This window comes from Lithobates pipiens, unplaced genomic scaffold (genome assembly GCF_037356315.1).
Source record: "Lithobates pipiens isolate NorthernLeopardFrog02 unplaced genomic scaffold, aLitPip1_a1.2 Scaffold_16, whole genome shotgun sequence".
NCBI classification, from domain to species: domain Eukaryota; kingdom Metazoa; phylum Chordata; class Amphibia; order Anura; family Ranidae; genus Lithobates; species Lithobates pipiens.
Genome location: NW_027507748.1, coordinates 55,507,926 through 55,796,283, shown reverse-complemented (window position 1 = coordinate 55,796,283; position 288,358 = coordinate 55,507,926). Strand labels below are relative to the sequence as shown.

General features: G+C 44.4%; 1 protein-coding gene across 1 annotated transcript; it reads left to right on the top strand.

Annotated features, from left to right (window-relative positions):
- Positions 1-66,919: 66,919 nt before the first annotated feature.
- DOP1B (DOP1 leucine zipper like protein B) lies at positions 66,920-269,886 on the top strand. Its single transcript, XM_077479923.1, has 37 exons — positions 66,920-67,119; positions 107,678-107,839; positions 149,531-149,712; positions 157,382-157,552; positions 165,938-166,127; positions 168,059-168,157; positions 169,505-169,628; positions 170,690-170,799; positions 174,108-174,222; positions 178,402-178,522; positions 179,991-180,110; positions 187,250-187,349; positions 193,209-193,397; positions 197,578-198,238; positions 204,169-204,440; positions 206,895-207,047; positions 208,169-208,269; positions 209,285-209,475; positions 210,597-212,178; positions 227,187-227,298; positions 228,421-228,606; positions 228,889-229,014; positions 232,988-233,122; positions 233,228-233,283; positions 235,430-235,534; positions 236,412-236,478; positions 239,841-239,985; positions 241,298-241,383; positions 247,608-247,717; positions 252,516-252,662; positions 257,450-257,511; positions 258,666-258,794; positions 260,974-261,110; positions 263,675-263,730; positions 265,990-266,148; positions 266,907-267,036; positions 268,253-269,886. Exons 2-37 carry the CDS (start codon positions 107,702-107,704, stop codon positions 268,505-268,507), a joined length of 6,822 nt encoding a protein of 2,273 aa, XP_077336049.1. The 5' UTR covers positions 66,920-67,119; positions 107,678-107,701; the 3' UTR covers positions 268,508-269,886.
- Positions 269,887-288,358: the final 18,472 nt, after the last annotated feature.

The following is a 288,358-nucleotide window of genomic DNA, read 5'->3' as shown; positions in this document are numbered from 1 at the left end:
CCTGGGTTTGCTGAGTGACTTCATTAACCAGAAACGGTTATGGTTGCATGCCGGGATAAGGGCCTGGTATGGCTCTAGTTGTATCCAAGGGTTAGTACACATTGTTTAAAAGGATCCATACAAGACCCTTATTCAGGCATGCAATCTGGTTGGCCAGTAAAACAGGTAAGTAAGATATGTCCTTTTATTAAATAAAACAACGTCTGCCACTGTGAATCCAACATCAGTCACATCATCCAGTGATTAAGATCCATGTCAGTCAAAACTGACGCAGAGTGAGGTAACCTCTCCAATGTAATCACCAGCCATGCCCAACTAGCCTCTCTTGCAGCTACTCCTGTTATAAATGGCAGATACACAGGAGGCTGAGTGAGCAGTATGTACAGGAGAGGAGTGCAGAGCAGTATGGAGAGGAGTGCAGAGGGTATGTCAGTGAACAGTATGTATAGGAGAGGAGTGTGGACGGTATGACAGTGGGTGGTATGTACAGGAGAGGAGTACAGAGGGTATGTCAGTGAGCAGTATGTATAGGAGAGGAGTGTGGAGGGTATGACAGTGGGTGGTATGTACAGGAGAGGAGTACAGAGGGTATGACAGTGAGCAGTATGTACAGGAGAGGAGTGCAGAGGGTATGACAGTGAGCAGTGTGGAGAGTATGATGGTGAGCAGTATGTACGAGAGGAGTGTGGAGGGTATGACAGTGGGTGGTATGTATATACAATCTAGTTCAAGGTTACCTGCTACTGTTTCTAATTAAAAAGTGTATACATGCATTCATTCTGGAAGTAAAACTCTCTGCCACAGCCTTCAGATCGGTTACTTCTTACACTGCTGATTTATTCCTGGGCGGTGTTAATATTTTATACACAAAGATACATCATTGCCATGTCAGTCTAATAGGTACATCTCATTGGTTAAAATACAAGAGAAATGGAGAAACTTGATGTTTGAGGGTTGATTGAAGCTGGTTCTGTCGTCACATCCACATTCTTCTAATGTGTCGGAGGAAGGGGGTACCCGCCATCTTTAATTCCAAACAGAGAGCCAATCTGTATACTACATAATAAGTAATTTTCTGATTATCAGTATGTACATTACATTCCTTCACAGTATCTACAGGAGAGGAGTGTGGAGGATGTGACACGGGGCAGTATATACAGGAGAGGAGTGTGGAGGGTATGACAATGGGCAGTATGTACAAGAGAGGAGTGTGGAGGGTAGGGACGAGTTGGGTGTTCACACGTTCGGCGAAGCCAGAACTTTATGGGCCATTCGCGCCATATTCGTGTGGCGCTAACTGCCCACAATGCACTGCGACATCGCAGTGCATTGCTGGCTGATGATTGGCCAAGCATGCACTATGACCCACATGCTTGGCCAATCACAGTGCCGGCAGCAAGGAGAGCCATAATTGGTCACAGTCTACTTGGCGGACCTGCCCGCAATTTGTGGGATTCTGCTCCTGAGTGTTTGGCTTATTGTACTCTCTGTTCCATTTGAATGTCTGAAAAAAGGCAAAATATGTACTGTTACATTGCCCTATCTTGGGTATACTCGCTCGTCAGCAAAGATTGGCAATCTATTTGTTTATAGCAGCTAAAAGGAAGGACGCTCAGGCAGGAAGTGAAAAATCGTTTGACGGCCATGATGGACAGTGAACAAATGTCTATTATTCTTAACCACTTCCCGCCCATCCTATAGCAGAATGATGGCTGCACGGGGGTTCAGTTATCCTGACTGGGCATCATATGACATACTTCAGGATAACAGCTGCCGTGCGTCCGTGGGTGTGCATCACAGCGATCAGTGGTGCCGTGTGTCAGTCTGACACACTGCTACACCGATCTCGGTAAAGAGCCTCTGGCGGAGGCTCTTTGCCACATGATCAGCCGTGTCCAATCACGGCTGATAATGATCTAAACAGGAAGAGCCATTGATCAGCTTTTTCCCAGTTGCGTCTGACATGCAAGTAGAGGAGAGCCAATCGGTGGCTCTCCTGACAGGGGGGTCTGTGCTGATTGTTTATCAGTGCAGCCCCCCTCAGATGCCCACGCTAGACCACCAGGGAAGCCCCTAGGACCACCAGGGAAGCCCCAGCATGTGGATGGCCGGATATATCCCCATGGCCATCCACATGTGAAAAAATATGCCAATCAGTGCCCCCAATGGGCACTGACTGGCACCTCTGTGGCCAATTACAAAACAGGGATGCCCATTGAGCCACCTAAAAATGGCATGAGTAGCCCCCCCTGCCCCTTTACCAGCCCCTTTGGGTCTTGTACGGATATTAAGGGGAACCCCCATACCCATATTAAAAAAAGGAAAGGCGTGGAAAGGCCCTATATACTCAGAACAGCAGTATACAGGCGGTGCAAACAAGGCAGGGGTTGTGCTCCAGTCAAAAAATCTATTTTTAAGATTTTTGGAAAACATAGGGAAGGGTTATCACCCCTGTATAATTTTTTTTGCCATCTGTCTTTTTCCATCTCATTTCCTGTTGTCTCCTTCCGTTTACAAGTAGGAGACGTTTGTAAGTTGGGTGTTTGAAAGTAGGGGCCTGCCCTATATGCGCTGCAGAAATGGGGGTCTAAGGAGTTGGTGTTGCCACAACACTGTAAGCCCACAAAGTGACTCTTGGTGGGTGCTGGAGCGCCCTGCTGTGAACGATTATATTAAGAATTGTAATTACATGCCATTGTTGAACAGTGGTAGAAAAATTGGGCCGTTGGTGGTTGTGGTGGTGGTGGTGGTGCACGTGCCACAACACTATAAGTCCTCACAGTTACTCTCGGTGGGCGCAGGAACGGGCCCTGCTGTAAAATATTATATAAAGAATTGTAATTACATGCCTGTTAAACAGGGGCTGAAAAATTGGGCCTTAGGCTCTGCTTGCTGGTGCCACACCACTGCAACCTCTCCCAGATACTCTAGTTGGAGTGCAGGAATGAGCCCTGCTGCAAAGCATTGCATCAAAAATTGTATTACATGTCCCTGTTAAACAGGGGCTTATTGGACCTTAGGCACTGGTGCTGGTTCCACAACACTGCAACCTCTACCATATACTCTATTTGTAGTGCAGGAATGAGCCCTGCTGCAAAGCATTGCATCAAAAATTGTAATTACACGCCCCTGTTAAACAGGGGCTGAAAAATTGGGCTGATGGCATCACCCAGAACCAAAAATGTTCTTCCAAGATATCAGCAGGATCATTGAGGAGGAAGAGGATAGTAAGTCAACATAACAGGACAGTCACTCAGCATCAGCATAGGCAGTCTTGAAGGGATGTGACATTTCCAAAAAAATTATTCGGTTACATCAGCTTCAGGTGCTTGGTAGCTGGTGGTGATCCAAGAGTGATTCATCTTTATGAAAGTCAGTCGATCAACTGAGTCGGTGGACAGACGCACCCTGTGATCGCTTACAAAGCCACCAGCAGCACTGAAGGTGCATTCCGAAGGAACGCTGGATGCAGGACAGGCCAGTAGCTCAATTGCATACTGTGCAAGCTCTGGCCAATGATCCATCCTCAAGACCCAGTAAGCCAGAGGATTTTCAGTGGGAAAGGTGTCCAAGTCTGACCTTGCCCCTAGGTATTCTTGCACCATGTAAATCAGACGCTGGCGATGGTTGCTGGAACCGATCATACCTTGGGGCTGCGGACTAAAGAATTGTCTGAACGCATCGGTCAGACGGCCACCTTCTCCACTGCTTCTTCTGTGACTGACCGAAGCCTCAGCAACACGTTGTCCAGGACCAGGAGTTTGAAACCTCCCAGTCTCTGGGACTGCGTTGCACAGACCTTTCTGCAAGGCCTCCTGGAGATGTCTCATCCTCTGCTCTCTCTGTGACGGCAAGATAAGGTCTGCAACCTTACCCTTGTACCATGGATCAAGGAGAGTGGCCAGCCAGTAATGGTCCCTCTCCTTGATCCGAAGAATACGAGGATCCTTCCGCAGGCTTTGCAGGATCAGGCAGGCCATGAAGCGTGGGTTAGTTGAGGCATTCGGTCCAGAGTCCTCTGGGTCACTAAGGACGACATGATCCGCAGCCACCTCCTCCCAGCCAAGTACAAGTCCACGGGTTTCTTGGGGCTGTAAATCATCCCTACAAGACTGCTGCTGCTGATGCTGAGTGCCAGGCACCACCTCCATGCTGACACAATCCTCCTCCTCCTCCTCCTCTTCCTGTGTGATGGGTGGGACAGCAGGAACACTGTCTGGATAAAGGGAGCCTTGAGAGGCAAGGAAGTCCTCCTCTTCCTGCCTCTGTTCTGCCTCAAGTGCCCTGCCCATTATTCCACGCAGCGTATGCTCCAACAGGTGGACAAGAGGTACAGTGTCACTGATGCATGCACTGTCACTGCTCACCATCCTTGTGGCCTCCTCAAATGGTGACAGGACAGTGCATGCATCCCTGATCATTTCCCCACTGGCGTCGTGAGAAAAAACCTGAGCTCCCCTGACCCTATCCTGGTGCCGTAGTCGCACAGGTACTCATTGATGGCCCTCTGCTGCATGTGCAGCCATTGCAGCATGGCCAACGTTGAGTTCCACCTGGTGGGCATGTCACATATAAGGCGGTTCATGGGCAGGTTCAACTCCTTTTTGGGCTTAGCTAGCCAAGCACTGGCATTAAATGCACACAGACTTTCCTGGCCTGCTTCAGGACATCCTGTAAGCCCGGGTACCTGCCCAAGAACCGCTGCACCACCAGGTTAAGGACGTGAGCCACACAGGGCACATGGGTCAGTTGTCCCTGTCGGAGGGCGGAGAGGAGGTTGGTGCCATTGTGGTAAACCACCATTCCTGGCTTAAGCTGGCATGGCGTCAACCACCTCTCGGCCTGCCCCTGCATAGCTGACAAAATCTCTGCCCCAGTGTGGCTCCTGTCCCCCAAACAAACCAGCGCAAGCACGGCATGGCATCTTATTGCCTGCGTACTTGCGTAGCCCCTTGAGCGCCTACGGAGCACCGCTGGTTCCGAGGACAGAGCACTGGAAGAGGCCATAGAGGAAGAAGAGGGGGGGTGGAGGAGAGAGGTGTGTAACAACCAGTAGTAGCATTTTGGAGGCGTGGTGGCGGAACAACCTCCAACATTACTGCACCTTGTCCTGCATCCTTCCCAGCTGCCAGAAGAGTGATCCAAAGGGCAGTGAAAGATAGGTAACATCCCTGTCCATGCCTGCTGGATCATGAGTCAGTGGTAATATGCACCTTACCGCTGACCGCCCTGTCCAGCGAGGCAAGGACATTGCCTTCCACATGCTGGTAGAGAGCCGGAATCGCCTTCTATGAGAAAAAGTGGCGTTTGGGGACCTGCCACTGAGGAACTGCACAAACTCACGGAAGGGGGCCGAGTCTACCAACTGAAAAGGCAGCTGTTGAAGTGCTAGCAATTTAGCCAAGCTAGCATTCAACCGCTGGACATGTGGATGGCTGGGAATGAACTTCTTTCGACGGTTCAGCAGCTGGGGCAGGGAAATTTGCCTGCTACAATCGGACGTGGGTGTACTGCTAGCAGAGTGCCCGCAGGTACGTAGCTGTGACACACCTAATTCTACATCTTCATTCCTCTCAGTACAGGTTTCAGAGAGGACTGAAGGTCTAGTGGGGTTGGAGATCCCAGCTGATGAGGAGCAAGGAGAGGTCCGCTTTGTTCTTTGGTGTGGGTCTTCAAGGTACGCTTGCCAACGAGCTGCATGGCAGGTCAACATATGTCTGGTCAAGCATGTGGTGCCCAACCGGCTAATGTTTTGGCCACGCAAGATACGCTTGAGACATATGTTGCAAATAGCAGCAATGCGATCTGATGCACTTGTCTCAAAAAAGGCCCACACCAAAGAACTTTTGGAATAACGCGCAGAGGCAGCGCCCTGCACAGACGGAGCTCTGCGGTGTGATTCAGTCGGTATGCTGCCCCTAATCTGGCCCCCGGAGGGTAACCTGCCTCATTGGAGATGTGCCTCCTCCTACTCTCTCCTATCAAGCACCCACGTGGAGTCAGTGACCTCATCATCCCCTCCCATTTCATAACTGGAGCAAACCTGGCAGTATGCTGCAGCTGGTGGAACATGACTGCCAGATTGCTGTCCTTCTTGAGCATCCCCTCTCTCTGTGCTCACGCTACTACCTTCCTCTAGCTGGGTATCATCATCAGAGCCTTCAAAACACGAGACATCCTCCTGGAGCATGTACCCAACACTGTGCTCAAACAGTTCGAGGGACTCCTCAGGAGGACATGGTGGGTCTAGGGAAGGAGTGACTGATGATGACATTGAGACGAGGGAAGAGGATGCGTTGGCAGCTGCTTTGCTAGTACCCTGAGCTTGGGTGAGAGAGGTTGAGGAGGATGAAGAGGGCTTGGTCATCCACTCTACCAAGTCTTCAGCATGATGCGGCTCAACATGTTCAGCTGCCAAAAATAAGGACAAGCATGTCCCATGGTCACGTGGTGATGACGATGCACCACATCCACGACCAGCACTGTTGTCTCTAGACACAGAGCCTGCTTGCCCCCTTTTATTGGCTCATGACTGTCTGCCTCTCCTTGTTGGCCTTCCAGACATTGTAATGGCCTGCTGGGAGATGGGAAAACCAGCAATTGGGTAGTGTATATTGTGCTGGAGGCACACAACACCCACTAACTCCTGCAGATGCCTGTATGATAGAACACCAGCAATAAAGGGTAGATACAGGTGTATACTGTGCTGGAGGCACACAACACCCACTAAATACTGCAGAGACCTGTATGAGAGAACACCAGCAATAAGAGGTAGATACAGGTGTATACTGTGCTGTGCTGGAGGCACACAACACCCACTAACTCCTGCAGATGCCTTTATTATAGAACACCAGAAATAAAGGGTAGATAAAGGTTTATACTGTGCTAGAGGCAACACCCACTAACTCCTGCAGATGGCTGTATTAGAGAACACCAGCAATAAAGGGTAGATAGAGGTGTATTTTGTGCTGTGCTGGGGGCACACAACACCCACTAACTCCTGTAGATGCCTTTATTATAGAACACCAACAATAAAGGGTAGATACAGGTGTATACTGTGCTGTGCTGGAGGCACAAAACACCCACTAACTCCTGCAGATGCCTTTATTATAGAACACCAGCAATAAAGGGTAGATACAGGTGTATACTGCGCTGTGCTGGAGGCACACAACACCCACTAACTCCTGCAGATGCCTTTATTATAGAACACCAGCAATAAAGGGTAGATACAGGTGTATATTGTGCTGTGCTGGAGGCACACTGTTTTGATTGAAAATGTATACTTTATTTTTCAAGAAAATATACAAAAAACAAAATACTTTTAACAGGGTACATTCCACACTGTACTGCGACGCAGCGCATAAAATACACTACATAACAATACAGTTCCAAACATACATATAAATTACATTCATCCTGCGGTATGATGCCTGATGTGTTGTGCAGAGTAATAATACCCCGAAACATCACATCATGCATGACGCCGCATTACCCTGAAAGCATTACCAAAAACATTACCAAATACATGTCAAGTCATACAGTCTTAGTCATAGTCAACATCAGAATGGCATTTCAATGAGCAACAGGTGTGATGGGGGGGGGTTGGAGAAGGTGGGGAGGGGAGGGGAAAAAGAGTTCACAGGCCCGAAGCTTTATTGAACTGCCAAAAAGGGTACATAGTGGTGGGAGGGTGGGGGGGGGAAGGGGAAATCTTCAGACCTCCTCTTCCTCCTTGTTGTCCATCAGGTGATAGTCTCTGAGCAGACTGTGAATCAGTCTGCGGCAGTCCTGGATGGACATCCTCTCCCTCTGGTGGATGAGGCGCTTTCTGGCGCACCAAACAGCGTCCTTAAAACAACACAGCACCCGCCAGGCACTATCAATGTCCTCTTGTGAGTGAGTCCCACAAAAGAGTCCGTTTAACACACCAAAGTGTGTTATAGCACCCTGGGTATATTGTCAAGCCATCTATGATGATGGCAACTATCCAGAGGCAGGTAACTATTTCTGTCCACTGTTTTAAAATGGGCCCAGGGGACAGATGATTAGATTAAGACGCAACTGTTCTAATGAGTCAATGTTTCTTGCACAAGCCAAACGAATTGGTGAGAGATTTGTCCAGAAAGGGTACCACACTGACTTTATTGAAGAGCAAATAAAAAGTGTGGCACTACTAGATAGGGAGAAATTAATACAGGATAATACCACCATTTCAGAAAAACAGGATAGGGTATCCATCATTATGGATTATAACATTCAGTATAAACAGATAGAAAAGATTATAAAAAAACATTGGGGGATTATCAAAATGGATCGTCATCTCCGAGACATTTTACCAGAGGTACCTAAGTTTGTTTATAGGAGATCTACTACTTTGAGGGACAGTTTGGCCAAAAATGTCCTAGATCCCCCTAAAAAACCTTTTTCTTTTTTTGAAGGAAAAGGTTTTTTTCCATGCAAAAGGTGCTATGCATGTAGACATGTAAAATAAAAAAATAAAAAGAAGTCTTTTATATCTACAGTAACTAAAAAAGAATATATAATTGATGATCTTATCACCTGCTACAGTGAAGGGGTGGTTTATGTTTTAGAATGTCCATGCCACATTCAATATGTGGGAAGGACAAAAAGACAGCTATGGAAAAGACTTAGGGAACATGTTCAGAACATCAAAAAAGGTTTCGACAAACATAGCTTGTCTAGACATTACGCCAAATTCCATCAAAAAGATCCTTCATCATTAATTATTTGTGGCATTCAGAAGTATAAGCCACACTGGAGGGGTGACAATAAGGTGATCAAAATTAGCCAGGCCGAATCCCGCTGGATACATGAACTTCGCACTTTGACACCTTTAGGCCACAATGTTGAATTTGATCTTAATTGTTTCATCTCTAATTTTAAATTTTTTATTTATGTGGGTTTTAAGCTTTGCGGTATTTATATATTTACATTTTTTATTGGCACCGCACCCATATAATATTTTATATTCCATATATTTTACACATTTTTTTATATTTGGTACTGTATAGTTTTACAAGAGTCTTAGTTTAAGGTGGTGCCTCTTCCCCCTCTCTCTTTTTTCTCTCCACTTTTTTACCAATACTTGATATTTTTTAATTGATGGTTGGTGGAGGCCCCCCCCCCTTTAATAATTGATGGTAGTGAAAATGGGGGAAGACAATATAAAGATCCTTATTCTTTTTTAGATCTTTTTTTAGATCTATTTTTAATTATTATTTATATTTTTATGTTTTTTAATCTATTTTTATATATTTTTTGCATTACATATTAAAAGGATATCTATTTTAATATCTAACACTATTATAAAGATGTATAGATATTTTTTACTTATGTTTATTATTTTGAATGTTTAATTGCATTAGAGGAAGAGATTCGGTATTTTACCACTAGATGTCGCTCTATATTTATTTATATATATTAGATGTCGATCTATATTTATTTACATATATTAGTATCCGTGTTTAAAAGTTATGGGTTATACCTGTATTGTGATTACTTTCCACATGCCTTTTATATTTTATGAAGATTGTAATTACCACCATTGAACGGTAATATTGTTCGCATCTATTATGTATTTGTGGCGGCGCCGCCGTGGTTACCATGGCGACAGCGCTGACCACATATAAGCTCCATCGAACACCACAACTCCCATAACCCTTTGAGAAAGTCACGAGGGTGTGACGCAACGCGTCAGGGAAGGAGCTGTGGTGTTACACTTGTCACTTCCGGTCGCAGCCGAGACCGGAAGTTCGGATCGTACGACGCTATCTGCTGTTCTCAGCCTTTATGTAAGTGACCAGTTATCATATTAAATTACCTATTTGAATTACTACACATGAGAGTCCCCCTGTCCTTTTATTTCATACTCTATGTACCGCACACTGTACTGGGAGATATGTGAAGAGTCTGAGAAAGGAATGTACAGTTATATACTATCTGCTGGATGGAGGAGGATGGAGTAGCTTTTTGCTTTCATACAGAGTCTGCTTACTAAGCTTTTGAGGTGAGAGGCTGGGGGAAACTGGTGGTGCACCTGTTTGGCACTGAAGTTGGTTGCTGGAATATCACTTGCTTGGAAGTCACGTTTTTTTTGCATGGACTTTGATATATGCTCACGAAGCAATTATATGGACTTATATTAAGTCGACACGTTTTATTGTTTATTGCATTTATTTGCACATTTTATTTCAGCCACTTTTTATTATTTCCTGATTGTGCTATTTATATATTTATTTTCACACGATTGTTCTATGTACGCACAATTTTCAGTTTTTCTAGTGTATTGCCTTATATTGCACATTGGAACACTTTGTGAGGTGAATTCACTTTTCTCACTTATTTATGTGCTTAGTGATTTTGGAATATTTTAGTCTAGTTTGCTGGCAGCGCCGCATTCATTATTAACACTTATATTTTATGTAGTACTGAGATTACTATTTTTTGCCTGGCTGCTTCCACTTATTCATTATATATATTATTATTTTTTACACGTATACAAAATTGTTTTTTCAAGTGTACATATATTCACTTTACACACTTTTTTGTTGACACTTTTTGAGTGAGGTGAAGCGCATTAGCACTTTTTTACTATATTTTCAGCAATCTTAACTTAACACCAGTACTACAGTGGTGTAAACTAAAGCCGAAGGCCTGGTCGAACCTTCCGTTATCACTTATAGGGTGAAGTAACCGATCAATTCAATCTATTATTATTATTATCAGTTATGTATTACTTTGTCTAGTCCCTATAGTTTAGCTATCAATCAACATGCCAAGCACATGTTATCGTTAATATCACAATATTATCACCATTGGCTATGAAATCAATACACGGTCTAAGATCAATCAAATCTCATTTATTTCCCAAGGAAATAATAAAGCGTGCATAAAATATCAATAGAAGTTACAATAATACATAGCATACAATCAAAGTACAATATAAGCCATACTTATCGACCCTTATGACTCGACCTCCTGATGGAATAGGGAGAGAGACCGAACTCATGGTTGCAACCCTTTTTGTTAAACATACCTCAGCCATACCACACCCCATAGCCCATCCTACTTTTCCCGTAGACCAATCAGCGTCTCTGGGGCGTTTCCTCCCCCAGGCTAATTACCTCGTACAGTCCTGCCATACTTGGCCTCTGGGGGGCAGTGTCTGCCCATGAATTGCAACTGCTCCGACTGGATTGCCATCTTGTGGCTCGATCTCGGACGCCCCACCAGCTGTCCTTTGTTCTTGCAGACAAGCCGGCACCATATTGTCTTTGAAGTTCAGTACATTCCAGGTGGGCTGAATAGAACTCATTCTGCTATTCAAATTGTGTCGCATTCCTTGCTTTTAAACATGTGAGACTGCCTGGCATCAATATGGCTGAGTTCGGCTGTACAAACAGCTGTGTAGATGTATAATACTTATTCCTGTCTGATTCCAACATATGTCGCTTTGCGCCTAAAAGGCGCATACCACCCTTCTTCAGACACGGCTCCTTTTGAACAGTCCATAACTGTCTTAACGTGTGTGGTTCCCCAACATGTGCTTCCGAACCAGTACCTGTGGCACAGTCCTTAGCTTGTGTAACGCGTGGTTGTTTCCAACGAGCGCTCCAGAGACATCTCTTATGGAACAGTACACAATTGTCTTACCACGCTGTGTTTTCAACGTGTGCAGAAACAGGTCCTATGGAGCAGTCCATAATTGTTTTACCATGTGATGTTTCCCAACACGTGCCGCTTTGCCACTGAGTGACACATCTCCACCATTCTTCAGCGACAGCTTCCATGTCACCATTCTGCATCTTGGGTATCTTCAGGACGGCAGTACAGGCAAGGGGTGCCCATTCATTCACCATTCACCAGCACCCATTCAGAGCAACATATCACCCAGCTTTCAGACCCAGAGTCTTGAGGAGGGCCTTTCTTGCCCATATTACTAGCCTACAATACCCATAGGTCACACTCTACCACAAACATAAATCAACTTATTACCATAATATATACATATATATGTATTACGCACCCCGCTCCCAACCTCCTATAACCTTTTACTGTAAATACGGGTCGGGATTAGGCAGGCTTGCTCGCAGCGGCGTTGCAGGGCTCTGACTTGGCAGCAACGTCTCCAATTTGTACACAGAGAGCTTACTGTCAAATCGTCCCTCAACTTGCATAGACAAATGGGAGACCCTTCTAGATAAATATCGCTTAACTACACATATAAGTTTACAACAATTACCAAACCCACACAATTCCACCCCTGTGCCTGGATTTCAGAGATCATGCCCATTGTATACCATGCACCTCTACCTACGGTTAAGTTCAAGGAACCCTCTAGTTCCATGACTAACACTACACAGGTATTCTTTAGGACAAAGAAATAAACTCGCCTATGTCCTAAATAATACCTGGGTGCCTTCTTCCCAGCAATGATCTCTTCATCCAGAACACAGAGAGAAATAACTTCCCAACGTTACTCGTTCATCCCCACGTATTGATCTGGCATACAACGGACATCGTGGTCACGCTTCCGACAAAGGGAAATATCCACCTGCCCCCAGCGTTCATCTTCTCTGATCACATGTGTGATATAGCCTCAAATGCAACAAGATAGAATCCCCAGTCAGTAAGCCCATTGATGCCACCAAATATACAGACCGAGTCTGCACTTCTGTATATGGGAACATACAGCATAACACCTTTCACAATCCAACTTAGTACAGCCCAAACAGGCATTCGACCACTACTTTGGATTAGTGTAAGCAACGTGTTTTGGCAAAATCTTACTGAGCGGTGATGCTAACTCATCAGGCCACTGCCCCTCATACAGAGATGTTACAATCAGCTTGATGTTGGCTGATATTTCCCCCTGCCACAGAGTGCGCGCCAGAGCCAATGACAGGTTTCTGTCCTCTCTACCAACCTCTCAACATGGTTGACAAAATCCGGAGCCATTCTAACCTGAGTGTTTCTGCGATTTCATTGAATGTTATCAAGGATGCCACCAATCTCCCGGGGTAACAAAGTCACGCTCCTTCTCTGAAGCTATGGCTGTGAGTTTGTTCCTCAGGAGGCCAATGTCCCCTCCATTAACAACACCCATCCCAGCTATTGTTCCCCCCCAATATAGTGCTGAATACATCCCTCCTCTTTCGGGTTACTCCTCAGAAATAAGCATCCTGCATGGACTTGATCGCATCTCTGGGAGTAAGTCACTGATACAATAACGCACTTGATTCAGTGTATACTCAGCACATATAGGGTGATAGGTTTTGTCACCCACCGTGAGATGCTGTAGCGCCATGTGGTGAAGTCCTACGGTACCCTGGTAGCCAGCGTTTGTTCCCTTTATTTTAACGGAGCATGCTCCTGTGTGTATTTACTGGCATTATCTGTGCAGGGTTTCAACTTCTCAGGTGAGACACCAACCGGGCGTATCTTCCTCATGTCTAGTTCTGGTGTCCCGCATGTCCTGTAACCGAAAGCTTCTCTCTAGGACCGCTAGGATTGAGACACCACCCCTACGAGGATGTTTTCACCCCATTGATGTGTCACCTGGCACCCTTTAGTCTGACCAACAGCTACTTTATTATGCATAAGCGCCAGCCTGCCTCCTGGGTACCTGCACCATATTAACTCTGTTGCATCAATACATGTCATATATTAAAACCTTTCTTCTTTCAATTCCTCCTTCCAACAAAAAAAACACATATTTTACATTTTCATGTTTTGACGGATTGGATGTGTCATAATTCTTCCCCAACCTCCAACCCATTGCACATGTATAAATAACGTGTTTGCATTCATCAGGAGAGACTTCAGCAAAACTATTTCACAAGTTCTCTTGCTAGGCACAGTCTTTCAGATTCAGCATCAGCACCAAATTGTCTATACGAAAAAACAGGTATTAATCTGAATCTTCCAGTTTTTTTCTTCTCTCCTGATGTTTATCAGAACAAATTTGCGGCGTGGTGTGGCACAGACAAACTGCCAACCAGATGATCATCTGTCATCCCTGTTCCAGAAGCCTCTCCAATTCTCGCTCCACCAGGATTCTGGAAGTGAAAAACAAGAGCAGTATCAAATTCTTATCCACAATATCTGCTCGCTTACCATGTTTACTAACAGCCCGTTCACACCTGAACGTTTTGTAGCCCTACGCCTGAAGCTACAAAACGCTGGAGGGGAAAAAATCCATTATTCTCAATGGAGATGGTTCACATCTCCACTCCATGTCGCCTGAAGCCCTACGCCTGAAGCTCAAACAAGTTCCGGACCCTTTTTTGTCGCGCGAATTGGGCTGATTTGGGCATTTTCATTCCCATAGAAACTAATGGAAACGCTCGATTCGAGCGTTTAGCGCGACAACGAGCGTTTATACGGGCGTTTTGACGCTGTATCTGCTCAAGAAAAAATAAGCAGATGAAAAATATTTTTCCTATTGGCTGAAAAAAACGCCGAAATTAAAAAACGCTCGTTGTCGCGCGTTGTAGTGTGACAAAACGCTCGTTGTTGCGCGTTGTAGTGTGACAAAACGCTCGTTGTCGCGCGACAAAACGCTGGTAAAAACGTTCAAACACGCTACGCTCAGGTGTGAATGCAGCCTTATAGTTCCCTCCTTGGAGCCCAGGACCTCAGTATTCCTGGCTTCTGCAACTCTGACCAAACTATCCAAACAACCATGACCTCTTTAGGCTGAACCCATTGTAAAATGGATCCCCATGGTATGATCAAAAAATGTTTAAAACTGAACGTCAGTGTTGCTTCTCAAAAACTTCAAATTTTACAAACTAAAAAAAACAATGCATCTATCTGTATCTTTACGATGTATGCACTACCCCTTTTCAGGTGACTGGTTCTAACTGAGGGCATTGCCAATTCCCCCCCTTTCAGGTGGATTAGACCTACTACTTTTTAACCTGAATAAAAATATAACTAACATAGAAGACTAAACCAATATCAAAAAAAAAATTTTTAAGAAAAAAAAAAATGTAAAATAAAAAAAAATTTAAAATCTGGCCATGATCACACAAACAACATGACAAGACAACCACCATAAACCAATGACAAACACTCAACTTTTAGTTAACAACATCCATGGACTTTTCTCCTGAGGAGCGTGCTCATTCCAATCTGAAATACAATTAGTTAATGGAGAAAACGAAAAACAAAAACAAAACAAAGCATACGTATCTCATCACAACACTGTAGCTTCATTTATATCCTTTTTAGTACTATTTATTTTTCATTGTTTGCAAACAATTACTAACTAATGAGCTCATGGTACCATGTGATAATCGATTATGCATTTACAATAACCTAACCCATGTTCTGCTATAGTTTACCCACTGTTCTCACTTTGAGAGACCTGCAAACAAATGCAAATGTCTGTATACAAACCAGTTTAACTTCTTCCCTGGTCTCTGGAAAAAGGAACACACAAGTGATTACACACAATTCTTATGTTAATCAGCAGTATTGTATATTACTCAGGAAAAGTTTACAAAGACTGACAATAAGAGAAGAGTACAGAAACACAAGATAAACAATACTCATAACTGAAACATCTTTTAACCACACAAAAGAAAAACCACAATACCAATTCAGAGGTTTATCCCTGAAAGTACAAACCAAAAAATGAATATCTATATCAAGGTCCTCTATCATATTCTGAACCTGAAACTTACATCAACCCTTTTTCATAGCCGGGAAACATTGACCAGAATATTCTTACCATACCTGCAGCTCACTAAGTTCTGCTAACATCGTTTCCCCCAGTGCTATATTTGAGTAACCATGCCTCTATCTCCATTTTGACTCTACGCAACTGTCCTACATATTGCTTTTTAGTTTGTAGACCCCGCCGCATTTGCGTTTTACACGGGAAATGGGTTTGATTACTATGGGTTCCATGCTTTAGATGGCTACCCCACCTTGCTGAATAACACACCTGAAGCCTTGGGGTCGTTTTCGGGTATAATTTCCTTTCGATATCATTATTCGCCACCCGAGAATATTTTGAAATGTGACCCCCCCTTTTACACAAAAAACATTTTAGTTCTGGTTTCCCTGCATAGGCCATTTTTTTAGCATATGGTGCTGGAAACCCACATCGCTGGATAATATTACTGCGATTGGAATGAACAGACTTTACACTTTCGTTGTCTGAGGAGTCATCAGAAGTTTCAACTCCTGAGTCAATTTCAAGTGCAGTTATCCCACCTTTATTTGCTTCTTCCACATCGATTCCCATCACAGTACTATCATTTGCAGTGATAATAGCATACGGGTTTTCTTCATGTTTCACTTCTAGCTTTTCTGTACACTGAGCATGTGCGGAGGGTACCTCCACTATTGCACACTTGGAGGATAATTCCATTATGGCTGCTTGTGCCTTAAGCATTGTGATAACCTGCAAATTCTCAGCCTCCCTTTGATTCAAAGAGGCAATGCAACTTTCTCTTAATTTGCACGTTTGTTCTAATTCATCTAATCTCTGTTGCAATACACATTTCTCAGTCACTAATTGTTTAATCCGACTACAAGCATCTGCATCAGCCTTTTCAATCCCCATTGCTATATCACTTACCTGTTCCATCACTTTTTCTCTATCAGCAAACCATTCTAATTCTTTTTGTTCCGCAATTTCTTTCATTCTCATTAACATGCATAAGGCATTGGCCATTCTCTGTTTCCTGCCTTTTTTTTGATTTATTACTTATGAGACTGTTATGTGTATTACATTGTCTCAAAAGATCATTGAATTGATACATTAGCCTAGTCTCGTGAGTAAATTGAAATCTAATCCCACCATGCTTGCTAATGAAACCTTCAATGGCTTCCATTGATATGCTAATTAGCCTATCCACACTACGGTTGCTTAGACAATAGAAACCAGACAAACAACTAGATAACCCACACAAAGACAGAGCTGTTTAAAAACTAGTCTACCTTCTAGTCCTACCAAAAAAAAAAAAATAGATACGAACCGTTTAAATTTCCAGTGACTTGTGGTTCTACAGCATACAAGACACAAGGCACACTCTTAATTCCTTAGGCTGCAGGTTATTTTACCAGAGCTATTTCACTCTCACGTGGGTAGAAATAAAACCTATATTTCCCCCACTTTTTTTTTCTTTTTTTTATTTTTTTACACAAAAAAAACCCCCCAAAAAAAACAAATACAAATCCGTTTACCCACGAATTTCTTTAGGAGAACACACTCTTATTCAATGCCCTCCTATCCGATAGCAGGTCATAGGGAATTTCTTTTGGGACAGAAAGCTTTTTCACAATCACGTGGATATTTCCACTTTTCCCTCAAAATTGTATGATTTATCCTGTCAATCTGCGGTTATATCACATAACCAGGGATGATCAGTCCCCCTATCTCGCCAGTGCGCCAATTTGCCCTCTGGTTACAAGTTTGCAGCAAACACAACAATACGTACATATATATATATCAGTCACAGTTCTCACCAGGTTTTACGCGTGCGTTTATACCAGTGAAATATCTCACAGAATTTTCCTGCTCATCCAAGCGTGGTTTCAGAATTCGCGAGCCAGCGCGAATCTTGTCCACACTAGAGATGACTTTCAGTTCTGGGTGTCTGAGCATCTGTGCTTACAGGGACTCAAACAAAAATACCTTAGATTTTTGTGGATTCTGTGTAAAAATACGTTTTACACGCCTTCTGGGGTGCCAAATGAAGTAACCGATCAATTCAATCTATTATTATTATTATCAGTTATGTATTAGGCCGCGTACACACGCGCGGACTGTTCGCCCAACTTTGTCCGTCCAACAGTTTCAGCAAACAGTCCGCTCAAAATTAGCATGGACGGACATGCCCACACACGACGAACGAACAGTTTGCTGAAACCGTGCGCGATGACGTGAACAGCACGTACGACGGGACGAAAAATACGACGTCCTATACACTGCATTATAGCTTTCGGCGTGAAAATCCTTTCTGAGCATGCGCGCAACTTTGTTTGACGAACAAGCCTACACACGAGCGGGCTGTTCGCTGAAACAAGGTTTCAGCGGACAGTTTTTCGGAATTTCCGAAAAACCTTGTCCGTCCAACTGTCCGCTGAAACTGTCCGCTGAAAGCCCACACACGAGCGAACTGTCCGCCCAAACACTGTTCAGCGGACAAAGTTGGGCGAACAGTCCGCCCGCGTGTACGCGGCCTTACTTTGTCTAGTCCCTATAGTTTAGCTATCAATCAACATGCCAAGCACATGTTATCGTTAATATCACAATATTATCACCATTGGCTATGAAATCAATACACGGTCTAAGATCAATCAAATCTCATTTATTTCCCAAGGAAATAATAAAGCGTGCATAAAATATCAATAGAAGTTACAATAATACATAGCATACAATCAAAGTACAATATAAGCCATACTTATCGACCCTTATGACTCGACCTCCTGATGGAATAGGGAGAGAGACCAAACTCATGGTTGCAACCCTTTTTGTTAAACATACCTCAGCCATACCACACCCCATAGCCCATCCTACTTTTCCCGTAGACCAATCAGCGTCTCTGGGGCGTTTCCTCCCCCAGGCTAATTACCTCGTACAGTCCTGCCATACTTGGCCTCTGGGGGGCAGTGTCTGCCCATGAATTGCAACTGCTCCGACTGGATTGCCATCTTGTGGCTCGATCTCGGACGCCCCACCAGCTGTCCTTTGTTCTTGCAGACAAGCCGGCACCATATTGTCTTTGAAGTTCAGTACATTCCAGGTGGGCTGAATAGGACTCATTCTGCTATTCAAATTGTGTCACATTCCTTGCTTTTAAACATGTGAGACTGCCTGGCATCAATATGGCTGAGTTCGGCTGTACAAACAGCTGTGTAGATGTATAATACTTATTCCTGTCTGATTCCAACATAGGGAAAATTAACTTAATTAAAATTAAATTACTCCCGGTGTTGCTGTATATTCTACGTCACTCCGCGGTCTGGCTACCCAGGACTCTTTTCCAACAACTGAACTCCACTGTGGCCTCCTTTCTATGGCAATCACGCCCGGCTAGATTCAGCAGGAAGATCTTGCATAGACCGTGGACACAGGGGGGACTTGCCTGCCTGGACTTTCACACCTACTATTTAGCAGCAATGCTCACTCATGCACATAACTGGTTGGTCTCCGATGACACCAATGCGTCAGTCCTCATGGAGGCAGCCCAGATGGGATCCTTTGAAGTCCTCCACAACGCCTTCTATAGGGGGTCGTGGGCCTTCAAGTACCTTTAACAATGGCGATGAAGACAATAATTAATGCTTGGCACACGGTAGTGATTAAACCCAATCTGGCAAGGGCCAAATCGTCCCCTAATACACCACTCTGGTGTAACCCAAGACTGAAAGAATTCCACTCTCTGCAGGACCCAGGTTTGTGGTAAGGGCATCAAATATTTTAGGGATATCTGTGATGAATCAGGACTTTTTACATTTGATAGGGTGAAAAGTAAATTCCAACTTCCGAACTCTTTCTTTTTCAGGTTCCTGCAGCTCAGCCATACCTTTGACTCACAGTTTCGGACGGTCCAGCTTCAGCTGGAATATGATGACATGGAGACCCTTCTAGAAGATGCTGATCTCTCAAAACCACTATCTCAAATTTACCAAGCACTCCTACCGTCCATTCAGGTCAGATTGGATGGTTTACGTGATCTGTGGTGGGCGGAGGTGCAGGAGCTGGACAACGAGGACTGGGAGGACATGTGGGATTATCCATTTCAGCCGCTGGTTGCTACTAGGGATAAACTGATCAAATTCAAAATCCTACAGAGGATCTACTATACGCCCCAACGCCTCCACCGCATGTATGCGGCTGTGTCAGCCAGCTGTTGGAGATGCTCTGGTACTCCGGTATTTTGCGCATATATTCTGTGATTGCCCACAAATTCAGGAATATTGGAGGGAGGTAACCCAATTCATTTATAGCTTGTCGACTATCCCTATCCCCCTGACAGTTAGTGTCTGCCTCCTTGGCCTGGTGGAACAGCTGGCGTTTGCCAAAGCAACATGCACCCTCATAGGTATCCTTTTATTTTATGCCAGGAAAGCCATTGTAGTGAAGTGGAGGTCACCTACTCCTCCCACACTGTCCTCATGGAAACAAATGGTTAACGCAACAATACCCCTCTATAAAGCAACATTTTTGTCCCGAGGATGCCCCAAAAAATATCACAAGGTCTGGCATTTATGATGGAATCTGACTCCACAATAGATGATCAGCCCTTGGGGGATCAACCTAGATAGATCTCTGTCATCTTTACATAGCTCTTCTGTGCGATGTAGCCTAGACCCCTGTTGGTTAGTTGGAGAGGTCATATTAAAAACCAAGAACTCTGCAGGCATTTCACGCCCATCCTCAAATTGCCTTTATAGGGTCCAAGGCCAATGACTAAAATCCAGGAGACAGTCTCCCAAGAGACAATATCTCTATAAAATTCTAACACGAGTTACCTGAGCATAGTTCTGAGTGGTGTTTGGTTAGGTTGTTTTTTAGATATATGACTAGTAGTGTTATGTTATACACATGTTGGTGTGCACTGGTTGGCCAGGGTATGCCCCAAAGGCCCTGCTGTTTTGTATTCCAAAGAAAACTTTCAATAAAGAGAATAAAAAATAAAAAATATATATATATATAAATATATGTATATGTATATATATATATATATATACCCTCACCACTTTACCATCAGATGTAATCAATGGAATTCAAGTTAAATACATTTTATTAGCGCAATGATAGTTCTAACCTCCTGCTGCCCAACCTATGGCCAACTGGGCCCATTCAGGCTTTTTGGCAATTACAGTGCAACCCTCTGAAAGTGGTTGTAAACCATTAACAACCACTTTAACCTACAGGTAAGCCTAGATTAAGGCTGACCTGTAGGTGCTTGAAATATCTCCCATACCTGCACGGCCTAGAAGATATTTGCAAATGGCTGTATGGCAATTTCTCCTGTGCATGCCCCGGAGAAAGAAAGGGCACGCTGTGCCGTTTCTAGCTCCGGTAATGCCATTAAAGGCAACGTCAAGCGTCTCCAGCCAGTCACAGAGCCAGCATTCGCGGCCCCAGAAGGAAGAGGGGTGAAGAATGGATGCTCGTTATTAGCGATTAAGATGAGGACATTACAGGCTTCTCCTGCAAGTAAGTGTCACATAATGAGTTACTATGCAATGCATAGTAGCCCATTATGCTTTACCTTTGCAGGGAAACAAAGAGGAAGTAACACCCATCAGGGTTTACTTCCTCTTGAAGTGGGGTTTATTTACTAAAGGCAAAATCCAGAGCTTAGTAAATGAGCAGAATCTCTACTGTCTGCCATCATCCAATCATACTCAAGAAAAAATGCCTTTAACCACCTCAATACAGTGCACTTACCTTCCTGACCAGACCAATTTTCAGCTTTCAGCGCTCTCACAGTTTGAATGACAATTACTCAGTCATGCAACACTGTACCCATATGAAACTTGCGCCCTTTTTTCCACACAAAGAGAGCTTTCTTTTAGTGGTATTTAATCACAAGTGTTTTTTTTATTTTTTGTGCTATAAATAAAATAAAATGTAAATTTTGTGAAAAAAATGCCTTTTTCTTTGTTTCTGTCATAGATTTTTGCTAATTAGTAATTTTTCTTCATACATTTTGGCCAAAATTTATACTGCTGCATATCTTTGGTAAAAATAACCCACATTAGTGTATATTATTTGGTCTTTGTGAAAGTTATAGAGTCTACAAACTATGGTGCCAATCACTGAAAATTGATCACATCTGATCAGGCCTTCAGTACATCAGGTGTATCTCATTTCTTGAGACACTAACAAGTCAGGAAAGTACAAATACCCCCCAAATGACCCCTTTTTACAAAGTAGACATTCCAAGGTATTAAGTAAGTAGCATCGTGAGTTTTTTTTAAGTTGTAATTTTTTCCCACAATTCTTTGCAAATGAAGATCTTTTTTTTATTTTTTATTTTTTTTACAAAATTGTCATATTATCAGGTTATTTCTCACACACAGCATATGCATACAAACAAATTACACCCCAAAATACATTCTGCTACTCTTCCTGAGTATGGCGATAACACATGTGTGAGACTTTTACACAGCCTGGCCACATACAGAACACCAACATTGAAGTAGTACCTTCAGACGTTCTATGAGCAAAAATGACGCATCTCATTTCTCAACCACCTATTACACTTTTGAAGGCCCTGGAGTACCAGGACAATGGAATTTCCCATAAAATGACCCCATTTTGGAAAGCAAACACCGCAATGTATAATCTGTGAGGCATGATGAGTCTTTTGAATGGTTCATTTTTTTCCAGAAGTTTTTGGAATATGTGGGAAAAAATGAAAATGCATTTTTTTTTTACACAAAGCTGTCAATTTATAAGATATTTCTAACACATAGCATGTATATAGCAAAAATTACACCCCAAAACACATTCTGCTATTATCAGGTTATTTCTCACACATAGCATATGCATACAAACAGATTACACCCCAAAATACATTCTGCTACTCTTCCTGAGTATGGCAATACCACATAGTAGAACTTTTACACAGCCTGGTCACATAGAGAGGCCGAACATTGAAGTAGTACGTTCAGGCGTTCTAGGAGCATAAATGACACATCTCATTTCATTCCTACCTATCACACTTTTGAAGGTCCTAGAGCACCAGGACAGTGCAATTACCCACAAAATGACCCCATTTTGGAAAGCAAACACCCCAATGTATATTCTATGAGGCCTGGGCTGCAGATAGGCACTCTGGTACTCTGATGGTCTGGTGACAGGTACTCGGGTACTCTGATGGCCTGGTGACAGGTACTTGGGTACTCTGATGGCCTGGTGACAGGTAGTCTGATGGCCTGGTGACTGGTATTTGGGTACTCTGAAGGGCGGTGATAGGTACTCAGGTACTCATATGGACTGTGACAGGTACTCGGGTACTCAAGTACTCAGATGAACTGTGACAGGTACTCGGATGAACTGTGACAGGTACTCAGATGAACTGTAACAGGTACTCGGGAACTCAGATGGACTGGGACAGGTACTCAGGTACCAAGATGAACTGTGACAAGTACTCAGGTACTCAGATGGACTGGGACAGGTATCTCGGGTACTCAGATGGGCCGTGACAGGTACTCGCGTACTCTGATGGATCGTGACAGGTACTCGGGTACTCTGATGGACCGTGACAGGTACTCGGGTACTCTGATGTGCCGTGACAGGTACTCGGGTACTCTGATGGGCCGTGACAGGTACTCCGGTACTCTGATGGGCCGTGACAGGTACTCGGGTACTCTGATGTGCCGTGCCAGGTACTCGGGTGCTCTGATGTGCTGTGACAGGTACTCGGGTACTCTGATGGACTGTGACAGGTACTCGGGTACTCAGATGGACTGTTACAGGTACTCAAGTACTCTGATGGACTATGACAGGTACTCTGATAGACTGTGAGTGACAGGTACTATGAGGGGTGGTGACAGGTCCTCTTTATTGGGGGGGGCAATCAGTGTGATTGGTGTACACTGTAAGCGGTAACGAGATGTTACCGCAATCTCCTCCTCACACACGATCGTTGTGTGAGGAGGAGAACCCGGTAACATCTTGTTTCCGCGGTACGTTTACATTTTAGTGATCGGCTGTGAAAGGATCACAGCTGATCACGTGGGTAAACAGCCGGCCAATGGCTGTTTACCAGCGTCCGTGACGAGCAGTGTTCCCTGTGCGTGCATCCGCCATGCACAGTGGGGGTGTGACCATCTGTGATCGGCCGTGACTTCATCATGGCCGATCACGTGGTAAACAGCCATAACCAACGGCTGTTCACCCCCTTCGGTGGCGAGCGGTGTCTCCGTGACACGCCGCTAGGGATGAGCTTCGTGTTCGAGTCGAACATACGTTCGACTCGAACATCGGCTGTTCGCCCGTTTGGCGAATTCCAAACGTTATGGGCCGTTCGCGCCAAATTCATGTGGCGCTTACGCCCCACAATGCACTGCGTCATCGCAGTGCATTGCTGGCTCATGATTGGACAAGCATGCACTGTGACCCCGCATGCTTGGCCAATCACAGCGCCAGATGCGAGGAAAGCCATGATTGGCCACAGGCAGGATGCCTGTGGCCAATCATAGCTCAGGCTGTGTAGTACACGCCCCACACTATATAAGGCCGCCAGCGCGGCGGCCTAGTGTAGTGTGTTGGCGTCTGAAGCAGTTAGTGGGTGTTCTGTGTACCTTCAACACAGTACACACCGATCGTTATCGGCCGATTTTCGATCTTGCTCTTCTGTAGTGGTTGTTGTCTGCTTGCCCTGACCGCAGTATACACCGCTATATTCACCTCACCTATATAGCTAGTGATCTATCTTTTATAATAGAGCTTGCAGTCAGTAGTGTTAGGAGCTTGTGCGTGCTGTCTGCGTGCTCTGTACCCAGTACACACCGCTATATCCACCTATATAGCTCTTCTCTATTTGAGCCCACTTGCCATCTGCAGGAGTTATTGGAAGTTGTGTGTGCCTCCAGCACAGTATACATCTGTATATACCCCTTTATCTCTGGTGTTCTATAAAAAAGGCATCTGCAGGAGTTAGTGGGTTTTTTGTGCCTCCAGCACAATATACACCTGTATCTACCCTTTATTGCTGTTCTCTAATAGAGGCATCTGCAGGGCTTAGTGAGTGTTGTGTGACTCAATTACAGTATACCCCTTTATCTCTGGTGTTCTATAATAAAGGCATCTGCAGGAGTTAGTGGGTGTTGTGTGACTCCAGCACAATATACACCTGTATCTACCGTTTATTGCTGTTTTCTAATAGAGCCATCTGCAGGGCTTAGTGGGTGTTGTGTGACTCCATTACACTGCTGTTTTACCCAACTCCCTTCAGGCCATTACCATGTCTGGAAGGCCAGCAAGGAGAGGCAGACAGGCGCGAGCCGATAAAAGAGGGCAAGCAGGCTCTGTGTCTAGAGACAACAGTGCTGGTCGTGGACGTGGTGCATTGTCATCAGCACGTGCCCATGGGACACGCTTGTCCTTCTTTTTGGAAGCTGGACATGTTGAACCGCAACATGCCAACGATTTGGTAGAGTGGATGACCAAGCCCTCTTCATTCTCCTCATCCTCTCTCATCCAGTCTCAGGGTACTAGCAAAGCAGCTGCCAACGCATCGTCTTCCCTCCTCTCAATGTCATCATCAGTGACTCCTTCCCTAGACCCACCACGTCCTCCTGAGGAGTCTCCTGAACTCTTTGAGCACAGTGTTGGGTACATGCTCCAGGAGGATGCCCAGTGTTTTGTAGGCTCTGATGATGACACTCAGCTAGAGGAAGGCAGTAGAGTGAGCGCAGAGAGAGGGGATGCTCAAGAAGGACAGCAATCTGGCAGTCATGTTCCACAAGCTGCAGCATACTGCCAGGTTTGCTACAGCGATGAAGAGGGAGGGGATGATGAGGGCACTGACTCCACGTGGGTGCCTGGTAGGAGAGAGGAGGAGGAGGAGGCACATGTCCAACGAGGCAGGATGCCCTCCGGGGGCCAGCTTAGGGGCAGCACACCGACTGAATCACACCGCCGAGCTCCGCCTGTGCAGGGCGCTGCCTCTGCGCGTTATTCTAAAAGTTCTTTGGTGTAGGCCTTTTTTGAGACGAGTGCATCAGATCGCACCGCTGCTATTTGCAACATATGTCTCAAGCGTATCTCGCGTGGCCAAAACATCAGCCGCTTGGGCACCACATGCTTGACCAGACATATGTTGACCTGCCATGCAACTCGTTGGCAAGCGTACCTCAAAGACCCACACCAAAGAACAAAGCGGACCTCTCCTTGCTCCTCATCAGCTGGAATCTCCAACCCCACTAGACCTTCAGTCCTCTCTGAAACCTGCTCTGAGAGGAATGAAGGTGTAGAATTAGGTGTGTCACAGCCAAGTGCTTCCGGGCACTCTGCTAGCAGTACACCCACGTCCGATTATAGCAGGTAAATGTCCCTGCCCCAGCTGCTGGACCGGCGAAAGAAGTTCACTCCCAGCCATCCACATGCCCAGCGGTTGAATGCTAGCTTGGCTAAATTGCTAGCACTTCAACTGCTGCCTTTTCAGTTGGTAGACTCGGCCCCCTTCCGTGAGTTTGTACAATGTGCGGTTCCTCAGTGGCAGGTCCCCAAACGCCACTTTTTCTCACGGAAGGCGATTCCGGCTCTCTACCGGGATGTGGAAGGCAATGTCCTTGCCTCGCTGGACAGGGCGGTCAGCGGTAAGGTGCATATTACCGCTGACTCATGGTCCAGCAGGCATGGACAGGGACGTTACCTGTCTTTCACGGCCCATTGGGTCACTCTTCTGGCAGCTGGGAAGGATGCAGGACAAGGTGCAGTAGTGTTGGAGGTTGTTCCGCCACCACACCTCCAAAATGCTACTATTGGTTGTGACACACCTCTCTCCTCCACCCCCTCCTCTTCTTCTTCCTCCATGGCCTCTTCCAGTGCTCTGTCCTCAGAACCAGCGGTGCTCCGTAGGCGTTCCAAGGGCTACGCAAGTACGCAGGCAAAACGATGCCATGCCGTGCTTGCGCTGGTTTGTTTGGCGGACAGGAGCCACACTGGGGCGGATGTTTTGTCAGCTCTGCAGGGGCAGGCCGAGAGGTGGTTGACGCCACGCCAGCTTAAGCCAGGAATTGTGGTTTGTGACAATGGCACCAACCTCCTCTCCGCCCTCCGACAGGGACAACTGACCCATGTGCCCTGTTTAGCTCACGTCCTTAACCTGGTGGTGCAGCGGTTCTTGGGCAGGTACCCCGGCTTACAGGATGTCCTGAAGCAGGCCAGGAAAGTCTGTGTGCATTTCCGCAGATCATATAATGCCTGTGCTCGGCTGGCTGAGCTCTAAAAGGAGTTGAACCTGCCCAAGAACCGCCTTATATGTGACATGCCCACCAGGTGGAACTCAACGTTGGCCATGCTGCAGCGGCTGCACACGCAGCAGAGGGCCATCAATGAGTACCTGTGCGACTACGGCACCAGGACAGGGTCAGGGGAGCTCGGTTTTTTCTCACCACGCCAGTGGGGCATGATCAGGGATGCATGCACTGTCCTGTCACCATTTGAGGAGGCCACAAGGATGGTGAGCAGTGATAGTGCATGTATCAGTGACACTGTACCTCTTGACAACTCTTGGAGCATACGCTGCGTGGAATAATGGACAGGGCACTTGAGGCAGAACAGAGGCAGGAAGAGGAGGACTTCCTTGCCTCTCAAGGCCCCCTTTATCCAGACAGTGTTCCTGCTGTGCCACCCATCACACAGGAAGAGGATGAGGAGGAGGAAGAGGAGGAGGAGGATGATTGTGTCAGCATGGAGGTGGAGGCTGGCACTCAGCATCAGCAGCAGCAGTCTTGTAGGGATGATTTACAGTCCCAAGAAACACGTGGACTTGTACGTGGCTGGGAGGAGGTAGCTGCGGATCATGTTGCCCTTAGTGACCCAGAGGACTCCGGAACGAATGCCTCAGCTAACCTACGCTGCATGGCCTCCCTGATCCTGCAAAGCCTGCGGAAGGATCCTCGTATTCTTCGGATCAAGGAGAGGGACCATTACTGGCTGGCCACTCTCCTTGATCCACGGTACAAGGGTAAGGTTGCCGACCTTATCTTGCCATCGCAGAGGGAGCAGAGGATGAGACATCTCCGGGAGGCCTTGCAGAAAGGTCTGTGCAACGCAGTCCCAGAGACTGGTAGGTTACAAACTCCTGGTCCTGGACAACATGTTGCTGAGGCATCGGTCAGAAGGAGCGGTGGAGAAGGTGGCCGTCTGACTGATGCTTTCAGACAATTTTTTAGTCCGCAGCCCCAAGGTATGATTGGTTCCAGCAACCATCGCCAGCGTCTGATTTACATGGTGCAGGAATACCTAGGGGCAAGGTCAGACTTGGACACCTTTCCCACCGAAAATCCTCTGTCTTACTGGGTCTTGAGGATGGATCACTGGCCAGAGCTTGCACAGTATGCAATTGAGCTACTGGCCTGTCCTGCATCCAGCGTTCTTTCGGAACGCACCTTCAGTGCTGCTGGTGGCTTTGTTACCGATCACAGGGTGCACCTGTCCACCGAATCAGTTGATCGACTGACCTTCATCAAGATGAATCAGTCTTGGATCACCCACAGCTACCAAGCACCTGAAGCTGATGTAACCAAATAATTTTTTTTGAAATATCACATCCCTTCAAGACTGCCTGTGCTGAGTGACTGTCCTGTTATGTTGATTGTCTATCCTCTTCCTCATCCGCTGATATGTTGGAAGAACATTTCTGGCTCTGGGTGATGCCATCAGCCCAATTTTTCTGCCCCTGTTTAACAGGGGCGTTTAATTACAATTTTTGATGCAATGCTTTGCAGCAGGGCTAATTCCTGCAATAAAACTAGAGTATATGGAAGAGGTTGCAGTGTGGTGGCACCAGCACCAGTGCCTAAGGCCCAATTTTTCTGCCCCTGTTTAACAGGGGCGTTTAATTACAATTTTTGATGCAATGCTTTGCAGCAGGGCTAATTCCTGCAATAAAACTAGAGTATATGGAAGAGGTTTCAGTGTGGTGGCACCAGCACCAGTGCCTAAGGCCCAATTTTTCTGCCCCTGTTGAACAGGGGCGTTTAATTACAATTTTTGATGCAATGCTTTGCAGCAGGGCTAATTCCTGCAATAAAACAAGAGTATATGGGAGAGGTTGTAGTGTCGTGGCACCAGCATCAGTGCCTAAGGTCCAATTTTTCTGCCCCTGTTTAACAGGGACTAGTAATTACAATTCTTGATATAATATTTCACAGGAGGGCCCGTTCCTGTGCCCACCCAGAGTAACTGTGAGGACTTATAGTGTTGTGGCACCAGCACCACAACCACCAAAGGTAAATTTTTCTACCACTGTTCAACAATGGCATGTAATTACAATTCTTGATATAATTGTTGACAGCAGGGCGCTCCAGCGCCCACCAAGAGTCACTTTCAGGGCTTACAATGTTGTGGCAAAACCAACACCTTGTTCCGCCAGTTCTGCAGAGCATATAGGGCAGGCCCCTACTTTCAAACATCCAACTTACAAACATCTCCTACTTGCAAACGGAAGGAGACAACAGCAAGTGAGATGAAAAAAGATGGACGACAAAACAAATTATATAGGGGTGATAACCCTTCCCTATGTTTTCCAAAAAGCTTAAAAATAGTTTTTTTGACTGGAGCTACACTTTAAAAATGTACCAGTTGAAAATTACAAACAGATTCAACTTAACACAACAAACCTAGACAGTCCCTGTCTTGTTTGCACCGCCTGTATACTGCTGTTCTGAGTATATAGGGCCTGGGGGCCACACGCATTTCCTTTTTTTAATATGGGTACAGGGTTCCCCTTAATATGCGTACAAGACCCAAATAGGCTGGTAATGGGCAGGGAGGGCTACCCATGCCATTTTTCTCAATGATTTTCAACCATATTGCAGGAACCAGATATAACATTAAAACCGCAAGCAGTTTTAAATGGTGTTATTTCCGTTTAATGTCATTTTGTGCAGGGACTGTTCTAAACACGGGAAACACGTGGCACTTCACAGGCATACTACAGACACCCCCAGGCACCATATTTAAAGGAATATTTCACATTTTTTTTCACTTAAATCGTCATTAAAATCAGTGCTCCCGCCAAAACGGCCATTTTTAAAAACATTTTAGGCATTGACCCATGTCCCCTGGGGCAGGAGCCAGGTCCCCAAACCCTTTTTAGGACAGTATCTTGCATATTAGCCGTTAAAATTAGCACTTTTAATTTCAAACGTTCGAGTCCCATAGACTTCAATGGGGTTCTAAAGTTTGTTCGAATTTGGGGTCCATTCGAAAGTTCTGGTGCAAACCGAAACAGTGGTGTTCGGCTCATCCCTACACGCCGCCACCGAAGAAACAGAGATGCGCGCAAACGATCGCGCGCATTCCCTGTATTGATGGGAGGCCGTCATATGATGGCCTCCCGCCACAATAGGTGCGCCGCCTGGTCGTCAGTTGATGGCCGGTGGTCGGGAAGCAGTTAAAAAAAAAATATATATATTCCTTGCATGTGATTGGGTATTCTTTGAAAAGCAAATCTTTTCCTTATTTACTAAGCTCTGGAGCAACTTTACTTTGAAAAGTGCACAGTCTATTTGCCTTTAGTAAATCAACCTCAGTATCTCTGCTTTGTCGCTTATCCAAGTCAGTGAAGGAGAAGTATTGTTTTGATTGGCTTCTAGTAGTTAAATGTCTTATTTGTTTCGCTTTATTTGCCCTCCATCCTTTTATTTATTTCTTCATGTTCGTTCCTATGATCATTTACAATGGACCATACTGATAGAAATATCAAATGTGTCTATTTCTTGAAAGGGGAATCAAAAAATGTATCCTGGATTTGTAGAAAGCATCTGTAATCGATGCTCTCCGGCAGTCTTATGTTACACTATGGGGGTAATTTACTAAAACTGGAGAGTGCAAAATCTGGTGCAGCTCTGCACAGAAACCAATCAGCTTCCAGATTTCATTGCAAAAGCTTAAATGCACAAGCTGAAGTTAGAAGCTGATTGCCCACCGTGCACAGCTGAGCTAGATTCAGAGTGCTCCAGTTTTAGTAAATCCCCCCCTATATTACCACAAGTATTGGGACACCTGCCTTTACACACACATGAACTTTAATGGCATCCCAGTCTTAGTCTGCAGGGATCAATATTGCATTGGCCCATCCTCTTCAGCTATAACAGTTTCAAAATACTGTTTGCCGCCCCCCACAAAACAAATTCCACCAGCCGCCACTGATAATGAATAAGACAAAACTAAATGATTTACTTAAAGCGGTTGTATTGTCAATTTATTTACTTTTTATTACTTTTACCTATAGGCAAGCCTTATTATATTATAGAATAAAAAGAATATCTTCTAAACCTGTATGGTTTAGGAGATATTCCCCTCCCAATGAGCAGCTGACTTTTCCGGAAAGAAGTCTCCCGTGCGCATGCGTGGGAGTGACGACATTGTGGCTTCAGCCACTTACAATGCTGAAGCCGTGATACCTGGAAGACACGCCGAGGCAACATGTCAGCTCCCTCGGCGTGGACCAAGTAAGTTACCAATGCCTTGTTCTAAGGTAAGTATTTCATAATGAGCTAGTATGTGGTGCATACTAGCTCATTTTGCCTTTTGCCTTATAGGTGTATAAATAAATAAAATAATTTGGGGGGTATACAACCGCTTTAACAAATTAATCCGAAACGAAACACATTTTTTTCATCATGCACCTTTCTACTCCTGGTAGCCAAAGGGGGAAGCTAGGGAGCCAAAGGGAGATTAGTATGTGCATCTGTGCAGGACTACAGTTAGGTAAACCTATTGCTTTGTTTTACATAGGCAAAGGCCTGGCTCGCTTTAACCTCCCTGGCGGTATGATTCATTCTGGTTTTAGGTGCTGAAAGCGGTACAATTATTTTGCATGGAAATTTGGCGTTTTATATTGTAGTCCTGTAATTCTTAGGAATAACTTAAATCTGTTCAAACCAGAGTCTAGCAGACATCCTGGGTATGATAAAGTTTATAATATAATAAAGAATAATAAAAATTATTCAATAATGTAATCAAATCCTAAAACACAGAAAAAGGGACACTTTCTGGTAGCTATGGACAATCTTCTAATTTCAGGCACAATAAACAGTATTTATAATATAAAAGTGCATGCAGTGCACTGCACAGACCACTAGGGACAAAGGGGGTGTGTAATTTTTGTAATACAGTACTGTAAACTGTAAGATTACAGTACTGTGTGTGTTTTGTGTCTTTTTACTTTTTTGAATTTGGTTTCGATCTCCACTCACCGTGCGCCGTAACGTCGCAGGGAACGGAACTCGGCGGCATTCCGCAATGTAAATCGAGCGGAGGACAACTCGATCACACAGCGCGGAGGACATCGCTGGATCCAGGGGACAAGGTAAGTAACTCTCCCTGTGTCCTCCCTGCATCCAGTGGTGCGATCCCGAGTCTGGCTCGGGGTTACCGCTTGTGCTAGTAAAATCCCAACCCGAGCCAGACTCGGGATTACCTCCAGGGAGGTTAAAGCGTGATCTATATCTTGTTTCCCATCGTCCTGGTGCAGAACCTGTGTAAATCAGTGCGGCCACTTTTAGCATTACTCACATTGGTCGACTGAGCTGTTCAGATTTAGTTCCCAGAGATGAAAGCGTTTTTGGATTTTGGTAAAAAGTTTCAGTTATGCGTCGGTGACATCCTCTTCCCCTCGAGTAGCTTTGCCAATTCCTTCAGCAAACTGCCTAATTTTCTGTTGGGGGCAACAGGAACAACTCACTTCAGACAAACTGCAATACATTGCTTTCTGTGGTTTTTCTGATCTTCTGTATCAGAAACACAGTAATGGGTGAGACCAAACTACAAGTTTTAAACGAAAACCTCAGTCTTAGGAAGTGGAAACCATTTAAAAACAAACAAAAAATGTTTGATCTGCATATTGATGAAATACAGTAAATACAATGTAATAGTAATGTTGTTACATTGTTTAGAACAGGGGTGCCCAACCAGTGGCCCGGGGACCACATATTGCCCACGGAGCCCTATGATGTGGCCTTCTGCTCTGGGATGGATGGAGCCAGCGGTAGAAGTAAGCGACATAAGCTGATGCTTTCTGTATAGACTCGGACGCGGAGTGATATGGAATGCACTCTGAAAATGTAAGAGATGTGTCACTGGCGTAAAAAAATAAAATAAATAATAATAAGTGACTTTATCGTTACATTTAAATTTAACCACCTCAATACAGGGCATTTTCACCCCCTTCCTGCCCAAGTCATTTTTCAGCTTTCTGCACTGTCACACTTTGAATGACAATTGCGCAGTCATGCTACACTGTACCCAGATGAAATTGTTATCATTTTGTCCCCACAAATAGAGCTTTCTTTTGGTGGTATTTGCGTTTTTAATTTTTTTGCGCTATAAACAAAAGAAGAGCGACAAGTTTGAAAAAAAAAAAACAATATTTTTTACTTTTTGCTATAATAAATATCCAATTTTTTTTTTTTAAACAAATTTTTTCCACAGTTTATGCCGATGTATTCTTCTACATATTTTTGGTAAAAAAAAATCCCAATAAGCGTATATTGATTGGTTTGCGCAAAAGTTATAGCGCCTACAAAATAGAGGATAGTTTTATAGCATTTTTATTATTTTTATTTTTTTTACTAGTAATGGCGGCGATCTACGATTTTTAGTGCGACTGCGATATTGCGGGGGACACATCGGACACTTTTGGGACCATTCACATTTATACAGCGATCCGAGCTATAAAAATGCATTGATTACTGTATAAATGTGACTGGCAGGGAAGGGGATAACCACTAGGGGGTGATCAAGGGGTTAATATGCTCCGTGGGAGTGATTCTAACTGTAGGGGAGGGGATTCAGAAGGGGAGGAGACCGATCGGTGTTTCTCTGTACTGAGAACACACCATCAGTCTCTTCTCCTCTGACAGGACCGTGGATCTGTGTGTTTACATGCACACAGATCCACGGTCCTGCTGTGTTACCGGGAAATCACGGGTGCCCAGCGGACATCGCGGCGGGAAGGCGAGGGTGTCATATGACGAGAGCTGGCCCGCCTGGCTGTCAATTGACAAATGCCGTTCGGCAAGCAGTTAAATAGCAGACCTGCTGCAGTTATAAATCCCCCACCAATAGCGTGGGGTGAGAAATATTACAGTGAAAAGCATAACTGCGCTGACCTTAAATAATATATGTATCTTACCACAAAAAACGTCAACAATTTTTATCTGTGATTCATGCAAAATTATTAATAAATTAATTAGTCAAAACTAACCACTGCCTTCTAAAATGGACACTCACCAGAAACAAGGACAAAATGCGCCTTAGGTTTATGCGGGGTTAACCACCCCACTCATATAAGTATGTCTGAAGATTCCCAAATTGGTTGCCAGTAATCACTCCTTGCACCTCCACATTAATCTCAGGATCTCATAAAAAGCAGACAGCCATCATTGCACAACGCGTTAAAATGTATTCAATCAATAAAATAGGTACCGTATATACTCGAGTATAGGCCGACCCGAATATAAGCCGAGGCCCCCAATTTACCCCCAAAAAAACTGGCAAACTTATTGACTCGTGTATAAGCCGAGGGTGAGACATGCCTGTCCATCCCTGTGTGTGTGTCCGTCCATCCCTGTGTGTCCGTCCATCCCTGTGTGTCCGTCCATCCCTGTGTGTCCGTCCATCCCTGTGTGTCCGTCCATCCATCCCTGTGTGTGTGTGTCCATCCATCCATCCATCCCTGTGTGTGTGTGTGTCCATCCATCCATGTGTGTGTGTGTGTCCATCCATCCATCCATCCCTGTGTGTGTGTGTCTCCATCCATCCATCCCTGTGTGTGTGTGTCTCCATCCATCCATCCCTGTGTGTGTGTGTCTTCATCCATCCATCCCTGTGTGTGTGTGTATCCACCCATCCCTGTGTGTGTGTGTCTCCATCCATCCATCCCTGTGTGTGTGTGTCCATGTGTGTGTGTGTGTGTGTGTGTCCAGCCTACCTGTGTCCCGAGCCTGTGTCCCGAGCCTCCGTCCCGTGCCTTGCCTCCTTGCCTCCGTCCCGTGCCTTGCCTCCGTCCCGTGCCGTGCCTTGCCTCCTTGCCTCCGTCCCGTGTCGTGCCTTGCCTCCGTCCCGTCCCGTGCCGTGCCTTGCCTTGCCTTGCCTCCGTCCCGTGCCTTGCCAGGATCGCCGCTCTTCGTCGGCGCCTCGGCGGCCATTCTAAAATTCAAAAGCCGCGCCTCCGCCTTCGCCTGTGATAGGCGGAACACTGAATTTCCCAGCAGCCTGTGTTCCGCCTATCACGGACATCGTCTCATCCTCGTCCGTAGTACGAGGATGAGCGGATGTCCGTGATAGGCGGAACACTGACTGCTGGGAAATTCAGTGTTCCGCCTATCACAGGCGAAGGCGGAGGCGGAGGCGCGGCTTTTGAATTTTAGAATGTCCGCTGTCTGTCTGCTCGACACGCTGATCGAGCAGGCAGACAGCGATGACTCGAGTATAAGCCGAGGGGGGCACTTTCAGCCTCAAAAAAGAGGCTGAAAATCTCGGCTTATACTCGAGTATATACGGTATATAAAATTGACACTCACAAATGTAGTGCCTATAGACCGGTACTAAGTCTTTCCAGCAATGCTTTTTAGGGCTAGCTTCCTGAAGACGCATGATTGGATGCGAAATGCGTAGAGGCTTCTGGGTAACACCGACGTCACTTTCTGCCCTAACCCGTACCATATTGAGGCTTGGACCGCATGTCGATTCCAGGAGACAGATCGGTGCTAACTATCCCTAAAATGTATTGCTGGAAAGACTTATTGCCGATCTATAGGCACTACATTTTCAGTGTGAAAGCAGCCTTAGGCCCCTTAGCCCTTGTACACACGGTCGGACATTCCGACAACAAAATCCGTCTGATTTTGTCCGACGGGTTTTTTCCGAAACTCGTGTTGCATACACACGGTCGGACAAAGTTGTCGGAAAATCCGATAGTTTGTAACGTGATGACGTTATTTAGTTATGACGGGACTACGTTCAGGCTAGTAGCCAATAGCTTTGGTCAAGGAATTTGATCTGAGCATGCGTGCCACTTTGTCTGATCGGAATTCTCTACAAGCGATCAGACAAAGTCCGATTGGATCATGTTGTCGGAAAATTTTTATATCCAGCTCTCAAACTTTGTTGGTCGGACATTCCGACGGAAAAAGTCAGATGAAGCCCACACATGGTTGGATTATCCGACAACACGGTCCGATTGGGCATTTTCCATCGGAATGTCTGACCGTGTGTACAAGGGCTAAGAGGATCAGACCCTCCAGTCACCTCTGTGGAGCAGCAGATGTAAACAGACTTGTGTCCATTTACACCCACCCGCCTCCAATCCGATCTGCTGAAAAAAAAAAAAAAAAAGACAAGGCGATCCGCCCCCCTCCGTCTGGTTAGATCGGATCGGAGGGCCCATAGAGTAAATCGGGCTGTGTCTGCTCTGCATATGCAGAGTGGACACAGATCTGTCATCCGCCTGCTCCGCTTATTGCGGCCTGTGACCAGTAAGTCGCTTAAGTGGCCCCTTCGCTCTTTAAAAGGTTGAGCACCACTGGTTTACAACGTAGCTGTAGTGGGGAAAGGGGGGCTGGGTAGTCAGCAACAGGGCCAGAGGGATATTGTATATGGCAGGGGTCTCCAAAATTTTTAAACAAGTGGCCAATTTACTGTCCTTCAGACTATAGGGGGGCCGTACTTTGACCATTGGTAGTAGAAAAGGTACTGGCATTGGTGGGAGTAAACAAAGCCATAGGCTTGGGGGTCAGTGGGAGTAAAAAAAATTGTATTGTTGGTGTCAATGGGAGGAATTGTGCCTCATCATTGGTATGAGTGGAAGGAATAGTGCCCCATCATTGGTGCCAGTGGGAGAAATAGTACCCCATCATTGGTATCAGTGGGAGGAATAGTGCCCCATCATTGGTGTCAGTGGGAGGAATAATGCCCCATCATTGGTATCAGTGGGAGGAATAGTGCCCCACCATTGGTGTCAGTGGGAGGAATAGTGGCCCATCATTGGTGTCAGTGGGAGGAATAGTGCCCCATCATTGGTATCAGTGGGAGGAATAGTGCCCCATCATTGGTGTCAATGGGAGGAATAGTGCCCCATCATTGGTATCAGTGGGAGGAATAGTGCCCCATCATTGGTGTCAGTGGGAGGAATAGTGCTCCATCATTGGTGTCAGTGGGAGGAATAGTTCCCCATCGTTGGTATCAGTGGGAGGAATTGTGCCCCAAGGGCCAGATAAAGACAGACAAAGGGCCACTCTGGCCCACGGGCCGCAGTTTGGAGACCACTGGTATACGGAATACACCCTGTGTATTTTGATTACGTTTTTGGGCTGTATGTGGTACCATCAAAGTCTGAAACTAATTAAAGGAGAATTCTCAGGTATGGATATTTTTACATAGTTACATGGTCCAGCTTGGAACAATGTAACTTTGCATATAACTTTTTTTATTCCCTCTGAAGCTGGAAATCACTTTATTAGGCACCCATACTACAGTGATCTCTACTAGCTTCTGTTTTCCGTGCCCAGAGGTTGCCCTGCTGCATTGTTGCATTGCTGCTGCATGGGAAGTTGGCTGCTGGGTATGGGCAACCTTCAGAGAATGTTTTGTATTTTCTCAATGTGATGTCACCACCCCGCCTCTCCACCTCATCCAATCAGAGAACGCTTTGCATTAATTGAAAAAATGCACAGCGATCTCTGAATGGCGCCTGTGCTGAGTAGCCGACCTCCTGTATTCAGAAGGTAGCTGGGCAGCCACTCAGCTTCTGGAAGAATGGTCAAACATTCCCATAGACACACTCCTAAACCTTGTGAACGCCTTCCCAGAAGAAGTGAAGCTTTTATAGCTACAAAGGTTGGGCCAACTCAATATTGAACCCTACAGACTTAAGCCTCGTACACACGATCAGATTTTCGTCCGGGAATTGTGTGATGACAGACTGCCTAAAATCCGACTGTTAGTACGCTCCATCAGACAATTGTTGGCCAACTTTCCGCCAACAAATGTTGGATGGCAAGTTAGTAAATTTTTGGCGGACACCAGTCTGTTGTCAGATATGCCTATCGTATGTACACAAGTCCATCACACAGAAGTCCAAAATACAAACACGCATGCTCAGAATCAATACTCACCAAACACGACATTAGCAGAAGGTGCCCAAAGGGCGGCGCTCAAGAGCTGAAATTCCACATAGTACATCACTTTGTTCGTGTTTGTTGGCCAACAATTGTGTACCGTTTGTATGCAATACAAGTTCACGGCACACACCCTTAGGACAAAAGTCTAGTGCTTTGTCTATGGAAAATCCGATCGTGTGGGCTTTAGACTGAGATGCCATTAAGGTTCATGTGTGTAAAGGCAAGTGGCCCAATACTTTTGGCAATATAGTGTACTTACATTGGTTCAAGCTGGACCAATGTAACTATGTAAAAATATCCATAAAAATTGATTTGTTATATCTGAGAAGCTGGAAAAAAAAATACCTGTTGATTTGAAAGAAGTCTAGTGGGTTATGACTACAGAACACTATTGCAGGCCTGGTGCAAGGATTTTTGACACCCTAGGCAAAACCTAATTTTGCCACCCCCTTGGCTCCGCCCCTGACTCCATCCCCTTTGCCCTGCCCTTGTAACACATGTGACCTACCTGACCATTACACTGACCTACCTGACACATACAGTGACCCAACTACCTGACACATACACTGACCTACCTGACCCATACACTGACCTACCTGACACCTACCTGACCACTACACTGACCTACCTGACCCATACACTGACCTACCTGACACCTACCTTACCGCTACACTGACCTACCTGACACATACAGTGACCCACCTATCTGACACATACACTGACCTACCTGACCCCAATACTGACTCTACACTGACCTACCAGACACATACAGTAACCCACTAACCTGAACCCTACACTGACCTACCTGACCCACCTACCTGGCCACTACACTGACCTACCTGACACATACACTGACCTACCTACCTACCTGACCCCTACACTGACCTACCTGACCACTATACAGACCTACCTAACCCACCTACCTGACACATACACTGATACACCTACTTGACACATATACTGACCCACTTACCTGGCACATACAGTGACCCACCTACCTGGCACATACAGTGACCCACCTCCCTGACCACTACACTGACCTACCCGACACATACACTGACCTACCTGTCACATACACTGACCCACCTACCTGACACATATACTGACCCACCTACCTGGTATATACACTAACCCACCGACGTGACCCATGCACTCACTCCTACTTCCTGCACCACTCATCCCCCCCTATCCCCCACACACAGCTTGATGTAGATTGAGGAGGATCCATCCTCCTCCTTACCTCTGTTCTTCATGGCTTTATTGACCATAACATCAGGGCTCTCCTCAGAAGTAGGCGGGCAGTTTAGCTTAGGAGTGCCCGCCAGCACCTCCATCCAACTGCTCCATGGTGTCCTCGCTGGTCGGGAGGTCAGCTAACAGACGCTGCACCTCTCTCAATGCTTCCATCTTCACCGAGCCCCACCCCTCCGCTGCAATCAGTGTTACACAGACACACAGCGCTGCACCAGAGGGACAGGCTGGAGTAAAGGTGTCCTGGAGTGGCGCTGTGAGATATTACTGTGTGAGGAGATGTGACAGCAAGGCCCTCAGTGGGACACATCGGAGGATTGTCGGTATGCACTAGATGTGTTCCCTGGGACCTCCAACCCTGCACCGAGCTCATACAAGCCTGGAGCTTCACCGGGACAGAGGCCGTGGTGGCACCCTAGGTGGTAGTGCGCCCTAGGCGGCTGCCTACTCTGCCTAGTGGTAGCATCGGCCCTGCACTACTGTTATAGCGAAGAGGAGAGAAGAGCTATTGCATAGTCACTTAGCAAAACTTAGAAAAGCAAGGTTGTCTGATATCTAAGAAACAACTGGATTACAACAACCCCTCAAAGAAGAGGACCACTGCACTGAGCACAACTTTTCTGAAGTTTCTCTGTCTGTGTTGCATCTTTTACCTCTATTAGAAAAGTAAGTCTCTCTGTATCAGTGTCAGGGACACATGAACTAATTAGGTTTAGCTTGTCTTCTGCGTCCCATAATTTCCTTATGATCTGTTTCTCCATAGTGGGCAATGTTCTCTGAAAAAAAAAAGAGAAAGTGATGAACACTAAACCTAAAAAAATAACCCAAAACCGCATGTCATGCAGCACTCTCACATGCAATAAAATGCAAATCCATCATTTTTTTTGTTTGTTTTTTTTTAATTCATTTAGATAGGTTTTTGAAAAAAATCTGGTGCCTTAACCAATTCAGCTCCGGAAGGTTTCACCCCCTTCATGACCAGGCCGTTTTTTGATACTCTGCACTGCGCTAATTTAACCACTTATGATGCATACACATGACCAGACTTTCCAGCAGACTAGTTCAGATGGAATCAGTCCGTCAGACAATCCAATTGTGTGTGGGCTAATCCGATCGTTTTTGGTTTAAAAAAATCAGACGGACATACAAATACACCCCCTTGTATCCCCCGGTACCAAACACAAGAAACTGTTCAATGATTTGCAGCATTTGTGTGCAAAGTTATCCTTGCTATGGGTAGAATGTGACTGTGCCACAAAGTAGACATGAACAGAAGAGGATATCTCTGGTCCCGATTGTCAAACTAAATTGTATGGTCAAAAAAGTGTTTTATTTATTTTAACAGATAAAAAAAAATACAAACAGTAAAGCCTTGTCTGAGTAAACTACATAAAGAAATGTAATTTCCAAGTGTACAGACTATGGGGGTTAATTTACTAAAGCCAAATAGACTGTGCACCTTGCAAAGTGCAGTTGCATTCTGCAAGAGCAGTTGCTCTGGAGCTCAGTAAATGAGCAAAAGTTTTACTGCCTTCCATCATTCAATCATGTGCAAGCAAAAATTCATTTTTCTTTATTTTCCTTGCACATGATTGGGTACTCTTCCTTGTAAAGTGAAACCTTACCCCATTTACTAAGCTTCGGAGCAACTGCACTTGCAGAGTGCAACTGCCCTTTGCAATGGGCACAGTCTATTTGCCTTTAGTAAATCAACCCCCAATATTCCATAACATAATAGTGCAGGTAAGACATAGCCAACCCCGTAGTGGGGGGGGGGGGAGGTAAAGATTGTCATAGATAACCATGTGAGGGGGACAGAATACCCTCCAGTCTCTGTACTTAGAGTTGTACAGTTCAGACTTGAGGTGGATTAGGGAAAAAAAAGGAAAAGGTAAGCGAGAGGAACATAATATGAGACCTAAGTCCAGAAAAAGTGGAGGGAGAACAGGAAAAGTATGTACAGTAGATGTGGGTTTGTCGCACTAGACGTTATACCCTTTACATTAGACATGTGCACTAACAAAAAATGTGTTCATTGTTTCGTTTCATTCTTTTTTTGCATTTTTTGGAAATTTGAAAATTCAGAATTTTTGAATTTTTGAATTTTTAGATTTTTCAAATTTTCGGATTTCCGAATTTTCACATTTCCAAATTCCTGAATTTTCAAATTTCCAAATCTTCGAATTTACAAATTTAGAATTTTCAAATTTCGAATATCTGAATTTTAGAATTCCGAATTTTAGAATTTTCAGAATTCAAAAATCCGATAATTCGAAAATTCAAAAATCAGAAAAAAAAAGAAAATCAGTAAAATTTGAAATAATAACTAATAATAACAACTATTAAATTATAGGTGTTGGAATTTCCTTTCAAATTTGGCTGTTTGTGAACGTAACGAACACAAATTTATCTGAAGTTACACATTATCCAAAATAAAAAATGCCGCATCTAAACAAATGGAATGGAACAAATTAATAATAAATAATAATAATAAAGAGGTTTTATTATTATTATCTATTAATAATAGATCATTACATTCCATTCTTTTAGATACGGCATTGGTTATTTTAGATAATTCGTAACTTTGGATAAATTCATACTCGTTACGTTCACTTATGCCGCGTACACACGATCGGAATTCCGGCCAGAAAAAGACCGTGTGTATGCTCCATCGGAATTTAGCTGTCCGAATTTCCGTTAGCCAAAAGTTGATAGCATGCTCTCAATTTTCCTGACGGAAAAACTTTCTATCGGTAATTCCGATCGTGTGTATGCAATTCCGACATGCCTTCCCTGCAGCCTTCCCTGGAGGCTGTGGCTCTGGAGGTGGACCTGTGGCAGGAGGAGGAGGAGGATGGGGGAGCGCACACAGGTGGTCGTCATCAGTTATTTCACCGCTCAACCCCTTGTGGATGGTTGTAAAAATTATTTCTTCACATTTGTGCGGTTGGCCCTCCTCCATTTGCTGTAAATTGGATGCTATGTAGATGCCATAGGCCTCTACAGCATCAAGGGGGGATTTCAGGGCGTCATTAGCCTCCTTGATGAGGGCCAGTGCTGCCTCCTCTGTTTTTGTCCCCTTCCTGGGCCTTTGGTAAGGAAGGATGAGGGGAGGCACCTGAGACTGGGTGTTACTGGGCCCTGCCACCTCCTGGCTGTCACCTTCCTCCGCCTCCTCCCGTGTGCCACTTGCCAGAGCCTCGTCCTGGCTGAGGTCTTCCTGTGTATGAAAAAGGGACAGAGTTTTAGTTTTTTGTTCATCAAACACACACAATTTTCAGCTCATGACTGTTGCAAATGTAATGTTACTAAATAGAAAGGACTATCATTCTGAGCCCAACATTTTTCATTCTTACCCCAATCATTTTTGGCCACTACTGTGTATTGATATGTGAAACACTTTTTGTTAAATCATTAATTTCTTATCATTAATAACATATAATTAACAATCATAATTTTCACATAAAAAATATGTATAAAAATCCTATACCTGGCTCCTACTGGGCTCCTCAATCTCCTCCTGGATGGAAGGCCCAGGTTGGTCCACAGAAGCCTCAGCTGGGGTTGAGGGAAGGCTGGATGGAAGGCTGGAGGGAAGGGGTCCTGGAAGGATTCCCTGGCCTCAATCTGATCATCAAGAAAGCGCATCCTGTTATAGTACCACAGACTAGGTACATACACCTTATCTGCTGCTGCTCCTGACCTCAGGGATTGCTTGACCTTCTGATACTCCTTCCTATAGGTGCTTCTCAAGCTACCAATTTTTGTTTCCAGAGACCTCATGTCTGCATTGGGGGCCCGGGTCTTTACAAATTCAAGCAGCTTCTCCAGCGTTGCCTTCCTAGCTGCTTTGTTATGATATAAGGGGTTTTTCACCTTACATAGATTTCTCATATCTCTGTATTTATCCAGGAATTCACCCAGGAATTCTTGATCTTTAAATGGATACATATTCTCTGCAAGACCAAACAAAAGACCAAAAAACTAATCTCAGGATAATCTTAAAAGCCAATATAGTCCTCAATCTAGATTCAGTATAGTCCGCTCATGTGACCAAAGTTAAAATCTTACCTTCGGTCTAACGTTCGTCGCTTCCGTTCCTCCTTCCTCTGCACACAGAACGTAGTTACGACACACACATGTTTTAGCTTGATATACACTGCGCATGCGTGAAACTCCACCCGCATCGCCCGCCCCTGACGTTCTTTCTAGAATATTCCCCGCCCCGTCTCTTTCAACGCAGTGGGAGAGGAACAATGCGGAGACACACCAGGTGCATGATAGCAGTAACGAGGAGGAGGAGGAAACCCCGGAAGCAGGAACGTCACAATCCCAGAGGAGATTTAAGGCCACAAATATGTCCATTGCTGAGATGTTGGAGATGGTTGACATCTTGAAGAAGAACGACTATGATGGGAATTATGGTCCATACCCAAACCCAAATCTGAGAAAGGCCAAGATTATGACTAAAGTTGTGAAGTGTGGGTCGTGGCCTGACTGGGCATGTGAGCAGCTGTGTTTTACGGAGCTCCCACTGATGATCCTGTGATCGATCCTTTCCCCACCGATACCACCGCCAGAATCAGGTCGGATTTGCCGCACACTGTCGCCCAGACCCTCAGGGACCTCACCGCTGCTCTCACGACGGGCGCGATGACCCGAAAAAAAAAACGGGGAGAAGCCGCTGCATTGGCCGCTGTACACAGCCAAGATGGCGCCTGGCAGTCCCAGCCACAGAGTACACTACGGGGCCAAGACAAGAAAGCTGCTCAGGGGGGTAAATCATCTAAGCCCCCCCGGCCAAAGATCAGCCCAGGGACATGCTATACTATGCCCAGAAGTTTGCAGGCACACAGGACATGTCTCCAGAGGCCTCACTGCACTCAGCCACCATTACAGAATAGGCCTCTCCTAATCATGCTGATGGAGAGGAGGATAGTGCACCTATGGACTCTATTCCTGATCCTATGCCTGGTCTGCTTAGTGAACAGACAGAAGATGCACCCCAGCCCACACTAAGCGAGATTTTGCATGCAGAACAGAGATGCACAGCTTCTGTGGATGACCTTAAGGAGAAATTTGGGGGGGCTGAAAGAGACAGTGTCCTTGCTACGCCATGATATTCAAAAGATCAGGGAGAGAGCCATGGCGGTGGAGGGGAGGGTGAGCGATATGGAAGACCAACTGCCTCACCTGAACCGTGATGTGCAGATGGCAACGCAGCAAGCGCACCTGGCATTTGACAGAACAGACGACTTTGAGAATCGCCTAAGACGCAACAATGTCCGGATTGTAGGGTTGCCAGAGAAGGTAGGGACCCCACTACGTTTATGGAAGACTGGCTGCAAGAAATTTTTGGCAAGGAGGCCTTCTCTCCCTTGTATGCAGTGGAGCGGGCGCACATAGTCCCACCACGGCCCCTTCCACCGGGCGACCCCCCAAGAGCAATGTTAGCCAGACTCCTGAACTACAGGGACCGGGAAATTGTGTTACGGCTGGCCAGAGAGAAGGGCGCCGTGCAATACCAGGGCAACAGAATATCCTTCTATCCAGACTTCTCCGCTGAAGTACAACGCAGAAGATCTAATTTTGCTGACGTTATAAGCACCTGCAGAGGTTGCAACTGAAATATGCTATGCTGTTCCCGGCGAAGCTTCGCGTCACTGCTATGGATCAGAACCATTTCTTTGAAAACGCACAAGACACTGCGAGATGGCTTGACCACAATGAGAACATCATCCGCCACAGAGGAGAGGATTGAGTCCATGTTGTCCATTTAAAGAGGGCACCTGAAGAACTGGCGCTCATCCACCTGAGATGTTTCTACACTGTTACCAAGGGGCCATTACTTGAAGACCATTATCAGCGAACTTATCTCCGTCCACTGTTTGCTTTCGACGGTGACGAGTCACACTTTCGGCTGGAATGTGGTTTTTCATCTGTCCTCTACAACTACAGTTGAAGTTGAGATGTGAACGAGAATATGTGAGCCCTGCCGACAAGCTGGAGGCCCGCATGGGTCACCCCTCTGTTGTCGGGGTAATTGTTCATCCTGCCCAGTTGGCAGGAGCAAGATTACAAGTTGATCAGTTCATCTATGGTTGCTGCTTTGTCGGCTTGGCTCAGCAGCTGAGTTACAAGGCTTTTTGTTGCATTGCATCGCATATCCAGTGCACAGGATATATCATTTCTGCTACCATGGGCTTGACGCTCTTTTTACCAGTCCCTCCTGCTTGTTCAAGATGTGCAGGCCCTGCTCATGCAGGAGCGGTGCTTGGAGGCTCGGGAACCCCCAGTAAGTACAGTAGATTACACCCGCACGGACAATGTCCACTACGCCCATAGTGACTTGAAACGTTCGGGGGGTAAATGATCCTTTGAAAAGGACCATGATTTACACAGTTTTACGAAAATTTCACCCGGCCATTATAGGCCTTCAGGAGACACATCTGCAGAGGGACACTGTGAAGTTTCTACAATACGCATGGGTGGGGAAGGCCTATCATTTCACTCACACTTCGTTCTCTCGGGGGGTGAGTGTTCTGATACATAGGGCATTGGCCTACCAGGAACTGGACTCCCTTATAGATGTATCTGGCAGATTTGTATTCCTGTACTGTAAAATCTATGCATTTACTCTGATTCTTGCTTTTGTGTATATACCCCCCCCCGTTCTCGCGGGAGGTGCTTCCGTTGTTGTTATCGTACCTGGCCAATAAACAGGAGGTCCCGGTTTTAATCATGGGGGACTTTAACTGCTACCTGGACCCCAAACTGGACAGACATCCTCCGGTGGCGCCCCCTGGGGGCAGCCGGGGCACTGCCCTTAGTAGATTAATGAAAAAAGTGGGGTGTGCTGACATATGGCGGATTCGCAACCCAGACTGTAGGCAGTTCTCATGTTTTTCCAAAACACACGAATCCCTGGACCGGATATACCTATGTGTGGGCACCCCCAATATGGTTGGGTGCACCTCGGGGGTGGAATACTTCCCTTGGGGTGTGTCGGATCACTCCCCCCGGCCTTATGGCTAATTACTCAACCCCCCAGTGCACTGCTCAGGGCCCCATGGAAGCTGAATGCCTTCTGGCTGAAGCTGTTCCCCTCACCGGATAAGATATCGTCCCAGATTCAGAGTTTCTTCCAGACACACCGACACCACCCCAACGACCTTTTGACGTGGGAAACCTTTAAGGCATACTTGCGGGGGGGTATTTCTCCATGAAATACACTTGGTAAAGCAGAACTCCTCGGCATTGCTAGAGCAAGTGGGAGACTTGGTGAAACGGTTGGAATTAGCATATGTAACGGGACCTACTGACTCGGCAAGGGAGGCATGGATGGCGGCTCAGGATTCCCTGGACCGCTTGAGATCCTCCACTGCGGAGCGTAAAAGATTTTTTACGAAACTGGCGTTCTATGAGGAGGGGGAGAAGACGGGGCGCCTACTTGCCAAGATCGCAAAAGCACAACAGTTGTCTACGGCCATTGGGGCCATACGAGCCAAAAATGGCAAGGTGGTCAATACACAGGAGGTCATTATATCCGAGCTGGCTGACTTCTACAAGGACCTGTATAGGTGGAGGGAAACCTACTCAGATGATGATCTAAACTCATATTTGGCCACTATAAATTTACCCAGGCTCTCGGAAGAGGCTATAAGACAAATTGAAGCCCCGATAACACTAGAGCAACTGATGGAGGCTGCCGGCTCCTTCCCCTCCTGCAAGGCGCCGGGGGCGGACGGTATTCCCATGGGGGTATACACACAATATGGGGAGGATATTTTGCCTGAACTATTAAAGGTGTTTAATGCATGCATGGAGAAAGGTGGTCTCCCTGACTCTATGACTAAGGCCAATATTATTTTACTGCTTAAACCAGGGAAGGACCCTTCCCTGGTTTAAGCCCCGGGGTCATACAGACCCATATCACTGTTACAAAGCGATGTAAAGATCCTGGCCAAGGTCATGGCACTCCGGGTCAACAGGATAGTGTCCACTATTATCCACCAAGATCAGGCTGGCTTTATGCCGCAAAAATCCACAGCAACGAACCTTAGAAGACTGTTTTTAAGCATGCAACTGCAGGCGGACAATGGGGAGAGTAGGGCACTTCTGTCTCTTGGTGCCAATAAGGCGTTTGACAGCATAGGCTGGAGGTATCTCTGGGCGGTGCTAAGCAAATTTGGTTTCGGGCAGCGGTTCGTGGCCTGGGTTAAACTATTGTACGCCTCCCGAAGGCCAATATTAGGATGGCAGATAAGATGTCTGACGATTTTGTTCTGGGCAGGGGGACGAAGCAGGGGTGCCCGCTGTCCCCCTTGCTTTTCGCGATTGCGATAGAACCACTCGCTGCACTCATAAGAGACAGTGTAGGAGTACGGGGATTTCAGTATGGGGTCGTTGACGAGAAGATCATGTTATATGCGGATGACGTGTTGCTTTTCTTGGCCGACCCCAGCCAGTCCCTGCCAAAGATAATGACTATAATAGAACAGTTTGGTGGGTTCTCAGGCTTGACCATTAACTGGTCTAAGTCGGCTATGTTGATGTTGACTGAAGGAGATGTAACAGTTCCTGAGTCCTGTCCCGTGCCAGTAGTAACCAGTTTTAAGTATTTGGGGGTATAAATTACGGCCAAAGTAAGGGATTACTGCTTAGTAAACATATGCCCGCTGCTGTCGAGATTCCGGGATAGGATAAATACATGGAATACCCTTAGGATGTCACTGGCTGGCAAAGCCAATCTTATAAAAATGATTTTAATGCCCCAACTGCTATATTTTCTCCACAACTCACCGGTTGTAATACATTTGAAAATCTTTAGAGTGGTGAATACGCTATTTCGGAAGCTGCTGTGGAACACAAAGCCCCCTAGGATCAAGTTGGAACAACTGCAGCGCTCTAAGGACAGCGGAGGGTTGTCGGTACCCAACCCTTGGCTGTATTATATTGCGGCCCAGTTGCAGCACCTGGTAGGCTCCATGTCGCATGAACCGGTGGGCTCATCGGCCAGGCTGCTGCTTCATGCGTCTGGGGCAGAGACCATCCCTATGGGACTGGAGGCTCAGATGTTCAAGAGCTCCAACAAACAGACCCCTACGTTGTCCATGATACAAAAATATTGGAATAAGAGTAGACAGCTTCAAGGGGTGCAGGGATTCACAGAATATAGCCCTATATGGGGTAACCACACCTATGTGGAGCTCGCTAAAATACAGTCTGACCCCAGATGGAGTGCCCATAGTGTGAAAATGCTGTCCCATATATTTAAAGATGGAAAGCTTCTGTCCTTTGCAGACATGCGGAATAAATTTAACCTTATGGAGGCCATGATCTTCCCCTATTTGCAGCTGCGGCACGTGGTGGCCGCACAGGGGGACTCGGGTGAATGGGTAATGTCGCCAACCCCGTGTACCATGCGTTGCACTCTGCGGAAGGCACGAAGGGAATAATATCACAATGCTACCAGATGCTGCTGGCGCGGCACCTGCGTGATCACCCATGCATAGCACTGCCACTTTGGGAAAGGGATGTTGGTCAACTCATGGGAGAGCAATGGGAGGAGGCCATACAATCTATCACTTCCTGTTCCTTGAATGTGCCGCAAAAAGTATCCCAGCTCTATATTTTACTGAGAGCACATTACACACCTGTCAGGCTCTGCAGGATGGGCGGGCTAGATGACCCCTTGTGCAATAGGTGCAGGCAACATGAGGGGGATCTCGTCCACCTCTTGTGGCGCTGCCCGAAGCTCCACAGGTATTGGAAGGAGGTAGTGGACACGATCAATTTGGTGTTTCAAACGCAGGTACCTTTGGATCCCATATGTTGTATTCTAGGGGTCCTGGAGGAGGTGGTTTCCTTGGAACCGATCAGGGTGGCAGTCTCCAGGGTGCTATTCCAGGCTAGAAAACTTATTTTGCTGGGCTGGAAATCGGCGGAGCCCCTTGTAGCGGCGACCTGGATAACACATATGGGCAGAACCCTCATAATGGAAAAATACATTTATCAACACAGGGGGTGCCCGGGAAGGTTTGAGCGCCTGTGGTCACAAGGGCTGGATACACATGGGCTGAGCCCAAATAAGCTTATAATGTCAAGACTACTGCAAGGTCTATAAAAAAATGGTATGCTTAGGCCAGACAGGATAAGCATACTGGGGAACCCTGAGCGAACTGGGAACAGAGGGAGGGAATCATGTGCTGATGTAATGCCTGTATGTATATTGACAAATGAAAACCGTTTAATTGTAACTGTGCACTGGAAATTGCTGTATACCTGTGAATCTAATAAAAATCTTTTTGATTAAAAAAAAAAAGTTGTGAAGAGTCTGTACAGGAATTTTGGGGTACGACAATCCAAGGATCAATTGAGGAAACGCTGGACGGACCTCAAATTAAGGGAGCACGATCAGTATAGAAAGATCAAGAAAGTTCTTTGAAAAATTAAGTATTTATCGTGTGTTCCTATTATTAATATTGCATGCTGCGCCATGTGTTTTTCTTTATGGTGTTGTACATTTAAAAATGGCTACTTTCATGTTCATACGCACAGTAAAAGCGGTCGTAGTAAACATCGTTAGTTTCCGAAATAATACGCTGATACCTGATTAAATACATTTGTTCATGTTATTTTTGAATTTAATAAAAGAGGTTTAGGACATTGTTGTCTAGATGTGTTTGAACCTAGAAGGAACAGCAAACTAGATTCAGTGTAATGTATGGAGAAGACAGTCAGCACCTGTCTACACATCTGGACTCAGGTGCACTAGTGTGGGACACCAGAACAAACTTTTTAGGGTGTCAAACACAGGTAGTCCATTGTATACTTGGGGGCCCATAAAAGGTAAGTATTCCAGCTTTAGTAGGGCATAAATCATGTCTTCAGCTTGTAATTCTGACCAAACAGACAATTGTACCCCACTTCCAAGCAATGCTTATCATTCATATTTGTTGCCTCAACTATCTGTGTGCTAAGTATACCTTTTGTATCATTCTCATAGGAGAGCAAAGAATCGGGAGATATCAGGTCACCAGGAACCCCTCACCTCCTGAACAAGGGGAACAGAGGTTACAAGCTGAGGATGTGGAGGAAGGATAGGTGCTCGAGACTGAGACCACAACAGGTGAGTGTCTGACACCCCAGCTTCGGGTAATAAGAGATGTATGCTTGCATATTTCTAATACATGGTGTGTTTTTGGGGTTTTTAGGTGATGTACAGGTTGTGGAAGAACAATCATCAGCTAATTTCACCAGTGAAAGCGCCCAAAGGCTAATCCAGGACATCATGTGGTGCAGTCAGGATTTACACGTTATAAAAGAGAAAACTATGGATATTGAAGTAAAACTTAGCAACATTATTGATGTCCTAGGAAGAATTTAATTTTAATAAAACTTGGCACTATTTCAAGTCAAAAATTTTTACTTTTTCAAAAAGTCTAATTTTGAAGATGCATACAGTATGTCAACATGTGCTATCTGCCATCAGGGGACAGCAATGTACGTGTTTTGGGCCTGCAACCCCTTCCTCAAAACTCAAGTAGTTGAGATGAAGGGTTTGCACCCCCAAAACACGTCCATTTGTCCCCCATGATGGGAGATAGCACATGTTGACATTAGGCATGGGATCAGAATGCAAATCCCAACTTTGACTCCCAATTTGTGTGCATCTTCAAAATTAGGCTTTTACAGGGGTGACTTCACCCCATCTGTGGAAGGCAAGATCCACACATTTTGGACAATATAATGTGTGATCTTGCCTTTTAAGTTTTCAGTGTTGAACTTTGTAAGTTCCATAGTCGTGTATGTTCTGTTTTGAAACATGGCTGTTTATATAACCTTAAACCCAAAAAATATGTAGCTAACCCAAAATGTTATATTTTTTTTACCAAAAAAAGTTTTAAAACACACATGTGAATGTGTAGGGAGTAAAATAATTTTTACTCAACAATGTGTGGCTTCTTCTTTCAATGATAAATATTTTTTTTTTGTGTTTAAATTGGTGTTTACACTGTCAATGGGTTTAGATAATAATGTACAAACCACTTGGTCCTGCAAGTGCACTAGGAGACAGAAAAAAGAAACACAAGCAGGAATTCAAAAATCCAGATTTTTCCAGCTTTAAATGTAAAATGTATTCAAAAATGTGCTGGCAAAGCAATGGCCCCCCTCCCCAAAAAATATTCCAAATAATTTTGGCGCACTTTGGGGGGGGGGGGGGGCAAGCCAGAACGGGCCACTTCCATGGATGTCATTAATTGCAGAAGTCCAGCGTCAGGCCCAACTGTCACCACATCATTTGGGTTGTTTCTTTTATTAAATATTTTCCAGGATGCAACAAGATAAAATGATGGTATTCAGTTTGTATTCCGCCATATTAATGGCCGTTTGAAACAGGCAGAACCGGCTGACCAGAATCCCAAACGCATTCTCCACAACTCTTCTGGCTCTGGCCAGCCGGAAATTAAAAACCCTCTTCTCAGGGGTGAGGGTCCTCTGGGGGAATGGCCTCATGATATGGTTTCCCAGACTGAAAGCCTCATCTGCTACGAACACAAATGAATGTCCTTCAACATTCTCCTCCGGGGGTGGCAATCCCAAGCCACCACTCTCGAGACGTCTGTAAAACTCCGTCCGGGTAAAAACTCCTCCATCCGACATCCGGCCATTCCTCCCCACGTCCATATATAGAAACTCATATGTCGCCGACACCACCACCAGCAACGCGATACTATGAAACTCCTTATAGTTAAAATAGTATGGCCCCGAATGGGGTGGTGGGACAATGCGGACGTGCTTCCCATCGATTGCCCCTCCGCAGTTAGGAAAATCCCACCGCTGGGCAAACTGGGAGGCCACAGTCTGCAATTCCTGTGGCGTTGAAGGAAACTGTGGAGTCAAACAAAAAAATATAATTAGTAATTTTGCGCAAAAACATTACAGGCAGATTATACACAACAATTGTTGGCCAACATCAGTATAACATTTCTTGTAAAGAGTATTTAAAGGCTAAAATATAAGGTCCACTTATTAGATTCATTACCCCCTCTGATGGCCCCTTGTAAATATTTTGGGGGGGAGGTAAGTTTTGGACAGGTTTTGGTATGTTTTGGACAGGTAACCACCCTCTCCACTACGTAATGGAGTAATAACAAAGTGTGTTACGTTGGCCAGCCCCTTCTTAATTACACTATTGGCAGCCCACCGGACAGGTAATAAGAAGTGGCCTCAAAAAAATTTATAAATGGAAGCCCATTTGTAGATTCTGCAATTACCTATCAAGATAATAATAGGAGAATAAAAATGTAAACAGTAGCATTTGAAAGTATTGAGGCAGGCCCTTGCACTACATGTTTTGGAGAAATGCATCCATAAATCTGACCACAAAAGAGGTAGGTATAGTGTGTATTTTGTTTGGCAAAGTCAGCAGATAGAGGATTGCTATCAGCTGACTTATTAGCGGTTGGGGAGAGGGGGGTTCCAAATGATTTTGGGCCCCCCAAAAAAGCCTCTGGCACTCTGCATGAATTTAAGGACAACAATAACATTTGTAAACATTTTAGGGGGTCTTTAGGGTAAAGCATCACAAAGGAGGTGACAAAATACATTGTTAAGTGACTAGACTAGGAGTATATGGGCCTCGGATAGCATGCTGGGGGGGGGGGGGGGGGTTAGTGAAGGCAAATATGCATGAAGGACAAAAAAGGAGCATACAAAATTCCAACATGCATGAGGACAAAGAGGAAATTTCCAGCTAATTACAATTATGTTAATTATAGAATGATGAAAGAAATCCAATACATTAGCAAGCATTAAATACATAGAATGTTATGTTAAAAGGAGAAAACTTACCCTCATATATTCCTTCTGCAGGACCTGTATGATGGCAGAACAGAACCCCAACACCAAGCCCCTGCACAGCACAAACTCTACGACGAGTACGTACATGTAACATGGCTTCAAAAGGGTCGGCTGGTCAGAAAGGACAACAGAAAGCACTGATAAACAGCAAGGCCTGAAAGAACGAAACGCAAATCAGCAATGAGCGAACAATAAGCCCTGAAAATCAAAGCGTACTATACCAAGATATAGTCCACAATGAGCAACAAATGCTTACTGACTACACGCACTGATAAGCAGATACGCACCGACAAGCACAAACTGTAGAGCAGTAACGAACTGAAGTACAATCTGAAAAGCGTGAATCGTCTCTCACCAAACTTCTACTAACACGCGATAAACACGAGATCAGCAGAAGGAGCACAAAGGGTGCCGTACGTGGTGCTGAACTTCCCTTTTCTAGTCCCGTAGTACGTGGTGTACGTCACCGCAAATTTTAGAATTTTAAATTCTGAGTTTTTGAATTTCGAACTTCCGACATTTTGAATTTCCGAAAAGAATACATACAAAACTATTCAACACATTACGTTACTTCTGAAGTCGAATTCTGTCGTACGAGAATTTCCGTATAGTGAGTAACCTCTTCACATTCGACATGAGACTAGCATGCCACAAAAAACGGATGTTCAATCCTCCGAAAATCGGAATGGGGGTACGAGGCTTTAGTCACCTCTTCTCTGCAAAAGCACAGGTTCACATTAAAACTGAAGTCTATTCTGTTATTTTGTCCTCTCTAGCTTCTCCCTCCCCCATCACCAACATAATACAATTTTTAAATAAAACCTTTCCACTTTCTATATATTCCTTGTTTTATAATCTGTGACAACATTACTGGATCCAGAGCCAGTGCTACCGCTAGGCGAACTAGGCAGCCGCCTAGGGCGCAGCCAGTGGCACTGGCTTTCCTACCCTCCACCTGGGGGGGGGGGGGGTGCCAGGGGGCTTGTCAGTGCCTTGTTCTGCCTGTGGTATAGGAACAGAACAACACCAGCAATTGGGGGTAGCTTCAGGTGTGCACTGTGCAGGAGGCACAATACACCAACTGTATCTGCTGCAGCTGCCTGTGGTATAGGAACAGAACAACACCAGCATTTGGGGGTAGCTTGAGGTGTATACTGTGCAGGTGGCACAATACACCGACTGTAACTGCTGGAGATGCCTGTGGTATAGGAACAGAACAACATCAGCAATTGGAGGTAGCTTCAGGTGTATACTGTACAGGAGGCACAATACACCCACTGTAACTGCTGCAGATGCCTGTGTTATAGAAACAGAACACCAGCAATTGGGGGTAGCTTCAGGTGTATACTGTGCAGGTGGCACAATACACCAACTCTAACTGCGCTACGTTCAATCGCAAGAAAATAAGACACTGTCCCTGCCTATCCTATCTCTCTGAACACCGCAACACACTACATAAGGCCGCCACGCAGGTGGCCTTATATAGTGTGGGGCGTGTACAGGGGCGGACTGACCATTTGGGCACTCAGGCACTTCCCGAGGCCCCCCATGCCACCAAGGGGCCCCATCAGGGTTGCCAGCCTCAATAAAACCAGGGACAGTATGTAAAAAAAATCACAAGATTATAGCTGCCCCGCCTCTCCAGTACCTTTTCAGTGTGTGTATGTGTATTCTGTGTGTGTATACTGTGTGTGTATATTGTGTGCCTGTGTGTGTATACTGTATGTGTGTGTGCGTATACTGTGTGGCCCCATAATCTATTGCCTGTGGGCCCCATAATCTCCTATTGCCTGGGGGCCCCATATTTTCCTATTGCCCAGGGGCCCCATAATCTTCTCCTATTGCCCGGGGGCCCCCTAATCTCCTATTGACCGGGGGCTCCATGAGTTGTCAGTCCGCCACTGGGCGTGTACTAAACCCCCTGAGCTATAATTGGCCATAGGCAATTATGGCTCTCCTTACTGCCTGTCCTGTGAGTGGCCAAGCATGAGGGTCACAGTGCATGCTTGGCCAATCATCAGCCAGCAATGCACTGCGATGGCGCAGTGCATTGTGGGCCGTGAGCGCCACACGAATATGGTAAAAATGGCCCACAAAGTTCTGGCTTTGCTGAATGAGTGAACAGCCGGTGTTCGACTCAACCATGCGTTCAACTCGAACACCCAGCTCATCCCTATCCCCCACGCCTATTTAGTCTAAAACAGGGTTTCTCAACCAGGGTTCCATGGAACTCTAGGGTTCTTCCAGAGGTTACTAGGGGTTACTTGAGCAGTAAAAGATTTCTGCCTCTCAGATAAGTTCCCACTGACACCATTGATCTTTTTAGCTATGTGTAAGGGGGTAATTCTTCCCAATGACCACAAGTCTAAGGAGTAGGGATGAGCCGAACACCCCCCGGTTCGGTTCGCACCAGAACTTTTGAACGGACCCCAAATTCGAACGAACTTTAGAACCCCATTGAAGTCTATGGGACTCGAACGTTCGAAATTAAAAGTGCTAATTTTAACGGCTAATATGCAAGATACTGTCCTAAAAAGGGTTTGGGGACCTGGCTTCTGCCCCAGGGGACATGGGTCAATGCCTAAAATGTTTTTAAAAATGGCCGTTTTGGCGGGAGCACTGATTTTAATGACGATTAAAGTGAAAAAAAAAGTGAAATATTCCTTTAAATATGGTGCCTGGGGGGTGTCTGTAGTATGCCTGTGAAGTGCCACGTGTTTCCCGTGTTTAGAACAGTCCCTGCACAAAATGACATTAAACGGAAATAACACCATTTAAAACTGCTTGCGGTTTTAATGTTATATCTGGTTCCTGCAATATGGTTGAAAATCATTGAGAAAAATGGCATGGGTAGCCCTCCCTGCCCATTACCAGTCTATTTGGGTCTTGTACGCATATTAAGGGGAACCCTGTACCCATATTAAAAAAAGGAAATGCGTGTGGCCCCCAGGCCCTATATACTCAGAACAGCAGTATACAGGCGGTGCAAACAAGACAGGGACTGTGTAGGTTTGTTGTGTTAAGTTGAATCTGTTTGTAATTTTCAACTGGTACATTTTTAAAGTGTAGCTCCAGTCAAAAAAACTATTTTTAAGCTTTTTGGAAAACATAGGGAAGGGTTATCACCCCTGTATAATTTGTTTTGTCGTCCATCTTTTTTCATCTCACTTGCTGTTGTCTCCTTCCGTTTGCAAGTAGGAGATGTTTGTAAATTGGATGTTTGAAAGTAAGGGCCTGCCCTATATGCTCTGCAGAAATGGCGGAACAAGGTGTTGGTTTTGCCACAACATTGTAAGCCCTCAAAGTGACTCTTGGTGGGCACTGGAGCGCCCTGCTGCGAACGATTATATCAAGAATTGTAATTACATGCCATTGTTGAACAGTGGTAGAAAAATTGACCTTTGGTGGTTGTGGTGCTGGTGCCACAACACTATAAGTCCTCACCGTTACTCTGGGTGGGCACAAGAAGGGGCCCTCCTGTGAAATATTATATCAAGAATTGTAATTACATGTCCCTGTTAAACAGGGGCAGAAAAATTTGGCCTTAGGCACTGCTGCTGGTGCCACCACACTGCAACCACTCCCATATACTCTAGTTTTATTGCAGGAATTAGCCCTGCTGCAAAGCATTGCATCAAAAATTGTAATTAAACGCTCCTGTTAAACAGGGGCAGAAAAATTGGGCCTTAGGCACTGGTGCTGGTGCCACCACACTGCAACCTCTTCCATATACTCTAGTTTTATTGCAGGAATTAGCCCTGCTGCAAAGCATTGCATCAAAAATTGTACTTAAACGCCCCTGTTAAACAGGGGCAGAAAAATTGGGCCTTAGGCACTGGTGCTGGTGCCACCACACTGCAACCTCTTCCATATACTCTAGTTTTATTGCAGGAATTAGCCCTGCTGCAAAGCATTGCATCAAAAATTGTAATTAAACGCCCCTGTTAAACAGGGGCAGAAAAATTGGGCCTTAGGCACTGGTGCTGGTGCCATCACACTGCAACCTCTCCCATATACTCTTGTTTGATTGCAGGAATTAGCCTTGCTGCAAAGCATTGCATCATAAATTGTACTTAAACACCCCTGTTAAACAGGGGCAGAAAAATTGTGCTGATGGCATCAACCAGAACCAGAAATGTTCTTCCAACATATCAGCAGAGGAGGAGGAGGATAGACAATCAACATAACAGGACAGTCACTCAGCAACAGCATAGGCAGTCTTGAAGGGATGTGATATTTCAAAAAAAAATATTCTGTTACATCAGCTTCAGGTGCTTGGTAGCTGTGGGTGATCCAAGACTGATTCATCTTGATGAAGGTCAGTCGATCAACTGATTCGGTGGACAGGCGCACCCTGTGATCGGTAACAAAGCCACCAGCAGCACTGAAGGTGCGTTCCGAAAGAACGCTGGATGCAGGACAGGCCAGTAGCTCAATTGCATACTGTGCAAGCTCTGGCCAGTGATCCATCCTCAAGACCCAGTAAGCCAGAGGATTTTCGGTGGGAAAGGTGTCCAAGTCTGACCTTGCCCCTAGGTATTCCTGCACCATGTAAATCAGACGCTGGCGATGGGTGCTGGAACCGATCATACCTTGGGGCTGCGGACTAAAAAATTGTCTGAAAGCATCGGTCAGACGGCCACCTTCTCCACCGCTCCTTCTGATCAATGCCTCAGCAACACGTTGTCCAGGACCAGGAGTTTGTAACCTCCCAGTCTCTGGGAACGCGTTGCACAGACCTTTCTGCAAGGCCTCCCGGAGATGTCTCATCCTCTGCTCCCTCTGCGATGGCAAGATAAGGTCGGCAACCTTACCCTTGTACCGTGGATCAAGGAGAGTGGCCAGCCAGTAATGGTCCCTCTCCTTGATCCGAAGAATATGAGGATCCTTCCGCAGGCTTTGCAGGATCAGGGAGGCCATGCAGGTTAGCTGAGGCATTCGGTCCGGAGTCCTCTGGGTCACTAAGGACAACATGATCCGCAGCTACCTCCTCCCAGCCACGTACAAGTCCACGTGTTTCTTGGGACTGTAAATCATCCCTACAAGACTGCTGCTGCTGCTGCTTCTGATGCTGAGTGCCAGCCTCCACCTCCATGCTGACACAATCATCCTCCTCCTCCTCTTCCTCTTCCTCCTCCTCTTCCTCCTCCTCATCCTCTTCCTGTGTGATGGGTGGCACAGCAGGAACACTGTCTGGATAAAGGGGGCCTTGAGAGTCAAGGAAGTCCTCCTCTTCCTGCCTCTGTTCTGCCTCAAGTGCCCTGTCCATTATTCCACGCAGCGTAGGCTCCAAGAGATGGACAAGAGGTACAGTGTCACTGATGCATGCACTGTCACCGCTCACCATCCTTGTGGCCTCCTCAAACAGTGACAGGACAGTGCATGCATCCCTGATCATGCCCCACTGGCGTGGTGAGAAAAAACCGAGCTCCCCTGACCCTGTCCTGGTGCCGTAGTCACACAGGTACTCATTGATGGCCCTCTGCTGCGTGTGCAGCCGCTGCAGCATGGCCAACGTTGAGTTCCACCTGGTGGGCATGTCACATATAAGGCGGTTCTTGGGCAGGTTCAACTCCTTTTGGAGCTCAGCCAGCCGAGCACAGGCATTAAATGATCGGCGGAAATGCACACAGACTTTCCTGGCCTGCTTCAGGACATCCTGTAAGCCGGGGTACCTGTCCAAGAACCGCTGCACCACCAGGTTAAGGACGTGAGCTACACAGGGCACATGGGTCAGTTGTCCCTGTCGGAGGGCGGAGAGGAGGTTGGTGCCATTGTCACAAACCACCATTCCTGGCTTAAGCTGGCATGGCGTCAACCACCTCTCAGCCTGCTCCTGCAGAGCTGACAAAACATCCGCCCCAGTGTGGCTCCTGTCCCCCAAACAAACCAGTGCAAGCACGGCATGGCATTGTTTTGCCTGCGTACTTGCGTAGCCCCTGGAACGCCTACGAAGCACCGCTGGTTCTGAGGACAGAGCACTGGAAGAGGCCATGGAGGAAGAAGAAGAGGAGGGGGTGGAGGAGAGAGGTGTGTCACAACCAATAGTAGCATTTTGGAGGCGTGGTGGCGGAACAACCTCCAACACTACTGCACCTTGTCCTGCATCCTTCCCAGCTGCCGGAAGAGTGACCCAATGGGCCGTGAAAGACAGGTAACGTCCCTGTCCATGCCTGCTGGACCATGAGTCAGCGGTAATATGCATCTTACCGCTGACCGCCCTGTCCAGCGAGGCAAGGACATTGCCTTCCACATGCCGGTAGAGAGCCGGAATCGCCTTCCGTGAGAAAAAGTGGCGTTTGGGGACCTGCCACTGAGGAACCGCACATTGTACAAACTCACGGAAGGGGGCCGAGTCTACCAACTGAAAAGGCAGCAGTTGAAGTGCTAGCAATTTAGCCAAGCTAGCATTCAACCGCTGGGCATGTGGATGGCTGGGAGTGAACTTCTTTCGCCAGTCCAGCAGCTGGGGCAGGGACATTTGCCTGCTATAATCGGACGTGGGTGTACCGCTAGCAGAGTTCCCGGAAGCACATGGCTGTGACACACCTAATTCTACACCTTCATTCCTCTCAGAGCAGGTTTCAGAGAGGACTGAAGGTCTAGTGGGGTTGGAGATGCCAGCTGATGAGGAGCAAGGAGAGGTCCGCTTTGTTCTTTGGTGTGGGTCTTTGAGGTACGCTTGCCAACGAGCTGCATGGCAGGTCAACATATGTCTGGTCAAGCATGTGGTGCCCAAGCGGCTGATGTTTTGGCCACGCGAGATACGCTTGAGACATATGTTGCAAATAGCAGCGGTGCGATCTGATGCACTCGTCTCAAAAAAGGCCCACACCAAAGAACTTTTAGAATAACGCGCAGAGGCAGCGCCCTGCACAGGCGGAGCTCTGCGGTGTGATTCAGTCGGTGTGCTGCCCCTAAGCTGGCCCCCGGAGGGCATCCTGCCTCGTTGGACATGTGCCTCCTCCTCCTCCTCCTCCTCTCTCCTTCCAGGCACCCACGTGGAGTGAGTGCCCTCATCATCCCCTCCCTCTTCATCGCTGTAGCAAACCTGGCAGTATGCTGCAGCTTGTGGAACATGACTGCCAGATTGCTGTCCTTCTTGAGCATCCCCTCTCTCTGCGCTCACGCTACTGCCTTCCTCTACCTGAATGTCATCATCAGAGCCCACAAAACACTGGGCATCCTCCTGGAGCATGTACCCAACACTGTGCTCAAAGAGTTCAGGAGACTCCTCAGGAGGACGTGGTGGGTCTAGGGAAGGAGTCACTGATGATGACATTGAGAGGAGGGTAGACGATGCGTTGGCAGCTGCTTTGCTAGTAGGCTCGCGCCTGTCTGCCTCTCCTTGCTGGCCTTCCAGACATGGTAATGGCCTGAAGGGAGTTGGGTAAAAAAGCAGTTGGGTAGTGTATATTGTGCTAGAGGCACACAACACCCACTAACTCCCGCAGATGCTTTTATTATAGAACACCAGAGATAAAGGGGTATATACAGATGTATACTGTGCTGTGCTGGAGGCACACACAACTTCCAATAACTCCTGCAGATGGCAAGTGGGCTCAAATAGAGAAGAGCTATGTAGGTGGATATAATGGTATGTACTGGGTACAGAGCACGCAGACAGCACGCACTAGCTCCTAACACTACTGACTGCAAGCTCTATTATAAAAGATAGATCACTAGCTATATAGGTGAGGTGAATATAGCGGTGTATACTGCGGTCAGGGCACGCAGACAACAACCACTACACAACAGCAAGATCGAAAATCGGCCGAAAACGATCGGTGTGTACTGTGTTAAAGGTACACAGAACACCCACTAACTCCTGCAGATGCCTTTATTATAGAACACCAGAGATAAAGGGGTATATACAGATGTATACTGTGCTGTGCTGGAATCACACACAACTTCCAATAACTCCTGCAGATGGCAAGTGGGCTCAAATAGAGAAGAGCTATGTAGGTGGATATAATGGTATGTACTGGGTACAGAGCACGCAGACAGCACGCACTAGCTCCTAACACTACTGACTGCAAGCTCTATTATAAAAGATAAATCACTAGCTATATAGGTGAGGTGAATATAGCGGTGTATACTGCGGTCAAGGCACGCAGACAACAACCACTACACAACAGCAAGATCGAAAATCGGCCGAAAACGATCGGTGTGTACTGTGTTGAAGGTACACAGAACACCCACTGCTTCAGACGCCAACACACTACACAAGGCCGCCGCGCTGGCGGCCTTATATAGTGTGGGGCGTGCACTACACAGCCTGAGCTATGATTGGCCACAGGCATCCTGCCTGTGGCCAATCATGGCTCTCCTCGCTGCTGGCTCTGCGATTGGCCAAGCATGCGGGGTCACAGTGCATGCTTGGCCAATCATGAGCCAGCAATGCACTGCGCCATCGCAGTGCATTGTGGGCCGTGAGCGCCACACGAATTTGGCGCGAACGGACCAAAATGTTCGGACTTCGCCGAACGGACGAACAGCCGATGTTCGAGTCGAACGTATGTTCGACTCGAACACGAAGCTCATCCCTACTAAGGAGCATTCTTCCACTGACCATCATACTAATGTATCATGAGTTGTAGATTTAGTCACTTTTAGCATAGGTTTCCTGAGACCGAAAAGTTATTTCAAGGGCTGTGTTGAAAAGGTTGAGAAAGGCTGGTCTAGACAATCCACCAATGTGGTCTGCATTGTGAAAGTCCGATGATGCTCCCCATACAGAATTATTTTGTTTTCTCCAGCTCCAACACTAAATAGCTTCACTGCAGTGTTCCTCCTCTTATCCATTCCAAACAACCATTTTCAAACATATCTGTCTACATTCCCCCGGGCTCTCTGAGCCTTAGCCCCACTCTCTATGCATCTTTGAATGGCCGATCAACTTTCACCTTGCTTTCCTATGTGTCCCAGTGGAAATGAGATCTGGGTGCTGAGATCAACCCAGTGAATTGGAGCAAGGCCTAGTCTTCTGTAGCTAAATGTTTCTTCAATACTGCCATCATGGAAGCAGCCTACAAAGTGCTGATGCGGTGGTACTGGGTTCCAGCTCGTATTGCCCATGTCAACCCGGCCTCTAGTGATAGCTGTTTCCGGGGATGTTATGCACATAGTTGCCAACATTGCAAAAAAAAATTCCGGGACACTTTTTTGGCTGTAGGCGGAGCTGTATTATAATCAGGGGATGGGAGCATGCGTTTGTAGTCGTGGCATAGGGAAAAAAGAAAACAGCGGCGCGCGAAGTGTGCCACAGCGAAAAATGGGAGTGGTTTGCATGAAATTGTGAGTGTGGCTTAAATGGGCGGGACTCAAAGGACTGTGGTTAGAGTCTGAGATGAACAGTACACAGTATCTCAAAAAAGTGAGTACACCACTCACATTTTTGTAAATATTTTATTATCTGTATTCATGTGACTGAAGAAATGAGACTTTGCTACAATGTAAAGTAGTGAGTGTACAGGTTGTATAACAGTGTAAATTTGCTGACCCCTCAAAATAACTCAACACACCGCCATTAGTGTCTAAACTGCTGGCAACAAAAGTGAGTACACCCCTAAGTGAAAATGTCCAAATTAGGCCCAATTAGCCATTTTATCTCCCTGGTGTCATGTGACTCGTTAACGTTACAAGGTCTCAGGTGTGAATGGGGAGCAGGTGTGTTAAATGTGGTGTTCACATGCAAAACAGACATTTACCTCCAGCAAGGCTTTTTTAAAACACTTAAACATTTTCAAAAAACATTATCAAAAAATATGGGGATTTGGTCACACCATATTGCTATATGGTGCTTAAGCCCACTTACTGCGACAAAGTACCCCATGATTAGTGGGTCCTACACTATCCATAGACTAGGAGATGCTGCTTCTCTGAACCATGGGATTTATACTCCTCTATATGGGAGAACGCCATAGAAGCAGGATCTCCCAATCTATGGATAGTGTAGGACCCACTAATCATGGGGTACTTTATCACAGCAAGTGGGCTTAAGCACCATATGGTGCAATATGGTGTGACCAAATCCCCATATTTTTTAATTAATGTTTTTTGAAAATGTCTAGGTGTTTTAAAAAAGCCTTGCTGGAGATAAATGTCTGTTTTGCATGTGTGCACTGTAATATTTTTGTTCTGTTGTATAGTCTTATGGCAGCACCATCTTTACTGCATTTTTTAGGGTGTGCCCCCGAAACATCTTGTTTGTTAAATGTGGTGTTATCCCTCTCACTCCCTCATTCTGGTCACTGGAAGTTAAAAATGGCACTTCATGGCAAAGAACTCTCTGGGGAGCTGAAAAAAAGAATTGTTACTCTACATAAAGATGGCCTAGGCCAGTGATGGCGAACCTATGGCACGCGTGCCACAGCCGGCACGCCAAGCCCTCTCTGTGGGCACGTGAGAAAATCCTGTACGGAGGTGTATTTCATGCACAGCTCCCCTCCCCATAGAACTACATTTCCCACAAGTCTCTGGGGCAGGGGTGATGTGTCTAGGATGGGCGTGGATGAGAGATTTTTGAAGTAGTCTTCTGCTACAGCAATGCAGAACAACCAGTACATCTTCAGCTGGAGTAGAACTACAGATCTCAACATACCTTGGCAACCAAACAGTGCATAATGTGTGCCAGCAGGGCATGGGGGGACTGGAAGTTCTGCTGCAGCTGGAGAGTTGCTGGTTGCATGTCACCCCTGTAACAGAATTTCTTTATCATCCAGCCGGTGCTTCTACTCAACAACTAGTCATTTAAAGTGCACCTGTCATGCAACTTGACTGTATTGAATATTAATATATAGTTAGTAGAATAGTGATCCTGGAATTTGTCAAAACGGGTTCTAGTTTTAGATCTTCTTGTACAAAACACTATGACTACATAGTGAATGCACAACGGTTTCTGATGTGTCCCATGTCCACCCCCAGACATCACAGCACACGCTCATCAAGTTCTGTATATGTTGGCACTTTGAAATGAATACGTTGGTTTTGTGTTGCAGTTTGGGCACTCAGGCTCAAAAAGGTTTGCCATCACTGGCCTAGGCTATAAGAAGATTGCCAAGACCCTGAAACTGAGCTGCAGCACGGTGACCAGGACCATACAGTGGTTTAACAGGACAAGTTCCACTCAGAACAGGCCTCGCCATGGTCAACCAAAGAAGTTGAGTGTGTATGCTCAGCGTCATATCCAGAGGTTGTCTTTGGGAAATAGACGTGTAGCGGCGGGCTCCTGAAGAGCACGTGCTATGTTTTCAAAATTAAAGCTTTACCCAAACCACAGTTTGGTTTGAGCCTATTTGACTAAATTTTGGCTTCGGTGACTGGCTAGACTGTGATATGTTCTGCCTGGCCATGGGGGACACTGTCTCTGGTGGCAGGCGTGGAACTATGGTCTGGTTAGGCGCTTGAATTATTTCCTCTTGGAGTCAGGTCAGTGGGAGTGGCCCTCCTGCTGTGCCCTCTGGGAGATGGTATTTGGAACACGGATGTCACGTGGTTCAGGGTTCTGGTCCAGTATGCTGTGCTGAGTGTATGATCCTGGACTTCCTGACCAACCCCCAGGAAGGCTATGGCCCAATTTTGATGCCTCGGGGCTGGCTAGCCCAAGGCAAAGGAACTAATGAAGGATTCTGAGGTGGATGGGTGCTGTCTCTGGTCTGGGAGAAACCCAGTGTACCCAGTGAGCATTCCAGGGGAGGACTCTTTAGAAGAATGCCACGCGTGAGGTTGGTTTTTCTTAAGAAGAGCCTGGAAGGGCTGAAGTAACTGAGAGAATCCGGTCTTGGGGGATATCGCCAAGTGGGCTGAAAGATCCAGATATCCTACAAGTGCTCAACAGCTTAGTTTCCCTACGTGTTTTGCAACAACGTCAGTGATAAAAGACTGTTCCCGAGTAAGCACCTTGTTGGCTGCTAGGCCTTGTGAGAAAGGGACTGTCCAACCTGACTGCTCATCCAGCTGTGAATGGCTATTCTCTGGATGCAGTCAAAGTAAGCAAGTTCCTTAACGTTTATAGACTTTGACATTGAGAGTACCTGAACTTTATTTCCAACCCTCTGATCCCAAGTTAAAAGACTGTTCAATGGTTGACGTTTGCAAATAAAAATCCATTCAACTGGATCTATTGTCAGTCTCAAGTTACTGGGCCATCTACCACGGGATATCCCCTAGACGTGTCACAAGGAGAACGAAAGGTAACGGTAAGCCCAAAAATAACCAGCAGCTCCTTCAGATGTATGAGTATGAGCTAGCATTGCAGCAGAGATTGAAGGGGTGGAGGGTCAGCCTGCCAGTGCTCAGACCATAAGCCGCACACTGCATCAAATTGGTCTGCATGGCTGTCGTCCCAGAAGGAAGCCTCTTCCAAAGATGATGTACAAGAAAGCCTGCAAACAGTTTGCTGAAGACAAGCAGACTAAGGACATGGATTACTGGAACCATGTCCTGTGGTCTGATGAGACCAAGATAAACTTATTTGGTGAGGAGAACAAAGACAAGTATGTCTTGCCTACAGTCAAGTATGGTGGTGGGAGTTTTGTGGTCTGGGGCTGCATGAGCGCTGCCGGTGTCCTGTCGGATAGTGTCCCCTGTCAGATAGTGTCCGCTGTGTACTGCGCATGCACTAATGCCCGAAGCGTGGCGAGCGGCCCTCTAATTTGTGCAGCCCTATGTCCACTTGGATGGTGGGGCTTGCACCCCGACTCACAGTGCCGTTCATCTTCAGAGATGATCTGAATCTACTTCTGCTCCGTACAGCGCAAGCGCTGCGCCTGCGCAGTATGGGGCAGACACTTTTAGATGGCCGGACTCTACATGTCAGAACACTGGCACTGGGAAGCTACAGTTCATTGAGGGAACCATGAATGCCAACATGTACTGTGATATACTGAGGCAGAGCATGATCCCCTCCTTTCAGAAACTGGGCCGCAGGGCAGTATTCCAACATGATAATGACCCCAAACACATCTCCAAGACGACCACTGCCTTGCTAAAAAAGCTGAGGGTAAAGGTGATGGACTGGCCAAGCATGTCTCCAAGCCTAAACCCTAATGAGCATCTGTGGGGCATCCTCAGACAGAAGGTGGAGAAGAACAAGGTCTCTAATATCCACCGTGATGTCGTCATGGAGGAGTGGAAGAGGACTCCAGTGGCAACCTGTGAAGCTCTGGTGAACTCCATGCCCAAGGGGGTTAAGGCAGTGCTGGAAAATAATGGTGACCACACAAACTATTGACACTTTGGGCCCAATATGGACATTTTCACTTAGGGGTGTACTCACTTTTGTTGCCAGCGGTTTAGACATTAATGGCTGTGTGTTGAGTTATTTTGAGGGGACAGCAAATTTACACTGTTATACAAGCTGTACACTCACTACTTTACATTGTAGGAAAGTGTCATTTCTTCAGTGTTGTCACATGAAAAGATAGAATAAAATATTTACAAAAATGTGAGGAGTGTACTCATTTTTGTGAGATACTGTATGTGTATATGTGTGTGTGTGTGTGTATATATATATATATATATACACACATCATCATCAGAAGAGTTTTATAGATATAACAGCGGAGTGTCAGCCTGGAAATGAGGACACTGATCCCTCTCCTAGTAATCTCACAGCATCTGTCCTGCCTATAATCTGTATTGTGCACAGTGCATTGGTGACTGGGAGCAAAGCAGCCTCCATCACCCACATCTCACATAGGACAGGGTGCTCTCCCCCGCCCCATTTATATATATATTTGTACACATATACAGGGTGCTCAGTGTCTGTGTTGGGAGGTGAGTTGTGACATCACCAGCAGAACCTGAACTACCAGCCTGCCTGGCAGACTGTACCATCTGCTCCAGAGTGGGAGTTCTGGAGGACCGCCTCTCTAAACACAATCCATCCTCCTCCCTATTTTATAATGTAATCACAGTCAGGAAAGGAGTATGAGAAGGGGAAGTGATTGATACAGACATCCCAGTCCTTAGTGAGATCAGGATCTGTTTATGGTGATGTGTATTCCTGGTCCCCCCTCCTGATGGGAGTGGTTCGGTCCCCAGGCTGGCTGTGCTGTGTTGTGCTGTCAGACCGGTAGTGTGGAGAGTGGAGAGGTGGATGAGTGTCCGGGGGGAGCAGCAGGATCCGGGAGAGTGCAGGTGAGTGATCAGAGGACAGGTGTATCCTCATCTTCCTATACAGACCCTGTGCTGTGCATTACCACCCCCACCCTACTAATATCTCCTCCTCTCACTACACTGATTGTACTAATACCCCCCCCCCCCCCTACTACACTGATTGTACTAATACCCCCCCACTACACTGATTGTACTAATACCCCCCCACTACACTGAATGTACTAATACCCCCCCACACACACACACTACACTGATTGTACTAATACCCCCCCAACTACACTGATTGTACTAATACCCCCCCAACTACACTGATTGTACTAATACCCCCCCAAACTACACTGATTGTACTAATACCCCCCCCCCAAACTACACTGATTGTACTAATACCCCCCCAAACTACACTGATTGTACTAATACCCCCCCCCCCAAACTACACTGATTGTACTAATACCCCCCCAAACTACACTGATTGTACTAATACCCCCCCAAACTACACTGATTGTACTAATACCCCCCCCAACTACACTGATTGTACTAATACCCCCCCAACTACACTGATTGTACTAATACCCCCCCCCCCCCCAACTACACTGATTGTACTAATACCCCCCCCCCACTACACTGATTGTACTAATACACCCCCCCCCCCACTACACTGATTGTACTAATACACCCCCCCCCCCACTACACTGATTGTACTAATACACCCCCCCCCCCCCACTACACTGATTGTACTAATACACCCCCCCCCCCACTACACTGATTGTACTAATACACCCCCCCCCCCACTACACTGATTGTACTAATACACCCCCCCCCCACTACACTGATTGTACTAATACACCCCCCCCCACTACACTGATTGTACTAATACACCCCCCCCACTACACTGATTGTACTAATACACCCCCCCCACTACACTGATTGTACTAATACACCCCCCCACTACACTGATTGTACTAATACACCCCCCCACTACACTGATTGTACTAATACACCCCCCCCCACTACACTGATTGTACTAATACACCCCCCCCCACTACACTGATTGTACTAATACACCCCCCCCCACTACACTGATTGTACTAATACACCCCCCCCCACTACACTGATTGTACTAATACACCCCCCCCCCACTACACTGATTGTACTAATACACCCCCCCCCACTACACTGATTGTACTAATACACCCCCCCCACTACACTGATTGTACTAATACACCCCCCCCCCCACTACACTGATTGTACTAATACACCCCCCCCCCCCACTACACTGATTGTACTAATACACCCCCCCCCCCACTACACTGATTGTACTAATACACCCCCCCCCCAACTACACTGATTGTACTAATACACCCCCCCCCCCCCAACTACACTGATTGTACTAATACCCCCCCCCAACTACACTGATTGTACTAATACCCCCCCCCAACTACACTGATTGTACTAATACCCCCCCCAACTACACTGATTGTACTAATACCCCCCCCCCAACTACACTGATTGTACTAATACCCCCCCCCCCCAACTACACTGATTGTACTAATACCCCCCCCCCAACTACACTGATTGTACTAATACCCCCCCCCAACTACACTGATTGTACTAATACCCCCCCCCAACTACACTGATTGTACTAATACCCCCCCCCAACTACACTGATTGTACTAATACCCCCCCCCAACTACACTGATTGTACTAATACCCCCCCCCACTACACTGATTGTACTAATACACCCCCCCCCACTACACTGATTGTACTAATACACCCCCCCCCCCACTACACTGATTGTACTAATACACCCCTCCCCCCACTACACTGATTGTACTAATACACCCCCCCCCACTACACTGATTGTACTAATACACCCCCCCCCCACTACACTGATTGTACTAATACACCCCCCCCCACTACACTGATTGTACTAATACACCCCCCCCCACTACACTGATTGTACTAATACACCCCCCCCACTACACTGATTGTACTAATACACCCCCCCCACTACACTGATTGTACTAATACACCCCCCCCACTACACTGATTGTACTAATACACCCCCCCACTACACTGATTGTACTAATACACCCCCCCCCCACTACACTGATTGTACTAATACACCCCCCCCACTACACTGATTGTACTAATACACCCCCCCCCACTACACTGATTGTACTAATACACCCCCCCCCACTACACTGATTGTACTAATACACCCCCCCCCACTACACTGATTGTACTAATACACCCCCCCCCACTACACTGATTGTACTAATACACCCCCCCCCCACTACACTGATTGTACTAATACACCCCCCCCCCAACTACACTGATTGTACTAATACCCCCCCCCCAACTACACTGATTGTACTAATACCCCCCCCCAACTACACTGATTGTACTAATACCCCCCCCAACTACACTGATTGTACTAATACCCCCCCCCAACTACACTGATTGTACTAATACCCCCCCCCCCCAACTACACTGATTGTACTAATACCCCCCCCCAACTACACTGATTGTACTAATACCCCCCCCCAACTACACTGATTGTACTAATACCCCCCCCCCCAACTACACTGATTGTACTAATACCCCCCCCAACTACACTGATTGTACTAATACCCCCCCCAACTACACTGATTGTACTAATACCCCCCCCCAACTACACTGATTGTACTAATACCCCCCCCCCCAACTACACTGATTGTACTAATACCCCCCCCCCAACTACACTGATTGTACTAATACCCCCCCCAACTACACTGATTGTACTAATACCCCCCCCCCAACTACACTGATTGTACTAATACCCCCCCTAACTACACTGATTCTACTAATACCCCCCCTAACTACACTGATTCTACTAATACCCCCCCTCCCCAACTACACTGATTCTACTAATACCCCCCCTCCCCAACTACACTGATTCTACTAATACCCCCCCTCCCCAACTACACTGATTCTACTAATACCCCCCCTCCCCAACTACACTGATTCTACTAATACCCCCCCTCCCCAACTACACTGATTCTACTAATACCCCCCCCCTCCCCAACTACACTGATTCTACTAATACCCCCCCCCTCCCCAACTACACTGATTCTACTAATACCCCCCCCCTCCCCAACTACACTGATTCTACTAATACCCCCCCCCCCTCCCCAACTACACTGATTCTACTAATACCCCCCCCCCCCCCAACTACACTGATTCTACTAATACCCCCCCCCCCCCCCTCCCCAACTACACTGATTCTACTAATACCCCCCTCCCCAACTACACTGATTCTACTAATACCCCCCCCTCCCCAACTACACTGATTCTACTAATACTCCCCTGTACTGTACTTATAAAACCCACCCTCCACTACACTGATCAATTATTTATTTTTACTATTTTTATCATAATTGTTAAAGCTGAACTCTGGAGAACAAGTAATTCCTTGTAGTTAGGGATGAGCTCAGGCGTGTTCGCATGAAACCCCCCCCCCCCCCAACTACACTGATTGTACTAATACCCCCCCCCAACTACACTGATTGTACTAATACCCCCCCCAACTACACTGATTGTACTAATACCCCCCCCCCCCCAACTACACTGATTGTACTAATACCCCCCCCCAACTACACTGATTGTACTAATACCCCCCCCCCCAACTACACTGATTGTACTAATACCCCCCCAACTACACTGATTGTACTAATACCCCCCCCCAACTACACTGATTCTACTAATACCCCCCCTCCCCAATTACACTGATTCTACTAATACCCCCCCAACTACACTGATTCTACTAATACCCCCCCTCCCCAACTACACTGATTCTACTAATACCCCCCCTCCCCAACTACACTGATTCTACTAATACCCCCCCTCCCCAACTACACTGATTCTACTAATACCCCCCCTCCCCAACTACACTGATTCTACTAATACCCCCCCTCCCCAACTACACTGATTCTACTAATACCCCCCCCCTCCCCAACTACACTGATTCTACTAATACCCCCCCCTCCCCAACTACACTGATTCTACTAATACCCCCCCTCCCCAACTACACTGATTCTACTAATACCCCCCCTCCCCAACTACACTGATTCTACTAATACTCCCCTGTACTGTACTTATAAAACCCACCCTCCACTACACTGATCAATTATTTATTTTTACTATTTTTATCATAATTGTTAAAGCTGAACTCTGGAGAACAAGTAATTCCTTGTAGTTAGGGATGAGCTCAGGCGTGTTCGCATGAAACACGTGCAGAGCCCGCCAGGAAGTCGGCGCAGCGCTGCGCTAATCACAAGCAGTGAGACATTGCCCGATCTCTGCAGCCGCGCATTGGGACAATGTCTCACTGCCTGTGATTAGCGATGCGCCGACTTCCTGCTGGGCTCTGCACGTGGAGCATGCGAACATGCCTGAGCTCATCCTTACTTGTAGTGGAGCTCTGCCTGCACTGCAAGGGAGAAATGCTTGTTTTACGCCTGGGGTACCAGCAACAAGGACTTTCACTTACCTGACCCTTCACTCCCTCAGAAGTCAGCACTCCCCTCTTCTCCCTGACCCTCAGCGTCCTCATGTACAATGCAGATCTATTGGTCCTACGTTGTACTTTATGATATGAGAGTGCCAACGAGCACCTTGGAGACGAGGTTGTGGGGGCAGAAGGGAAAGGTGGAGTTCAGCTTTTCATTATAACTGCATTATTCATATAATAAAAGGCCTTTTACACGATTTTGCCAGAAATATTTGCCCATATGAGTAAAAAGTCATGAAAACTGATAACTATGAAGTTAAAGCGCCCATTTGGGTCAGAGAAAACCATTTAAAAAAAATTGTTGGATGAATGTCACAAGCATCACATACTCTGACCATATTTTTCTTAATCTGTTGATTTCCTATGAGTGTCAGCTCCATCTAGTGGCCAATATTTTCTTGATTGAAGTAAGTCATGGGAAAAAAAACACATTATGGCCACTAGATGGAGCTTACGATCATAGAAAATCAACATATAACAAATAGTGTAGCCACTGAATTTTAGTAAAAGGAAACTTACCTGTCCAGGGATCCAGCAATGTCCTTAATTCTTCAATCGGCTTTGGGTGCAGGCGCCGGCATCTGAAGTAAGGGAAACGGGAAGTAAAACCGATTTCCTACTGCTCATTCACGAGTTGCACTGCATCTTGTGAATGGTCCTGTAGTTCTCTGTAACCTGTGATGTATCCCAGAAGACTGCGGGGGAAGGCCGAGGTGATCCGACCCGGAAGTGGGTACCTGTCAAAATCAGCTGCCCGCTCCCCCCCCTTCCAAAAAAAAAAAAGTGCCAAATGTGGCAGTGAAGGGTGCAAACAAACAAACTTCCCCTTTTGGGTGGAGCTCCGCGCCCACACTATATCATGTGCAGGTACGTCGTTTCGCACAGCCAGCCGCTCTGTTGCAGTATATGTGCGGTGGGCAGTCCGGAAGTGGTTAAAGTTAATATAAGGGGGCACAAAGACGCAATAAATTACCCAATTTTTTTTGGTAAAATATAAATGTTGAGGCTGCACCGAGTAAATAGATACCCAACATGTCAAACCTTAAATTTGTGTGCGCCTGTGAAATGGCTTCAGTACCCTATACTTTCCAAAGGCAACACTTAAAAAGCCCCCTATAGGTTCATCAGTTTAGCATTATGGAGGAGGTCTGGTGCTGGAATTATGTCGATGTGTAACATGTGTATCGCAACTAGGGCAAAAATCGAATTGAGTTGAGAGGTCAAATCGATTTAAAAATGTTGGCAAATCAATTTTTTTTTTTTTTCACCACCGCGCCGGTCCTGAGGTGCTGCGGGCAGGAGTTTTTAGACGAGGCCGCGGCTTCGGCCTAGTCCGCTAGGCCGGAAGCCGCGGACTAGAACAAAGCCACGGCCTCGCCTAAAAACTCCTGCCTGCTGCTCCTTAGGACTGTCCATCAAAAAAAAAAAACATTTGAATTGTGAATCAAGTTGTTTTATTTTTATTTTTATTTTATTTTTTAAATCACATATTTTTTTATTTATTTTTAGAAAATTGCCCAGCTCTAATCGCAACCGATGTTTTAATTCGTAGGTGCCCCGACGCAGGCATTTACATTTGTATGTGCATATTTGTGGGGAGGTGTAACATTTTATGTGCTTGGGTATAACAATAATTTTTTACAATTAAACTTTTTTTTTTATCCCATAGGATGATGATTTTTTTTGGTGACATGTTCTCTTTAAAAGGGTAGTTCACCTTTACAAAAAAACTGCCTGTGCAGGTAAGGGATTTTGTAGATTAAAATAAACTGTGCAGCTCTGACTAAAGATGAATAATACCTTTTTGCTGTAGGTGAAGGCCATTTACATACCTCGTGAAGCCTGACTGGACTACAACCAGGAAGTTGCTAAGTACCTCCAGGATGTTGCTAAGTGAGGCCTAGTCATTGCTGCTCACTTCCACCATGACAGGAGAGAGCTCTTTCTCTGATTACAACCCCCTCACATACTCTTTCTCCCCCCTGATGCAGTAGCTCTGAGCTCAGCATTTGAGAGCTCACTCGTGTCATGGTGGAGGTGAGCAATGTCCTGGTAGTATTCCAGTCAGGCATTATAAGGTATGTATTGCCTACATCTATAGCAAGGGCTTTATTCAACTTTAGTCAGAGCTGCACAATTAGTTTTTATCTACACTTACCCCTTATCTGCATAGGCAGTTTTGTGGTAAAGGTAAAATATCCCTTTAACTACTTGCCGCCCATAGGACCTCCATGGACGTCCTCAAGTTGCAGTAGTTTTACCAGGATGATGCCTACACCTACAGGCATCATCCCAGTATGTATCTATGAATCTCCTTCCTCTCTCCGGGTCCACGGGTCCTCCTCCCCGTCTCTCAGGTGTCGCCCCATTGTCTTCCTCCCTTTCTCTGTCATCCTCCTCCTGTTCCCCCCCGCCCGTTGTCCTAGATTTGTCAGGATGGAGAGTGGAGGAAGGAGCTGGTAAATTACAGATTTACAGGTCAGCGATCACTGACTGTCCATTCATAACTGAGCATCGTAAACTGTGTTTACAATGCTATCATTTTCATTGCAGCTGAGAAAAGGACTGGGGAATCTGTGTCCTTAGTCCCTTTCTCTTTCTCAAAGGAGAGATGTAAGGGGTCTGTTTAGACACCTGATATCTCACTAAAGCCCCCCAACTGAGCTGATCAAAAAAAAGAATTGTAATGAATATTTACAAATGAAATTGTAAGGGCCGGTTCACACTGCAGGCGAGGCGAGGCGACTCCGACTTGCCTCGCCGCGACCTGCCGCGACCTCAGCGGCAACTTGCAGATGACTTCTGTATAGAAGTCAATGCAAGTCGCCCCGAGGTCGCCCAAAAGTAGTACAGGAACCTTTTTTCTGAGTCGGAGCGACTCGAGTCGCTCCTCTCAGAACGGTTCCATTGTACAGAACGGGGGCGACTTGCGAGAGCGAGGCGAGTCGTGTCGCCTCGCATCGCCCGCTGTGTGAACCGGCTCTAAATATAATAAAAAAATAAAATAAAAAACACTGATACCTTCCACTCCCCCCCCCAAGCATTGTAAAAAAACAACAACAAAAATTATAAAAACATGCTACTGACACAGTCCACGCCTCATCAGTACCCGTCAGTTCTGCATATTAGTGCCACTGTCACATTACATTAAAAAAAAAGAATCAGCCAGTACTTGAAAAAAGTATCTGTACTTGGCGTAACATCATCTTTCACATTATACAAAAAAATGTGGTAAATATCGTGTTCTGTTTTTATTTAATTTATTAAAGTGTATTTGTTCCCCCCCTTTTTTTTGTCTGCTCTCCCCTCTTCCCAACGATGCCCACTATGCTTGTCCTTGGCCCGCAGGTGGGCAAGCGGAGACTTGGATACATCGTGGGGGTGCATGTGGGGTGTGTGGAAACCCAGGTACCAGGACCCAATTTCTTGTCACCATGGCGGCCTGGGATTTGTCGAGCCCTGTATAAGGAAAATACAGTCAGAAATCAAAATGGACTGGGGGGGGGGGGGGGGGGGGTGGTATACGGTGGTAATTTATAGTGGTGCACTAAAATGAAAATTTTGGAACCAAAAATTCAGGATGCACTTGGCCGAAACCAAAAAAAAATGCCCCCATGTTGAGGTTTTTATGCAGTTTTTGAGTCATGACTTATGAAAAACATTGCGGCAAAATCATGGGAGTTTTCGGCAGCCATTATCAGCAATTCTTTTTTTTCTTTCGGTCCAATTCTGAAAAACCTATTCTTGGCCCATAAATTTAGCGGCCAAAATTTCTCAAAAGGTGTGCTAACCCTTTAACCGCTTCCCATTCAGCCCCAGCATCCCTTTAAGTGTTTTTTTTTTTTCCCCGGAGGGTGAGAGGGACTGACTGATCACATGACCACTGAGATTGGCTGTCACATCGGGAGCCTGTCCCGCCGGCTCCCAATCATTACCACAGACCGAAAGCTGTCTGTGACCTTTGGTTACTGTGCTGGGAGTGCGCAGTGTTGTTTGGGTTTTTTGAAGCGTGGAGTTTTTTTTTTTTTTTTTTTTTTAGTCAATGGGAAGTTAGTTCCTGGCAGGCGGATGGGCAAGAAACTATGCAAAAACTTGTTTTCAGACGTTCCTATTTAAGTCCAGAGGGGCCAAAAATGCATGCCCCAAAGAAGCCTATGTACACCTGTGAACAATAAGCTTTTAACACAGCGCTCAATTTGCCTAAGCCCAATTGGGTAAAACATATTAGAAAGGTGGAGATTCTGATGTACACTGTCTTGCTGGAATAAAGTTTTGAAGGAAGTGATGTCCCCGGGTTACCTTACTATGGTGCTTATGAGGAGTGGGAACAGGCTGCACAGATCTGCATTTGATGCGCCCACAGTAGGGGGCAGTGTTTTGGAGCTTGGGAGCAGTGAGGCCCTTGAGAACCCACTACTCACTCTTGGTTGTAATTACAGCTTTAAGTCCTTTGGGGTTTCTACCTGCTTTACGCATCTGGACCTTGTAATGTTTGCCTATTCTTCTCTTTCGGGATGTCGGAAGCAGTTTCTAGGTCCCATCACAGATTCTCAATTGGATTCTAAGATATTTTGGTTCTTGTAAACCATCCAGTACAGAGCTTGTCTTGTATGTTGAGGGTCACCGTCCTGGTGAAAAACGATGCTTTGCCACAGCCATGGGTCTCTTACAGACTAGAACATGTTTTCCTCTGGAATTGTTCTGTATTTAGCTCCATCCATCTTGCCTTCAACCCTGGTTGGTTTTCCAGTCTATGTGAAAGAATAGCATCTCCACAAAATGATCCTGCCACCACCATGATCCATCACTGAGATGGTGTTCTCAAGTCAAGAATTTGTGGCATTCCACCACAACACAGCTTTTTTGCACTTAGGCCAAAAATTTGAATTTTCATCTTGCCAAAGCAAAAAACCTTGTTCCACCTTAGTCATGTCTTCCAAATGAGCAATGGCTTTCTTCTGTTGCTCTTCTATAAAGCCCAGCTTTGTGAGATGAACAAGTGACATTTGTCTGATGTATGGTATCTACTATCTCTGCAATTCTTCACAGTTAACCTGGACCTCCCTGGTTGCTTTCTTTAAATTGATGTCCACCTTCCCAGTCACTAAGATTTGGAGGATGGTCTGCTCTAGGCTGAGCCATGGTTGTGCCATATTCTTTCAGTTTTATATTGGATTCAGTAATCCCCTGGAAACATTCAAGGCTTGATATTTTTTTTCATATTTTGCCTCTTGGTTGGTGCTTTTCCAGATCTTTATCCCTGATTTTTGTTTTGATTTCATCATAATTTCTTATTCTTTATTTGTGATAATGTTTATGTTCTCTAACAAATTCTGATTGAATGAGGTGGAGGCTGCGTGGTGACCTTGTCCAATCGGACAATGCTTTGTGTCTATTGAGAAAATGCAAAGCGTTCTCCGAATGGTGCCCATGGAAAGCTGCAGCCTCAGTGTTCACAATGCAGCAGGTCAGCCACCCGATACAATACCCGTAAGCTAATGGAGATCACTGGAGTAGTGATGTCTACTACAGCGATTTACGACTCTTAGAAGGATCCCACAGGCGTGGTATATGCATAGTTACATTGCTGCAAGCTGGTAAAAAATGCCATACCTGGAATTCTTCTTTAACCACTTCCAGCCTGCCATATGTATATAAATGTCCTCATACTAGAAGGGTGCTATCATCCTGCTGCTGCCGCCACCTTTACTGGGCTCTCCCGTGAAATCGAATATTACGGTAAGGATGCACCCGGTGGAATCTGGTTCCTGGAACACAGTGAGAGGAACAGATGTTGTTCTTCCCACTGTGTGATGTCAGAAACCAGAAGTGATGAGGAGTTTGTCACTTCCGGTTTCGGTCTCATATAAACAAGATGTTATCGGCTTGTGAAAGTATCAGATCAAACCGATGTTGGTTTTATCTGATGTTATGGAACCCAAATCTCTCTCATAAAGAGTTTAGGGAGTGTAGGAGCCTTTCCTGTGCGTTTTCATAGCAATCGCACTGTGTTCACTTGTTATGCTGCGGGTGTCAAGTAAAAGTTAACAACACAATGGAAGTAGATTGCAGTGCGTTTTCCTAAACCAGTTCGAACAAAGAAAAGCTGCCTGCATCTTATTCATGTGGATGGGGTGCAATTTGAGCCATTCATAATGAACGGCTCAAATTGCCCCGCAGAGAATCACATGTGATTTGCATAGGATTGCGGTGCAATTCCTTTTCAAATCACATGTGATGTGACAGTGTGAACCGGGGTTTGAGCACGCTTTTGTGTATGTGTTTTACTCTTTCACTGCCAGAGCTGTTTTTTATTTTATTTTATTTTTTTTGTATAGATTTAAAAATCATTTTAGGCCTGAAGATTACTTAAAGAGGAGTTTCCCTTAAAAAAAAAAAAAAAAAAAAAAAATCAAGTCAGCAGCTACAAATACTGCAGCTGCTGACTTTTAATAATCGGACACTTACCTGTCCCAGGGTCCAGCGATGCGGGGGAACGAAGCCCCGCTCACCCCCCCTCCTCTCGGCGGCTCTGGCATTGCAACTCTGGGCACCCGGCTGTGGCTTCACAGCCAGGCACTCACTTCGCATGCGGCGCCGTGATTGGCCGCGCAGTCATCTGGGATCTGTCATGTGTCCCAGATGACTGACAGGAGGGAGGCGGCGAAGCTGAGCCCTTCCTGCGCCAAGGGGAAGTGACATCAGGAGCCCAGGCACTGAAGGAGGCAGACTACGAGGGACCCCCTAGCAACAGGCATTTAGAGGTGAATTAAATTTCTTTTTTTTTTTTATTTCTTTTTTTTTTTTTTAGGAATTTGAAACTTTTTTTTTGTGTGTGTGGAACACCACTTTAAAACCCCCAAAACATTTTATATGAGTATTTTGGGAAAGCATAAAAGCAGAGACCCTGGAAAATAAAATTGTGGTAGTTTCATTTTTTTAATGTCAATGGTTTTCCAAGCACAAAATTCCAGTAAAAAATAAACAAAAGTTACTTTAATTCTTTATTGTTATTTTCAATGTACAACTTAAAGGATATATAAAGATTTGGTTTAAAAAAAACAAAACAAAAAAGCAAACATGCCATACTTATCTCCGCTGTGCAGAGTGGCCCTGATCCTCCTCTTCTGGGGGCCCTTAGTGGTGCTCCTGGCTCCTCCTCCTCTTCTTGAGTGCCCCATTAGTGAGCCACTCTCCCTCGGGCCACTCGTGCGGGGGGGCGTGCTCCCGTGTCCCGCTGCTGCATCCATTGACACAGACAGCAGGACTTGGCCCTGCCCCCTGTCTCCCGTGTCATTGGATTTGATTGACAACAGCGGGAGCCAATGGCTGCGCTGCTATCAATATATCCAATCGGGACCCTAGACACCAGCTGGAGCTGGTGTGCTTGTTCCCGGTGCTGGAAAGACCGGGTTCAGGTAAGTAAAAGGGGGGCTGCTGCATCACAGGAGGTTTTTTCTGAGGGTTTACAAACCCTTTAACCACTTCAGTCCTGGAAGATTTTACCCCCTTCCACACCAGAGCACTTTTTACAATTTGGCACTGTGTCGCTGGTAACTGGTAATTGCACAGTCATGAGATGTTGTACCCAAACAAAATTTGCGTCCTTTTTTTTCCCCCACAAATAGAGCTTTCTTTTGATCACCTCTGCATTTTTTATTTTAAAAAAAAGAGTCAATCTTGAAAAAAAATGATATATTTTTAACTTTTTGTTATAATAAATATCCCTAAAAAATGTTTTTAAAAAACACAGTTCTTCATCAGTTTAGGCCAATATATATATTTCTACATATTCTTAGTAAAGAAAAATCGCAATAAGTGTCTGTTGATTGGTTTGCGCAAAAGTTATACCGATTTCGGCATTTTTATTATTATTATTTTTTTTTTACTAGTAATGGCGGCGATCTGCGTTTTTTTTTTTTATCGGGATTGCGGCGGACAGATCGCACACTTTTGATACATTTTTGGGACCATTAACATTATATACAGCAATTAGTGCTATAAAAATGCACAGATTACTGTGTAAATATCAATGGTAGGGAAGGAGTTAACACTAGGGGGCGATCAAGGGGTTAAATGTGTGTTACCTCAGTGTGTTCTAATGATGGAACTGAGCAAGAGAGGATACATATTGTCGTTGCTATTTACTAAGAACAAAAAACATGTCTCCTCTCCTGACAGCACAGGGATTTCTGTGTTTATATACACAAATCCCTGTGCTGTCGCTCGTGCACGTGATCGCAAGTGGCCAGCGGCGATCAGCGGGTGCGATCGCCGCTGGCCACGTGCATCGTGTCCCCCGCCGTGCAGTGGGGCCAACGTACCCGCACAGGGTTTTGCGCAGCATTGAATGATGTGAAACGCGTTAGCCGCTCACTCCTGTTTTGTCCATATCTGATTTGACTGTCATGATGGATTTCTTTGTAAATTTTTCATAATAAAGATGCCTTTTCTATGGAGTGCGGCAGTCCAGGACCTTTTGTCTCCATAGTGGTGCCACTTTGCCAAGGTATATCAGCGTGAGCCAGTCGGCAAGTGGCTAACAAGATAGTTGCACAACATACATATAGTCTTGGTCATGATACAGAGAAAGATACATAGTGGAGGAGATTTACTAAAACCCGGTGAACACAGAATCTGGTGCAGGTGTTCATGGTAACCAATCAGCTTCTAATAGCAGCTTCTTCAATAAAATTTTGATAATGAAACATCAAAGCCGATTGGTTTCTATGCAGAGCTGCACCAGATCCTGTATGCACCAGTTTTAGTAAATCTCCCCCAGTGTAGCAAGATCATATAGAAAGGGCTTGTAATATAATACAGTTCATTTTAGTATGTATGGCGAATTGAAGTGCTAGAGCTGCACATTGACACGTTTCGGGTCTTTAATTGGGCACTTAAAGAGAACCAGTCATTTCCTTTCTTTTTTATTTATTTTTTAACCTCAGGGACATTCAGATGCATTAAAGAGGAAGTAAACCCTGATGGGTTTTACTTCCTCTTTCCCTGCAAAGATAAAGCGTAATGGGCTACTATGCATCGCATAGCCCATTAAGTATCACTTACCTGAAACTGAAGCCTGCGACGTCACCGCTGTCCCCACTAGCTGGAAGCGTCCATCTTCACCTCTTTTTCTTCCAGGGCTGCAAACTCCGGCTCTGTGACTGGCAGGAGTCGCGTGACATCACTCCCGCGCATGTTCACGTGAGCTGCCAGTCACGGCATGACCCCTTTAGAAATGGCACAATCTGCCCTTTCTAAAATGTGCATGCGCCATAGTCATCAGCGTTCGGCTTTCTTGTAAATATCTCCTAAACCATGGAGGTTTAGGAGATATTTCCAGCACCTACATGCAATCCTTTATATAGGCTTACCTGTAGGTAAAAGAGGTTGTACAGGATGTACAACCACTTGAAGACCATAAAGAACTATGTATTCAGAAAGGGATAAACTTATTGGGTAGTTATCTACCTACTTGTGAAGGGTTAAACTTGATGCATCAACCTAACTACTTACAGTGCCTTGAAAAAGTGTTCATACTATTCGTGCTAGGATGATTTTTATTTCCAATGCCTGTGATTACAGTTTTGTTGTAAGTAGTTTTTGAATGTGCAGCTTTGGCAGTGCTGCCCATTCATTTCAATTAGAGGTCGACCGATATGGGTTTTTCTCTGGCCGATGCCGATATTTAGAAATCATGGCGGCCGATAGCTATATGATGCCGATTTTTTTGGGCCGATAGGTTAGGCCGATTTTTTTTTTTTTATTGATTTATTTATTTTTTAATCCCCCTTGATCTCATAAAATCTAACACACCTTTCCCACTGGGACATTTTTCAGGCGCTTTTGGGCTAAAAATAGCTCCTGTAAAGTGCCTGCAAAACGGCTCCCCTGCAGCCTGTGTGAAAGACGGAGTGCTTTCACACTGAGTGCCCGTTCACACAGGGGCGACACGACTTGCAGCGCGACTCACAGACGCGACCTGCACATGACTTCAGCAACGACTTGCAAAACTACGACTGTATAGAAGTCAATGCAAGTCGCCCACAAAAATAGTACAGGAACCCTTTTCTAAGTCGGAGCGACTTGAGTCGCTCCTATTAGAACGGTTCCATAGTACAGAACGGAGCGTGACTTGTCTAGTGTGAACGGGCACTAAGGCGATGCGCTGGCAGGATCTTAAAAAAAGTCCTGCAAGCAGCACGTTTGGAGTGGTGTATACCGCTCCTCCACCACTCCTGCCCATTGATATGAATGGGCACCACTGCCGAAGCACATGCAATGCAATTTGGCAGCGGTGCTTCACGGGCGCATTTAACCTCTTCCTCGGCCGCTAGCTGGGTTTTATGTGCCCCACTAGCAGCCAAATAGCGCCGCTAAAATGATGGTAAAGAGCCGCTAAAACTTGCAGCGTTTTACCATCAACGCCTGCCCGCTCCAGTGTGAAAGCGGCCTTCATAAGTGATACAGAAAATTTCTTACATTTAAACATTTATTAAACAAAACAAACCTCCAATCAGTTTACTTGTATGTATGATTTAGATAAAAAAAAAAAAACTATATATTAAATAAAAACAGGTAGTCAAAACTTTTGGACGAAAAAAAAAATGGGCTAACTTTACTGTTTTTAAATTTTTTTTTTTTTTTTTTAAATAGTGTATTTTTTTCCCAAAAAAATGCATTTGAAAGACCTCTGTGCAAATGCCGTGTGACATAAAATATTGCAACAACCGCTATTTTATTCCCTAGGATCTCTGCTAAAAAAAAATATATATAATTTTTGGGGGGTCTAAGTGATTTTCTGGCAGAAAATACAGGATTTTTACTTGTAAGCAACAAGTGTCAGAAAAGATTTAGTCTTTAAATGGTTAAACTGAGAACTTCTACACACATGACTTCATTCATTCAAGTGTAAACATTGTATCTTTTTGTTCTTTTCTTGGCAGCCTGCCCAGAGAGGAGGAAAGTCGTTTCTATGAGGACTCAGGCAACTCACACTGACTTCTATTACAGAAGTCATTTCCAAGTCCCACTGTTCTAAATCGGCCTTTTTATCAGCAGAATCGGCCGATGCCGATTAATTAAAAACGGCAAATATCAGCCGATATATATCGGTCGACCTCTAATTTCAATGGGCAGGGCAATTTGGGAGCGGTGTATGCAGCGCCCCAAAGATGCTGCTTGCAGGACTTTTTTCCCCATCCTGCGAGCGCACCGATCCAGTGTGAACGCACTTAGACTTTCACACTGGGGTGGCTTGAGAGGCAGTTTTCAGGCACTTTACAGGTGCAATTTCTAGCGTTAAAACACCTGAAAAATACCTCGGTGTGAAAGGGGTCTTAGTAGAGCTGCACAATTCTGGCCAAAATGAGTCATGATTTTTTTGCTTAGAATAAAGATCACGATTCTTGCAGCCTAAAATCATTCACATTATACAAAATAAATTGGGCTAACTTTACTGGTTAGTTTTTTTTTTTTTTAATTCATTAAAGTGGAGGGCCACCCTGAAAAAAAAGACAATCTTCTTAAAAAAAAAAAAACAGTGAAATACATTTTTTTTTACTCACAAGAAACCCCTGTTGCTAGGCAATCTTGCTAATCTGTCTCTTCCTATTCTGCGGCGCTGTTTCTTCAAATCTTCCTCCTCGGCGAGCGGCCCCGTTGTCTTCTGGGACATGTGCGTGTCCCAGGAAACAATGGGGCCATTCACAAAGCGGCTCATGCATGTGCAGTAGGAAATGGGCAGTGAAGCAACAAGGCTCCACTGCCTTTTACCCTTAGTTAGGATGGTGGCACCAGCCGCCGATCCGATGGATGAATCGGCCTAGAGTCAGCTGGCATCGCAGGCTCGCTGGACAGGTAAGTGTCCTTATTAAACACTGTAGCTGCTGACTTTTTTTTTTTTTAAATGGCCCGGAACGCCCCTTTAATATTTTTTTCTTGTTGAGTTTAACTTTGATATAGATTTCTTCTTTTTTAAATTAACCATTTTGAAATGTAGATGTGACTGTGGGTGGTGCAGCATGGTGACATAGGGAGGACTGATATTACCCCCTCCTATGTCATGGGCTTTCTGGATAAGTCCAAGCACTGCAGCAGTCAAGCAGGCATATTCATTATATATATATATATATATATATATATATATATATATATATATATATATATATATATATATTATTATAGCAGCTCACATTTGTTTTGAAAAAAGGCCTGCAATCGGGCATTGGATCAATGCTGCTGTCCCTGTTTCCTGGTGGAGACACGTCAAACCCTTGTCCAATCATCCACTGCGGCGTATCACGCTCTCTGCTGACGTCAGTTCCAGTTGCTGACAGCAGTTCCGGTATCGGCGCCATTTGTATTCCACGCTAGTCCTGACGGCTTCTCCTCCGGTCCAGGCTAATCCAGGCTGGAGATCATGCGGGGGGGGGGGGGGGGGGGTTGGTTGCTGTGATGAATCGAGATTGCGATTATTATACGATAATTATATGCTGCACTGGGTCTTAGGGGTATCAGGGTAAAGGGGGCGGAATACAAATGCACGCCAAACACTTTTCACATATTTGTAAAACATTTGGAAAGCCATTTATCATTTTCCTTCAACTTCACAATTATGTGCCACTTTATGTTGGTCTATCAAATAAAATCCCAATAAAAAACATTTATGTTTTTGGTAGTAACATGGCAAAATGTGGAAAATTGCAAGGGCTATGAATACCTTTTCAAGGCCCTGTATGTATAAAATGTCACATTATATTATCCATTGTTTTTGGCCATGGTGGACTGAGGGATGCTTACTATGGACTGCCTCCTGGGTACTTTCAGGATTACTGGTAAAATTTGAATGGGACATTGTCTCTCCCCACAATAATGGCTTTAATTTGATTATTCTTGGTTTTGATAAGCTCTGCAGATCCCATATTCTATTTCCAGGCCATTCCTCTTTTTCTAGTAATTGTGTTTAATATCAAATACACAGGAAGTACATTGCTAATATTTACTAGGGCCTTGCCCTTGTTCAGCAGCCTGCCTCTTTAATAAATAGCCTTAGTTACGTTATTTGTGTAGCCTACAATGCTGCGGTCTGAAGAAAAAAAAAACAACCCAAAATGGCATTTTGAAGGCAATTTTAGAAAAAATAAGGAAATGATATAAGGAATTATATATATATATATATAATATTAATACACAATAATTCATAAAATTCTTATGGAAAAAAAAAACACAAGAAGAACATATATATGTGTGTGTGTATATATATATTATACAAACATAAATGAGAACCATCCAAACAGATGACCAAAGATGGTAGGAAAAGTCCAACACGGTTCGAAAAGTGCATAAAACATAATCTTCATCAGGGACTCTTACCACCTCTGAAAATGTAGAATACAGTAAATAGAAAATTACATTGAACACTGGATGGTTTTGATATACGCCAAAATTAATTTTGTATTTAATGGTTCAATGTAATTTTGTACCTAATGTATTTATACTATATTCTACATTTTCAGAGGTGGTAGGAATAGCGCCCCATCATTGGTGTCAGTGGAAGGAATAGTGCCCCATTGTTTGTGTCAGTGGAAGGAATAGTGCTCCATCATTGGTATCAGTGGGAGGAAAAGTGCCCCATCATTGGTGTCAGTGGGGGGAATAGTGCCCCATTGTTTGTGTCAGTGGAAGGAATACTGCCCCATCATTGGTATCAGTGGGATGAGTAGTGCTCCATTGTTGGTGTCAGAGGAAGGAATAGTGCCTCATCGTTGGTGGCAGTGGAAGAAATCGTGTCCCATTGTTTGTGTCAGTGGAAGGAACAGTGCCCCATCATTGGTGTCAGTGGAAGGAATAGTGCCCCATTATTGGTGTAATTGGAAGGAATAGTGCCCCAAGGGCTGGATAAAGGCAAGCAAATGGCAACAGTTTGGAGACCACTGGTCTTGTGCAAAATATGATAAAATATTGTAGATGATCTTCTGAAATAATGAAGGTTGTTTTTGGCTCGGTCACGATATAGGTTCACAGGTCAGGATATCAGTCTATGATTAAACATTGTTTAGCGGGCAGCAATATTGACTCATTACATATGTATAGCAGGCTAAGCTACCCGCTTCAAAGTTCTCCACAGCGAGGGTCACAATAGTAGATTTAATTCAGGCGTATGCATCTTATGGCTATGACCAAAGCCCGCAAGGGCTGAAAGTGTCAGAAGTTTTGTAAATTGGATCTTTTACCCGATGGAAATTCAATGAATGGTCTTTTAAGAGTATCAAACACCGGGTTGCTAACCTTCCTTTAGGTCCGGGTTCACACTGATGCGACAATCGCCCCAACTTTGGAGCACTTGTTGCATCAGAAGTCGGACCCCATTCTGTGAAATGGAACCGTTCTGATCAGTGCAACTTGAGTTTCTCCGACTTAGAAAAAAGGTTCCTGCACTACTTTTGGTCCGACTTTGCCACAACTTCTGTTAAAAAAAGTTGCATACAAGTCATGCCAAGGTCGCTCTGGGTCTGACTTCAAAGGCGTGCGACTTTGAAGTTGTGGGCAGTGTGAACCCGAGCTTAAACTGGATGCCTGGTTTAAACAGCTTGTGGTTTCGGCACAGGTGCTGATCTTTGCACTTAAAATCGGCAGAGAGGAGGCAACACACGCTATATTGTCAAAAGTATTATGACGCCTGCCTTTACACACATGAACTTTAATGACATCCCAGTCTTAGTCCATAGGGTTCAGTATTGAGTTGGCCCACCATTTGCAGCTATAACAGCTTCAACTCTTCTGGGAAGGCCGTCCACAAGGTTTAGGAGTGTGTCTATGGGAATGTTTGATCATTCTTCCAGAAGCGCATTTGTGAGGTCTGGTATTGATGTGGACGAGAAGGCCTGGCTCGCAGTCTCCGCTCTAATTCAGCCCAAAGGTGTTCTATTGGGTTGAAGTCAGGAATTTGTGCAGACGAGTCAAGTTCCTCCACCCCAAACTCGCTCATCCATGTCTTTATGGATCTTGCTTTGTGCACTGGTCCAAATCCTTTGGTGGAGTGATTATAATGTGGGGTTGTTTTTCAGAGGTTGGGCTTGGCCCCTTAGTCCCAGTGAAGGAAACCCTTAAGGCGTCAGCATACTAAGAGATTTTGGACAATTTCATGCTCCCAACTTTGTGGGAACAGTTTGGGGATGGCCCCTTCCTGTTCTAAAATGACTACGCACCAGTGCACAAAGCAAGTTCCGTAAAGACATGGATGAGCAAGTTTGGGGTGCAAGAACTTGACTGGCCTGCACAGAGTCCTGACTTTGACCAGATAGGACACCTTTGAGATGAATTGGAGCGGAGACTGCGAGCCAGGCCTTCTCGTCTATCATCAGTGCCTGACCTCACAAATGCTCTTCTGGAAGAATGGTCAAACATTCCAATAGAAACACTCCTAAACCTTGTGGACAGCCTTCCTAGAAGAGTTGAAGCAGTTGTAGCTGCAAAGGGTGGGCCAACTCAATGTTGAACCCTACGGACTAAGACTGGAATGCCGTTGAAGATCATGTGCGTCTAAAGGCGGGCGTCCCAATATTTTTGACAATATAGTGTATATAACTCCTTAATGTGAGCCAAGGGAATTCTCCTTACTTTGGGTGATCTTCTCTTACATCCACGTACATCCCTAGGACGAGAAGTGAAGGGAAATTTCCCCAGTGGTACACAGACAGCAAAACGATAAAACCTGGCAAGGGTTTCAACCCTTCCCTACACTATTCAAAATGGCAAAAATCATTTGGCTGTACTTGGACTTTAAACCTTGTTTGGAGCTGACTTGATGTGATAATGGAAGTCAAGTGCACAGAGCTGGTATTCCCGCGGTATGGAATATACCGGAAGTGCGTTATCTGTAGGCAGTATTGTGGATCTCAGACAAATATAAGTTAATTATTTACAAAGACAGATATCTGTACCATTCACTGCCAGACCCCTTATCTTCACTTCTATTACTACAGCTGCATAGGGAGGAAGTAGATCTTCTGTGAGGTTTTCGGTTCTGTGTGTGTCCCCAGAGAGATCTTTATTTCAGATAGTGAGAATTCCCCCACGGGAGGACACGGGTGGAAATGATGATGGAGTTTCTTCAAAACTATAAACAGTTTGGCTGGTATAAAGTGAGCTTGGCATGTGCCTGGTCTATTTAAGGTAAGCATCCCATGAATTCCAAGGCAGAGTAAATTAAACGTTCTTAGAAAAATCGAACGTCAGGACGTTATTTTTTATTTTTTTACCATTATTAAGTCAACATATTTAATTGTCATGCCCTTAATTTAACCACTTTAGCCCCAGAAGGATTTGCCCCCTTAATGACCAGAGCATTTTTTGCGATTCGGCACTGCGTCACTTTAACTGACAATTGCGCGGTCGTGCGACGATGTATCCAAACAAAATTGACTCCCTTTTTTTTCCCACAAATAGCTTTCTTTGGTGGTATTTGATCGCCTCCTGCAGTTTTTTTTTTTTTTGCGCTATAAACAAAAATTTTATATATATATATATATATATATATATATATATATATATATATATATATATTTTTTTTTTTATATATGTAATATAGCAGAAAGTAAAAAAAAATATGTTTTTTCATAATTGTTGTTCGAACATTATTTTTTTTTACCATTAAGTCAATGTATTTTGAAAAAAGACTTCAAGTCACACTGATTTCAAAGTAGTCCTTGTACAGGTACTACTTTGGTCTGACTTTGATGCGAGTGGGAGGTCCATAGACCTCAAGTTTACACAGGCATTCCGCAAAATCATGGTAAAATCGCATTACTTTCAAGTTGCGGTAGTGTCAAAGGGGTCTTATGCTGTGTTTTAGCTGGAGGCAGATGGAAAAGGAATTCCTAGTTACATTTATGTTTCTATTTTATATCTACAGTTTAGTCACACTTCTTCTACACTACATTTTTCAACACTATGTTCTATAATAGTCTAATATATGGAAAAAAACGCTGATTATTATGAGGAAATAAGCACATATCCAAAAAACCAAAAAGCAGTTATCCGGAAAAAATCCTGTGTAAATGCCTCAGTATTTACACAGCCATCAAGAATAACACGTTCTGTATCTCAAATGTGTGTATTTCCTATGATTGTCAGCTCCATCTAGAGGCCATAATGCATTTTTTTTTCCTTTTGATAATATCATCAGGAAAATACTGCATTATGGCCACTAGATGGAGCTAACGATCATAGGAAATACTTAAAGGGGGAGAGTCAGCCGGGAAAAAAAAAATGTAAAAGTCAGCAGCTACAAACACTGTAGCTGCTGTCTTTTAATAAGCACTTACCTGTCCAGGGTGCCCGCGATGTCGGCCGCCCCGAGGCCGACCATCCCTCGGTTCTCGGGTCCCGGCACCGCCATTCCAACTAAGGGAAACAGACAGTGGAGCCTTGCAGCTTCACTGCCCATTTCCTACTGCGCATTCGTGAGACGCACAACGCTTTGTGAATGGGGCGCACTGTGTTCTGGGTCACACACAGTTCCCAGAACACGCAGCGCCCCATTCACTAGAAGACGATGTGAGGAGGAGAAGACCGAAGATCACCACAGAATAGGAAGAGGCAGATTAGGAAGATCTGCCGAGCAACAGGCATTTCTGGTAAATTAAAACATTTTTTTTTCCTCCAATTTTTAGGATTCTTTTTAGGCAATTTTTTTTATTTCTGATGGTTGTGCTAATGTGCTTCCTTTTATATATATTTATATATATATATATATATATATATATATATATATATATATATATATATATATATATATATATATATACATACATACATACATACATACATACATACATACATACATACATACATACATACATACATACATACACACATATATATATATATATATATACAGTCATACATACATACACACCCCCCCCCAAAGTATGCTTACTGCCTGAACTAAGCCTAATTTTGGATTGGGAATGGTTAACCCTTTCAAGCTCTGGAGTGACCAAAACCTTCACAACCAGACCAAATGGTGACATTTTTGTATGCACTGGTTTACTCAGCAGTCCATTTCTAATTACAAAGCAAAATGATTTTTACACCATTCTTTAAGTAGATGTAGGGCCTTTATTTGGATTTTCTGTTTTTAAAAATAACCTGAATTAAATTTTTATAATAAACAGAGAAGTGGGTACAAAAATGCAAACAAAAATAATGCAGTTTTAGTGTGTATAAGTAATATTATTTGAAATATTTTCACGTAATTATTTTCTATTATTTATGAGTACAGAGACAAACATGCATCAGTACTGTACAGTCAAATAAGGGCCGGTTCACACAGGGGGCGATGCGAGGCGACACCGACTTGCCTCGCCGCGACCTCAGCGGCGACTTGCAAATGACTTCTGTATAGAAGTCAATGCAAGTCGCCCCGAGGTCACCCAAAAGTAGTACAGGAACCTTTTTTCTGAGTCGGAGCGACTCGAGTCGCTCCTCTCAGAATGGTTCCATTGTACAGAACGGGGGCGACTTGTCAGATCGCGGCGAGGCAAGTCGTGTCGCCTCGCATCGCCCCCTGTGTGAACCGGCCCTAAGCGTATTTGTTTTAGAAATAAGCACCAATATTTTAGATTTTATGATTGTTGTGGGGGGGGAGGCTGCAAACATTCCTTTGGTTACCATGATTCGTTAACCACTTGCCTACAGGGCACTTCCCCCCTTCCTGCCCAGGGAAATTTTCAGCGCTGTCACACTTTGAATGCCAGTTGCGCAGTCATGCAACACTGTATCCATATGACATTTTTATCATTTTCTTCACACAAATGGAGCTTTCTTTAGGTGATATTTAATCACTGCTGGGTTTTTTATTTTTTACAAAAAAAAAGTTTTTCTTAGTTTCCGTCAGTAAATTTTGTAAATAAGTAATTGTTCTCCTTCACTGATGGGCTGCACTGATGAGGTGGCCCTTAGGGGCACTGATTAGGTGCCACTGATGAGGAGGCACTAATATGCCACACTGATAGGACTGATAGGTGGTACTGATGGGTATTGATGGGCAGCACTGATGAGCAGGCACTGATGGACACTGAAAGGCTGCAGTGACTGGCATCCCTGATGGGCACTGATTGGTGGTACTGGGGGGCTTTACTGTAATCAGGGCACTGATGATCAGTGCCCTGATTACACGTCCGGCTGTTCCCTATGAGAAGATGCCGCTGATCAGCTCTCCTCGCCACACTGTCAGTGTGAGGCAATGAGAACCCATCACCGGCACTTCCGTGTTTACATGTGACCAGCTGTGATTGCTGTGACACAGCCGATCACATGGTTAAAGAGCCGCTTGATTGGTTGTTTACAGGGCGGTCGTTCTGGGTGCCATCCCTCTGTTATTTCACAGTGGGCGGGCAGCAAGTGGTTAATCAGGAATCTGTACAACTGTGCAAGATTGAAGGGATAGCTAGAGCTTTAAATCCAGACAAAAGCTACGTACACACAATGAGAATATCAGACGAATGATCATCCGTTTTTTCTTTTTTTTTTCTTTTTTTTTTTTTTTAGCATGCTGGTCTCATATCAAAAATATAGAGGTGACTAAAGTTACAAAAAGTCTCATATGACAGAATACAACTTCAGGAGTGATGTGTTGTATTGTAATGTTTTGTTTCTGAGCATGCGTAGTTTTGCTCTTCAGTTTTTTATTTTTTTTGATGAATACTGTGCTGAGTAAACAAAAATCCTACGATCTGGTGTCATACGGGAAAAATTTTTGTGTTTTGTCCCTTTTGGACAATTTCAGCTGAACTGTCATGATCGGCTCTTGGAAGCTGTGTACTAACTATAAGATTATCATATGATTGCTTTGAAAGCGGTATTTGTTGTACGATTTTCTGATCACATGTACTAGACATGAGGGCTAGCCCACACTACAGAAATGCAGTCCAGATACATTCCACATGTGTTTCTGCATGCACATTTTTATGCGTTTGTGATGTGTTCCGGTGCATTTTCTTCCCCTCATTCTTTCTTTTTCTCCAAAGTTTTGTATTTTTTATTTTTTTTTTATTTTTTTTTACTGTAATGAACTCTGGTGTGGAAAAAAATAAATGATCATGATTGGCTCTCGAAAGCTGTGTACTAAAAATCACATTATCATACAATCGCTTTAAAAGGGGTATTTTTAGTCCAATTTTCTGATTGTGTTTACTAGGCATAAGGGTTTCTACATGCAGTTTTATGAATTTTTTATGCATTCTGGTGGTAAAGTTGGCACTGTAGTAGAGCCGCATAGGCCGATGTCTCCTCTGTAGTGTCGGCTCCTGTCCCATGGGGAGTGATACCCACTTCACCTCACCTCTTATTCCCGCTAGCCGTCTCCAGAGTGGTGCCAGCAGCAGGATAGAAATCTTCATGTCATTGTGAAGAAATACACCGGGCAGAATAGTATAGGGCTGCTTTCACAGTGTTGTGCTGTAGTTTACCCTCACAGCGTGTGCAGTGCCATGTACTGCAGCTTTCCTGCGGGTTTGTAGAGCTTAGCCATAAACGTCTATTATATCCTGCGGGTTTGTTGCACTTTTTGAATGCAGGAGTTTAGATGCTCTTTCAGAAAGTGCAGCACACCTGCAGGCTATAATAGAAGTCTATGGGGCGACACAGTGGTGTAGTAGGTAACACTCTCATCTAGCAGTAAAAAGGGTCGCTGGCTCGAATCCCAACCACGACACTACCTGCCTGGAGTTTGCATGTTCTCCCTGTGCCTTTGTGGCTTTCCTCCCACACTCCAAAGACATGCTAGTAGGTTAATTGGATCATGTCCAAATTGTGCTGCCCATACATGGATCAAAATTGGACTGGTTCAGCCAGAGGCTCTAATAGGCTTCAAAATAGGGTGGGCTCAGGTCGCAGAGAATGCAAACAGAGCCTACCCAGGTGTGTTACAACAGCAAATTAAAATTCGCTGTTGAAACACTGATCCTCAATCAGTAGTGGGTGTGAGACCCATTTTCCGATTGGTCAAAAAGAGGAGACTCCTGATTGGCTTCCAAGGAGGGAGGAAACGGAAGCCGCCGCCGTGAAGAGCAGAGAAATGGGAGGCACCACCGCCGAGCAGGGGAAGCTGCCAGTGATGGGGTAAGTGCTACCGACTGGGGGGCGGGGGATTGGTGGCATACTGTTTGGAATAAAAAATTACACTGGCTGCCGATGTCCATGTATGACTGTCTCTGTTCATAAGAAGTCAATCTAATGATCGACTTCTCATGAATGTGCTTGTTGGAAAATTTTCATTTGATCACCACGTGCAGCTAATCAGCTACAGGGCTGATCAGTGTATTCTCAGGGCTGGGAAGTCCTGCATCCACATTGAATGTATGGATGGGGAAATCGATTCAGTTTCTTTTGTTCAGCTCGCTGGCTGAACGAAGAAAAGGGAACCATCTTTGGCCAGCTTTAGGCATAATGAGCTGTTTAATATAGATGACAGGTCCTCTTTAGCTCAACACATGATGTTGTTTCACATTCATGCTTGAGAGATAAGGAGCAGATATCGGTGGTAGCTGATCACACCCTCCATGTGGAATGTCCTTTCACATTGATCTGTAGCAGAACGTGAAGAATTGGCTTCATCAGTGCTTTAAAATAGTCCCATTAATTCGGATAACAGAGCTGCATGCATTCCTGTCCCACGTCCTCCACCATAGTGCTGTCCCCTATAGAGCTCCGTCCCAGCGGGAGGCTCTGTGTGCCCGTCGGGAAGTCCCAGTATTGGTAAATATTTGATTGAAGTCCTCCCTGTATTTGATCTGTCTTTGTGACATCTGGAGAATGTGGGCACACGACTGTGTTGAGAAATGTTTATGACGGGCGTATCTTAACCACTTGACCACTGGGCACTTAAACACCCTTAATAACCAGACCAATTTTCAGCTTTCGGTGCTCTCGCATTTTGAATGACAATTACTCAGTCATGCAACACTGGACCTATATGAAATTTTTGTCCTTTTTTTCACACAAATAGATCTTTCTTTTGGTGGTATTTAATCACCGTTGGTTTTTTTATTTTTTGTGCTATAAAAGAAAAAATACCGAAAATTCTGTAAAAAAACGAATTTTTCTTTGTTTCTGTTAGAAAATTTAGCAGATTAGTAATTTTTTCTTCATAAATTTTGGCCAAAATTTATACTACTACATATCTTTGGTAAAAATAAGTACAAATTGGTGGATATTATTTGGTCTTTGTGAAAGTTATAGAGTCCACAAGCTATGGTGCCAATATCTGAAAATTGATCACACCTGAAGTACTGACGGCCTATTTTAATTCTTGAGACCCTAACATGCCAGAAAAGTACAAATACCCCCCAAATGACCCCTTTTTGGAAAGAAGACATTCCAAGGTATTTAGTAAGGGGCATGATGAGTTTTTTGAAGTTGTCATTTTTTCCCACAATTCTTTGCAAAATCAAGATTCTTTTTACTTTTTTTTTTTTTTTCACAAAATTGTCATATTATCAGGTTATTTCTCACACACAGCATATGCATACCACAAATTACACCCCAAAACACATTCTGCTATTACTCCCGAGTATGGTGATACCACATGTGTGAGACTTTTACACAGCGTGGCCACATACAGAGGCCCAACATGCATGGAGCGCCATCAGGTGTTCTGGAGCACCCAGGACAATTCTGACATTTCTCTCCTACATGTAAAAATCATCATTTATTTGCTAGAAAATTACATAGAACTCCAAAACATTATATATGTTTTTTTAGCAAACACCCTGGAGAATACAATGGTGGTCTTTGCAACTTTTTATCTTGCACGGTATTTGGGCAGCAATTTTTCAAATGCTTTTTTGGGGGAAAAAAAACAGTTTTGTGCTTAAAAAAAAAAAAAACACAGTAAAGTTAGCCCAATTTTTGCATAATGTCAAAGATGAAGTTACGCTGAGTAAATAGATACCTAATATGTCACTCTTCAAAATTGCACACGCTCGTGGAATGGCGGCAAACGTCGCTACTTAAAAATCCCCATAGGCGACGATTTACATTTTTTTTACTGGTTATATGTTTTGAGTTACAGAGGAGGTCTAGGGCTAGAATTATTTCTCTCGCTCTAACGTTCGCAGCGATACCTCACATGTGTGGTTTGAACACCGTTTTCATATGTGGGCGGGACTTACGCATGCGTTCGCTTCTGCATGCGAGCACATGGGGACAGGGGCGCTTTTAAAAAAACATTTTTTTTTATTGTTCATTTTACTTTATTTATTTTAGTTTGACATTTTTTTCCCCAAAAATAATTTTTTTGATCACTTTTATTCCTATTACAAGGAATGTAAACATCCCTTGTAATAGGAATATGGCATGACAGGTCCTCTTTACAGTGAGATGTGGGGTCAATAAGACCCACATCTCACCTCTAAGCTGGGAAGCCTGAAAAAAAAAAAAGATTCTGGCTTTGATCGTATTAGCGATTCGGTAGAAGCACCGGAGGGCGGAGGGCGGCGGGAGATGTCTATGGCTGGGTATTGCAGGGTATCACCGACTATGGCTGGGTATCTCAGAGCATGGTGTTGCAGAGTACTGCGTTGCAGAGCATTGCAGGGTATTGGCGGGTGTTGCAGAGCATTGCAGAGTGTTGCAGGGTATTGGCGGGTGTTGCAGAGCATTGCAGAGTGTTGCAGGGTATCGGCGGGGGTTGCAGAGTGTTGCAGGGTATCGGCGGGGGTTGCAGAGCATTGCAGAGTGTTGCAGGGTATCGGCGGGGGTTGCAGAGCATTGCAGAGTGTTGCAGGGTATTGGCGGGTGTTGCAGAGTGTTGCAGGGTATTGGTGGGTGTTGCAGAGCGTTGCGGAGTGTTGCAGGGCATTGCGGAGTGTTGCAGGGCATTGCGGAGTGTTGCAGGGCATTGCGGAGTGTTGCAGGGCATTGCGGAGTGTTGCAGGGCATTGCAGAGTATTTGCAGGGCATTGCAGAGTATTTGCAGGGCATTGCAGAGTATTTGCAGGGCATTGCAGAGTATTTGCAGGGCATTGCAGAGTATTTGCAGGGCATTGCAGAGTATTTGCAGGGCATTGCAGAGTATTTGCAGGGCATTGCAGAGTATTTGCAGGGCATTGCAGAGTATTTGCAGGGCATTGCAGAGTATTTGCAGGGCATTGCAGAGTATTTGCAGGGCATTGCAGAGTATTTGCAGGGAATTGCAGAGTAATGCAGAGTATTTGCAGGGAATTGCAGAGTAATGCAGAGTATTTGCAGGGAATTGCAGAGTAATGCAGAGTATTTGCAGGGAATTGCAGAGTAATGCAGAGTATTTGCAGGGAATTGAGGGGTTAATTTTCGGTGAGCAGCGATGTGGGCACTGCAGATGCAGCCCACATCGCTGCTGACACCGATCTCTTCCCCCTCCGCTGTACCGATCGGTACAGAGAGGGGAGGGAGGAACCGGCGTCATAACATGACGCCGGCTTGTTTACAAGTGATCACTCCGTCATTTGACGGAGCGATCACGTGGTAAACGGCCGCGATGAGCGGCCGTTTACCGTGATTCGTGATGCGCCGGGTCCACTGGACCCAGCGGTCACGGATGCTCTCGTGTGCGCGCCCCAGGGGGCGCGCGAGAGCAGAATTCTGGGAGGCCGTTAATTAACGGCCTCTCAGAGTTAAACAACCGCCCTGAAGCCGTTAATCAGGAATGGGCGGTTGTTAAGTGGTTAAAGAATAGGTGTGATTTTAACCACTTCAGCCCTGGAAGATTTTACCCACTTCCTGAGCACTTTTTGCGATTCGGCACTGCGTCACCTTAACAATTGCGCGGTTGTGCGACGTTGCACCCAAACAAAATTGACATATTTTTTTTTCCACTAAGAGAGCTTTCTTTTGATCACCCCTGCGGTTTTTATTTTTTGCACTATAAACAAAAAAAAAGAGAGCGACAATTTTGAAAAAAAAGCAATATGTTTTTACTTTTTGCTATAATAAATATCCCCCCAAAAATATATATATATATAAAAATGTTTTTCCTCGTTTTAGGCTGATATGTATTCTTCTAAATTTTTTTGGTAAAGAAAAATCGCAATAAGCCTATATTGATTGGTTTGTGCAAACGTTATAGCATCTACAAAATAGAGAATAATTTTATGGCATTTTTATTATAATTTTTTTGTTTTTATTAGCAATGGTGATCTGTGATTTTTATTGGGTCCGCAATATTAAGGCGGATACATCAGACACTTTTGAGACTATTTTGAGAGCATTGTCATTTATGCCACGATCAGTGCTATAAAAATGCACTGATTACTGTGTAAATGAAACTGGCAGCGAATGTGTTAACCACTAGGGGGCGATTAAGGGGTTATTGGTGTCCTAGGGAGTGATTCTAACTGTGAGGGGGGGGATGGGCTCCCAGTCACATGACAGCGATCACTGCTCCCGATGACAGGGAGCGGTGGTCTCTTATAACACAAGGCAGAACGGGGAAATGCCTTGTTGAACTTCCCCGTTCTGAGACTCCGTGACACAATCACCGGGAGACCGCCGGACATCGAGTCCGCGGGTCCCTCGGGCACGTTCACGCTGTATGTGGCGCACGCGCCTGCCATCCCCGCCTCTTAAAGGGGACATACAGGTACGCCATTTGACCACCGCTGTGACGTATATTGGCGTGCAGCGGTCAGCAAGTGGTTAACACACCTAACCTCCTCTGCTATATCCAACCAAATCAAGCAAGTTTGCAAGGGCAATGTTTTTCCTTGCTCTGGCTGTCCACTTAGAGCTGTGCCAACAGTTGCACAAATGTTCTGCTGTGTTTTCCATAAAAACCGAAACTAGTTGTGAGGTCACCACATCAGCTATGGTTGTAAATTGGAAACTCCTTCTGCCTCTAAACTGTCAACAAAAATACCCAAATAGTGGCAAAAGTCAGCCAGCCTTTGAAGTATTAGGTAATAATGGGAAATTTTGAATGTCCACTGGGGTTTTAATTCTTTTATTTATTTATTTTTTGTTTTGTTTGTCTGTAAATGGCATGGTACCCCCTCATTCATTTGTGCAGCTGCCACTGCTACCCCTCTGAAAAGCAATCCACTATGTGTTGCTTTTCAGAGGCAGTTTGCAAGCGTTTAGGAGGCAATAGTGCCACCCCCCGAAATAGCTTTTTTTTTTTTTTTTTTTCCAGTCAAGGGAGATTTTTGATTAAAGTGTCACTAAACCCACATCATAAAAAAACTATCAATAAATGGTGTGCATTACATGCTGTTCATACTCACTCAGTCACTATGAGATTAGTTTAATGGGTTCTGCAAAAAACCTGGTTGATCCTGCTGCTCTCTTTCTCCCCCTTCTGTCCATGCCCCCAATTCAGCTTAGGATTTTGCAGCTGTGGTGACAACGCTGCACATGCTCAGTTTTCAGTGAGTTTCTATGCTGAGCATTTATTCCTGATCAGATATGAGCAGCCCATGTAACTATATAGAGTCACACATGTTGGTGTATACACAGTGGTAAATGACAGCCCACTCCCTCCCTCTTCCTTTATGCTCACTAACCAGCTAAACACAAAGGGGTGGGATGTTGCATTTAGATTAATGGAGACTTCACCTCCCTCTTATTCTAAGACACAGGCTGAAGGGGCGTGCCACAGCCTGTGACTGACAGAAATCCGCCCACGTCATGTTATTTCCACAAAATAATAAAGAATTTATTTCAGATATATATGTGTATGACAATTTAACCACCTTGCGTTCGTGGTATAGCCGAAAGATGGCTGCAGCACGGACCTAATTTGCCTGGAGGGCGTCCATGGAATAACCACCAGCGGCTGTGAGAGGGACATCAATCCCAATCATGGAGAGCCTCTGCAGAGGCTTCTGTGCCTATCAGCGCCACCTACCAGTGCCCACAGTACCACCCATCAGTGCCACCTACCAGTGTCCATCAGGGCCCATTAGTGCCATCTTATCAGTGCCTATCAGTGTCGCCTTATCAGTGCCCATCTGTGCAGCCTCATGAGCGAATTACAATGAAGGAGAAAAATGACCCGTTTGCTAAATTTTATAACAAACTATGAAACGTTTTTTTTTCAAAAATGTCTGTCTTTTTTTTGTTTGTTTAGCAAAAAATAAAAAACCCAGTGGTGATTAAATACCACCAAAAGAAAGCTAAATTTGTGGGAAAAAAATGATAAAAATTTCATTTGAATATAGTGTAGTATGACCGCGCAATTGTCATTCAAAGTGTGACAGCGCTGAAAGTTGAAAAATGGTCTGGGCAGGAGGGGGTTTAAGTGCCCAGTAAGCAAGTGGTTAAAACAGTTTGATATTATTTATATATATATATATTTTTTTTTACGCTGTATTCCAAAGGCTGTTTTTTTTTTTCTTTTTTTTTTTTTTGAACATGTGACCAGCAGCAGAGAACTAGAAGCTCCTCCTGCTTATGTCCCCTGCAGACAGGCTGGGAGAGATCTGGGTCATGTGACAGCTGTATATTGATTATGAAAAAGGTACTTTCGATTTTTATTTTTTTTTTAAATACAGTGTCATCATCCACATACAGAAAAAGAAGGGACAATGTCAATTTAAACAGTGTGTGTGTTTAGTATCACTTTAAAATAGCACACCGCAACCGAGAGCCGAGCGTTTGGCTTACGGTTGCATCGCCGTCCTATTGCCCTCCGTAGGCTAGTTCTACAGATGGTGCTGCCTGTCCATCATGGACAGTGTTGTTGGCTTTTTTAAATTTAAAGCGGAGTTCCGCCAAAAAAATTTATTTTAAAAGTGAGCAGCTTCCGGCTGGAGGTAGGAACGTTTGTGTACCTGTCTGGGCAAAGTTAGGGGGGAATGTACCACAAGTTTCTGTGAGATCTTTTATGTTGTATTGTTTTTCTGTAGTGTACCAGCAAGTTTTTGGCTGGTTGCAGCCCATATTGTGTGGCTTGTTATAATATGTATTGTATAAAACAAAAGAAAATGTCAACATTTTTCAAATACTGCAGCTGCTGACTTTTAAAATAAGGACACTTACCTGTCCAGGGCCCCCGCTCTGTCGCTCAGCTCTACGGTGCTGCCGCCACCATCAGGAAGTGAAGCCTTGTGGCTTCACTGCCCGGTTCCCTACTGCGCATGCGCGATTCACGCTGTGCAATACGGATGGTCCCTGCTGTCTCTGGGACCTGTGTGTTTCCCAGCAGACAGCGGGGAGGGGGTGGACAGGAAGTGGCGCAGATTCTGCGGATATCTATTCCCGGAAGTGGATGCAAATACCTGTATTATGCAGGTATTTGCACCCCCCTGAAAGGTGCCAAACGTGACATCGGAGGGGGGGAGGGTTCCGAAAAGCAGAGGTTCCTTTTTTGTGCGAACCTCCACTTTTTAATGATATCCACCCAGAGCCAGCTATATCTATTTACTGCGTCTGGGTCAGAGGAAATGACGGGCTGTCTGCCCACTCACATGCAGAATGAATGTAGAAACTAAAGGAAGGGGGAGTTTCAGATACGTTCTAGCACCATACATTGCTTTTTGCATAATGGGAAATCTTCATTATTAGGCATTCAAGGGTTAACTGAACAAATTGACAGGTTTAGTAGAAAATCCTGTTAATTACAAATAGTCGCACATTACCCTTCAATGAAGGTTACACAGCTGGACTATTTATAAACCGATTAGCTGGATTACATCTCATTTCTAATGGGATTAATTTCTGTATCCTGTAAATCCACGAAGCCCATTCTAATCCTAGAAAAAGGGCTGACCAGGAAACGTTCTTGTAGCTCAGACTGTGATCTTTGTGCTCCGGTGAAATGCAGCTGATTACTTGTGAACTGGATGGTATGGTGTAGGACCAGGTCACATCTTGCACCAGGGCCCTCTGACTTCTAATTGGGTCTTTTCACAATATGAGGTCTGCAGCAGCACAGAGAATCACAGATTGCAGTACAACACTAGGGGAAGTGAGAAAGTCAACTGATTGGGAAATTGTATGCTGTTGACATCTGAACCAAATCACAGAGAAGGAAGCATGTCACCAGCACACCACGGCTCTGTAATCCAGCCTTTCTCAACTAGCGTTCCTTCCAGGGTGGATTTGATTTAAATCCTGATTTAGGCTAGGTTCACATTGCTGCGATGCGGGAACGCCGCGAATCCGCTGCGTTTTCCCGCATCGCATACCTCCCGCCGGCAGTTCACACTGCCCTATGCGGACGGCTGGGGGTGTCAATGTTATGTTAATGACACCCCCAGATCCGTCGGCATATCGCAGTGCGATCTGCCGACTCGCACAGGAATCGGATCGCATGGTGTGAACCCCCATGCGATCCGATTCCGTTGCGGACCCAAAAAAGGGTCCCGTGCGAGTTTGCTGCGGGACCGCTGCGAGTTCAGCCATACTATCTGTATGGCTGAACTCGCAGCGCTACGGAGATCGGATGTGATTTGCTGTGCGAATCACATCCGGTTCTCCCCCCGCAGCGGTGTGAACCCAGCCTTAAATCACTAGTAAAAAGGCTTGATTTAAATCAGGGGTCTTCAAACTGTGGCCCTCCAGTTGTTCAGAAACTACAATTCCCATCATGCCTAGTCATGTCTGTGAATGTCAGGGTTTTACAATGCCTCATGGGATGCGTAGATCTGCAACAGCTGGAGGGCCATAGTTTGAGGATCCCTGATTTAAATCATACTTTTTAAAGAGCAACTGTCACCTCTGTCCTGCAACGGCTCTTCCTCTGACCCGCTGTTGACTCACCGACAGTCCCATTCACTTTAATGGGAGGGCTGGTGATGCGGCAGTGGCACAACAAGGGGAAGGACGTGTCAGCAGCAGGAGGGTGAATGCCCGATAACAGGCGCTGCCATGATGGATCTGAAATGACAGGTGCTCTTTAACCACTTGACATCCGCACTATGGCCGAATGACAGCTACAGCATGGATGTGAATTCCCGGGAGGCCGTCATATGACGTGCCCTGATCACTGAGCCACTGAGACTCGGGTGATCACCGATCTGAGTAAGGGGTCGGTCCCGGCTCGGTTTTTTTTCTTCCTTTTTTTCTCCTCACGCTCACAGCGGAGGAGCAATAAAAAAGACAATCGCCGGCTCACCTTAAAGGGACATCGGTCCTAAAACAGAAGAGGCAATTATGCCTCATAATTGGCACCTATCTGTGCCCACAAGTGCCACCTATCTGTGCCCACAAGTGCCACCCATCAGTGCTCACCAGTGGTGCCAATCAGTGCCACATAGAAGTGCTGCCTATCAGTGTAACCGATCAGTGCCCATCACTGCCGCCTCATCAGCGTACATCAATGACGGACAAAAATTACCCGTTTTAAAATTTTATAACAAAAAAAAAAATTATATATATATATATATATATATATATATATATATATATATATATATATATATATATATGTATATGTATATGTATATGTATATGTATATGTGTGTATATATATAATATATAATTTTTTTTTATTTTTATTTTTTTTATCTTTTTTACATTTTTTTTTTAATAAAAATCGCACAGGTGATCAAATACCACCAAAAGAAACCTCTATTTGGGGGAGAAAATGATAACAATGTCATTTGGGTACAGTGTTGTATGACCACGCAATTGTCATTCAAAAGCATCAGCGCTGAAAGCTGAAAATTGGTCTGGATAGGTGGGGGGTTTAAATGCCCAGTAAGCAAGTGGTTAAATGTAAGGACTCATTCTTGCTGGTAGTTAGAATCTTTAAAGCAGAGGTCCACACAAATTATTAACTTTATCTTAATCCCATCATTGCATTGAACAGATGTGCAAATGGGAAAAAAAATGTTTTTTTTTTTTTTATGTTTGTCTTTATTGTGGCACTTCCTGTGTTTGACCCCCGCGGGAGTAGGCGTGTATCTTCTTCATCCCCAGCGGCGCACTCCTGGGAGCTAAGTGTCAGCATTCCCAGGATTCAGTGCGGATCGTGATGGCAACTTGGAAGATTACGTCGCTCTCCGCTGTTAACACTGAGCATGCGTGGGAACGAGCGGTGAATGCTGGTTAGATTAGCATTCACTGCATCCAGGAAGATAATGCTTGTGGGCTTCACGTGCCCACAAGCAGGATGGAACCGGCCATCCTCAATTTTTAAAACTTTGTTTTTAATTCGAAACCAGACATCGGGGGAGATAGTTCACCTAAAAAGAGTGAGTGTTACATTGTGATTATGTAAGTGTCTGGCTGAAAAAAATTAAAATGGACGGTGGACCTCCACTTTAATATCTGCAAACAAAATTTTGGTTTATCTCATGGTTACTGTGACATTGTAGAAATGCATCAATGCAGTGCATGTTATCCCAGCTTGCAGAGTTTGGATTCATTGAATGAGTTTACAAAAAATATAATGTTGCAGAATATATAGCCTCATGCTACATAACTAAGCTCCATTTCATGCTGAATAAACTAAATTATTAATGTATCTTCAATAGAAAACGATATCTTTAGATAGACTTTCACTCCAAAAGCATTTCATTAAATTTGCTAACAATAAGGCCTCATGCACACGGACATTTTTACAGCCGCTTTTTTGAGCGTTTTTTGCAGCTCAAAAACGCCTGTCCATGTTAGTCTATGGCTTCATGCCCACCTAGGCGTTTTTGAGCTGCAAATGGCATAGGCGTTTTTAAGCTGTAAAAAAAAACCAGGACCAGTGCGTTCTGTGGCGCGGAGCTAGAGCTGTACAAACGCGCACAAACGCGCAACATATTTTCTTTGTTTTCTGAGTGCTATAGCCAAGAGATGTGTTTCTTTAAAAACGCTACTTAACGCTAAAAAACGCGCAAAAACGCCAATGCAAAACGTGTTTTTAACAACGATTTTTCCAGGCGTCGGAGCTAGCTTTGCAGCCAGTTTTTTAAAATGTCCGTGTGTATGAGCACTATAAAAAAAAACTATTTAAATCAAAGAAATCTGATTGATTTATATCCACCTTGGTTCCTTCAGAGGTTTCCAGGGGTTCAGCAACTTCTTAGAACAACATACTAATCACCAAATACAAATATACACATATATGATAACAATACATGCAATGAAAAAATAGTGAACATTGGTGAACCACCAAAAAAAATAATTAACAATGTAAAGTCCCAATGATGTGTCTCTACATAGATAAATTCTGCAGATCCAAATGTGGAAACAGATATTAATCGTGATATAGCAGCAAATCGGAAAAAAGGCTTGCGACTCCCTCCACCAAACACGCAGCAATACACCAGTTGTGAAGATGCAAGTCCAAACTGCTTACCAGATCTGTTTGACCACTTTAATTAACCACTTCCCACCCGGCCAATGCATATATACGGCCGGGTGGGAGCCGTCTACTCCTGATAGGACGTTCAGGAACGTCCATCAGGAGGAGCGGGATCGCGCGTGCCCGCGCAGCGGCGCGATCCCGATGCGCCCGTGTCACTCGGACACGGCGCATCTCAGATCGGTAGGAGGGCTCTGTGATTGGCCCTCCTGATCACATGACGGCCGTGTCCAATCACGGCCATCATGTGATGTAAACAAACAGCCGGTTGCTAGGCAATCGGCTCCTCCTCTCCTCACACAGAAGTCATCGCTGAGGAGAGGAGAGCAGATCGCTGCAGCCGGCTGATGATCAGTGAGTATGAGCGTTTTTTTACAGCTTTTTACTCACTGATCACCAGTCTAGTGTACACACAAATCACCACACAGTAAACGCAGCACACAGTATAAACACAATGTCCCCACACATGTCCCCAAAACATACATGTCCCCAAATAATAAAAACACATGTCCCTAATAATAAAAACATGTCCCCCACATATGTCCCACTAAAATCACATGTCCCAATGATTATCTGCACACATATGTACGTGATCACCTGCACACATATGTACATGATCATTTGCGTACATATGTCCGTGATCACACAAACCAATTATTATACACTTAACGGATTTTTTTTTACCAAAAACATGTAGCAGAATACATGTTGGCTTAAATTTATGACAAAATTTGATTTATTGGATTTCTTTTAAAATAGAAAAAAGAAAATATTGTTTTTTTTCCCAAATTTCCGCTTTTTTGCGCTTATATTGCAAAAAATAAAAAAACGGAGTCGTGAATAAATACCACCAAAATAAAGCTCTATTTGTGCGAACAAAATGATAAAAATTTCATTTGGGTACAGTGTAGCATGACCGCGCAATTGTCACTGAAAGCGCTAGAGCGATGAAAGCTGAAAATTGGGCTGGGAAGGAAGGGGGCGAAAGTGCCCTGTATTGAAGTGGTTAAAAAGTCAGTCAAACAACGCCTATACAGGATAATGCCTGCTCATATGGATACTGGTGGAAATGATAGTAGATGGTATGTCTGACCTTCAACTGACCTCCGCACACTGTGCAGGGACCGCCCTGTCAGCTCTCCGCTCTCCTCTATGGGGATCGGATGAGCACGGACCGTCTGTCCGTGTTCATCCGATCCGCTCTGCAGATGGATAGAAAAATAGGATTTTCCTCCGTCTGCAGAATCGGACTGTTGCGGAGGCGGACAATAGCGGGTGTCCCATAGAGATGCATGTATGTCCGTATTTCACCCGCAAACGGATGGATGAAATACGGACATACTGTCCGCATGTGTGAAAGGGGCCTAATGTAAAGAGCATTCTTCACACTTTCAAAAAATTGATTGACGTTCTTCCCACTGACCACCAGTGCAATGAGCCCTTCTTTCCACAAATCTTTGCAGAATGGCCAACAATTAAAAGCAAAAGTTGTTCTTTTCTCCCATTGTTCACCGATGTAGGGGGTCACTGACTTTCAATGTAAGAGGGTCGTTCTCCACTGTCCACCAATGAAGGGGGTCCTTTTTTTTTTTTTACTGACATTCAATAAAAGGGTCCTTCTCCACTGACTTTCAATGTAGAGGGGATCTTCTCCACTTTCCACCCTTGTACAGGGTCCTTCTCCAGTGATCATTCATGCAGGGGGTCCAATGTGGGAGGTACTTCATTTAAGGGAATGCTGAAATGTTCACTTTCTGCATTGTGTTTCTAGGCATTTTTATTTGTTGAATGTAACTATTATTACTGAAAATTATTTTGTAGTACAGAGCAGTGTATGATGTAAAATATACTAACTTCACCATATTCCTGATTTTTATTTATTCTTATATGTCAGCTTACTGTTCATATGAACCCTGAGCTATTGATATAGTAATAATTAGCAGGGGTACCCTGAGTCCTGGAAGTTATTTTACATTTTTGATACAGGCGACAGGGTCAACACAGGTGTTTTGCAAAGCATGGCAAGGAACCATAGTTCACTGTGGCCTGTTACAGCAAACATATTGCAACATCCAATTTTTGAGACCTTTTGATGTGGTGGAAGCTCATTAATTTCAATGGGCTGCCTTAATGCAACGCATGTTAACAGGTGGCATAATGCATATGCATTAACTCACCACACAAATGTAAATGGGCTCTTAAAGTAGAAGGAAAGGCAATTACAAGCTTTTAAATTTATCCCCCAGTGTTGTTTTCTTTCCTGCACACAGTTTGGAATAAATCTCAATGCAAATACCCTTTTTAAAACCTTTTCCCAAGCAGTCAAGCTATGGCCTGCAGTAGGATGACATCACAGCTCTAGGCATAACGCACTTTTGTGCTCCTATAGGGGAGACCTTGATATCTGACTTTATTCAATGGCCCACTGCAGTTCTCCCAGGCACTTGAGATGCCTTCTGGTCCACAGTGGCATTCTTTTTAACATTGGTTTCAATTATAGAATAAACACACATGATTGTTTTCAACTTGCTTATCTCCTCAAGAAGTAGACCTTTTGAGCAGGGTTGTCTGACTCTATTTCATTGTGGGCCTCATTAGCAGTATGTTTGTCTTCAAAGGGCTGGTTGTATCTGGGGTGCGATGTGCTTAGATTGCAGGGTCTAGGATTACGCTGTACAGAGTGTAGAGCTCAAGAGTGCATTAAGTGCACAGTTCAAGAGTGTGTTATGTACAGAGTGCAGGATTCAGGGATGTCCTATGTACAGAGTGCAGGGTTCAGGGATGTCCTATGTACAGAGTGCAGGGTTCAGGGATGTCCTATGTACAGAGTGCAGGGTTCAGGGATGTCCTATGTACAGAGTGCAGGGTTCAGGGATGTCCTATGTACAGAGTGCAGGGTTCAGGGATGTCCTATGTACAGAGTGCAGGGTTCAGGGATGTCCTATGTACAGAGTGCAGGGTTCAGGGATGTCCTATGTACAGAGTGCAGGGTTCAGGGATGTCCTATGTACAGAGTGCAGGGTTCAGGGATGTCCTATGTACAGAGTGCAGGGTTCAGGGATGTCCTATGTACAGAGTGCAGGGTTCAGGGATGTCCTATGTACAGAGTGCAGGGTTCAGGGATGTCCTATGTACAGAGTGCAGGGTTCAGGGATGTCCTGTGTGCAGAGTGCATAGATCAGGGGTGCCCTGTGTGCAGAGTGCAGAGTTCAGGGGTTCCCTATGCAGAGAGTGTGGGGTTTAGGGGTACACCACGTACAAAGCTGTCCCTTGTAAACACAGAAGGCTTCTGTATTTACAAGTAACAGTGGGGAGCGGGATCAGAGGGTGAGAATTGGAGGTGGCGGGATGGAGTTCTCGCACGTTCCAGCTGCAAAACTTGGTGGGAGGGATGAATTTGGCCCACGGGCCTTGTGTTTGATACATGTAGCTTAGAAAGTTGGATATCCCATCATACAGGCCTATCTCATACAATGGATAACGATTGTTACAATAGATACAACAATTTATTTACTATTATAATGTTGTAATGATAGGTTGATGGGTGTAAACCAGGTGGTGACAGCTCCAATACTGACATTGGATGTTGTGCCAATAGTTTTATTATTGTCCTCTTTCAAGAGATTCTTGGTTTCTAAAGAAAGAGAAGTTGAGTGTTTTTGAAATTTGGTACTGGGATTGTCCCATCTCTTCATTTTTAACCAAATATTGTACCTCGAGACAAACACACCTTTTGTTCTGTTTGTAGGGTGTCCTCCGGCAAGGATGAAAGATGGACCCAGAAGAGCAGGAGCTGCTGGGGGATTACAGATATAGAAATTACTCCTCAGTCATCGAAAAGGCTTTGAGAAACTTCGAGTCCTCTACAGAATGGGCTGATCTCATCTCATCGCTTGGAAAGCTCAATAAGGTACTAACACCATTTTTATGGGCATTCTGGGGAATGTGCCTAACAAAATGAGGAACCATTTGTGGCTTATGGAAATTGTAGTCCTACCATTTAAAATACAAATAAGTTAGAACTGGGCGATTTAAAAAAAAATAAAAAAATTCACGATTCGAATCAAGATTTTATTTTTTTTTGTAATGGACACCGCGCCAGTCCTGAGGTGCTGCGGGCAGGAGTCTTTAGGCAAGGCTGCGGCTTCGGCCTAGTCTGCTGCGTCCGGCCTCACGGACTAGGCCGAAGCCACGGCCTCGCCTAAAAACTCCTGCCCGCAGCACCTCAGGACCAGCGCGGTGGTGAAAAAAAAAAATCAAAAAAAATCGATTTTCTTACATTTTGAATCGATTTGACCTCTCAACTCGATTCAAGATATTATTAGTGCAATTATTTAAAAAGACCAATACCCTTATTTTCAAATACAGTTATTTATTTATTTTTTATGTAATTTTTATTGTTTAAAAAGAAATTACAAAGTAAGATAAGCAAACGTAAAATATATTAAAATTACAAAGAAGAAGCTATAACAAGCACCAATATATGGTCTTTTTAACATTTCAAATGGTTACTTTAATTGATAAGACCCTCCTGCCCAATAGCCTTCGATCTGAAAATCAAAAAAGGGGCTGGGCTGAAATTCGTCGGCTGAACAGCAGCTGCATCCAGTCAACTGCAGCCACTGTTCAGATAATCTGCATTGTGTAAAAAGGCTGTTTGATCCTGTCTCCTCTGATCATCTCCTTTTCCACTGACTCCAATAAAAATCCTGATATTTACAGAGGCGGGGTACAGGCTGCACATGCTCAGTTTGGTGTGAATTGCTAGAGAGGATTTTTTTTTTTCTTGGAGGAGTGCATGTGATCAGCAAAGGGCCAATCAACACTGTCCAGACAGAGGGTCAGGAGTCCTGCATCCTGATATGACAATTGTGGGAGACTGAAAACTCCTCCCACAAGCTTTAACTATACACTCATAGAAGTCACAAGACTCCTCAACTGCTGATGAAACATGTTTTAGCAGTTTATATTTACTACAACTATTGCATTTCCATGTTCTGTGTACTGTGGGAGACCTGATATAGTGAATGCAGGCTCCTGGGTTTAGTAACACTTTAACCTCTTGCCGACCAGCCGCCGTCATTATACGGCGGCAGGTCGGCACGTTCCCACGAGCCGCCGTAGCTATACGTTGGCTCCTTTAAGTGGGATAGTAGGCATGTGCGCACGCGCCCACTGCATTGCGGGGGTGCCAATGCTCGTGGCCGATAGTCGCGATGACCGGCGGGCACAAGAGGCAGAACGGGGACGTGTGTGTGTAAACACACAAATCCCTGTTCTGTTCTGTGGAGGAGAGGAGAGACAGATTGCGAGTTCCTAATAGCTAGGAACCACGATCTGTCATCTCCTATAGTCAATCCCCTCCCCCTACAGTTAGAACACACAATCAAGGAACACACTTAACCCCTTGATCGTCCTCTAGTGTTAACCCCTTCCCTACCAGTGACATTTATACAATAATCGGTGCATTTTTATAGCACTGATCGCTGTACAATTGTTAGTCGCCCCAAAAATGTGTCAAAAGTGTCAGATGTGTCTGCCATGATGTCGCAATCATGATAAAAATCGCAGATCACCGCCATTACTAGTAAAAAAATTTATAAAAAATGCCATAAATCTATCCCCTATTTTGTAGACACTATATCTTTTGCGCAAATAAAATCAATATACACTTATTGCGATTTTTATTACTAAAAATATGTAGAAGAATACATATTGGCCTAACCTGAAAAAAATTAGCTTTTTTAAAAAATAAATAAAACGGGGATATTTATTATAGCAAAAAGTACAAAATATTGTTTTTTTTTTTTTTTTTTTTTTTCAAAATTGTTGCTCTTTTTTTGTTTATAGCGCAAAAAGTACAAACCGCAGAGATGATCAAATACCACCAAAAGAAAGCTCTATTTGTGGGGGGGAAAAAAGGACATTTGGGTACAAAGCGTCACACGACTGCACAATTGTCAGTTAAAGCGACGCAGTGCGGTATCTCGATAAATGCTCTGGTCATTGAGCAGCCAAATCTTCCGGGGCTGAAGTGGTCAAAAATAGGAGGAGGACTTTCCTCTTTGTTAATCTTGTAGGTATAGCGCATAAACATCTTGCTGCCCTCTCAGGCAAACTAGAAAACAATAAAATAGAGGAAGCACCAACCTAGCACATTACCATAACTCAAATCTAATAAATTAATAAACAAGTGAATACTCACAAAGGCATGTCATATATAGACATATTTAAAAAGCTGATGAGACTGCCTCCAAATCCACCATAATCTGCTGAAGGCATGGGAAGACCTCATAGCGGATAGAAACGGCTGATGCGTTTCGGGGGTCCTCAGAACCCGGGGCACCTGAGCATGTGCAGAGCAGGGTGAGACCCTGTATTACTGGATTTTAACCGCTTCCCATTGAGCAATGTACGTCGCTGGAATTTCAGTGGTTATACCAGGATGATGCCTGCAGCTGCAGACATCACCCCGGTATTGGTTTTTAGAGCCGGTGATTGGCTCTCTTGTAATGGCCAACCAGCTGCTTGATCATTATTACAGGCAGTGGGAGGGGACAGCCCCTCCTCTCCCCGCCTTCCGCGGCTCTCCTGTCCCACTGGGAGACCCGAGCGTCACTGGCTGGCCGGGCGGACAAGCAAAGCCTGGATCGGCTGTTCGTTCTTGGTGCGTGCGACCGCAACAAAGGCGACACACGATGTCAATTTTACTATTAATAAGCAACGATTTAAAAGCCTTTAATAATAAATATCCCCAATATAAAAAACAAAATAAAAAAAAAAAACGATCTTTGTGTTTTCAATGCTTTTAAGTGCAGAGGAGAGATTTGGGCTCTCATAGACACAAGATCTCTCCATAAAGAGGAGCTGTCAAATGCCTATTGCTGTCACAAGGATGTTTACATTCCTTGTGACAGCAAGTGATAAAAAAAAAACCTCTGTCTTCCTGTGTTTGCACGCAAAGGCGAATGCAGGCTTTGGACGCACACTCACGCAAACAGCGATCATCCCCACACACGTGAGGTATCCCCACGAACGTCGGGTCATGGACAGTAATTCTAGGACTAAACCTCATCTGTAAATCTAAAGTGGTAACCTGTAAAGGCTTTTAAAGCGTCACTTATGAATCGTAAATTTCTACATCGTTTGTCGCCTTTGTACGGGCACGCTCAATTTTAAAGCATGACATGTTTGGTAATGTCGCAATCATGATAAAAAGCAGATCTCCGCCATTACCAGTAAAAACAAAGCAAAAAAAAAATATAATAAAAATGCCAAAAAATCTATCCCCTATTTTGTAGACGCTATAATGTTTACGCAAACCAATCTATATACGCTTATTGCGATTTTTATTACCAAAAATATGTAGAAGAATACATATCGGCCTAAACTGAGAGAAAAATTCGCTTTTAAAAAAAAAAAAAAATTGGGGATATTTATTATTAAAGGCTTTTAAAGCGTCTCTTATGAATAATAATATTTACATCGTGTGTCGCCTTTGTACGGGCGTGCGCACAAATTTTTTTTTGTAGTTCCTTTATTGAATGCCAGAAGAAATAACAGGCGCATGGACAACAGTGATAAAACATACATCATTGCAAAACATAAACATCTCGGTAACACCCGGGTGGGAGATATAGAGACCATCCCCAATTTAGGCTTAAACAAAACATGGAAGCATTCCCGGACAGGGGGCTAGATTCCCCTCTAAGACCTCCGACACCAATTAGGCAGTTTGATCCCACCCAGGTGAGATGCGCACAATTTTAAAGCATCACATGTTTGGTATCTATTTACTCGGTGTAGCTTTAGCGTTTTATATTTTACAAAAATATTCTGTTATGTATTGAGTTTTTTGCATTAAAATTTAAAAACGTGTTTGTTTGTTTTTTCCCCAAAAAATGATTTTGAAAAAACACTGCGCTAATACAGTGTGAAATAAAAAAAAATGCAAAACCCACCAATTTATTCTCTAGGGCCTCTGCTTTAAAAAAAATGCATAATGTTTGGGGGTCTCTAAGTAATTTTGTAGCAAAAAATACTGATTGTTACATGTGGGAAAAAGGGCCAGAAAACGCCCAGACTGGAGGTAGTTAACCACTTGCCGTCCGCCCTATAACAGATACACGGCGGCAAAGTGGTTTCCATATCCTGACCGGACGTCATATGACATGATCAGGATTTTTAGCCGCTGCGTGCCCCCGGGGGCGCGCATCGCGGCGATCGTTGTTGTGGGGTGTCAGTCTGACACCCTGCAACTACGATCTCGGTAAAGAGAGTCTCCGACGGAGACTCTTTACCATGTGATCAGCCGTGTCCAATCATGGCTGATCACAGTGTAAATAGGAAGAGCCGGTGATCGGCTTTTCCTCACTCGCGTCTGTCAGACGCGAGTAGAGGAGAGCCGATCGGCTGCTCCCTCTGACGGGGGGGGGGGGGGTCTGTGCTGATCGATTATCAGCGCAGCCCCTCCGAGGATGCCCACACTGGACTGCCAGGGACACCACCAGGGATGCCCAGCACAAGGTATGCCACCCTAGACCACCAGGGATTCCAGTCAGGGCCACATTGGATGCCAATCAGTGCCCATAATGGATGCCAATCAGAGCCCACAATGGGCATCACTGATTGGCATGCATTGTTTGGCACTGGCATTAGTACAGTATAATATAATACAATGCCGCCTATCAGTGACCATCTGTATAGCCCATCTGTGCCGCCTGTCCATGCCCATCTGTGCCGCCTGTCCATGCCCATCTGTGCCGCCTGTCCATGCCCATCTGTGCCACCTATCCATACCCATCCATGCTGCCCATCCATGCTAATCCGTACTAGCTATCAGTGACAATTTGTGCCACCTATCAGTGCCCATCGGTGTCGCCCATCGGTGTCGCCCATCAGTGCCACCTATCAGTGCCACATATCAGTGTCCATCAAAGCTACCTCATCAGTGCCACTTCATTGGTGCCACCTCATTGGTGCCCAACAGTGCCGCCTTATCAGTGCTCATCAGTGTAGCCCCATCAGTGCCCATCAGTGAAGGAGAAAACTTACTTGTATACAAAGTTTTGAAACCGAAACAAAAAAAACATTTTTTTTTTTCCAAATTTTCAGTATTTTTTTATTTGTTTAGCAAAAAATAAAAACCGTAGAGGTGATCAAACACCACCAAAAGAAAGCTCTATTTGTGGGTAAAAAAATGGGTACAGTGTAGCATGACCGCGCAATTGTCATTCAAAGTGCGACATCGCTGAAAGCTCAAAATTGGTCTGGGCAGGAAGGTGTTTAAGTGCCCGGTATTGAAGTGGTTAAACAGTTAGGCACTTATAAATATTTTTTTACATAGCTATACTTGCAAAAGGGACCAGCCTGAAGTGATCTAGCAGGACTTCATTTTCTGACTAAAGTTCTACTTTAAAGGAAAAAAAGATCACTTGTTCCCTGAATGAAGTGAGGACACATCGCTCTATTGTGCTGGTCTGCATCCTGTTTGCACGCTTCAGCTTCCTGGTTTGAACTGTTTGTGTTTCCATGCATGAAGTCATCTCACCTCCCTGGGTTTCACCTATTCTTTGTATGGTTGTCAGACTGCACAGCACTCCGTGTCAGGGTGTCAGAGTATGCTCCAAACTTAAAGAGGCGCTCCAGAAAAGCCCCCCCCCTCCATTTTTTTTTTTAAAGTCAGCAGCTACAAATACAGTAGCTACTGGCTCTTAATATACGGACACTGTGAAGGGATCCAGCGATGTCCTCACCGAGCCGATTCTTCAATCAGCTTCGGGTGCAGGCGCCGGCATCTCAATAAAGGGAAGCAGGCAGTAAAGCCTGAAGCTGAATACTGTTTGCACATTTTGCATGAGCTGCAGCCATGTAGCCACATGCACCCCTCCTGGGGTTGCACGGCTATGTTTACTTTCCTGGGCCAACAGAAAGTGAGGGGAATTCCCGTCTTGCAACATGTGTCCCCATTGGAAGATTTCCCCTTAAATATTGCTCTGTGGACAACTCTTTTTCCACGTTATGGGAATATGTCCTTAGACAATATGGGGTTAACGCAAATGCTGGTGCATACCCGCACACAACCATTCATTTGTAAGGGTGGCTACATGCAACATCCGGGCCTCCTGGGCATGGAAACGCACCCTTTTTTTACGCTGTACGTGACCCCACATGCCCGTCTGCATTTGGTGAAGTTTTGTTATACAAGTCATGTTTTTCTTAGCACTATACCAGCCTTTACAATACATAATACACTTTCATTTTCCCAGTAGATGTTTTCGTAATGCCACAAGGATGAGTCACGGGTCATTGCGCTGTAATGAAATCCTGGCACTGAGTCTAATGTCCAGGATTGAGTCAGTTGCATTCTTCCCAATTTCTGCTTGGCAGCTACTGTGTAAAATCAGCACTAAACAGGCCTGGAAAACACATTCTGGAAATATTAGTGGTGGAGTTATTTAAAAGTCTAAATATAACCTGTAAGCTATTTTGTTTCACAAGCCGAAAAGTGCTATTTATATGAAAATTAGATCTTCTAAACTAGTGTTTCTCAAAGTTTTTTCATAAGCGGCAGCCTTTAAGTATGCAAAATCCCAATGCGCACCGCTTCTAAAATGAAAAAATGTAAATGTTACTTATCAATAGGAACCTGAGCCTGGTATGTACATGATGTACATAACCACTTTGATTAAATGAACTTCACATTAGAAGCTCCCTTTCATGTCAGAGGTTCTCCCTTCACAACAGAGGTTACTCCATCATGTTAGGGGTTCCCCCCTTTGCGTAAGAGGTTCCCCCCCTTTGAAAAAAGCACTAAAAATGCATAGGTGTGAATCAACCCTAAAGCCCCATACACACTATCAGATTTTCTACTGATTTTTGTCTTCAGATTAACCAAAACCTTGTAGTACAAGGGCCTGCCTGATTGCATACAAATTGCAACTCCTAAGGTTTGACCTCATATTATATGGTTTTGGTAAATCTGAAGGAAAAAATCAGCATCTGATGAATGTGTATGGGGCTTAAGGCTTTATTCACACAGATGTATCTATGCATCGCCCACACGAGGGCTGTGTTTACCCACACAGGGATGCACAAGTTTTCCATGTATTCTCGTGCAGGCAGTCTTATTGCTGTCAGTTGAGACACAGTGGCTGCTCGAGTGTTAATTTCGTCAACGAAAAGTTTTTGTCGGCTGCATTTTTACAGTGACGAAAATGAAACGAAAAGAACATGCACGTTTTCCGTCCACTGACGAAAACTATGACGAAAATCAAATCCGTTTTCATTAACGAAAAGGGGACAAAAATGTGAGTCAGGGACGTTTACCCTCTTGAACTAACCGTTTTTTCCTGGAGCGCCACCTGCTTCCACAATCTGCTCCCAGCAAGCAAGCACACCGTGACAACTGCCAGAGACCTAAGAGTGGGAGAGCAGCACTATGCATTACAGGCAGGGCTCAAGTCCTGCGGGAACGCATGGGAACGGAGTTCCTGTACCTTTTCCACAACAGGAACTCAGTTCCCATTAGCAGCCGTGTCCTGCAAGACTTTGAAGTATGTGAGCTGTGTGGCAGGTGCTACACCAGCAGCCGCCGACACAGCTCGCAATAGTAAGTGCCGCACACCAGACCATTCAGGCATTGCCAGTAGGGGGCCCCATGACAGCTTCCGCTTTGATCTACCTGTCAATCACAGCTAGCTGACGGATAGATCAGGTCTCTGCTGCTAAGAGATTGTATTTAGTCAGACCTCTCATGATGATCCACACCAGCCCCTCCTGATTTTTTTGTCTCCTCATCTTCCCCCCAGTCTCCTGCATACTTGCTCTGTGTGTCCCGTTTAATCCCCCCTCCTCTATCTTCAGTGCCATATGATGAGAGAACCCAGAGGAGGAGCACAGCTATTATGCTCACAGAACATGCAGGGAGAGAGGTGAGCTGAGGGAGGAACATCAGTTTGGGGTGGTAAGCTGAGCACAATACCTGGCAAAGTTTAATGCCAGGAGGGAAGTTTATGTGGAGATATGGGAAGGGTTGGAATAGCAGCGAGTGTGTGTTGGAGCCCTGCAGAGTTTGCAGCCCCCCAAGCTAACATACATCTCCTAAGCAGGAGCACATCACTATCTCCCCAAGCATTCTGTCCAGATAATGTGCAGTTCATTTATGACCTTTCCGTTTAACCCTGTGTTATCCAAACTCTGTTCAATGAAAAGTGTAAACTCACCACATAAACACTCTATATACAAAATAAAATTCCCCAATAAAGATCAGAACATGATGTTCACATTTGCATGGAAGCACAATTGAATGAATGCTGATTATTTAGAGAATTACCGTATTTATGTTTTAGTATTTTTTTTTAATTTTTTTTATGTAAACGGTTAAGCTTCACACACACAATACGAAAATTGGATAAAAAATACCACTTTTGAAGCGTTCGTGCATATGAGCGTATCTTTTTTTATGTTTGGTGGGTGAGTGGATCTTGGGTGGGAGTTCCCACACTTTTTTCCCCAGGACTTGACCCCTGATTACAGGCCAGCCAGGCTGAGGCCTCGACTCATGAGATGAACGCACCACTAGGCTCCCAGGGCAGAGCAGACTGTGAATGTGTACAGTTGTGTATTACAATTACAGCACAGCAGGCCTTAGGCCTCCCCTCAGCTCAGACCATCATCCGTCCAGACTGAGCACTGTGTGTGCAACTGTGCATTACAGGCCTCCCCTGACCACTGGCAGTGGCATCCAGGACACTGTGGATTACAGGCCACCCCTTAGACCACCATCCAGTACTATGCAGAATTACAGGCCTCCTCAGTCCACCTTCCAGAGCACTGTGCAGCATTACAGGCCTCCTCAGACCACCGTCCAGAGCACTGTGCAGCATTACAGGCCTCCTCAGTCCACCTTCCAGAGCACTGTGCAGCATTACAGGCCTCCTCAGACCACCGTCCAGAGCACTGTGCAGCATTGCAGGCCTACTCAGACCACTGTCCAGAGTGGGTAAATATGAATCTGTGAGTTTGTTCAAACCTTAATACCAGGAATAATAACATGGTATTAATTTTTTTTTTACTCCAGGACTGTATAATGCGTTTTGAAATTCTAGAGAAATGCTTAAAAAATGCATTATTTAACTAAACGGTGCCTCCACACTGCCAAACAGACCTACTTTATCACACTCATTAACACCTTCTTATACACGTCGACATCAACTCTTCTCTACCTTCAACACTCTACTCTGTCCTCCACTGCCTCCACCCTCTAACTCATTTACTGCGCAGGATATCGTCAATCACTTCAAAAATAAGGTTGATACAATTCATGAGGGGATCTCCAATGCGCAGAAACCTCCCCCACGCAACAACTCATGTCCACAGATACAATCATTACTTCCCTCATTCAATCCTGTTAGTAATAATGAGGTTGCTAAACTTTTATCTAGCACTCATCTAACCACCTGCCCCCCTGGATCCTGCTCCCTTGAAAATGCTACGCTCACCCTCTGACTCGCTTCTACACTCTAACTCACATTTTCAACCACTCCCTCTCTTGTGGCATCTTCCCAAACTCTCTTAAACATACGCTAGCCACCCCCATACTTAAAAAGCCCACACTGGACCCCACCAATCTTAACCAACATCCCATCTCCTTACTCGCCTTCTCCTCCAAACCTCTTGAAAGACTGGTCTACATCCGATTGAGCGACCATCTGACCATGAACAAACTTCTTGATCCCCTTCAGTCCGAATTTCGCCCCTTCAACACTCCATGGAAACTGCTCACCTTAAACTCTCAAATGACCTACTAACGGCTAAATCCAGCAGACACTACTACTTCTCCTGGATCTATCTGCTGCCTTTGACACAGTGGACCACCCCCTCCACCTCAATAAACGTAACTCCTTTGGTCTCTGTGACTGTACTCTTCGCTGGTTCTCATCCTACCTATCCCACCGCTCCTTCAATGTCACTTACAACTCTACTTCCTCCTCTTCTCTTCCTTTCTCCATTGGGGTCCCTCAAGGTTCTGTTCTTGGACCTCTGGGTCAGTTGATTGCCTCCCATGGCTTTCAATGTCATCTCTGCACTGATGACGCCCAAATCTATCTCTAAGAAGCCCTCCCTGCCCCAGCTCTCTCCATCTGTCTCCTCACGCATCAACAACTTACTAGCAGACATATCAGCCTGGATGTCGGATCACTTCGTCAAACTCAACCTATCCAAAACCGAGCTCATGATATTTCCTCCCCAAGGTGCCACTTCCCCTGATTTCTCTGTCAATATTAATGGCTCAACTATCAACTTGTCCTCCCACGCCAAGGCCCTAGGTGTAATCTTGTACTGTGAATTAACCTTTCGGCCCGCATCCTATCGCTGTCCAAAATTTGCCTCCGCAACATCTCCAAGATACACCCCTTCCTAACCAATGTCACCACAAAGCTTCTAATTCACTCCCCGGTCATCTCCTGTTTTGACTACTGCAACTCCCTCCTCATTGGCTTACCTTTAAATAGGCTATCCCCACTTCAGTCCATCATGAACGCTGTTGCCAGGCTCATCCGCCTAACAAACTGCTCAGCATCTGCTATACCCCTCTGCTAATCCCTCCATTGGCTGCCAACAAATTAAATTCAAGATACTAACTATAACTTACAAAGCCATCCACAATCTGGCCCCCAGCTACATCACTAACCTAGTCTCAAAATACCAACCTAATCATTCTCTTCGCTCCTCCCAAGACCTCCTGCTCTCAAACTCCCTTGTCACCTCATCCCATGCTCGCCTTCAGGACTTCTCCAGAGCCTCTCCCATCCTCTGGAATGCTCTACCTTAATTTGTCCGATTTTCTCCAACTTTATCCACTTTCAGACGATCCCTGAAAACGCGTCTCTTCACAGAAGCTTATCTGGCCCCCACCTAACAACTGTACATTTATCCTCTACATCAGCACATCCCCCACAGTTATTGCCTCTTGTATTTCTTGACCTTCCCTCTTAGAGTGTAAGCTTTAAGGAGCAGGGGCCTCGGATTCCTACTGCATTAAAGTGTATTATATTTGTACTTTGTTTACAGTTGTAGTTGTATATTGGAACTTTTTTCATGTTCCTCAGTCATCTAACATTCATTCAGTAATCTGCTATTTTAATCCGGATTGTTTTTCCTATTAATATGTTTACTGTTGGAGTTGGCCGTAGTCCTCTCTCGCTTGTAATGACGGGGTGTGCCTGGCAGTGTAAACACTCTTCAGCAGGATGTGGAAGGCTATTGTCCTGACTAACATGCTCTAGCAGCTCTTTGGAATGAAATGAAAGGGATATTCTCTTTCTGTGGGGTAAGCCTTTTCTGGCCCTTTAAGGGCAAGTGCACATTTAGTGCACTTATCCTTTCATGCACCCTACCCAGTGCTCTCAAAAAAGGTCCTACTAGATCCTTATGTGCAGCCTGCCTGGTATGTGCTCTGTGGACTCCATTCACTTTATTAGAAAGTCCTGTGCTGGTCTCTTTGGAGATGCAGAGGCTGTGTGGCATTGAGAAAGTGACACAGTGAAGACCACTGATACCTCCACCATTTGCAGTGGGGGGATAGACTCTGTAAGAGGTCCTGATTGTCTGACCCTACCGTAGTAGCCAGCCAGCACCTCCAGGGCACACCCTACTCCTTGTCAGACTGCATTTTTCTTGGGTCCAGCTTGGCACCATGCAAGTATGTAAGCAATAAATCTCATATCTGATGGACTGCTGGGGAAGCTGACCATCCCTGTAGTACTTGGTTGCTGCAATCTTTCAGGCACTGTGTTGAGCAGCTTGGCCACAGAAGGTCACTTGCTTGTCTCTAGTGCCTTTTAAAGAATGGTTTGTCTTTTTTTTCCCCAAAGAATACAAGGCCTTCTTTGATTGGACAAGGTGAAAATAATGATGCCAGTGGCAGCAGTGCCAAGCAAGTAATCCCCTGTGGTCAGTGTGCAGAAGAAAGGCCACTTGGCACAGGTAATTAAGAACCCGGAAGATTGTAGCTATCACTGTAGATGTCAATTTATGACAGTATGCAAAAACAATCTTTCCTGGAGTTCAGCGTCATCTTAAGTCTGCTTTAAGGCTGCTTTCACACTGGGGCGGTATTCAGGCGTTACAGCGCTAAAAATAGCGCCTGTGTAACGCCTGAAAAAAAACGGCCCCTTTAACTCCAGTGTGAAAGCCGGAGGGCTTTCACACTGGAGTGATGCGCTGGCAGGACGGTGAAAAAAGTCCTGCTAGCCGCATCTTTGCAGCGGTGAAGGAGCGGTGTATTCACCGCTCCTATACCGCTCCTACCCATTGAAATCAATGGGACACCGCGGCAATACCGCCGGCAAAGCGCCGCTGCAGCGGCGCTTTGCGGGCGGGTTTAACCCCTTTTCGGCCGCTAGCGGGGGTTAAAACCACCCCGCTAGCGCCCGCACACCGCCGCTAAAACGACGGTAAAGCGCCGCTAAAAATAGCGGCGCTTTACCGCCGACGCTGCTCCCACCCCAGTGTGAAAGCAGCCTAAAGGAAACCTTTAATGGCTTTGGATCAATAATATTTTATATTTTCAATCTTTTTTTTTTTTTTACTAAAAAATGTCATTGGTGACAAAGGGTTCCCAGAGCATCATGGGGTAGCTTTACAGACAGCAAAACAGTAATCTTATCTTAAGAAGCTCATAGACTGTGTGATTTTTTTTATTTTTTTTTTGTTCACACGAAGGGTGGATGGAAAGAAAATTGTTGATTCCCCCATCAACACAGTTAGCATTGATGGAGGAATTGCTCCCACAGCGATATTGTGTTCTGATGATGGAGAGCCTGCCTGGCCAGCAGAACACAGTAATTACTGCTGACGGCTGTAGCCACTGGCAGTAATCACTTATAAAATATCCGACAGGCTGGTTGTACCGAAAGCAGTCGATGGATCGACTTTGGTACAACCAGCATGCCCATAGATCAAATTGTGGCCGGTCCCTGCTGAACCAGCCGAAATTTGATCCATCTGTTGCCGACTTTATTTTGTACAGCACAGGGCTGTAGTCCTAGACCATGGGTTATATGCAGGCAAATGTGATCTATTACTATATATAGCCCTGTGTCCTGTATTGTACTCTAACATAATGGGAATTTTGACTAACCTGTAAATTCCTTGTCTTATCGTTACAGTACAGAACAGAGGGCTGTGATTGTAGACCATGGTAGCATGCATGCGACTCATGGTATGACTACAGCCCTGTGTCCTGTACTTTACAAAAATAAGAAATTTACAAGTAAAGCAGGCCATAGACTGTTCAAATCTCGGCCGATTTCAGCAGGAACTGGCCAGGATTTGAATCGTGTATGGGCAGGCTGAATGTACCCATGTTGATGAATCAATCCCTCAAATTGGGTCCAACCAGCCTGTTGGATTTTACATGTGATTATTGCTAGGGACTATGATAGCGGCTAGCAGTAATCCCTGTGTTCACGCCCCCCCCCACTGGGAGAACGCAATGGCTCTGCGGGAGGGATTCCCCTATCAACACAGTCAGTGTGCAACCCGTGGTTGCAGGAAAGAAAATTGCTGTGTGGCTTGTTTAAAGCGTTTGTTGCCCCAACACTTCAAATTCCTGATACGTACCTGTTGTAACATGTACTTGTATGAGAAATATTCTGTTCTCTTTGTGGTGATCGTTTACAATCACTTAAAGTGGTAGTAAACCCTGTACTACCACTTATACCTACAGGTTAGCCTATAATAAGGCTTACCTGATAGTGCTGTTAATATCCCCTAAACTTGCACAGTTTAGGAGATATTCAGAGTGCATGCAGCCGATGACGGCATCAGCGCATTGCTGGACCTTCAGAGCCCATGCCAGAAACAGCGGCTCCAACGTACATGCGCAGGAGTGACGTCCTCATGGCTCTGGCCAATGGCATAGCTCACGAACCTGGAAGACAGACAGGAGGAACATGTCAGCACTCTCAGAGGTGACATTACAGCGCTGAAGGGCTTGGTTCCAAGGTGAGTATTTCATAATGTGCTAGTATGTGATGCATGCTAGCACACTATGCCATTGCCTTTTCTTGAACATTGACTATTTACAACCACTTTAAAGCGGAACTTCAGTCGTTTTTTTTTCATCTTTCCATGTATAAATCTTCTGCTCTGGTCTATAACTTTTGGATAGTAAAACACTTTTTTTCTGCCAGTAAATACCTTATACTGCCCACTTCCTGTTTTTTTTTTGTCTGGAAAACAGCCTAGGCTTATGACATCATCCACAGCTCTCTCTGTCTCTGTCTCGCTCTCTCTCTCACTCTTGTAAAAGTCTGCCAGTAGGGGAGGGGGGTGAGTTATAAGAGGGCCAATGAGAGCTGAAGAGCTGGAGGTGTGCCTCTGTGTAAATCCAGGAAGTGAACAGGCAGCAGCTTCAGCTGCTCACAGTTAAAATAGCTGCAGCCAGACTCCGTGGGGGGAGATTTCTGCTGTATATTTTGCAAGTACAGAATCACAGTGTATATAGAATAATATGCAAAGTGGTTGGAGGGAAGTTTCAGGATGGCAAAGATGTTTTTATTACAAATTATGTGAGCGGACTGCAGTTCCCCTATAAGGCTGGATTCACACCTATGCATTTTTTTGTGCATTTTGCAGATTTGCACTACAGTCCATTTAACATGGTTTCCCATGGAACACGTTCTGTAGTGCAAATCAGCAAAATACAAAAAGCACTAAACATGCCTAGGTGTGAATCCAGCGCAATTTTTCAAGTCAAAATTAGCTTTTTTTTTTCTGGTAGGCTGTCCCTCTGTGAAATCTCAACCTGAGGCCCTTGATTAGAGAGGAGTTGTTCACTTGTGTATATGAATCTCTTAGCTTGAGCTATTTAGTTCTGTTAACACCAAAAACAGATAGAGACAGAATAAGATAAGAGCCCCAAGCGCCACCTGTTTTCTCAAACTGAGAATAGAAAATGGCAATATGCAGTATTTCATATTTACTCGGCCAAAACATATTTATAAAGAAAAACGAACCTTAAAAAATGACAGTTGTGTAGAAAAAACAAAAACAACGTTTCAGTTGGTGGCTGTGCGTGTCTTTTCCAGCTGTTGTACCTAGAAAACTCCGCACATACTGTACTTCCCCATACAAATTCAGTTGGTTTTCTGTTTTCTGTACTTCCCCTTAAAACCTTTGTTCTCAGAAAACAGCAAGCTCTTGAGTTTGTGGAAAACAATTGGGGGATTTGTGATATTTCTGTTAAAACTTGGAACCATTCAATGTTTTCATATGCCCGCTTTTATTCACACTTTTGCAGTAACAATACATGCAAAATGTATCACCGGGCAGAAGAAAAAGCAGGATAAGGCATAGCAAATGAGTTCTTTTCAGTGAATTAGATACAGGCATTTGTGAGAATAACAATACGTGTCAAAGTTCTGCTCTATAATGGAAAATGTCACAGGAGAATGTATTACAGTAAAACCTTGGTTTGAGAGTAACTTGGTTTGAGAGAGTTTTGCAAGACAAGCAAAATTTGTAACAAAATTTTGCCTTGATATACAAGTAGTGTCATATCCAGTGTTGGTCATCTTACTTTAAAAAAGTAATTAGTTAAGTTACAAATTACTTCTTCCAAAAAGTAATTGCGTTAGTAACTTGGTTACTACATTGGAAAAGTAATTAGTTACTCAGCAAAGTAACTGTGACAGGGGTGGCAGCGGTGGTACTTGAGGGGGTGGCAGCGGTGGTACTTGAGGGGGGTGGCAGCGGTGATGGTGTACAGTACTTGGGGGGTGGCAGCGATGGTATACTTGGGGGGTGGCAGGCAGCGGTGGTACTTGGGGAGGGGGGGTGGCAGCGGTGGTGGTGCCATACTCTCCCACCACCACCTCTGCCTCTTACTGATCCCATCCCCCACCACCACTGATCTCATCCCTGCTGTATCCCCCCCCCCCCCCATCACATCTGTTGTAGAAGTGATGGTGGGTGGGTAGGGATGGGATTAGTAAGAAGCAGAGGTGGTGGAGGACTTGGGATGGATCAATTGCACTGCATTTCGAATCGTCAATCACTCACATACTTGAATGCCTTTCCTCATGGTGAGAGAGATAGAGACCCTCTTCTTCACTCGATTGGTGTCAGCTGACTTCATTTTTCAGTGTCCTCCCCGCCTCCCTACATTCTCTCTCTCTGGATAGGCGGGGAGGACACTGAAAAATGAAGTCAGCTGACACCAATCGAGTGAAGAAGAGGGTCTCTCTCTCTCTCACCATGAGGAAAGGCATTCAAGTATGTGAGTGATTGCCCCCTCCTCGCGGCGGAACGAATGGCCAGGCAGCGCGGCCATGGCAGGCCTTCCCGGGCGGTAGATGTAATTGCAGTAACGCCGCCCAAGTAATGGGAACTGAGTTACCATGAGGGGAAGAGTAATCAGTTAGATTACTCGTTACCCTCTAAAGTAACTGCGTTAAGTAACTCCGTTTATTTACTTACATCACTGATCATATCACAACTGAGTATAAAAGAGAAGAGAGGTGCCTCTAATGCCACGTACACACGTAGCCGACTATCCGACGGACTTAGTCTGACGGACTTCCCGCCAGACTGTCCATCGGACTTTCCGAACGGGCTACTTGCCCACACACGGCACTTTTTCAGCGGACTAATACGGCGACTAAGTCCGCCATACTATCCGCCCTACTTTTGAAATGAACGGACTCGCCCACGCACGCGGAGGAAAGTCCGCTCATTTCGAGCGCGTCTCCAGATAGGCGGGGCCCGCGAAGGAGATGTCGCTGGCCCCGCCACATGGTATGAACTTAAAGGGGAACCCCAACGCCGGAAAAAAACGGTGTGGGTGTCCCCCCAGGTCGACATCAGACCCTTGTCCGAGCACGCTACCCGGCCGGCCAGGAAAGGGGGGGACAAGCGCGCCCCCCCCCTCCTGAGCCGTACTAGGCTGCGTGCCCTCAACATGGGGGGTGCTGCACCTTGTCCCCATGTTGAGGACAAGGGCCTCTTCCCGACAACCCTGGCTGTTGGTTGTCGGGGTATGCGGGCGAGGGGCTTATTGGAATCCGGGAGCCCCCTTTAATAAGGGGGGCCCCGGATACCGGCCCCCCACCCTATGTGAATGAGTATGGGGTACAATGTACCCCTACCCATTCACCTGTGAAAAAAGTACAAAAAAAACACAACACAGGGTAAAAATAGTTTATTGCACAGCTCCGGGGGTCTTCCGTCTTCGGGGGTCTTCTCGCCGGACTCCTCCGCTATCTTCTTGTAGCTCTTTTGCTAGCAGACATCAACCGGCTATGTCCCTATATAAGTCGCCGCGTGCCTGGTCCCCGTCATTGTGAGCGGAGAACTCGACGAGGCAACATCTGAAGAAGAAGAAGAAGAGAAGAACAGAAGGCGGCGGCGGTGACAGCGGCGACAGAAGACCGGGCCACCGCCTGTAAAAGAGCTATAAGAAGGCGCGGTGGCCCGGCAGAAGAACCGAAGAGGGGGACAAGACCCCAGAAGTCGGAAGAAGGGCGGCAGCGAGGAAGAAAGCCGGGGTCCTCCGCTAGCAAAAGAGCTACAAGAAGATAGCGGAGGAGTCCGGCGAGAAGACCCCCGAAGACGGAAGACCCCCGGAGCTGTGCAATAAACTATTTTTACCCTGTGTTGTGTTTTTTTTGTACTTTTTTCACAGGTGAATGGGTAGGGGTACATTGTACCCCATACTCATTCACATAGGGTGGGGGGCCGGTATCCGGGGCCCCCCTTATTAAAGGGGGCTCCCGGATTCCAATAAGCCCCTCGCCCGCAGACCCCGACAACCAACAGCCAGGGTTGTCGGGAAGAGGCCCTTGTCCTCATCAACATTGGGACAAGGTGCTTTGGGGTGGGGGGGCCGCGCGGCCCCCCCTTCCTCAAGGCACCCCCCATGTTGAGTGCACGCGGCCTGGTACGGCTCAGAAGGGGGGGGGGCGCTCGCTCGTCCCCCCTTTTCCTGGCCGGCCGGGTAGCGTGCTCGGACAAGGGTCTGATGTGGACTTGGGGGGGACCCCATGCCGAGTTTTTTCAGCGTTGGGGTCCCCCTTTAAGTCCATACCAGGTGGCGGGGCTAGCGACGTCTCCTTCGCGGGCCCCGCCTACCCGGAGACCCGCTCAAAATGAGCGGACTTTTCTCCGGGCGGGAAAAGTCCGTTCATTTCAAAAGTACGGCGGACTGGCACACACACGGCCGGATCGTCCACCGAAATGCGAGTCCGGCGGGAAGATTGGAGTGCAAAACTACTTTCTAAGTCCGCCGTACTTTCGGGTCAAAAAAGTATGCCGGAGGCTACACACGGGGGGATTGTCCGGCGGACTTCAGTTTGCCAGACTTTTCCACCCGATTGTTTGTGTAGCAATATGGTTACATTTAATGAAGGTACAACATTTAGCAACTCACATTGGTTTAAAATAGGCACATCTAAGCATGCAGGCATACGGGGTAAAGCTGTCCACAGAGATTATCCTCTACACCGCCATCAATGTCATCCCTTCCACGCTGTGCACCTGGCTTTCAGATCGCTCTACTGCAGGGTAATCTTCCCGGCCACGATTTCAGACTGACAGCGGTGAGAGCTGGTGGTGCGGCGATGTGCCTCTTGCATTCTTAGATGTGCCTCTTTTAATCAATCATGCGAGTTGCTAAATGTTGTACCTTCGATAAATGTAACCATATTGCTACACTTAGAAGTGCCTCTCTTCTGTTTTTAAATATGAAAAAAAAAAAAAAAATGTGTCCAAAAGAGAAGTAAAGGATACATTATTCCACATTACATCAATTACATAGATGTACATACATATACATTTAATAATCAAACTAACTTAATATTCCACAGTATGTACCTCTATCTATCCCCGCACCATAATCCTAAAACTTAAAGTTTTTATCAACAGTATCTCGCGTGGTACTAAATTCTTTATCTCTCTCCTTTATTTTATCCTTAAACACCCCCCTCTTCTCTTTTATACTCTGTAGCTCCTGCTGGATTTTTCGAATAATCCTCTTGTGGAGGCTTAAATTTTTGGATGGACATTTTATGGTTACACAACCTGGTCACATTGCTATCTTTTTTTTTTTTTTTTTTTCTGGACTATGAACTAAAGTTGCACGATTCTGGCTAAAATGAGAATCACGATTTTGTTGCTTAGAAGATAGATCGCGATTCTCACTGCGTATCATCTTTCACATTAAAACCCCAAAAAATTGTGCTAACGTTACTGTCTGTTTTTTGTTTGTTTTGTTTAAGTGTATTTTTTGCCAAAAAAATTGCATTTGAAAGACTGCTGGGCAAATACAGTGTGACATAAAATATTGCAGCAATTGCCATTTTATTCCCTAGGGTCTCTGATTTTTATATATATATATATATATATATATAGAATGTTTGGGGGTTCCAAGTAATTTTCTAGAAAAAAATATTGATTTTTAACTTAAGAAAGAAGTGTCAGAAAAAGATTTAGACTTTTAAGTGGTTAAACTTCCTGCTTTTACAAGCAGTTGAAAGCTTGGCAGACTGCCCAGATTATTTGTTTACACAAGAAGTTCTTTCCCTTTGATCTAAGAAGTAAGCTTAGTTACAATGTTTCAAGTTCTACACTTGCCAGATTGCCCAGGATGCTTTCTTTGACAGCTGAGTGAGCAGATAATATCGCCACTTCTTTATATGAAAGAATCGCCTACTCTCAGCGGAGAGATCGTCAGAGGGGGTGAATCGAGATCATGTTTTTTTAACGATTAATCATGCAGCTCTACTATAAACTGAAGGACTTATGAATAAATGGTCGTGGAATGAATCATCTGAGTTTCCATTATTTCTTATGGCGAAATTCTCTTTGATATACAAGTTCTTTGGATTACAGGCATGTTTCCAGAAGGAATTATGCTCGCAATCCAAGGTTTTACTGTAGTAAACCAGAAAATGATCCTATGTGTGTGTCCTAAACTGGGTAGAAGCGTATAGATGGGAATGTACCCAGGGGAAGGTGCTGGCAACAAAGAAAATGATCTAAGCTAGAATAATGTGGAGAGAATACTCCTGCGGTATCTGTCCAGGGCCCCCAGATTTTTTGAAAAATTTCCAGGGCTCCGCAGTAGGTGGAAACCATTTTCTCCAGTTTTAATGTGCAGTTCATGACATAAATGCATTCCATGAAGGATGGATATGTTGCATTCCAGTATATAAGGAGTGGTTTTTGAATCTGGAACGGTGCTCTATTAAAGAGGAAGTAAACCCTGATGAGTTTACTTCCTCTTTCATTCCCTGCAAAGGTAAAGCATAATGGGCTACTATTCATCACATAGTAGCCCATTATGTGTCACTTACCTGACACAGGAGCCAGCGATGTCACCGCTGTCCCCTGTAGTCCGGTGCATCCATCTTCTCTGTGGGTCTCGCTGCTCCGCCGCTGTCTCGCTGCTCCGCCGCTGGCATGCGCACGGGAGCCGCCACGCGCGGCATCTTCGCCGTTGACAGTGCCGCACTCAGTGCGCCTGCTCGCCGCTGTCTACGGCGCATGCGCCGTAGACAGCGGTGCCTGTCTTTCGGCAAATATCTCCTAAACCGTGTAGGTTTAGGTAGGAGATATTTCTTGGACCTACAGGTAAGCCTTAATCTAGGTTTACCTGTAGGTCAAAGTGTGTTGTAAGGGTTTACAACTACTTTAAGAGCCAAAATGATGTCTCTATCAGATTTAAGCTAAGAGGTAAGGACCAGAACACAGCTTTTGGGGTCAAATGGAATGGTCACATGAAAGACCATTTGCAAAATGTGTGGAACATCTTTAATTAATTCAAGCAGTGCCATATTCTATGGAGGAAAATGTACTTTCTTTTGCATTTGGGACCATCGGGCTCCTTAACCCAACCCAAGTCATATAAGTGCTTTTGGAGTATGGTGGGACCTAAGCACAATATAAAGTTGTGAAAGTTTGCTTTTATACTTTTTTTACCTACAGTATTACATAAGTCATGCTGTCTAATGTATGAAAGTGCCGGGTCTTCTGTCCTGGATATCACAGTATATCAGGTTGCCGTAGGCACAGATACATGGTTGAAGTGTACTTTATGTTTAATTGTCATTAATATACAACTCTACTATGGCAGCCCTTGTTCCCTCTTGCACTAGAGTTCGGTGCTGCAAAACCCTGTCCCTTCTCACCTTTATGCTTAGACTTACCCCCCTCCCACCATATTGCAAAGTTGTAGCAGAATACTAGAGTGCCACATCACACATTGGAGGACAATGTAGGAAATGGTCCTCCCTTACTAGGAATGCATACATGTTTCAGGCTGGGTTCACACCATTGTCAATTGGACGCGGGTTCTCTGCATCCAATTCGCAAGAGCAGGAGATTTTGACCAGCTCTCTATGGAGCTGGTTCGCATATCTCCACTGTGGCTCCAGTGCGAATTTGTACAGGAGCCCTGTGCATCTTTTGGTCCGTTTCAGATCCAAATTCAGCCAAACATTTGGGCTGAAATCAGACCTGAAAACGGTGAACCAGGATGCACCGGACCGCGGCTGGGAGCCGCATGCGGCGATGGTGTGAAACCCAGCCTCAATATTTTGGCCTGGACTCAACAGTTTGCTTTATAGATTCCAAAATTATATCAAGGTCATGATCATTAACACACTCTTAAGCCTCATACACACGATAGGACTTTGTACAAACTTTCCCTTGGATTTTTGTACAAAGGGCGTCGGCCCTGAACTTGTATTGCATACACACAGCAGGACTTTTTCAGCCAACTTTCACCAAATCATGTGGTTTTTCTGCTCTTTACCGCCACCTTTGGTCAACTTCTGTATTGTTGTCTGATCTTTTGCATTGGTTCTGAGCATGCCTATTTGTACTTTGTACAAAAGTCCTATGGTTTTCTGTACACACGATCAGACTTTGCTCCATCGGACTTTTGTTCCCAGAAAGTTTGTCCGTTCGCACAGCCAACAAAACAAAAGTCCGATGAAAACCAAAAAAGTTTGTCCGATGGAGCGTACACACACGGTCAGATGTTGCTCCAAAACAGCTAATTTGCATGTTTGTTGTCAAAAAGTCTGATCGTGTGTACGGGCCTTTATAATGACTATTAAGGAGCAACTTTACCCAAAACAGATCACTTCCCTGAAAATTAGGTGGAGCAGGGTGTGGTCCTCCATCAAGGCTTCAATATTGTCCATCAGAACAGCAGAAAAGACTCTGTCTGCCCTCAGAATTGTCTTGGCAGTCTGACATTTCAAGCAAGAGGGAAGAGGGCAGGCCAGAGTCAGTCATCACAGATATTACCACTGATTGCACATTAGAGCTCCTTGCTCTACAGATCCCTGGACAAGAACAGACCCTGTATGCAAACACCTACATCCATAAGCAATACGATGTAAAATAATTTTTTTTTTTTGCCACATGTACTTTAGGCCAGCCTTTATAAACCTTTTTAACATGGCGGGACTCTTTAAAATACATTTTAAGCTCTCATGGCCTACAACTCATGGTATATTAGTGTGGTAGTCGGTGAAAAGGATGCTTCTTCCGTTGGCGGTCAATGGGAAGAATGCTTCTTCCGTTGGCGGTCAATGGGAAGAATGCTTCTTCCGTTGGCGGTCAATGGGAAGAATGCTTCTTCCGTTGGCGGTCAATGGGAAGAATGCTTCTTCCGTTGGCGGTCAATGGGAAGAATGCTTCTTCCGTTGGCGGTCAATGGGAAGAATGCTTCTTCCGTTGGCGGTCAATGGGAAGAATGTTTCTTCCGTTGGCGGTCAATGGGAAGAATGCTTCTTCCGTTGGCGGTCAATGGGAAGAATGCTTCTTATAGTAGAAAACACCTGTAGTAATTCCAGGAGGTGGTGAACAGTCGGTGCACTGGCTTGTAGTGTCCTCCTAGCACCTGAGCAAACCTGTAGATAAAAGAATGCTGGCAGTTTGATCTTCCCCCTGATAAATTAGTTTATTAATCCAGGTCTGGTACAAAATAATACAGGGTTTATGCATTTCGGTGTGTAGACTTAATCATATCCAATAGCTATCATTAAGGATACATGCCAAAACTTGTAAGCCCTATGTTATTTTGTGGTAAAGAAAGGCCCCCCTGCAGCTGCACTGCCATGCTGTCCCTTGAATGGGCGTGTAAGTGTGTGTAGAAAAATCGTAATACCCCCAATTGGGACTTTAAATTGGCAACAACACTAGAAAGTGTAAGTGTGTGAGTGACAACCTCAGACTGGACTCTGACTAGGCCACACGCCCAACACGTTTTGCTCCACTCCTCAAAGCTTAGTCATGGGAAACTTATATTATTTTGTGCCACACCTGGATTAATTAACTAATTTATTGGGAAAAATCAAGCTGCCGCCTTTTTTTTTTTTTTTTGATAATCTGTCCTCTTTACAGATAAAAAAACTTGCAGCAACCTCAGGAGGAACCCTAGTTGAGAAAACTAGCTTTAGTTATGACATTATGACCCACCAAATCCAACTCTGCTCCCTGTTTGCATCTGAGGTTCTATTTTGTTGATTTGGGTATTGTGCGGATACCATGCCTCGGTTTGTTACCTTCTCACCAGCTTCTGAAAGGGTTTTTGAAACACTAAGGAGTACACCGGATAGAAGTGCTCTGCATTTATTTTTAATGGGACTCTTAGGAACTCTAAACTCAGTTCTCCTGAGAATGGAGAGATGGGGGGAGAGCAGATGCCATGTTTGGTTTAGCACAGTAACTGAGTAATGCTCAGTAATGTGAACTCGTTGTAGAGGGCCCAAGTATATTGAGTCATTCTGCTCAGTGTGGTCTTTATGCCCAGTGTTTCTATGAGCACTACAAGATCCTAGTTGCGATGCCCATGTTAACAGTGTCTGAGCATGCAGGGTCTTCTGTAGCAACCAAGGAAAGAAAATTTGAGTAGTTACTTATAGCAGTTAACGAGAACCCAGTGGTCTTTGTCTGCACTTCAAAATTACAAATTTAAATCTGATTGGTTGCTTTAGGTGGGAGATCCTTCCTTTTCTGTATTTTGTTTTTAGAAGCCTAAATATTAGATTTATATATCCAATTTAAAAAAGAGAAAAATACAGAATAAGCCTTTCTCGATGTGTCACGTAATCCAATGTAAGTGTGGCAAGGCACTTTATATAGGTCAGGTTGGTCCTAAACATCTTATCTGATCATTGAATTTTATCAGCATACTTCCTCTTCAGACTGAACTACAGAGACTGGAGTGTTTGATAATTGTATTTCCGAACCAGACAAGATAACCAACCAGCAAAAAGCCTTCCACTAGACCACTAGAAAGTATAGCATTTTGTTTTCACCCCAAATCAAAAATCTAAACAAGAGATTTGTTCCTTGTTTAAAGCTGAACTCCAGCAAGATATAAAGCTCTCTCATCCACACATTAAAGACTAAGTTCACTTTTTTTTCTAAATTCAAGCTCCCCATGTACCAATATAGAATTCATGTACTTTTTTCCAAAAATATGAAAGCTTTCCATGAAATCTACAGTCACGTACCTTACTGTCCTACATCCATGATTCCAAACATATCTATTGCTTCTTTCTTATGTCCTTACAGACTGTAGATCATAACACAGGAAGGAGTTGACCAGCTGACCTCATTAGCACACACCCTTCCTCAATAAAGGATAAAGGATTCAATAAAGGAATTATTTGAATTGTTCCAGTTATAATTCATGAATGAGGAATGGATATCTTACGTTTTAGGATTTGTGATGGAAGTGATGACTAAAATGCTTTTTCCGACAGAACAGATTTTTATTATGTAGGACTTGTACAGGTGAGCACTGATGGAGTCGTTGGGGCTGACAGGTCCGCTCTGCTAAGTTTTGGCACAGAGATGTCGGCACAAGTGTGAGAATTTGGTGTGGCTCTTCACTGTGCGGGATGAAGTTATGGTTGTCTTTTGTTTTAGAAGTTTGTGGTTTTTGTTTGTTTTTTTATTTACCCCTAAGCATTTATGACGTACCAATAGGTATACACAGCAGTGACGGCCCATCCATTAGGGGCCCCCGGGCTCCGCCCCCTCTCTCCATGCCATCCCCCCTATATGCAGTGGATAGATTCATGCATAGCAATGAATCTATATACGGCTAGCCGCAACCGCCCGAGGCACTGGACACATTAATTAAAGTTTTGTTTTTTTAAGCACCTGATTAGAGCCAGAGGCTCTAATAGGCTTCAAAATAGGGTGGGCTTGGGTCGCAGAGGATGCGCTCCGATCCCACCCAGGTGTGTTGCAGCAGCGAATGAAAATTGGCTGTTGCAACACTGATCCTCCTCCCGGCCTATCGGGAAGCCCATTTCCTGATTTTTTTTTTTTTTTTTTTTTTTTTAAGAGGCTTTGGTCAAATATCAGGGGTCTAAACAGAGGCAAACTGCAGCACACTGGGTGATTAGGCTTGTGCACACCTGGCACACCCTCTGGCACAAGCCTATGGATGTACCTACGTTCAATTAGCATAACTGTTTAAAATTGTATTTAAAAAGGGGACAATTATTGTGTTTGAACTGGTACCAAAAAAAATTAACATTTCCAAATATTAACGTAACCTGTGATATTAGGTGTTAGTACATACAAAAACAAAATGGTAACAGTGTTGTAAGTAAATCGAAGTGTCCTCTGGTTCAAATGGATATCATATAACTACCTGACATGTTTCGGGGGGATGGTCCCCCTTCATCAGAGCAAATTTTCAGTTTTGCTCTGATAAAGGGGGGCTAAAAGAGCGTGTTTTGACTTCTCTAAACAATGAGCGTTACATACTCTATATTCTAGTAAGTGTATATATGTGCTTTGGTGGATGTTGAACAGGGGGTCTCACGTATAAGAACATTTGAAGAGAGCTTCTCTTTGCAAAAGAGGATTTTCACATTGGTGGATACAAACTATTCACTCTTCCATGGACATTTGTTTAATATTTGGACTTTATGTAGTAGTGTTTATTTTCATGTAATGTTTATTGTTGTACTTGGTTTTCTATGAGTGCGGCGTATGTTTATATTCGATCCATGCACATTGCAATGATTTTAACAAACTTTGTTGCAAATTCCTATCTTTTGTTATTTTGAAGAAACAGCCATTTATCTGTGTCCATGTGCAAAGTGGATGTGACTGGGTGTGATTTATAATTGCGTATCAACTGCTGCACTTGCAGGGCTCTAATGAGGAAAGTGGCAAGGTCTGTGTCTTTTTAGATGTGAATTCCCTTTGGGAGTATCTCACCAAAACGAAAAATTTTTTGGGGATAATGCCAAAAATCTAAATTGTACAGGCAGTCCCCGGGTTACGAACAATATAGGGACTGTAGGTTTATTTTTAAGTTGAATTTGTTTGTAAGTTGGACCAGTACATTTTTAGGTGTAACTCCAGCCTGTGCAGTGATGTGGGATGTTCTGGGCACTTCTGTGCATGCAGTCATGTTATTTGGGGCTCTTGTGGCCATGCAGTACTGCAGCATGGGATGTATCCGACTGATCAGCATTATCCAGGACCAGTGTGGTGCAGAAGCAGCAGGCAGTGACGTCGCGCCATCTTCGTTTGTAAGTAGGAGTCGTTCGCAATGCGGATGTTCCTAATTCGGGAACTGTCTTTATCTTATTGCAGACTTCTGTGAAAATCAGTAAGCCAATCACAGAAAATTTAATTTCTGGGGGGGGGGGGGGGGGGTTCTGTACACTATCCATGTACAGAATGCCTTCAGGTTGCTGTTGGCAGTACAAGTAAATTAAAATTGTGGACCAAATCCGAAAATTCAAGATGCGCTTGGCCGAAAAAAAGAAATCAAAACTGACAGTTTTAAAAAAAAGTATATACCTTTTTATATACAATTGTATTGATTATAATTGTATTTTTGTTTTCTAATATATATTCATATATATATATATATATATATATATATATATATATATATATATATATATATATATATATATATATATATATATATATATATATATATATATATATATATATATATATAGAGAGAGAGAGAGAGAGACAAATATATAATCTATAAAATTATTAATTTTTTTGTCTATCAGCCGATAATTTTCGGCGGCCGATATATCAGTGCATCCCTAGTTGCCATATTGCATTCCAGTTTACATACAATTACAGAGATGCAGATTAAAAAGGAAAGGTCATATTATTATTATTGTTGTTGTGTTTTTTTTTTTTTTTTTAACAAGTGAATAAAGCTCACTTTTAATATTGTTATATTACAATATGGCTTATGTCGCAATTGTATATGCTATATTATTTTTTTTAACCTTTAAAGATTTAGTAGAGATGATATATAAAACAATTTTTTATGGTTATGGTAAAAAAAATATTAAAATTGGCTCAAAATTATTATAGTTTTCCTTGAAGCGGTGACTTTACTCCTGTTCTTAGAAGTGATCAGACCCTTGTAACTACAGTAGATGGATAATTGGATTTTGATTAGACTTCTCAGAGAGATGTTCCTGGCTCGGGGTTCTGCTGAGGTCAGCCATTTCTGACACGTCACAATAAAATATGTGTTTATCAAAGTCTGAAGGTGGAAGGGCGATTTGCGTCCTTAAGCTTGTCCGATCGATTATCGCACTTCGTTGTGTCATTTAGAGGCACTGTGAGAAATGCAGGAATTTTAATGGACTGCGGCTTGTTTGCTATGTACAGAATTCTCAGCCCGATGCCAAGTGCTCTTTGTTTAGAATCTGCTGAAGGTGTGCTGCTCCTAGCAGGGGATGATGGGAAATTTCTCTCAGGACTTATTTACACTAGCCCGCTGGTGTGTGTTAGACATACAGTGCCTTGCAAAAGTATTCACCTGTCACGCCACCCCACCTTGGCCTTTTCTTTTTTTTTTTCTTTTGTTACATTACAGCCTTTAGTTCAATGTTTTTTTTAAATCTCAATTATATGCGATGGATCAGAACACAGTAGTCTAAGTTGTTGAAATAAAATTAGAAAAATATATACATAAAACTATTTTTCAGAAATAAAAAACTGATAATTGGCATGTGTATTCATCCCCTTTGTTATGAAGCCCATAAAAAGCTATAGTGCAACCAATTACCTTCAGAAGTCACATAATAACTTAATTTGGCAATATTTGGCACGCTATAACATCATTTTGGTTGGTGATCTGTCAAATATGGGAAAACATGGACAGTTCCTTTAAAGTGGGAGTAAACCTGCTGACATTTTTTTTTCTTCTTTTTTTTTAGACCTACAAGGGAAAAGGCATAATGAGCTAGTATGCACAGTGTACTAGCTCATTATGAAATGCTTACCTTAGAACGAGCCCCCGACCGTTCCACGCTGAGGGAGCTGACATGTTCCCTCTGCGTGTCTTCTGGTTATCGCGGCTCCGGCGCCATGAGTGGCCGGAGCCGCAATATCGTCACTCCCACGCATGCACGCGGGAGATTTCTTTCCGGCAGGGTCTGGCGTCTGCCGGGCTTTCAGCCGAAAATCCCCTATGTGCATGCGCCCCTGCAGTCAGCGGCTCATTGTGAGGGGAATATCTCCTAAACAGTACAGGTTTAGGAGATATTTTTTTTTACCTACAGGTAAGCCTTATTATAGGCTTACCTGTAGGTAAAAGCAAAAAAAAAAAAAAAAAAACTATACAACTGCTTTAAACACATCTACTGCATACCTCCCAACTTTTTGAGATGGGAATGAGGGACACCAAAATGTATGTAGGCATAGGACATGCCCCCTGTCACACCCCCTTAACCACTTCATTACCGGGCACTTTCACGCCTTCCTGCCGAGGCCAATTTTCAGCTTTCAGCGCTGTCACTTTTTAAATGACAATTGCGCGGTCATGCTACACTGTACCCAAACTAAATTTTTATCATTTTCTCCCACAAATAGAGCTTTCTTTTGGTGGTATTTGATCACCCCTGCGTTTTTTTTTTATTTTTTGCTAAATTATAAAAAAAAAAGACCGAACATGTTGAAAAAACATATTTTTTTCTTTGTTTTTGTTATAAAATTTTATAAATAAGTATGTTTTCTTCTTCGCTGATGGGAACTGATAAGCTGCACTGATAAGGCAGCACCGATGAGGTGGCACTGATGGGCATTGATAGGCGGCACTGATGGGCATTGTTGTGCACTGATGGCTGGCACTGAGGCGATTCAGTTCGCATTGTGCGCTATACAAATATTTAATTCATTCATTCACTGGATTTCACTGATAGGCATCACTGATGTGCATTTTTCAATGGCACTGATTAGCAGCTGCCTGGGCACTGATTGGCATTTCCCTGGTGGTCTAGGGTGGAATACCTGGTGGTCCTGGGTAGGCATCCAAGCGGGTTGCTGCGCTGATAATCACTCAGCACAGACCCCCCCATTGTCAGGAGTGCAGCCAATCGGCTCTCCTCTACTCTCGCCTGTCAGACGCGAGTGAGGAAAAGCCGATCAACGACTCTTCCTGTTTACTTCGTGATCAGCCGTGATTGGACACAACTGATCACGTGGTAAAGAGTCTTTCTCTGTCAGAGACTCTTTACCTAGATCAGAGTTGCGGTGTGTCAGACTGACACGCCGCAACAACGATCGCCGCAATGAGCGCCCCCCGGGGACATCCGGTCAACCACTTTGCTGATGTCACATTGCTATATGTGGCCGGCAAGTGGTTAAAGGAGAATTAACCAAAAAAATGGTTTAAGATGTACAAATGCAGACAATTAGAAATCAGATGAAAGGTTTAGCACTGGGCAACACTTTTTGAAAGATAAAAAGTGAATTTTATATACATCTATATAGATCAGACCAAAATGAGGAGGAATGAGGGACAGAGGGACATTGCTTTTAAATCAGGTGAAATATTTGTGATTTATAAAGAAACAGAAACAGGTTCTTCCACTGTGAAATCTGAAGTGGCAGCCTTTGTGAATACACGTGTAGATCACGCCTCGGGCCGGTGCTATGAAAGAAAATAGGAAGTGAAGCTTAACTGAGATGAAAGGTTTCTTTCTGTAGGCTGCAACCTGGTTTAGAGATGGAGTCATAGGTGTCAGTCATCATCCACCTGTTCAGTGTGTGTCAGTGCTGATCAGTGCATGCACTGTGTGTTCTGGGGGAGCTGGTCACATTACATGGACACGACGGAGTTGATTGTCACGTGCTGCAGACTGGATGAGCGAACCCAACATTTCTTTGTATAGTTCAGTGTTTCTCAACTCCAGTTCTCAAGGTGCCCCAACAGGTCATGTTTTCAGGATTTTCCTCAGATGAGACGACTGTGGTAATTACTAAGGCAGTAAAACTGATCAAATCACCGGTGCAAAATAATGGAAAGCCTGAAAACATGACCTGTTGGGGTCACCTTGAGGACTGGAGTTGAGAAACACTGGTATAGTCAGCAAGGGTCTCAAACTGGCGGCCTTCCTGTTGCAAAACTACAAGTCCCATCATGCCTCTGCCTATGGGGGTCATGCTTGTAACTGTCAGCCTTGCAATGCCTCATGGGACTTGTAGTTTCACAACAGCTGGAGGGCGCCAGTTTGAGACCCTCGGCTATAACGTGAATTAGTAACGCTCTTCAGGATTTGAACATACACAGCCTAGGAGAGGCTCAACAGAATCCTTGCTAACTTCAGTATACATGCCATTTTGGGCTTAGCTAAAGTAACCGATTGCCGCCCCGCGTAACGTCATATGACGTCGCAGACTTTGAGTGGTGATATCTGAATGATGCATGTGTTTCATCAGATTTGGCAACATGTCAGAATGTTTGTTCTTATGGTGAAGGGATTCACCCGTGATGTATCAAATAATGTCCCGCATCGGCTACTGTCTGCACTGTACTGCGCTTGAGCAGTGCGGAGGACAAGAAGAAGCCGAACATCTCCGAATATAAACAGTGCCTGCGCAGTGAGTCCAGGTTCAAGCCCCACCATCCAAGTGGACATAGAGTTAGAATAAAAAATAGCCAAGCGAAGCGAGGCCATGCCCGAAGCGTGGCGAGGGAAGCGAGCCCGTGAGGGGCCCTGTTACTATGAGCAACCGTATGTCCACTTGGATGGTGGGACTTCAACCTGGACTCAGTACGCGTTCTTTCCTCAGAGACTTTAGGAGTCTCCTTCTCCTCCGTACTGCGCAAGCCTGTGCAGTACAGGGCGGACACTATTCGATGGCCGGACACCTTTTGACAGAACACCGGCTCTAAAAGACAATATCTGAATGATGCCTGTAGCTGCCGGTGTTTCGTCAGATTAGGCGACCCGTCAGAATTTGTAAAGGAAGTGAGGTTCTGTCGCCGCCATCTTGCTACATCCCACACTCCTCCACAGTAAGGATACACTGAGAATGTGGCAAGTGGACATCTTGTTACACCCACCACAGTTTTGCATTTCACACTTATTTTTAACATTAAACGGAGCTTATATGGTGAAATAAAGTATTTAGAAATCCATCTGACTGTTTACATGTTGAATTAAAAAATCAGAGGTGTTTTGTCAGATTAGCAAACCTGTGACATCAGCAGGTTTGCGGCTGCTTTTAAAATTGAACATCTAAACAGTCCGTCGGATTTCTAAATACTAAACTAAGACCCCTTTCACACTGGGGTGCTTTGCAGGCGATACAGCGCTAAAAAGAGTCACTCCATTCACTCTAGTGTGAAAGCCCGAGGGCTTTCACACTGGAGTGGTGCGCTGGCAGGACAGTAAAAAAAAAGTCCTGCAAGCAGTATCTTTGGAGTGGTGAAGGAGCGATGTGTATACTGCTCCTCCACCGCTCCTGCCCATTCTCCACCGCTTCTGCCCAAATCAATGGGGCAGCACGGCTATGCAGCAGCGCTTTGCGGGTGGTTTTAACCCTTTTTCGGGTGCTAGCGGGCATTTTTAACCGAATACCCCCACCAATGGACCCACCTCCCCAGTGTGAAAGGGGCCTTAGTGTGAAATGCAAAACTCCAGTGGGTGTACCAATATGTCCGCTTGCCGCCTTCTCAGTGTATTCTTACTGTGGAGGAGTGCGAGGTGTAGCAAGATGGCGGGGACGGAACATCACTTCCAATACTGACGGGTAGGGATGAGCCGAACACCCCCCCGGTTCGGTTCGCACCAGAACTTGCGAACGATCCCCGCGTTCGGTACGAACGTTAGAACCCCATTGAAGTCTATGGGACTCGAACGTTCGAATTGGAAAGTGCTAATTTTAACGGCTAATATGCAAGATAGTGTCCTAAAAAGGGTTTGGGGACCTGCCTCCTGCCTCGGGGGACATGGGTCACTGCAAAAAAAAGTTTTAAAAACGGCCGTTTTGGCGGGAGCACTGATTTTAATGACGATTAAAGTGAAAAAAAAAAAGTGAAATATTCCTTTAAATATGGTGCCTGGGGGGTGTCTGTAGTATGCCTGTGAAGTGCCACATGTTTCCCGTGTTTAGAACAGTCCCTGCACAAAATGACATTAAACGGAAATAACACCATTTAAAACTGCTTGCGGTTTTAATGTAATATCTGGTTCCTGCAATATGGTTGAAAATCATTGAGAAACATGGCATGGGTAGCCCTCCCTGCCCATTACCAGCCTATTTGGGTCTTGTACGCATATTAAGGGGGACCCCGTACCCATATTAAAAAAAGGAAATGCGTGTGGCCCCCAGGCCCTATATACTCAGAACAGCAGTATACAGGCGGTGGAAACAAGACAGGGACTGTGTAGGTTTGTTGTGTTAAGTTGAATCTGTTTGTCATTTTCAACGGTACATTTTTAAAGTGTAGCTCCAGTCAAAAAAACTATCTTTAAGCTTTTTGGAAAACATAGGGAAGGGTTATCACCCCTGTATAATTTGTTTTGTCGTCCATCTTTTTTCATCTCACTTGCTGCTGTCTCCTTGCGTTTGCAAGTAGGAGATGTTTGTAAGTTGGATGTTTGAAAGTAGGGGCCTGCCCTATATTATAGCGGTATGTACTGGGTACAGAGCACGCAGACAGCACGCACTATCTCCTAACACTACTGACTGCAAGCTCTATTATTAACCACTTGTTAGCCCAATGTTTGCATAAAGTGAAAGATGAAGTTATGCTGAGTAAATAGATATCAAACATGTCACTCTTCAAAATTGCACATGCCCGTGGAATGGCGCCAATCGTCGCTACTTAAAAAATCCCCATAGGCGACACTTTAATTTTTTTTTTACTGGTTACATGTTTTGAGTTGCAGAGGAGGTCTAGGACTAGAATTATTGCTCTCGCTCTAACATGCTCGGCGATACCTCACATGTGTGGCACATGCGAGCACATGGGGACATGGGCGCTTTAATTTTTATTTTATTTTTTTATTGTTCATTTTACTTTATTTATTTTAGTTTGACATTTTTTCCCCCAAAAATATATTTTTGATCACTTTTATTCCTATTACAAGAAATGTAAACATCCCTTGTAATAGGAATATGGGGTGACAGGTCCTCTTTACAGTGAAATCTGGGGGGTCAATATGACCCCACATCTCACCTCTAGGCTGGGAAGCCTGAAATAAAAAATAAAAAAAAGATTCTGGCTTTGATCGTACTGGCGAGTTGGTAGAAGCACCGGAGGGCGGTGAGGGGTGGGGGGCGTCTATGGCTGGGTATTTCAGGGTATCACCGAGTATGGCTGGGTATCTCTGAGTATGGCTGGGTATGGCAATTTATGGCAGGGTATTACAGAGTATTGGCGGGGTATTGGCGGGGTACTACAGAGTAATAGCAGGGTACTGCAGAGTATTGGGGGGTACTACAGAGTAATGGCAGGGTACTGCAGAGTATTGGGGGGTACTGCAGAGTATTGGGGGGTACTGCAGAGTAATGGCAGGGTACTGCAGAGTAATGGCAGGGTACTGCAGAGTAATGGCAGGGTACTGCAGAGTAATGGCAGGGTACTGCAGAGTAATGGCAGGGTACTGCAGAGTATTGGGGGGTACTGCAGAGTAATGGGGGGTACTGCAGAGTAATGGCAGGGTACTGCAGAGTATGCACTGGTATTGCAGAGTATTGGCAGGGAATTGAGGGGTTAAATTCGGTGAGCAGCGATGTGGGCACTGCAGATGCAGCCCACATCGCTGCTGACACCGATCTCTTTCCCCTCCGCTGTACCGATCGGTACAGAGAGGGGAGGGAGGAACGCCGGTTTGTTTCCAAGTGATCACTCCGTCATTTGACGGAGCAATCACGTGGTAAACGGCCGCTATGAGCGTCCGTTTACCGTGATCCGTGATGCGACCCGGCGGTCACGGATGCTCTCGAGTGCGCACACCTCGGGGCACGCGAGAGCAGAATTCTGGGAGGCCGTTAATTAACGGCCTCTCAGAGTTAAACAACCCCCCTGAAGCCGTTAATCGGCAATGGGCAGTTGTTAAGTGGTTAAAGCTAGATCACTAGCTATATAGGTGAGGTGAATATAGTGGTGTATACTGCAGTCAGGGCACAGACAACAACCACTACACAGCAGCAAGATAGGAAATCAGCCAAAAACGATTGGTGTGTACTGTGTTGAAGGTACACAGAACACCCACTGCTTCAGATGCTAAGTAACACACTACACGAGGCCGCCTCAAAGGCGGCCTTATATAGTGTGGGGCATGCACTACACAGCCTGAGCTATGATTGGCCACAGGCAGGATGCCTGTGGCCAATCATGGCTCTCCTCGCTGCCGGCACTGCGATTGGCCAAGCATGCGGGGTCACAGTGCATGCTTGGCCAATCATCGGGCAGCAATGCACTGCGCCAACGCAGTGCATTATGGTCCGCGCGCGCGTCACTCGAATTTTGACGCGAACGGCCAAAACGTTCGGAATACGCCGAACGCACGAACAGCCAATGTTCGAGTCGAACGTACGTTCGACTCGAACACGAAGCTCATCCCTACTGACGGGTCACCAAATCCCTAATCTGATGAAAAACCTGCAGCTATAGGCATCATTCAGATATTGTCTTTTAGAGCCGGCGATTCCCTTCACCATAATAAAGTTCATAGCAGCTGTCCAGCCACTTGATTGTTCTTATAGGCGGCGAGAGGGGACATCCCCCCCCCCCTCCCGCCGCCCTCCAGTGCTTCTTAAGCCGCGTACACACGGGCGGATTGTATGGCCTACTTAGTCCGTCATACAATCCGACGGACAGTCCATCCTACTTTCGAATGAACGGACTTGACCACACACGGATGCACAAACAGTCCGTTGAAAGCTTGCGCGATGACGTGTACAGCACGTACGACGGGACTAGAAATAGGAAGTCCAATACACAGCAATGCAACCTTCCGCCGTGTAAATCCTTTCTGAGCATGCGCCATTCTTAGTCCGTCGAACTAGCCTACTCACGAGCGGATTGTCAGCTGAAACCAAAGTATGACGGACAGTATTACGGAAATTCCGAAATACTTAGTACGCCAGACTGCACGCTGAAAAAGTCCGCTGAAGCCCACACACGAGCGGACTGTCCGCTGAAATGTGTTTCGGCGGACTAAGTAGGCCATACAATCCGCCCGTGTGTACGCGGCATTACGGTTTGCCCCTGCCATCGGCAAACCAGAGAAGGAACCGACCAGCCCTGGATGCTGACCATACAGATTTTCAGCGGGTCAGATGGTCCCCGGAGTCTCTATGATCGTTCAGAGGCCGGGCGCGATGTTAAGAGAAAATGCTGTTGCTTCGGCTGTTAAGCTGATTTTTTGTGTCGGGCATCTCAGCCTAGAGGCGAGATGTGGGGACTTATTGATCCCAGATCTCACTGGAAAGTGGACCTGTCACGCACTATTCCTATTACAAGGAATATTTACATTCCTTATAATAGGAATAAAAGTGATCAAAAAAGAAAAGATGGAAAAAGAAAGTGTCAAAATAGAAAAATAAAAGTAAAGTTAACAAAAAATAAAAATTTAAAGCGCCACTGTCCCTGCATGCTCGCTCGTAGACGTAAACGCATACATAAGTCGCGCTCACATGTAAACGCCGTTCAAACCCCACATTTGAGGTATCGCAGCAAACGTTAGAGGGAGAGGAATAATTCTAGCACCAGACCTCCTCTGTAACTGTAAAACCGGTAAAAAAAATTTAAGCGTCGCCTATGGAGATTTTTAAGTACTGAAGTTTGGAGCCATTCCATGGGTGTGTGCAATTTTGAAACGTGACATATTAGGTACCGTATATACTCGAGTATAAGCCGAGATTTTCAGCCTCTTTTTTGAGGCTGAAAGTGCCCCCCTCGGCTTATACTCGAGTCATCGCTGTCTGCCCGCTCGATCAGCGTGTCGAGCAGACAGACAGCGGCCATTCTATTCAAAAGCCGCGCCTCCGGCTCCGCCTTCGCCTGTGATAGGCGGAACACTGAATTTCCCAGCAGCCTGTGTTCCGCCTATCACGGACATCGTATCATCCTCGTACTACGGACGAGGATGATACGACGTCTGTGATAGGCGGAACACAGGCTGCTGGGAAATTCAGTGTTCCGCCTATCACAGGCGAAGGCGGCGGCGCAGCTTTTGAACTTTACAATGGCCGCCGACGAAGAGGGCACGGGACGGAGGCAAGGGAAGGCACGGCACGGGACGGGACGGCGGCGGCAAGGCAAGGCACGACACGGGACGGATGCAAGGAGGCAAGTCACGGCACGGGACGGAGGCAAGGAGGCAAGGCACGGGACGGAGGCTCGGGACAAAGGTAGGCTGGACACACACACACACACACACACACACACACACACACACACACACACACACACACACACACACACACACACACACACGGATGGAGACACACACAGGGATGGATGGATGGATGGAGACACACACACAGGGATGGATGGATGGATGGATGGAGACACACACACACACAGGGATGGATGGATGGATGGATGGAGACACACACACACAGGGATGGATGGATGGATGGACACACACACACACAGGGATGGATGGACGGACACACAGGGATGGACGGACACACAGGGATGGACGGACACACAGGGATGGACGGACACACAGGGATGGACGGACACACACACAGGGATGGACAGGCATGTCTCACCCTCGGCTTATACACGAGTCAATAAGTTTGCCAGTTTTTTTGGGGGTAAATTGGGGGCCTCGGCTTATATTCGGGTCGGCCTATACTCGAGTATATACGGTATCTATTTACTCAGCGTAACTTCATCTTTCACATTAAACAAAAATATTGGGCTAACTTTACTGTTTTTTTTTCTTTTTTTCTTTAATGCATTAAACTTTTCTTTTCCGAAAAAAAAAACGTTTGAAAAAATACTGCGCAAATACAGTGCGACTGCCATCTTATTCTCTAGGGTGTCTGCTAAAAAAAATATTTAATGTTTGGGGGTTCTGTGTAATTTTCTAGCAAAAACATTATGATTTTTACATGTAGGCGAGAAATGTCAGAATTGGCCTGGGTGGCAAGGTGTCAAAATCAAAATTTACCAGCTCAAGGCAAAATGACAGGTTCTCTTGCTCGATCCTCCCCCAGTGATACCTTCCACATGCTGCCCCCCCCCCCCCCCGCCATTCCATTCCTCAAGGGATCTTGAGTATCCTCCATAGGATATTACATTATCACCCCATCCTAAATGCCCACAATATACACTCCCTGGACACTTTATTAGGTACACCTTGCTAGTACCAGGTTGGACCCCCTTCTCCCTTCAGAATTGCCTTCGTTCTACATGGCATGGATTCAACAAGGTGTTTCACCATATCCCAAAGGTGCTCTATTGGATGAGATCTGGTGACTGTGGAGACCATTTTAGTACAGTCACCTCATTGTCATGTTCAAGAAACCAGTGCGGAGATGATTGGAGCTTTGTGACATGGTGCGTTATCCTGCTGGAAGGAGCCATCAGAAGATGGGGACACTGTAGTCATAAAGGGATGGACATGGTCAGCAACAATACTCAGATAGGCCGTGGTGTTTAAACGATGCTCAATTGGTACTAAGGGGGCCCAAAATGTGCCAAGAAAATATCCCTCACACCATTACACCACCAGCAGCCTGAACGGGTGATACAAGGCAGGATGGGTCCATGATTTCATGTTATGTACGCCAAATTCTGACCCGACCATCTGAATGTAGCAGCTGAAATCAAGACTCATCAGACCAGGCACGTTTTTCCAATCTTCTATTGTCCGATTTTGGTGATCCTGTGTCAGTTGTAGCCTCAGTTTCCTGTTCTTAGCTGACAGGTGTGGCACCCAGTGTGGCCTTCAAGGTTCGAAGTGTTGTCTGTTCAGAGATGGTATTCTGCATACCTTGGATGTAACGAGTGGTTACTTGAGTCATTGTTTCCTTTCTATCATCTCCAGTCTGCCTATTCTCCTCTGACCTCTGACATCAACAAGGCATTTCCGTCCCACACTGCCTCTCACTGGATATTTTCTCTTTTTGGGACCATTCTCTGTAAACCCGACAGATGGTTGTGAGTGAAAATCCCAGTAGATCAGACGTTTTTTAAAATACTCAGACCAGCCTGTCTGGCACCAACATCCATGCTATGTTCAAAGTCACTTAAATCCCCTTTCTTCCCCATTCTGATGCTCTGTTTGAACTTCAGCAAGTCGTCTTCACCACGTATAATTGCCTAAATGCATTGAGTTGCTGCCATGTGATTGCCTGATTAGCAATTTGTGTTACTAAGCAATTGAACAGGTATACCTAATAAAGTCTACCGTATATACTCGAGTATAGGCCGACCCGAATATAAGCCGAGGCCCCCAATTTACCCCCAAAAAAACTGGCAAACTTATTGACTCGTGTATAAGCCGAGGGTGAGACATGCCTGTCCATCCCTGTGTGTGTGTCCGTCCATCCCTGTGTGTCCGTCCATCCCTGTGTGTCCGTCCATCCCTGTGTGTCCGTCCATCCCTGTGTGTCCGTCCATCCATCCCTGTGTGTGTGTGTGTCCATCCATCCATCCATCCCTGTGTGTGTGTGTCTCCATCCATCCATCCATCCATCCCTGTGTGTGTGTGTGTCTCCATCCATCCATCCCTGTGTGTGTGTCTCCATCCATCCATCCATCCCTGTGTGTGTCTCCATCCGTGTGTGTGTGTGTGTGTGTGTGTGTGTGTGTGTGTGTGTGTGTGTGTGTCCAGCCTACCTTTGTCCCGAGCCTCCGTCCCGTGCCTTGCCTCCTTGCCTCCGTCCCGTGCCGTGACTTGCCTCCTTGCATCCGTCCCGTGTCGTGCCTTGCCTTGCCTTGCCGCCGCCGTCCCGTCCCGTGCCGTGCCTTCCCTTGCCTCCGTCCCGTGCCCTCTTCGTCGGCGGCCATTGTAAAGTTCAAAAGCTGCGCCGCCGCCTTCGCCTGTGATAGGCGGAACACTGAATTTCCCAGCAGCCTGTGTTCCGCCTATCACAGACGTCGTATCATCCTCGTCCGTAGTACGAGGATGATACGATGTCCGTGATAGGCGGAACACAGGCTGCTGGGAAATTCAGTGTTCCGCCTATCACAGGCGAAGGCGGAGCCGGAGGCGCGGCTTTTGAATAGAATGGCCGCTGTCTGTCTGCTCGACACGCTGATCGAGCGGGCAGACAGCGATGACTCGAGTATAAGCCGAGGGGGGCACTTTCAGCCTCAAAAAAGAGGCTGAAAATCTCGGCTTATACTCGAGTATATACGGTAAATAGCAAATACAAATAATAGAACACCAGACATGAATGTGGAAAAATGTGGGTTGCATCCTTTTATTGGGCTTTAAATCAAACAGCTTCTTTGGAGTGCATTAGGAGCAGTGAACTCATTGCTCCTAAAGTGCCCCTGCTCATTAAAAACAATGGGGCAGCACTGCTATACTGCCAGCAAAGCTCTGCTGCAGTGGCGTTTTGAGGGCGGATTTAACTCCTTTTCAAATAGCACAGCCTCTTGCTCCTGCGCATTCCCTAGGGCGCGCACCCAGGAACAGCCTTGACCGCCTGGTGCGGGGGACACGGCACATCACGGATCGTGGTAAACACCCGCTGATATTGGCCATTTACCACGTGATCGCTTCGTCATTTGATTTCATATCATTACGCTGGTTCCTATCCTCTCTGTACTGATCGGTACAGTGAGAGAGGGAGAGATCGTTTGCAGCGCTGTGGGCACTATGGATCCAGCCCACAGCACTGCTCAGTGCCCATATTCTGCCACTGCCAGTACTGCCATACTCTGCAGCAATACTATGCAATACATTTTAACAAACAAATCATTTTTATTTATTTTTTTTTACCGAATTTTCCTTCTTTTTTCATTTATAGCGCAAAAAATAAAAAACCTAGCGGTGATTAAATTCCACTAAAATAAAGCTCTATTTGTGTGGAAAAAAGGACAAACATTTCATATGGGTACAGTGTTGCATGACTGAGTAATTGTTATTCAAAGTGTGAGAGCACCGAAAAGCTGAAAATTGGTCTGGTTAGGAAGGGGGTTTAAGTGCCCAGTGGGTAAGTGGTTAAAGTGCTACTAAACTTGTATTATAACTGTATTGTCTCCCTATTATATTGTAAAGCGCTGCGTAAACTATTGGCGCTATATAAATCCTGTATAATAATAATAATAACTGACAACAGTAAAATCAGTCTGTATATGCAGTAAAGCATGCTTGTTATACTCCCTGTGGAACCTAAGGGGGTAATCCACCAAATTGTGTAAAAAGGCTAATCCTGTCTTCTATGATCCTCCCCTACTTCCACTGTGCCCAATCCATCTCCTGATAGAACAGAGCCTTTGGGGCACTCTGCACATGCTCAGTTTTGGTGTGTATTGCTAGTTTTTTTTTTTTTCTTGGGAGGGTGCATGTGATCAGCACAGGATCAATCATCTCCTAAAAGCTTTAACCAGACACTGATAGAAGTCACTAGTCTGCTACGGTGTATACTGCTGATGAGAAAAGGTATTTAGCAGTTTTTCACTTGGAACTGCAGTCTTCTCACATAATTTGTAATAAAAACATCTTTGCCATTCTGAAGCTTCCCTCCAACCACTTTGCATATTATTTTATATATACTGTGATTCTGTACCTGCTAAATATGCTGCAGAAATCTCCCTCCACTGAGTCTGGCTGCAGCCATTTTAACTGTGGGCAGCTGAAACTGCTGCCTTTTCACTTCCTGGATTTAAACAGAGGCACATCTGCAGCTCTTATTGGCCCTCTTATTACTTATCCCACCTCTCTTCCTGGCAAACTCTGAGTGAGAGAGAGAGAGCTGTGGATGATGTCATAAGCCTAGGCTTTTTACCAGACAGGAAACAGGAAGTGGGCTGTATAAGGGATTTACTGGCAGAAAAAAATGTTTTACTATCCAAAGTTAAAACAACAAGGACAGAAGATTTAATAGATCAAAAGATGAAAAAATTATTGAAGTTCCACTTTAAGATTTGTGAAGTGAGGAGCTGGGGCTGTGCGGGGACATAACTACGCTGCAGGTAGATAACGTTCCATTTACCAGCCCCAGTAATCCTTTGTAATCACATGAATTGGCCCTGGTTTAGCATTCTTGTCATTTACTCTCACTGTGTGACAAGAAATTGACAGCTTTTCACTGACAAGAAATAAAGTTTCACACCTTCAACCTTTTATTTTTTCCACAGGCCCTGCAGAGTAACTTGAAGTACTGCTTACTGCCAAGGCGTCTGATAATTAGCAAGAGGCTGGCACAATGCTTGCACCCAGCTCTGCCCAGTGGAGTCCACTTGAAAGCCCTGGAGACCTACGAGATTATCTTCAAAATCATCGGAACAAAATGGCTGTCCAGGGACCTTTTCCTGTACAGGTAAAATGTGTAAGGATTTGCAAAGCAGGGCATGTTCTCACAGTAGTATTGAACCCAAAACCCAAAATGTATTATATTGCAGCTTACCAATCATTAGATGTGGTGGCAGCATCAGTTTTCTTTTCTTTGGCTTTTTTTACCTGGTGATCTGGCTAGTAACACTGCTCCTTTATTATTGCAACACAACTCTGGAGGAATGATCTGAAGAGGCCCACCAGGCAGCAGCAATGTAAGTTCGGGGGGGGGGGGCTTAGCGTTAAAATGTCACCAAAGGTTCTTTGTTGTTTAAAAAAAAAAATATACCGTATATACTCGAGTATAAGCCGAGATTTTCAGCCTCTTTTTTGAGGCTGAAAGTGCCCCCCTCGGCTTATACTCGAGTCATCGCTGTCTGCCTGCTCGATCAGCGTGTCGAGCAGACAGACAGCGGACATTCTACCCTTCAAACGCCACGCCTCCGCCTCCGCCTTCGCCTGTGATAGGCGGAACACTGAATTTCCCAGCAATCACAGGCGAAGGCGGAGGCGCGGCTTTTGAATTTTAGAATGGCCGCCGAGGCGCCGACGAAGAGCGGCGATCCTGGCAAGGCACGGGACGGGACGGAGGCAAGGCACGGGACGGGACGGAGGCAAGGCACGACACGGGACGGAGGCAAGGCACGGCACGGGACGGAGGCAAGGAGGCAAGGCACGGGACGGAGGCTCGGGACACAGGTAGGCTGGACACACACACACACACACACACACACACACACACACACACACACACACACACACACACACACACACACACACAGGGATGGATGGATGGATGGAGACACACACACACAGGGATGGATGGATGGAGACACACACACACAGGGATGGATGGATGGATGGAGACACACACACACAGGGATGGATGGATGGATGGAGACACACACACAGGGATGGATGGATGGATGGACACACACACACACACACAGGGATGGATGGATGGATGGACACACACACACACACAGGGATGGATGGACGGACACACAGGGATGGACGGACACACAAGGATGGACGGACACACACACAGGGATGGACAGGCATGTCTCACCCTCGGCTTATACACGAGTCAATAAGTTTGCCAGTTTTTTTGGGGGTAAATTGGGGGCCTCGGCTTATATTCGGGTCGGCCTATACTCGAGTATATACGGTATATATATATATATATATATATATATATATACACAGTGCTTTGCGAAAGTATTCGCCCCCCTTGAACTTTTCAACCTTTTGCCACATTTCAGGCTTCAAACATAAAGATATAAAATTTAAATTTTTTGTGAAGAATCACCAACAAGTGGGACACAATTGTGAAGTGGAATGAAATCTATTGGATAATTGAAACTTTTTTAGCAAATAAAAAACTGAAAAGTGGTGCGTGAAAATTTATTCGTCCCCTTTACTTTCAGTGCAGCAAACTCACTCCAGAAGTTCAGCGAGTATCTCTGAATGATCCAATGTTGTCCTAAATGACTGATGGTGATAAATAGAATCCACCTGTGTGTAATCAAGTCTCTGTATAAATGCACCTGCTCTGTGATAGTCTCAGGGTTCTGTTGAAAGCGCAGAGAGCATCATGAAGACCAAGGAACACACCAGGCAGGTCCATAATACTGTTGTGGAGAAGTTTAAAGCTGGATTTGGATACAAAAAGATTTCCCAAGCTTTAAACATCCCAAGGAGCACTGTACAAGCGATCATTTTGATATGGAAGGAGTATCAGACCACTGCAAATCTACCAAGACCTGGCTGTCCCTCCAAACTTTCAGCTCAGACAAGGAGAAGACTGATCAGAGATGCAGCCAAGAGGCCAATGATCACTCTGGATGAACTGCAGAGAACTACAGCTGAGGTGGGAGAGTCTGTCCATAGGACAACAATCAGTCGTACACTGCACAAATCTGGCCTTTATGGAAGAGTGGCAAGAAAAAAGCCATTTCTCAAAGATATCCATAAAAAGTCTCGTCTAAAGTTTGCCACAAGCCACCTGGGAGACACACCAAACATGTGGAAGAAGGTGCTCTGGTCAGATGAAACCAAAATCGAACTTTTTGCCCACAATGCAAAACGATATGTTTGGCGTAAAAGCAACACAGCTCATCACCCTTAACACACCATCCCCACTGTCAAACATGGTGGTGGCAGCATCATGGTTTGGGCCTGCTTTTCTTCAGCAGGGACAGGGAAGATGGTTAAAATTGAGGGGAAGATGGATGCAGCCAAATACAGGACCATTCTGGATGAAAACCTGTTGGAGTCTGCAAAAGACCTGAAACTGGGACGGAGATTTATCTTCCAACAAGACAATGATTCCAAACATACAGCAAAATCTACAAAGGAATGGTTCACAAATAAACGTATCCAGGTGTTAGAATGGCCAAGTCAAAGTCCAGACCTGAATCCAATCGAGAATCTGTGGAAAGAGCTGAAAACTGCTGTTCACAAACACTCTCCATCCAACCTCACTGAGCTCGAGCTGTTTTGCAAGGAAGAATGGGCAAGAATTTTAGTCTCTCGATGTTAGTCTCTCGATGTGCAAAACTGATAGAGACATACCCCAAAGCGACTTGCAGCTGTAATCGCAGCAAAAGGTGGCTCTACAAAGTATTAACGCAAGGGGGCCGAATAATTTTGCACGCCCCACTTTTCATTTTTTTATTAGTTAAAAAAGTTTCAAAAATCCAATAGATTTCGTTCCACTTCACAATTGTGTCCCACCCCTAAAAAATGTTCTATCTTTATGTTTGAAGCCTGAAATGTGGCAAAAGGTTGAAAAGTTCAAGGGGGCCGAATACTTTCGCAAGGCACTGTATATATATATCATACTTACCTCCCACTGTGTAGCTCGTTTTGCACAGAGTGGCCCTGAACCTACTCTTCTGGGGTCCCTCGGTGGCTCTTGGCTCCTCCCCACATCAGATAACACCCTAGGAAAAGCGCTCTCCTGGGGGTTACCTTGCGGGCGTGCAGCATTTGCGTCCATAGATGCCGAATGCAGGACTCGGAGGGGCATGTCATTGGATTTGATTGACAGCAGCGGGAGCCAATTGCTGCGCTGCTATCAATCTATCCAATCAACAGCCAAGAACTCCCTTGCAGAGAGACGGCAAGTTCGAGGGCTCAGGTAAGTAAAACAGGAGGGCTGGAGGCCGGTCACTGATAGGATGCATTAAGGTGAATAAACACTTACCCTTACAACCCCTTTAAATGTATTAATAGATGTAGAGCCACTAACAAACTGAAGCCAATTTCCAGCTCAGATTTTATAATCCGTTACATCAGTTTTTTTTCCTTTGTGATAAAGGTTCTAAATAAATATATAAAAGCTGGTCATTTTAACCAACCCTGCTAGTGTTATGTGGTGTGTCTCAGCAATGTAAACTGATACATTCTGTTGCAGAGTTTGTGCTGTGATAAAGCAACAGCTTTGCTGGCTGGATCACCAGGTAAAAATAGATGAAAGAAAGCCTAAAAAAGGGGAAACGAATGCAACCATCACATCTAGGAATTGGTGAGCTGCAATATAATAAATATTTGCTTTTGGGGTTAATATCACTTTAAAATACTGTATATTTAAATACATTTTTATTCAATTTGAAGGGAGTTAGGAATTGTTTAAACCCCTGTTTTTTTTTGTTTTTTTTTCTTCTCTGTCCCACTGAGGAGATTTCCTTTCATATTGTGTCCTGTAGACACACAATGGAGCGATGGGAAATCTCTCCAAATTTAGGGAAATGCCCTCTTTAGATATGTATATATCTAAAAAGTGATTGTAAAGACTTGTTTAAAGAGGAAGTAAACCCTGATGGGTTTACTTCTTCTTTGTCTCCCTGCAAATGTAAAGCATAATGGGCATCGCATAGTAGCCCATTATGTGTCACTTACCTGACACAGGAGCCAGCGATGTCACCGCTGCCCCCTGTAGTCTGGAGCATCCATCTTCTTCCAGGTATCGCTGTTCCGGCCACCCACAGCGCCGGAGCAGCGATGACGTCACTCCCGCGCATGCGTATGGGACCCGCCACTAACGGCATATCGCCGTTAGCAGCGGCATGCTGCTAATGGCGATAGTGCGCCTGCGTGCCGCTGTCTACGGTACATGCGCCGTAGACAGCTTTCACTGTCTTTTAGTAAATATCTCCTAAATCTTGTAGTTTTTGGAGATGTTTCTTGGACCTACAGGTAAGCCTTAATCTAGGCTTACCTGTAGGTCAAAATGGTTTGTAAGGGTTTACAACCACTTTAAAAATAAAATTAAATAACAAACATGTTACACTTGCCTCCTCTGTGCAGTTGGTTTTGCACAGAGCAGCCCGGATCCTCCTCTTTTTGGGTCCATCTTTGCTGCTCCTGGCCCCTCCTATAGAGTTCCCCCACAGTCAGCAGCTTGCTATGGGGGCACTCGAGCCAGGTCACAGCTCCGTGTGTCGATTTCCACAATTATATAAAATATATTTTTATGATTTCTAACCTTTTTATGCCTTGGCAAGAATGACGTTCACCTCCTGGGATGTCCATGTCACACATCCCTGGACTTATGCATGCTTTTGCGCAGATGTGCTGCAGGGCATATGGTCCTGGCGGAGCTCTGAGCACATCTACACAAATGCGGGGGTATCCTGCACATGTGCGAAGATGGAGCAGGTATGGAGAAACCAGATCTTGGTGTGTCTGCGCAATGGAACTCCGTGTGTGTGCAGATATGCCCCAGGGATCTGTTGAGAAGAGCCCTTTAGCCAATCCTGGATTTAGGGGGTGCTGGGGCGGTCTGCGCCTAGGGCTGGCCCAAGACATTATGCTGCCTGGGTCCAAAAAAAAAAAATCACGTCCACCAAAAGGCCCCCCGCATTCATTATTTTATATCACAATAATTAAAAATAAAATAAAATTTATCAGGAGGTAAAATTTACATGCAACATTACCTTGTCTATATGTATAATTATATGACATACCATTATGTTCAGTTCCAAGGGGCGTACTAGGGTACTATAGGGGCAGGCTAGGGTACTATAGGGGCAAGCTAGGGCAGTATGTGGGCAGTATAGGGGCAGGCTAGGGTAGTATATAGACAAACTAGGGTAGTATATGGACAAGCTAAGGCAGTATAGGCTAGGGTAGTATAGGGACAAGCTAGGGCAGTATGTGGGCAGTATAGGGGCAGGCTAGGGTAGTATATAGACAAACTAGGGTAGTATATGGACAAGCTAAGGCAGTATAGGGTAGTATAGGGGCAGGCTAGGCTAGTACAGGGACAGGCTAGGGTAGTATAGGGGCAGGCAGAACGGTCAGGGGGCAATTGGCGTCAAATATCTTTGTAGTCAATTTGCTGGGTAAATAGAAGAGAAGGAGAGGCAGCCATGGTTCAGTTTGCTGCCCCTCTCAAAGTGCTGCTTGGGTCCACTGGACCCACTGGGACCCATGGTAGGGCCAGCCTCCCCCTAGTTTTAAGTGGTGCCCCCTAAGCTGCTTAGTGTTCTGTGCAGGGCTTAGCGCTCTTCCTTCTGACCATTCTTCTATAGGATTCTTGTAATACATCCATAGCGCCCCCAGACTCGGGGGAAGCAGTGCATGTAATGCAGGAATCCTGCAGAAGCATAGTCAGGATGTGAAGTGCATAGAAATGAATGAAATGTAATCTTGACATTTCACTATGGTTACAAGAAAACAAAAGGAAAAAGTACACAGTGATCTGTATTTAAATGCACACCTTTCCTGCTGGGCATCACACTGACCCTAAAACCCTGCTTTTTACCTTGCTGGCCCTCGAAGTGCACTCAGGGTTCATACACACTATGTGCACTGGCCTGTGTTTTTCCATACTAGATAAATGCGGGTCACTGTTAAGGCATATAGAAAACAATTGTACTCCATGTGCCCTGTTCACACCACGATGCTTGCGTGGACATGCTGTGCGTAGTAGTGCCAAAACATGAAGTATGTCTGCATTTTTTTTCCCACTGCATTGGATGGCACCATATTTCTAAGCACATCAGCTCAATGCACCACACTTCTGTGCAGGGACAAAAATGAAGTACCACTGTGTTAAGCCTTGTACACACGATCAGGTTTTCGGCAGGGAATTGTGCGATGACAGGCTGTCTAAAATCGGACCGTTAGTATGCTCCATCAGACAATTGTTGTCCAGCTTTCCGCCAACAAATGTTGGATGGCAGGCTAGTAAATTTTCATCAGACAGCTGTCTGTTGTCAGGTTTTCCGATCGTGTGTACACAAGTCTGTCACACAAAAGTCCAAACTACAAACACACATGCTTGAAATTGGTGCTCACCAAACACGACATTAGCAGAAGGTGCCCAAAGGGTGGCGCTCAAGAGCTGAAATTCCACGTAGTACATCACTACATTCGTGTTTGTTGGCCGACAATTGTGTACTGTTTGTATGCAAGACAACTTCCTGGCACACGCCCTTCAGACAAAAGTCTGATGCTTTGTTGGCCAACAATCTGACCTTGTGTACGAGGCTTTAGACTTAAAGCTGATAAAAAAACGAGCAGTAGATGCCCTTTTATCGCAGTGCCTTAGATGATCTCACACTGCAGATATATAGCTATGAGGTTATATTCACAGTAGTGCTGAGGCATAGAAAGTGCACTACTATTCTTTGATTAGGAATTCAAGGCAGCCCATATGGAGTGTGGTTTTTGTTTAACCAAAAAGTTTTGAATGAAAAAAAAAAAACTTGTCTCGATTCCCACATCCACACGCTCAATGTGAATGAAGAAATCCTCAATGTTGAGTTATTGTATTCTGACAGCAGGATTTCCCCTCTGTCGGAATACATTGATCAGCATTGCAGGGCTGATCAAGCGGATAAAATCTGACAGAGCGGTTGTACAGAAGTGGAACAGAAGATTGACATCTGTTCAGCCACAGATGCCCATACATGGATTGAAATTCATCCGATCCCTGCTAAACCAGCCAAATTTCAATCCATGTATGGCCGACTTAAAACAAAAGGTAGATTTTTCAGGGTACTGGTTAGGCACAATTAACATTTCTATTTAGATGTTCCATATAACATTGCAAATTTTCCCTTTTTGACTTTAGGTGAACTTTAACCTCAACCCTGTTACAGTAAAACATTGGATTGCGAGCATAATTCATTCCAGAAACATGCTTGTAATCCAAAGCACTTGTATATCAAAGCAAATTTCCCCATAAGAAATCATGGAAACGCAGATGATTTGTCCCACAACCATTTATTCATAGGTCCTTCAGTTTATAGTCTATATAAAAAGAATATAGCAATGTGACCAGGTTGTGTAACCATAAAATGTCCATCCACAAACGGAAGCCTCCACAAGGGGATTAGAAGCAAAATCCAGCAGGAGGTCCAGAGTATAAAAGAGAAGAGAGGCGCCTCTAAGTGTAGCAATATGTTGATAAAATGTTGTACATTCATTAAATGTAACCATATTGCTCTTTTATACTCAGTTGAGACATGATGCTACTTGTATATCAGGACATTGCTTGTATATCAAGTCAAAATTTATTATAAAATTTAGCTTGTCTTGCAAAATGCTCTCAAACCAAGTTACTCTCAAACCAAGATTTTACTGTAATATACATTTTAGGATTTGCAGCTCTTAATCTTGTTTAATTGATGTTCTTTCTACAGTTCGGGCCTCTTTCCGCTGCTGTTCCATGCAGCCATGTCTGTGAAGCCCATTCTTCTGGGTCTGTATGAGACTTATTTCCTACCTCTTCAGAGGTCATTGCTGCCCAGTCTCCAGGCGTTCATCACTGGACTACTCCCGGGTCTAGAAGAAGGATCGGAAATTTATGACAGGTGGGAACTGAATGTCTGTTTCATAAAGTTCTTCTCTAATGTACTTACTAGGAGTAGGAAAGCAAGGAGAAGCAGCATTAAACCGTACACATAAGTTTCAATTACAGAGGCTGCCATTGCTGATATCTTATAAAATACTAGTTGCCTGTCTGTCTCTGGCTTTCTGTGCACTGACCTTGAGCAAACATGCAGATTAGAAAAAATGAAGCCAGCACTCCAGATCTACATGCATGTTTCATTTGGTGTCTTAAAGTGATTGTAAAGTTTTGCTTAAAAACAAAACAAAACAAAAAAACTGTTATACTTACCTTCTCTGTGCAGTTAGTACAGAGCAGCCCGGATCCTCCTCTTCTCTTGTCCCTCTTTCCTGCTCCTGGCCCCTCCCTCTTAACTGGTGCCCCCATAGACCAGCAGCTTGCTATGGGGGCACCTGAGCCGAGCTGCAGCCCTGTGTGTCCATTCTGACACGCATCTGCCTTTTACGTCCCCGCCCCCTCTCTCCCTGATTGGCTAACTGACTTTGATTGACAGCAATCTGTGCCGCGGCTGTGCCCCAGCCAGTCAGGAGGAGAGTCCCGGACGGCATAGGAAATCATGGACATCGCTGGACAGAGAAGAGGTTCAGGATAAGCGTTGGGGGGGCTGCTACACACAGAAGGTTTTTTATCTTAATACATAGAATGTATTAAGATAAAAAAAACTTTTTGCCTTTACAACTGCCACTAGATCAGTATGGCAGCCAAGCAACCAGCATTTTCAAAAAGGGAGAGGTCAGACATGGCAGTCTTTGTATTTTCTCAGTAAAGGGTAACTCCACTTTCATGAGGAAAAAAAATAGCAAATAAAGAAAAAATAATATAGTGTATACAATTGCGACATGAGCCATTGTAATTGAATGTTATTAAAAATTACCTTTCCTTAACAATCTTCAGACGATGTAATTTTCTGAAAATGCAAAGCAATATGGCTACCTGGAGGTGTTCTGCACACAGTATGTGTACAGGGCTCCCCCCAGAAACATAATTTCCAGCTTGTGTGATTGGCTCACTTCTTTCCCCAGAAGTCTACACTAAGATACACGTCAGATTTCAGGCATCCCCTGCAACAAAAATGTCATTTTTAGTAAGATTCTCCCAATAGTAAATCACGTCTAAAGGGATGCAGGCCCAGCAGCTTTCCTCATTAATGCCCTGCAGGTGCAGCAGCTGATTGATAATAATGAAACACTTCCATTCGATTCACTTTCCAGGTGGACACAGACAAACACACAGGGATTTCTTCAGCATAACAACAGATCACCCAGAGGGGAATATTTCTCAAGTAAAGTGGAGCTACACTTTAAGAGCCCTTTCACACTTGGGCGCTTTTCAGTTTTTTTAGCGCTAAAAATAGCACCTGAAAAGTGCCTCCCATGTACGCCCAGTGTGAAAGCCTGAGTGCTTGCACTTGGAGGACAGGACGGCAAGCAGTATCTTTGTGGCGGTGCGGGAGCGGTGTGTATACCGCTCCTAAAACGCTTTCCCCATTGAAATGAATGGACAGCACTGCTGAAGCACCTGCAAAGCGGTTCGACAGCGCCACAACACGGATGCATTTAACCCTTTCTTCGGCCGCTAGCGGGGGGTTAAAAGCACCCGAAAAGCACTGCTAAAACTACTGGCGCTTTACCTCTAATGCCGGCACCGTCCCAGTGTGAAAGTACCCTAAATGTTTCTTTTAAGTATCACAATGCCTGACTCGGGATACATAGTTATAGACGGGAGGCTGAAACAGATACACATGTTGGTGTGCTGAGTCAGCAAGGGCTGTGTGATGCTGAGGGCGACGTGCATACTGCATTATAAAGGCTGAAATTGCATCTGCTTATATTTTCTGGTTCTTCTCCTTTCTGTTTTCATTACACACCAACTTTTAAACTTTGTGATGTCATCATTTGGGTCTCTGTGTTTATTTATGCAATGCAGACCGATCATGGCTGGTGGGGAGGGTCAGTAGGTTGTTTCTAAAATCGTCACGACACCCTAGCCTCAGAACTCTTCTCAAGAGCCCTCAACCCTGGTGCAAGTAGTGGAGAAATATCAAAATACCTTGTTTCGGGGAATGTCAGTCTGAAGGACTGGGCATTCCTAGGCAGTCTACAGTGGTGGGCAGACCACCATAGGTGACACCCAAATGTGATGCTGAGCCTCCTTGATTTGAACTACTATGAAAAGAAAAAGGGTCAGGGAGAGTTTAGCTGGAAAGGAAAGCTAGATGATGCTAGATGTCTTGAAGCAGGAAAAGGGGTGGGATCTAGATGACTTTCTGCAGCCTCTAATGCTCACCTTGAGAATTGTAAAATCAGAGGAAGCTATTTCAGTAGAGAGAGGGAGCCTGTGCAAAACCAAAGGTAAGGCTTTAAAGTGGTAGTAAAATCTAAACTTTTTTTTTTGCATTCTCTGCATTAAGGTAAAAAAAAGCCCCACTATCTGTCCTTCCTCCCCTCCCCTCCCCTCCCCTCCCCTCCCCTCCTCTCCCTCCCCTCCCCTCCTCTCCCTCCCCTCCCCTCCTCTCCCTCCCCTGCTCTCCCTCCTCTCCTCCTCTCCCTCCCCTGCTCTCCCTCCCCTCCTCTCCCCTCCCCCTCTCCTCCTCTCCTCTCCCCTCCTCTCCCCTCCTCTCCTCTCCTCTCCCCTCCCCTCTCCTCCCCTTCTCTCCCCCTCCTCTCCCCTCTCCTTCTCCCCTCTCCTCCTCTCCTCTCCCCTCTCCTCCCCTTCCCTCCCCTTCCCTCCCCTCCTCTCCCCTCCTAACCTCCCCTCCCCTCCCTAGTATGTGTATGTATGAATGTGAGTTGGGAACCTTAGATTGCAAGCTCTTCGAGGGCAGGGACTGATATGTGTTGGTCAATATATAGGTAAAGCACTTTGTAAATTTGCAGCACTGTATACTGTAAGTACCTGTAATAAATAAATAAATGTCTCATTCAAGAGGCATTTCAAGCAGAGGTCCCCTAGGGCTCTTTATTTGTTCCAGCACTCCTGTCATACCAAGACTGTACACTGGACTGTGCATGCAGCAGAAAAAAATGCTGCAGGCAGAAGAGTTTCTATTGCAGATTAAACAGAATCTCTTCTGCAATGAAAGCCTACTTGCTAGTATTGTTTTTTTTCTGCTTTCACAAGCTTTAGCAAGCATTTAGTACTCATTTGCAAAGGTCAGCCTGGTAGTCTCTCAGACCTTGCTAAAGGCTTTCCAAGGGACCCTGTCCAAATAATCTGAGAGCTGCCATTGCCAATTTGTTTTTAAATGTCCCTGGCTTTAGAAGTCCCTGGCTTTAGATCAGATCAGGCGCTGATGATTCTAGCTCCCCCGGAATTCTGTTCTTTAAGTCTTGGATAGGAGTGGAAGTCTACAATAGTGTGCATTGTTTCATATAAAGTAGGATTAGTGGCAAAACCTAAATACCCTTAAAATATATATATATATATATATATATATATATATATATATATATATACATATACATATACTGTAGCTGCTGACTTATAATATTAGGACACTTACCTGTCCTGGGAGCCCGCGATGTTGGCTCCCCAGCCATTTTTGGATTGGCGGTCGGGTGCTGCCGCCGCCATTCACGGTTAAGGAAACCGGCAGTGAAGCATTTCTCTACTGCACTGCACTTTTTTACTGGGCCAGCTGCAGAGGATGGAGGAGGGGCCGAACTTCCGAGGGATGGCGCAGTCTCCCGGAAGTGGGAAAGGGTACCTGTCAAAAACAGTCACCCCCTTCCCTCCCACCCCTCCCCCCTAAAAGGTGCCAAATGTGGGGGGGGGGGGGGGCAGATAAGCGGAGCTTCCACTTTTGGGTGGAACTCCACTTTAACCACTTGCTTACTGGGCACTTAAACCCCCCTCCTGCCCAGACCAATTTTCAGCTTTCAGCGCTGATGCACTTTGAATGACAATTGCGCGGCCATACAACACTGTACCCAAATGAAATTTTTATCATTTTTTTCCCACAAATAGAGCTTTCTTTTGGTGGTATTTAATTACAGCTGGGAGTTTTATTTTTTGCTAAACAAACAAAAAAAGATGCAAAAAAAATAAAATAATAAATCATGTTTAATAGTTTGTTATAAACTTTTGCAAACAGGTAATTTTTCTCCTTCATTGAAATGCGCTGATGAGGCGGCACTGGTGGGCGCTGATGAGGCGGCACTGGTGGGCGCTGATGAGGTGGCACTGGTGGGCGCTGATGAGGCGGCACTGGTGGGCGCAGATGAGGCGGCACTGGTGGGCGCTGATGAGGCACAGATAAGGCGGCACTGATGGGCAAAGATGGGCACAGATAAGATGTCACTGATAGGTGGCACAGATGGGTGGCACTAAGGGGCACTGATGGGTACCACTGATAGATGGGACTGATGGGCACTGATGGGGGGCACTAAGGGGCACTGATGGGTACCACTGATAGATGGGACTGATGGGCACTGATGGGGGGCACTGATAGGTGGCTCTGATAGGTGGCACTGCGGGGCACTGATGGGCAGCACTGATGGGTACTGGTAGATGAAACTGATGGGCACGGATATGTGGCACTGAGGTGCAGCACTGTTGTTAAGGCAGATTGTGGGCACTGATAGGTGGCACTGTGGGCACTGATGGGTGGCACTGTGGGCACTGATGGGTGGCACTTTTTTAATATTTAGGTGGCACTGGCAGGGGGCAGGTGGGCACTGATGAGCTAGCCGTGATCGGGACTGAAGTCACTCTCACGGCCGCCAGTGATCGGCTTTTTTTTTTCTCCTCGCGCTGCGTGAGGAGGAAAAATAGACGATTACGGCTCTGTTGTGTCACATGATCAGCTGTCATTGGCTGACAGCTGATCACGTGGTAAGGGGTTGAGATCCGTGATCAGGCGAGTCTCATAGACTCATAGCGCAGGCCGCTCGTGCAAGGGACGACGTCAATAAACGTCGTCCCGGCAAAGCAGGTCCGCGCTGTAGCCATCATTCGGCTATAGCGCGGATCTCCAGTGGTTAAAAATGCTTCCTCCCCCCTCTTAACACCTATTCTGTCTAACTTGTCTTTTTCTTTTTTTAACCACTTGCCGACCGCTGCACGCCGATATACATCGGCACAATGGCGTACAGTGTGACCCTGCCCACGGGTCCCGTGGACTCGATATCCGCTGGTGTCCCGCGATTGTGTCACGGAGCCACAGAACAGGGAAGATGCCTATGTAAACAAGGCAATTCCTCGTTCTGCCTAGTGACATGACAGAGATCACTGCTCCCTGTGATCGGGAGCATTGATCGCTGTCATGTTCTAGGTGGCCCATCCCCCCCACAGTTGGAATCACTCCCTAGGACACACTTAACCCCTTGATCGCCCCCTAGTGTCTAACCCCTCCATGCCAGTGTCATTTACACAGTAATCAGTGCATTTTTATAGCATTGATCGCTGTATAAATGACAAAGTAGTGTCAAAAGTGTCCGATGTGTCTGCCATAAAGTCGCAGTCCCGATCAAAATCACAGATCGCTGCCATTACTAATAAAAACAAAAAATAATAAAAATGCCATAAAACTATCCCCTATTTTATAGACACTATAACTTTTGCGCAAATCAATCTATATACGCTTATTGCTATTTTTTTTATTTTTTTACCAAAAATATGTAGAAGAATATGTATTGGCCTAAATTGAGGGAAATTTTTTTTTTTTATATATATATATATTTTTGGGGGATATTTATTATAACAAAAAGTAAAAAATATTGTTTTTTGTTCAAAATTGTTGCTCTTTTTTTGTTAATAGCACAAAAAATAAAAACCACAGAGGTGATCAAATACCAACAAAAGAAAGCTCTGTGGGGAAAAAAGTGACGTCAATTTTGTTTGGATGCCAAGTTGCACAACCGCGCAATTGTCCTTTAAAGCAACGCAGTGCCAAATTGCAAAAAGTGCTCTGGTCAGGAAGGGGGTAAAATCTTCCCAGGCTGAAGCGGTTAATTAATACATTATACTTATCTGCTCTGTGTAATGAGGTTACACAGAGCAGTCCCGATCCTCTTCTTCTGGGGTCCCCCGCCGAGCCACATTGTGTATTGGCACACATCGTACAGCTCGGCCCCGCCACCCTCTATTGTCACTGGATTTGATTGACAGCAGCAGGAGCCAATAACTGATGCTGCTCTCACTGAATCCAGTGAGGAGAGAGAGAGCGCATCACTTTTTTTGGGGGGGGGGGGGGCTGTACATTAAAAGGTTTTTTGTTTTTTCCTTAACGCAAAGAATGTATTAAGGTAAAAATTTGTGGTGCACAGAAATACAAAATTCTGGACCGAAAACAGACAATCGGGATCCACGAAATGGACAGTTTTTAAAAATATTTTTTTTTATACATAATTGTATTCGACTTTTTTTATTAATAGCAAAAGAAAATGCATCCCTTTAAATTATATGTATGTCTTCACACTGGTTCGTTGCGGTATAATGCACCTCCCCTTTGAAATGCATTGAAAATGACGTAAAAACGCACCCGTGTTGCGTTTTCATGTGGTATTTGTGTCACATGACCTATGAAATTTGCAGCAAAAATGTAGCTTTTGGTGGCTATTATCGGCATCTATTTTTCTGTCAGCAAAAGGCTGATAAACATTCAGATAAAACCATGTATCCCTAGGAAAAATAACCTTCATCCTTTACAACCACTTTAACCTCTGTCTGGCAGCGGTACACATATATGAGGCCTCATGGAAGTGGAACCTTTGGGGTCAAAGGTCAGGGTCTGTATTTTAGGTAGGATTTAAAAAAAAAATGCATGTATAAAAATGTAATATCAGTGTGTTTTAGGTAGGATGAACAAAATCCAAATGCGTGGTATAGTTACTGGGCCATACCATGTGTGCAAATAACATACACGTATGTGGTATCACTTCGATCATCATGAACAGGAGAAGTTATTTTGGGCTGTCGGTATGTTATGGTAATAGCACGAAATATACAGCTATATTTTATGTTTTTTTTTTTTTGTTTTTGTTTTTTACTATTTTGTGGCATGTTTGCTTTAATAAAAAAAAAAAAAAAAATCAGAAGGTATCCATTACCCCCTTAGACCCCATGCACACTATTAGATTTTCTGCAGATTTTTTTGTCTTCATATTTACCAAAACCATGTAGTGCGAGGGCCTGCCTGATTGCATACAAATTGAAACTTTTAAGGTTTGACCTCATATTATATGGTTTTTGAAAATCTGCAGAAAATCGAATAGTGTGTATGTGGGTAAGGGGATTAATTTTGCAAATTGTGTAAAAAAGCTGTTTCATCCTGTCTTTTCTGATCCTCCCCCTCTTCCGCTGTCCCCAAGCCATCTCCTTATAAGACAGAACATTTGGGTGCCCTCTGCAAATGCTCAGTTTGGTGTGTATTGCTAGAGAGTTTTTTTTTTTCTTGGGAGGGTGCATGTGATCAGCACAGGGCCAATCAGAACTGTCCAGACAGAAAGTCAGGGGTCCTGCAGCCTCATAGGACCATCAGAGTAGAATAAAAACTCCTCTTACAGGCTTTAACCAGACACTGATAGAAGTCACAAGACTGCTATATACTGCTGATGAGAAAAGGTACCATATTTATCGGTGTATAACACGCACCCTTTCCCCTTGAAAATCAGGGGGAAATTGTGTGTTGGTGTTATACGCCGATTCCTCAGATTGGAAGGAGGGGACGAGCGCTGCTGGATTACAAAGAGCCACAATCTCCTGTGTACCTGGCGCTCAGTCACACACAGTCCCGCCCCCCTGGCCCGGCATTAGACCACTGTCCTGTCTATCAGATGAGCCAGGTGGGACTGTGAGTGACTGAGTGGCTGGGTACACAGGAGATCGCGGCTCTGTGTAATCCAGCACTGGCGTGACTGTAGATGGACACTAGGCAGGCTGCAATGATGGGCATATTAGAAGCTGCAGAAGGGAACTAAGGCTGCATGATGGGCATATTAGAAGCTGCAATGATGGGCATATTAGAGGCTGCCGATGGACACTAAACAGGCTACAATGATGGGCATATTAGAGGCTGCAGATGAGCATGGATCAGGCTGCATTGATGGGCACTGACTCTTATTTTGCTTCAAAGTCCTTTATTCAAATTTTTGTTTTTTTTCTTGAAACTTCCCTCTTAAAGTTAAGGTGCGTGTTATACGCTGATAAATATGGTTTTTAGCAGTTTATATTTACTAAAATAATTGCATTCCCATGTTCTGTGTACTGTGGGGGACCAGATATAGTGAATGCAGTGTCCTGGGTTTAGTAACACTTTAAAGACTTGTTGTTTTGCTGTGGCAAAGGCTTGCAGCACTGCTGATCATATAGGTCAGACTGAAGCTTCTGTGTTCCTTGTACTTCTCAGGACAGACGTGTTGCTGCAGAAACTATCCATGGTGATCGGTCATGAAGTCTTCTACAGCTCCCTATGGGGCAGCGTCTTGATCAGCAGCTCCATCCGCCTCCCTGCTTCCCTTTTTGTGGTCAGTCACATCAACAGAGACTTACCAGCCAAATCTCAAAGCTACATGCTGGGGAATGACAAGCAACTGGCTGTGAGTATGACGGGTCATGTGACTTCTTGCACAATGCCATTAGGATAGGTTCATCCATTAGTTCCAGGAACAGGGTAGCATGTGATCTTCTCTTATTCCCAGGATGCACTGCTCGGACCGGAGCAGCCAATTGTCATGCCTGAACACTGTCACATTGGAGGGTAGAGGAACATTAATTGTGCAAGCTCTTACATAGACTAAGGCTGGATTCACACTATTTCCGGCTGTGGCTCGCAGCAGGGGGTCCGGTGTGTCCCTTTTCTTGGTTTCACAAACAAATTTTTTGCCTGAATTTTGCCCTGAAACTGAGCCAAAGACGCACAGGACTCCTGTCCAAGCCGCCTACTACACCCCCTAAAGGAGAATTCTACAAAAAAAAAAATTGACTTTCGGCGGAGTTCCGACAGACTTTCCGAATGAACGGACTTGGCCACACACAATCACACCAAAGTCTGACGGATTAGAAGGGGATGACATACGACCGGACTAGAATAAGGAAGTTCATAGCCAGTAGCCAATAGCTGCCCTAGCGTCGGTTTTTGTCCGTCGGACTAGCATACACACGAACGGATTTCTTGGTCCGGTGGAGTTCCGGTGGAAAAATTTAAAACATGTTCTATTTCTAAAGTCCTCTGGATTTTTGGCAAGCAAAGGTCCGATGGAGTCCACACACGATCGAATTGTCCGACGGACTCGTTCCGTCGGACCTTTGCTGTCAAAAAGTCCGGTCGTCTGTACGCGGCATTAAAGTGCTTTTTTTAACCACTACTATTCCTTTTATATTGCCTACAAATCCAGCAATTTAGAAACTGGATGAAAGGTTTAGCACTGAAACACTATTTGAAAGCTACAAAGTGCATTTTATATACATCTATATAAATCAGACCAAAATGAGGGACAAATGTGGAGGAAAGAGGGACAGAGGAACTTTTTTCTGAATCGGAGACCGTTGGGAGCTATGTATACGCTTTTTTGGGATTTTTTTTTTTAACCAAAATTATGTAGCAAAATATGTATTGGCCTAAATTGATGAGAAATTAGATTTTTTAATTTTCTTTATTGGATATGATTTTTAGAAGAAAGTAAAATTGTTAAATTGTCGCTCTTTTTTTGTTTATAGCGCAAAAAATAAAAACCATTGAGGTGATCAAATACCACCAAAAAAAAGCTCTATTTGTGCGGAAAAAAAGGACAAACATTTTAGTTGGGTACAACGTTGCACGACCGTGCAAATGTCAGTTAAATTAAGGCTGTACCCTATCGCAAAAAATGGCCTGGTCAGGAAGGGGGGGGGGGGGGTAAACCTTACAGAGCTGAAGTGGTTAGGAATACTTCGGCCTTATTAATGGGGTGTATCAATGTGTATGCACTTGCAAGGCTTTGTTTAACCCCCCCCTCAGGGATTCACAGCTGTTCTGTGCAACCCCATGCAGGCAGTCCCATTGATGCCAAATGGGACGCTAGATGCACGGACAGAGCTGCTGCTCCCAATTTGACATCTATACAGGTGCCAGGGCCTGAACATACACACTAAGTTCAGGGACATGCACCCACACTGATGTCAAATTGGGAGGTAAACATGTCCTCGCACAGGCGTACGTGTTGATCCATCCCATGTAAAGGGGAGTCTTGCTTGAATAGAATTTTATTGTTTGTTTTTTTAACCAGAGTTTCATGTCACTTTAGGGCTATGAAATTGAATAGACTGCTTTTTCAAACCAATGTTTAGTACCACTTTACATTAAGCAGCACATTTTTTTTTTTTTTATAGGAAGCCATAGTTGTAGTATTTGCTTGACATAATTGAATTCACAATCCACCAATTTGAATACCTTGAGCTCATGTTCCGTAGAAGTTAAAATGTTCTTTTGCAATCTAAGCTGATACCATTGTACGCAGACATTTAATATTTTCTTTCCTGTTCCATCTAGATGAAATCAATTTGTATCTCTGTAATGGATTCAAATGTTCTTGTACAGAGGAACACCTTGGAAATCCTTCTCTTCTTCTTCCCCTTCCACACATGTCTGGTAAGAAAAAACTATCTGGGTCCCGGAGAGGCACAATATATGATGGATTGTTTGCCAGCATTTACCCTCATGAAACCACCCACACCCGTTCCTGTATGATCAGCATTTTCTTAGATGTTAATGGAATAAATGTTCATTAATTTGCTAAAAGCTGCCAAACAAGCCGATTTTCCAGCAGATATCAAGGAGCTTGCCAAAAAAAGTTAAAATGAGCAACGATGGTTTTGATAAAAAATAAAAATAAAATGTATAGCACATAATTCTGCAATATAACACATTTTGAAAATAAAGGGTCACTCTACCCTAAAATGAGAGTTCCACCCAAAAATTGAACTTCTGCTGTCTGGACTTCAGGCCCCCGCCACCCCCCCGGTGTTATTTTGAAGAAGTGTTCCACATCCAATTTGCTTACCTTTGCAAAACAGGCTGATGTTGGGCTTATTGACTATAATTGTAGGCAAGACTTTGGGCAGCATTCAGCATAAGTGATGGTATATATCAGGGATATGCAATTAGCGGCCCTCCAGCTGTTGCAGAACTACAGGTCCCATTAGGCAAAGCAAGACTCTGACAACCACAAGCATGACAACCAGAGGCAGAAGCATGATGGGACTTGTAGTTCTGCAACAGCTGGAGGTCCGCTAATTGCATATCCCTGGTATATATGACCTCAGGGGGACATGATATACATATGAATGCCACACCTCTATTTACATATCAATGCTGCGGTCCACAGCTATTTACATATTAATGCCGCCGCTATTTCCATATCAGTGCAGGTTATTTACATGTAAACACAGGGTCTGCAGGTGAGTTATCTATACATGGCAATAGGGCAGAGCTGGGCTGCAGCAACAGAACTTTACACTGAGATATCGGGACACCGTACAGGACTAAAACTTCAAGGGATGAGGGAATTTAAACTGTGTTATAATTGGCAAGTATGAGGCAGCTGTGTTGGGACCCAGAACAATGATGGAGCCCAGGGCAGCTGCCCCTTTTGCCCTGCCTTAAAAACGGTCATGCCAGCACTACATGTGTGCAAGAAGATGCTTCTTATAAGGGGTCTAGCCATTGTCTTGCCTATGCAGGGATTTCATAGACATCTCCTGATAGCAGCACACAGCTGTGTCCACCGTTCTGTCCACAGCTGTGTCCACCGTTCTGTCCACAGCTGTGTCCACCGTTCTGTCCACAGCTGTGTCCACCGTTCTGTCCACAGCTGTGTCCACCGTTCTGTCCACAGCTGTGTCCACCAATCTCCCATGTCAAGTACAGTAACATTTGAGGTTGGTCAGCAATACACCAAGTGACTTGTATCTCATTTTTTTTTTTCTGTGTCTGTAGGATTTCAATGTCTGCCCAATGTCACTCCAGCAGTCAGATCTCATCCACATCCTCTCTGCTGCTATCCAGACTGTCCTAAGAAGAGACATGTCCCTAAATAGGAGACTGTTTGCATGGTTGCTGGGTAAGAGGACCTGTCACTAGAGATTCATGCAAGCTAGGGCCTTGTGTGTAAATTGTATTATGAACAGGCCAGCTTTGTGCAGTCAATCTTCCAGAAAAGTAATATTGATAGCTGTTGGCAATGCATTATTTATACCTAAGAGCTAATGTACTTACTGTACACTAAAAAGTGTGTATTATAGTGATGGATAAATTTATCAGCATTTTATTTTTGTAAGATTTGTGACAGAGCAGCTGGAGAAAAAAAAATAATAAACAAGTGTCCTTAAAATGCATTTTTTTTAAATTAGTTTTATTATTAAAAAATATCTTACAGTGGGGGCTAACACAGGCAATGTTTTTACATTCCCATTTCCCAGAGTTCAGATTTAAGTCTAACTATTTTTTATGAAGATTTAAATTTTTGACTATCAGACTCTGCTTAGACTGATCAATGTAGAGATCATTTTAAAGACGTTTCTTGTTTTATTGTATAGTTTTTGTTTGTTTTTTTGTTTGTGTTTTTTTATAAAATATACATTTTTTAATGACTTTTTTTTTTTTATAGTTAATGCTTCATACTTATACTCCCAACCAGATGGTGGAGCTCTTGGCTCCACTTCACAGGTTTACTTTAACATAAAAAATACACTTGTTGTTTATAGATCTTAATAGCTATAACTTACACAACAGCACTGCCTCCTTCACCTCATTGTCTGCTCTTTTTAGAAGGTTACACTACAGATTTTGAAACAACGAGAGATATTCTGAAGGCAAACACCTTCTGCCGTGCTTAGAAGACCCATAATGCTTTTTGAGTGGGCCATGTAAACAATATATATTTGTGAATGAAATACTTTATATAAACAGTAAAAGAAGATGTTAGGCATGAGTTTTTAAAATGTATAAACCTGGTCCAATACTTGTAGTTTCCTTCAATAATAATGTATTAGACGTCATGGATCATATCTATGTATATGATTGGCTGAAGTGGGTTACGTAATTGCTGTATGAAATGAAATCCTAATTGTAGACTTACTACAGATGTTATGAGATATTTATATGCAGTGTTCACCATTGTAGGGTCGGATATTAAAGGCGGATTAGTAGCTCCAGAACTAAAAGCCTCTGTGGGAGAAGAAGAATATGTCTCCTGCTTTTTCTCCAAATACTCAAAAGACTTTTTGGTCCAGGTAAGGATGACATGCTACAATGTAAACTTGAGGCTACTCAAACATGTCAGCTCCAACAATATTACAGGGAATTCAGACCATATTGTGGACTATCCTTTAGCGGCAACGCCTCTGGTTTACAGTCAAAATAGTTTTACACCCCAGATATGAAATATGAGCAAAGCATATACTTCCATCATGTGTACTTGTCTCAATCCAGAGCACTAAGTGGCATTTCTGTCTGCTGCCTCCTTTCTCCGCTATTGGCATAAATGACTTCTGACAAATTTTCCTGACACCAAGATAAAAGTGGTGACAGGGGAGGGATGTCCAGCAGACTGGCAGCCTCAGCTCTGTTCCTGTGTGCTGGGGGGTGGGGGGGGATCTCTTCCCTCCAATCAGCTTTCAGAGCTCAGAGTGTCATTTCAGTCTCCGCGCCCTTTTTTCTGAACTCTGACAAGCTTCATCAGTTCTGGACTTTGAATGGATGTAGAGAAGAAAATACTGCATACAACTTATGTAGGAGGATTTATTTCATCTCTGTTTATCCCCTGAGGCCTCTCACTTCACTGGGTATATGCAGTGTTTTACAACTACTTTAGCCCCGGAAGATTTTACCCCCTTCCTGAGCAGAACACTTTTTGCAATTCGGCACTGCGCCTTTTTAACTGAAAATTGCGTGGTCGTGCGATGTGGCACCCAAACAAAATTGATGTCCCTTTTCCCCCACAAATAGAGCTTTCTTTTGGCGGCATTTGATCATCTCTATGGTTTTTATTTTTTGCGCTATAAACAAAAAAAGAGCGTAAATTAAAAAAAAAAAACAATATTTTAATACTTTTTGCTATAATAAATATCCCCCAAAATGATATAAAAACACATTTTTTCCTCAGTTTAGGCCAATATATATTCTTCTATATATTTTTGGTAAAAAAATTGCAATATGTGTATATTGATTGGTTTTCACAAACGTTATAGCATCTACAAAATAAGGGATAGTTTTATGTCATTTCTATTATTATTTTTTTTTTTATTAGTAATGGCAGTGATCTGCGATTTTTATCGTGACTGCGACATTATGGCGGACACATCGGACATTTTTGACACTATTTTGGGACCATTGTCATTTATATAGCGATAGGTGCTATAAAAAATGCACTGATTACTGCATAAATGACACTGGAAGGGAAGGGGTTAACCCCTAGGGGGCGATGAAGGGGTTAAGTTTGTCCTAGGGAGTGATTCTAACTGTGGGGGGATGGGCTTCAACTCACATGACAGCGATCGCAACTCCCGATGACAGGGAGCGGGGATCTCTGTCATGTCACAAGGAGGAACAGGGAAATGCCTTGTTTACATAGTCCCGCGTGCACGCTGTACATGGCGGTTGAACGCGCCCGCTAGTCCCGCCATTTAAAGGGGACATACAGGTACGCCCATTTGCCCACTGCTGCCATTGTGCTGATGTATCTCGGCGTGCAGCGGTTTCATGCACAGGATTATTTTGTGCTTAAATTCTTAAGCCTTAGCAACATCTTGGTAACAAGACAAGATGCCATCTCTGGGGGGGGGGGTGGGGGGTTTATGTAAAGGGTCTACACCTTTAGAAAGGGCATTATTCGGCTTCAGTCAAAGCTGCACAGTTTCTATTTATCTACAGACGCCCCTTATCTGCTTAAGCAGTTTTGATAAAGGTAATCTATAGGGGTTTATTTACTAAAACTGGAGAGTGCAAAATCTGGTGCAACTGTGCAGGGTAGCCAATCGGCTTCTACTCAAACTTAAATACTTGCACTAGGTGACAAAGAATAATGATAATAAGAAATTGCAGCAGCTGTCCACAGAGTGCTAAAACCCCAAATTATACAAATTATAAATATACATATATACAGCGCTTACAGAGATGCATGTGCTCATATAAAGTGCTTAGGTGCTCATAAAATATATTGCTAAAGTGCTACATATGACACATTCAAATATAAATGCAAAAAAAAAACGTCTCAAATATTGTGCAATGTGCTCCAATCAAAACAAAGTTCTTTAGTGCTCCAATGATAATTCCAGGTTCTGTGTGTCACGCTCCCCTCTCGTGACCCCACTCACCAAAAATGATGGACCCTCAGCTTTGCAGTCTGTGGGCCATAAACGCTTTTGTGATCTATTGATCTGCTGAGATGGGGTGAATTCCTCAGAAGCTCTCCATATAAAAAGGGGGTCTTGGGGATGGCCAGAGAAAACAAATCCAACAGGCTCCCAAAAATAGAAAGAGAAGTAGACAATGGAAAGAAGTGATGTCAGTGGTTCGAATAGCCAGAAATGCGTCAACACGTTTCGCCCCTCCCCTGGGGCATCAGCCAGCAAAATCGCTTATGGCTACATAAGCTAAAATTTTATATCTGAGGAGCGTTGCCTCCTCTTTCATCAACCAATAGAAAAGGCAGTTCCAATGGGTGTACAAGTGCCAACTTCCTCCACCCTGATAACTTCACTTCCTGTTTACATTTAATAATGAGTTTGAAAAATTGTACTATACACATGAATTCTAAGCATATATACATATAAATTGATACATATCCCTTGATTTAAAATATACATTTAACTCCTCTTAAAAGGTGAATATGAAGGTGTGAAAAATTAAATAAAACAAGATGAAAATAAACAAAAAATAAATAAAATAAAAATAGAAGTAAAAATTAAAAAAAAATAAAAAAAATAAAGTAAAAGTAAAAAAATAAAAATGAAATTTAAATTTGACAAAAATAAAAACAGAAATAACCAATGCATGATGTAAAAATATATGATGGTATCAGTGGAAAACGAAAATTTACCAGTTGGATAAGAAAAAATTGATGTCAAGCTCTGTATTCAATCCCAGCGGGTTCCAAGCCTATGGATCCATTCCAGTCAGCTTCTAACTTCAGCTTGTTCAATTAAGCCCTTGTTCACATTGAACACGGCTGTGAAATCGTGCAACTTCATCTGAACTTGCACAATTTCAAAGATGCATTTCAGTACAACTTCGGGGGGTGACTTGAAAGACATCTGTGCCGATTTTCTAACTTCAGCTTGTATAAATAAGCTTTGACAAACAACTTGGAAGCTGATTGGTTTCTATGCAGAGCTACACCAGGTTTTGCACTCTCCAGTAAGGCATGCATGGAAAGAATTAAAAAATTTTAAATTTATTTTAAAAAATGCGGGGGGGGGGACTTTTTATTATTTTATTAGCATATCACTTTGAGAACAAATTTCTGTTGTAAAACAATGCTAAATGTGCTTACTCCATATAAATAAAAGGTGATAACAATTCCACATATTTTTTCATCCAGGCACTTATGCAGATATTACACCAGAATATCCTCTACTCAGATTCTGAACAAGGTCTGCACGTTTATCTGAAGCCTTTCCGAATCCTCCTTAGCCTTCTGGACAAGCCTGAGATAGGTAATGCGTGTTTCATTTCCACAGCTTCATCAGTTGCTCATTACCGGCTGCTAATTTGTGTCTCGCAATACGCAGCCTTCATTCTGATGTTCTTTTACTTAATATTAGGATGTTGAAATACATTTTTCTTAAAGGGATTGTAAACCTTCATGTTTTTTCACCTTTAATGCATCCTATAAGCCCCCTCGTTTTACTTACCTGAACCCTCGAACTTGACCCACGGGGACCCGCTGTCTCTCTGCCCTGGGTTGGATAGATTGATAACAGCACAGCCATTGGCTCCCGCTGCTGTCAATTAAATCCAGTGACGTGAGTGCCGGGGAGCAGGCCGAGTCCTGCATTCGGCCTCTATGGACGCCGAATGCTGGACCCGGGAGTGCGCCCGCAAGGTATCCCCCTCGGGGAAGCGCTTCTCCAAGGGAATTATTAGATGTGGAGAGGAGCCGCGAGAGCTGCCAGGGGACCCCAGATGAGCAGGTTCGGGGACACTCTGTGCAAAACGAGCTGCACAGTGGAGTATGATATATTTTTTTTTTTTGTTTTTTGTTTTTTTGTTTTGTTTTGTTTTTTATTTACCTTTAGTGCCCGTTCACACAGGGGCGACACGACTTGCAGCGCGACTCACAGAAGCGACCTGCACACGACTTCAGCAGCGACTTGCAAAACGACTACTGTATAGAAGTCAATGCAAGTCGCCCCAAAAATAGTACAGGAACCTTTTTCCGACTTGAGTCGCTCCTATTCGGTTCCATAGTACAGAACGGAGAGCGACTAAGTCGCGGTAGTGTGAACGGGCACTAACAATCACTGTAAAGCTGAATTCCTGGCAAGCAGCTAAATACATGTTTGCAGTACATACGGCAACTGTGTTGGCTGCCAAAGGATTTGTAGTTGGTAATTAGCCAGTTTTTCAGTACAAACAGCTGTGCTACATACTAGAGCAAGATGCCCGACCTCAACTGCAGCAGCACAGCTTAGTAAAGGATGCAACCTTAGCCTGCAGATTGGAGCAGTATCTGCACACTTTGCTCTCTCCTCCTGTCAGCATGTTCTTTATCTACACTATGGCAATTCATGATTGGCTTCAAGTGGTGCCTCTCTCAGTATTATAGATGCTGTGCAGAGGATTGCAGGAGGCTGATATTAAGATATATGCTGTTGAGCCATAACATTTGACATGGGCCAAATTGTAATGGCTAGACAACCGGGTCAGAGCATCTCCAAAACTGCAGCTCTTGTGGGATGTTTCTGGTCTGCAGTGGTCCAAGGAAAGAAAACCGTCAAATTGGTGACAGGGTTATGAGCGGCCCAGGCTCATTTATGCACGTGGGAAAGGTTGGCCCGTGTATTCCAATCCAGTGGAAGAGATACTGTAGCTTAAAATTGCTGAAAAGGTAATGCTGGTTCCAATATAAAGGTGTCAGAACACACAGTGCATCACAATTTGTTGTGTATAGGGCTGTGTAGCAGCAGTTTTTGCTGACGATACAAAAATAAGTAGGGCAATAGCTTCACAGCAGAATATAGAAACTTTACAAGAAGACATGAATAACATAATGGATTCGGCAACTACATGGCAAATGAAGTTTAATGTTGAAAAATGTAAAGTAATGCACTTGAGGGCTAAAAATATAAGCACAAGTCACTCACTAGGGGGAGAACCTCTGGGGGAATCCAGGAATGAGAAAGATTTGTGGGTCCTGGTAGAAGACAGACTGAGCAATAGCATACAATGCCAAGCCGCAGCAAGCAAAGCTGGCAGAATATTAGCATGCATAAGAAAGGAATATACTTCAGAGATAAAACGATAATCCTGCCAATTTATAAAACTCGGGTTCGGCCGCATCTGGAGTATTCCGTCCAGTTCTGGTCACCAATCCTCAGGAAGGATGTGCTGAAACTGGAAAGAGTCCAGAGAAGGGCAACTAAATTAATAAGGGTACTGGAGAAACTTGATTATGAGTAACATAAAGTAGAGCTATGGGCATTTTTTTTTCTGTTTTGGCTAGAGCAAGGGAGGGTTATAACCCTTCTCAGATTTATTTTCGCCAACTGTGTCCCATTGTGGAGATTTCCCTTAATTTCCTGTCCCATAGTCAAACAGGAAGTGAGAGGAAATCCCTGCAAAGTAAGGGAATCTCTTAAAGAGCCCCAGGTAACCAGGACTAGTGTTCCCATTGGAACATTTCCCCTCTTTTACTTTTCTGTGGACAGCCCAAAATTTGGGGATTTACTCTTGCTTTTCAAAGCACCTTGTCCCCATGTTGATGAGGACAAGGGCCTCTTCCCAACAACCCTGGCCGTTGGTTGTCGGGGTCTGCGGGCGAGGGGGTTATCGGAATCCGTGAGCCCCCTTTAATAAGGGGGCCCCTGGATCCCGGCCCCCACCCTATGTATATGAGTATGGGGTACAATGTACCCCTACCCATTCACCTGTGAAAAAAAGTTAAAAAAAACACAACACACAAGGGTTAAAATAGTTTTTTGCACAGCTCCGGGGGTCTTCTTCCGTCTTTGGGGGTCTTCTTGCCGGACTCCTCCACTATCTTCTGCTAGCTCTTTTACTAGCAGGGGAGCCCGGCTTTCTTCTTTGCCGCCGCTGCCCTCTTCTTTCCGACTTCAGGGGTCTTGTCCCCCTCTTCGGTTCTTCTTGCCAGGCCACCGTGCCTTCTTCTAGCTCTTTTACAAGTGGCGACCCGGTCTTCTGTCGCCGCTGTTGCCGTCTTCTGTTCTTCTCTTCTGGAGATGTTGCCTCGTCGCTGTCTCCGGTCACTATGACAGGACACGCGGCGTGCAGCGACTTATATAGGGACATCACTGGATGATCTCCCCGCCCATTATGATGTCACAGTCCCAGCATCCTCTGGGACTGTGACATCATAATGGGCGGGGACATCATCCGGTGATGTCCCTATATAAGTCGCCGCACGACACGTGTCCTGTCATAGTGACCGGAGACAGCGACGAGGCAACATCTCCAGAAGAGAACAACAGAAGACGGCAACAGCGGCGACAGAAGACCGGACTGCCGATTGTAAAAGAGCTAGAAGAAGGCGCGGTGGCCCGGCAAGAAGAATCTAAGAGGGGGACAAGACCCCCGAAGTCGGAAGAGGGCGGCGGCGAAGAAAGCCGGGCTCCTCCGCTAGTAAAAGAGCTAGCAGAAGATAGCGGAGGAGTCCGGGGAGAAGACCCCCGAAGACGGAAGAAGACCCCCGGAGCTGTGCAATAAACTATTTTAACCCTTGTGTGTTGTGTTGTGTTTTTTTTTTTTTTTTTTACTTTTTTCACAGGTGAATGGGTAGGGGTACATTGTACCCCATACTCATTTACATAGGGTGGGGGGCCGGGATCCGGGGGCTCACGGATTCCGATAAGCCCCCCCACCCACAGACCCCGACAACCAGTGGCCAGGGTTGTCGGCAAGAGGCCCTTGTCCTCATCAACATGGGGACAAGGTGCTTTGGGGTGGGGGAGACGCGCGGCCCCCCTTCCCCAAGGCACCCCCAATGTTGAGGGCACGCGGCCTGGTACGCCTCAGGAGGGGGGGGACGCTCGCTTGTCCCCACCCCCTTTCCTGGCCGGCCGTGTAGCGTGCTCGGATAAGGATCTGATATGGACCTAGGGGGGACCCCCATGCCGTTTTTTCGGCATATGGATTCCCCTTTAAATCCATACCAGGTGACGGGGCCAGCGACGCCTCCTTCATAATAGTAGGGCACTATTCCTCCAACTAATACCAATGATGGGGCACTATTCCTTCTCCTACTGATCACCATTTCCTAAACATTGTCATAATAGTAGGCATAATAGTAGGGCACTATTCCTCCAACTAATACCAATGATGGGGCACTATTCCTTCTCCTACTAATCACCATTTCCTAAACATTGTTTACTCCTAGTGATGCTGGGGTATTTTCGACTCTCATTAAACGCAGCCCAGCCTCCCCTCCCCCCCTGAAGGATGGTAATCTAGCCCTTTGTTCATAAAGTTTGGAGACCCCTGATCTAAATCACTGTCAATATGTAGTTTGGATATCAAGCATCCACAAAAAACTGAAATACTTGGGGGAATTTGGGGGGGGGGGGGGGGGTGGGTCTGTCTGACTCTTTCATAATTTGTTTTAATGATTTGTCATTTGCTGCATTTCTGATGATGTACCATTTTCCATTTTTAATCAGGTCCCCCTGTGGTGGGAGATTTGTTCCTGGAAGTGATCAGAGCCTTTTATGCGTACTGCCGGGATGCTCTGGGGACAGATATAAGGCTGAGTTATGGCCAGACTGGCAGCCAGCTCATAAGGTATTAATAGAATTGCACGGAAGTGCCAAGATCGGAATTATTGTTATTTTTACTGTATCTTCCATTCCGAGCAGCACCAGTACATTGGATGAAAAATAATAAATATGCAGCCCCGACTGACCACAATATAGACCCTGGGTTTAGTGACTATTTTTGTTTGTTTTGATTTGTATATATAAGGTAGAGTGCATTTTAGGTAAAGATATTATTGCGTAGTTCGATTGATTCAGCTTGGACCAACCTAACTATGCATTTTCCATACCTGTGGGATCTCTGTGAAAGCTGGAAATCACTGTCATAGTCCCCACTACTGCCGAGTGGCTTCCCTGCTGCATAATGACCAAATGGGGACGCCCAATCAGCATAAGCACCATTCACAAAATGCCTTATATTTTTGTTCAATGAATGCAAGGCATTCTCTGATTGGATGAAGGGGAGAGGCAGGGCAGTGATGTCACAATTTCATCTCAGCCTACCTTAGAACGCCATTGCAACTATGGAAAAAAATCCAGACCTGGAATTCAGCTTTATTGCTGAACTCCAGCCAGGAAAATAAACTCCATATCCATTAGCCTGCCACTCACTCCCCGAGATTTTACAGCTAGTATTATTACCCCATTCTATGGCCATATGGCAGCCAGCAACTCACAATATTTTCATCTGGTGGGCTAGAGAACTATTAGTAAAGCTGCACTTACCATTTAAAAAATAAAAAAATTGTGTATTTACTTTTACAATATATGGCCATATCTTTCTGGACACCTGACTATCATCTGTATGAGGTTGTTGGACAGTCCCAAACCATGGGTAAACAATATGGCGCTGGCTCCTTTTTTCTGCTATAACAGCCACCAGTCTTCTGGAAATTTGGAGTATAGAGGATGGAATTTGTGCCTATCCAGCCTTAAAAGCATTTGTGAGGTCAGGCACTGATGTTGGACAAAAAGACTTGGCTCACAAACAACGTTCCTATTCATCCCAAAGGTGCTCAGTAGGTTTGAGGTCAGGGCTCTGCACAGCCCACTCAAGTTCCTCTACACCAAACTAATCAAACTACGTCTTAATGGAGCAAAAAAATGTCCTCCTCCTAAACTGTTGCCAAGGTTGGAAGTGCACAATTGTCTAACATGTCTTTGTATGCTGTAGTATTAACAGTACCTTTTACTGGAAACACATGAGCTGAATAATTTGGAGGGTTGTCAACATACTGTACCTTTTGTGTGCACCACTCCTTCTGAGCTCTAATAAAGTTGTAAAGGCCATTCCCTAAGACTAGAGATGCTCAAGAGTTGTGGGATTGGTATTGAGTAGATTCAGTAAGGAAGACGTAGGAGGGTGGGTAAGTATAGTTTAAAGGAAAAAAAAATGAAGGACGTTTTAGTTCTTTGTCGTTTCCTACCATTTGCCTGTTGCCATGACTTCACAAATTAAAAGGAAAATATCTTATTGTGATAACTTTGTCTTTCAGTGCAATTAAGGAAAACAAGAATGCTTCAGAAATCGTGAAAACGGTCAATCTTCTCATCACATCTCTCAGCACAGACTTCCTATGGGATTACATGACAGTGTGCTTCGAGCAGAGCTTCAGGTACAGCCAACATAGGAGAAATCAGCAGGGTATAGGTACAGGGTGCAAGTCATTACATAGAAATCAGCAGGGTATAGGTACAGGGTGCAAGTTATTACATAGAAATCTGTAAGGTATTAATTAGTACAGGGTGCAAGTCATTACATAGAAATCTGTAGGGTGTTAGTACAGGGTGCAAGTCATTACATAGAAATCTGTAGGGTGTTAGTACGGGGTGCAAGTTATTACATAGAAATCTGTAAGGTGTTAGTAAAGGGTGCAAGTCATTACATAGAAATCTGTAGGGTGTTAGTACAGGGTGCAAGTCATTACATAGAAATCTGTAAGGTATTAATTAGTACAGGGTGAAAGTCATTACATAGAAATCTGTAGGGTATTAGTACAGGGTGGGGGTCCTTACATAGAAATCTGTTAGGTATTGCTGCAGGGTGCAGGTCATTAAATGGAAATCTGTTGGGTATTACTACAGGCTGCAGGTCATTACAGTGCATCCGTAAAGTATTCACAGCGCTTCACTTTTTCCACATTTTTTTTATGTTACAGCCTTATTCCAAAATGGCTTAAATTCATTATTTTCCTCAACATTCTACAAACAATACCCCATAATGACAATGTAAAAGAAGTTTGTTTGAAATCTTTGCAAATTTATTAAAAATAAAAAAATCCCATGTACATAAGTATTCACAGCCTTTGCTCAATGCTTTGGTGTTGCACCTTTGGCACCAATTACAGCCTCAAGTCGTTTTGAGTATGATGCTACAAGCTTGGCACACCTATTTTTTTTTTTAATCGAAAAACAAACTTTATTAAAAAAAGAAGGAAACAGAAGATAACATACATAGCAGGCATACATACGATACATCAAATAACGTGGGCCAATCTGGCCAAGGCAGCGTTGCATACATGAGAGCATTGGGTTAGCTGCACTGTATATGGGTCCGACACCCATCATGGGTAGATACATCATTGGAGCTAATTTGTGTAAACCCGGGGAGGGGGAGCGGGCAAAAGGAGAAATAAAAGGGGGAGGGGGACAGAATAAAAGTAGGTCCTTGAGGTGGAGGAAACACCGAAGGGGATAAGCAGAGGGGGGAGAGGGGCAAGGGATCAATATAACAGCATATCAAGTACACGTCTCCCCATCTCCCAACCACCTACCCCAGATCCGTTCATATTTAAGTGGACATCCTCTATGTGTATAAACCAATTTCTTATAAGGGAGGGTATCGTTAACCTCTTTTTTCCAGCACTGGACCGTGGGGGGGAGGGCCTGCATCCAGCCACGAGCAATCACTTTTCGCGCCAGGAACAGTGTTTCATGTAGGAAGGTGCGAAGGGACTTGTCAGCTTCTAATTCTGGTAAGAGACCAAGCAGACACATCTTCGGGTCAAGGCTAGCAGGAGAGCCCATCTGGTCATGGAGAAAGCGAATCACTTGTATCCAGTATGTTTGGATAACCGGACAGGACCATATAAGGTGATAGAAGGAGCCTGGAGTGTGGTCGCATAAACGGCATCCTGGATTATACGTGGGTTTAAACCGTGCTATCTTCTGGGGGGTCAGGTATGTCCTATGTAGAATGTATAGCTGTGTGAGGCGGTCCGAGAGCCTGGGGGAGACTCTCTTCACGTCCCCCAAGACTTAGTCCCACTCCTCATCCTCAATCACACCCACATCCAGCTCCCATCTGGCCTTGGCAGCATAAGCCAATGCCCGGTGCCTGGGAGACGGATGGCGGAGTAGAGGGCAGAGATCAACTTGGTTGGCTCAGCACCTGTGACTATATCCACTATGGGAGGGACTGTCAGAGTGGGGCTGGAGCTGGCAAACTGAGTCTGTAGCGCATGTCGGAGCTGTAAATATCTGAAGAAAAGATGGTTAGGGAGTGTGAATTCTTCCTTTAGTGACTGAAAGGATTTAATCCCAGTGTTAGTCATAATTTGGTGCACATACAGGATCCCATAGCGTGTCCAGGCTGCGGGGTCCGGAACGGACAGCAATTCGGGCAAATGGGTGTTGAACCAGAGAGGCGTGTAAGAATGAACCTGTGGGGTCCCAAGTTTGTTAAGGGCCGCCCGCCGTATCCTCCGGTGGTGCGTCAGCATGTCTACCTTGTGATGAGGGGGACGTCTGGACAGTGGGGCTCTAAGGACTGACTGAAGTGGGGTGTGGGCTGGGTCGTCAGGGCATTTACAAAGTAATGTCTGGTATCTTGGTAGCTCGCTCTTGTCAAGGTGATAGAAGTGGGACAACTGGGAGGCAAGATAATAATCCTGGAAATCTGGAAGAGCAGCTCCTCCCATTGTCACTGGGTTCTTCAGAAGTCTCCAAGACAATTTGTGTCTGCTGTGGCCCCATATAAATGAATTAAGAATTGATTCAATCGTCTTGAAAAATGTTTGTGGTATATACAGGGGTGCATGCCACACCAAATACAATATCTTGGGCAGGAGTATCATTTTGACCAGATTGATGCGTCCCATAACACCCAGAGGTAGTCTGGCCCAAGTTTGAGTCTTGATCAGGGTGAAAAGGGGTTCAATGTTCAGGGGTATATAGTCTGTCAGCGATCTAGTGACCTGCACTCCTAAATACTTGATCACGGAAACCCTAGGGAGATTCAGAGGAGGGGACGTGGGCACAGGGGGGAAATGATCAAGCGGAAGGATCTGGGATTTAGACCAGTTGATGCTCAGACCCGAATGACTACCAATACAGTCTATGGTGTGAAGGGCTGCAAGGAGAGAGGGACCCGAGTCGGCTAAGTATAGGAGTGTATCGTCAGCATACATCCCGATCTTTTCCTCCAGATCTCCTATCCTAAGGCCACAAATTCTGGTGTCTGCGCGAACCATAATAGCTAGTGGTTCCACAGCCAACGCATACAGCATGGGAGAAAGGGGACAACCTTGTCGAGTCCCTCTCTCCAGCGGGAACTGATCAGAGAGCCAGCCGTTCACAAGCACCTTGGCCCTCGGGGATTGATACAGGAGTTGGACCCATCGAATAAAGTTGGGGCCAAGTCCGAATCCCGAGAGACATTCCCACAAGTAGTTCCATTCCACAGAGTCGAAGGCCTTGGCAGCATCCAAGGCCACCACCACCCGCAAGCCGACTTCATCATGGGATCCCTGGATGTTCATGAGTAAGCGGCGGATATTCATGGCGGTGTTTTTCCCTGGCATAAAGCCAGTCTGGTCAGGGTGGATCAGTGAGAGGATGACCTGATTAAGGCGGGAGGCAAGAATCTTGGCCAGTATTTTAATGTCGACCTGTAGTAGGGAGATGGGTCTATACGATTCCGGGTAGTTTGGGTCCTTCCCTGGCTTGGGAATCACTACTATTTGTGCTTCTCTCATGGAGGGGGGTAGGATTCCCGTGTCAAATATGGATTTATATAAGTCGTGAAGTTTAGGGGTCAAAATTTCAGAGTAGGTGGCATAAAATTCAAGCGGTAGACCGTCCAGCCCTGGTGCTTTAGAAGTGGCCAGAGAGGAGATAGCCTCAGAAATATCCTCCTCAGTAATAGGGGCCTCTAAAAGGTCACGTTGGGCGTCTGTCAGTTTGGGAAATGTAACTCTCGCTAGGTAGTCTCTGGTGTCTTGGGGAGTATGAGTGACCCGAGTGGCGTAAAGCGCTCGATAAAATCTCGCAAATTCCTCCGCCACCCGTTGTGGGTCCGTAATACCATTCCCCTGGGCGTCGATCAGTGAGACCACGACTGGGGGATGGGAATCTAAGTGGGCGAGGTAAGCAAGTTGTTTGCCCGATTGGCACACCTATTTTTGAACAGTTTGTCCCATTCTTTTTTGCAGGACCTCTTGAGCTCAATTAGGTTGATTGGGGAGAGTCAGTACACAGCGATTTTCAGATCTCTCCAGAGATGTTCAATCCGGTTCAAGTCTGGGCTCTGGCTGGGCCACTCAAGGACATTCACAGAGTTGTCCCGTAGCCACTACTCTGTTATCTTGGCTGTGTGCTTAGTCTCATTGTCCTGTTGGGAGATGAACTTTCCCCCAGTTTGAGGACCAGAGCGCTCTGGAGTAGGTTTTTCATCAAGGATGTCCCTGTACATTGCTGCATTCATCTTTCATTCCATCCTGACTAGTCTCCCAGTTCCTGCCACTGACAAACATCCCCATAGCATGATGCTAGCACCACCATGCTTCACTGTAGGGATGGCATTGGCTAGATGATGAACGGTGCCTGCTTTCCTCCAGGACGCTTGCCGTTCAGGCCAAAGAGTTAAATCTTTTTTTCATCAGACCAGAGAATTTTGTTTCTCATGGTCTGAGAGTCCTTCAGGTGCCTTTTGGCAAACTCCAGGTGAGCTGTCATGTGCCTTTTACTAAGAAGTGGCTTTTGTCTGGCAACTCTACCATACAGGCCTGATTGGTGGAGTGCTGCAGAGATTGTTGTTCTTCTGGAAGGTTCTCCTCTCTCCAAAGAGAAGGAGTGAAGCTCTGTCAAAGTGACCATCAGGTTCTCGGTCACCTCCCTGACTAAAGCCAGCCTCCCCAGGTTGCTAAGTTTGGCCGGGCTGCCCACTCTAAGAAGAGTCCTGGTGGCTCCAAACTTCTTCCATTTACGATTGATGGAGACCGCTGTGCTCAGTGAGACCTTCAATGGTGCAGAATTTTTTTCTGTACCCTTCCCCAGATCTGTGGCTCGATACAATCCTGTCTCGGACGTCTACAGACAATTCCTTGGACTTCATGGCTTGGTTTGTGCTCTGACATGCACTGTTAACTGTGGGGCCTTATATAGACCGGCGTGTACCTTCCCAAATCATGTCCAATCAACTGAATTTACCACAGGTGGACTCCTATCAAGTTGTAGAAACATAAAAAATACATGGTGATGGGAAATCATATGTTTTACAAAGTAATAAATTCACATTATTCTAATCCATGATAGTGTGGACATAAAAGATGCATGATTGGCACAAATTATAACCAACGGACTGTTTAAGCATCTTAAGACTCTACGCATTTCGTGGATCCCTGTCCACTTCATCAGGAGTTTGATGCAAAAAGGTTTACATCAGCTCAAAAAATAGACCCAGCCTTAAAGGAAAGGAGGGATTTTTTGGGGGGCTGTCCCGGGACTGTGGCGGAGAAACCCATCCAGGCCATGGGGAACAGCCAGAGGGTGGGGCCGGGTGTGCATAGTGCAATCCTTAAGGTATGTGATGAAGGCACATCTAGCCCATATTGATCTAGTATCACAAGTGACCCATCCTGAAGTCTGTGCATGAGTTGTTCCATAGGATTGTGGTCCCGAACCCCCACGAGTGAAGGTAGTGTAAATATTTTTTATTGTTCATTCAATTAGGGATGGAGGCATGTCACATGGATTGCCTCAGATCACATGATTGATTATGGCAGCACAGTGGTGTAGTGGTTAGCACTCTCACCTAGCAGTAAGAAGGGTCGCTGGTTCAAATCCCAACCACGACACTACCTGCCTGGAGTTTGCATGTTCTCCCTGTGCCTGCGTGGGTTTCCTCCAGGTACTCCGGTTTCCTCCCACAATCCAAAGACATGCTGGTAGGTTAATTGGCTTCTGTCCAAAATTAGCCCTAGTATATGAAATGGGACCTTGGATTGTGGGCTCCTTGAGGGTAGGGACCGATGTGAGTGTGCAATGTACAGGGATAGGGACAATTGTAAACACACACTCAGGTTGAACTGGATGGACTGGTGTCTTTATTCAACCTAACTAACTTTGAAACTATGAAACTATGATCAGTAGAAACAGGATGCACCTGAGCTCAATTTTGAGTGCCATGGCAAAGGCTGTGAATACTTATGTACATGGGTTTGTTTTTTTGTTTTTTAAATAAATTTGCAAAGATTTCAAACGTCTTTCACGTTGTCATTATGGGGTATTGTTTGTAGAATTTAATCCATTTTGGAATAAGGCTGTAACATAACATAATGTGGAAAAAGTGAAGCGCTGTGAATACTTTCCGGATGCACTGTACATTGAAATCTGTGGGGTATTAGCACAGGGTGCAAGTCATTACATGGAAATCTGTAAGATATTGCTGCAGGCAGGGCAGCCATTAGACATTTTATTTTTTATTTTTTATTTTTACACACAACTTTAAGCCCGGCCCCCCCAAGCATGACCACCAACATTCCCCAGGGCTTGCCCACGGGCCATCCCACCGAATCCACACACCAGCCACCCACCGGTATACATTAAGCCCCCCCCCTTCTCTCAATCCTTATATATATATATATATATATATATATATATATATATATATATATATATATTCAGCCCCACCTGTATATATGCCAGCCCCCCTCACACCTGTATGTATGTATATATATATATATATATATATATATGTGTGTGTGTGTCAGCCCCACCCCCACACCTGTATATATACGTCAGCCCCACACATACACCAATCTGTAAACATACAAGGCTCTGGCCCCTCCCTGTACACAAACAGCCCCCCTCCCTTCCCTTCATAGCCCCTACTTGTAAAGGAAATCCTCCTAGCTAGTCCCAGCTCGTTTTCACAAAGCTGACATGTTGCTGACACAGAGGATCACAGTACAGGCAGCTCACATGAGGGGTGCACATAATAGCCAGAGGTGGCAGTAAAGAGCTTGATGTCTGAGCTCAATGACACAGAGAGCAGCAGAAGCTGCCGAGATTGTTTCTATAGCGCACAACATGGCTCCCCTTAATCCATCCTGCCTTCTTTTGGCCCGGGCAGGCACCAGGGCCCCTTACAGTTGTATTGGCTGTACCCCTCTGATGGCGGCCCTGACTACAGGGTGCAGGTCATTACATAGAAATCTGTGAGGTATAAGGTACATGGTGCAGGTCATTACTTAGAAATCTGTAATGTAATACTTACTATTACGGAGTTCTTTCTGCAGCACTATGCATTATTTAGACAGAAACCACAGTGCACACCGCAAGGCCTGCATTACATGAATGGCACAGAACATCCAGGCACAATGGGAAGTGAAAACTGTAGTAAAGCTGCCTCCTTTATAAATAGGTCTTTTGGTGCTGTGCTCCACATCTCTATATCTCTTGTCCAGATTTGTACAAAAGCCCAACACCTATTACTGTGGAATGAGTAATAATTCTCTGTTACTGCTTTTTGCAGAAAAAATGTGAACTCCACAGACAGTAGATACGTAGGCCAACCTCCCGGTGTGTCTGAGATCTGCACTCTGCTGGTCTTTCTGCTGGATGTCATACCCCTGGTAAGGGAACTCTGGATCCATGTCTGTATTGTCTGTATCTCAGTGCTATTTGTGTGTTTGTCTATTTTTTCTGATATGCACATTTTCACATATAAACTTCTAATTTGTTTTAGCAAATTTCCTAGAACAATCTTAGAGGACCATATGGAAGTTGTGTCTAAAGATGACAACTAGAAGGACTAGTCACTAGTATTGTCAGTGGGCTATCTGCCGCTGATTTTTTCCCCATTACTGATTTGCCATGCCTTGTTTTGCACGGTCTCTCTGTGGAGGTAGCCATCTTGGTAGGGGTGTGGTTTTGCTTCCTCATGTCAGAGCTGCCACCCTGATGACTTGTGATTTGATGACTGGAAGGGAATATTTAAGAAGCAGCAGGACAGGTAAAGGGAACCACAGATCCACATAATGAATGAAGCATAAGCAAGGAAATCCTTACACTGCAAGTCCTGTCCTCTCCAGCAAGGAGAATAGTGAACGGCACAGTAATGGCATCGCCAAATCTCATCTGGTGAGACTAGCAGTCAGAGGCAACAGTGTCTTATATGATCTCACACTGCAAATGTACAGCTATGAGGTTTAAGGCACAGGAATTGCACTGTTGTTTTTCAAGACAAAATTTAAATTTTCCAGGATACTTAATAAGCCAGGGGTGTCCAAACTTTTTTCAAAAAGGGCCAGATTTGATGAAGTGAACATGCTTGAGGGCCGACCATTTTGCCTGGCATTCTTTAAACCATTAAAATTCGGTCTAAGTGTGTTTGTCCGAACACTAATACACGGCCCAACAAGAATTCTCTTGCCTTTGTGGCTGTGTGTGGTGAAGAGATGAGCTTGGGTGTGTTATTTGGATATACTGTATTTATCGGCTTTTTAAAAAGGAACCTTTTCACTTTAAAAAGGAAGTGTCAGGAAAAAAATCTTACATTTTAAATAAAGAACTGTGAAGCAACATAAGGGTCAATGCCCATCTGCAGCCCCACCATTGCCATGCATGTAGCACCCACATAGCCATGAATGCAGCACCCCTATTACCATGAATGCAGCACCCCTATTACCATGAATGCAGCACCCACATTGCCATGAATGTGGGCCAACCCCCGTTGCCATGAATGCGGGCCAACCCCCGTTGCCATGAATGCGGGCCAACCCCCGTTGCCATGAATGCGGGCCAACCCCCGTTGCCATGAATGCGGGCCAACCCCCGTTGCCATGAATGCGGGCCAACCCCCGTTGCCATGAATGCGGGCCAACCCCCGTTGCCATGAATGCGGGCCAACCCCCGTTGCCATGAATGCGGGCCAACCCCCGTTGCCATGAATGCAGACTCACCATTGACATCAGTGCAGCCTGATTCATGCCCATCTGCAACCTTGGAGGAGACAGGGAGGGGGCAGGGCGAGCACCAACAGACATACAGGAGAATCAGTTTTCTCTGCGGCCTCTTTAACAGAAAGTCCCACCTCCTATGATGGACATAACAGTCGTCCAATGGCAGCGCAGGAGACGGGTCTTCCTATTACAGAGGCCACCACGTAAACAGGATATTCTCCTGTATGTACGGCACTCGTCCCGCCCCTTCCCCGTCCCCTCTAAGGCAGTCAGCATATATATCTTTTGTGGCCCCCGGCGCTCTGGGATTCTTTGGGGGCCACAAAAGATATACATGTTAAAATTACCAGATGTGCTGTCCGAAACCGGAACGTGGGCTGAGATTGTCCCGCGAGCCGGACTTTGGACATGTTGTTGGGCTTAGGCTCAATTAATATTTCTAGTAAATCTTCACTTTTTAAGTTCAGGTCCACTTTAATGGATCATTCCACCCGAACTATGCTTTTAGTTATTGTTATCAGGATCATCATTGTCATTATTTTGCTAACATGGCATAGATTTTCACAGGTGATGCTCTTGTGCTTCTAATATACTGTGTGTGTTGAGGTAAACCAGTCTTGAGACAAATTGATCTTCCCTCAAAATGCAGATCCAGAGTAAACATACAGTTACATAATTGTTCCAGGTTAGTGAAAACAAGCTAGCTGGTCAGCGTGGCAGTCAGGCAGAAAGCATTTTCAGAAGTAGATCTGCAATGGAAGTCATTTTATTCCTCTTGCAATAGGTTTTCTTGAAAATCTATGGGGCTGATTTACTAAAACTAGAGAGTGTAAAATCTGGTGCAGCTGTGCATGGTAGCCAAGCGGCTTCTACCTTCAGCTTGTTCAATTAAAGTGGTTGTAAATTCTTTACAACCACTTTTGCCTACAGGTAGCCTATAATAAGGCTTACCTGTAGATACTGTGAATTTCTCCTAAACTTGCACAGTTTGTTCACTGTATACGCATGTGCGGACGTCATCGGCACATGCGCACAGAAGAGATGGCCCGTCAGTGCCGCTTCTTCAGCTAGTGTGGCGTTACTAGTTGCTCTTGCACGCATGCGGGGGGAGTGATGTCATCACTGCTCTGGCCAGTCACATCGTCGGAGCCCACAATACCTGGAAGTAACTCCGGTAGACATGTCATCAGCCAAAGCGGTGTGCCGGGACCACTGCAGTGGCTTAGATCTAAGGTAAGTATATCATAATGAGCTAGTATGTGATGCATACTAGCTCATTATGCCTTTGTCTTGCAGATTTTTATTAATTTTTTTGTCTAGGTGGGTTTACGACCACTTTAAGCTTTGGCAATAAGACCTTGTGCACACTGGACTTTTTTACAGCTGCTATTGTTGGCTTCAGGCGTTTTTTTCTGCAGCCAGTAAACTCCCCAGCGTGTTATCCTATGTGTCCATACACACACAGGTTTTTATCAGCAGTTATTGACAGGGGTGTTTTCTGGCTTGAAAAACCCCCCAGAACTAGTTTGTTGTAAGTGGAGTTTTTCAGCTGTAAAAACGTTCTAACTCTTATAAATGCTGAAAAACGCTGAATAATGCGGCTATTCTGCGTTTATCAGCGTTTTTGAGCTATAAGCTTTTATGAGCGCATAGCTTTGCAAAAAAAAAAAGTTAAAATGTGTCAAACACTGAAAAACTCATTCTACAGCTACATCTTTCTACAGCTAATGATACTGGCTTTTTTTTATAACGTCAAGTGTGCATGAGGCCTAAAACCTGGAAGCTAATTGGTTCCTATGCAGAGCTGCACCACATTGCACTCTACAGTTTTAGTAAATCAACTCCTGTGTGTCCACAAGCAGTCCAAGAGTTTCATTGAAATGTCACATTTATTACATTTTATTTATTAACAATTTCATTATTTAAAGGGGTTGTAAAATCAGAAGTTTTTTATCTTAATGCACTATGCATTAAGATAAAAAAAGATAAAAGAACCCTTCTCCCCCCCCCCAATACTTACCTGAGCCCCATCTTTATCCAGCAATGTTGCAGGAGAGTCTCAGCTACCTGTGACTTTCCCTCCTCATTGGCTGAGACAGCAGCACGGCGCGATTGGCTCCCACTGCTGTCAATAAAAGAGTCATTGAGAAGAAAGAAGGGGCGGGGCCGAACCGTGTCTCCATTAAGGATGAGCTCAGGTGTGTTCGCACAGCCCATATGTAGAGCCTGCCAGGAAGTCAGCACTGCGCTGCGCTAATCACAGGCAGTGAGACATTGTCCTGATGCGCGGTTGCAGAGATCTGGAAATGTCTCACTGTCTGTGATTAGCGCAGTGCCGACTTCCTGGCGGGCTCTGCATGTGGACTGTGCGAACACGTCGGAATTTTGGTTGGAAAAAAGCTCTGATGGTCTTCCCGACGGGATTTCGCCCAAGCTGTCTTGCATACACACGGTCACACCAAATTCCGACCGTCAAGAATGCGGTGACGTACAATAAGTACGATGGGACTAGAAAATGGAAGTTCAATAGCCAGTAGCCAATAGCTTTCGTCTCATAGTTGAATCTGAGCATGCGTGCGTTTTTGCGCATCGGAATTGCATACACATGATCGGAATTTTTTTCCGCCTGAGAAATTGAGAACCTGCTCTCAATCTTTTGCTGGCGGAAATTTGGCCAGCAAAATTCCGATCGAGCATACACACGGTCCCATTTTCCGACGAAAAGCTCTCATCGGTCTTTTGCTGGCCGAAATTCCGACTGTGTATACGCAGCATTAGTCTTCATGTCTGAATGGACACACAGAGCAGTGGCTCAGCTCGAGTGCCGGCATAGCAAGCTGTTGCTGTGGGGGGGGGGGCAGGAGGGGAGGGTCAACGAAGGAACTGAAAGGAGGAGGATCCGGGCTGCTCTGTGCAAAGCCACTACACAGAGCAGGTAAGTATGACATGTTTGTTATTTTTAAATGAAAAAAAAATTTGACTTTATCCCTTTAACCAGTTCCCGACCAGCGCACGCCGATGTACGTCGGTAAAATGGCACAGGCAGGCATATTGGCGTACAGGTACGTCCAATCTTTAAAGAGGAAGTAACCCCTGATGAGTTTACTTCCTCTTTCATTCCCTGCAAAGGCAAAGCATAATGGACTACTATGCATCGCATAGTAGCCCATTATGTGTCACTTACCTGACACAGGAGCCAGCGAAGTCACCGTTGTCCCCTGTAGTCCGCCGCATCCATCTTCTCGGTGGGTCTCGCAGCTCCGCCGCTGTCATTCGGTGAAGCCGCGATGACGTCACTCCCGCGCATGCGCACGGGAGCCGAGACGCGCGGCATTGCGCAACATCTTCGTTATCGAGGATGCCACGCTCAGTGCGCCTGCGCGACACTGTCTACGGCGCATGCGTCGTAGACAGCGGTGCCCGTCTTCGGGCAAATATCTCCTAAACCGTATAGGTTTGGGAGGTATTTCTTGGACCTACAGGTAAGCCTTAATCTAGGCTTACCTGTAGGTAAAAGTGGTTTGTAAGGGTTTACAACCACTTTAATGCCGCCCTGCGTTAGCGTGCTGGTCGTGACCCCCGTGAGTCCGGTCGCGGGTCCCGCGGACTCTATCGCCATGGGCATACCCGCGATCGTCTCACGGGGCGGCTGAGCGGAGAGATGCCATTGTAAACAGCATCTCCCCGTTCTGCCTAGCAACTAGTGACGCTGATCTCTGCTCCATGTGATTGGAGCAGAGATCAGTGTTCACTAAATGAAAGCCCAGCCCCCAACAGTTAGTAACACACCCCAAGGAACACTTAACCCCTACACTGCCACCCACTGGTTAACCCCTTCACTGCCAGTGTCATTTACACAGGAATCACTGCATTTATATAGCAGTGATTGCTGTATAAATGACAGTGGTGTCAAAAATGTCCGCTGTGTCCGCCATAATGTCGCAGTCACAATAAAAATCGCTGATCGCCGCCATTACTAGTAAAAAAAAAATATTAATAAAAATGTCATAAAACTATCCCCTATTTTGTAAATGTTATAACTTTTGCGCAAACCAATCAATAATCGCTTATTGCGATTTTTTTTTTTACCAAAAATATGTAAAAGAATACGTATTGGCCTAAACTCAGGGAAAAAATATTTTTTTTATATATTTTTGAATTGTCGCTCTATTTTTGTTTATAGCACAAAAAATAAAAACCGCAGGGGTGATCAAATACCACCAAAAGAAAACTCTATTTGTGAGGAAAAAAAGGACATCAAGTTTGTTTGTTTGGGAGCCACGTGGCATGACCGCGCAATTGTCAGTTAAAGCGACGCAGTGCCGAATCGCAAAAAGAGGTCTGGTCTTTGGCCAGCAAAATGGTCCGGGGGCTGAAGTGGTTAATCAGACTAACTTGATGATATTGACAGTGCAAATGTTTATCATTTTAATCATAATTTTTTATCATTCTAATCCTATTTTTGTTTGCTGCCTTGGTGAAGTGGACGGGTCGCAGTGAAAAGCTGACAGGTGTCTTCCTTTGTTTCAGGAACTGTATTCTGAGGTGCAGACGCAGTACCTGCCGCAGATGCTCAGTTACATGGCGCAGTCCCTCTCCGAGAACATGAACAGCCTCAGTCTGCCAGAACTGACACAGGCTCTGAAGACTTGCTTTAAGGTGCTCAGCAAAGTGCAGATGCCCCCTGCTTACCTGGAGGAGTCCATGAGTCCGGATGCTGTAAGCTTTTTTTTTTTTTTTTTTTTTCTTTTAACAACCCACACTCAGTTGTTATATTACATGATTAATGTATGGATAATCAAAAACGTAGTTTTTAAAAGCCTGTACTGTATATTTTTAGATATATTGTTAGCTATCCTAGTCCCATTTAGTGATGCCAGCAACATTTTTGTACAATATTTTGATCGGGCTTATGGGGCTTAAAAAGGAAGTAAACCCTGATGGGTTTTACTTCCTCCTTTTTCCTCTTCAAAGTAAAAGCATAAAGGCCTAGTATGCATCGCATATTAACTCATTATATGGCGCTTACTTGCAAACAAAGCCTGTGTTGTCCCTGCTGGTGGCCGCATCCATCTTCACCAGTCTTCCTCATGGGGCCGCAGACTCCGGTTCTGTGACTGGCCAGAGTCAGTCATGGCACTTGCTAGCGAAGAAATGGCATGGAGGGCCATTTCTTAGTTTACAGCACATGTGCCGATGACGTTGGCGCAAGCGTATATATTGTAAATATCTCCTAAACTGTGCAGGTTTAGGAGATATTTACAGTGCCTACAGGTAAGCCTTATTATAGGCTCACCTGTAGGTACAAGTGGTGTAACTAGGTTTACAATCACTTTAACAGGCCTACTAATGACACTTTGACACTTTGTTGTTCATTAGTTAAAGGACACTTTCACTTGCTGCCACCTATAGGCTTTTCCTGTAATAGCAGCTGTGGCTTGTTTACATAACAGTTGGTGAGAGTAATATAAGGCAAATTACAGTGTACACAAGGCTTTGTTTTTTGAATGAAATTTTTTTTTTTTTGTCTCCATTTGCTATCATTACAAACATACAATGGGGTGATGGATCCTCTTTGTAAAGTAGCGATTTCATTTTCATCTAAAAAAATAAAATCTTTTTAGCCCCCGTTCACACAGGTGCGACTTGTCATGCGATTTGACAGGTCCAAATCACATGACAAGTGGCACCCTATTGTCACCAATGGAACCGTTCAAATCGGTGCCATGTTGAATTTGTGGCACTGGTGCCGCACTATTTAGACATCTGAGCATGAAGTCGCATTGGATGTCAGCCACGTTGCACCTGAAGTCGAACTGACCGGCGGCTTTGAAATTGTGCAATTTCAAAGCCGCGTTCAGTGTGAACGGGGACTAAAAGCAGACTAAGAAAAAAAACATTCTTGCAGTGTCGCAGTGCAGGGGTTAAATGCTTGTTATGTCTAGGAGGGATCTTATTCCTTGCTCCCTTGCCCACTGGCAGTCTTCTCTCCAACGCTCAGGGCTGTTTACAGAGGAGTGCTGGGAGCATAAAAATGCTGTCCTGGTCCTGGCAGGCTGGGCTGTGCAAAGTATATTCCTTCTCATTAAACGGGGTAATGAAAATTAAGATAGGTGGAGATCAAACAATTACGAGTAACACTTTGAAGAGAACCTGCCAGGGCAGGAAAGGATAGGATATGGGTGTTGCTGTTTTTGGCTTGCTTTTTGAACATGTAAGTTTTATTAGCTGTCTAGCCAACCATGGTTTTATTTTGTAGTAACTCACTGAGCCGCAACAAACACAAACGTACAGAAGGTCCGGCTTTTGAGACTTCACTGGCTGCATACTTCCTCCTGCCCATTGGTTTATTAGGTGCTGAATCCAGGATCAGGATTTCAGTCCTTCACCTATAAAAACAAGCAGGTGATGGTAGCTCTTGGCAGGTTCATGTTAAAACAGAACTAAAGTTAAAAAACAAAAAGATTGCAAACAGGCAGGGCCTTTATTGCAGAAGGGACACACAATGTCTCTTCTGCAATAAAACACTTACCTGCCTATTTACAATCCTCTGCAAAACTAGGCTCCGTTCACATCTTGGCGTTCCGAATTGCAGGCAGAATGGACCTCGATTCTGTTCGCGATCCGGAATCACTGCAGGGCGCCTGTGCTATCCCCGTCACTTCCAATGGCACCCTGATCATGGTAAAATCACGCAAACAGAATCGCGGCACGCCTGTCGCCCAAAAGAAGTTCTTGTACTTCTTTTGGGGTGACAGGCGGCCCGTGATTCGTCAAGCGATAATCGGGGCAAAATCGTGTCGTGATCGGGGAGCCATTGGAAGAGACTGGAATCGCACAGGGCGCCCCATGATTTGTCGTGTTTCCGGATTGCGGGCAGAATCGTGCCGATTCTGGAATGCCAAGATGTGAACGGAGCTCTGAGCTACAGAATGTACAGTAAACTGAGCTTGAAGTGTGCCGGGATGATTCAATTCCCGTGCATGCGCAGGAGTGATGTCATCCTGTGTCAGTCAATGAAAACATCCGAAGACTGGAGAGAAGATACAAACACTAGCGAGGGGGCGCTAGCTTCGGACCATTGGAGCTAAAGTAAGTATGTGTGCCTTAAGTTCCGCTGTAAAGTCCAACTAAACTGTCCATTTAAATCTACTAATTACACTCTAGGTGTATCAAAACAAAATGTGCAAGTTATTAGTTTCCTTTAGAAAGCAGTCACAGCCTGAGTAGAGAAGTTCATACTCTTTGATGATTGGCGAGTTCTAGCCCTTATTCAGTAAGGGACATGGCAGACCTCTTCAGAGAGACCACTGCTTCCATCAAGAGAACACTTTTGTGCAGCATGCTGGCAGTTCACAGGCTTTTCTACTCGGGCTGTTAATGCTTTATAAGAGATTGATTTAGCCCGGGTTCACACTTGTGCGATGTAAACACCGCATGTGATTCATACAGGAATTGCACCGCATTCCTGTGCACATTACGTGCGATTTCTATGTGGTGCAATTTCAGCCATACTTTTTGTATGGCTGAAATCGCATCTCATCTGCACCAAAATGGTGCAGAATCCTTTTTTTACACCACACCTGAATCACATTGCATAAATGTTCACACCCATGCAATGTGATTCTGGCAATTGCACTGTGTTTTGAGATATGGCTCCCACAGTTGCCTAAATACCTTGGTGCTGCAAAGCAGTGACTGCATCTGATAGTGTACAGTTATTGTTTGGCCAATAATTTTCCACCCAGCTCCGTAAATATTAAAATGGACTTTTGTCATGTTAGGTGTTAATTGCACAACCATTCACAGCTCGAATTCAGCACTAATCAGCAGAAAGTTGAGCCATCTATGGGGGTCTTCAGGCTTGAAGACATTCTGATAATTAGGACAATTGCAACTAAATTGGTGGAGCAGCGGAGTGCAGAAAATTAAAATTAGAGACACTCGACTCGATTTGTTTGGGATTATTGACTCAAAGAAATTTAAGCAAGAGGTGTAGAATGAAAGCCAGGCAGCCAGCATTTTCAGAAGGAGAACTCTGTGATTGCATCCTTTGTGTTTCCCTATTAAAAAAATATATATATATTTTTTTAAGGAAAGATTGTTTTTGAGATTCATGCCTTTTTTTAATTTTGTCTTCTTAGAGTGGAACTTCAGTCATTTTTTCATCTTTCTATCTATTAAATCTGCTGTCCTTGTTGTTTTAACTTTGGATAGTAAAAATTTTTTTTCTGCCAGTAAATACAGCCCACTTCCTGTTTCTTGTCTGGTAAAAAGCCTAGGCTTATGACATCATGCACAGCTCTCTCTCTCTCTCGTGAGAGTTTATTTTATTTCAACAAGTACTTATATAGCGCCGTCAATTTACGCAGCGCTTTACATGTACATTGTACATTCACATCAGTCCTTACCCTCAAAGAGCTTACAACCTAAAGGTCCCTAGCACACAGTCATACATATACTAGGGCCAATCTAGACAGGATCGGATTTACCTAACAGCATGTCTTTTAGAGAGTGTGGGAGGAAACCGGAGTACCCGGAGGAAACCCACGCAGGCACAGGGAGAACATGCAAACTCCAGGCAGAGTTTGTCAGGAAGGGAGAGGGGGGTTGAGTCATAAAAGGGCCAATGAGAGCTGCGGAGATGGAGGTGTGTGTCTGTGTAAATCCAGGAAGTGAACAGGCAGCAGCTTCAGCTGCCCACAGTTAAAATGGATGCAGCCAGACTCAGTGGAGGGAGATTTCTGCAGCATATTTGGCAAGTACAGAAGCTCAGTATATATAAAATAATGTGCAAAGTGGTTGGAGGGAAGCTTCAGAATGTAAAAGATGTTTTCATTACAAATTATCTGAGCAGACTGCAGTTCCTCTTTAATCCATGCGACTATATTTTTTCCAGAGTCCATCAAAAGAATCTGTGAAATCGAAACAGAATGGGGATGTGGAGGCGGAGATCGCAGAAGAGGACCCCGTCTACCCTCCTCTGAAATCTGAAGATAGCGGCATTGGCCTTAGTGCCTCCTCCCCGGAGCTCGCTGGGTACTTGCGTATGCCCAGAGTGTGCCCAGAAAAGGGAGACGTCTGGAAAAAGGGCGGCAGCATTCAGAAGACACTACACTGCATACAAGATCTCATAGCCACCTTTGCCAGCAAACATCTGTTTGGAATTCAGCTGCAGACTCAAAAGAATGGCACCCAGGTGACCCCAGAGAAGCAGGAAGCTGTGAAGAAAAGGGGGGCTTGGGAGACAAAACAGATGACAGCACCACAATTCAAGCAAATGCTGACCGAATTCTTTACACCGTGGCCTTCCGTGTCTAAACAAAAAGGTGATAAGGTGGAATTTTCCCCGTCCGGCTCTCCTAGCAGGAAAATTAATAAGGGGCCAGCACAAGAGTGGGACATCGACCGCATCATCCAGAACATGGGGGAAATGTCTGAGGACTGCCGAGAGGCCTTCGCTGCTGCCTGCCAGTTCCTGCTGGACTGCGCTACCTTCCCTGTCTACCTGTCTGAGGATGAAACTGAACAGCTGTACTCTGCTCTCTGCCAAGTACCTGGTATGAGGTGTTGGGAATACACATGATGGTCATAGCTAGGCCCCATCAACGCTATAGACAGTGGCCATTTCAGGCAGGATGGTCTTAGCTAGGCCCTATCAACACTATAGACAGCGGTCATTTCAGGCAGGATGGTCTTAGCTAGGCCCTATCAACGCTATAGACAGTGGCTATTTCAGGCAGGATGGTCTTAGCTAGGCCCCATCAATGCTATAGACAGTGGCCATTTCAGGCAGGATGGTCTTAGCTAGGCCCCATCAACGCTATAGACAGTGGCTATTTCCGGCAGGATGGTCTTAGCTGGGTCCTATGAACACTATAGAGTGTGGTCATTTCAGGCAGGATGGTCTTAACTGGGTCCTATGAACACTATAGAGTGTGGTCATTTCAGGCAGGATGGTCTTAGCTAGGCCCCATCAATGCTATAGACAGTGGCCATTTCAGGCAGGATGGTCTTAGCTAGGCCCCATCAACACTATAGACAGTGGCTATTTCAGGCAGGATGGTCTTAGCTAGGCCCCCATCAACGCTATAGACAGTGGCCATTTCAGGCAGGATGGTCTTAGCTAGGCCCTATGAACACTATAGAGAGTGGTCATTTCAGGCAGGATGGTCTTAGCTAGGCCCTATCAACGCTATAGACAGTGGTCATTTCAGGCAGGATGGTCTTAGCTAGGCCCCATCAACGCTATAGACAGTGGCCATTTCAGGCAGGATGGTCTTAGCTAGGCCCCATCAACGCTATAGACAGTGGCCATTTCAGGCAGGATGGTCTTAGCTAGGCCCCATCAACGCTATAGACAGTGGCCATTTCAGGCAGGATGGTCTTAGCTAGGCCCTATGAACACGATAGACAGTGGTCATTTCAGGCAGGATGGTCTTAGCTAGGCCCTATCAACACTATAGACAGTGGCCATTTCAGGCAGGATGGTCTTAGCTAAGTCCTGTCAACACTATAGACAGTGGTCATTTCAGGCAGGATGGCCTTAGCTAGGCCCTATCAATGCTATAGACAGTGGTCATTTCAGGCAGGATGGTCATAGCTAGGCCCTATCAACGCTATAGACCAGTGATGGCGAACCTCCGTGGCCTTCCGTGTCTAAACAAAAAGGTGATAAGGTGGAATTTTCCCCGTCCGGCTCTCCTAGCAGGAAAATTAATAAGGGGCCAGCACAAGAGTGGGACATCGACCGCATCATCCAGAACATGGGGGAAATGTCTGAGGACTGCCGAGAGGCCTTCGCTGCTGCCTGCCAGTTCCTGCTGGACTGCGCTACCTTCCCTGTCTACCTGTCTGAGGATGAAACTGAACAGCTGTACTCTGCTCTCTGCCAAGTACCTGGTATGAGGTGTTGGGAATACACATGATGGTCATAGCTAGGCCCCATCAACGCTATAGACAGTGGCCATTTCAGGCAGGATGGTCTTAGCTAGGCCCTATCAACACTATAGACAGCGGTCATTTCAGGCAGGATGGTCTTAGCTAGGCCCTATCAACGCTATAGACAGTGGTCATTTCAGGCAGGATGGTCTTAGCCAGGCCCCATCAACGCTATAGACAGTGGCTATTTCAGGCAGGATGGTCTTAGCTAGGCCCCATCAATGCTATAGACAGTGGCCATTTCAGGCAGGATGGTCTTAGCTAGGCCCCATCAACGCTATAGACAGTGGCTATTTCCGGCAGGATGGTCTTAGCTAGGCCCCATCAATGCTATAGACAGTGGCTATTTCAGGCAGGATGGTCTTAGCTGGGCCCTATGAACACTATAGAGTGTGGTCATTTCAGGCAGGATGGTCTTAGCTAGGCCCCATCAATGCTATAGACAGTGGCCATTTCAGACAGGATGGTCTTAGCTAGGCCCCATCAACACTATAGACAGTGGCTTTTTCAGGCAGGATGGTCTTAGCTAGGCCCCCATCAACGCTATAGACAGTGGCCATTTCAGGCAGGATGGTCTTAGCTAGGCCCTATCAACGCTATAGACAGTGGTCATTTCAGGCAGGATGGTCTTAGCTAGGCCCCATCAACGCTATAGACAGTGGCCATTTCAGGCAGGATGGTCTTAGCTAGGCCCCATCAACGCTATAGACAGTGGCCATTTCAGGCAGGATGGTCTTAGCTAGGCCCTATGAACACGATAGACAGTGGTCATTTCAGGCAGGATGGTCTTAGCTAGGCCCTATCAACACTATAGACAGTGGCCATTTCAGGCAGGATGGTCTTAGCTAAGTCCTGTCAACACTATAGACAGTGGTCATTTCAGGCAGGATGGTCTTAGCTAGGCCCTATCAATGCTATAGACAGTGGTCATTTCAGGCAGGATGGTCATAGCTAGGCCCTATCAACGCTATAGACCAGTGATGGCGAACCTCGGCACCCCAGATGTTTTGGAACTACATTTCCCATGATGCTCCTGCACTCTGCGGTGTAGTTGAGCATCATGGGAAATGTAGTTCCAAAACATCTGGAGTGCCAAGGTTCGCCATCACTGCTATAGACAGTGGCCATTTTAGGAAGGATGGTTATAGCTGGCCCTATAAACGCTTTAGACAGTGGCCATTTCAGACAGGATTGTCCTAGCTAGGCCCTATCAACGGTATAAACAGGGCCATTTTAGGAAGGGTGTGCCTAGCTAGGCCTTATCAATGCTAATGATGGGCCATTTTATGCAGGTTGGTCCTAGCTAGGCCCCATCAATGCTAATGACAGGGGCCATTTTAGGTAGGTTGGTCCTAGCTAGGCCCTATCAATGCTAATAACGGGCCATTTTAAAATGTTGTAGAATAAAAATCACAAACACAGAGGAGAAGTAAAATTGCAAGGGGAGTCAGATGTCCATAGAGAAATGTCTAATGTGGCTTTAAAAACATTTGAATTTTAAGTTAAATTTTGGAAAAACAACAGGTTTACTTTACTATCTCCTCCCCAGCAAAAAACTCAGATTTTCTTTTCACTCCCCCACTGCTCCATTCAGCCCTCAGTAGCAAGGAACTGAAGCCCTGTGTAATCCTGGAGCAGCTCTCATCTGAGATTATGGGGGGCTGAGGTCGCTTTCTTTACCCCCGTGTGACAGGCCTGAGCCCATCACCAAGTACCAATGCAATGATGAGTATTTATTATAATGAATACCAATACCAATGCAATGATACGTATTTCTGTTTGCTCCTGGTAGCTGAATGGAGTTGTGGGGGAGCATAGAAAACGTGAATGCTTCTGGGTATGGGGGCATTAAAGCAAACCTGTTACATTGCTCGCATTTCCCTCCTCTAGCCACCTCTGGACTAAAGCTCAACTGCAACTGCAGACTAGGCAGACAATGTCTTAACCCAGGAGGCATGTGTATTTATTTTTTTTAAATAAGAAATAAAATGCATTAAATAAACTAAGACAGGTTCCAGAACATCTGTGTCACGATATCAAAATGCCTCAGATCATGGGACATACAATGATACAAGTTACATAGTGATGAAACAGGGAATCGCCCCAGCTGAGGTAGTCAGATCATAGAGCAATCTACAGGAAATGCAAACAATCATACCGTATATACTCGAGTATAGGTTGACCCAAATATAACCCGAGGCACCTAATTTTACCACAAAAAAATGGCAGAACGTATTAACTCAATTTTAAGCCTAGGGTGGGAAATGCAGCAGCTACTGGGTAAACAATGCCTGTCTGCAGCCTCACTGTGCCCGTCTGCAGCCTCACTGTGCCCATCTGCAGCGGTACCTATGATAACTAAAACAGATGTCTCCCACTGTGTCATGCAGTCTGTTTGGCGGCCGTCCATTGTAACAAAGCCCTGCCTCCTCCTCGTCCGTGTTAAACAGAACACTGATACAGTTTCCCAGCATTGTATCGGCGTTCCATCTATCATGGACCAGGAGGAGGCGGGGCTTTGTTACAGTGGACGGCCGCACAGACTACATGACACAGCGGGAGACACCCACTGTTTTAGTAATTACAGGTACAGCTGCAGATGGGCACCCTCACTCGAGTATGAGCCGAGGTGGGGTTTTTCAGCCTAAAAAATGTGCTGAAAAACTCGGCTTATACTTAAGTATATACAATACATATATTCAGCCCTAACCCATTCAGTCAATGCAAGATCAACTCCACCGGTGCTAGGCCTGGTATAGACAACCACCCATCCCGCACTCTGTTGGCATGTGTATTCTTAATTGAATCTTGGCGTATTTGTGTGCATCTTCCAGATTTGTGCAGCAATTCCAGTCTAAAACATCTACTGTGCTTTCCCTCTGTGCAGGATCTTTCTGTAATAAGGACTGATAACTTCTGCTCTCCCTCCTTGTGCAGGGTGACTGGTCTTGTCTCCACCCCCTCCTGCAGTTTTCTGCAGGTGGTCTGTAGTGGGTGGAACCTGCTGGGTCCCTCCCAAAGCTCAACCTCCTGCACAGGCTATGTACAGCACAGTTATGATGTCACGGCTATCACTGCTACTTTTAACAGGTAATATGTGGTTTTGCAAAGGCCCTTGAGGATTAAAAAAAAAATCGCCAATGAGGCCCCCTGTTCTGCAAGGGTTAAATGCTCAGTATATTGATGCCAGATTAAGGAAAAATCATTACCTTAGTCCTTGCCCCAGCAGGGTATCTCTATCAGCATGACTGGTCCCCCAGTCTCCTCTCTAAGCCACTCATGACCACATTCTTGCTTCCTCCATGTACAATGCAGGGTCAATGACTCTGCATTGTACATGATGATGCCAAGGGACTGGCTACAGACCAGAGCAATGGGGAGAAGAAGATAGCGCTGGAACCAACCAGAGCGTGGGATTGGGTAAGTACCGTTATTCCCTGAAAATAAGACCTACCCCAAAAATAAGACTTAGCGTTATTTTCCAGGAGGGCTGCAATATAAGTCCTAGGTTTAAAATGCCTGTAAAATCCTATAATCCACTCTATTACAGTCGTAAATAATGTACAATGTGTTTGTTTCTGTAATATACTTGTGCCAACTACCTTCGGTACAGTGCCACTTGCTGCTCAGCTGACCACCTGCTGTTCTCTTCCTCTTCTCCCAGCTGTCAGCAGGGGGTCTCGGCCCCTCCCTCTGCAGAGCTCAGAGCGGGGAAGAGAGCTTCGGTGGATCACGGAAGCATCGAGCAGTGCTATACCGAAGGCATTTGGCCCAAGTATATTACAGAAACGCACATATTTTACAATATATATACTACTGTAATAGAGTGGATTATAGGCTTTTACAAGGTTTTTTCACTTGGTTCACACTGAGGATTCCTGACAGGCAGGGAGGGAGAGGGGGAGAGAAGACGGCACATTACATGGTAAGACCTACCCCCAAAAATAAGCCCTACTGTGTTTTTGGTTGCCAAAATTAACATAAGACCCGGGCTTATTTTCAGGGAAACACGGTAACAATGGCTGTTCCTGTACCTAGTAGGCTTAGACATAACGAGCAGTGTGTGTGGTGAGGGGGTGTCCCACTACAAGGGTAGATTTTTTTTTTTTTTTTTCCGGGATTGGGTTTAAAATTAAAGTTTTTTTTCCCAGAGTTCAGCTTTAAGGATTTTGGCAGTAGGCATGGATGCAATGGATTGATGAAAAGAGAAGTTAGAAGACTGTAGATGAGATAATGTAAACCAATCTTTCCTCCTTGTCTGGTAATCTGTACAGGTAATTTATATTATATATATATACATATCCCATGATGCTTACAGGAACGTAAAAGTAATAGTACTTAATAAGAATAATTACATGATACATAGGTATAAGCTTGTACACAAGGACATCATCTTTTCAGGTGTACCTAGGGCAGGATGATATCTGCATAAAAGTCTAAAAATAAAAATTCTGGATGGGATCAGTTCCATGTTAAGCAAACACTATTACCAATTCTATATAAATGTACATTGAAATGGATTCACCTAACTATCTCCTGTTTGCTCCAGGTTCAGGTGACGCTGGCTTCCCTCTGTGGTTCAAGTCCCTGATGACCGTGTGCTGCTGTGTGAAGGATTGTTATATACAGAATGTCGCCATTTCCACTCTACTGGAGGTAGTTAACCATTCGCAGTCTCTGTCTATCGTCATGGATGACAGAATGAAACGCTCCAAGACGTCCGGGTATAATGCAGTCTTCGGGAAGTTACAGATGGTCACCGTTCCACCCATCTCGCCAGGAATCCTTAAACTCATAGCTGAGAAGACCGATTTCTACCCTGTAAGTTTTCTCACTATTCAAGTGTCAGTTGGTTAAGAAATATTGGACCTGACATGACCCTATTCTGCAAACACAGCACTTTGATTATTCATATACAGGTGCAGTTAAAAAAAAAATTAGAATATCATCAAAAAGGTTATTTCAGTAATTCAATTAAAAAAGTAAATCTCATATACGGTATTTTATTTAGATGCATTACACACAGTGATATTTCAAGCATTTCTTTTTTAAAATTTTGATGATTATGGCTTGAAGCTAGTGAAAACCCAAAATTCAGTATCTTCAAAAATTAGAATATTACATAAGACCAATAAAAAAAAAAGGATTTTTAATACAGAAGTGTTGACTTACTGAAAGGTATGTCCATGTACAGTATAGTATGCACTCAATACTTAGTCGGAGCTACTTTTGCATGAATTACTGCATCAATGCGGCGTGGCATTGAGGCGATAATCCTGTGGCACTGCTGAGGTGTTATGGAAGCCCCAGGTTGCTTTGATAGCGGCTCGCCACCATTGTTGGGTCTGGTGTCTCATCATCCTCTTGGCAATACCCCACAGATTCTCTGGGGTTTAGGTCTGCCTTTTATTTACCACTGCCGTCATGCTGCTTTTTTGAGATGCAAATGTAACCTCGCCACGAGTGATGGGCTTGGGCGTGGTTGGATTGAGCCCGCCAGGAAGCAGTCACTGCACACCGCCAATCATAGGCAGTGAGACATTTCCCGATTCGCAGCTGCACATACACACACTGCCTATGATTGGCGGTGTGCAGTCCTGGCTTCCTGGCGGGCTCGATCTGAACACGCCCCAGCCCATCGCTACTCGGCACAAATGAAGCAGAATTTATCTGCGTTTCTTTACACAAGTTTCAAGGCATCGTGGCTTCTGAGGGAAAATAACACGCAACTGTTGCTTGGAAATGTTTGGCAATGACACTTTCACAAGCCACCAGATGTAATGGTATGATGCATAGATCTGGCCATGGCAAATGCACCTGTCAATAAAAGAGCAATACATTACAGTTAGGTAAAAATGTATACACTTCCATTTTATTTGTTGAGAAATTACGAGGCATCATGATCATCAGACACCTCCCTCACTTGTAGGCAAATATATCCACCTGTGTATAAATCTTTATTGTGAAATATCTTGAAAACTTTAGCCAACCAACAAGTTTATCACCTGTTTGCTAATTTATCAAATCAAAATATGTAAGAATTAGTACATTTTATCTTGGAGGTCGATAATTTCCCAAAAATTGTAGACCAGTGTTATTTGTTCTTGCAGCAACCTGGGAAGCATTGCACCCAAGATCTGCGAATCAGGGGTGCAATGTCCGGTTTCTGCAGACAAAGCCCTAAGGGATTTCAGCCCTTACCTCCATACAGGCTGTCAGTTTGAAAACTGCAGGGCTTGTAAATAAGCTACAAGAGCGCTCATCAGCGCCCTCGCAGTTCATTCAGAAATATAAGTAGTCAGCTAGGGTGGATGATGGTAGTTGTAGTTCCATTCTTTCACTCAGGTCCGAACCTAAATGTGGGTGGAACATGTATTATGTTCCAAAAGGTCATCTTGTCCTTTAAAGAGATGTTCACTTTTCTGCTGGTTGTGGGGAAGTCCTTTTAAGATATTTGCTAAAATAAATCTGTTACAGAAAGTATAGGTTGACGTTTTGTAGTTACTTCACCACTTCCTGAAGGTATGTGACATCCCATTTCATATGGGTTCAGTATACCCAGTAGTTGCCCCTACAATATCTAGTTACCCACGGTCGGACAAAGTTGTCGGAAAATCCGATCGTACATAACGCGATGACATAATTTCGTTACGACGGCACTACGTTCAGGCTAGTAGCCAGTAGCTTTGGTCTAGGAATTTGATCTGAGCATGCGTGGCACTTTGTCCGATCAGAATTCTCTACACACTATCGGACAAAGTCCGATCGGATCATGTTGTCGGAAAGTTTTATAGCCCAGCTCTAAAACTTTGTCTGTCGGATATTCTGACGGAAACAGTCCGATGGAGCCCACACACAATCGGATTATCCGACAACACGGTCCGATCGGACATTTTCTGTCTGAATGTCCGACCGTGTGTACAAGGGCTAACTGTGACTTCTCATTGCTAACACTCAATCTGAAATATCATGCTCAGGGAAAGAAAAAACTAAGCAAAAGGCCATGTATGAAATGAATATTCATAAATAAATCTGCACCATTTTAATAACTACACTGAAGACTGGATATTCAGATATGCCCTCATTCAGGACTCTTTAAACCTTAGTCTGTAGCCCATGTGTCAAAACCTTTTGGTGTTTGTACTCAGGAATCCTCTTATTTTTATGTGCTGCCCTAAATGTGTGCAGAAGAGGACGGGATGCCATTTTAAACCGTGCATTTTGTACATGCCAGTTGTTGTTTGTTGAGATGATATAACAGTTTTCTCCCGGCAGAGAGTGGCTCATGTCCTATGGAATCAGCTAAACATGGAGACCAGAGAGCATCATATCACCTGTGTGGAGCTTTTCTACCGTCTGCATTGCCTGGCCCCATCTGCTAACATTTGCGAGGAGATCATCTGCCAGACCCTGCTTGACAATGATAAGGTAATGTTCTGGCTTTTCTCTGGGGCCAATACTAGAACTCAGGATAGTGGCATCCCTGAACAATGACTCAAACATGATCCTAGAGCAAAGGTACACTGACACTCGGGATCCCAGGTCAATTACACACACTGACACTGAGGATCACAGAACAATGACACACTGACACTTGGGACCCATGAACAATGGCACATTGACACTTTTAAAGTCAGAACCTTGACACATTGTTATTTGGATCCCAGAGCAATGACACGATGACCCTGAGAATTCCAGGACAAAGGAAAACTGACACCAGAACAATGACACGCTGACACTGGGGATCCCAGAACAATGACACCCTGACATCAAGGATCCCAAGAACAATGACACACTGACACTTGGGATCCTGGAACCAATGGCACACTGACACTGGGGATCACAGAACAATGACACACGGACACTCAGGATCCATGAACATGGCACATTGACACTTGAAAAGCTAGAACCTTGGGTTATTGGGATCCCAGAACAATGACACAATGACCCTGAGGATCCCAGGACAATGGAACACTGACACCAGAACGATGACAAACTGACATTGGGATCCCAGAGCAATGACGCGCTGAGCTTGAGGATCCTAGAACACTGACACACTAACTCTGTAGATCCAGGCCAATGACACGTTGAACACTTGAGATTTCAGAACAATGACACACTGACAGTGAGGACCCCCAGAACATTGTCTTACGAACAGTGGAGATCCTAGGTCAATAACACACTGACCCTTGAGATCCCAGAACAGTGACACACTGACCCTGTGGCTCCCAGAATAATACCACACTGACACTGGAGATACCAGAACAATGACATACTGACACTTTGGAATTCCAGAAAAATGGCACACTGATATTGGGTATCTTGTAACAATGACAAACTGATAATGGGCATCCCAGCAAAATGTCACACTGATGCCTTGGATCCCATAACAATGACCCACTGGCACTTAGGATCCAGGAATAATGGCACACTAAGGCTTAAGGTCCATGAATAATGGCACACTTACATTGCCAACATGTGATGTCATTGAATATTGCTGTGTTAACACTTGAGAATGTATATTCTATTTTTATCATCTTTCATCTCAGGTGACTAGGTTGGAAGCTTTGTTCCGATTCTCAGTAATTTGGCACCTGACAAGAGAAATACAAGGCAGCCGTGTCACTTCTCACAACCGATCCTTTGACAGGTGACTGAAATACAAATAAGATCAAAACTTTTTTTAATCTGACACTACAGGCCTATAGTTCCAAGGCCTCATTTAGACGTGTGGTTGGGGTGGAGGGGGAATGCGTGGTTAGGATGCGTTTTTGGCACCCACCAAACACTCCCTCCCTTAACCTGCAGTAGGCATCAGATGGAGGTTATTACATGGGAAGCGAAGCATTGAAACCATGGCAAAGTGTACCTGACATGTAGTCATCAACGGCAGCAAACCCACCGAGCGTGGCACATTCAGGCAAACGGCATCATGCAGCATGTTGCCAAGAATGGGGTTAAAACAGGCAGTGAGGAGGCATCAGATTGATTTCTCATCAGTCAGTAGCTTCTGAAGCGCCATCCAAAAACGGATCATTCTTCAGAGAAAAGGTAGATTAGACTCGCATCTGAATCTATGTCTAGTCCTCTATTTTGCTGTCACTTCCGTTTTTGTTTTTTTAGCAACATTTTTAGGATATAATGAATATAAAGGATGGTGCGTTGTTGTTGTTGTTGTTGTTAATACAGATACCAAAAACTGCAGTAAGCGTTCATGGACAAAAGCTTAGGGTTATATTTATTACGCTGCAAATTATTTTTGTCATAGCATTTGCAATTGGAAGCTCGTTGGTTCACCTTCCATAGTTATAAAACATATTTACTTGCCACAGATATGTATTTCCCATTATTTAATGACAGAAAAAATATATAGTTTCTCGTCCTTTAAAAAAATACTAGGTACCTGGCTGCCTTTGGCTTCAGGACTTTCTGAGTTAATGACACTGAACCAACATGCAGCAAGTAAACTCAGGGTAAAATCAGAAATCCTGACTTGGAAAGGTGTTTCAGGTCATTGACTCAGACAGTATTGAAGCCAGAGGGTTGACATGACAGCTAGATAAGTAGCATTTTCAGAAGGAAAGGTCAAAAATGGAAGCCTACTGTATTGGTTGATGAGGCTGCAGCTACCTGTATTAGTTATTGACATCTGTTCTCCTCTGCAGGTCCCTGTTTGTTGTCCTGGACAGCCTGAACTGTACTGATGGAGCTATTGGTGCAGCCGCTCAGGGCTGGCTGGTGCGTGCCCTATCTTTGAATGATGTTGCTCGGATTCTGGAACCCGTGTTATTGCTGCTGCTCCATCCCAAGACACAGAGGACATCTATCCATTGCATTAAGCAGAAAAACTCCTCAGGTATAATATGAGGCTGCCAATTTTCTTTAGTTACTATTAAAGTAGAAGTTCAGCTGAAGAACAACTAACTCTAAATCTACTCACAGCAACATTCTAAGACTAACCTATCTACAGTAGACCTGTAAAGAACAAATCTCTATAAATACCTTTTCTCAAACAGCTCCGGTCTGGTCCCCTGCAGAGCTGTCAGCGACGGCTTCTCTGTGTGGGAAATTGCAAAAGAGACATCCGGCAACGGAAGCCCCATAGTACCTCTTAGGGCTACCTGTCACTATCTTGCCCTCACTCAACTTCCTGCCTAGCCATCGGCTGCATCGGATTGGTTCCGGGCTTACAGATGGCTCCGTTAAGCTCGGAAAAATGACCGGGAACCTATAAAAGTGATCTTGTGGCAAATCTGCCACTGGGACCACTTTTTATCAGAAAGCTGGCCGCCTAACAGAAAAAGCATACCGGGGTTATGGCAGCTAGCCTTAATAACGTAATTATGTATATTTACAGTTAGGTGGTCGGTGAGTGGTTAAAGAACTATCATTTCAATTTATTTACATTGTTGGGCCCCACATGGGACAAAGTACATGTAGTCCAATCTATCGCTAGGTGCTGCGTTGGTCTAGTTATGAAGGCTGACCTGCCCCCTCCTCCCTGCAGGGCAAATTCAACAGCCGCTTGGAAGGAAATGGATCCTTTGTAACTGCAGCTTGCCTCAGCTCAGAGCATTTTTCAGAGACAAGCTGCAGCACGATGAATGCAGAGAGCCGCAAGCCGTTGTGCTCCCGCCCCCTCCACAGCCCAGCGCTCCAGTGAGCACTGGGACTGACGGTCACCAGCTTTCTGCTCAGGGAGCTCTGAGAACTGAGCGATCATCTGTGTTTGATTGCTCAGTTCTCAGCCTTAGAGCCAGCGCGGGGACAGATGCAACATCAGACTGATGCTGCATTCACCTAGGTAAGTATGATTCTACAATTAAAAAAAATCCCATACTTCTCTTTAAAAGAGGCAGCAACAGAGGTGTGGGAAGCACAAATCCATATAATGATTTTTTCCTGAGCAATCTTGCTATATAAATGAGGTACACATTTGAAACAATACCGTCAATTTATCTTTTTCTTTACTTGTAGAAGAAATCAGCTACTGGTGCAGAAGGAAAAGATCTTCATTAAAAGACACATCAGGAATTTATGAGTTTCCAGAGAGTAATTCTGAAGAAAACTTTCCCCAGTTTACCACAGTTGACAGAGAGGCCATTTGGGCTGAGGTTGAGAAGGATCCTGAAAGGATGAAGAATGAATGGGCCTCAAATAACACTGAGCCTCCATTCTGTAGGGACAATGACCAGGAAGACAGTGAACACACAGAATCTGCAGACACCAGCATTGGGCAAAGCGTCAGTGAAAACTCTTCTTTATTTACACCTAGTTCTGCAGACATCAGTAATGACCAAGCATGCAGTGACAACATAGATGGTCACATTTCTTCTAGGCCTCCTTGGCAGCCCAACATGTCCACTGTGGATGCAGGTAGGCCTAATGCATTGTTAAACTTGGTACGTACTGAGTCTGATGTGACACAAACCTCAGAATCTCTCTCTAGTGATGATGAAGCAGAAGTGGAGCTTCAGGTCATCAAAAGCACCAAACTTTTAAAACAGCAAAAAGAGAAAGAGGAGATGATTGAGGCCTTGTTCAAACACATCCTCCTCTACCTGCAACCCTATGACTCTAAGAGAGTATTGTATGCCTTCTCTGTTCTGGAAGCTGTTCTCAAAACCAATCCAAAGGAGTTTATTGAAGCTGTAGCTAGTACCAGCATGGACACTAGCTCCACCGCACACCTTAACTTAATTTACAACCTCCTTGCACGCCACCAAGAGGCCCTAGTTGGCCAAAGCTTTTATGGCAAGCTTCAGACCCAGTCTCCATCAATGTGCCCCCATTCTTTGCTAATTGAACTGTTGACGTACCTTTGCTTAAGCTTCCTACGTTCCTATTACCCCTGTTACCTCAAAGTCAGTCATAGGGATGTCCTTGGCAATCGGGATGTCCAAGTGAAGAGTGTGGAAGTTCTTATTAGGGTGATGTCACAGTTGGCCGCTGTGGCCAAGAACTCAGAGGGTAAAAACGTTGACTTCATCCATAGCCTGCTTGAGAGATGCAAAGTCCAAGAGTTTGTTCTTCTGTCTTTGTCTGCTTCCATGTACACAAGTCAGAAGAAATATGAACTAGTGTCCCTTGGTGGAAACAAAGACCTAGGCGATGAAGGATTGTTTGAAGAGAGTGTTATAAATTTTGGTCAGGACCAGATATGGAGTGAACATCCTCTTCAAATTGAGCTGCTGAAACTCCTTCAGGTTCTGATTGTTCTTGAACATCATCTACGTCAACTTCAAGAGGACCAAGACACTCCAGTGGACCTCTCTAAGGAATGGCATCGGGGGGTGAATTTCCAGCAGTCTATAAATGCAATGCAGTATGTACAGTCACATGCAATTACGTCGCAGGGCTTGTTTGTCTCTGCTGTTGTGAGGGCACTGCGTCCGGAGTATGGCTATGGAATGCACCCTCCCTGGGTGGCCCTGGTCACGTCCTCACTGCCTTATTTTGGAAAATCTCTGGGCTTAACTGTAGCTCCATTTGTTGCACAAATATGTAAGAACTTAGACGAACTTGTGAAGCAGTATGAAAATGAGTCAGTAAAAATAAGGTAAGTTTAGGTGTGCTTAACCCTGTACCCCATTTATTTATTTGGCATCTTAGTAGATTTATTGTATTAGACACATATAATAAAATGGAAAGTAAAGATAAAACATTAAATACATAGGTCAAACATTTTTAGCAAATATTATACATTGCAAAAGATTTGTAATGATCATTCATTTCTGATCCACGTTGTCTAGGTGTGTAAACGGGTGCATAGTGGGTGACACAACCACTTTTCAGAACCTTTGATTTCCCTTCTGGGTGCTTATTGAGCAGTGGATTGCTTTTAGTAGTGAACAATAGCAAACTGATGATGTCCACAATCTGTCCTCTCTCCCTTGTTTAAGCACTCCTAAGCCCTTGTACACACGGTCGGACATTCCGGCAACCAAATCCGACGGATTTTGTCCGACGGATTTTGTCCCAAACTGTTGCATACACACAGTCAGAAAATCCAATTGTACATAACGTGATGACGTTATTGCATTAGGACGGGACTACGTTCAGGCTAGTAGCCAATAGCTTTGGTCTAGGAATTTGATCTGAGCATGCGTGGCACTTTGTCCATCGGAGTAGGCTACACATGATCGGAGTATGTCCAATCGGAGCATTTTGTCTGAAAATTTTACCGGCAAGTTGGAAAAGTTGGTCCGTCGGATATTCCGACGGAAACAGTCCGATGGAGACCACACACAGTCGGAATATCCAACAAAACGGTCCGATAGGAAACATTCTGTCGGAATCTCCGACCGTGTGTACAAGGGCTAACTTGTTTCTCTTTTCCGCTCTTGGGTGTATTTAGTGTATGTACAGTATCTCGCAAAAGTGTGTACACCCCTCACTTTATTGTAAATATTTTATTATATCTTTTCATGTGACAACACATTTTCCCTCCCCGGTGTCATGTTACAAGGTCTCGGGTGTGAATGGGGAGCAGGAGTGTTTTTTTTTTTTTTTTTTTTTTTTTTTTTTGAGTGGTAGGGTTGAAACATCTGCTCCCACTTTTCTCACTACCTTTGAGAAATAGAAGAGAAGTATATTGAAAGCAATGTAAAGTTAGCTCAGAACTATTTTTCGAGTTTCTAAGAGCCTACATATTGCTTCCATACAAGATAGTGCTGTATGCTGGCAATGCCCCGATATTAATTTTAAATTGTTGGTGTATGAGTGAGGTGGGGTGGATTTTAAGAATGTAGTGTATACAATTAAAAGATGACAATATACCAAATATAAGGGACTGCTGCTGTGTATCACCAAGGAAAACTAGTCCCCAGAGGTAGGAGGAAGGGGCACTTATTGACGAGAGGATTAAAGAATAGCTTAAATTTAGGAAAGGCCGGATATGGCTGAGCAGTGTACAGTATTGACATGGAATGTAAGAGGCCTAGGGACAGCAGTGAAACCGATTAAAGTATTTGGCCCAGGCCAAAATAATATGCTTATGGTAAAAGTGCTTTCCCATCGGTTAAAAAAAACATGGGTTCAGTGGTTAGACCATTGCTACCATACAACTTATTTGAGGGGAGTTACCTTAATAGTACACCAGATGGTATCCTGGGAATGTATGCAGGTAAAAAGAGACCCAGAGGGGAGATATATATTTGTATATGCTGGATTGTACGCATTACCATTTTTGATTACAGGCGGTCCCCGGGTTACAAACAGGATAGGGTCTCTGTAGGTTTGTTCTTAAGCTGAATCTCTTTGTAAGTCAGAACAGGTACATTTTTTAAGTGTAGCTCCAGCCATAAAAAATATTTTTAAGCTTTTTGGATAGCATAGGGAACGTTAATGTTTGTTTTGCTGTCTGTGCCCTTGTTCAGAAGATTTTACCTCACTTTCTGTCCCAATGACAATTGGATTTTGAAAATTTTGGGTTGTTGTGGAAACAATCCTTGGTTATTAAAGCATCATTGGAGGTTCCTTTTTTCCATAATAACTCTTACAGGAGAGAATTTCCCTTCCTAGGGGTAGATTTCCTCTCGCTTCCTGTTGTCTCCCTCCGTTTGTAAGTAGGAGTCGTTTGTAAGTCAGATGTTTGTAACTAGGGGACCGCCTGTATAGGACTGTATAACCCACCCCCGGCTAATATGAAGGTATTAAAGGAAGCAGTGATATTTACTGCAGGATATCCAGAGGCATATGTTATATGCATGGGGGATTTGAATATGTTAATGAATCTAGTTATGGATAAACATGGAAAGCTCCCTAGGGATCAAGTTGGTGGGAAGAGTAAATTTGGGAAGTTTGCCGAGGAGGTTGGATGGGTAGATATATGGAGAATTGAGAACCCTTAAACTAGGGCTTATTCATGCTTGGCACCAGGAAGGGAAGTATAACCAGGATTGATTTAATATTGGGGAATGAGAAAATATTTAGTAGACTCAGTGGTCTATCTTCCCAGGGGTGCATCGGACCATTGCCCTATGGTATGTAAGCTGTTAATAAGCCCTATGGGAAAACGTTTAGGATGGAGAGTGCATCCTTATTGGTTTTTCAGATAGGAGCTAATGATAGTATACCAGAACAACTGGAGGTGTTCCTTGAGGCTCATAGAGAGACACAGATGGATGGGAATTTATAGGACACTTTTAAGGCATACTTAGGGGGAGCCCTGAAATCCACGATCTCATATATAAATCAGAATAATAGGCAATGAGGAAGAGCTAGAGCGAGCAGAAGCAGAATTTATCTTAATAATTCAAATTCTAATCAGCAAAAATTGGAAAACCTTACTCGTCAGTAAAAAAAACACCTGCCTGATGACTAATGCCAAATGTAAACTTTAAAAAAAATTAAAAAAACAGCAGAATTTTGAACAGGGAGAACAGCCAAGTAAGTTATTAGCACTTCTAATGAAACAGCAGACTCCCTCCTTGGTAATCTCAAAAATTAAAAAGTAGTAGTGGAGAAGAGGTTTATATGGTAAAGGAAATAATAGAAAGATTTTATGAATACTACCTTACAATATATACATTAACTTTCATGTGTGCATAGGAAGATATAGAGAAATATCTCAAGGATTTGGAGTTTGCTGAACTTATGGAAGAGCAGATCTCAATGTTGGAAGAAGAGATTGCTGAGGAGGAAGTGAGAGAGGCTATCTCACAGATGGCAACCGGGAAATTGCCCGGTCCAGATGGTATACCCTTATGCCACGTACACACGGTCAGACTTTTCGACAGACTAGGTCCGACGGTCTTCCCAACTGACTTTCTGAACAAAACGGACTTGGCCACACATGACCGGACTAAGTCAGTTCGAAAGTCTGTTCGTTTTGAATGTGATGACGTAAACGGGACTAAACAAGGAAGTTCAATAGCTAGTAGCCAATAGCTGCCCTTGCGTCATATTTGGCCATTGGACTAGCACACAAACGGTTTTCCAGATTTTTAGTCCGTCGGATAGATTTGAAACATGTTTTATTTGAAACATGTTTTATTTCTAGGTCCATCGGAAAAAGTCTGCTGGAGCCCACACACGATCAAATTGTCCGACGGATTCCGGTCCGCCGGACCAAGTCTGCCGGAAAGTCCGGTCGTGTGTACGCGGCATTAGAGGTATATTTAAGATCTATAGATATTATTGTAAATAAAAGTGGGGCTATGTGGAAATATAACTACCACCAAGCCTGTGCAAATGTAGTATTAAAAATATAATAAAAAGAACAGCTTGTTGTGTGTAAATAAATTTAAATAAAAATACGTGTTTTTTAATCAAATCATTTAAATTGCGCTCACTCAAAATTTTAAAGTGCAAATGCTCAAAAATGCATAAACCGAAATCAAAAAACACAAAACATGTGATGTGAAAATTTGTATAACATCCACAAAGTGTATAATCAAAAATTGATTTAAATTCAAATCTCCATAGCAGCTTTCACATGCATTTGTTGGAAAAGTCGTTAGCTTTCCAGCTGCGTTGCAAACGACGGAAGTGATGTATCACGTTCCAGCCACCCAAGGGTGGTATAGAGATTTGATTTTAAACTTATTTTAACCTACTTTTTGGAATAAACCATGATATACTTCACCATGGAAGCCCTTTTTTTTTCTTTATTCTTTACTAATCCTTGGATGCCTGTTTGGATTGATGCTTTGGTTATGAAAATTTCCACATCGAGTTCCACCGCAAGCGTTTGAGTACCTGTAACGGGTTCCATGGGATCCTGATTGATCATCTGCGTGGACCGGAGCTGTGGCTATGAGGTTTCTCCATTGGCGTTATTCACAGGCGTATATGACTACCTGTAGTGGGTGTCATGGGATTCTGGTGACTAGGATGTGTGGCAGGTGATGGTGGTGGAAGATCTATTCCTAGTTGTACACCAGGAATCGGAAAACTCACATGAATTGAATGGATTTTTTTTTATAATGAATTTTTGATTGTCCGCTTTATTTATTTTGATTATACGCTTTGTGGACGTTATACAAATCACATGTTTTGATTGTGTTTGTTGATTTTGGTTTATGCAGTTTTGAGCATTTGCACTTTAAAGCGGAGGCCCACCCTAAAGTGGACCTTCCGCTCATTGGAATCCTCCCCCCCTCCAGCGCCACAATTGGCACCTTTCAGGGGGGAGGGGGGTGCAGGTACCTGTACAGTACAGGTATCTGCACCCACTTCCGGCGTAGATTCTGCAGAAGGAACGCCCCTTTCCGCAGAATCTACGCCCCTTTCCGAAAGTCCCCCGCTGCCTGCTGGGAAACACACGGATCCCAGAGACAGCGGTGACCATCCTAATTGCACAGCGCGACTCGCGCATGCGCAGTAGGGAACCAGGAAATGAAGCCGAAAGGCTCCACTTCCTGATTCCCATAACCAAGATGGCGGCGGCAGCACCCGAGAGACGATCAAAAGAATGGCTTCGGGTGCCGACATCGCGGGCGCGCTGGGCGGGTAAGTGTCCTTATTTTAAAAGTCAGCAGCTGCAGTATTTGTAGCTGCTGGCTTTTAAAAAAAAAAAAACGGCGGAACTCCCGGCGGACTCCCGCTTTAAAATTTTGAGAGAGCGCAGTTCAAATTAATTTTTTAATACATTTTTCTTTTTATAGATATTATAGTACCAGATTTGTACAGAGTGTATACAGAGGCCTTTGTCCATGGAGTATTACCAATCTCTATGTACGGGGCTACAGTACTATTACCGAAACTAGATAAAGATTGAGTGTGCCTCTTATAGACCAATCTCGCTAGTAAATATAGATTATAAGATCCTAGCCAAAATTCTTGCAAAAAGGTTCAATTTGATTATTACCATAATGATCAAACGGGATTTATTCCAGGGAATTCAGCATCAATTAATATAAGAAGAACACAAACAGTAGCACCGTTAAAAGATCATATCCCAAATAAATCTGCATTGGCATCTTTGGATAGGGCTAGTGCATTTGACTCTATAGAGTGGCCGCTTCTAAGAGTGTCAATGAAAAGATTTGGAGAAAGATTTATAAAATGGGTGTCTTAAAAATGGGTATATTATATAAACAGCCATGGTCAAATTTGCTGGTGAATGGTATTCTATCACCCCCTGTAAAGCTGTATAGAGGGACTAGACAAGGATGACCCCTATCTCCACTACTGTTTGCAATAGCGATAGAATCTTTAGCGTTAAGATTTAGGCAAAGAAATACAAGGGAATTACTCTAGGGGAAAAAAACTGAGTGTATTGGATTTTATGCAGATGACATTATATTATATATGTCGGATGCTCAGAGTACATTAAATGAAGCCACAAAGATAATAGAGACATTTGGAGAGTTCTCTGGCCTGAAGATAAATTGGCAGAAATCTGCATTGATGCCATTAAGACATTAAAAATAGTACAGTCCTTTAAGTATTTGGGAATTTATATTACCTCACAAGCGAAGGAGGCATTGAACGCTAATGCATATCCTCTAACAGAGCTATTAACCACTTCAGCCCTGGAAGATTTGGCTACTCAATGACCAGGCCATTTTTTGCGATTCGGCACTGTGGCGCTTTAACTGACAATTGCATGGCCATGCGACACTGTACCCAATTATAAATTATGTCCTTTGTTTCCCACTAATAGAGCTTTATTTTAGTGGTATTTGATCTTCTCTGCGATTTTTTTTTTTGCACTATAAACAAAAAAAGAGCGACAATTTTGGAGAAAAAAAAAACACAATATTTTGTACTTTTTGCTATACTAAATATCCCAATTTTATTTTTAAAAATAACATATTGATTGGTTTATGCAAACGTTATAGTGTCTACAAGATAGGGGATAGATTTATGTCATTTTTATTATTATTATTTTTTTTTTACTAGTATCTTTTATCTTTGAATACCTCTAATAAAAATACTTTTGGAAAAAAAAATTGATGCGATTTTTTTTTTTTTATTTTGATTTTTTTTTTAGATTTTCTTTGATTATTTTTTTTTGGGATCTGCGATTTTTATTTTGACTGCGACATTATGGCAGACACATCGGACGTTTTTGAAACCATTGACAATTATACAGCGATCAGCGCTATAAAAATGTACTGATTACTGTGTAAATGTCACTGGCAGGGAAGGGGTTGACACTAGGGGGTGATCAAGGGGTTAACTGTGTTCCCTGACCGTATGTTCTAACTGTGGGGGGAGGGGACTGACTATAGGAGATGACAGATCGTGGTTCCCAGCTATTAGGAACTCACAATCTGCCTCTCCTCAGCTTACAGGACAGGGATTTGTGTGCTTACACACACATGTCCCTGCTCTGCGCCTCGTGCCCGCAATCACGCGTGGCCGGCGGTCATCGCAACCGCTGGCCACAAGCATCGGCACCCCCACAATGCAGCATGTGGGCCTGCTATGCCGCCTAAAGGAGCCGTGCCGTTCTGCCGCAGTAAAACTGGGTTGTGGAGTGGTTAAATATAAATTGGGGATATGGTCTAAAATGCCATTATCAGTAGTAGAAAGAATACATTTGATTAAAAGTATAATAGTCCCTAAATGCTTATGTGTTTTCACATTCGATAGTAATAATGCCTAAAGTAATATTTGACAAACTGAACTCCCAGTTTATAGAATTCATATGGGCTAATGGAAGATGTATATTAAAACTAACAACATTGCAACAGCCTAAAGCCATGGCAGGTGAGGCTCTGCCAGATATATACCTATATTATCTAGCGGGCCAATTGAAGCACCTACAGAAGTGGATAGCTCAGGAGCAGGGAGTGGAGAGGTACTTGTTTAAAGCGGAGTTCCACCCAAAAATTAAGGGAAGTTGACCCCCTGACATGCCACATTTGGCATATAATTTTTTTGGGGGGGGAGTGGATACCCTCTTTTTAGAGGGCCCCAGCTCCCACTTCCTCCCGGAACACCATGGCACCAGAAGGGAGATCACCTCTCCCCTTCCCTCTTGGCAATCATCTGGGACACGTCACAGGTCCCAGATGATTGCCCGGCCAGTCATGCAGCGCGGCTTGCGCATGCGCAGTGAATTCCCGGCTATGAAGCCACAGCTGGGCGCCCACAAAGAGGAGGGGAAACGAGCGAGGCTTCGTTCCCCTGAATCACTGGACCTTGGGACAGGTAAGGCTCCATGCACACTGAAGCTCAAAAAAGCTTTTTCTGGACGCCAGATTGCTGGCAGAAAACGTTGGTTGAAAAACGTGCTTTCAACAGCGTTTTGTACTAGCGTTTATGGGCGTTTTCAAAAAATATACACAGAGGACACTCCAAAAACCCCACAGTGCATTCCAAACTCCCACAATGCATTGAAAAAAATCGAATGCCAAACATTAACGCACGTTTATGATCGTTTATAAGCGTTTATCGGCGTTTAGCGTTTTTTGAAAAACGGCACTTTGAACGTGAATTTCTGGCATTCAGAAAAAAGCCCACAAACTTCACTGCTCATTAAAGCTAAAAAACGTCCATGTGTGCATGGCACATAGGCTAACATAGAGTTGCGTTTATGGGCTTTTAAAAAAAAAACGCCCACACTCCAATAAACTGCAGTTTATGAGCTCCAGTGTGCATGGAGCCTAAGTGGGACTAGAGGCACAGGCAGCGAGAGTACCATGGGTAAAAATCCCCATATTAACTCTGGCACGATCCGTATGGAGAGAAACCCCAAAAAAGTGGTGGGATATACTGATACTACTTTGGAGATTCCAATCTGGAGTAACCCAAACTTGGAGCAGTTAAAGATATTCATGGACTGCGAGTTCCGGAAATGGAAGGGAATACTCACATTAACACAGTTATATAACTATAGAACATTACACTCATTTGAAAATCTGTGTAATCAGCATGATATTTCATATAAAAAATTTTAGAAATACTTACAGCTTCATCATATGCTGCCATCACAACTAGGTAACCAGAACCCCAAGATATCTAGATTTCCCCTTATAGGAGTACTCAGATCACAGGGCCCTAAGGGACTAATATCTATATTATATGCACACCTAATCCAGGCTAAAATATGCAGTAGCCCATTGAGAGTAAGAGATAAATGACAGATGATTATTCCGTATATGACAGATGAGAAGTGGGAGGAGATATACATCTGACAGTATCACCTGCAGGGCCGTCTTTAAGGCAGGGCAAAAGGGGCAGCTGCCCTGGGCCCTGTCATTGTTGTGGGGCCCAAAGTAGCTGCCTCATACTTGCCAACTATGCCAGTTTACATTCCCTTGTCCCTTGAAGTTTTAGCCCTGTGCTGTGTCCTGATATCTCAGTGTGAAGTGCTGCTACTAATGCTGCCCAGCTCTGCCCTATTGTGTACAGATGGCTCACCTGTAGACCCTGTGTTTACATGTAAATAAGCGGCATTCATATGTAAATTGAAGTGACATGCATATGTAAATAGCTGAGGCCAACGGAATTGATATGTAAATAAAGGCAGTATTCATATGTATATCATGCCCCGCTGCAGTGAGGAGATGATGTGCTGTAACCTATAGCAACCAGTGAGCATTATTACTGTACAGTAATCTCTAGCAGCCAATCAAAAAGCAGAAATCATGTGCTGTAACCTCTAGCAACTAATCAGTGAGCCTTAAGGAGTGCTGTAACCTCTAGCCACCAGTCAGTGAGCGGTAATGATATGCTGTAACCTCTGGCAACCAATTGCAATCGCTGCCTGATCTGATACAGTAAACTGATTTTAAGCCTAGCTGCTATATATTTTGTGTCTCAGAGAAGGTGTCGAGTGAAATTGCATAGGGGGAGGAGGGCCCTAAGAAAATTTTTGCCCAGGGCCCAATCAATATTAAAGACGGCCCTGATCACCTGTGGGTAATAATTCAATTATACATGACACATCAGATATATCTTAGCCCAAGTAGACTATGTGGAATGGGGGGTAGGGCTACATCGAACTGCCTGCAATGTCATCAAGAGGGAGCAGATTTCCTAAATTTAATGTGGAACTTTGACCACACTTTAACTGCATGCCGACCAACCACCGCAGTTATACTGTGGCAACATGGCTCGCCATTATGGTACATCCGTACCATAGACAGTCACTAGGGTGCGCCCCCTGCTCGCTCACGGAGCCAATGTGAGTGCCCGGTGGTCACGATCACCGCCGGGCTGCCACAATCGCTGGGGGCACACCGAGAACGGGGATCTGTGTGTATAAACAGAGTATGAACAGACGATCTGTCATCTCCCCTGCACAGTCCCCTCCCCCCCTTAGTTAGAACACGTACTGGGACACACTTAACCCCTTCACTGCCAGTGACATTTTCAGAGTAATCAATGCAATTTTTGGGGATCCAAAAGTAAAAAATATTGAGTTTTTTCAAAATTGGCGCTCTTTTTTTGTTTATAGCGCAAAAAATAAAAAACGCAGAGGCGATCAAATACCACCAAAAGAAAGCTCTATTTGTGTGAAAAAAGGACGTCAATTTTGTTTGAGTGCAACATTGCACGACCGCGCATTTGTCAGTTAAAGAGACGCAGTGCCGAATCGCAAAAAGTGCTCTGGTCAGGAAGGGGCTAAAATCTTCCGGGGCTGAAGTGGTTAAGATATTGGAGTCAAGTAATAGGAAAGCTGTCGAATGTGATGGGTAAATCGATCCCATGTAATGTGGAGGTATGCCTGTTGGGACTATTGGAAGACGAGATATGGCCTGATATATTAAAATCTTACTGCAGGAAAAATAGGTGACTGGCAGCAGCCAAAGGAATAAGTAAGATCGGTATATGTATGATATGTATATGTATGATAGTAGTGAGAGTGTATAGAAGGTTGGAGGTATGTATGAAAGAAAGTTGATAACGTGAAAGAAGTTTGTGTGAAAATTTTGGAATACATATCGATGTAAAAAAAAAAAATATTAGGGATGCACCGAATGGGTTTTTTGGTGCCGAAACCGATACCGAAAATGAAAAATACACTAGGCCGAAAACCGAAACCGATACCGAAACAGCACCGATCACGAAAATGACTGTTTTTAAAAAAAAATTTTATACAGGAGGTGGTCAGACTGGGGACATGGTGCAGGAGATGGTCAGAGACTGGGGACATGGTGCAGGAGATGGTCAGAGACTGGGGACATGGTGCAGGAGATGGTCAGAGACTGGGGACATGGTGCAGGAGATGGTCAGAGACTGGGGACATGGTACAGGAGATGGTCAGAGACTGGGGACATGGTACAGGAGATGGTCAGAGACTGGGGACATGGTACAGGAGATGGTCAGAGACTGGGGACATGGTACAGGAGATGGTCAGAGACTGGGGACATGGTACAGGAGATGGTCAGAGACTGGGGACATGGTACAGGAGATGGTCAGAGACTGGGGACATGGTACAGGAGATGGTCAGAGACTGGGGACATGGTACAGGAGATGGTCAGAGACTGGGGACGTGGTACAGGAGATGGTCAGAGACTGGGGACGTGGTACAGGAGATGGTCAGAGACTGGGGACGTGGTACAGGAGATGGTCAGAGACTGGGGACGTGGTACAGGAGATGGTCAGAGACTGGGGACGTGGTACAGGAGATGGTCAGAGACTGGGGACGTGGTACAGGAGATGGTCAGAGACTGGGGACGTGGTACAGGAGATGGTCAGAGACTGGGGACGTGGTACAGGAGATGGTCAGAGACTGGGGACGTGGTACAGGAGATGGTCAGAGACTGGGGACGTGGTACAGGAGATGGTCAGAGACTGGGGACGTGGTACAGGAGATGGTCAGAGACTGGGGACGTGGTACAGGAGATGGTCAGAGACTGGGGACGTGGTACAGGAGATGGTCAGAGACTGGGGACGTGGTACAGGAGATGGTCAGAGACTGCGGACGTGGTACAGGAGATGATCAGAGACTGCGGACGTGGTACAGGAGATGGTCAGAGACTGCGGACGTGGTACAGGAGAGGGTCAGAAATTGCACACATGATACATGACACATGATACAATTGATACAATGCAGCCAGTGTGTGTCTCCCCTCATAGCAGTCAGTGTGTGTGTGTCCCCTCATAGCAGCCAGTGTGTGTGTGTCCCCTCATAGCAGCCAGTGTGTGTGTGTCCCCTCATAGCAGCCAGTGTGTGTGTGTCCCCTCATAGCAGCCAGTGTGTGTGTGTGTCCCCTCATAGCAGCCAGTGTGTGTGTGTCCCCTCATAGCAGCCAGTGTGTGTGTGTGTCCCCTCATAGCAGCCAGTGTGTGTGTGTCCCCTCATAGCAGTCAGTGTGTGTGTCCCCTCATAGCAGCCAGTGTGTGTGTCTCCCCTCATAGCAGCCAGTGTGTGTGTCTCCCCTCATAGCAGCCAGTGTGTGTGTCTCCCCTCATAGCAGCCAGTGTGTGTGTGTCCCCTCATAGCAGCCAGTGTGTGTGTGTCCCCTCATAGCAGCCAACCTGTGAAGAGAAAACAGAAGAGAGAAGAGGAGAGTCGCCTCCGTCGCCTGTTTGATCACAGCAGGGGAACATCACAGCTTTCAGTTCAATAGCTGTGTGTTCCCGGCCGCGCGCCGTCACGTACAGCCCCTCCCCCTTGTCAGGGCACTTTGATAGACAGATCATCCGTCCAATCCTACGGGTGATCTGTCTATCAAAGTGCCCTGACAAGGGGGAGGGGCTGTACATGATGGCGCGCGGCCGGGAACACACAGCTATTGAACTGAAAGCTGTGATGTTCCCACGCTGTGATCAAACAGGCGGCGGAGACGGCTCGCCTGCACTATAGCGTGATATAGCTCTTCATGATGGGCGCACCAGGGGCGGGGGCGGAGCCCCGCCCCCTACCCTGGCCCCGCCCCATTTTCGGCTCCATTATCGGCCGTTTTTCTCTTTCGGCAAATTGCCGAAAAGGGCATTTTCGGCCGATATGTTTCGGCGGCCGAAATTTCGGTGCATCCCTAAAAAATATATATATTTTTATTTTTTTAATAAAATAAAGAGTATTAAAAAGAAAAAACTGGAGAGTGCAAAATCTGGTGCAGCTCTTCATAGAAACCAGTCAGATTCCAGATTTTATTGTCAAAGCTTAAGTGCCGACTTGCAGCGTGTGTTTGCAAGGCGATTTCAGCGCGACTTTGCGCAATTTACAACGTGCCTCCAGGACAGGTGACTTTGGCTGTAGCAAATTGCAGAATAATCAGCTCTGCGGTAGAGGGGGTTGCCTGGGTAAACGTGGGAAGTACCTGGGTAAATTATTTTCTTTTTCCTGTAAAGTTGCTTCAATATATAGATGGAGATCCGACTTGGAGGCAACTTCCATTGAAATCTATGGGTACAAGTTGCCTAGAAGTAGTACAGGAACCTTTTCTGAAGTCAGAGCAACTTCAGTAGTGTACATTAAAGAGGAAGTAAACTCTGATGGGTTTTACTTCCTCTTTTGATTGCTGCAAAGCCTGCAAATGAAAAGCATAATGCATCGCATACTAGCCCATTATATGCCACTTGCCTGCAGAAGAATCCAGTGATGTCCCCTGTGTAGGCAGAATCTGGTCTCTCTTCCTTCCGGGCTTCTGATCCCTCTTCCTTTCCGGGCTGCGGATTCCGGCTCTGATTCGCTGGAGCCACGTGACGTCACTCCCGTGCATACGCATGGGAGCCGCATTTAACGGCACAGGCTAGGGAAGAAACGGGACTTGGTTTTGTTTCTTCCCCGCGCATGCCCAGTGGGAATTTTCGGGGACTACAAGTGAAATATCTCCGAAACGGTGCACGTTTAGGAGATATTTCCACTACCTATAGGTAAACCTTATTCTAGGCTTACCTAATAGGTAGAAGTCCAAAAAGTGGGTTTACAACAACTTTAACACAGCTCTCATTTACTTCTATGGCATGTTTTATGTCCAGCAACTTGGGGCAACTGGAGTACTTACAAGTCGGATCCCAAGTCGCTGTAGTGTGCACCGGCACTAATTGAACAAGCTGAAGTTAGAAGCTGATTGGCTACCATGCACTGCTGCACCGGATTCTGAGTGCTTCAGTTCTAGTAAATCTCCCGCACTGTGTGTTGGGGAATTGTAGCTATGAGTTCCTAGCAGCAATTTTACAAGTCTTTTTATGACAACATAGGGAGTAATAAAAGCTTCATTTAATGTAAAATCCAAAAGTCTGGATGGCTGCACTCCAAGACAACATCCAACTTTATTGAGTAAAAGCAAGCAAATAGAATACCATGACACAGTGATGTCAGCAATTGTCAGCCTGTATCATGCTATCTCAGCATGAAATGCGTTGACTATTGCTGTCCTCACTGTGTCATGGTTTTGTATTTTCTTGCTTCTACTCATAGTTGGAGGTTGTCTTGGGGTGGAACCATCTGGACTTTTGGATTTTACACTGTATGCAGTGAGACGGACTGGGGTGGCACCTGAACTCGGGAAAGGCATGGAGGATAGTGGCGGTCAGACCACCTGGAGCAGCGGCTTGTCTGTTACAAGTAACAAAAGTGGTTTATCAATACAGGAACAGGATCAAAATAAAAAGGAATGGTGTCACATGATCTAAAGAGAGGATGGGTGTAAATGTTGCCCAGTCCAATCTGGAGAAATGGAGGACAGGCAGATGAATGAAAGGGGCCCACCTTCTCCATTCATAGAGCTCTTTTCTAGACATGTGCACTGACAAAAATAATTGTTTGTTTTCGTTTCATTCGTTTTTTTTGCTTTCATCAAAATTTCAGAATTCGGAATTTCTTAAATCCAAAAATGTTCAAATTTTTGAATTCCAAATTTTCGAATTTCAAATGTTCAAATTTTTGAATTTCGAATTCCAAAATTTTGAATTTTCAATTTCCAAATTTTCATATTTCCGAATGTTTGAATTCCGAATTTTAATATTTCCAAATTTTTGAATTCCGAATTTCCGAAATTTCAAATTCCGAATTTCCGAAATTTCTAATTCAGAATTTTTGAATTCCAAATTTCCAAAATTTTGAATTCCGATTTTCCAAATTTTCATATTTTCGAATTTCCAATTCAGAATTTTTGAATTCCGGATTTTCGGATTTCCGAAATTTGAAAATCTGAAAAAGAAAGAAAATCAGTAAAATTCAATATAATTAACTAATTAACTATTAAATTATAGGTATTGGAATTTCCTTTCAAATTTTGTTGTTTCAGAAAATTTTGAATTTCTGAAGTTGAATTTTCGAAAAAAAAATTGGAAATTTGACAATTCAGAATTTTGGAAATTCAAAATTTCGGAAATTTAAAAATTCAGAAATTAACAAATTTGTCAAAATTCGTTAAACAAATTCTTAACTAAACAAATTGCACATGTCTACTTTTTTCATTGCTGAAAGCATCAGTATGGCTTCTATGAATGAAGGTTGGGGGGAAGGGGAGTGCAGGCATAGTCGGTACTCTTAACAAGTCCAGTAGCTGTATATTATATTAAAGAAGCAGTGGAATATTATCTCTGTGGGGAAGAGGGGGAGGGTCATTTTTACTAGGGCAGCTGGTACCAGCACAAGGGACAATTCTCCTTTAAATGTAAGTGCGATCCCTTGTACTGATTTAAAAAAAAAAAATAGGCTTTAACATTTCTCAGGATTTTTATCCTTTTTCCCTTATTTTCCCCTAACAGCACATCGTGTAAGCGAGAGAACATTTCCCCCGATTACCCACTCACACTACTGGAGGGCCTTACCAACATCGGTCATTTCTGCCTTCTGGATCATCCCACGCAAACAAAGAAGGTATAGTTTTTATCCATTAATTTTTTTGTCTGCAAATAATAACAGTAACCAACATTTGTAGGTAATATTTTTTCTGCTTCATACCATGTATACATCTATCACAGCCAGTAATGTTTATACCTTCCAAAGGACTTTTAATATATGGACACTTACCTGTCCAGGGCGCCCGCGAAGTCGGCAGCCGAAGCCGATCTGTCTGTCACCATTTTCGGTAAGGGAATCAGGAAGTGAGGCCGTGCAGCTTCACTTCTTGGTTCCCTACTGCGCATGCGTGAGACGTGAATGCACATCCTCACTGGTCCCTGCTGTGTTCTGGGACCTGTGTGTCTCTCAGAAGCCAGCGTGGGGAGGACAGAGTAGGCGCCGGATGTGGTGTAGGTCGCTCGCTGAGAGCCTGAGTCAGCTGCCAGTCCAGGTATCTGGGTGGATCCTGACTGTAAAGTTGGGATCTTTCCCAAGCCGGGACCGTCTGTGACGTCGGCCTACAGCAGATTTTAGCCCACTGTTGGCTGAAAACGCGTCACAGGACTGCAGAATCAAGCCATTGGTCTATGTTGCTGTGAATTAAATCCTGTGATGAATAGAGCACCTGACCTGAATCCGATTGAGCATGCAATTCACTTTCTGAAGACAAAACTGAAGGGAAAATGCCCCAAGAACAAACAGGAACTGAAGACTGTTGGAGTAGAGGCCTGGCAGAGCATCACCAGGGATGACACCCAGCGTCTGGTGATGTCTATGCATTCCAGACTTCAGAGGATTTGCAACCAAGTATTAAAAAGTGAAAGTTTGATGGATGATTGTTAATCTCTCCCATTACTTTTGGTCCCTTAAAAAGTGTGAGGCACATATACAAACTGTTGTAATTCCTACACCGTTCACCTGATTTGGATGTAAATACCCTCAAATTAAAGCTGAAAGTCTGCAGTTAAAGCACATCTTGTTTGCTTCATTTCAAATCCATTGTGGTGGTGTATAGTGCCAAAAAGATTAGAATTGTGTTGATCTCCCAATATTCACCTGACTGTGCATGTGTGTGTATATATATATATATATATATATATATATATATATATCTATAAGAGGTGCAAGTATTTATGTTCTGTTGTATTGTCTTCCTAGTCCTCCGCATTAGACCCGGCTAATCTGAAGAACGCTCGTAACACTCTACTTGAAGAACTTCCGCGAATTGTTAATAGTCTTTCCCTTCTTTGGAGTGTCATCACCAAGCAGGAGCGGGAGAGGAGGCCCTCTGATCTTCTGGGAACCATTAAAGCTTCTTCGTCTGTCTATTTCAAAACCACTAAAGTAAGGAAAATTTAATTCTAAAATGCACATCATTTGTAACTGAACACTGTGCTATTTATCCCCATATGTATGTATCCAAACTTATACTGAATTCTGTTCCATGCAGCCTTTCCCTGCTTTGGTCTACAGTACTTTGTTCTGCTTGTAGGGCATGCTGGAGTGGACTTACCATGAACCACTTCCATGCATTCATGTTGATTTAGAGCTTGAGCTGTATTTTTAAACAAAGGAAAGCATGCCCTAGAGATATGTTGTACCTATTAATTTTGCTTCGTTTTGCAGACTTTGAAGCAGAAAATTTTAGAATTTCTGAATCCACTGACAGGACACTTGGGGGTTCAGCTGATAGCGGCCGTTGCTGCTGTCTGGAAGAGGAAGAGGTTCAACAAGGCACAGAGTAAATCCAAGGTAACTCATAGCATTTGATATGGTTCTGTTGTATTGATTGTAGTGTCTTCTTGTACCTATTTAAGTATGTGCTGATAAATGTTCTCTGCTAAAAATCAATCTGCGTTAACCATTTCAGCCCCAGGAGATTTTACCCCTGTCCTAACCAGAGCAACCTAGGGAGTGATTCTAACTGTGGGGGGGGAGGGTGCTACAACTCGCATGACAGAGATCACTGCTCCCGATGACAGGGAGCAGTGATCTCTGTCATGTCACAAGGCAGAACAGGGAAATGCCTTGTTTACATGGGCACTTCCCCATTCTGCGGCTCCGTGACATGAACGCCGGGAGACCGGCAGACATGGTCGCGCTGTATGCGGCGACGTACAAGGGGACTTACAGGTATGCCCATTTGCCCACCTCTGCCATTGTGCCGACGTATATCAGTGTGCAGCGGTCGACAAGTGGTTAAAGTGTATCTAAACCCCAAACTGAAAATGTAATATATTGCAGATTATGTACTCCTTGGTGTGGTGGCTTTGTTCATATTTATTTTTCAAGCTTCTTTTGCTTTATTTTCACCTGGTAATCAAGCAATTAATACACTTTTGGGGAGATTTACTAAAACTGCAGAGTGGAAAATCTGGTGCAGCTCTGCATATAAACCAGTCAATAGCTGTGCATGGTAGTCACTTAGCTTCAGCTGGTTCAATTAAGCTTTGACAAAATAAAATGGAAGCTGATTGGTTTCTATGCACAGCTGCACCAGATTTTGCACTCGCCAGTTTTAGGCAACTTTCACACGGACTGTCCATTTAGGTCCGCCTGTTAGTTTTTTAGGCGGATCTGAACGGACGCTCCATAGATCTCTATGGAGCGTCAGATGTCAGCGGTGACATGTCTGCTCACATCCGACCCGCTCTGATCCAAAATAGTGTGACGGAGAAAAAAAACGACTTTTCCATCTGTCATCAGATTGGTTGAGGACGGACTCTATGGTGCGTCTTCATCCGATCCCCCACAGGGGAGAGCGGCACTCTGACAGGTCTGTCCATGCACAGTGTGCAGAGACGGACCTGTCATCTGCCTGCTCAGCAGGGATCGACGGAGCGACACCTCCGTATGAAGAAGCCCTTAGTAAATCAACTTTGTCCATGGGTTGCTACATCCTGAACTGTATCTTATGGAGGGAGCCATGGTTGTCACCCTTGGCTGCTCTCCTGATATGGACTACAAATATGTCAGAGTTTCTTCATCACATAGGGTACAGGGCAATTAGTAGTTTACAGAAGATAGCTATGAAGGAAGATTTTCTTTGGTGCAGCTCACGGGAAGTCATTAGGACACTGCATTTCTGGTGGGATCAACAGGTATTTTCTTTATTTGTTAAAAATGTTCTTAGCTTGAAAAAAGCCAACTAATGCAGCCGCACCATCTAAGGACTGTAGGCTACAATATGTTGTGTTTTTGCTCTTATTTAGTTAGCATTTAATATTATTTACCAAAACTGGATTTATAACATCACCCCCCGCTACATAACAACCTCATCTGCAGATATCGCCTAAATTGTTCTCTCTGCTCCTCTCCAGACCTCCTGCTCTCTAGCTCCCTTATTGCCTCCTCCCATGCACGCCTCCAGGACTTCTCCAGAGCCTCTCCCATCATCTGGAACTCCCTGCCCCAGTATGTCTGGTCAGCCCCTACCCTGTCTGCCATTAGGCAATCCCTAAAAATATATTCAGGGAAGCCCCACGGCCATCAGATCATTCCCACAGCTATTACCTTTTGTACTACCTCCCCTCCTCCCTTTAGACTGTAAGCTCCATGAGCAAGGCCCTCCTGTCCCTTCTGTATTGAATTGTATTGTAATTGTACTGTCCTCCCTCTACATTGTAAAGTGCTGCGCAAACTGTTGGCACAAAATAAATCCTGTATAATAATATATTGTTATGATACAAAGTCAAAATATAAATTGTATTCTCCATATTGTACAAATATGCATCATGCCTGGCTGCAGCGCTGTCCTGAGCAGCCTGAGAGGGATAATTAAAGTTCTTTATTACTTTCTATAGCTTCACTGCTCTTCACCATTATCCATCTTCATCTTCTGCCAACACAAGTGCCAGCCATATGCCCTCACCCTGCCTCATCTCCTGACATTGTCATGGGAAACAGGGTGTATAAAAATCAATGATTTTTTTTTTTTTTTTAATCAGATTTTTTTTTTTTAAATCGATTTTTATCAAATTTATCTTAATAGAATGCCTTTGGAGTAAAAATCCATCTAAAGATATAGTTTTCTATTTAAGATACATTAACAATTTAGTTTATTCAGCATGAAATGGATCTTAGTTATGTAGCATGAGGCTGTATATTCTGCAATATTTACATTTTTGGTAAACTCATTGAATGAATCCAAGCTCTGCAAGCTTAGATAACATGCACTGACTGCATGCAATTTCACAGTAACCATGAGATAAAACAAAGTTCAGGAATATTCCTTTATCCTATTAGTTTTGCAAAACTATGTACACTACAAACTGTATGATTAAATCGGTTCGGATATCGCTGTTTTACTAACCTTGACAGCTTATTATTCTAAATAGGAAACCTTCATTTTGTTTGTAAATATTAAAGATTACAATTACCAGCAAGAATAAATCCTTATATTTAAAGAACGCCTGTCATTTCAGATCCATCATGGCAGAGCCTGTTAGTGGGCATCCAATCACCTGCTGCCTCCAGGTCCCTCACCTTGTTGTGTCACTGCCGCATCACCAGCCGTCCCATTAAAGTGAATGGGACTGTCGGTGAGTCAACAGCGGGTCAGAGGAAGAGCCACTACTGGACAGAGATGACAGTTGCTCTTTAGGCTGGGTTCACATTGCAGCGATGCGGGAACGCCGCGATTCCGCGGCGGGTTCCCGCATCGCATGCCTCCCGGCGGCAGTTCACACTGCCCTATGCGAACTGCTGGGAGTGTCAGTGAAATGTTAATGACACCCCCAGATCAGTTCGCATATCGCAGTGCGATCTGCAAACTCGGACAGGAATCGGATCACATGGTGTGAACACCCATGCAATCCGATTCTGCTGCGGACCAGAAAAAGGGTCCTGTGCGAGTTTGGGGCGGGTGCGATGCGAATTCAGCCATACTATCTGTATGGCTGAACTCGCATCGCACATAGATCGGATGTGATTTGCACTGCAGTGCGGTGCGAATCACATCCGGTTCTTGTAGCCGCAGCAGTGTGAACCCAGCCTTAAAAATTATGATTTAAATTGAGTGGATTTAAAGCGAAGTTCCACCCAAAAGTGGAACTTCCGCTCATTCGTCTCCTCTCTCCCTCCGGTGCCACAATTGGCACCTTTTGGGGGAGGGGGGGCAGCATACCTGTCTTTGATAGGTATTCTGTTCCCACTTCCAGGAATCCGGGGCGCGGTCCATGACATCACTGCGGGCCTCCCTCCTCCTCTCCCTGTTGCCGGGCCAGTAGGAGAGAGGAGTGGAGCCTCGCGCATGCACAGTAGGGTTCCCAGTGTGAAGCCGTAAGGCTACGCTGCTGGGTACCCTTACCCGCAATGGCAGCGGCAGCACCCAACAGCTGATTGAAAAACAGTTGTGGTGCCGACATCGCTCTGATGGGAAAATAAGGGCTGAACCAAAGCCGAGCAAATAGCTGAGGTCAGGCCTATGGACTGTTATCATGGAGTCAAACAACAAAAGCTTAGTGGAGCCCCGGCTTGCCTCCTCCTGCCTGACGTTTTCTGTGGACCCCCAAAATACAGAGTGCTCTGCTCTGCTTTTTGGCTCTTGGCTCTTATCCACCTCTTCCCACCTTTATTAGTAAGGCTGAATTTCACAATGATGGGTCCGCAATTAGGCTCATGAGATGTCAAAGGGTCAGCCAGCAACAAAGAAATTGGTCAGCATTTACAAAACTATCATCCCAAATACTACAGAGCCATTCAATATTCCTTTTTGTTCCTGCAGATCATACCAGTACCCAGCGACTCCCAGCTGACCTTAGTTGACCTTGTGTGCGCCTTAAAAACACTGAAGACGGACACCATATTGCAACTGGTCAAAGAGGTCGTCAAAAAGCCTCCCCAGATAAAAGGAGAAGAGGTAACTCCGCTGGTGTAGGCCGTTCCGGTTATCTCAGAGCATCATTTTCATGTGGGACACCCACTAATCCTAATTCATTTGTGTTTTTCTGTCTTTCTTCTTCAGAAGTCCTCATTGGTTGATATTCCAATGCTGCAGTTCAGCTATGCATTTATACAAAGGTAACCCAATCCTGGGGGATGAATATTGGACATAAAATACTATATATTGATCTCACTGATGTTTTTTTTTTGTAAGTACAATGTGCTGATGTGCGTTATAGTCTGCCAAAGTCAGAAATGTTCATGGTGTTGGAATAGGTAAATTTTCTGTAAAGCAAGCAAAACTATTTGAGGATATAGATTTCTCACATTATTTAAGTATGCCTGTTTTGGCAGCAGTTTAAGGGGACCTCAATTGAAGTTAAAGCAGAGCTCCACCCAAAAGGGCAAGTTGCGTTTTAAGTACTCCTCCCCCTTTCCTGTCACTTTTGGCATGTAATTGTTTTTTTTTTTGTAGGGGTAAGCAGATACCTAGTTTTGATTTAGTTCTCCCCCTCCCTCCCTTCCTCCCTCCCTCCCTCCCGTCATCTGGGACACGTCACAGGGCCCGGATGACTACCGTACCATTCAGGCCTTGCGGTGAAACTCTTACATGCGCAGTGCTCACCCGCCTGTGAACCCACAAGCTGTCACAGCCAGGTGCCCACAGTTGAAATGCCGGCAAGAGAAGAGGGAGACGAGCGATGGCTCGGGTGAGCACATCGCTGGATGGTGGGACAGGTTAGTGTGTTTTGTTAAAGGTCAGCAGCTACACTTTTTGTAGCTGCTGACTTTTTAATAAACATAGAACTGACTGGAGCTCCTCTTTAACCAGTTCAGCCATGGAAGAATTTACCCCCTTAATGACCAGATACGGCACTGCGCCGCTTTAACTGACAATTGCGCGGTCGTGTGACGTTGCACCCAAACAAAATTGAGGTCCTTTTTTTCCCCACAACTAGAGTTTTCTTTTGGTGGTATTTGATCACCTCTGCGTTTTTTATTTTTTGCGCTAAAAACAAAAAAAGACCGTCAATTTTTGAAAAAAAGCTATATTTTTTACTTTTTGCTATAATAAATATCCCCCCAAAAAATAAACAATAAAAAAATTTCTTCCTCAGTTTAGGCCGATATGTATTCTTCTACATATTTTTGGTAAAACAAAAAAGCATAATAAGCTTATTTGGTTTGCGCAAAAGTTATAGCATCTACAAAATAGGGGATGGATTTATGGCATTTTTATTATTCATTTTTTTTTTTATTAGTAATGGTGGCGATCTGCGATTTTTCCACAGCACTGTGACATTGCTGCAGACAGATTGGACACTTTTGACACTATTTTGGGACCATTGACATTTATACAGCGATCAGAGCTAAAAATAGCCACTGATTACTGTATAAATGTCACTGGCAGGGACGGGGTTAAACACTAAGGGGCGATCAAGGGATTAAGTTCCCTCAATGTGTTCTAACTGTAGGGGGGAAGGGCTCAATAGAACATGATAGAGTTCACTGCTCCCGATCACTGCAGTAGATCCCTGTCATGCTACTAGGCAGAACAGGGAAATGCCTTGTTAACATAGGCATCGCTCCATGCCACGATCGTGGGCCACCGGTGGACATAGAGTCCGCAGAACCCGCGGGCATGCTCGAGTGGTGGGCGCCCACTAGCCTGCAATCACGGAGGGATGTATTAGTACGCCCATTTGTGCAGCCATGCAGTTCTGCCGACGTATATCGTGCAGCGGTCGGCAAGCGGTTAAGATATTATGGGGAACATTTAGAAATGTTAATTATGCCTAAGCAGTACCATGGAAAATGTACCAAGACTAACAGTGCACTTCCTTGTATGTAGGCATTTCTGTACTTGCACCCTCCTAGCTCTATTTCTGCAGTGTGAGATCTAAGGCACTGCTACCTCTGATCGTTTCACCAAATTTAGAGGTGACACCCCTGTGGCTGCTTACTGTTCTCCTTGCTGGAGGCTCGGAAATTAGTGGTAACCTGTAAAGTCTTTTAAAGCGTTGTCTATGAATAGTAAAATGTATGCCGTTTGTCGCCGTTGCACAGGTGTGCGCAATTTTAAAGCGGCTAGGATGGGACAAATTTAGATGGGGGGGGGGGGGGTGAGTTTAGTCTTGATGCAGTACAAAACCAAAATACACCACTGTTCGGATAAATGCATCCTCATTGAAAAAAGTTCCAGCCATGGGTTTTGGGTGGAGCAGCACTAAGGGGATGGGTGGGATTGAAGGATACAAAATGATTTTTATTATCGTTCTTTCAGGCTTTCACCATCTGAAATGCAGGAAAATTTCCAACCATTACTCACACTGCTGAAGGAGTCCGTTTCTCTAAATCTGGCACCACCTGGTTACTTCCTTCTCTTAAGGTAGACCATACTTCTGATGAAAGTTTAAAATCTGAACTCCAAGCAAATAGCTAAATACGTGCATGTAATTCATATATGGGACCTAGTTTATCTGCTGAAGGATTTATATTTCTGTCCGTCCAGATCTGAGATTAACACAGCTCTGCCACACAGCCCAGCCAGCCTGGGGACCTGACTTTTCTTAACTGAAGTTAAGTAATACAACTAGGTCCTGTCCCTGCCCCCCAGCCTGTGACTGGACAGAGAAGGAGAAGCAGCAGACTGATAAGCTCATCTCTTTCATTCTGCCCTCTCCTCAGCACATCACTTGTTAGCACATAAACATTGCAGCACAGCAGATTGGTTCCTTGTGCTGCTTCTCCCTCTTCCATTCTGAGCTCTGCTGTACAGGGACTTCGAGAGGCTGATACCAGATCAAGTCAGGTACTTATACTAGTTTCTTTTACAAACACATGTAATGATTTTTAATGAGCACAAATCTACAGATAGCTTCAAATGAACTGACAAAAGTTTAACCCTTCCCTACTCTAAAACTTAAATAAAATGTTACTAATTACTCTATAACTAGCTACTGTTGTAGTGGAAATTGTCTCTTCTATAGCTAAAATGATTTGATGATTTCCACTTGATGACAAGTTGCATGGCACTCTCTTTTTTTGCTCAAAATATTCTGTGAAAATGTTTGCTTTGCACGCTGTTAGTGCCCTAATTGGCACCAATGCTACAGCACTACCAAGAAGGATTTTTTTTATGTGCCTCGTACAGCCCTTTGGAATAGGTTATCCAATAAATTTCCACTAATGGTCCTGTTTCATCTGTAGGTCAGGATGTGTAAGTGTCTACGGGTATCTTATGCTATATCTATATCTCCTTCCAGCATGTTGAATGACTTTGTAACCAGGACTCCAAACCTAGAAAACAAGAAGGATCAGAAGGATTTGCAGGTAAGCCATACAAGAACCTTGATTCCTGTCTGTGCTGATGAAACCTGCTTGGACAAAGCACAGTTTCACTATAGGTTCCATTATGTGCCACGCTATCTAGAGAACACTGTTGGCACCATGCATCGTAATTGGCACTATGCAGTGCAGCCCTGCCTGTCCTTTTCCCATGTAACCTTCTCCCCTTTTCCTGATATGTCATGGCGGATGCCACTGTGACATACAGTAGTGTGCAAATGTTTTAGGCAGATATAAAAAAAAAAAAATGCTGTAAATTAAGAATACTTTCAGAAATAGAAAGGTTCATTGTTTATTTTTATCACAAATGTTAGTAAAAATGGTAAAAATAGTCCCATATCAATCCTGTGTAATCATCACTACACACTGCAGTTAAAATTTGATGTGCCAAAGCCTCTTCCTATTTCCTCATCAGCATCAAAAATCTCCAAACATGCAGAGGTTCCAAAGTATTGTCATATAATGCAAACAAATCCAAATATAGTATAATTCCGTTTATTTAAGTAAAACCCCCCTTGCACACAAGGTCCCCTTAATCAGTCGTAATAGCAGAGCGTTACAACTGATCAGCGGTGACGCTCTGCGCTCCACAGCCCTCCAGAGTTAAAACTCTGTTAAAACAGAGTTAAAACCAGCAGGGATTTCAGCTTCCTCCAGGACAGCTGAGTATTGCGAGAGCGCCCCCTGCTTGTTGACATTTGTGCTTGTTCTATTTTATCTGATATACGCAGTTTTTATTAAAGGGACCTTGTGTGCAAGGGGGGTTTTACTTAAAGGGATTGTAAAGATAAAAAATTTATTTTTTAAAAATAACAAACATGTTATACTTACCTCCACTGTGCAGCTCGTTTGGCACAGAGTGACCCCGAACCTGCTCTTCTGGGGTCCCTCGGCGGCTGTCTCTGCTTCCTCCCTCAGATGCTTCTCACGTTCATGCGAGCTCCCTCGCATGGTGAGAAGCATCTGCGGGCGCACTCCCGTGATACAGCCGGCGGCTATAGCCGCTCGCTGTATCACGCGGCCCCACCCCCCGGCGCTCCGCGTCAGTGGATGTGATTGACAGCAGCGAGAGCCAATGGCTGCGCTGCTTTCCATCCATCCACTCCAGCCAATCAGCGGCCAGGCTAAATGGTGAAGAGGAAGTCAAGGACGAGCGCGGGACTTTCGAGGGGTCAGGTAAGTAAAACGGGGGGCTGGGGGCGCAGGCACTGTCAGATATTTTTTCACCTTAATGCATAGAATGCATTAAGGTGAAAAAACATTTACCTTTACAACCCCTTTAAATAAACGGTATTATACTATATTTGGATTTGTTTGCATTATATGACAATACCTTGGAAATACGTTTGGAAGTTTTTGATGCTGATGAGGAAATAGGAAGAGGCTTTGGCACAATTGGTTTGATTAAATGCCCATTTACCCAAAAGAATCTGGTGAGTGTGCCCCCCAGGGGTAGTGTGCAACATGCGGTGGACTGTATTTTGGTGACAGGTGCACTTCTCTGGCTTTACCTCTAGTCTACGTCTAGAACCAAGTTCCTGTCTGAACTCTCCTATATATTTATCTACACATCAAATTTCACCTGCAGTGTGTAGTGATGACTACACAGGATTGATATCAGTTTGCTAGCGCTGTTTTAGTATTTTTATTTTCAGTGACCGGACTGTGAATCATTTTTACTAACATTTGTGATATTTAATGCAAATTTTAAACAGCTGCTGCGTTTTATGCCTTTTAGATATTTTATTATATCTTGAAAGTGATTATTTATTCTGCTGCTAATCTGTTAGAGGTGCGAACTGGCGCTGAGTTGGTGTGATTTGTAGGCCTTGATACACCTTTTTTGCTTTGTTTATTTTTATCAATGAATAAAATGGAAAGTAAATGAACAAAAGAGAAATCGAAATCAGATCAATATTTGGTGTGCCATTTGCCTTCAAAACAGCATCAGTTCTAATAGGTTCACTTACACACAGTTTTTGAAGGACTTCGGCAGGTAGGTTGTTCCAAACATCTTGAGGAACTAACCACAGATCTTCTGTGGATGTAGGTTGCCGCAGATCCTTCTGTCTCTTCATGTAATCCCAGACAGACGTTATGATGTGGAGATCAAGGCTCTGTGGGTGGCCAAACCATCACTTCCAGGACTCCTTGTTCTTTACACTGAAGATAGTTTTAATTATATCGGCTGTATGGTTGGCCTCGTTGTCCTGCTTCTGAATATATTTAGGACCAATCACATCTCCCAGATGGTATGGCATGATTGAGAAGTATCTCAACATTAAGGACACCATTGATCCTGATTAAATTTCCAACTCCATTTGCAGAAATGCAGCCCAAAACTTGCAGGAACCTCCACCATGCTGTTGTCTGCAGACATTCATTATTGTACCGCTCTTCATCCCTTTGGTGAACAAACTGCCTCCTGCTACATCCAAATATTTCACATTTTAACTCATCAGTCCAGAGCACCTGCTACCATTTTTCTGCACCCCAGTTCTAATTTTTTTTATGCATAGTTAAGTCTCTTAGCCTTGTTTCCATGTCAGAGGTATGGCTTTTTTGTCTGCAATTCTTCCATGAAGACCACTTCTGGCCAAACTTCTCTGGACAATAGATGGGTGTGCCTGGGTCCAACTAGTTTCCTCCAGTTCTGTGCTTATGGCACTGCTGGACATCTTCCGATGTCGAAGGAAGTAAGCAAGCATGATGTGGCTTTCATCTCCTGCATTATGTTTCCTTGGCCGACCAGAGCTTGAACGAAATATTTTGAAACCCCAGTCAGCTTTGAATTCTTTGCCTGGGACTGACCTTTCTGATGCAGTACAATTACCTTGTGTCTTGTTGCTGTGCTCAGTCTTGTCTTGGTTTATGACCTGTGACATGAAGCATGTCTTCTACAAGCGCCTACACAGTTTCTGATTCAGTGAATGACTGTGTTTCAACCTACATATAAAATTGATGATCAATAGCACTTGCTTGTTGTAATTGGTTAATCATACACCTGACTCGAATCGAATCCTACAAAATCCCTGGCTTTGTGCAAGTGTGCCAAGTGTAAGAATTGATATGGTTTGAAGCCAAAGAGTAGTCACACCAAATATTGATTTGATTTAGATTTTTCTTCTGTACGCTTACTTTGCATTTTGTAAATTGATAAAAATTAAACAATACAATATATATTTTTGAAAGCATTCTTACTTTACAGTATTTCTTCACACCCACCTAAAACTTTTGCGCAGTACTGTACATAAAAGTTCAAGTATAAGATTTGACATTCCTATTGATACTGTCGTTTCATACATGCACCACCACATACTAAGGATAAACTATGTAACCTGCTACAGGAGGTGACACAGAAGATCCTGGAGTCGGTGGGAAACGTGGCTGGCTCCTCCTTAGAACAGACCAGCTGGTTGAGCAGGAACTTGGAGGTGAAGGCCCAGCCACAGGTGGCTCTGGATGATGCAGATGGTGATGAAGAGCTCAATGGTAAGATGGTAGTAAGATTATGAGCTTATGTATATTTCTTTATGGTTATGTGTCCACTGGCTTTTGTTGAAATCCCCATACAAGTCTATGGAAATGCAAACCCCTCTTGAAGCAGCTCCAGAAGGAGATTAACTTCAAGTCAAATGCATCTGTAAAAAAATTCTGAACGATCTCGTAAGCATCTCAAACTGATGTCATCAAAACAAGTACCAAGCACCAAAACACAGAGGTGTGAATGTACCCCAAATGATATTTTACTAATGTTTTATGAGTTGTGATGTTTACAAAAAAGTTTTTTATGATTTAGACGTTTCAGCTGCACTTTTACAATGAAAAATAAGTAACAGTTTTTGGTGTGTCTATTTCAGGCTTAACTTAGTTTATGCACTACAACTAGTAGTGACCGTCTATTTTACACAGTTGCTCCTCATTAGTCTTTGTTGACTTCTGCTTGGATCGTTCTAAAAATATATCTTATTCAAAATACAATATTATCTTATCTTGATTCCTAAAGGTTCACAAACTTATTCTTCTTTTGTGCCATAAAAGAGTAGGTAACAAGGGAGCCCTTTTTTGCTTCAAAAGTATTATACATGTAATTGTACAACGCACAATGGGGTAGAGCATTTCACAAAGGCTCGTGCTAAAGTTACAATGCAGAGATTGTTTGACATCGGAGAGCAGTAAAGGGTACCAAGGGCTACAGAAACTTTGTATAACTAAAACTTGATCAGAGAGGCACCCTCATACCTAAGGAAAATGAGCAGCAGGAATGTGCACTCCTCATCTGGGGAACGCATGTCATAAGCGTTGGTAAACCCTAAAAAGATTTGGTAGAGATAAAGAGGGGGCAAGCACCATCTCAAGGTGCCCCATGAGAAGGGAGACCGATGTAGAGCGATAAGCCCTACATGGAAACTTGGAAGGTTTTAGAAAGGAGAGCAGAATATAAAAAGGGAAGAGGAAAGAAAGAGGGGAGGGAGGAGAATAAAGAAAAATATAAAAAAAAGGGGTGTAAGGTAGGGAAAGAGGGGTAAGGTGTAAGTGGGAGCAGGACTTAAGAGGATTCCACTCCCAAGGGTCATTTGGGTTGCCCCCTCTCCAGTCATTGGAGATCCAGGGGTTCCAGATTTTCTTGAATTTCTTGACCTTGCTGCCATTTTATCATTAATCGAGTGCCACGTCAGGTTAGTTTTAATCTGTGTTATAGACGCAACCCCCATTAGAGACCTTTTTAGAAATAGCTCGGTTTAGGTCTTCTCATTCCTGTTATGTCTGCCATGGTTGAATTTTAAATATTTTTCCCACACAGAGGAAAATGCCGCAGCTCAGTCATCCATGGTCTCCGCCTCCGCGCCATCTGTATACAGTGTGCATGCCCTCTCCATGCTCGCAGAGGTGAGCGCTATTCTTTCTCAGCACTGTCTTAATGTAGACCTATTGGTGAATCCAGTACACAGTATGGTTACCCATATATTTAGGACAGAAGTCTTTGGAAATGTGTGATTTTGAATAAATTGTGAAATTTGGTTAGTAATGGAATGTTTGCAGAAAACTGCTAACAGTATTATCACGTGTATTTTCTCATTACCATAAGCTCAATCATGCACATGCATGTGTAGATTTGACATGACATTTAATGAGTTAGCATAAACTTAAATGACTGATATTGTCACATTTTTGCATATTTTGGGACACAGACCTCAGAGAAACACAACAGAGGTTTAATCTTATTCCCACTGTGATCAAAACTAAAATGAAAAAAAAATAAAAAATAATGAACTGGAGTTGGGCTTTTAAAGAAATCCTGTCAGATCTAAACACAAATGAAAACGTATACGTGCCTGTTGGTGGTCTGTGCCTCCTACCTGTGTTGTGTTTTGTTTAAAAACCTGGCGGGGTCTTCTTTATGTTTTATACGACCATGAAATCCACAGAAGTGTGGTAAGTACTCTTCTGAAAGCTGGAGTGACATAATATAAGATTACAGGTGTAAATAATGTGACATGCCTTTGTGTATACACTTTATAAGTACCGTATATACTCGAGTATAGGCCGACCCGAATATAAGCCGAGGCCCCCAATTTACCCCCAAAAAACTGGAAAACTTATTGACTCGTGTATAAGCCGAGGGTGAGACATGGCTGTCCATCCCTGTGTGTCCGTCCATCCCTGTGTGTGTGTCCGTCCATCCATCCCTGTGTGTGTGTCCATCCATCCATCCATCCCTGTGTGTGTGTCCGTCCATCCATCCCTGTGTGTGTATCCATCCATCCATCCATCCCTGTGTGTGTGTGTGTGTGTGTGTGTGTGTGTATTCATCCATCCATCCATCCCTGTGTGTGTGTGTGTGTGTGTGTGTGTGTGTATCCATCCATCCATCCATCCATCCCTGTGTGTGTGTGTGTGTGTGTGTGTCCGTGCAGCCTTGTGTGTGTGTCCAGCCTACCTGTGTCCCGAGCCGCCGTCGTCCCGAGCCTCCTCTGTCCCGTGCCTCCTCTGTCCCGTGCCTCCTCTGTCCCGTGCCTCCTCTGTCCCGTGCCTCCTCTGTCCCGTGCCTCCTCTGTCCCGTGCCTCCTCTGTCCCGTGCCTCCTCTGTCCCGTGCCTCCTCCGTCCCGTGCCTCCTCCGTCCCGTGCCTCCTCCGTCCCGTGTCGTGCCGATGGATCGCCGCTCCAGGATCGCCGCTCTTCTCGGCGGCCATTCTACAATTCAAAAGCCGCGCCTCCTTCTCCGCCTCCGCCTGTGATAGGCGGAACACTCAATTTCCCAGCAGCCTGTGTTCCGCCTATCACGGACATCCTCTCATACTCGTCCGTAGTATGAGAATGAACGGATGTCCGTGATAGGCGGAACACTGACTGCTGGGAAATTCAGTGTTCCGCCTATCACAGGCGGAGGCGGAGAAGGAGGCGCGGCTTTTGAATTTTAATGTCCGCCGTCTGTCTGCTCGATACGCTGATCGAGCAGTCAGACAGCGGTGACTCGAGTATAAGCCGAGGGGGCACTTTCAGCCTCAAAAAAGAGGCTGAAAATCTCGGCTTATACTCGAGTATATACGGTACATTACATCCGTGTGTAGATGGGTATTTGGCCCAGTCTGTAAGTTTCAGCAAGTGTAGATAACAATCAAACATCTATGCCCAATAATTGGATAAATGTTCTTGTCAGAGTTTCAATGCTTACCTGCAACCTTTAAATATTGTAATGATGTGTAATAATTTACAAATTAGGTTTATGTAAAGGCATTTGCTAAAACATAATCCCCATTAATCTTGAGAAAATTACTGCAAATGTATTTTCTTTCTCGTCCATTGAGGCACACGGAACGTCTTTCACTTTTGGGTTATACTGTCTACAAGAAAAGAGGCCCTGGTAAACAAAAAACTGTAGATCAGCTCAGGATGCACCTCCTACTACCAGCATGCCTCAGTTTTTTGCTAGTGGATTTTGAGGGGGACTCCCACGCCAATTTTTTTAAATTTTGGCACGGGATTCCCCTTAACATCCATACCAGACCTGAAGGGCCTGGTATGGAATTTGGGGGGACCCCCCCACGCAATTTTTATTTTATTTTTACATTTTGGTTCGGGGTTCCCCTTAATATTCATACCAGACCCAAAGGGCCTGGCAATGGACTGTGGGGGAATCCCATGGTGTTTTTTTCTTTGACTTTTATGTGTATTGCCGAGACCCGACAATTCATTATAGCCGCGAGTACTTAAATTACTTTTTTTCCTTTAGAAATGTCATTTTGTGCAGGGACTGTTGTAAACACGGGAAACGTGCCACTTTACAGGCATACTATAGACACCCCCCAGGTATGAAATTTTAAGAAATATTTCACTTTTATTGTTTCACTTTAAGCATTATTAAAATCACTGCTCCCGAAAAACAGACGTTTTTTAAACTTTTTTTTGCATTGATACATTAAACACTTTTTATGATGATAACTTGCATATAAGCCTTTAAAATTAGCACTTTTGATTATTCATGTTCGTGTCCCATAGACTTTAATGGTGTTCAAACAAATTTTTTGCCTGTTCACATGTTCTGCTGCGAACCGAACCAGGGGGGTGTTCAGCTCATCCCTACCCATCTCATTTCCCACATGAGAAAGTGGTTAAAATGTTAGACTGCTGGACCTGTATCCATGAGGTACTTTCTCCGCATGGCTTTCAATGTACAATGTCTTCAAGTCTACGCTGGATGCATCTGTGGACATTAAAAACATGTACCTATATTTCCAGGTCACCAGTGCTTCCTATGCTTTGCTGTGGGGTCCCTACACTACCAGTACATGGCTCTGCCCTTAAGCCTTTTATCTGCACCTCAGATGTTCACTAAGGTGCTGGCCCCACTACTAGCCCTACTGTGCTCTCATTGTGGGTTACTTAGACAACCTTCTGCTGAGGGAACAGTCAGCACTAAGGATGAGCTCAGGCATGTTTGCAACCGCATGTGCAGAAGCCACGCCAGGAAGTCTGCACTGCACAGCGCTAATCACAGGCAGTGAGACATTTCCCAATCTCTCCAGCCACAGATCGGGAAAATGTCTCACTGCTTGTGATAAGCGCTCCGCAGTGCCGACTTCCTGGCGGGCTCTGCATGTGTGGTTGTGGAGAAGCCTGAGCTCATCCTTAGCACTGGTTCTAGCAGGCATCAGAGCCTTCACTGTCCAGACATTGCAATAGTTTGGGTGGATCCTGAACTTTCAGAAATCGGCACTGGAACCAACTCATCACTGGGATTATCTGGGTCTATTCCTAAACACAGTTCAGGCCAAAGTTTATCTTTCCCCGGAATAACTTCAAATTCTTTGATCCCAGACTCATGCTCTCATGAGTCCTGCATCTGATGGTAACCTCCTTCAAGGCGCTTCCATTTGCCCAGTTTCACTCCAGGCCCCTAGAATACCACATTCTCTTGTCATGAGTCAGTCTAGTCCCAAAACAGACTGAATTGTCTGACACTGGGGGCCAGGTTATCCCCGTCTTGTTGGCTCAGGAATTGGCTTTGGAATCTTAGGTACGTTGCTGGAGCAGGACTATTTGTCAAGGTAGATGTCTTATCTCCCAATCAACATCCTGGAGCTTCAGACAAATTGTCTGTCTCTGCAGCATTAGACCATCCTGCTGGAGGGACGTCCAATCTGGATTCAGTCAAAGACACAGTGGTGGCAAACATATATCTAGTTGTGACTAGAGAGGTAGATCGCATGCTGACTTTCCAACATGCAGACTTATGGACTCGGGGAGTCTACAGTATATGTTTTCCAGGTGGGGGACATCGGATGTGGATCCTCCTGGCCTCCCAAGTTTAACAACAAACTGGACAGGTTTGTCTCAAGGTACAGGGATCCTCAAGCAGAAGTAGTGGGTGCTCTGGTTGATCTTTGTGATCAGTACACACTGATCTATGCCCTTGCTCCCCTGAAACTTCTTCCTTATCTGCTTCACAGGATCCAGATGGATGCCATTCTTTTTATCCTTTAAACCGACTTATTCGGATGTGGTACGCAGACCTAGGACTCCAGACAGATGCAGGTCTTCTGTCTGATAGACCGATTTACCATTCTGCTTCATGAATGCTGGCTTTAACAGTATGGCTGTTGAAGCTCAGATGGTGGGAGGCAGTGAACTTCTGACCTGAGCATTTCTACAATGGTGAAAGTTATGATGTCTGCTTCCTGCAAGATTTATCAGCAGACATAGCATATTTCACTTTGTATGAGTCTTGGGGCTTTCACCCTAGTCTCTACAGAGTTTCTCTGTAGGACGAATGCTCTCCTTTCTACATGTTGGTGTGCACCAGCATTCGGCTCTCAGCTCGATAAAAGGTCAATCTCCTGCCCTTTTTTATCTTGTTTCAGAGACCCTTGGCCTGTGACTCCTTGATTTAGGCCTTTGTACAAGAAGTCTACCAGGTAGCTCCCCCTGTTCGTTACCCTGGGGCTCAGTGGGATCTTGATCTTGTTCTCTCTGCGCTTCAGAAACCACTATTTGAAACCGCCAGAGATAATAATTTTTTCTACTCTCAACCATTCCTTGTTACCATCACCTCTGTGGGATGAATGTCTGAACTTGTTGCTTATCCATTAAATAACCTTTTCTGGTTTGCATAGGAATAAGGTTGTGTTGAGGCCACAGAACGTAATTTCTGTCTAAGGTAATTCCTGCCTCATCAACCTCATCATTCTCCCATTCCTCTAACGGATTCCACTTCACCAGAAGGAAAATTCCCACCGTCGTCTGCTAATAATAGCCCTGGTTATATGTTGGGAGAGTCTATTTTTCAGGCATTGCTTCTTTCAGAAAGACAAAATCCCTATTTTGTCATCAGGTGGTCCCAGTAAGGGTGCAATGGCTTCTCATTTCATAAATTATAGGTGGCTCAGACAGACCATCATTCAAACTTAGTCTCGAGGATTGGGTTCCAACTTTTTCCATAAAGGGGCACTCTAGATCTTGGTACTAGATCTGTGTGTTCTTCTAGGGCCTTTTGGGCATCAGGCAAGTATTTCCCAGATTTGCAAGACTGCCACCTGATCTTCTGCTAACACGTTCTGAAAGTTCTGCCAAGTGGATTCTGGCGACTCACCTGATACAAGATCCAGGTGTAAGGTCCTTTGAGCTGCAGGCAATACACAATTTTCTGTTGTTTTATTGTGCTTGTTTGCATTTTTGCTGTGTTGCCCACCCCTCAGTTGGACTGCTTTTGGGCATCCCAGGGTGAAGGACTTTCTGTGTCTTCCCCTCATGCTACTGGTACTGCTTTGCTACATAACTGAGGCATACTAGTAGCAGGAGGGGTTATCCTGGGTTGGTCTACAGTTTTTTGGGGGGGGTTTTTTGCCAGTATCCAATCCTTCCTTCTGTATGCAGCAGTATAACTTCAAAATTGAAAGCAATAAGAAACTCAAAATGAAATATGTTGCAGCTTGCCAACAGCTGTTTTTATCTGGTGATCTATCCAGTAATACACCTCCTGTATTAGAATGCCCCCACTCTGGATGAATGAGCACAGGGGGCAGTTTGGACAGCAATATTGGCAGCCGGGGGTGGAGGGGGGCTGGGAACATGTTAGGTGGTCTAGCAGATTTAAATACATTAACAAATGGTTAGCCAAACTCCAGCTAACACTTTATAAGCAGTTGCAACAAACATTGTTTTCCTTTTGGGATAAAGGTTTTAAATAAAAGCTGATCATTTTTCAGCACCCCTGTCAGTGGTGAATGGTTTGTCTCAACCCTGTAGCTGCTGAGAGCTTGTTCTTTGGAAAAACAGACGTACTGGCCAGATCACCAGATGAAAATAGAAGAAAGAAAGCCGAATGCAGCCATCACATATAAGAATGGATAAGCTGCAATATAATGTTTTATTTTGGGTTTAATACTGCTTTAAGATTTCCTGTGTCCAAATGGACCTTGAGAAAAAAGGATTTTATGGTGAGTACAAAAATCTATTATTTGATGACTTGAAACAATAGCAAACTTTGAAGTGTCTGAAAGCTTGAAATGTCTTCGTTGACTAACAAAAATGGGGAAGTTTTGCTTTTCTCTGCATGTGATGTAAAGAAAATTGTCTGCTAAGCGGTCTCACTCAGATCTTTGTTCCTGTGAAGGTCCTGGCCACATTGCTGGACATGGTTTACCGAAGTGATGAAAAGGAGAAAGCTGTTCCGCTAATATCCCGCCTGCTGTACTACGTCTTTCCCTATTTACGAAATCATAGGTAATCGCAAAGAAAAAATGCACTGGTTTCAGACAGACACTTTTGAATTTTTCTGTATTTACAAATGTTTTGTTCTTGTGTAATGTAACTAAGCTGGTTGTTGTAACATTTAGGCCAAGTTCGCACTGGCATTAAAAGCAGGCGTTTGGGGGGTGGTAAAAACAAATGATACAATGGACAGCACACAGTGCTGTTCACACTATCAAAACATGAAGCATTAGTGTCGCTTCAAAATTGAAGCCTCATGTCGAGTCAGGTTGAAGCCTTTCAACACCTCCCATTCAAGTCTATGGTAAGGCTTTACAAACGCTCTGTCAGGCGTTTGCGGTGCAGTAGCGGGGCGTTAACATTAGTTTATTTCCTGTAACGTCTCTTCCCATTTAAAAATATTTGTGGAGAGGTTTTAACGTGCCTTAACGCTCATCAAATGCTTCAAAACTGGTCATAGGGCTTTGGGGGGGGGGGGGGGTCTGTCTAACGCCCATAATAAAGCTCATTAACGTGAGTCCAACACCCATGCTAATGCTGTAGGAGCATTTGTTAAGCGCTAGAAATGTAGTCAAGTGTGAACAAGCCCTTAGGGTTAGGGCTAGTTGACACCAGATCCCGGTGTGGGAAACCCATGTTCTGTGCACGTTTCCTCACTGCTTTCAAAGCGCACCTCAAACGCAGGTCACAAACTGTGCATTTGCCTGCACAGATCACATGATACACTAGAACCATGGAATCCAGCTGTGTGTTTATAAAGTAGTGCATGCATTACCTTTGGTGTGATCTTGTGTGATTTCAGCACATTCAATTAATAGGCTGAAGTGGTATGCACTACTTTAAAAAACGCACAGCAACCAGATGGCATGCTACAATGCGATACTGTGCAGACAAGGCCCCTGCAGATTGCAAGTGCAGTGCGTTTTTCCCACGCTGCCAACAGACTGCGAGTGATCGGCACAGGGGTCTAGTTAACCCTTTATACACACAAATATGCACCAAACACAGTAGTTAACGTAACAAGTCTGAACATTATGTAATACACGCTGTCGCGCCGATAGATGTTTTCAAAATTTACACTAAGTTGCACTCTTCAAAGAGACAGGACTTTTAAGTTCTGGTTTAGTGCATTAGATACAATATAAGCTTAATAATTTTAACATATCGTTTTAATTAAATCAAAAACGGCACAGAGATTTTTTTTTACAGAAAAAATGATAGCTGACAATTTTACAACAGCAAACCAAAAGGCATTAAGAATGAAAAAGTATCAATTAAACTGTTTACATTTAAGGAATGCTGTGAATGAAAACTGTCACAATTTCTTGTGTTCTCAACCAAACTGTCAAGCCATCAAATGGCCGGTTTTTATAACTGATCACATATGCAGCACCATGGTCACTGCAGATCAAACAATGGCTACGATGTCCTACGTTTTTTTTTTTTCTGGCAGAGTTCAGTTCAATCGAAAATAAGGTTGATCTGGTTTATCAGTCATTGGCCCTCAAAAATGACTCTTGCTAGCTGAATTTTTTTTCAAAGAAACAGGAGAGCTCCAGGCTGCAGTTGCAACAGCTTTTTTGTGGACCTTCAGAGGCTGTCACTGTGTCAACCCCCCCCCCCCCGCCCCCTCCATAATATTTTTGCTGCACCCCTTTTGCCTTGCTCATGTATACCCCACCTTTTTAATGAAGTGCCCATAAAATGCCGCCCTACCTGCACCCACCAGATGCAGCCTCACCAGCGCCCACCAGATGCAACCTCACCAGCGCCTATCAATGCAGCCTACCAGTGCCCATTAATGAATGTTTTTGCTTGCTTCCTTTCATTCGGGAGGTAGGACACAGTTAGTCCTCCGCCTCTGACACTATATGCAAATGGAGCTTCGGCTGCTTGCTGATGCTGAGACTTAGATGCTTGCTGCAGAGATAAGAGAGTAGGAACATCAGTGGCCAGGCGTCCTAGGCTGCAATGCACTCTAGGCTGCTGCTAGTTTGCCTAGTGGTAGCACCAGTCCTGGTCTTTTAATATTTCAGCAGACCCTTCCACAATGTCAATTTTTTTTTAAATCCTGTTTTGAATTTACCACTTGCCACTATTTAATAGCCCTTATTTTATTATGTACCATGAAGTTACATTTTGAACAAGGCCACACCTGACATTTCCTTGAAATGTGCTCTCCTAAGACGTCTGACTTGGCCCTATGCACTTCATAAGATGGAGGTGTTTAGTCTGAAAATGATTGTAATGGTCTTCCATTTTCAACTGGATGATTGTTCTTAACGTGATTTAATTACATTAGATGTTATGAATTATGTGTAGATGTTAGGTTTGTAGTGAGAGATATTCAGCCAGGAATGTGGATTTGGCTTAAAGTGGAACTTTACCCATGCCCATTTGATAACAATTAATGTTCTTTAACAAGAACCTTACTTTACCTTTTTACCTTAAAGTGATTATGAAAGGAAAAACATTTCTATACTTACCTGCTCTGTGCAAAGCCCCCTGGCCCCTTCTCTCTGCCCATTGCCCCCTTGGAAAGCTGCGTCCATTGACGCAGACAACAGGACTCGGTCCCGCTCCCTCGTCACTGGCTTTGATTGACAGCAGCGGGAGTCAGTGGCTCCCGGTGCCCCAGCAAAGCCAGTGAGACATGTAAGTGAGGGGAGAGAAGAGCTTTAGACTTGCACAGTGCTGCATTGAATGAGGGCTGAGGGGGATGAGGGGCCAAAAATGATGCATTAAGGTGAAAACATTTTAGGCTTTAGAACCACTTTAATCTTATTCTCTGTATTAAGATAAAAAAAAACATCTGTATGCAGCTCCCCCAGCTCTCCCTTATACTTACCTGTGCCCGATCTCTATCCAGCTCTGTACATGCCTGCAGCAGCTGTTGCCATTGGCTCCTGCTGCTGTCAATCAAGCAATTTTCCTCCCTTCCATCTTTAAGCTGGGTACACATGGGCCGAATATCGGCCTGTTTGACCGGAACCAGATGACATTTGGCCACTGTGTACAGCTGTCTTTCTGACAGACAGCAGTATAAAGATTGGCTTTTGTTGAAGGGACATGCTGGAAAACCAGCATTCGATCAGTGCTGGCAGCCAATGGCTGCCAGTGCTCATCAGTGTTTTTTGGCAGGGGGGAAGTCCCCTTGTCAGAACACAAAGGTACAACGGGGGAGATTGCTGCCCTACGCTTGTGTTAGTACAGTGATCTGTCAGGTTTTTTGATTTGTTTTTTTCCAGCCTGCTGGGTTCCCTCCGCACAGTCTGTGTCATTCTTGTTGCTTTCTTCCCCCTTCAGCAACAGTAAATCTTAAAGCTGTCTGCTGATCAGCCTCTAGTGGCTCCTCTGATTTTAGGCACAGTGATGAGAATAGAGAGCAACTGAGCATGTACAGAGCAGGGCCTTACTTGATTTTAAACAGTAGGGGCACTTTAATGTTTTACATGGCTATACCTGCAAACGGGGCCAGCATGAAGTTGTCTATCAGAACTTAAAGTGGTTGTAAACCCACAGGGAGGAAAATAAACCTGCAAGACAAAAGCATAATGAGCTAGTGTGCATAGCATACTAGCTCATTATGATATACTTACCTTAGATCAAAGCCCCCACAGTGATCCCGGCACACCGCTTTGGCCAGTGACATATCTCCCAGAGTTACTTCCGGGTATCACAGGCTTCGGCGCTGATTGGCCGGAGCCACAATGACGTCACTCCCGCGCATGTAATGGAACGTAAGCTGAAGCAACGGCACGAATGAGTCATTAGTGCGCATGTGCAGATGACGTCAGCACATGCTGATATCTACAGTAGCTACAGGTAAGCTTTATTATAAGCTTACCTGTAGTAAAAAGTGGTTGTAAAGGGTTAACCACTTTAAAGTGGCTGCAAAGGCTGAAGCTTTTTTCACAGCCAGGGAGGCGGGCTGAGTTGCGCACTCTGTGTCTTATGGATGCAGAGAGCCAGCTTGGGACTGAGCATGCACGAGTGCCCCCACAGCAAGCGGCATCCTATAGAGGCACTCTGCAAGGGGGAGGGGCCCAGAGTGCCCGCGGGGGGACCCGAGAAGAGCAGGATCTGGTCTGCTCTGTGCAAAACCACTACACCGAGCAGGTTAGTATGACATGTTTGTTATTTTCTTTCTTTACAAAAATGTTTGCTTTACAATCACTTTCATTTTTAAAATTAAACTTCCACTTTACTTCAGCATGTCAATAAGCTTTAGCTAATGGGCTGTTGGCTTGGAAGATGTTGGACTAATGCTAGTTAATGGATGTAATTACTTGGGCCTGGAAACTTGAAAGTTTTTTTAGGAAAGCAATTAAAGGTATCTGTTTTAGTGATATTTACTAAAGTTAATTAAAATTGTTCTGTGGCCAGATATCCTTTCAACTTCATGCGAACCCTTGTGTTTTTTCACCTTAATGCATCCTATGCATTAAGGTGAGAAAAAACCTGTCGGTGACCAGCCTCCAGCCCCCCGCCCCCCCCCCCCCCCATTTTATTTACCTGAGCCCTGGAACTTGACCTGGCGGGGACGCACTGTCTCTCTGCCGGGGTTCTCGGGTCTTGATTGGCTAGATTGATAACACCACAGCCATTGGCTCCCGCTGCTGTGAGTCAAATCCAATGACCCGGGGCGAGAGCCACATGGGGCCATGGGGACCCCAGAAGAGGAAGATCGGGGGCAACTCTGTGTAAAACGAGCTGCACAGTGGAGGTATGACAACATGTTTGTTATTTAGAAAAAAAATTATTTATAAAATAAAACCCTTACAATCACTTTAATGTCTTGTTATTCCAGTGCATATAATGCTCCGAGTTTTCGTGCTGGTGCCCAGCTTCTCAACAGCCTCAGTGGCTATGCCTACACCAAACGAGCCTGGAAGAAGGAGGTCCTCGACTTGTACATGGACCCAGGATTTTTCCAGATGGACACATCGTGCCTTCAGTAAGAGGATAAAATCGTATAAATACAATAAAGCATTATGTTTTAAAGGTTAAAGTGACCCTGTTATGTCATAAACAAAATAATAATTTTTACTACTAAGCTGTCTGAACTGCCATTCTCCTATCTATTCCCAGGATACTATGAGGCACCCAACTGTTCCTTATCTGGCAGAATTGCCCCTCTGTTAGAAAAAATAATCCCTTTGTCCATCTTGTCTCCTCTGTTGGCCCTCTTTTTGGCCTGATGTATAGACCAGGGGTCTCAAAACTGCGGCCCGGGGGCCCGGATGCGGCCATTTGCTTGCCTTTATGTGGCCCTTGGCACACTAATCCTCCCACTGATACGAGACAATATTCTGCCATCTAACGCCAACAATGGAGCACCATTTCTCCCACTGACACTAATAATAGGGCACTATTCCTCCTTATGATACCAATGATGGGGTACTATTCCTCTAACCCAAATGTGTGTTTGCTCCTACTGATTACAAACTTTCCACTCCCGCCACGATCTGGCCCTCCTGAAGTCTGGAGGACAGTAAACCAGCCCTTTGTTTAGAAAGTTTGAAGACCCCTGGTATAGACCTCTATAATTAATATTATTGTTGTTATTCAGGATTTTTATAGCGCCAACAGTTTGCACAGCGCTTTACAACATGAGGGCAGACAGTACAGTTACAATACAATACAATACAATTCAATACAGGAAGGATCAGAGGGCCCTGCTCTTTAGAGCTTAAATGTACTATTTAGCTACTAAAACTGTTATGATACGCTAAACCTTTTATCCATCCTCTAAATTGTTGAATTCTTTATTTTGAAAAGCCAACGTGAAGGAAAAGTCGTGATGAAAAAACGTTGGTTGCATATTTATCCTTCTTGGTTTATATAACTGGGGATGTGTCCTTTACCTACATTACATGCTTTTTGCTAAAAGGTGTCTTTTTCTTATCTCAAAAAGTTGGGAGGAGTGTGGCACACTTTCAGGTTTGTTTTGATTCCTGGTTACACATTGTGCTGTGATTCCTTCCATAGGAATCAGCAGATTCCCATGGATTTGATTGGTTGCAGGCTGGTCAGTAAGATGAGCAGGGAATTAGTCTATAGGTTGTAGGCTGGTCCATAAGTTAAGCAGGGAATTAGGTCTATAGGTTGTTTGTAGGCTGGTCCGTAAGTTGAGCAGGGAATTTCTCTACAGTTATAGGTGAGGACAGTGGCCATTTGTTTGTACTGTTAAAATATTGGGGAGGGGACGCACTGGACATCTTTGCTGCCATAGTGCTATGTGCTGGGTGCCCAGTGCTCCTCTCTTCTTTAGAGAGGAGTGGGTGGGCTCCCTCCAGGCTCACCTGCCCTCTGTCTATTCCATTATAACGCATGTGCTTCCACAGTGGAGGCTCTTAAAATTTAGAGTTAGGACTACAGAAAATACTGGGGTGCCTTGACGGGGCTCTGTAGCTTACGCATGTATTTGCAAATGTGTGCAGACTAAACCACTGTTTTTAAAGAGGTTGTAAACCTCTTTGTGTCACTTATATCTATAGGTAAGCCTATAATAAGTCTTACCTATAGGTACTGTAAATATCTCCTAAATGTGCGCAGTTTAGGAGATATTTGCTGTACACTGCACCGATGATGTCATTGGTGCATGCCCTTTGAAGAAACAGCTCTCTGTGCTGTTTCTTCACTAGCATGTGCCGTGACTGACGGCTCCTGCGCACATGACTCGGAAGGAAGAGGGGCGAAGATGGATGCGGGGACAGAGCAAGCTTTATTTGCAGGTAAGTGCCACATAATGGGCTAGTATGCGATGCATACTAGCCCATTATGCTATTACTTTGCAGGGGAAAAAAGAGGAAGTAAAACCCATCGGGGTTTACTTCCTCTTTAATGCATACTGTTAGACAGGATAATTCTGTTTGTTGCAGGCTGGTCGGTAAGTTGAGCAGGGAGTTTCTCTGTTTTTTGTTTTGCATGCATCGCCCTTCCATGTGCTCCTTGCTGCAAAGGCCAGTTATAGGTAAGGGCAGTGGCCATTTGTTCCTTCCGTGGAACCCTATGTCATTACTACGTTCCATAGTGGCATAGGCGCCAGAGGGGGGGAAACCACTAAATGCAGATGAGGGGATCACTTTAACTACTTGCCGACCAGCCGTCGCAGTTGTATGGCTTGGCGAAGCAACGTTATGTTATGTGGCTTCTCCCTGTGGCCACTAGGGGCGCATGCCCGCTGCTTGCCCCCGAAGCCGATGCGAGTGCGCGGTGGTCACGATCAACGCCGGGCTCCCGCGATCACGGCTGACACATGGGGAACCGGGATCTGTGTGTGTAAACACACAGTTTCCGGGTTCTTTGAGGGGAGAAGTGACAGATCGTCTATTCATACAGAGTATGAACAGCGATCTGTCATCTCCCCTATACAATCCCCCCACCTCCCAGGTAACACAATTAACCCCTTGATCACCCCCTAGCGTTAAACCAGGGGTGCCCAACCTTTTGAAGAGCAAGGGCCACATAAGCGACTTTGTAAACCAGTCGCGGGCCACAACGAGCAGATGACAGGTGTGCGTCCAGTCTGCGTATGCAAAGCGGACATAGACGCAGCCCACTCTACTCTATGGGCCATCTCTTCTGATCAAATGGAAGGGGACGGATCCACTTTTTTTTTTTTTTTTTTTTTTTTTTTAGCAGATCGGAGTGGAAGGAGGCAGGTGTAAATGGACACAAGTCTGTTTACATCTGCTGCTCCATAGAGGTGAATGGAGGGTCAGACAGATCATGTTAAAGGGGCCTAAAATGACTTTTACACTGATGTAGCTGTGATTTTCCTGCAGGTTAGCTGTACTTTCTGAAAGTGCACCAAACCCACAGGTAAAACCAGAAGTCTATGGCTCAATGTAGGTATGCCACAGGTACACTGCGCTACACCTGTGGATCAGTTTAAAAGCAGCCCAGGAACCACTGCAGAACAGGTATGTCCATATATACACTGTGATTTTAGTAATATACTTGCTGTCTCAGGCAGAGTACATTTGGTATCACTCCACCTATGACAGGAGCCGGTGCTATACAGTAAGTATTGGTTTATGTGGCTGTGCTCCGCAGCCGCTTGCTTCCTCTACTGCTGGCTTCATTCACAACACTGATGCTCTGGCATGGTGGGTAGACGACCTGCAATCTAGGCTTGCTAACCTGCCATCCCAGAACAGGAGGTCACGGGCCACATCAGAGGGCTCTGCGTTAAACCCTGCCAGTGACATTTTTACAGTAATCAATGCATTTTTATAGCACTAATCGCTGTATAAATGACAATGGTCCCAAAAATGTGTCAAAATTGTCCAATGTGTCCACCGTAATGTCGCAGTCCCAATAAAAATCGCAGATCGCCACCATTACTAGTAAAAAAAAAAAAAATAATAAAAATGGCATAAAACTATCCCCTATTTTGTAGACGCTATAAATTTTGTGCAGGCCAATCAAATTATGCTTATTGTGATTTTTTTATATATTTATGGGGGATATTTATTCTAGCACAAAGTAGAAAAAATAGTGTGTTTTTTTTTTTTTTAATTGACGCTCTTTTTTTTTTGTTTGTAGTGCAAAAAATAAATACAGCAGAGGCGATCAAATACCACCAAAAGAAAGTTTTATTTGTGGGGAAAAAAGGATGTCAATTTTGTTTGGGTGCAATGTTACACGGTCGTGCAATTGTCAATTAAAGCGACGCAGGGCCGAATTGCAAAAAGTGCTCTGGTCAGGAAGGGGGTTAAATCTTCTGGGGCTGAAATGGTTAAGCTTCATGCTTGTTTTCACCAGATGCTTGTTTCAGCATTTTACAGCACTTACAAAACACATAGACATTAGGAAATTCATTGTTTTCAACAGCATCTGCAGATTTATGTATTGCGGTCTATGCATATCAGATCATGGTGAATTGACCTCCTCTAGTTTATGGATTCATTAAAGTTACAGGACTCTGAGATGAATGGTTAAAAGAGAAGTGCAGGGTTGTAAAAACAAACACACATACTTAGGTGGGTGCTGCATCTGTCCTCGCCTCCTCTACACTGAGAGCTGAGCGACCAGAGATCACTGATCGTTCAGTTCTCACTCTTCAGTGAGCAGAGAGCTGGTGACTATCAGTCACCGTCTCTCTGCTCTTGCCCTCCAGCGCTCATTGGAGCCTGAGTTTTGCAGGGGGTGGGAGCAGCTGGCTGGGGCTCTCAGTGGTGCACTGGGAGGCTAAGCAAGCTGCCATTCCAGGAATCTGTGTAGATCCCAACATTAAAGTCGAGCTATCTCCAGAGCATGGCCTTGCTGAGTGACATCAGCTGACAGCGGACTTTAGCCCTCTGATGGCTGAATGTGGGTCACAGGAGTGCAGAATGAAGTACGGAGAAGTACGGCCAAAAGAGCTTTGGTCCAACTTCTTCAATATCCCTGGACAGCCACTGATGGCTATATATTTGTGATGATTATAACCACAGATTGTGACACGCAGACAGATTTGGATGAATTCCCTGGTAATACTTGCCTCCTAATTCCCCACTTGACGTCATACAGGTAGGCTTATTCAATAAAGCAGTGTTCAGTAACATATAGCAACCAATGTAAAATACTGGATGGAGTGAGGAAGGCGGGGCTTCATATAACAATGAAATGGTGTCAATTCAGTTGCCATTTAGTCACATTCTTCTTTGTGCTCCTTGACATATTACCAAATGTACTTTGTATGATGTAACATTTTGGCCTTCTCTTTATTGATTCATCTTTATTCTTACTCTTTAGTTGGAAGTCAATCATTGATCACCTTTTGACGCATGAGAAAACTATGTTCAAGGATCTGATGAGTAAGCGCTCTGCCATTTTTTATTTTATTTTTTTTACATGTTTTATACTGAAATATCTGTGAAAACACTACATAAAGGGAACACCGCTTTTGTGAGCTTTGGATGAAGTGGGAAAGATTTAGAACCACTGTTACGTTTTTATTGCTGTCTCTACTTCACTGGAATGATTCAGCCCACTTCTTTTCCTGGTGTTGTCAGCAGAAAGTAAGGGAAAATCCAAAATTTTGATGGGGTCACATTTTTTTTTTTTTTTTTCTTCCAAAGAAAAATGCTTTTATTGAGGGATTCAAAATACACAAGAAAGGAATCCGGTACATAACATCATCAAAACAAAATACAATAGTGAAACAACCTTTGTAGTAGTAACAAATGACTTGTAAACAGTGTGTAAACAACAGGAAGGTTTCGTTTCTGAACCAAGATGAGTATACAACATCACAGGTTAAATTAAACATGTTGACCCGGAGTACTGCTCCAGTTGCAAGACTTAAACAGGGTAAACAAGGTCAAAGAGATTCAAAAAATGGATATACCTTCTAGCAGTCAAACTCCTTAACCACCCTGGAAATCGCTTCTAAGGGTCATCTTAGCCGTGGGACTTATGGGGAAGATGTATAAAAGGGAAGTATCACACAGTAAAGAAGTACTTGGTGGACAGTAAGAATCCCTATCGATATGGAAGTGAATGATTTAAAAACAAAGGTGAACAGGTAGGGTGCGGAAGGGGAGTAGATAGAACAAAAAAAATAGTTGAAAATTTAATTGAGTGATCAGGAAAGGCATTGGGGTCTAGGGGTGGGAGGGACTCCGGTTACCAGTTGAGAGCATTCATCCGATGAACGAAAATGGAGCCAACAAGCCCAGGTAGCCCAATATTTGGATGGGGCGTCTTTGGTTTGCGAAATTAAGTTTTCCATGTCCGCTACATTGGAGACTCTCTTAATCCAATCGGGGTCACATTTTTGGTGACAGTTGCTGGATTTCCATTTTGCAGAGATTTGCTCACTTGTCTTCAGGACAGAAAGTGAAACCAAGAAAATCTCATAGGTTGATGTAAATGGACTTGCTAAATTAGAGGCATCTGGATTTGCATCAAAAGTGTATCTGATTTAGAATTTGCTCAGTTAATTTTCCTCTTTGTGTTTCCTCTATAGCGATGCCAAGCAGTTCACTGAAGCTCTACCCCAGCAGCGAACAGAAGGCCATGTTACTGAAAAGACAGGGCTTTGCCGTTTTCAGCGGAGAACTGGACCAGTACCATTTGTACCTTCCTCTTATACAAGGTACTTTCCCACCGCCATCTGAAGGCCAGGAGCAAGATAGTTTGACTGACATGAGCCGGTCTATAAATGCTTTTATGTAGATATTATCATCTATTTCTGATGACAAAGTTGCAGCATTTAAAGTGGTTGTAAAGAAATATTACTGCCATCCCCTCTGTTCTATCAATCCATCCTACACTGTGTAACTGTTTATTTAAAACAATGCCTGTAAATACCTTATCTCAGATGTTTTATGGCCGATCACGTGACCCCCGGCCGCTCTCCTCTCCCAGTCTAAGAGCTACAGCAGGAAAGGCCGAGATCCCCCTCTGATGGCAGCTGGGGAGGTCACGTAACCGATGTGCTGGCGCTCAGTCCCTCCCGCTGTAGCTCTTAGATGGGGGAGGAGAGAAGCCGGAAGTCACGTGACCAGCTATAACAAAATTTGAGATAAGGTATTTACAGGCATCCTTTTATACAAACCTTTACACAGTGTAGGATGGATTGCTAGAACAGAGGGGCTGGCAGTAATATTACTTTAACTTTACTGCCAGCTACTAATAGTATTAGTAATCGTAATATTACTTTACCTTTACTGCCAGCTACTAATAGTGGCAGGAGGGGGGGACAAAGATGGCTCATGCACACAGGAGCTGACAGGCAGAAAGGGAGGGGGAGAGTGCAGAGAAGCAGGATGACGGAGGCACGTAACCTAACCACAGCAGTCATGGATCAGCAGTCCTGATTACCGTGGGTCAGCACACTAAGAGGGACACCGGAATGGGTAAGATCGACCAGATTAGACAGCACAAAAATGGTGCTATTAATCCGCTATAAGGTAACAGGATCTTTTTTTTTTTACCTCTTTAACCAATTTTGCTATTATGTCACATACTGTGTACTGATTACAACAGTGATTTTAATAAAGTAAGTACAGAGGATCACAAAAGGAGCATAAGGTACAAAAAGAGGTTTTGTTTCCCCCCATAATACAAAGTGTAACAGTACATAATGGACATAAAAAGAAAAGAGAAATGTCACCAATTAGGCATAGACTTGAGATTACAAGTAGATATCCTTGCGTGCCTCTCATGAGAGGCCATAGAGGTCCCAAGAGACATACAGGAGTTGATTTACTAAAGGCAAACAAACTGTGCACTTTGCAGTTGCTCCAGAGCTTAGAAATTGAGGTAAAGCTTCATTATGCAAAGATTACCCAATCACATGGAAGGAAAACAAAAAACAGCATTTTTGCTTGCACATGATTGGATAATGGAAATCAGCAGAACTTCTGCTCATTTACCAACTCTGGAGCAGCTGCATTCAGAGTGCAACTGCATTTTGCAAAGTGCACAGTCTATTTGCCTTTAGTAAATCAACCCCGCAGTGTTAACAACAGCTACAAGAGAAGAGCGTGAGTACCAGGTACACAATATTCATGGACATTAGAAATATAAGAAGGAAGTACACAAACCAAATCAAATTGGGCTGCAAGCTGTTCAAGGGAGTGACTACTCAAGTATAGTATATTCACACACACATTGCGGTAGAATGTAACCAATGATCCCAAACCTTATTGTATTTAGATGTGCAGCCCCTGTGTATGTATAAACATTTCTTTTAGGTCAGAATATTATTTATTTCACGAATCCAAGCTTTCATATAGGAGGGTACATCCCTCATCCACTGTCTTGCTATCAGTTTTCTAGCTGTGTAAGAACATTTTGGTGAATTTGTCAAGGTCTGGGATAAGAAAAAGACATAAAGCACTGTTTAGGGTGCAAGGTTAACTGAGAGCTCATGGTGTCATGGAGGAATTTAACAACCTGTGTACAGAATCCCATTGTTGAACAAAAAGAAGGGAAGAAGGGACAACGAGTGGGCAGCAACGGGACTTTATATGAACCAAGACACTGAGGGTCAATTAAATCAATGAATAAAATGATAATTTAATGGCGATGCACAGAGAGATGGTACAATAAATAGGTTAATGATAAATCAATATTATAATAAGCAAAATTTAAAAATTATACATGATAATAACATAATCAAATTCATATTATAGTAACATTATTATATAAAATTCATGTTATAGTAGCATTATTACACATAGTTAGTAACAAACCAGAAAAGCCCATAGTAGATGATAAAAGGTACCAGAACTAAGGTTAACATACTGTGTACTATTGGTTGTCCTTAGAGCGTCTGACAGAAAATATTCGTGTAGGACAGACGGCTATAATGGCGGCTCAGATGTTCCTGTTTTTCCGTGTTTTGTTACTGAGAATTTCGCAGCAGCATCTTACCTCGTTGTGGCCAATTATGGTGACTGAATTGGTAAGTATGCCGGGACCCATGCTTCCGTTTTCACAATTTTTTGGTCTACCAGGATTCATAAAAGACCTTCACTTGTAAACATGCCTTGATTAGGGGATGGAAGGATTGTCTCCAGATGATCTGATCCCTGCAAGATCTAGCAGCTGGGGGTGGATGTTGTGATAGATGATGTCAGCATTGTGTCCAGGAGTGTCACATGCTTTCATCAGGGCCAGTTCAAGAGTATCATGGGCCTGGTGCTGAGGATTTTGATGGGGCTTTTTATGGAAATAAATAAAATTAAAAATTCACACTGTATGCGCAAGAGAAGCCATGTGAATGAGCCCTTAATTTTTTTAATTATTTATTACATTTTTGAATTATTTTCTTAATTTATTATTATTTGTTGGAGGTTTTTTATATTTTTTACATTTTTTTTAACAATACTTTTTTGGGTGAATGGAGCAGTGGAAGGTGTCAGTACTGCATACACAGGGGGGCCCAGAGCAGGGGGAATCTAATAGACAGTCTTGGGTGATCAGTATGGGGGGGCGCAATTACAAGCATCAATTTCCTTCTAGAGGAGGTGGAGTGGCTTTCAGCTGGTGGTGAGTGGTGATGGTGCTTGCGATTGCCCGCCGCACCGATCACCCCGACTTTCAGATTCCCCTTGCTGCAGGAGGTACAAGGAGCGTCTCATGCAGTGCAGTATCCAAATGGTCAGTCCGTCCCTGCTGGGCCTATATTAAGGTAGGGGCCTGGAGCTGCAGCTCCAATAGCCCCTACGTTAATCTGGCTCTGGCTTTCATTGGATACATTAGAAGCAGTGCATGTTATCCTTTTAGCCTATATTGTCAATGGGGGGGGGGGGGTCTGGCCACCTTTACACTAATAGCATATATTTTAATCCTTGCTGCAGCACTTAATAGTTCAAAAAAAGTATAATACCCTCATATTTATCACTGTATATGATAAATGACATTACAGTAATAAATAGCAAGGGTTTTCTTGGGCTTTACATTATCCAATAAATGGAATGCACTTATAGCGGTGACCCCCCCCCCCCCCCCCCCCCCAGGGAAAAATTAAGTCAGCACCTACAAATAGGGGGTTATTTAGGAAAGGCAAATCCACTTTGCACTGCAAGTGCACTTGAAAGTGCAGTCGCTTTAAATCTAAAGGGTGCATCTGAAATGAGTGGAAGCTCTCCTGATTTCATCATCCAATCATTTACAAGCTAAAATGCTGTTTTTTTTTTTTATTTTCCTTGCATGTCCCCCTCGGATCTACAGCGACTTTACTTCCAAGTGCACTTGCAGTGCAAAATGGATTTTCCTTTAGTAAATAACCCCCATACTGTAGCTGTTGACTTTTAATTTTAGAACACTTACCTGTCCTGGAATCCAGTGGTGTCAGCACCCCAGCCTCAGCCACCGGCACTCAGTTGTTGCCACCACCATAGCCTTTAAGGAAACTGGCAGTGAAGCCTTGTGGCTTCACAGCCAATTCCCTACTGCGCTTTCTGAATGGCCCAGTGGTGGGGAGGGGGGCCGAGCTTCTGACGTACCTCACAGTGGCAAGGTCCAACAGAAGTGGAGACAGGTACCTGCCAAAAACAGAGACAGGTGGCATCGGGGGGGACGACAACGACAGATAAGCAGAGCTTCCACTTTTGGGTGGAGCTCCGCTTTAAACTCCTAACTTTCTGTATTGATCAATATTTTACACCGTAGAATTGCTATTCAAGTGAGGTAGAATTAGAACAGATAGTCTAGAATTGGCAACTGTAAGATACAGAATGACCTGCATATTTAACCAGTTGTGGAATTAGGCAAGCTACACACTCCCAGAAAAAAAAAAAAACTCACAAACTAGAAAGAAAAGTCAATATTTTATTTGGAAATAATGTTGCAGCCTTTTGAACCCGGAATCATAATTTTGTAATTTTACAGAACAAATTATGGACTAAAATGCTTTTTTTTTTTTTTTTTTTTTGTCTGCAGTAACCATTTTTTTCTAAAGTAACTGATTAAAGTAGAAAGGTGTAATTTGTTTAGTTTTGTTACATTTTTGTCTATTAATTGCATCAAAAATAAAATTGTTTCAACAAGATTTAGCAGCAAAATAAAGCCTTGTTTGTTCTAAAAAAAAAAAAAAATATATATATATATATATATATATATATATATATATATATATATATATATATAATTTGTATTAATTATCTTTAGTAATGGCAAGGTAATTGTCTAATAAAATAAACAGACTCAAAGCAGAAATGTATATTGTTGCTTTCTGGTTACAATTTGGATTTGTTAATAGCCTCTTTTTTGTTGACCGACTCATTTTAGATGACCAGCATGTAGGATGTCTGATAATCTAGCATCCTTATACCTTTTATTAAGTTCATTATTATGTCGGGACCTCCAGACTCCATTTTCTAGTACACCTCTTTATGTTCCTCTAAGTACTTTCTTTTTAAACATATCAAGCCTTTCTGTTTATGACAGGGTGATGTAACCTTTCAGGTTGCATGAGCTGTCTTAAATCCTGTAAATTCATGCAATGTATATTCTCGTTTTCAGATACACGTGTTTGTTCAACTACTAGAGGATTTGGTGGAAGAAGAGCCAACATCAAAGTAAGAGATGTCAGGGTTACGTTTTTTTTGCAACAATGGGCATCATTTATCCAATTGTCAGATAGGAGTATCTCACACACTCTAGGAAATGGAAGGAGAATAGAAGACGATTGATAAGAAGCTATGTATGATGCAGGCATTTCTTGTTTTACTTTATAATTATGACCCAATGTAACAGGCTTAATGGAGTTGTAAACCTCGTGGTTTTTCTATGCAGTAGAGTGAAAAACCTTCTCTCATGCTGCAGCCCCCCAGATCCCCCTGTATTACTTACCTGAGCCCTGTCTATGGCTGGTGTCTCATGTCCTGATTGGATAGATTGACAGCAGCGCAGCCATTGGCTCCTGCTGCTGTCAATCAAATCCAATGACACGGGCACCAGGGGCGGGGCCGAGTCCTGCTTTCTGTGTCAATAGAAGCGTGCCCGCACAGGTGTCCCAAAAGAGAGCGCTTCTCCAACAGGGCACTTGAGAAGAGGAGGAGCCACTGGCACCGCTGTGGCACCCCAGGCGAGGAGGATCGGGGTCACTCTGTGCAAAATCAACTGCACAGTGGAGGTAAGTATGACATGTTTGTTATTTAAAAAATAAAATAAAAAAACTAGGGTTTAGTAACCCTTTACAGGGACATTCCCTCTAGAGGCAATATTTCAGGTGTAGGTGAAGCCTGGTTAATTAATCCACTCACTTCTTTTCTTTCCCAGGATCGCTCTACCTCTGGTCTGCCACATAATCTCATTATGGTCTCTTTTCTGTTTAAGCTCCGAATGTCGGAAAATAACAGGCGGTTGGAAAAAAAAATGTCCGGCATTCAGCCTGTGTGTATGTCGGGCTGTCCGACAGAAGCCGGTCGTGCATGCTGGAAAACCAGCATCTGACCGACTCCCGATCAGCGCTCCCAGCCAATGGCATAGAGTGCTGATTAGAGCGTTCTGGCGGGGGGGCGTCCCCCTGACAGAACACAACAGCTCAGCAGGTTAGCACAGCGGCTCCGACCCGATCTGACTGTGTTTTTTTTTCATTCAACCCGTGGGGTTGAATGAAAAACAATGAGTAGTGTGCACCCGGCTTTCGTTCCAGCTCCATATTAAAGTGGAGTTCCTCTCAGAAATGGAACTTTCGCTGACCCAGTTCCTCCCTCCCCATCGGTGTCACATTTGCCACCTTTCAGGGGGAAGCAGATACCCATCTAATCCAGATATTTGCTCCCACTTCTGGCAAAAGATCGCTGTAGTATCTGCGGCAATCTACACCATGTCCTCAATTCCCCCCCCCCGCTGTCTTCTGGTATACACACAGGTCCCAGAAGACAGCAGGGACCAGTTAGAATGCGCAGCGCGACTCGTGCATACAGTAGGGAAATGGGCTGTGAAGCCGCAAGGGTTTACTTCCTGATTCCCTTACTTAAGATGCTGGCACCCCCACATGGTGCCGAGGAATGGGTCAGTTCAGATGAGGATGTCGCGGGCGCCCTGGACAGGTAAGTGTCTTTATTTTAAAAGTCAGCAGCTGCAGTATTTGTAGCTGTGGACTTTTAATATATTTTTTTTTTGCTGGCGGAACTCCGCTTTAATAAAACGAAAGGGGGACACAACAAGAAGAGATGACCACTATGCAGAATGAAGGCTCACTGATTAGCGCTGCAATTTGGCAGCTCAGTTTGACCAGGGACATTGTCTGGATGGCGTTTGTATGATCTCCCTGTTTTTTGTTCCAACCTTTCCCCTCTCTGCCTGGGGTTCAATTTTAAGGCATTTGAAATATATCTGCTAAATTATAGCATAGTAAGAATATTATATATGGTAAGTGGACAGAGCTGGCGAGAATTCATGCTAAAATTTGGCCCCAGAGTCCCAAGAAAATACCAGTAGCAGATGGGTATTCAATATGCCAATGTCTGTCTAAACCTGAAGCATCAGTTTTTGATAAACTGATTTTCAAATCATTAAGTGGCTGATGTATTCAAATTCCATTACTGAAATAATTAATTGTTGCCTGTGGCAACCAGTCAGAATCCTTGTCTCATTTTCAAACCTGAACTGTAAAAATAACAGAAGCTCTATAGTTGCTATGGGTAAACTTTTTTTTTTTCCTGTATCACGCTTTCATGCATTAAACCTTCATGGGGCCCACACACAAGACAGTTTGATCATTCTATCAGACTATTACAACCACAGAAGGTCCCACTTTCCCTAATAAGCACATGCATTGATTGCATCTTTTGTCCTGTTACTGCTTCAATTAACTTTTTTTCTAATAGGAATAGCAAGACAAACAAACAGAAAGCTGCCATGACAGAGAGCAATGGGCCTGTGTATGTGGAGATCCAGCAGAACAGCTTGGACATGTATTTATCTGCGTGCAAGTTCCTTGACACCGCACTTTCCTTTCCCCCGGATAGGATGCCACTGTTTCAGATGTAAGTCCCCTTTGGTCTGTGTTGGACTTCCCCTAAGGACACAATCTGCATAACTGTTGTATGTTCTCCCTGTGTTTGGATTTCCTGCAATTTTCGAGTTTCTTTCCTCAACCCCGAAACATAACAAGGTTTTAACCACTGCCAGGTCAATTTTGAACAAGTCTGTACATGAGCATGATTATAGACATTAGAGAATGTTTCTACCCCAGGGGAACTGTTGAAATAATTTTCAGGTCTTAGTCAATCCACCTCATACTAAAATGTTTATCTGCAGCTCACTGTACATTTGCAGTACCAGCAGATTAGATATAATAAATAAAAGAATAAGGTAAGTTAGAAAGACTGACTCACTTAATGGTGGTCAGTGGAGAAATGTATTTCTTGCACTGGTGATCAGTGAATTGTCCCCTTACATTTATGGTTAGTGGAAGATGTGTCTTTCCTACATTGGTGAACAATGAGTGGAAGACGCCCTTAAATTATGATCAGTGAGATAGTTTCCCTATTACATTCTGTTCAGTGGGAGGAAGAATGCCCCTAACATTGGTGGTCCATGAAAAGTATGTCATAGGTAATAAGATCATCGATTTTGAGCTGCATGCTCTAGCCAATGGCGTTGGCCTTTGAAGTTTGCAGGCACCGTTTGGTTGAAGGTCAGTCTGCCCGTCCTGATGGAGCCCCTAATGATAAAGCCCATTTACTGTATCTGTTAATCATTGATGATCTGGTAATTTGGCTTTGTTCTCATTACTGTGCAGGTACAGATGGGCGTTTGTCCCTGAGGTTGACACAGAGGCCTGTGTTATCTCCACAGAAGTGGTAGAGAACCACCAAGAATGCAAACCGCATGTCGTTCGGATATTGGAACTTATGAAGTTCAGGTTTGGGGTGAGTATTTACATGGGAGCTTTCAGTCATCTTTCTTAACCTAAAGAGAAAACACTATTGGGGACATCAGACCCGCCATCTTTTATGGAAGAGCTCTGCAACGGCAGCTTCTATATTTCCTTTAAAAATGACTGTGTGATTTTTTTATTTTATTTTTTTTACAATTAATCTGCCAGTATAATTGTTCTAATGCAGGACATTGATTTCTTTGATTATATGGGGTCAGGAAGAAATTTTCTCTTTTTTTAAGATTGTTAGCAGTTGAAGAGGGGGGTGCATGGGTGAGTGAGTTGGTTGTTCATATCGCCGTTGGACTTCAAGTGCTTATACCGGGATGATGCCTGCGGCTGCTACCATTAACCATTTTTTAGAGCCGACAGTCGGCTCACTTGTAAAAGCAATCCTAATGGCTAACTAGCCACTGAATTGGTTTTACAAGCAGCGGGAGGGGACACAGCTTTACCAGGATCTTGAGTCCCAACTGGATTGGCTTTGTTCGCTCTGGTAACCTGGAAGCGATGATCTGACTTCACTTTCCGGTTTCTGGATGTAAATGGCACCATTTTCAAAAATCAAATGGTCGATCTTGTTGTGTTCAAATGCTTTTAAGGTCGGAGGAGGGATGTTGGGTCATATGTCAGATCATGTGTAGTAATTCTAGCACCAGACCTCACATGTAAATCTAAAGTGGTAACCCGTAAAAAGGCTGTTAAACAGTCCCAGATGGATAGTAAAATGTATGACATTTGTTGCTATCGCACAGGTGTGCAGTTTTAAAGCATGACATGTTTGATATCTGTTTACTTGGTGTAACATCATCTTTTATAATTTACCAAAAAATTGGGTCATGTATTATTTTGTTCTGCATTCAATTAAAAAAAAAGTATTTTTTCCCCAAAAAAATTGTGCTTGAAAAGCCACTTTGCAAATACTGTGTGACATTAAAAATCACAAAACCCACCAATTTATTCTCTAGGGCCTCTGCTTAAAAAATATATAATGTTGGGGAAATTTAAGACATACCCAGCAAAAAATACTGACTGTTACATGTAAACAATAAGTGCCAGAAAAGGCCTGGTCTTCAGGTAGATATATAAAATAAAATTGTCATACGCAGGTGTGCTTTCAGTGTCAACTTTCTTCTTTTTAGGATTTCAAGGTGGGTGAGATTGCTTGTATGGTAATAACTGTACTTATGCTGTCTCCTTTATCTCAGGAACATGTCGTTGAAGACTCCAGTTTTAGGAGAAATGAGTTCCCTCTCCTCAATCTTCATTCTATATCGAAGATCACCCAGCTCATGCCATTTTTCAGGACACTAAGTTATGTGTTTAAAGCAAAGGCAAGAAGTTCTGGAACAGCACAAGGTCTCTATGGTTCTGTGGAATACCCAGTGGAAGACACTACAAGGGTGATGAAGGAACTTGAAGAAAACGTGGAATATGACATCTTAGAGAGCATGGGAAATTAATCAGATGGAATCCATTGAACTATATGGTAGCCTATAACTACGACCTGTACTGAAATCGAGGAGATAATGTGACTTAAAAGCTTTCCATCACAATGAAGAAACAATATTTGCTTGTTAGATAAGAGTATAACTGTAAATATATTGAATTTTAATGTGAAAGAAGCTGCGGAGGGACATTTTAGGTTAAATACTTCTGTGAAAATCCACAAGATATAGAAGGCACTTATGTGTGTGATACATAATATGAAGGTACAGAAGCATAGACGTGTGGTCCAAAGCAACCAATGGGATTCTTGCTTTCATTTTTTAATCCACACATGAAAAATGACAGCAAGAGTTTGGTTGCTGTGAGCAGTATAGACCATTGCCTTTGTTTTTACACGTACAAACCATTGTATCTATATATACATATATAGGCCATAAACCCATAGGATAATAGCTGGGGGGGAAAAAAGCATTGTATCAGGCCAGGTAGTCACAGAGGCTGAAGATATTCCAAGTACAGGGTCGTGGGAAGAGATTATTTTAGCATAATTGCTAGACTTTTTGACCAGTCTTTGCCATAGTAAATTAAGGGAACATTTATACCTAAAGCTAGGTTCACGCTGCCGCAATATGATTTTGATCCAACTTTCAGTGTGATTATGTAGTGCTACTAGGATACAACTTTGATAAGGTTTGTATATTCTATGGGGCCAAAATTGCACTGAAATCACACTGAAGTATTATAGGAACTTTTCCAAAAAGAGTTCAGAGTCGCATTGATGTGAAGGGACACCATTGAAAACAATGTGATTTCCATTGTCATACGATTCTTTGCGACACAAGTCACATCTGAAATCAAACTAGAGTGAACCAGGCCTAAATCACAGTATACCATGCTGTAGCAGAAGAGGAGAAAACATTGTGCAAGCTGGGTAAATCTGATGCATTCAAGGTGAGTTTGCCAGTTCTCTTATCTGTTCCACACAATTCATACATTTTGCCACAGGGTTCATGAATCAACACGGATGACTATGGACCATACAAATTAGCACACATATATTAAAGAGCAATTCATTTGAAAACTGTCGCATGGATCCAGTTTTCCTCAATTCAGTTTATCTATTTTCGCAATATGTTAAGACAGACAACCGCAGCAGTGCTCAACTATTATTTCAAAGACAGGCTGATCATCTTCTCCTATGGCTACTATAACTAGACAATGCTGGTCTGGAATCCACTTCCGTTTCTGTAAAATTTCCAACATTCCTGTTATAGAACTGTAATAGTCTAAGTTATTATTCCTAATTTGCACTAATGTTTCAAGCATTGCAGTAAATATTATGACACCAATTTAATGTTGGTGAAAAAAAGAGCGAATAAAATTGTCCCAAAGAGGTTTTTGAGCATGTTCTCTCTGTACACAAATAATATTGTGTTTGTTATACCAACAACTATTGTATTTAGTACTAATGAGATCAGTGAGTTATGTCTTGTCACTTTTAGCCATATTGAGAAAAACTTGTAGACCCCTATCACACCTAAACTGAGTTACTGGACATCCCATTCCAAAACCAAATGTATGAATACGTAGTTGCTTTCATCCTACCATGCATACTGCCACTACAACAGCCTCCACTTTTCTGGGAAAGCTTTTTTTGGGTGCGCTTGTGTAGGCATTAGTGCCTACTGAGCCAAGAGCATTTGTGGGGTCAGGTACCGATGTTGAATGAGAATAGCTGGTCCACATTTGGCCTTCCAGTTTATCTCAAGGAGTTATGTGCAGTCCATTTAAGTTTCTTAACACCAAGCTGGTCAAAACATATCTTTATGGAGCGGGCTTTGTGCTCAAGGGTAAAGTTATACTGGGGAAAAAAATGTCTTCCTCAAACTGTCGCCATGAGTGTAGAAAGGTATAATACATTAAATGTCTTTGTATATTTTGGCATTAACCGTACCCTTTGCTGAAAACCCAACCTTAGATCAAGTAATTTGGAGGGGTGTCCACAAACGGTTATCCCTAAATGTATCTAACTACAGTATTCACATCTAAGATGTTTCTATTGAGATCCTGTACACTACACTCATAAAAAACACTAACTGTAGATGTAAGCCACTCTAGGACTTGTTTTCACTTTGTTGAATGCAGTCAAATGCGGAAGGTCCAGGTCCTCAAAACACATTGGTAGAAGGAGTCATTCTACCACAACCAAACACAATACTTTTTTAATTATGTTTTAGTTGTGTTTCCAGTGAGCCTATGTGATCAGATGTCCTACATACCATGCTCTGACACTCTACTGTACCATTCCTCACCCAGAGTTTTATGGAAGCCTTGGGTTCCTTCAAAGGTTGTTAGGGGTTCCCTAAGCCATGTCATGATTATTGAAAAAGTTTGTCACAGGAGGGTGTTAAATATGATCCTCTCTGTGGTACAAATATACTTGTTATGCTTATACTTTATCTAAAACATACCGATCATGCCAATGTACTGTACATGAAATATTTTTTTTAGCAGGAATACCCTAAAACGTGAAATTTTCTTTCAAGGGTTCCGTCTAGGTTGAGAAAGGTTGTTCAAGTATGTGGCTGGATCAAACTTTTCAACACAGAGGAACCCTTGGAATAATGTTCCAGCCTCAGGGAACCCTTGAAATAACTTTGTGGTCTCATGGAATCTTTGCTAAACATTACTATATCTACAACTCACAATACATTAGTGTGATGTCAGTGGGTCAGAAGAATGATCCATACACTTGTGGTCATTGGGAAGATAGGGGAAAAAAAATCTAATTTGTCTGTGGAAACTTATCTGAGAGGGTCCCCAGGGTTCCACAGCCCCCTGATTGAGAAACTCTGGGCTGGTTACACAGTAACTTTATCTGTGCATGGCAGAGAGGTACTAATGGGCTGCGAAGACTTAAGCCTAGTACATACTGCTAGTCTTCCTTTAGTTCAACCCAGCGGGCTGAACGAAAAAAAACAAAAAACGACAGTCCGATGTTAATACAGCGATCTTCCCTGTTGTTCTATTGTGTTCTGTCAGGGGGACGGGCCCCATCAAAACACTCCTTTTTCGGTCATGCCCCTTCAACAGAAGCCGGCTGGATTGGCTACAGTACACATAGGTTGAATGTAGGCCAGTTTCTATTGCCAATGCCAATGCCGCCCGCCATTTGGTTCGTGTGTACGGGGCTTTAGAAAAATGAAGTGTAGGAGTGCATGTGTGAATGAGGACTAACTGTATGAAGTTCTCCAAGGCCCCATTCATGATTGCACTCCTGTGTTTAGCTTTTATTAGAAGTTTGGGAAGTGTAAAATACTTCAACGCTTCTCAGATCTTTTTCCTGCATTTAGAAGTTCCTGCTTTAAAGCCATTTTAGTGGAGTTTACATTAATATAGACAGTTACTGAAAGGGTTAATCCTGTGTCTAGGGTGGTCCCTTCAACCTCCCAGACCTTAGATTCAATGTATTGTATAATTTCAGATATATCTGGAATCAGTTCTCAAAGAGCATGTAAAAACGACACTCACACCATACTGTCTCTTGAGAACTAATTGTATTGAGTTATCACAAAGTGATTCATATAGTAAATTACACGTCACACAGAATAAGACATGCGCAGTAGACATCAAGACGGTTACAGCTGGTCAAGACAAAACGATATTGTTCTAAGCTAGCTAAAATAATGTGAGAAAAAGATAACAAAGTGTGAGACAGTTCATGATTTCTCCAGTAGCTGAAGGAATGCTGAGAAAATGTGTGAAAGTTTTAGATAAGTGTGTGAGAACAAATGAGTTAGAAGAATCTCATGTTGAGACAGTTATCTGAGAAGTTAAAGGGGCGTTCAAACTGTACATATTGTAAAATTGAAGTTTGGGAATATTAAGATGGCTGACAGAAACAAGATGGATCCTTAACATAACCTTTCAGTTACTAATCGGATTCTGGCTGCACAGAATTCTATTTTTCTCTAAGTGTAGGTATTTTGAACATTCCTAAATGCAGCTAATTGGGAGTAGGATATGGACGGTGGGGGGGTAGAAGATGTACACTGGGAGTAGGATATGAACACTGGGGAAAGGAGATGTACACTGGGAGTAGGATATGGACACAGGGATAGGAGTTGTACACTAGGAGTAGGATATGGACACTGGTGATGGGAGATGTACAATGGGAGTAGGATATGGACACGGGGGGAGAAGATGGACACTGGGAGTAGGCTATGGACTGTGGCGATAGGAGATGGACACTGGGAGAAGGAGAGGGACACTGGGGGTAGCGTATGTACACTGAGGGCAGGGGATGGACACTGGGAGTAGAGGAAAGCTAGGGGTGGAAGATGGAAATTAAGATAGGGAATAGACTATGGCTGGTAGGTGGTGAATGTGGGGAGAAGATGTACAGTGGGGGTAGGTGATAAAAGTTAGGAATGTTTCTAACTAAACGTAGTGTTTTCTTTGCTGCATTAAAAATAAGCAATCTTCCAGGAGATGACACAAGTCTAGCAATCTGCACCTTACAGCTCTGCATGGATCACCCTGAGCCCCCTATCCGCGCCCCCAGCACCAGCTTCACCTGACGTCACGTGCTAGCGCAGGGACTGCGAGTCACAATTGATCTTCCTTAAGCCCCGCCCCGTTCCTCGGCGTTGAATATTCCCGCTCAGTTGAGGTGGAGGCAGAAGGAATGAAGTCAGGTGAGGCGGTGTGATGGTTTTCTATGGTGTGAGCGGAGATAGATCGGGCTGGCTGGGTGTGTTTGTTGTAGAACCGGACTGAGCTGTTCCTTATTTGCTGAGAAGTGTCCGGTCTCTTCCTCTATTCTGTGTGTGTGTTCTGTATGACTCAGAACAATGATATGTGTCTATGGGTAAAGGACATAGGAATGTATCATGGGCCCCTTCTCATAGTGTGAGGTGGGACTTTCTCTTTGCTTACAATGTCTAGAAGCATTTGAAGACATTGATCAGACTTATGGGGAAATCAGAAATCCCACCCATTAGGGAGACAGATCCCACCTATGAGGAAGACAGCAATCCCACCCATGAGGAAGGCAGCAATCCTACCCGTGAGGAAAATAGATCCCACCCATAAGGAAGATAGAGATCCCACCCATGAGGAAGACCGCTCCCACTAGGGGTGCAACGGATCGTCACCAATCCGTGATCCGAACGGGTCACCCCCCCCCCCCCCCCGTTCGGATCGGCACAAGCTGCGGAGCGCTCTGCGGTCTCGGCCTTAGTTCCGAAGCGGCAGCCATCTTGGTGCACCCGTTGGGGTTTACAATGTGATCGCTCCGTCCAATGACGGAGCAATCACTTGTAAACAAACCGGCATCATGATGACGCCGGTTCCTCTCTCCCCTCTGTGTACAGATCTGTACAGTGGAGGGGAGAGATCGTATGGAAGCAGCAATGTGGGCTGCTCTGTGAAAAGTGCAGTCACAGCCATCCAATACCCTGCCAATACTCTGCAATGCAATACTCTACAATACCCTGCCAATACTTTGCAATGCAATACGCTGCTAATACTCTGCAATACTTGGTGATAGCCAGCCATCATGCTCAGCCAATATTACAGTGGGGGAGATGACGTGGATATTACGGTATGGGACTATATGGTGGTGGAATTTTCACAGGTTTTTGCAAATTCAATTATTTGCTGATCCGAAAAATGATCTGATCCGTGACTCTGATCCGAGGAATGATCCGATCCGTGAGTTTTTTGATCCGTTGCACCCCTAGCTCCCACCCATGAGGAAGACAGTGGTCCAACTTTCCTTCTCAGCTGTCCCTCTTTTAGGGCAGATGTTCAGGCCCCTATAATAAATGTAATATACACTATATCGTCAAAAATATTGGGACGCCTGCCTTTACACACACATGAACTTTAATGGCATCCCAGTCTTAAGCCTTGTACACATGATCAGATTGTTGGCCAAACAAAGCGTCGGACTTCTGCCCAAAGGGCGTGTGCCAGGAACTTGTCTAGCATACAAACGGTACACAATTGTACACAATCGTAGTGAAGTACTATGAGGAATTATCGACCTTGCTTTGTGCACTGGTCCAAATTATTTGGTGGAGGGGGGGGATTATGGTGTGGGGTTGTTTTTCAGGGGTTGGGCTTGGCCCCTTAGTTGCAGTGAAGGGAACTCTTAAGGCCTCAGCATACCAAGACATTTTGGACACTTTCATGCTCCCAGCTTTGTGGGAACAGTTTGGGGATGGCCCCTTCCTGTTCCAACATGACTGCACACCGGTGCACAAAGCAAGGTCCATAAAGACATGGATGAGCGAGTTTGGGGTGAAGGAACTTGACTGGCCTGCACAGAGTCCTGACCTCAACCCGATAGAACACCATCGGGATGAATTAGAGTGGCGACTGTGAGCCAGGCCTTCTCGTCCACATCAGTGCCTGACCTCCAAAATGCGCTTCTGGAAGAATGGTCAAACATTCCCATAGACACACTCCTAAACCTTGTGGACAGCCTTCCCAGAAGAGTTGAAGCTATTATCACTGCAAAGTGTAATGCATCTTTAACCACTTCAACCCCGGAAGGATTTACCCCCTTCCTGACCAGACCACTTTTTGCGATTCAGCACGGCATTGATTTAACTGACAGCTGCACGGTTGTGCGACGTGGCTCCCAAACAAAATTGACGTCCTTTTTTTCCCACAAATAGAGCTTTCTTTTGGTGGTATTTGATCACCCCTGCGGTTTTTATTTTTTGCGCTTTAAACAAAAAAAAGCGACAATTTTGAAAAAAAAGCATTATTTTTTGCTATAATAAATATCTCCCAAAAATATATAAAAAAAAAAAAATTTCCCTCAGTTTAGGCCGATACGTATATCGCAAAAAGTATTTATTGGTTTCCGCAAACGTTTATAGCGGAATAGAGGATAGATTTATGGCATTTTTATTATTTTTTTTTTTTTTTTTTTTAAATAGCGGCAATTAGCGATTTTTATCCTGACTGCGACATTATGTCGGACACATCAGACATTTTTGACACATTTTTGGGACCATTGGCGTTAATACAGCAATCAGTGCAATACAAATGCACTGATTCCTGTGTAAATGACACTGGCAGTGAAGGGGTTAATCACTAGGTGGCAGTGTAGGGGTTAAGTGTGTCCTAGGGGCGTGTTTCTAACTGTGGGGGAGCGTAGCTGTGTGTGACACGTCACTGATCTCTGGTCCAATCACAGGGAGCAGAGATCAGTGACACTGTCACTAGGCAGAACGAGGAGATGCTTGTTTACATTAGCATCTCCCCGTTCTTCCTCCCCGTGAGAAGATCGCGGGACCTGCAACCTGACTCACGGAGCTTGCCACGGGCGTGCGCACGCTGGCCACCTCTTAAAGTGCAACGTACTGGTACATGATTCTGCTTGTACGAGCCCTTCTGCCGACGTATATCGCCGTGAGGCGTTCGGCAAGCTGTTAAATAACCCATGTGAAAATTACACCTACCTATTACACTTTTGAAGGCCCTGGAGCAACCAGGACAATGACACGTGGCACTGATGATACGCGACACTGATAACAGATGGCACTAATGCGTGGCACTGATGACACATGGCACTGACATGTGACACTGATAACAGATGGCACGTGACACTGACAGGTGGCACTAATGTCAGATGGCACTGATGATACGTGACCCTGACAGGTGGCACTGGCGCCAGATGGGGACAGATGGCACTAATTGGTGGCACTGGGGACAGATGGCACTGTGTTGTGTTAGTGTAGCTGTTTTTTTTTTTTTCACTCCCGCTGCAGCACGGAAGCTCTCTCTCCTCACACGCTGTCTCTGTGTGAGGAGGGAGAGTCGGCAATGAGAGATGATCTCATATGTTTACATATGAGATCATCTCCCATTGGACACTCCGATGTTTGGCTGTGTCCAAAGGATGCAATCAACACAGATTTCCCCCGCCACGCACCCGCGGCGGAGCGCAGGGGGAATGTAAGCAGGAGGACGTCTAGGGACACCCTCTTGGCAATTGAGCGCCGCGCTGTAGCCGTCTTTTGGCTATGGCGCGAAGTGGCTAGGGAACACTCAGAATATCGTTAGACTTAGACAAGGTGTCCTTAGATTCTTAGGACCGTTCAGTAAACATAGGCCAGTATGACGCATTGACACAGCAAACCAATAAATATACGCTTATTGACATTTTTTTTTACTAAAGACATGTGGCTGAATAAATGTTGCCCTAAATGTATGACTAAAATTGAGTTTATTTGATTTTTTCTTATAACAAAAAAAAACAAAACAAAAATTTTTTTCTTCAAATTTTCGGTCTTTTTCCATTTATATCGCAAAAAAAAAAATCGCAGAGGCAATCAAATACCATCAAAAGAAAGCTCTATTTGTAGGAAGAAAAGGACGCAAATTTCGTTTGGGTACAACATTGCATGACTGTGCAATTACCAGTTAAAGCAGTTAAAGTTAAAGCAGTGCAGTGCGAAATTGTAAAAAGACCTCTGGTCCTTAGGCTGACAATTGGTCCGGGGCTGAAGTGGTTAAGAGTTAAAACGGTACGGAGCAGATATAGTCACTTTACAAGAGACGCACATTTCTCTTGAATCAAATGTCAGATTGTACTCAAAAAACTTCCCTACCTGGTACTATGGAGATACGATATCTAAGAGGTAGAGGAGTGACAATTGGGTTTTCCAAAAAAAAAAACATGGTTTCATTTGACAGAGTTTTGATCTTGAAGGGTAAACCAGAAGAAATGGAGTGCACGCTGGCAAATATCTATGCTCTCAATAGTAACCCCATAAAATATTTAAAAGAGATATTAAGGAAATTAATGGAGTTTAAGAACAGATATGTGATTTTGATAGGAGATATAAACTTCTGCATGAACCCGGGTGTGGATAGCACATCCAAGGTGCAGCGGACGAGTAATGAACAGTTAAAAAAGATAGAGCGTAAACTGTATGATTGCCAAATGGTGGATGTGTGGAGAGTCCAACATCCAAGGACCTTGAACTATTCGTTCTACTCCCCGGTACATGTGACGTACTCCCGAATCGATTACGTATTCGTAGACCATGGGGTTTTGGATTATGTATTAGAAACGAGTATAGAAGCGATCACTCTTTCCGATTATGCCCCAGTGAAAATGAGAATGAGCATCCCGGGTGAGTCAGAGAAACAGCCTTCGACGTGGCAAATTAATGAGGAATTGATTTGCGGCGGGGAAAGCAGTTTAGAAGTTGGAAAAGAATTAGAACATTATTTTTCTATAAATGAAACTGAGGGAATAGCAGGACATACACTATGGGATGCACATAAAGCATACATTAGGGGTATTTTGATTTCAGTAGGAGCGAGAGAAAAAAAAAAAGGGAGGACAGAGAAAATTAAAATATCAATGGAGGACATATTCAAAATGGAACAATTCCATAAAAAAGGTCCGCACCAACAGAGAGCTTTGTATCAAAAATTGGCCAATAAAAAGGGAGGAACTAAAAGCCCTACTAGATCAAGAAACTAAAAGAGCATTTAACCGCTTAGCTCGAGAACGATATGTATGGGGAGACAAACCGAGTAAAAAAATCAAAAAACTACATTGGAAAAATTCAAAATAAAAACAGGACAATGTCCCATACAATAAAAGAAATAGCGGAAATTTTTAGAAAATACTACGAGGGTATGTACTCCGAGGAACACCAGGGAGCACAGTCAGTGAGTAGAGAAAGAAATATTACTGCTTTCTTAAAAAAAAAGCTAGTCTGCCCAAAATAAGTGTGCATGACGGGGAGATTCTTGAGAAGCCAATAACGGAGGAGGAAATCAACAGAGCCCTGTCAGAGTCAGCCCGGGTCCAGACGGGTTCACAATGTATTACTATAAAAAGTATAAAGAAATTCTAACCTCTAAATTATGCAGATACATGAATGGGTTGGGGGAAGTCTACAAAATGAGTAGAGAGGCTCTATCGGCTACAATCACTGTAATTCAGAAAGAAGGGAAAGATGCTACACAATGCACGAGCTTCAGGCCAATATCTCTGCTCAACGCAGATACAAAATTATATGCTAAGGTACTGGCAGGGCGGATGAGGAGCCTGATGAGTACATTAGTGCACTCGTTCTTGATTATAGGTTATTGGCGCTACCTCCAACCAATTAGTTTCATTAACACTCTTTGCTTCCTCAAACCTTTTATGTCTATCACCTTAACGTGTCCCCAGGGGCTGCGTGAATTAAACCCGTGTTCCGTATTTTATCTCAGCAACACCCCATTTATCCAACACCTCAAACTCAAGCCAAAAAGTGATTACACACCACTTTGTATCACCTCTACTAAGTGAGCTAATACCACTTATTTTACATATAGTTTCATTAATATTTAAGAAATTCGGATCAAAAAATATATATATAAATACAAAAATAAAAAATGATTAATAAAACCTCTACCGTAGAAAAAACCTAACCACAAGCAAAAACAAAAAAAGGCAAAAGAACAGAAAAAAACCCAGAAAAAAACTTAGTGTTACACAGTGAAAAAACCCTTTCTAATTGGGAAAAAAACTGCCTCCAATTTTCATACAAATTATTTGTGCTAATTATTAGATACACCAGATCTCCCTACATTGGTAAATGTGAAAAGAGGAAGCGAGAGATTTCCTCATACATTGGTATCCAAAATAAAAACAATAAACAAAATTCAAAGAGACAAAAAATGTGTAAAGTCCGATTACATCCGGTGATATATACACCAATCCAAAGGCATGTGAAAATGTGAAAGGGTCAAATGAGACCAGTATATATAAGAAATAAACAGTATATATATCATAAAAGTATTTCAGTCCACAGTGAGTCTTCTATAACAGTATCAATGTGCAATTGCGCCTCTTCAGAATACAGGAAAGGTGACTTTCGTGAGAGTGCCTGCGCTTTATTAGTGACTTTCGTGCTTGTTCCCCCTCAAGGATCCCCACTCACCAGATCCATTCACCCCCTAGGGGGTTACACGCCTATAATCTGTATCCTGTTTATCCGAAGATTCCACCATCCAGTTGTGTCTTCAACGGGTCCTTCTCAAGGTCTTTTAAAGAGATGCAGATACGTCCTTATATCCACTAGTGATTCCTCAAATAAAAGAAAATTCCCTCATGGTGTAGTATTTTTGATTATAATTGGGGAAGAGGGGAGAACAGTCTGATATTCTTCTTTAACGCAGATATTTTTAGTTATGTAGAAATAGTAGGAGGCTAGTATCCACTTAAAAATACTTTATTACAAAAAAACTTTATACAACGCTCTATGCAAGAAAAGGGTTTTTTTATGCAAGATGCAGTCTAACAAACCATGCATCAGCATACACCGTGTATAAATTATGTTATACGGCTCACAAAAATGTAACAACCCTTTTCAGCAAAAACAGAAAAAACAATATATCTTTAGAATATAAAAAGTAAAAAGAAAAAAGAAAAAATGCAAGACAAAAAATAAATATAAAGCACTGATTCCGGAGTGCAAAAAATATTTATATACCAAAAGTCCACAAGTTATAAAAATAAAAAATAAAGGTAAAAATCAGAATCACCTACAGCCCTTTCCATATGTCTGCAGAGTAACTGCACTTAGTCCCAAAAAAGCCCTATTCCCCCAGTATTACAGTCCCCTTGCTAAAGTGGGGTTAAATGGTGGTCTCCTCAGGGGGCCGTTTGCCAGGCTTAATTAGGTTAAGAATGGGGCTACGTAGGTGAAAAAACCAACATAAAAAGAAAGGACCATTAATGTTTAAAAGAATTGAAAAGTTATTGGGCTTGTTTCCACTATCTTCAGCCCAAGTACTCAACTAGCCGGTCCGCCGCAGAACAATTCCCTTGAACGCGCGGCGTGCGTTCCAGGCTGCGTTCCAGCAGGTCTGGCGCACCGGAAGTGACGTGTGTGCGTAATGACGCTGTACGCGTTTCGTCAGAGACGTCCTCAGCAGCACTCGGATCAGGTAGGTTTCGTACCAGGTAGGGAGGGAAGAGATAACGGAATAAGAACTTTACTTCTGCTCCAGTGGATGAGAAAGACGGGCCCCCGGGTCTGCTGCTGTCGACGGACGCTCATAAAGCCTTCGACAGGGTAGACTGGGGATTCATGTTTTGGACGACAGAAATAATGGGAGTGGGACCAAGAATGATCCAGAGGATGAAAATATTATACCACCACCTAGTAGCGCATATAAAAAAATCAACGGGTTGGAATCGACCCCCTTTGAGATGCAAAGGGGAATGAGACAAGGGTGCCCACTATCACCTCTCTTATTCGTGCTCTCATTAGAACCTCTACTTGCTTCAATAAGAGGAAATCTAGACATAATGGGCGTAAAGATAGGAGAAGAGGAACATAAGCTCGCCGCATTTGCGGACGACGTATTGTTTTACGTCAGTAACCCTAGGAAAACAATGCCGAACCTATTAAAGGTCTTAGGACAATATGGGGATCTATCTAACTTCAAAATAAATCAGCTTAAATCGGAAATATTAAATATAAATATCAATAAAATGGAGGAACGGTCGCTTCAAAGAGAATGTTAATTCCCTTGGCGGAAAGAACTAAAATACTTAGGAATCAAACTGGCCAACTCAGAAAAGAAGATTTACAAAATAAATTACATACCTTTACTAGATGAAATTAAAGCTGAATGTAAAAGATGCATGAACAGACCATTATCATGGTTAGGGTGGGTAAACTCAGTAAAGGTGACAATATTTCGTAAGATTCTATATAAATTTCAAATGATGCCTATAGCACTGCCGCAAGTATATTTCACAAAGTTTAAATCTTTATTAATGAAATTTGTGTGGAAAAATAAAACCCAGAGTATCTTTTGCTATCTTAAAACAAGCCAAAAAACGGGGTGGGTTGGCGGTTCCAGATGCTCAAAAATATTACAATGCGGTAGTACTATTGAGAATTGTTGAATGGACAAAAAAAATTGCACTGGTAAGAGGTGGGTAACTGTTGAGCACTTGAGTTGCGGAGCACATTTAGGGAAGTTAATTTGGAACCCCCCACAAGAGGGTAGTAATTCCACACGGAAATAATCTAACAGAAAATGCATTTAAAATATGGGATAGGGTATACCGTATATACTCGAGTATAGGCCGACCCGAATATAAGCCGAGGCCCCCAATTTACCCCCAAAAAAACTGGCAAACTTATTGACTCGTGTATAAGCCGAGGGTGAGACATGCCTGTCCATCCCTGTGTGTGTGTCCGTCCATCCCTGTGTGTCCGTCCATCCCTGTGTGTCCGTCCATCCCTGTGTGTCCGTCCATCCATCCCTGTGTGTGTGTGTGTCCATCCATCCATCCATCCCTGTGTGTGTGTGTCTCCATCCATCCATCCATCCATCCCTGTGTGTGTGTGTGTGTGTCTCCATCCATCCATCCATCCCTGTGTGTGTCTCCATCCATCCACCCATCCCTGTGTGTGTCTCCATCCATCCACCCATCCCTGTGTGTGTGTGTATCCATCCGTGTGTGTGTGTGTGTGTGTGTGTGTGTGTCCAGCCTACCTTTGTCCCGAGCCTCCGTCCCGTGCCTTGCCTCCTTGCCTCCGTTCCGTCCCGTGCTGTCCCGTGCCGTGCCTTGCCGTCGTGTCGTGCCTTGCCTTGCCTTGCCTCCGTCCCGTCCCGTGCCGTGCCGTGCCTTGCCTTGCCTTGCCTTGCCTCCGTCCCGTGCCCTCTTCGGCGGCCATTGTAAAATTCAAAAGCCGCGCCTCCTCCTTCGCCTGTGATAGGCGGAACACTGAATTTCCCAGCAGCCTGTGTTCCGCCTATCACTGACGTCGTATCATCCTCGTCCGTAGTACGAGGATGATACGATGTCCGTGATAGGCGGAACACAGGCTGCTGGGAAATTCAGTGTTCCGCCTATCACAGGCGAAGGCGGAGCCGGAGGCGCGGCTTTTGAATAGTAGAATGGCCGCTGTCTGTCTGCTCGACACGCTGATCGAGCGGGCAGACAGCGATGACTCGAGTATAAGCCGAGGGGGGCACTTTCAGCCTCAAAAAAGAGGCTGAAAATCTCGGCTTATACTCGAGTATATACGGTATAAGCAAGTAAATGGGAAATATAACTCGCCCCTAATAGCACTAAAAGATAATGAATATTTTTTACCATGATGTAAGGAAATAGGTGGAAATTGGGTGAAAGAAGAAGCACAGTTAAGACACATAATCACAAAAGGGGCATTAGTCCCCTATCAGGAAATACGGCAAAAGACAGATTTGATGGTGATTGACGAATGGAGGTATGCCCAGCTGTCACATTTTGTGAAAAAGCTCCCCCAACCAATTAGATCAGAGGGGTAATTGACCCCTCTGGAACAGCCATGTACAACGGAAAATACTAAAGGGATTGTATCAAGGCTATACAAGGTGCTGATGACAATAGAGGAGCTGGAGATGTCTCCATTCGTTAAAAAAATGGGAAAGGGAATTGTGAACACAGAAAGATAAAACAACGATAGATAAAATATTGAAAATTAGTCCATGGATCGGCGTCAGATGCAAAAAACGCAGAAACAAAATACAAATGCTTAACGAGATGGTATGACACCCCTGACAAGATCAGTAAATTTAAAATGGCTAGATCGGTGGATTGCTGGCGAGGGTGCACAGATGTGGGCACAATGGCGCATCTATGGTGTGGTTGCCCAAAAATGAAAGAATACTGGAAAAGGGTACAATACCATATTAAAGAAATTACTAAAATATCGGTAGTAGAAGATCCCTGGATAGTTCTATTTCACGGCATAGAGGGGGGTGTGAAACAATATAAGGAGACTCTAGTTCCACATCTACTAAACGCAGGGAAAATGTTGATTCCTAAGAAATGGCAAGTGGAAGAAGCGCCGTCAATTTGGGAGTGGATTGACGCAGTGGAGGAGACCCATACAATGGAAAGTCTAAATTGTAGCCTCGAAGAGAAGAGTAACAATAATTTAAACAAGAAATGGAATAGCTGGAAGGAATTTAAAAAAACATGGAGCTTTGTAGAAGGTCTAAGAGTCTAGTCCCACGAGGGGGAGAAATAGGCGGTGAAAGACATATTTTTGAGAGGTAAACTGCAGGAAATTTGGGGGGGGGAGATAGGTTGTGGGTAAGGTGGGTTGATGGCGTAGAATAAGAGGCGATTCAGTTCGCATTGTGCGCTATACAAGTATTTCATTCATTCATTCAATAATGAATACAGCTGTAAGACATTTAATGGATAGATCACCCTATACGTTTATATTTATAAACAACTTATTACAAAGTAGAATAAAATAAACTACCACAATGATCTGAAAAGGTAAAGGGACGGAAAATGAGAGGCAAAGCTGATTCGGGTCTCTCTGTAAAGGATTTCACTGAAGTGGTAATAAAAAATAAAAAACGAAAGCTGGCAGCATGGAACAACAACGCGCCGCAAGCCCAGAGGCTCTGATAGATTCGTCCCTCACGCTGCAAGAAGTGGAGGTGGACACAGCAGCGATCACAGGTCCGATCTTGGAAGCCATAGCTGGCTCAAAAACAGAACTCGTTGGGCGCATAGACTTGCCAGCCTCTGAATGCAAACTCATCTGCCATGACCTTGATAAAATCAGAGGTGGAGGATGCCTCCCATGTCCAGGGTTCACAGCTGACCGAATTGAAGGAGTTGGTGGGTGCACTACAACACAGAGCAGATGATGCAGAAGACCGCCAAAGAAGAAATAATGTGCGGGTGGTGGGGCTGCTGGAGGGAGCGATAGGGTTTGCCACTACCACATTTGCTGAGCAATTTTTTAAAACCATACTGGCATTGGGCGATCTCCCCCCGCCCCACCTATGTTGCTGAACAGGCGCACAGGATTCCAACTGGAGCCAGACCATCAGGCGCCCCAACCCGGCCTTTTTTGGTTAGGTTTCTAAACTATAGAGACCGCAACATGATATTGGCTGAGGCAAGGAAACATAAGGAGCTGAAATTTGAAAACGCACGCATTATGCTGTTCCCAGATTTCTCAGCTGAAACGCAAAGAAGACGCCGACCCTTTACAGATGTGAAGAAAAGGCTTGGAGAAAAGGAATTGAAGTACAGTATTCTGTATCCGAATCGCCTCCACATACAATATAAAGGTACCGTAAAATTCTTTGACCACCCCCAGGATGTCAGTGAATGGTTGGACCGCAACATTATAACCTCAAAGTCTGGCTCGCCACGGGTGCCTGGGTTACGTATCCTGATGTTCCTCATTCCAGCTGCTTTTATGTTTTTATCTTGAACTGCATTATTTTTAGGGGTGCACCGAATGGGTTTTTTGGTGCCGAAACCGATACCGAAAATTAAAAATACACTAGGCCGAAAACCAAAACAGCACCGATACTGAAACATATTTTAAAAAAAATATTTTTTATACAGGAGATGGTCAGAGACTGGGGACATGGTACAGGAGATGGTCAGAGACAGGGGACATGGTACAGGAGGAGATCAGAGACTGGGGACATGGTACAGGAGATGGTCAGAGACTGGGTACATGGTACAGGAGATGGTCAGAGACTGGGTACATGGTACAGGAGATGGTCAGAGACAGGGGACATGGTACAGGAGATGGTCAGAGACTGGGGACATGGTACAGGAGATGGTCAGAGACAAAGGACATGGTACAGGAGATGATCAGAGACTGGGGACATGGTAAAGAAGATGGTCAGACTGGGGACATGGTACAGGAGATGGTCAGAGACTTGGTACGTGGTACAGGAGATGGTCAGAGACAGAGGACGTGGTACAGGAGATGATCAGAAACTGCACACATGATACAAGAGATCAATGCAGCCTCACTAGTGCCCGTCAGATGCAGCCAGCCAGTGTCCCCATTGCAGCCAGTGTGTCCTCTATTGCAGCCAGCGTCCCCCATTGCAGCCAGTGTGTCCCATGGCAGCCAGAGTGTCCCATGGCAGCCAGCCTGTGAAGGGAAGAGAGGAGAGCCGCCTCCGCCGCCTGTTTGATCACAGCGCCGGGAACATCACAGCTTTCATTTCAATAGCTGTGTGTTCCCGGCCGCGCGCCATCACACACAGCCCCTCCCCCTTGTCCAGACACTTTGATAGACAGATCATCCGTCCAATCCTGCGGGTGATCTGTCTATCAAAGTGCCCGGACAAGGGGGAGGGGCTGTGTGTGACGGCGTGTGGCCGAGAACACACAGCTATTGAAATGAAAGCTGTGATGTTCCCGGCGCTGTGATCAAACAGGCGGCGGCGGTGGCTCTCCTGTGCTATAGGACACCCCAATGATGGGCGGCACCAGAGGCGGGGGGGAGCCACCCCCCATTTTTGGCTCCATTATCGGCCGTTTTTCTCTTTCTGCAAATTGCCGAAAAGGGCATTTTCGGACGATATGTTTCGGCGGCCAAAATTTTGGTGCATCCCTAAATTTATTTTTCCTCTTCTTTTTTTTTTTTTTTTCCAGGCCTATGGAATCTTGTGGGTCCTACCAGGCACTGAACACCGGAGTGTCATTATTCTGAGGAATCGGCCACTGCAGGTCTGAAAAGTTATGCATTTTCTGCAAGCACGAACCAACACAGCAGGTACTGAGGGGAAGGTATATAGACTGCCGCAGTATCTGTGAATATTTGCCTGCAGCGACCTTATATATCTGGTGCTATTGGCCACTAATTCCTGGTTAAAGTTTAATCAGCCGTTGTTTTACACTTATGGTTCAAGCAAGGAGGCTCATGTAGATGGCATGGACTATTTTTCCATCTTAGTATGCCAAACTCTCGACTCAACTGGTCGAACTCTTTTTGGAAATATTGTTGCAGGGTGCAGGCTGCATACTGGACTTTGTTTGGTCTAGGCCTGTTTTTTAGGCTCTTAATTTCCAGTATAACAGCAGGGAGGAGGGGTTATCCAATACCTTATAATGTCTATAGAATTCTTGTTGAGTGTACCTACCATGTGCAACCCTTCACAGTTAATTTGCCTGGAGATCTGGCGAATGCTCCTGCGGGTAATCCGAAGGTCAAATTATATACATAGAGAAGATGGATAGTAGGTTAAAAATACTTTCTTGGAATGTGCGAAGGCTCAATAGCAAGTTTAAAAGGGCTGCTATTTTACAATACCTTAAGCAGGCAAAGCCACATATCGTCTTCCTCCAGCAGACTCACCTGGAGGGGAGCAAAATTCTTTCCCTCCGCAAGCCTTGGATACAGAAGTCGTTTCACTCTACCTACTCCTCATACGCCAGGGGGACTTCCATTTTGATCAGTAAAGCCATTGTGTGTTCAATACATCAGGCGGTCACCGACCCGGTGGGGCGGTATGTGGCTCTAGTATTGGAGGTAGGATTTAGGAAAATGCTTTTGGTAAACATATACAGTGCCTTGCGAAAGTATTCGGCCCCCTTGAACTTTTCAACCTTTTGCCACATTTCAGGCTTCAAACATAAAGATATAAATTTTTTATTTTTTGTGAAGAATCACCAACAATTGGGACACAATTGTGAAGTGGAACGAAATCTATTGGATTTTTGAAACTTTTTTAAGTAATAAAAAAAAGAAAAGTGGGGCGTGCAAAATTATTCGGCCCCCTTGCATTAATACTTTGTAGAGCCACCTTTTGCTGCGATTACAGCTGCAAGTCGCTTGGGGTATGTCTCTATCAGTTTTGCACATCGAGAGACTGAAATTCTTGCACATTCTTCCTTGCAAAACAGCTCGAGCTCAGTGAGGTTGGAATGAGAGCGTTTGTGAACAGCAGTTTTCAGCTCTTTCCACAGATTCTCGATTGGATTCAGGTCTGGACTTTGACTTTACCATTCTAACACCTGGATACGTTTATTCGTGAACTATTCCTTTGTAGATTTTGCTGTATGTTTGGGATCATTGTCTTGTTGGAAGATAAATCTCCGTCCCAGTTTCAGGTCTTTTGCAGACTCCAACAGGTTTTCATCCAGAATGGTCCTGTATTTGGCTGCATCCATCTTCCCCTCAATTTTAACCATCTTCCCTGTCCCTGCTGAAGAAAAGCAGGCCCAAACCATGATTCTGCCACCACCATGTTTGACAGTGGGGATGGTCTGTGGAGGGTGATGAGCTGTGTTGCTTTTACGCCAAACATCGTTTTGCATTGTGGGCAAAAAGTTAGATTTTGGTTTCATCTGACCAGAGCACCTTCTTCCACATGTTTGGTGTGTCTCCCAGGTGGCTTGTGGTAAATTTTAGACAAGACTTTTTATGGATATCTTTCAGAAATGGCTTTCTTCTGGCCACTCTTCCATAAAGGCCAGATTTGTGCAGTGTACGACTGATTGTTGTCCTATGGACAGACTCTCCCACCTCAGCTGTAGTCCTCTGCAGTTCATCCAGACTGATCATGGGCCTCTTGGCTGCATCTCTAATCTAGTCTTCTCCTTGTCTGAGCTGAAAGTTTAGAGGGACGGCCAGGTCTTGGTAGATTTGCAGTGGTCTGATACTCCTTCCATTTCAAAATGATCGCTTGCACAGTGCTCCTTGGGATGTTTAAAGCTTGGGAAATCTTTTTGTATCCAAATCCGGCTTTAAACTTCTCCACAACAGTATTACGGACTTGCCTGGTGTGTTCCTTGGTCTTCATGATGCTCTCTGCGCTTTCAACAGAACCCTGAGACTATCACAGAGCAGGTGCATTTATACAGAGACTTGATTACACACAGGTGGATTCTATTTATCACCATCAGTCATTTAGGACAACATTGGATCATTCAGAGATCCTCGCTGAACTTCTGGAGTGAGTTTCCTGCACTGAAAGTAAAGGGGCCGAATAATTTTGCACGCACCACTTTTCAGTTTTTTATTTGCTAAAAAAGTTTAAATTATCCAATAGAT

Coding starts and splice junctions, on each gene's coding strand:
- DOP1B (XM_077479923.1), top strand. CDS start 107,702: ATGGACCCAGAAGAGCAGGAGCTGCTGGGGGATTACAGATATAGAAAT. Junction 107,840..149,530: donor CGCTTGGAAAGCTCAATAAG/GTACTAACACCA, acceptor TTTTTTCCACAG/GCCCTGCAGAGTAACTTGAA. Junction 168,158..169,504: donor TCCCCTTCCACACATGTCTG/GTAAGAAAAAAC, acceptor CTGTGTCTGTAG/GATTTCAATGTCTGCCCAAT.